A 259,506-nucleotide genomic window follows, 5' to 3' on the forward strand; every position below is an offset into this window, starting at 1 on the left:
AGTCACTATAGAAACAATACATGTATCAGAATGGACACATTAATATAAACCAATGATTTGTCTTTTAGCCGTCACTAATGTCTGTGCTGTGCTGTTATAGAAAATTAACCACCTTCTGACCAGATTTGAGAAGCACTGTGGTAGAAGTCTATATACCATATTTTAATAGTACAATATAACATTGTACTAGTTCACATTGTTTATAATTTTGTTTCAGACCAGGAAAAATAATTGATATTTCAATATTAATGTGCCAGGAGTAGATTTTCTATAAAAATCTAAAAATTTCTCCAAAAACCTTTCTCTAGGACCCAGTCCAAACTGTCATAAAGTTCAAATCAAAAAGTCAGTCTTTTATATTATAATAGAATGAAGACACTGAAATGTAAATAGGAAAGACTAAAATCTATTCAAGGATCAATATTCAAACATTGAAGTTCCCTGTTTTAAGACTTATTTTACTTCCCCATACGTTTTTTTTTGCATTAACAGTTTAACCTGAATACACTTGTGGGCTACACTTCAGGTGTTTAAACACATAGAGATGACAAAATGACACACTCTTGTTCATGGATTGTGAGAGACATCGTGACACTCCAGGTGTCTCCTCCTAATGAGCCACACACCAAGCATTCCTGATAAATGTTTCCCAATCCTGGCCCAGGAATTCTCTAGACACTGCATAATTTAATGTTTTTGCTCTAACACTTGAATGAACTCATCAGATCCAGTCTTTTTGTGAAGTGTGTTAAAGCAGGGGAAACACTAAAGACTGTGTGTATTTCAAGAGCAGGACTGGAAGACGCTTGAGCAAAATGAAAAATAAAGGCATATATTCTCTTGCGCAACATCATATCATGAAACCAAACAAGCAGCTTAGGGACTTACTGTAACAAGCCCAATATGTACTGAGCCCATGCTAGGCCCCTGGCATTACATCTGGCATGACTTGTTTTTCTTTCGATCTGAGCCTTATATATACTCTGTGATGGAGCTTCCATCCGAGCCCCATCGCTCAGGAAAACTCCCAGCATGAAGAAGGCCCTGGTGTTTTTAGAGCCTGCCGAGCCTGGGGCCGGCGATCGCTCTTCTCGCGCAGACGTCTCTGTCTGCTCAGCAGAAGCAGCACTGCTCACTGCAGCGCACAGCTTCATGATTTATGAACCGCTTCCAAGAACCACTTCTCCTGTGCAATGGAGACCAAATGACTTATTGTGTGTGATGTGATTTTTTTATTGGCTTCTCACACAGAGCTGTGCCGCATCTGAGGGCAGTATGAAGTCATATAGATTAACTCTAACACTTGTGGCTAAGATGTGTGTGGACACTGGTAAATAAAAATGTCAGGATGAAGAGTGATGCAATCCCTGTTGCTATATATTCGCCACAAGCTGGAGGTGGTGGACATTTTCTTTTTCCTCCTGAGTATTGACGAGTATAGAGTAATTACTCTCTCTAATAACAGAACAGTTTACGTTCTTTCATACCACAGTGCTGCTGAACTCTTGAATCTGATGAGAAGGTGCTGATTAATTTTCTATAACAGCATGATTCAAACAGTTATGCAGGCTGCAAGCAAATCGCACGAACATATTAATGCAACAACTAACTCAAAGGGACACTCTGATAATTAAGACTAACAATAAATGAATTTATTTACTGTTAGTGTTATTTATCAAAGAAAAATGTGTAATCATTGATATAGAGAAATTTTTTTTAAATAATTATAGAAGGAGTCTCCAGTGCCAGTGCTTTGCCAGTAAGTAAATTTTACACCACAGGAACTGTCAGGATGGAGGACTTTCACATTCCAGTTTCTTGGTAACATGACAAGCTACAATTTTGTGTCTTATTAATTTTAAGAGAGAAAGAGAAGGAGTTAGTGACTATTTTATCTCACAAACATTCAACCACATTAAATGCAACTACAAACAGATAATAATAATGTAAAAATAATGAAAACTGTAATTGTTGGCAAATTGCTGTGGAATAAGAGGAATGAAAGAAGGCACTATTATTGGAAAATCACGCCACCCCATTGTTTATTATTTTCCTATAACTGCACACCATGTGGTGTTTTATTCCTTACATAGGCAACTCGTATGTACATTTACATGATAACATGCCTCAAAGTATCTAAATGAGGAAGAACACCAGCTTCAACTGTGATACAATTATTATGATCAATTTATTCTGATATTTGAATTAATAATAATAAAAAAAAAATACAGTTACATTTAATGTTTTGGAAGTTATTACTTTTGTTGTAGGAGCTATAAATTGTTCCCTTACCAGCCTTTCTTTTTTCCTTTCTCTTGAAATTATTAAGACAAAACCCCCCTGCAACTTGTCATGTTACCAAGAAACCAGAAAATACAAAGTCCTCTGTCCTAAAGAGTGTTCTGTGGCTCTGACACAGGAGACTCCTTCCATGAACAGTAAATGAATGTTTCCTTACAGAAAGGCTCATCATATCAGTGATTAGACATCATTCTTTGTAAAATAACATTTTAAAAATCTATTTATTATGAGCCTTTGGTTATGTGGATTGTCCATCATAGAAATCCCTGTGAATGAATAACCTAGACATTTTGGTCATGACAACTCACACACACACTCACACACACACACACACACACACAAAGTCAGAGCAGACGACTCATCCCCTCAGTTTGCTGTTAAGGATGAGTCAGACAGTGAGTGCTGATGTGTAGAGTCCTCATGAATAGTGAGATGAGGCTGCTCTGCTGCGCCTGCTGAGATAATGATGTTTACTAATGCCATGACAAACAGAAGCAATAAACACACAATTAATTATCAGAGACAAACAAACTCAACATGTGCCAAAATTTGCTCTGACGTCCATGCATGAGCCAACAAATTAAGGGCCTGTGAAAATGATTCATTCTCCTAATCAGTATTCTACACCTAATTTTAATGGAATTCAAAACGTCACATTCTGGCTCGTCATGTTCTGGCTAATACGTGGCTGAATATCAAACTTTAAAATCAGTTTGTGTATGTAAGATCTGTTAGCTCTGTTATTGCTGCACCGTTTGACTTGATCACATTAAAAAGTCATAAAAAGGTAAATATACTATAATATTAGAATTGAAATGATCTGCTCTATGTGCTCAATAAAGCACATAAAAACACTCTGAGTTTTGCCATTAGCTTCTCTAAAGTAAAATCCCATATCAGATGATGACAGATGAGGAACCCCCTCCCCTGTAATCAGCATCCAACAGGGCTCCCAGCAGGAACTCTCTCTTCTAAAGCCTGGCTTTAAAGCCCCCAATCCTCATCATTTGCACCAACTCAGTGGCTCAAGGACCCTTGCAGCTTCTGCCTACAACGTGCCAAGACATGACACATTAACACAGTAGACTTTTTTCTTCACTTTTAGTATGGAAAACAAAAAGAATTAAAAATTAAACTGTATTTTTGTTTTCTATGAATTTTTTTCTATGTTTTCTATGAAACACATCTTCTTAACTTGTTTAGATGGCAAATAATTAGGACTTGTAAATTAAATTGAATGAGTGTGTGAATGTGAAGGTACCCTACGATAAACTTGCATCCAATGCAGGATGTATTCCTGCCTTGCGCCCAGTTTTCCCGGGATAGGCTTCAGATCCATTGCAACCCTGACCAGGATAAAGTGCTTAATGAAGATGAATGAATCAATGAAGCACAAATAGATAGTTTTTTCTTTTATCACATATTGTCACATTTTCTTTTACCTAATGAGCCTTTATTATAGGTACAGATTTCTAATGCACCTTTACTGAAAAACATGAAAAGTAAACAGAAACAATTTAAGCCGTATAATGCAATGAACGTTTCCTCTTCTACAGCTAAAAGCAATACTCACAGTCACATTTCAAACATTTAACACGTTAAGGCACATGCTGACTCAGTGATAAACGTAGTGTGTTGATGGAGACAGCGACCTGTCCTTTGATGATAAAATGTGCGTTTTGAACCTCCCACTACATGTAATCTCTACAGGCTGGACAGTGACATATCACCCCGTCACAATCTCATGAACTAATGGGGGATGTGTTCATTTTCTTATCATGTATATTGATGTGATTGGGTGACCCTTTGGCCATCTGAGGACTATCTACTTTGTCAGACTTTGCCTTCCCCCCCATGGGACTTTGAAGTTCACTTCAGTCTGTGGAAATTTCTCCATGGTGAGAAGAGCTGGAAAAAAAAAAGCAAATCAATAACTGGACAAAATTTATAATGCAAAACCCGGTTAACTTTTGTGCGAGATGTTATGTTCGGTTGTATTAGCAGTTCATCTGTGTTTAGGTCATTTTTCTTTCACAAGTCCTCCCCAAAGTTTCCTTGACATTTGAACTTGACTAATGAGGCATTAGAAGTCAGTATAACACATGTCACTGGCTTAGACTTGGGTTGGTAGAATATAGGGCATGTTTACTAGTTTGAGTTTATATTGTTTTATTGTGATGTATATGTATTGTTCTCTCTCTCTCTACATTTGAATTATGAATACAGTCAGAAGTGACCTCTAAGGAAGCTTAGAAAATGTTAGAAAAGAGCAGAGGAACACATACTCTCATCTGCACCTAGACTGCAACCTGGATTACAATCACCTCATTAATCTCCACTGAGGGAGTAGAATAGCAGTGCTCAGAGATAAGATTAGCCAGATAATTCAGCCCAAATGGAAACGAACAAGTTTACAGTGTAGGACACTCATAATAAACTGAAGGATTGCATCTACTTTACTTTTTTTTTTTTTAAATTGTTACTGGACAATGAAGAATCAACCCATAAAAACAAGAATCAAACAACAAGAACAAGCTGATAATTAGCTGATAATAATTATTATTATTTAATACACCTTATTATTTTCATCTGAATTTCTGTTGAAAAAAGCTTCAACATGTGAAAATATCTTTAATAGAACTAACATAATGATTAATCACAAGACAATACATCTTATCAAGCAAAACTGGATGTGGCTTCCTCTGTTTCATCTAGAAAAGACGTGTATCTTCTGTACTTATCAACTCTTCTCCTTTATTGCAAGTCCTAGATTTTTCTACCTGCTTGTTTGTTTATTGAAGTCACTGAGTAAAGGGATAAGATCTCTGGGTTCCTCTGTGTGTCTTCGTTCTCTACACAGAGCCATAATCAGCTGTTGACAGACAGCAGAGCCCAGTGTGATGCCCACAACCCTCTCGGGTGACACTGTTGCTCTAACAGATCTGCTCTAAAGAGGTATGTGTCACAGAAGCTGGCATCATGGAGCACAACAAACAGCAGCCAGCTGACAGCCACTGAGTGCCTTTAATCAGGCGAGGGGAGAGGAGGGGAGACCCAACTCACTGTGATTGAGTTCCAGCTCCTTTGTTCAGATGATTAGAGAAGTTTAGGGGCTCGGGTTTATCCCCACACTGGTCCTGAGGGAATCTGCCATGGAAGCTACTCTCTCCCAGGCACCATGGAGTCGATACCAGCTAACAGAACTGACACTGCGTGGCATTTGCTTTTCTTGAACACTTTGTCAGGATTGTCTGTTTTAAAGAAAGACAAAATTCACTAATGGGATCAGAATAAATGTTGTATATTGTCTATGTGCACGAATGGAAAAATATCTTGCATCAGTCAGAAACATTTGTTATTAACTTTTCTGGTAGAACAAGTGGTGGAAAAATTATGGCTGTGGTTTTTATCAGTGTACAGACTGCTTAACACAAGCCAAATTACATCTTGAGTTGTCAGTGTATTCACAAAATAATTGGTCACAAAAAATAGCATGTAAGAGATCGCCCTCTGTAGGTGAATATGGCACTGGTGGGAAACCCATAACCACACTGTACCCCACTGCTAGCAAAAGGCAAAAAATATATAAGCAGTAAAACCAGTAAGCATATATTACTACTACAGATAATCCACAACTAATCATCTATTATTGCTTAAGGAATGATTTCATAATGATGAATTAATACACTCATTGATGCGTAGTGCATCAGGAAAGAGTATAACTGAGTCATATATCAGATTACCAGGAACTCATTTTTATTTTTCCTTCTTCCTGAATCCTAAACTGGAGATACTGGAGCTTACAGTAACAGAAGGAATCTCTGGATGGGTAGATGTGTGCTTTAAAGAGTTCCCATCTACCCCACCACAACCTGCATCACCTGTACATACTTCCCCTGCACCAGTCCTCAGCCATCTCCTGCCAAAGGGTTCTACTCTAGCAGGACACAACAGCAAATATGTGTGAATGTAGTCAAGAACTCACTGCTCTTGAAAAGGAAAGGCTTCAGGTAGAGAAAGTGCAGCTACAGCTGAAACGTGAAGCGCTACAGTAGCAGGACAGGTGCCATGAGGAGCTGGTTGAGATAAAAAAAATTTAAAAAAAAAAGAAAAAAAAAGAGCACACTTGTCCTCATGGCTAAACAGGTTGCACTGGCAGAGCTACAGTTCATCAAGCCTTCCACTTCAGTGTCAGTTGTATCGCCTTCAGAACAAGGCGAGTTACTTAACCAAGCTAAAATGGGAAGATTGTATAGGCTTTACAATAATTTTGGTCCAAAGTATCAATTTTCCCTCCATTTTGTGGCTGTGTCATTAATTTTTGTGTTTACTTTCCACACACAGATACCTGAAACCACATTTTTGTTTTGTTTTTAAGGTTTTTGTAGAAACATGACATCACAAGAAATGACATGAAGTTTATTTAATAATGCATGTAATAAAAAAAATCCAACAAGCAATGCAATTTACACATCACAAAAACAAATTAAGCAAAAAACATTCCTGATATGCTCTCAGGTTCCCAAGGCAGCCTGGGGATGTTTTTTTTTTTTTTTTTTTTTAATATCTCTAAAGGTTTAGTAACTAAGCTACAATAAATACAATAGTAATCAAGCAGGACACTTTTAACCAGAGGAAATAATTCAACGTTGATTAATTGATTCTGTTTCTCTCTCATTTTTCTTGATTAGTTTTCCATGAATGAACGCTGCTCTGATTCAAACTCAGCCAAAAATAACACAGTGCGCACTGAGGCACTCTCAATTAGAAAAGAACCAACTGAAGCACTCTAACATCAGACAAATGAAGCGTTAAGTTAAGTAACTTGCCTTATGTTCTCCATCTAAACCTTTTTTCTTTTCCTGTCAGAAGCTGAAGGAGCTTAAACAAACTTCATTCAAAATGTGAGCAAAAAATGTACAAGACATAAGCTATTATGGTCAATAAATGGAGACAAATTAACTCTGTGCAGTGTAACACAACACTTAAAGAATTAAATCGTAGACTGCCGTAAGACAGTAAAGTGAATCTCCTTGCTTCTTTGCAAAAATACTTTTGCAATTTCTTGTAGAAGTTGGATGTTGTAAAAGTACTCCTATCTTAATTCTTTATATATAAACAATTAAATTTGAAGTGGACATATATTATGGGTGTATTAAATAACAAAAAAAAATACTTTAAATACTTATTTCCCCTCACTGTATATTAAACTGCTTTTTTTTTTTTTCATTTTATCCACTGTGCTCAACCTTATATTTTTAAAAACTCTGTAGGTCCAAACATGTGTGTATTGAATATCTAACTGCAACATGTTGAAGGCTGGTGAATTGCTCAGTTAAGCCTCTTTGCTCCAAAGATAATTGCGAGATTCTCAGTATACAACACTGGGAAAACAGCTGGTGCATTTGCCTTAGAAGGTACAAGAGGAATAAAATACTAGCAATGTGAGATTCTCTTTTTCTTTTCCCTGGACAAACTCACAAATTGCCTCTTGTTGAGGGGATACAAACTTCACACACATTTATTCAAAATAAACTTTACTACCTGGATTATTGCAAATAATAGTAATTTTAAACATCTGCTTTTATATTGAATACTGTTAACATTACATACTCTCCCTTTGTAATGGCAGATATGTCTGTTTGGCATAAACATATAATGTAGAGAAAATGTGAAAGTGAAATGATCACATTTCATTAAACCCACTGGAAAATGCATGTGTGTGAGTCAAAGCTACCAGCAGGTGGTAGTGTTTGAGTAAATCCAAAGCAAACCGAGACACTTGAGCAAGAACAGCTGATTTAATTTCACTCAGATTTATAGCTTAGATGGATCCTACAATGTCATATATTGAATTAAAATAGTTACTAAAAGGCCATCAGACATGTCGAACTGGTTTTAAGTCTCATTCCTCTGAGAATATCAAATGAAATTAAAAAATCATCATACACTATACACACTCAGGATCAAATCTATGCAACAGACGAGGGCTTTAATGGCATAGTGTATAAATCTAATTATTATCTTCAGTCCAGATGTGAAACTCAGATATGAGGGAGTGTTTATTTTGGTGTGAGAAGTATGAGACTTTTATACCATGTGATTTAGGGTTGTCCCAATCACAAAAACACACAGTATCTCATATATGAAACTCCCACGGTACATCAAGCATGCTTTCTTTACGTCACTGAGGGAAGGATGAAGCACAGGAAAGAGACAGAATTCCTTTTACATGTATTCATTCCTCCATCTTCAGTCACTGCTTTATTCACCAGAAGGGTTGCAGTGGATCCAGAGCCAATCCCGGGAACACAGGCAGGAGGCATAAAATACACACTGGATAGGACACGAGTCCATCGCAGGTCACCATACACACACATTCACACATTCACACAGTCATTCATTCATAGCTACAGACAATTTAGACTAGCCATTCCAGCTACTGGCACCTTTTCTGGGAGGTGGGAGGAAACCAGAGAAGAGAACCCGGAGGAAAACCACATAGACTGCACCACTATGTCGCCCCTGCTCAGGATTTTTAAGTAACTACACAACATAAGATAAACTGACATATTCATTAATATTTACAATCCTTTCTGTGCTAGTCAGCTAGCTAACAAGTGCTAACCTGACAATGTGTGCAAACATTTTTAGGTCATATTAGGTCAATAAATCCTTATTGTAGGCCTAATAGGCAGCTGGCTAAAGCCAGGTATGATATTTGGCCAGATTTTACTGTTACAGACACAATCATAAAAGGATAATCGTCGGTTGTGAGTTGAGATCTTAGTGGTCTTAGAATGCATAAAGTGACATGCTCATCAGTGGCTCATGGATTTAGTGCTGCTGTGACCAATGACAGCCTGCGACAAAGTTCTGGCAGTGTCAGAAAGTTTTGCGTAAAATTTCAGAGTGTGACTGAGCTACGACACTCGTCTAACATCTACCAATGGTAAGATGGCATATGATTACACAAAACTGTACACGGGACAGCTACAAATCCGGTAGTGGCAGTGGTGAAATGTAAATGAAACATACCGGATTTAAAAGAAGAGCAGTTTGTTGAATTGTGGCAGCAGACAGAATGTCTCTATAATGTCTCATCACTGTTATATTATGGCAGGGCAAAAAGGGACGTGACATGGAAAGAAATAGAGGATTAATTACAGCTTTGTGGTGTGTAGCTAGCTAATTAGCATGAAAAATGTGAAACTATTTTTATGCTTTCCAGTTGAAGAGCTACAAACCTACAGTATGCTGTGTTGTTGAGCACCCAGTATGGCAGAACGTAGTAACTACCTTCATCGTTTAATCTGACATGAAGAACACATGCTATCGCACAGTCTGTTATAGAATTCTTACTGGGATCATCTCATACAGTGTGATGAGTAATAATCATAAAAGACCTCTGGAATCGCACAGTGTAAAACCGGCTTAACATGAATTTTTGCTTTGAAGGGTTCAAGCCCCAGCATTGCCAAGCTGCCACTGTCGGGCCCTTGAGTAAAGACCTTAACCCTCTCTGCTCCAGGAGCGCTGTATCACAGCTGACCCTGTGCTCTGACTTCAGCTTCATCACAAGCTGGGATATGCCAAAAAATGATTTCCTTATTCCACATAAGAACTGTGTACTGTCCTTTACTGTGTCTATTGTCCTGTTTAGTAATTGTTGTACTGTCTTGTGCTGTTACACACATGCACTTTATGTAGTCCTGTGTAGGTCTGTGTGGTCTTATTTAGTTCTGTGTAGTCTGTGTTGTTTGTGTAGCACCATGGTCCTGAATGTTGTTTCGTTTCACTACTGTACCAGCTGTATATGGTTGAAATGACAATAAAGCCACTTGAACTTGAACTTGAAATATTCATAATCTTATTTAAGTGTTAGAAATTCTATCAGGTTAGTTCTTATGTAGTTAGCTGACTAGCACTGGCAGTGAAGATCGTATTAATAATATCACTATTAATATGATTAATCACTTTTCTTTTAATCCACATCCAAAATGGCCATCTTTGCTTTAACGCATATGCTAACATGTTGTCTCCTCCCTGTTGCTGTATAACACTATGCATACTGGATTGCAATTTTATTCTTTCTGACTTGGACTGCATTACCTGATCCTTTAGGGAGGTGTCGCTTCTCATGTTACTCCATTATGTTCCATTAAATCCTGCCAGATGAGGAGAGATGTTTTCTGCAGGACCTGCCAAAACCTTTGTGTGTAGTGTCCCAGGAGCCCTATTCTGCATGGACTCGCCTCCCCAAACATCAGCTCATCAGCATTCAACACACTGCCTGCTGTAGTGGGCTTATCAATGGTGCGTATGCACCTCTGTTTTTAAGCCTTCATCTATAATGCAAAGCCACATGCAATATTTTCCTTTAGGACCTGAATGATCAATGTAATTTGTGGAACTGTCAGGATGCTTCAGGGTTGCATTCATGTGCTCAAATGTGGTTCATACGAATTCCACCTCACTTATTTACGATCCTTCCACTGTTTAAAATTCACAAAATTTAGAACACAAATACACAAAACTTTAGAAAGGTAATATAAAAGGTAAATATAAATTGTTATCACACCTGAGGCCTGACAGCTCTCCTTAGTTTCGGGTAAGCCCTCCGTCTTTCACAAAAAACAACAACAACAACAACAAAAATCAATATAAAGATTCATTTTCGACATCCACTTCAGATTATTGGCTGTGAACACAAACCTTGAGGATCGTTTTGGACTTTTGTAGAAACAAGAACAACAGCAACACCAATGGTCATAAGACAATACACAAACTATAAAGACGTGAGGCTGGGGCTGATTTCATCCTTTCCCAGACTGTAGATTCATACATCATTGACAGTTGTGTCAGATGATTATAGATTATAGATGATTAGAGTGAAAATTATGGTGATTATAATGAAAAGATTTGAGTTCCATTTGAGCTGATATTTTTCAGTCTGCTTTGCTAACATGTTAATAACACTTCATGAGCAGTGACTGAATAAATACAGCAGAACAAATTTGAAATACAGTCACGGGTGTAGTGAACATAGAGGTGGATTATTTACTCTATCATGCTTTTTTCCCCCCAAAATGCCATTGGAAGAGAAACTAAAATATCTAGACTAAGCACATATCCAATCCAAATAAAGTAATAATTACATAAAAGGACAGACAATAAAACTGTATGTCTAATATTTTTGTCGGGCATTACAGATTTGAAACAAAACAAACAAACAAACAAACAAACAAACAAACAAAATAGAAATCAAGAATGTGGTTGCATGTCTGTGTATGTGTGTGTGTGTGTGTGTGTGTGTGTGTGATAGTACGCCTCCACACCATTCTTACATTGCCATCGATGAGACCTCATCATATAATACATATAATGCTTTGCTCAACACTAATAGATTTGTTGTCGAGCTATGACAAGCCGTGACAAGCTAATAAGCTAAGCACACATCCAATTCAATCAAAGTACACAAAAGGACAAACAACAAAGCTGTAAATTTTGTGTTTTTGACTATGTTTTTTTACATGAAACCAACCAACAAACAAATGAACAAACAAAAAAATAGAAATGACCTATGCTGCTGCCAATGTGCGTATAAGTGTGTGTTATAGTTTACTCCACACCATTCTTATTTCAAATGGCACAGTCTGTTATAGAATTCTTACTGGGATCATCTCATACAGTGTGATGAGTAATAATCATAAAAGACCTCTGGAATCCCACAGTGTAAAACCGGCTTAACATGAATTTTTGCTTTGAAGGGTTCAAGCCCCAGCATTGCCAAGCTGCCACTGTCGGGCCCTTGAGTAAAGACCTTAACCCTCTCTGCTCCAGGAGCGCTGTATCACAGCTGACCCTGTGCTCTGACTTCAGCTTCATCACAAGCTGGGATATGCCAAAAAATGATTTCCTTATTCCACATAAGAACTGTGTACTGTCCTTTACTGTGTCTATTGTCCTGTTTAGTAATTGTTGTACTGTCTTGTGCTGTTGCACACAGTTACACACATGCACTTTATGTAGTCCTGTGTAGGTCTGTGTGGTCTTATTTAGTTCTGTGTAGTCTGTGTTGTTTGTGTAGCACCATGGTCCTGAATGTTGTTTCGTTTCACTACTGTACCAGCTGTATATGGTTGAAATGACAATAAAGCCACTTGAACTTGAACTTGAAATATTCATAATCTTATTTAAGTGTTAGAAATTCTATCAGGTTAGTTCTTATGTAGTTAGCTGACTAGCACTGGCAGTGAAGATCGTATTAATAATATCACTCTTAATATGATTAATCACTTTTCTTTTAATCCACATCCAAAATGGCCATCTTTGCTTTAACACATATGCTAACATGTTGTCTCCTCCCTGTTGCTGTATAACACTATGACTCACAGTTTACTCCACACCATTCTTATTTCACCATCGATGAGACCTCATGATACAATACATTGCTCAGTTTTGTTGTCAAGCTATGATACCTATGAAGATAAGTGGTAAATAATTATAAATTTAAAAAAATGTAATATGATGCCACAGAAGTAATTTTTATGATAGGAATTTAAATTTCATTATGTTGTTTGTGTTGTTGTGCATCTCAATTCAATTCAATTTTATTTGTATAGCACTTTTAACAATGGACATTGTCACAAAGCAGCTTTACAGAAATAAATGGATTCAAAATATACTGTAAATATGTGAATTTATCCCTAAATTCTGATCTGATATTGACAACAGCAAAACTATTAGACCGTTGATCTTTTTTTTTTTTTTTTTTTTATTAAATGACAAATGCAAACATCCATCCACTTTTCAGGTATGAGACAGCACTAAGACTTCTCCATGGTCTCTCTGTCTCAGTTTCTTTATCCAGTGTGTGTGTGTGTGTGTGTGTGTGTGTGTGTGTGTGTGTGTGTATGTGTTCATTCCTTTCACAGAAGGTGTGACTCATTTCAGTTAATCTATGTTTGTGAGAAGTACTAACTTATTTCCAATGAGCGTCTGATGTTTAATAGGTATGAAAGTATAAAAAGTTATCTGCATTTCATAGCAGTCTGTGACATTCTTTACATTCTTGAACGGTTATTATGTCTGAGATATTTACTCTAGAATGAAGTGATTGCTCTCTTGGTTAATGATTCTCCCGCTTGATGCTATTGAGTGTTTACTCACTGACTTTTTGTGCATGAATGCACCAGTACGCTGGAAATTAGAGACTGCTTGGCTGTTATTATTTAACTTTAATCCTGCCCCATAGACATTAACAAAAAGGTTTAACTAGTCATCATTTTTCTGCCCTGTGCTTCCTCCTCTGGATTCATTTCAGTCGGGATGATTCATTGGCAATATTCTTTCATCTCCGTCTTACATGCATGATATATAAAGCCAGTGTATAAAGACATAAAGCCTCTCAGTTCTGACTACACACACAGCCAGAATCCATCTGCATATACTGCACATTTATTTACTGTCAGTGCTGAATAGAGTCGATTTAATCACTCTGGAATGTTCAGGCTACTCTCAATTGTTCATGAATATGGCTGCACAGATCATCATTTTTATTTTATAACAGTGTTTGGCTGAATAGGTCATTTAATGAACTGCATATTGTCTTTTATTGTTTGTCTTGCTATATCCCCCGACATACACATAACCCACACACTCTTGCTGTTTCTCTTTTCTCTCTTTTTTTATATTTTGTAGCCATTCTGGGTCTCTTTGCCCACACTTCCATCAACAGCAAGCAATCATAATAAAATATCAAAAGTGGACTGGAATGCGATTGACCTTTCTGGGAGATTCATGGCCTAGGCCTGCTCTCAGCTCCTACCATACCATTAACCTTATCTAGCAGGCTGATAATGGACTCCTAACTGCTGCTTTTCCTCCGCTTGCTGCCCGCTACCATCCATCCTTCCTGTCTTTGGCTTCCTAGACAACAGGATTGATTGGAGTCTCTACAGTGTTTTCTTTAGCCTTTGCACTCTTTGACGTCTCACAGCTGCAGCAGGCCAGCAGGGGGCGTTTTGATTTGAACTTCCCTTTCGGACCCTTATCGAGCCTGTCCTGCTGTGCTTTCTCACTATCAAAACTTGGTGCTGTCACTGGTTTCTCAAATCTGAAAAGACATGGGTAAGTGCTGGACACCAATTGGCAGGGAGTTTTTGTTTTTTGTATTTAATGAAACAGAACAATCAATTCTTTTCTCATACTGTACAAGGCTTTATTTTCGTTGTGGGAATAATACCAGACATTTCAGATGGCTGCCATCTTTTCAAAACACATCTTTCTGATTGAACTTGCGCTCTATGTGTAATGATGAAGCCCAGTTCTCTGCATAGCTTCTAGATAAAGAACACATTTAGCTATGAAATGAAATCATTTTATAAAGCTTAAGCATAAAAAAAAATGTTCCAATAATTTTGTTAATTAATTTGTTTTGTGGAAAAAACTACTAATATATATGATAATAATACAGGGGTGAACAAATAGCTAGTCTATTAGTTTTTTATTCGTAGCTGCTTCAACAACCAGAGAAGGAAAATAAACCTGATTTCCTTTTAACTCTCTAAGTTTAAGTACACTTTTTACAATTGTAAAAATGACACACCTCGATGCTATAACTATAGAGTGTGCTTCCAAATTGCACTGCCTGCTGCACTACACACACCGGCGAAGGTGCAATGTGGGTGATGGGAAAACAGTTTTACTAGAAGTTGGATTAATTCTCATGACAGAAGATCTTTTTTAGAATCAAGAAAACAAGAGTATGTGGAAACATTGATAAAACTGAAGAAAATACAGTGCAGAATAGAGCAGTCATATAACTCTCCTGCTAATGCACAATATGGCATTCTGTGGTTAAACATTTTAAGAGAAAATAAAGATGCTAATCAGACTCTAATGATATTTTTACATGCAATGTGAGGACAGAACACGACAGTCACAGTCCTTTCACAGGAACTCATATGCTCATTCATTTCCCTTAGTTTGTATTAATGCACTTAATTAGCTAATTATCTGGCCATATGTTATTACTTATCATTATAGCTACCATTTTCTTAGGCTAGTCAATTAGGTTTCTAGACAAACAAAACATGGGACCAAGAAAGCACAATGGAGCTTCTACTTGCTTGGTCAGCTGGCTAATAAATTCATCCACTCCTGTAATACAGTGTTTTACAAGAAATACATGTAACTAGTAATTGATGCCTTTTAAATGGAGGTTACACTTATGGTGAGGGGAATTATCGAAAAATTAAGTGAAATACCAATATATAAATTGCTTGTAATACTTCCAACACAGTGCAACCTTCGCAATGAGCTATTTTGATGACAATGATCCATATGTAGGCAATCTGTGCGAGTGAGCACTCAGAAACAGAGAACAGGAGCCCAGTTGACGCGAATGATTTGAATCAGTGCATCATAAAAGCCAAAGCTTGCTGTCACTCTCTGTGCAAGTGTCAGGGTGAGTCACTCCGCCGGAGATGAAAGATCTAAGAGAAGCCGAAGCTGGATTCCAACAAATTTATAGAGTGGTTTGAAGGGCTTTTTGGAAATTACTTGACTCTTATTGAGGCTGATAATAAAAGCAAATGTAAAAACAATAGCCACTGGTAGCTGGCACCTTTCCTGCCTACCTTATTACTGAAGCAGTAATGTTAAATAGAATCTCTACAGTGTCCTTCTAGTATGTATTGTATAATATTTGTACATTTATTTATATTTATGAGTTTATCAGGCTTCATTACAAATGAATTCTCTTTCACATGTAACATACAACTTCCATGGACTAGTGCTAAATTGTACTAAATCTTTCCAAAGTCCCACCATGTTGCACCAAACATTAGCGTGATACTGTCTCCAATCAGGTACTGTGTGTGCAAGAAAGTACTACATTATGGATTATAATTTATAGAATGAAATTTGAAACTATGGAAATAAACTAACTGTGAACATAAGAGACAGAAACAGAGAGAGAGAGAGAGAGAAAGAGAGAGAGAGACTGACAACAGACAAATAAAAAAAATTTATCAATAAAAAAATTTTGTCTATGCTCTCAAATATCCTTACACACTTATAAAAATTAAACACACATTTTGCAATTTTTCATACAGTATGTTGTGAGCAAAATGAAATGCTCCATAAAATAAAATATTCATATGAAATTGTCAAACACATTTATCTTTATTCTGTCTCAACAATGATCATTTAATTACACAGCTGTCACAGTTTGGATGTATTGATTCAAATGATACTTTCAGTGAAAAAAGAATTAAACCATTTGTAATGAAAAGTGAATAATGCTGCATGTGTTTCTGTTTGGCCAAAGAACATTTCAGCATGCAATATTCTCTTAACTTACAGTGATCAAAATAATAAGCCACTATCACACACATAGGATTGATAATCAGATGGTCACCTAGTGTGTAACATTAAAGTTATTTGAGACTAAACTTTTCCTGTAGGAAAACCTTCCACTTACATATGTATCTTTCTTTTCTTAATTTTTTTCCAATTATTCTTTTTAAACCATTTATAATGGGATATGCTGTTTGTGCAATAGTTTATCATGTGCTCTGTAAGTGTAACTTTTAGGCACAAAGTTCCATTTAAATGGAAGATATATTTAGTATTTTGGTGGAAGAGGCTTTTTTTCAGTGGTTTGTATATATATTTTTTTTGGTGTGTGTAGAGTTTAGTGAATGCAGCTTGAAGTAACTCAAATTTACATTCATGACCAAATTTACATATATGACAAAGCACTAAAACATTTCTACACTGGTAGTGAGCATCAGATACAGTATATTTATATATCAGATAACTGTGATGTACCAGATATGAGGCTGACTAGTGTCTTCATCGTGTATAATTTAAATAGAGAAGAAAGCAGAAGCAGTGTTTACTTTTATCACATATTAGCAAGTCAATGCCTTTGTTTTCTTCACACAATTAGAAAATTACTGCAATCAGGCTTTGCACCTCACGCCACTCTCTCTAGGATGTTGCCAATATTAACCTAAATTAGTTGTAAAAATCTCTCCGACTCACAGCTGTGCTGTTTAATGAACTTAATCTCCACAGCTGCACACTAGGCCTGCTTAATTGCTATTAAAAATAAACGCAGTGCTCTGTATGAACTGGACGGTGTCATCACATGTTATTCCACTTTGAGTATATGATTGGTTTTAAGCACATAGTCTTAGAAAAACGGGCGATGTCAATTAAATGCTAATTGATTACCGATGTGTAGCAAGACAAGAATAAATGTAAGAAGACATTAAAGAATATGCTATATCAAAGATTGTTTTGTAATCTAATGTGACAGGATAACCATGAAATACTTTTAGCTACCCTTCTCTTTTTATCGGTATTATTCAATTTACTGCACTCATGGTATGTAAATAAAGCCATAGATTAAGGTAAATAATGCACAGTAACTTAGCTACATAGCTAGCTAACCTAGCTTGCTGTCATTACCCTATAAATTCCCTAATATTATATAGACACGTAGTTATGATATTCTCTTTGTAAACATAGTTTCATACTGATGCATACTGAAAATCTTAAAAATGCTTGATTTATGTTTTTAAGGTTTGCCTAATGTTAGTTGAATATCTGGAAAATGTGTGATTTATCCTTATAAAACACTTAAATACAGAGAAAAGAAAGTGAAGGAAATTCATTCTCTGATCACTGGACGTCATCCTGTTACAGCGATTGTTATAGCCAATGAAAATGCATTTTGGTCGAGGTAATGTAAGTGTTTCCCCACCCACCGTTGCAACAGCAGTGAGAGTAACAGCCAATCAATTTGTACTATATACTGAAAACAAGTGCTAACACACTAACTAATATTGGGCTATAATAATACCATATGTGATTAAAAACATTAGCCAAATTAACTGGGAAGCTAGCTTACATTAGGCTAAATATTACAGGCTACATTACAGGCTAGCTTACTGGTGTACAAATTATACTCATCAATTATATATAAAAAAAGGTTTGCTAGCTAGTGTTAGCCCTCACCCTCTCAGATTGGTGGCTAGCATTTCATTCATAGAGCCATAGCTAGCAGAGACTTAGTAGTGATTTAATTGGCTGCAAATAGTATACTATATATACAACTACTGGTCTCTATTTATTTAAAAGCCAGGAGTGTCTTTCCAGATGTTACTTATTTATATGCTTTATATCCTGTTTGATGGTTCACAAGTGAATATAATTTGTACAGCACTGTAATATTACACCATCTTGTTTCTCCCTTGTGTAAAATTGATTAATGGTCTTATATTAATTGTGTACACACACACACATATTGTATGTATATGGATGGAATTCAATTGAAATTCAGTCAAGAACAGAAAAAAGCCTATTTGTAGATATCCTTAAGAATAGTGCAGATTGATGGTTTGTTAACTTTTATGCCAGGTTGCTAAAATGAAACCAATCTGAACTCTGTGCCCTTTTTAAAATGTAAAACATGTGTTCATCAGTTGAATTATATTAGGGAGATGAGTATTGTGCTGTTTTGCCAACCTACAGCACTGTGATTGGGAGTAAAAAATAGTTTTGGAAAATGAACAATGCTGTATAATCTTTTGGTCCGGACCATCAGTGTGTCTAGAGGCCAAACACCCAGATCTCTATTCAAATATAATTGTTGTGTTATTGGATATTGCTTTGTAGCTCACATGCTTGAAGGTTAAACATAATAATTACTGTAAGCAGCAGTAAATGCCATTTCTGTTATATCACAAGGTTCCTTTTTAAAAGACAGGGATGACTCGTTCCCAAAGGATAAGAGAGAGCAACCATCCCTGGTAATAACAAAAACATGTTAACCCTTTGTGTTTAGACTGCTAGAGCTCCAGACAAGGAATACCAGACTTGCATTTGTGACAGTAATTGTGACTGCCAGTGAAGGACATGACTCGCCATAGAGGGCTTTCTCCCCCCTTTATTTACAGTATTTTTGAACCTTTTAGAATAATAATGAAGAAATCAAAAGTATAAACTCGTGTGTAAGTCTGCTGTGACCCCAAAAATTATCGAACAAATCAAATCCATATTATATTTAAAATTCTTCAAAATAGCCACTTTTGATAACAGCTTCATAAGGTAATCACCTGGGATGCTTTTCTAACCTTCCTGAAGGAGTTCCCACACATACTGAGCACTTGTTGTCTGTTTTTACTTCACTCTCTAGTCCAATTCATCCCAAACCTTCTTAATTGGGTTTATGAGACAGATGACTCTGATGTACTTATCCTCAGCAGCATAAGATAACTCTTAGTCCTCATAAGAACCAGTTTTGTCACATCATTTGATGGGTTTTGCAACAGAATTTGAAGAAGAACCTGTTAAAGCTCTAGAAATTTTCCAGATTGACTAACCTTGATTTCATAAACTAAAGATGGCCTGCTGTTCCTCTTAGCTAAACTGAGCATTTCTTACCATATTATGGAATACTACTAATACTAATAATACTATTGTATCAGCTGAGGTTATTTATACTCACCCTGTGTCACAACACAGATGATTGGCTGAAATGCAGTAACTTGGAAAGATCAATGAACCAATGATTGAGGTATACAGAGTAATTTAGATGAAGTGATCTTGTTCCACAGTTAAAATCTAACTCTTTTCAGCTTTTAATATGTTCTTAACTTGTGCCAGGGACATACAAATATAGAATTCTTCAAATTCATGTTTCTGGTTTGGAAAAAATATTCACACATATTTTTTGCTTGAACAAGAAAAAAAACTCATGCATTTAAATAAGGATTTTTAGCTGAAAACATAATTGTAAAATGTAAAGATAATGTTAAAACATGCCAGCAAAATGCTCCCCACAGCATAAGAGACACCATTCTTCCTTCAATTTGTCACATATCTGTATTTACATGTGTAGCACATATACAAAGGGTCCTGAATGATCAAATTGGGTCCAGCAGAAAAAACATAGAAAGGTAGTGACAAAGGAAATGACTTTTAGAAGAAGAAGAAGAAGAAGAAGAAGAAACACACTTAAAAATTGTATCAGGGCATTTGAGAACAGAAATACAGCATCATATAATGCATGCAAGCTATTGGAAAAAAAAGAAAAGGATATGTTCCAGGATCCTTTTTAAGCTCTGTGATCCATGAATCACTCAACTCATCCTTGGGTCTGTGGTTGGCTGCCCCTACAGCTCTTGGCTTATTCGTCAATTATTTATCTTAAAGCATATTATTCAGTAGCTACTATGAATTATTCAGTAACTACAGTGTAATTAATAAGAAAGTTATGTACTTACAAGCATGAGGAATGTAAGGACTTGCCATGAATCCTTTAGATGATAAGCGGCCAATTGTTTCCTGAGGTCATTTTTGTAGATGCTAGTGCTTTCCACGAAAGCATATGATTTTATTCATGAAATTTGTGCCCAGTGTGATGTTACAATATGTGAACTAGTTAACATGGTCTCTTTTGGTGGACTTCTAGTTTAGAGTAGTGTTTTGAAAGATTGATTCATCATCAAATTGAGTGAGAAACTGTAAAATGTCTAAGAGAAGAAGAAGAAATTCAACTGAAATTAAATAGAAATTGGATGATTTAGTGCAACTACAATTCTCATTAATAGTGATATTTATAGTTAAAAAGCAATTTACAGTCATTGATCACTTTATTAGGAACACCCAATTCTCACTCATGCAATTATCCAATCAGCCAATCATGTGGCAGCAGAGCAATGCATAAAATTATCCAGATACAGGTCAAGAGCTTCAGCTGATATTCACATCAAACATCAGAATGGGGAAAAAAAGATCTTAGTGACTTTGACCGTAGCATGCCAGACAGGCTAGTTTGAGAGTTGATGTGATTTTCATGCACAACCATCTTGAGAGTTTACACAGAAACATCCAAAACACATGCAAAAAACATCCAGTGAGTGGCAGTTCTGTGTGTTGATGCGCCTTATTGATGAGAAAGGAGAATGGCCAGACTGGTTCGAGCTGACAGCAAGGCTATGGAACTTAAATAACCACTTTACAACTGTGATGAGCAGAAAAGCATCTTAGAACCCACATCGAACTTAGAGGCAGATGGGCTACAACAGCAGAAGACCTCATCGGGTTCCACTTCTGTCAGTCAGGAACAGGAATCTGAGGCTGCAGTAAGCACAGACTCACTGAAACTGGACAGTTGCAGACTGGAAAAAATGCCATCTTGTCTGATGAATTGCAATTTCTGCTCTTACATGCAGATGGTGGGGTCCAAGTTTGGTGTCAGCTGCATAAATCCATGGACTCAACCTGCCTTGAGTCAACAATTCAGGCTGCTGGTGTTTGTGTAATGGTTTGGTGAATGGTTTCTTGCACACTTTGGGTTGCTTAATACCAACTGAGCATCATTACTATTAAGCAGCCTAGAGTATTGCTGCTGACCACATGCATCTCTTTATGGCCATAATTTACCATCTTATAACAGCTAATTCCAGCATGACAAGTCATCTCAAACTGCTTTCATGATGATCAGTCATCAGATCTGAATCATACCTGATGAGCTGAAGAGTGTATATCTATAAATAAGTTCATGCACTTACTGACTAAAGGCTTTGATTTGATACTTGAATAGACAAGCTTATCCTTATTTGATTCATATTTGCATAAAAAATGTATCACATTGTGAAAGCATTTTAAAAGAGAATAATTTTCTCATTTACCAATTATTTTCCAGCCAACAGAACAGTTGTTATATTATACTGACTGCAGCATGGAGGCTATTGTTGATAGTCACTCACATTTAATACTCATTATTCATTGCAAAAATCCATGTTATTCAGACCTTCTATAGTGGTGCTGTCTCAACAAGCAACAAATCATAAATCACACATCCTTCAAATTTAATTCATAGCAGTGACATGTATCAATAGATAGAAATAAATTAGTATGAGAATGGCACAAATTCAAAACATTTGCTAAAATGTGGCTAAACGGTCATTACTTAAAATCTGTGCTTTGTAATGTAGGTAGTAATAATAATAATACTTAGCTTAGTAAGATTCAGTAAAATTCAGGCATATTAAAATTTTTTAATTCTGTTTTTTTTTTTATCAGATAGTGGCAACCACCAAATGATCTAACACACCGAACCTCTTATCTTGATTGTGAAATGACTGTAATCTTGGTAAAGCTGATCCTGTTGAAGGCTGGTAGCATGGTGAAAAAGCAGGTTGAACAGTACATTGGAATCAGTTCTTACAGTGACAACAAGCGATGTTGGCAGCATGGAATGCTCTCAGATTTGTGGCTTATCGATCACTGATGGTCTTTGTTAGCATGATTTATAAATATTGATATCGTGTGCTGGACAAAATTGATTTTTTCCAAATATGCAGTGGTGATAGAAGGGCTAATGCAGTTTCTGTACGTGGTGTACAGTAAAGGGCTCAGGATCTGTCCATGGCACCAATACTGGTGAAAATAGTTGAAAATGTCAGCATATGGATTTTTGTGTGTATCCAGTGGATGATTATTGCATGGATGTTTCATCATTTGGTATTGCTTGATGTTATTGTGGGTAGAATTTTAGTTAGTGAGAGAAGTAACCTGGTGACTTTAGGTGAATGTAATAGAGAATGGAGGAGGTGTACCACAATGTTCCCTGTTGGACTCTAGTAGTGGAGTAGTGGGAATCCAGTAGTGGACTGACAACTGAGTGTGGGATTTCAGTACCATTCTCTCCAGGCAATTCTTGATGTAGTTCTTATTTCAGGTTTGATGAAGGACGATCGGGCGGCACAGTGACACACTGGCTAGCATTGTCTCCTTTGTTCAATCTTGAGTTACTTGGGCTACTGTCTGTGTGGAGTCTTGCATGTTCTCTCAGTGTCCATATGGAGTTGCTCTGGGTTCTCCAGTTTCCTCCTTCCCCCTGAAAAATTGCCAGTAGGTGGATTGGCTACTCTAAATTGACCATAGGTGTGAATGAGTGTGTGAATGAGTGTGTGAATGAGTGTGTGAATGTGTGTGTGCAATGTGCACTGCATCTCCTCCAGGGTGTATTCCTGCCTCATGCCCAGTGTTACTGGCATAGGTGCTAGATCCTTCAAGACTCTGAACAGGATAAAGCAGTTACTAAAGATGAATTAATTAACTAATGAGCTAATGAATCAGTTAATGAATGAATGAATGAATGAATCAAGGAAGAAGGAAGGAAGGAAGGAAGGAAGCTCATAACCTTTTTTGACCAGCATCACCTGCACTCTAAAAATTAGAACATATCTTATGGACTGTATATTGCTGGATAATATACAGTTTACAGATTACAGACAATTGTTTGCACTGGTTTTCTAGTCATATGCTGCTGTGACTGTACAACTGCATGGCTGTGTTCAACTTTTTATCTTATATGCCATATGTTTCATATAATTCATCTTGTGAGGGTCTCGGGCATGAAGCCACACGTACTGTGTGTGTACTCTTGTGCCTATTTGCACCATGGCCCTTGTTATATATAAGTTAAACCGTTTGATTTGGTGAATACTGTAAAGTCTCTGCAAATTTTTGTAAAATGTAGCCATATGTGAAACTGTGTCAGCTACCATCATTCTAACACCCCTGATGTTCTACAATTCAAGGTAGACGGCAAGTACTTAACCACCATAGCTCTATGGTATACACAGCTTTCTCTGTAATTGCTATGAAGATCAATTTACCTGCGTTCCTCAAGAATAAGCTGTATTACAGCAAGAACAATGTGTATACAGCTGAATAAGCTGTAAAAGATGAAGGTCATTGGAAAGTGAAAACAAAGTGTTTGTAGCTCTACACAGTTGTATATGCTGTACCTGGAAGTTTTGGTTGGGTTTATCGGTATTTATAAAGACTCAACAACACTTGTTTATTACAGTTAGCATATGTTCCTTTATATGTGTGCACACAACCTGAAGCATTACGTATTTGAAGAAAAATACTGAAATACAAACGACTCAGTATGAAATACAGGCAGTAGTTTTAGCTTGAGACGCCAGACCTAGGTTTGACTTATTATGAAACCAAAACCTAAAATTAACCTTTCATGATTTGAATTATATTCTCAACCTAAAGAGGTTGAACATTTTTAACCTTCCACATAGCCTGGAGCTGGCGCCTTCCTTTTTCATCTTCTTTTCAGCTCTTATTCAATAGTATTAGGTGAAAACCGGTCCAGGCTGCACTATGTTCCACATGAAGTCTATTTTAACTTCGTAAAAAAATAGCACAAGATGTCCAGTAACAAAATGATCCTGACATGATGGGCTAAGAATTCAGATTTTTTGATAATATAGTACATACATACATTACAATATAATACTACTACAACCATACTGTACTACTCCACTAGTTTCAAAAAGATTTATATTCTTCTCCACTTGTAAGCCATTTTCAGTTATTAACACATTAAAGTTAAATAGCTTCTCAAAAATAACTTTATTCCCACAAGAGCCTTCTTAAAGCTTGCACCCAAGGACCTCTGTGTGTTGCACATCAAAGCCTCTGCATGTGTGTGTGTGTGTGTGTGTGTGTGTGTGTGTGTTTGAGGAGAGAGAGATAAGTAAGAACAAAGTCGTCCTTCCCAGACTGTCAAAACAAGGACTTCCCATCTCAGTCTCGGTTGAACTGCCTTTAAGTCTACACAGGAGACTCCTGAGTTTAGAAACGTCAAACTTTCTAGACATAACCATTTTCTGTGCCAGCTGTGTAGGGATTTTTTTGCACATCATAATGCTGTGATGAACATATAATGACACAGTACAGTATGTTATGATTTACAGAGCCTGAAGGTTGAGAAGAACTCTTACTAGGAGATATTCAACTATAATCCACAATTAATTAGTGGGAAATATAGTCCAAATGACTGTAGTTCATTTTTATGTGTGTAATCATATAAAGCAATTAAAAAGCAATTGAAAAGAATGAACTAAATCTCACAGGAGACAATAACCTTGTCATTATATTCCAATGGTGTATTACACAAAAATACACCATATACCTCTACATGCAATCGTCCTGATTTCTACAGACACTAGAATAGTGTTTAGCAGGCTTATATTCTGTGTATAAGCAAATCCCTAGTGCTGTTACATGAGAGAAGTATTGACAGGAACTACAGGTACACCTGAACCAATACGGGAAGACGTGCCACTGAAGAGAAATTTCCTGAAACACAACAGTTGGGAACAATTTAATCACAATTTAATCATGTTTTTTCAGGTTACACCTAGATGCAGGTGCATGAATCCCTGCACTGCAGGTTGGAAGACTGCTTCAGGGGGAATGTTGGATTCCAAAGAGGTGACAGAAGGGATTTGGCTGAGTCGGGAAGACACGCGTAAATAGAGGTGAGGTTAGACATGTTTTCCTTGAACAACTGGGACTATTGAAAAAGTGTGGCTTTCATTTGCAGTTATCAACCTTTTAAAGAAAAACTCCACCTTGACATACATTTAATATGTTCATATTGAAATATTTGTGATGTGTTTAGTGATTCTGGTGCTAATTTGTTGGTTTGTGCTGTATTATAATTATTCCTGTAAGATATTAATGGTTGTGTGCTGCTCTGATGTCACAGTGGGACAATGCTAGTGCAGATACAATGGTGTTTAATAGGAGAAAAAAATTTCAAGCAAGAGCTTTTTTTTCCTCACTCACCATTTTCAGCAACGTTCAAAGTCATATTAATGAGAACTCCAACATAGAAGTAGTAGAGGAGTAGATGTAATTATCACCCTGGTCTATTTTTACACTGGTAAACAGGAAACTGTTAGCCAGTGTAAAAATGGACCAATGTGATGATGATGATGAAAGAAGTTTCAGCTAAAAAAAGTCAACTCAAAATTTCATTACATAGTAAGACACCATTGAAGATGACATGTTAATTACTAAGGTCAGTATGCAAGTCTTTTAACATGGATGTTTTCCTGTAACAGGGCCAGTACTTTATACTAACATATACTAATAAGTAATATGCTACTACTACTATTACTACTACTACTACTACTAATAATAATAATAACTAATAGAGAAAAAACACTTAGTATATGAATCAGTATTTGCATTTAAAAGGCCACTTGAGTAAGGGTCAGCTATTTCCCTAGACTGGAATATTTGGAGTGGTCATCTTAAAAATCCCACTCAGGACTCATCTTTACCTTCTATCACATACCAGAGCCGCCCAGCAGGAACAATGGAGGGTGTTTCCTGTTGAAATGAAAGCAGTCACCCTGAAGTGCAGCCTCCCTGATTGTGAGCAGGACTGATCAGGATAGTTAGGCAGATCCACAAAGCACAGGAAGCACACTGCCTCTTTTGGGACAAGTTAAACACCTAAGTTGCGGAACACACACACACACACACACTCACACACACACACACACACAGTAGTGTTCAGATGGACTCTCAGAAGGGGGTATCTTGATCTCTTTGCCCTCATGCCACAGCTCTGTGCGTAATCCAGCAGGTGTTCCCACTAACCTCACTGACATCATCCTCCAACACAAAGGCACATCAGCCAAGGCAAGCAAAAAACAGGAGCTGATGCCAGAATGAATGGACAAAAGACAAAAATACATTTTTGCTCATATTTCACCCCCTCAGGACTGCTGTGTGTATTATGCCCACAATGTCTGCCATTTCCACTCTCAGTGAGACAGGAAGCATTTTTAAGTGTCCATACGTCCATATATCACAAGCACATTCCCACTGGATGTGATATTTGTTCTGCATAGGTCAGTCAGAAATATTTGAAATATTTGTTTCAAATATTTGCTCGAACTTACTTAAAAATACATAAATCCTATTGTAACAGTCCTGATCAAAAAGTGAGTGACTTTTTTCGTATTGTTTGTAGGATCTGGTCTCCATCCCAGAGACTAACATTATCTACCATGAAATAAGGCTATTTCAATCTTAATATTACTAAAAAAAAGTCTACACTCGTAGAACAAAGTGTTCTTCAAGCATTCTTTTGCTGGATAAGGGTTCCTAACTCAGGGCTACTTGGAAGCCTTTCTGATACTCTATAGAATTCTACTTTTAAGAACCTTTAATGTTTCCCAAAGAGGGACAAAGAAAATTTCTTTCTATATTTAACCTTTAATATAAGGATAAGCAGCAGTTTGAAAATATGTGGTTGGCTGGCTTCACATGTCTCACAGGACGCATGTGTTAGTGGCCACCCTGCCTGGTTGGTAGCTGTTACATGACAGGGCAGAGCTGGCTGGTGGGTCAGAATTTATAGGTGACCACATTGAGGAGAAAATGGGGGGGGAAAAGTAAGAAAAATTTACTCCTTAAGGGATCTGTGGATATTGAAGGGTTTTTAGTGTCCTAAAACATTTACCCTTTCAGATAGGAAAACACTCAGTTTTATGGGTTTTTTAGACCCGTTAAGGGTTCCAACAGAGGGACAAACAGAAGAACACTTTAGAGTTGTAACTATACATCTTTCCTAATAGTGTTACTGAAGTTACTGAATCATTCACAGTCAGGGATGCTGGAAGGCATTTTACATTGGGGGTGCTGGAATTTTAAAAAGCATACATGTGACATGTGCTATCCATATATTAATATTAACAACGACACCAACAACAACAACAACAACAATAATAATAATAATAATAATAATAATAATAATAATAATAATAATGACAAGCTGGCTTTATATTTTATGGAGTAGTCCTTTTTAAATTTACCCCACAGTAAAAACAACGGCTGTGCTCTGTGTTGTTATTTTATGAGTCACGCCTGTCAGTAACATTGATATTTATGATTTGTTAATCCAGGTTATTTGGTTATTTGGGCAAATTACAAAGATTCATCCCAATTCAATCATTCAAACAATATCTTATAAATTACATTAATAAACCTCTTCTGGTTAAAATAATCCAGTTTGAATAATGCTCTAATTCTCTGCACCACCTTATTTCCCACCTTGCCGATTTGGCTGTTGTTTCCCGGTCCTACTGAACGCAGATCATTCTGTTGTGTGATTATTCTTGTTTCTCCGCTTTGTTTGTTGGTAACTCTCACTTAATTGTGACTGGTTAATGAGAATAACATAAAATCACAAAGTACAAGTTTTTGTAAGATTATGTTAAAAACTTTTTAAACAACGTATATTTCATAAATTAATTAAGTAACATGACATTAACACAATTAGGCAAATATGACAGACATGGCTTCAAGCTAACTGTAGCTACTGTAAGCTACGTCAGTACAAATTAAGTCAACAGTATTTACATGCAAATCCAAATATCATGAAGAACATTAGCTGGAATACTAGGTTAAATCAAAGTATTAAACAATAAATTCACAGTTCACACTGTGCCTTTAATTAAAGCTAAGTTAATTTCACAGCGGTGTGTGTCTGTATTCCTGAAGATGATCATGACATTTTTTCAGCATCTCACCTGCATATCTGCTGAGTACAGAGATATAGAGATAAAATCAATTATGCACAAATCACCTAATTTCAAATGTTTTTTTTTTCCCATTAGCATTATATTGGTAGTCTAGTACCCAGTCAAGTAAAACTCATACTCATTTAGTAGTGCAGCAAATTAAGACTTCCAGCTACAGAAGCAGGTGCTAGAATGCAGTTGGAGTGTCTGAGTCAGCTATGCAATTAATGTGCCTTCCTGTTAGCACAGTATATAAATACACTGTGTAAAGCATATCTGTTCTGGTCAGAGTATTCCCCTCCATGATCACTATGACCTCAATATACAGGGAACAAGTATCCCTGAATGATTTACAGAGTGTGAAAATGATGTAAACTGTGTGCCATTATCCACCTGAACACAGAAGAGAAGTGGAAGCAACTGATGTCTTCCACCATTAAAAATGGTCCACGGTATCTCACTACAGAGAAAGTAAGGGGAGAAAATGGGAAAAACAGAAAAGGTTCAACTACTTCAATTCAGTTTTATATTATTTGTATAGTGCTTTTAGCAATACACATAGCTACTGGAAAATCTAGACAGCAAAGTGTTCCCACAGAGGAACAAACAGAAGAACGCTTTAGGGCTTATAACTATACATCTTTCCTAATAGTGTTACTGAAGTTACTGAATCATTCACAGTCAGGGATGCTGGAAGGCATTTTACATTGGGGGTGCTGGAATTGTAAAAAGCATACATGTGACATATGCTATCTATATAATAATAATAATAATAATAATAATAATAATAATAATAATAATAATAATAATTATTATTATTATTATTATTATTATTATTATTATTATTACTGTTTTGCAGTTGCAGTTAAAGGAATCCTGAAAGTTGGGGGATGTTCTTTGTTCATAGTAGTTGCTGAATAATATGCTTTAATAATATGCTGAATAATTGAATAATAAGTGGAAAGTTTAAGGCTTATAAATACACCTTTTTGCACTTTGCATGTGCACTACTCCCCACCTTTAAAATGCTGCAGTGTATATCACCATATCATGAATTTTGATTTGTTTCACTTCTATAAAGGGCGGCTTATAGTACAGTTTATACTGCTTAAAGTGAGCTTGGCTTTGTGACAGACATCTTACCTTATTCAGCAGAAAGTCCATTCTGCTTCAGTAGTTACATTTCAAAACCTAAAGATGTTCATAATATGCAGAAGTAAACACTGAAGAGGTATTATACTAAACTAATACCCATAACTTTCCTGCCTGCTGTAAGAACTAAAAACAGCTCTGTGGGGATGCTTGATTTACCGTATCAGTCAGATATGCACCTAAGAAAATTGTTGTGAAGGTGGATTAAGATCAGGAGTCCGATATCTTTAGGGCTGCATGGGATGTTTATTGTGTTCAGAGGGTAATTACCTTGACATATAAATGTGAAATCATGGGTGGATGACTGATGAGATCATTTGTATCTAGGTAGTGATGTTTACAGCTTCTTCCCTCCACCCATATTGACTAAGTGTTATGGACTAAGGCAAACCTGTGGGATATCTCATTATAATGAATCAAAGTCACCAAGCATGCAGCAATGAATCTTTCGTGCTAGCTATTTGCTTACTTTTATGCTCTCTGCCCCCTTTGCCATCTTTTTTTTTTTTTCAGTTGTGCATGATGGATTAAAGCAAAATATATGCAAAGCCTAGTGGTGTGCAGCTATCCATCATCTTTACTCAACAGCTTCTTCAATCCACTAAAACTATGTGTTCTTTTTCAAATAAAGGCGTGCGGATGTACAATGAACCCGGATCGTTCTACTTATTAATGGAGAACAGACGTTAGTCAGCTGTAAAGAATACATGACAGAAATGCATGCAGAAAAACCCTGCAGGAATGTGAAATGCTTCTCCAGTCTAGCATTAGAGAATATCAGGTCACTTTCCAACCCTATTACAAGTTATTCCTCACCCACAGGGAGCTGAATAGCACATGCAAGCCAGGAATGTCTCAGTTTTTATTGAACCTTTGGCTGAACTTACTACTTGAAATGAGATACATCTTAGCTCATGTTAGCAATCATATGAACATAGCTGCATTTAGCACCTACCTTAGTATTTGCAATTGAAACCACAAAAAAGCAACAATTACTGACAAATTCAATGGTTTATTTAGGTCATGTTTCTTCAAATTCATTTATTAACCATCAGTAACCACTTTATTCTAGTCAGCGTTGCTGTGTATCCAGAGCCTACCTCGAGAACGTGAGGTGAGAATACACAGGAGTCCATCTCATGGCAGCACACATTCATTTATGCCTAGGAGCAATTAAGAGTAGCAAATCCACCTACTGGCATGTTTTTGGGAGGTGGGTGGAAAGCAGAGAACCTGGAGGACACGTGGAGAACAAGCAAAACTCCACACAGACAGTAATCTGAGCTCATAATCATATCGAGGACACTGAAGCAATGAGTTATGAGCTATGAGCAACACTTCTTTAGATGCTTCATGCAATTTGCATTTCGGGTATTTAGACTCTTTACGGATTAAATGTATCATCAGTGTGTACTGGTGATTAAGTATCAGAGATGGTAAAGGTAGCTAAATAGTAAAAATGCAACTACTCATCTAAATAAATCATCTGGTAAGGGTTCTTCACTAAAGTTAAAGTAGAAAAGTAATTTAAAAGTACATTAGTGTCCAATTCACCAAAGAATTAAGGACTGTGGGGAAACATTATCTAAGGCTAGCTCACAACAGCTTTATTCCTAAGCTCTCAAATGTTAGCTAACATGATAACTGTGACAACACAAATGATTTGAATGCTAATAGCTAGCTGTCACGAAAAACTGCACTGATAACTACATAGTGTATGTAACAACGGACAGATTACAGTGATGGATATTAGTTCTTAATCTTGCTGTCACATCTGTTAGAGTTTAGATCTGTTAGGAATTTAAATCAAATCCTTGAAGCTGTCTAATACTAAAAAGGCATCTTATAATTTTACAAATATATGATTATAGAGAACTGTAGTGATGTAGTGTTTGAAAATGGAGTTATGAGAAAGTAGAGATTTAAAAAAAACACGTTAAGAAAAAGTCAAAAGAATTAGGGGAATAAAAAAATCAATTAAAGTACAAATACTTACAAATCAGACTTGCGTACAACAAAGTAACTGTATTTTCTTACTTCCCACCTTTGTTAAGAATGAGTGAGACTATTCTATTCAATATTCTATTCAGATGGAATGTATTTGCTAAAAGTAATACAGAATTAGTTCTCACTGTACAGCATTTAAGATCATTGCTGTCTATATTACATTTTATTTCCTTCACACTACAAAAATGTTTCATGTGTCCCAGACATAGTGGATGAACACATTACATTTCCATACTTTCACCCTGCACATTTCAGTTAATGGCGATTTCTATAGTGTTAAAACAGTCTCTTCTCTAACAGGCAGGACCCAGATTTCAACAGGAAATGCTCACAATTGACTCCAGAGGAAGCCAACACCCAGCAAGGGCACAAAAGCTGGAGGAAAGAGACTCATAAACGCCAGTGTATTATCAGCCTACAGATACGGAGACCTGCACATGCTTAATCGTCTGGAATGTGCCCTTTAAAAGTGATACACCAACTGTTTTGTTTGTATGAAAAACATATCGCTGTTGAATAATGTTTTTGATAAAATACTTTATACACTGTTATTAAGCATTGGCACACATTCCTGAACAATCAAAGCTCAGTTCATTTTTCCTACACCAGCACTGTAAACCCCTAAAACCATTTCACTGGATTTCACTTTAATTACCAAGTCCTTAAGCTGTTTTTTCCCCCCAAACATTTTAAACACTGCTCCACCTCTATGCACAGATTTAATGATAACCATGATGTCATATCTTTGGAATAGTAACAAAGATGGTTTGGAAATCAGTGAAAGAACACTAATTTCTTATCATTCTCTATGGAACATCATAAACAAACAAAAACATCTACATTCTACAGTCATTTCCTGCAGACAGTATACCACACACACACCCACACACACACCCACAGAGAGAGAGAGAGAGAGAGAGAGAGAGAGAGAGTGAGTCCTAAAGGTCGAAGAAAGTGTAAAGCATTTATTTTTACACAGAAAAGTTACACAATAATTTATTGGATAAAACAGCTACATCTGCCAATCAAAATTTAGCCAATGAGCTTGTAGAAATCATTGACGTCATTGAATATATAGTCTGTTTATCTGCTGTTGAGTGGAGAAGGATGGAGGAAAAGGAAAAGTGTCTCAATAGCAGAGACACAGGACGAAGACAAGTAGGTTATAGAGTTTACTCACCACTTTAACTGGGTTTTAGACACAAATAACTGGCCAGATTTGACTTTTAAATTTTGATTTATTTATTTATTTATTTATTTTTTTTGCATTTTCTCTGCTGTTCTGCGTCCGTGCTTCATTTATGTTTCATTTATACATACATACCTATAATGTGTGATGTATATTTGATGTGGCCACATATTTTTGTAAACAATAAAAACATGAATATTTATTATTATTATTATTATTATTATTAGTAGTAGTAGTAGTAGTAGTAGTAGTAGCAATGGTGATACAAAGAACAAAGAAGTCTTAACCCCTTATTTTTGCCTTAACCCCTTAATGTACCAGATTATTTTACAAGTTTATTTTGTATTAAAACAGATAAGTACTGATAGTACACCTAAAGGGAAAAGGATGTAGTTATGAGAGTGAGGAATGCAGGTCTGGACCCACAGATGAGTCCCGGGAGTATTTAAAGTTATATATTTTAAAAGATATGCTGAAACTGTTCCAAAGTAAATCCAATCTAGGCATCTCCTCTCTAAAATGTTTTGTAATCCATTTAGAATATTTTTTCTGTCTCTCTATTTTTTATGTTTTTCTGTTCTGAGCTCATTTATCACAGTTACTTTACTCAGAAGAAGGTGGTTTTCCTTTCTAGTCTGGTTCCTCATGTCGTCACAGGGAGCTTTTCTTGCCACTCTCATCTCTAGTTTGGTCTTTTAGGTTGCTAAACCTACATCTAAATCTATTTTTCTGTATAGCTGGTTTGTGACAATATCTGTTTTTAAAAGTGCTATACTAATAAAATTGAATTGAATTTGAATTGAAATATGCTTCTTTGTTTTGTCCCTTGTTCCCAAGCAGTAATGGATCAAATCAGCTACTAATTATTCATCAGAAAAGAAGTTGTACCAGACTTTGGAATGACCAAATGTCTTCTTCCAATAGTTGCATTTACTTTGAATGTGGAATGTAGTGAAAAGGGCAGATATATTGTTGTGATGGTGGTGTGTCGAGTACAAGGTGCGGGTGGGAAAGAGGCTCTCTGAAAATGAATATCAAATCAGATTAATCTCCCAGACACGCTCAGGCTCTTCAAAGTGAACCTGATGTGGAAGTGAATCAAGATTAGTGCTATTGCCACCATGCTGTACAGGAAACCTGAAAGAACTGTGAGAAAGGAGAGTGGGGGCCTGTGGGTGATCAAAGGTTCCCCATGCAAGATCTAACACAGCTCACAGTGGCCCTCAATAGTTTGCATTTCAAGCCCTGCTCCGGCCACCCATTCAAAGCCCTCATCATGAACATTTCTGTATGAGTGTGTCACAAGAGCTGCAGTGTTGTGAGTGTGCGTCAACCGTCTGTGACACACATATACAATATTAATATTCTTCCTCTGCATGAAGAATATTAATGCTTTTTGATCTTAGAGCCACAACAAATTAATCACAAAGGAAATGAATCTTATATATCAATATTAGGAGATTACTCTTTAACTAATGTATAAAAAGACAGGAAGGAAGGAAGGAAGGAAGGAAATGATGTATAAAAAGACAAAGGAAAGAAGGAAAGAATGAAGGAAGGAAAAAAGGAAGAAACTGATGTATAAAAAGATAGGAAGGAAGGAAGGAAGAGATGCACAACAAGACAGGAAGGAAGGAAGGAAGGAAGGAAGGAAAAAAGGAAGGAACTGATGTATAAAAAGACAAGAAGGAAGGAAGAAGCTAATGTATAAAAATACAGAAATTAAGTAAGGAAAGGAAGGATGGAAGGAAGGAAAGAAGGAAGGAAATGATATATAAAAAGACAAAGGAAAGAAGGAAAGAATGGAGGGGAAAAAAAAGGAAGGAACTAATGTATAAAAAGACAGGAAGGAAAGAAAGAACTGATGTATAAAAAGAAAGGAAGGAAGGAAGGAAGGATGGAACTGATGTAAAAAAAAAAAAAGACAGGAGGGAAGGAAGAAGCTAATGTATAAAAATACAGAAATTAAGGAAGGAACAAAGGAAGGAAGGTAGGAAGGTAGGAAGGAAGGATGGAAAATACATCTTGTATGACACATTTTACCCATTTAGCTTATTTATAAAACCTCACAGGCATAGTATAGAATGGGAAGCACACTGGTGTCCCCCAAACCACTATCAAATTATGTTATTAAGTCAATGTTCCTTTGCAAGAAGGAACACACAGAGGTGTTATCACTGCAAACAAGAAAATCCTAGCAGGCAGAGAGAAAATACAGAACATAACCACAAAAAACTCTAAACTCAGTGCTGATGAATGAGATGGCTCATTTTTTTCAGATTTGCACCATGCAACAGTAAGAAATCGGGTCTGGGGTAACCGGACCGGTTTCCTTGTATTATAGATGCACGTGGTTAAAAATTGTTAATGCTACAGCTAAGAAGTAGATGTTGTCACATTTGGATTATGGTAAATATCAGTGAGAAGAAATTAAATTTATCTACATAAAATTATAATACCAATATTACAACATGGCCACAATAAAAGAGAGTTGAATGAATGAGTTAGAGATGAGGCTGGGCTTTAGACTGATTAGTTATGATTTAAAAACCTATTGAGGCATAGGCAATCAACGTCTTCAACACATACATGCTGGAAGTGAGAGTCTTAGAGGAGAAGATTGGCAGGGCATGGGGTCACTAGAAATTACAGAGGTTGAGGCGTTGAGGGCAGCTCTTATATGAGAAACTAATCAGGAAGACAGACGTGTAAAGAAGGCTTGTGGAGCTGAAGGAGGGACAGGGAAGCATGTAACTTTCTAAATTAACATTTAGATCTTTTGGCTTCATAAGCGATATCTTATCTGATGAACACTTACTGTATAATACTGTCTTATATACTATACTATACATAATTGAGCATAGGATTCTGCTTAACAAACATCTCAGGGGTTTTGTGACTGCCCCTCCCCTCCCTCAAGAGCTCTGCAGACTGGCTTGGCCGTAATGAAAGGCTGTTTGATGAGCCTGAGAGAACACCTGTGTTAGAGCAAACACAAATAACAGTAATAATACGTGCACAGTTGGAGTGCAGGAATAGAGAGAGACATTAAACATGAAAGAAGTGTGTGTGTGTGCAGCTGAGCTATGAAGGTGTCACAGATCTTACAGCACAATATCAGAATAATACATATATAGACTATTTAAGACCACCCAAGAGGTTTATATATGCACATCTTAGAATACACACACACGCTGTGTATGCATGTGTAATGTGTGATACATGCATGAGTGTATTGTGGAATCGACTGGAGGAAACAGTATTAGTGCCATTCACTCTGAATGCTGGAAAGTGGTTTGATTTAGCCTTGTTTCGCTCTCAGTTAAAGGGAGGAAATGCTGAGATAGAATATTAAAGTTTTCTTTCTGCAACACCCGGTACTCCACAAATCACAATGGAGGAGGAGCTGTCTGAGAAATCACACTTGTTGATCAAGCATACTGTATGTCAATGTATATATTAGATGCTTTGTAAAGAAAATTGGCATATAATATAAAATATGCTTAATGAGCAGTCTTGGAAACATGCAGTAGATTATATGTGTGTAACACAATGCTGCTATGTATGTGTATCTGTTTAGTGCTCCAAATATTTGTATCTGTATTCAGATTTTACATAAACTGGAAGTTTTTTAATTAATATGAAAAGTACCACTATGCTCTCAGTAGCGTACATTCTTACTTTCTTACAAATGTACTTGGTTATATTTCCCAAAACATAAACAAACTAGTAGCCTAATTTAACCCACCCTGATCCTGAACAGGCAGTTACTAAGCACTGCTGCACATATTTTGGTCTTTATTTAAACTTCATATCTGACAACTCACTCGCACCCGCATGAAAGTAAAAACCTCCCGCTTGAGTGACTTATTTTGTTGTGAACCACGGTATCCCAGTATGCACATCTTTAGAGTCAAACAGACTCAGAAACTTTCTTGCAAGCTTTATAAAAAATCAAAACAAACAAAAAGCAAAAAAACCTAATAGTGTGCCACTTATTCATATCTGTTTGGAGCACATTATCTGTTTAATCCGAATAATGTATTTGTATTTTTGTATTACATCCCGAATAGATCACTATCACATACTTAAAGAACATAAGAGAACAGATTAAAATATTATAGGAAGTGTTTCATCTACTTTGACAGCAGTACAATCAATATATATATATATAATTTGACACCAAAAGGATGTGATCTTAAGAATATATATATATATATATATATATATATATATATATATATATATATATATATATATATATATATATATATATATATATATATACATATATATACACACACACACACACACACACACATAATATATATATATACACACACACACACACACATAATATATATATATACACACACACACATATATATATATATATACATATATATATATATATATATATATATATATATATATATATATATATATATATATATATATATATATATATATATATATATATATATACATACATACACACACACACACACAGATAGTGTGCAGGAACAGATAGTCTTAAAGTAAATTAATGTAAATAACACTTAATATTTGTTTGCATATCCCTTGCTTGCAATAATTACATCAAGTTGGTGACTCACTGACATCACCAAACTGTTGCATTCTTCTTTTGTGATGCTTTTTCAGGCTTGTACTGTAGCTTTCAGTTGTTGTTTGTTTTGGGGGGTTTCTCCCTTCAGTCTCCTCTTCAGGAGGTGAAATGCTGCTCAATTGGGATAAGGTCTGCTGATTGACTTGGCCAGTCTAAAATGTTTCACTTTTTTCTCTGATGAAGTCCTTTGTTGTGTTAACAGTATGTTTTGGGTCATTGTCTTGCTGCATTATGAAATTCCTCTGAATTAGATTGGATGCATTTCTCTGTAAATTGGCAGACAGAATGTTTCTGTAGACTTCTGAATTCATTCTGCTACCATCATGAGTTATATCATCAATAAAGATTAGTGAGGCAGTTCCAGAAGCAGCCATGCAAGCCCAAGCCATGACACTACCTCCACCATACTTGACTGATGAGCTCGTATGTTTTGGATCATGAGCAGGTCCTTTCTTTCTCCACACTTTGGCCTTTCCATCACTTTGGTAGAGGTTAATCTTGGTTCCAGAACTTTTGTGGCTCATCTCTGTATTTCTTTGCAAATTCCAATCTGTCCTTCTGATTCTTACTGCTGATGGGTGGTTTGAATCTTATGGTATGGCCTCTATATTTCTGCTCTTGAAATCTTCTTCAAATGGTGGATTGTGATACCTTCACCCCTGCCCTGTGGAGGTTGTTGGTGATGCCACTGACTGTTGTTTTTGGGTTTTTCTTCACAGCTCTCACAATGTTTCTGTCATCAACTGCTGTTGTTTCAGACGAGAATGCCCGGACTGGTTCCAGCTGATAGGAAGGTTATGGAAACTGAAATAACCACTCTCTGCTCATCACTCCATGGTGAGCAGAATAGCATCTCAGAATGCTGTACATGCTGAACCTTGAGACAGATGGGCTAAGACAGCAGAAAATCACATCAGGTTCAACTCCCATCAGCCAAGAACAAGAATCAGTGGGCACAGGTTCACCAAAAATGGACAGCTGGAAAGACATCGCCTGGTCACACAAAACTATCCAACAAGTTGATCAAAGCATGATATTCACTATGTGAGGAAATTAGCTAGCAAGGTTTTAGACATATTTTGAAAGACTGACTGTTTTTAACACCAAGTTTGTTAAAATGATTAACTTGATTAAAATGATTTGGTGAGTTACATTTATGGTTTCTTAAAGTTGAGGTGTCAAGCTACCTTATGTAAAAGGCAGAACACCCAAACCCAATTTTTCAAGTTTTTTTAATTTTTTTATTTTATTTTATTTATTTTTTTTGATGTTTGCAAGAATTCAGCCACAGAGACACCCGACAGGTTTTCCAAAACCATCATGCATATTATATCCTTATTATCAGAGACATTCTTCTTCTCTGATGATTTTTTAAAACAGAAACAGGAACAGGTTCAGCCTGTACTCTACATTATATGGTGAGAAGAGTTCCAAAAAGGTTTGGAAAAGAAAATGCTATGTATCTATAATGCTGCTGAGATTTCTTTACTTTCTCTATGATCATATGTTAGACATTGTCTCTTTTAGGATTCATTGTTTAGATAAATAATAAACTTACCCAGATCTAAATAATATGGAATGAAGTAGACAGATTTTATTAATGTTTTCATTGCTGACTGCATGTCCTGACTTTTGTCTAATTACCACAAAATTTATAGCTTTGTGCCTGATGGCGTCTCTTCTAACAGTGTTTAGGGTTGAGGCAATTGCCTTCTGAAGCTGGTGTTGTTCAGGCATGCCAGTGTTGTTTAATCCAGTGGGTTCTCTTCACTTCACTGACTCCCTTAGTGCTTTTCTCAAATTTTGAGGATTCTCAAAATTAAACAGCATTTTAATATATGTGCATTATTATGTTCTAGCCCACAAAGGAGCCCACTGTAATAACTTTTCTTTGACTATATGTTCTATACATTTTTTTAACGTTTTACACAAAAAATCTATACCCATGCTGCGTTAAACACACTGAATAGTGCTAAAAGATTACTGCAGTCACTTTAATGGCATGGTTTGTCTTCTCTAGTACCATATTATGCCATTAGGGCCCATAAACCTGATCCCTCATTTTTGTATTTGAGAATCATGTAATTAAGAACTGACACTATATTTACACAACTCTGACAATATCATACATTCCAGCTACCATTTAAAATAGACGTTTCCCATGACATATTTCATTACCTAATCCAGTATATTAAAAAAAATAGTAAAAAGAATCAGATTATTATTTGAGGTTGGAGAATAGGATTATTTTTGGATCTCTGCTTTTAATTATATTAATGATTTGAAGGGTGGAATGTGTTTTGAGACAAGAGGATCATCATTTGGTCAGTCTCTCATCAGAGAATTGGTTGTAGCACATGAAATTCATCATTGCACATGATATTAAAAGATTATAGCTCTCAGCATGTTATCAAAGTTCAAACAAAAGAGAAATTGGCTTGCTGTAAAGTGAATTGCTTTTGTGGTTTTCATAAGCCTAATAAGTAATAATCATGCTCCATGCATATGTAATGAATTGGATTTGAATAACAGTGGAAATTTGTTTTGCTGAGGTCTAAAGGGAATGTGTGCAAAATTAATTTGCTTTGCTTTGATTAGCCAATTTGTAGTCACTGGTTGTTGTGATTTAACACAACTTGCTTTTGTTTAGAACCCACACCTAAACAAAGGATTGGCCTGGAAATGAAATTCAAGATTTTGTTATTTACTTGGCCAATATGTCTATGGTTGCTGGTTGTTGGGTGGAAAGACTAGCCTGTAGAATGACTCCACTCAGCTAAGGCAGTATGAAGACCACAACCAGCATGACTCATCTGTCTTACTCAGTCTGTCCCTATCTTATCTCACCTGAGGCAAACCACATCAAACCTGTATGAAATCTGATGTTATCTCCAGTTGGTTAGGACAACAGCAAGTCTCTTACTAGGGATATGACTAGCTCATCTAATGTGATAAGATTGCTTAAGACAACACACACACATTGCACAAATTTGAACAATTACCTATGTCTTGGGGCTCTTCATGTTTTGCTCACACCTAGCCGGTAAAGCTGTTACTATGTTCAGTCAGCTACAGTTCAACACAAAGAACTGTTTCTTTAAAATGGCATCTAAAATGACTATTTATGAGACTTAGATCAAGTAATTGTTAGTGCTGGAGAAGCTACTGCATCAGCAGTGGGAGAAGCAGTAATTGACGTTTTTAGCAAGGTAATTATGGCCGTTTTGCAACACAACAGAGTTTTGGCAGGCCTCTCCTTCCTCCTGAATGCACGGTGGAGGGAAATAAGTCGCCATGGTAATGGTGGCATGATGAGCCATCTCTGATTTATGCTGGCACCGTTCCTTTTGGCAGTTAGGTAAAACATTTTGATAATTATCACAGTGTGATAATGATATATATAAATATTTTGCAGTGTATATATGTAAAATATACATATAATGATCCTGAGGAGCTCTCTGATTAGCATTATAACACCCCATCATGACAACACATTGTACATGATAACCAAATAACATGTCCCCATGTGAGTGAGCAGGAGAAGATTACATTACATAGCAACAAAACAGCACTTTAATGAGATTGCCTTGGCCTGTTGCACATTCAAAGACAAAGAAAATGAGGGAATTGCTTCATGCCAAACAGCTCAAATATCTATTTCCTGGCCTGAACTGAAGAGGTGTACAGTGGTGTTTCTATTAGAATTCCTCACTTACCCCATCATTACACCTGAGTCAAGCTGCATTCCTGCTGCATGTGCTGTTTCATTTCCAGAGGCTGTGATGATACAGTGTGGTTGTGAGTGGCTAGTCTAAAAAGGAAAGTTTACACAATTTTACTGTGTGATTTTATTGGGAAAAAAAGTCTTACGGTAAGAAAAAAAGGGGGAAAATCCTCCAAGATGTGTGAATGGAAATTTGACATGTACAAAAATTTAAACTCATCAATATAAGAATATACTGTGAGTCAGAGAAATATAGCGGGTACTTAAAAAAACAACTCATTTATAAATAAATACTCTTTTCTAAGTAATTTAAAATTACATGTATGTTTATCACATTGTCTACAGTACAAGTATATTAGTTCATATCATAGCTTTATGAAACAGGCTACATGGTGTAGAAACAGTTTATACAGTGAATCAAAAAAGCATTTCTGAGAAGTTAGTAGAGGTTCTACACAAATTCTGTTATATGTTTTAATATAAAACAATTATACTTTCAATTATAAGCCTATTTTATTTATAACTGTTATGTCTATACTTTAAATACTTACATTCTTTATAAATAAATTGTAAAAAAAAAAAAAAAAAAAAAAAAAAATGTTGAAATGGAACATTTGGAATGGGCCCCTTAGTTCCAGTAAAGAGAAATTGTAATGACACAGCATATAAAGACATCCTATACAATAGTGTGCTTCCAACTTTGTGGCAACAGTTTGGGGAGGTGTCCACAAACATTTGGCCATATAGCATATAGTGGGGCTTACATCACTTATGCAAGGCTAAGCCCAGTCTTCTGAAAATGTTACAAAAAGCCCTAGACTGAATGGGGGAATCTTTAGAAAAGTTCACTGTTTAACACATCACAAGTTTCACAGATCCATTATTACCTAGCCAAGTGAAAATGATAAATTACGTACAAGTGAACACACAGATCTCTGTGAGCAAATATGACCAAATAAGGGCCTAAAAATCACAGTTGATACTTTTTTCCTAAAGTATTGCTGACTGATACTGATTGAGATGCTGTTTATGTCCACTATCAGCTCACACAAGAGATTTTATGTCACTATTGTCTTCTATAAATTATGCCTGTTTGATAGCTAGACTATTTATGATAGCAAAATTATAAATGTACATTTTTCATTTTTGCCATTGCTACTAATGCATCACAATTTTAACCATTTCTGTCAATTGAACAATGCGCTAATAATAAAGAGCTTCCTTGAAAGAGCATATTTATAAAGAGCTTCCTTGAGACCCCCTATTCATCAAGACCAGCTGATAAAGTGGGTTATGTACTGTATATTTGCACTTCCATCATTTAGACATCAGTGTCCACGGGGGGCTGTCTGTCCACACAAGGAGACAGTGAGTCCTGACTATGAGTGGAGCTTATACCAGTGTCCGAGTCTGTGTCTGTCACATCACTAGGTGAAAGTTTCTGTCTAAGTGTCCCTGCGGTCTTCTGAGAGACACCAGGCCTGACTGGGCTCTTCAGGTAAACAGGGTTGGGTGGCTCAGCACAGTCCTCCAGCTGCATTGAGCTCAGCTGTGCAATAAGGTACTGGTACTCCTGGTTCCTGGACTGCAGCAATGTTGTGTTATGCTGAAGCTCCTTTTCAAGGTCCTGGGTTTGGGTGTGGAGGGAAATTCCTGCTCTCATACTTGCCTCCAACTCAGTCCGCAAGGTATCCAGCTCTAAAGATTCTGCAGACGACAGGGCAGAGATGGGGTCAAACTCCAAAGCAGGACTTGCAGCTGTTGCCCCTTCAAGTTCCTCAGTGTCCAATGTGCAAACAGCTTTCCTCAGCTCCAGGTCAATGGCTCTAGAAAGCTCATCAATGAGTTCCTGATGTCTGAGCACCTGTAGGTCCAGTTGTGCAATACCATCACTGGTATACAAGTATTCCTGCAGTTGGTCCTCACACTGGGATATAGATAAAGAAAGCAATTGACTATTGGCACTCTCAGTGAGCCCTGAATCAGGCACACAGCTTTCTTTCAGCTGCTGCTCCACAAGCTCGAGCTCCAGGTCCAGATCCCGTATCTGGTGAAGCTGCTGTCGGATGGTGTAGTCCTGGGAGATGATAAGTTGCACCATTTTGTCAATTTCCTCAGAACCCTCTGAGCTTCCTTCCTTCTGCATTTTCTCCAGTTTGCGGAAGGCCTTCTTCACCATGCGTTTCTGGCGCTCCACAGGAAGGTTCCTGGCATACTGAGCTGGACCCTGCTCCCATCTCTTAGACCTAAGTCCCTTAGACTTTGAAGCCCTTTTGGGTACAAACTCACTAGTCTTCACTAAAACAAACTGTACGAAGGGTCTCTCATCACCCCATGCATTCCACAAACGGAGGATACGCGTGAGGGGAGGCAGAGCCCTTTCAAACCCCTTCCACCGCTCCAGGAGACAGAACTCTTTTGGCTCTCCATGTAGGAATCTTTTACTTTCTGGTATGGTCTTATGGTCTTCCAGTAAAGCCTGAACCACATCAGCACAGGTTGTATGCTTGGTGACACCAGAAACAACTTTCTCCTCTTTGCCTACTAAAACTTGGACTTCTTTTGCTGGTGTCTCCTCTGTCTCTTTAGACCTGAGGAAAGAAAAACAAAAAGTTTATTATGAAAGCTGAACTACTTGGAGGCAATTCAGTAGCTGCAAGAAAATGAGAGAAAATGATGTGTAAATTGCTTACATACATAAATCCACATTCATGACCACTAAAATGTAAATTGATTTTGGTTAACCGCATGTAACCAGAGTATAGCCAGAGAAATTTAGTAAGGTCATGACAAGGTTGCATGATAGTAGTTAACTAATAATTTCAATTATTTTGGTCAGTACTGAAATTATTATTATTTATTGGGTATCAGCACAGTATGAATTCCAGCAAAACACATTAGTGATTTTTTTTCCTAACATATTAGAAACTCATGATATGATGGATCTGATTCAATAAACACTAGACTTTGTCAGCAGTGTTTCCAGAGTTTTGCATTTTGAACATAAAAGGCTTGCTGTTATAAACTTATCACGTGCTTAAAGATATGTTAGACTCTGGATTTGTAGGTTGGATAGACTCACTTTATTTTTCTTGGAATAAAGCTGTTGACTGTATTGATTAGTGTCAGATTAAAAGTGTCATCCTTAGGTTGCTTTTGTGTCCTCATAAAGTTTACTTCAGGGATGAGACATTACTCAGTTGCCACAGGGCAAACTTCAAGAGGTCTAGTCAGTTTGTTATCCAAGTTGTACATAAAGTCAGGTTTGGTGGTCCACAGAACAGAATTTTTGTGAACGCTATTTATTATAGATAGGATGACAGAAGAATTTATTTAGAAGTGAATTTTTACTGCAAACATGTCAGGCTGACAATGTCCACTGTGTTATCCTTTACTACCTGTGACAGTAGGCTATCCTTTTACAGATCAGAGAGGAGTAAAGCCAGGACACTTAATATGAATCTAGTTAACAGGGCTTTAACATATAATGAAGTCCCACATCCCTTCCTTGAATTTCTAGGGTTGAAAAATACAGCCATCAACATCAAGCATGGATAAGCACATCCATGTACATCTGAAAACCAAGTTTCTTCGTTAGCTGCTACATCAAACTTGACTGAAATTTGTCCAGTGTTGTTTACCAAAGACCTGAGGTTAGACAAAGGTGGAGCTCTGGTGAGTTTTAGGTCCGTGTTAGGCTTATGCCTGGCAATGGCTGACAGAGTTACAGCAGTAACAGCCCCCAGGGACAGTAAAAGCTCATTTAGTGAAGGTTTAAAGAAAATTTCATTTACTGATTTATTTCACACAAATAATAGCAATATGATAATATTCCTACACATGAACATAATTGAACATGCTGGGTGATGTGATATCCTACATTAATACAACATTTCTGTTCCTAGCAGAAATCTAGAAATGCGGTTGCTGAGCTGCACTGGTTGAATGTGCTTAGGAGGGGCACTGTGCGCCATTGTGGTACAGATATCACGCAAGAAGCGCGAGGATGGCTGGCCTGAGCACGCACAGAAGTATCATGGTGAAAAAATAAGCAGGTGCCGTGAATTGAGTACACACAAAGGTATTCACGAGCGTGGAACAGTGAAGCATGTGTAAACTGTCCTGAGTGAGAGGACTTCAGTTCTGCGAGCACTGAGACACATGCACTTTTTTCCACTTGCTAGCCTTTACTCATGAGACAAGATAACATAAAATAGCCATGAACATAAAAAAGTAATTTGTAATCTTGCTTATATTCTGAGAACTCATGTTTAAATATATAGTTAACATGTAAAATTTATAATGCATGGTTTTGCGAGTTTTTGAAAATCACCTTTTATAATAATTTGCCCTAATTTTTATTATTATTATTATTATTATTATTATTATTATTATTATTATTATTATTATGTGTGTTTAAACTGTGTGGTAATAAAAAAATAAAAGGTAAAGCAAATAAAAAAAAAATAATAGCCTTCCCCCTCATTGAAATCTGCATCATAACCCCCTCCTCAACCCAGCTTAACAGTTTACTCTGGTTATTTTCACACACAGTTAACTGAATAGGATTATTCTTTCACAAGCACAGGGCTAGTTCTGTTTCTTTTGAGTATTAACACCTCTGGTACTCCTGGCCAAGACCTGAGTAGTAACACTTCAAAACTGAACAAATGGTATTATAGTATTACGGGGTTCTATCTAGGTGAAAAATAAATGGCAGATAGAAAGGTCATGGTTTGTAAAGGTAACAATAGCACAGATGTTTGACATGAGTAATTAGAATTATAATCTGTATTTTCATAAGCCAAATCTACAGAAAAAAAAAAAAAAAAAAACTTTTCAGCACAACTTGCTTGTTGACCTGGTCTTTTCAGATTTGTAGCCTGGCACAACATTATCTAGGTTTCCACCTGGCACAGAAAAACAAGTGGCATATTGTGTGAGTCCTTGATAAAAGACCCCAAAGGAATGTAATACGTATGCAACAATGTGAGTGGCTGGTTAATGGTTAGAAGATCCTGAGAGTTCAATTGAGCCAAGTAAATACCTGAGCTATTCACACAGCAAACAACTTAACGTATCTCCTACATACACAGAAACCGCCTATGACCGCTTAATCAAATGTACAGAGCTGCTGCCTCAGCAGATGTGCAATGTCCAGGAGTCAGAAGAAACATTTAACTCTTCTGATTTAATTAGAATGCTTAAACACTGACAATGTTACTGCGTAAACCTGATGGTGATGTCAAAAATCCTATGCAGGCAAAGTATTAAGCTTCTAATACATGACATGACATGTCATCCATGATTGCTGTGTGAGCCAGTACTTGTAATCCTAGCTAATCCTTTTAGGGCATGTGTGGTAAAGGTGGCAAAAGGCTATCGTTAGCTTTACGTCATACTGTGAATTAGTGATTTCCAACAGTATAACTGACGTTAAATCACTGTTAGTGTGCGCGCACACACACACACACACACACACTCTGTTTCCAGCGTCAGCACCTACCTACTTCCCACTGACCCCAACCAAAAACCCAATATGCCTCCTCAACACCTGTCACATCAACTTTTAAACATTAAAAAATCTGTTCTGAATTTGCTATGACTACCTCACTGACGTCTTAACAGTGGTTAAAAGTGTAACAATAGTGGTTAGGTAATTGTTAGAAATTAGACATGAGGAAATGGCTTCACAATGCTTATTCACGGCCTAAGCCACCTGCAGTCTTCTCATCTCAAGTAAGTGCTATTAAAGAAGAACATAAAACCACACACCAACAACTCTATACCATGCACCAGCTAGTTCAGAAGCTAACATTCTTAGCCTGGCAATCAAAATCATGCCTGCATTAACATGTGATCATGTTGATGATTTGATTTTGGTTGACCAACACATCCATATGATTGCATAACCTACGCACTGTTGCATCATGACACACACAGTTAGGACACGACCGGTGTGTAGGTGAAAGAGAGGCAAAGCAATCTCTTGTAATATTGACATGAGTATTTGTGTTTGTTGTCCAGAAAGTTAGTTTCTCAATTACTGATTCATTAGTCTTTGCTGCCTGTGGGAAACTTAACGCCATTTTAGAGTTGTTCTTCTGATGCCTATTCAGCATGACAGTAAATACTATGAGTTAACCTGACTGCTTTCTCTTAACTATTAGAATATCCACTGCAGTAGTGTACTATGTTAAATAAATCTGCACAGGTTAAAGAGCTAAATAATAATAAAAAAAAATTACTTGTTACATATTGTTCTATACAAATACTGGCTTTGTATGAAGCCGAAGCACATATTTATACAGGAAAGCACCAAATGGGGGATGGAAGCACCTGTGTTTGTCTTGTGTGAAAAATCAGTGGACACCAGCAGCATCCTGTTACACACTTCCTGTCAGCAAATGCAGATATTTCCCTGACAGTATCAGAACAAAAATAGAGATGTGAAGCTGAGGTATAGGAAACTTTTTATGTGGAATAACAGTTCTATGACCGTTTACAGAGAAACCAAAAGCAGAGACTAGGTACTTGTGTATTCTAAAGTGACGAATACTGTACTTGTCTACTTTAATATACAATGATCTATTCCTGTTGCGACCTAATGCTGTGCTTTCGTGACCATTAGAGACATACTGCATGTTGAGTGCAATACAGAACAACCTTGCTGCATTCCTCCACACCCAGCATTGTGCTTGACCACCAAGCAGAAAGAACTAATGTCATTCAGATGGTAAAGAGTGTATTTTCCAGCTTAAGGAACAATCTTTCAGGCGACATTACATGTACATTAGGAATACTAATCTCCTTGGTCAGTCAGTCACTGACTCCTCAAGTGATTTTTATTGTTTTATCATACAAAACCAGTACCATATATCAATGGTCAATATAACAACAGGACACTCATGTAGAGTCCTGTGCAAATGTCAGCACATGCAAAGCCTTCAAAAATAATGAAATTAAATGTTTCTACATAAAAAAAATACTAGAGCAGGAAACAGTAATAAACCTAACAAACTTAAGTCAAAATTTGGTGCGTCAATGCTTTGCTTTTTCAAAAAACATCTTATATTTGGTTTATTGTAATCTAATAATAAGAAATACTAGATAAATGTGACTATATTCAAGATATTTTCACTTGATAAGATGACTTGTTTTCAGTGCAGTTCTTCTGGAGAATTTGACTACTGCATTTACTTCTTTTTTTTGCATGTAAAACCCAGCAGCCTTCATTAGGTTTTTGTCTGAATGGTGTTCTGATATATGATATGTTTTTTTTTTTTTTTTTGCAAAAAAAAAAAAAAAAAAAAATGCAAAAATTTTTCTGTAACATTTACGTTTTTGTATTGACTCAGTAATGCAGAAGTCATAAACATCTATAACAAAATCTGTACTAAACAAAAGGTGACTTTTGCACTGTACAGTATAACATTAGTATAGTACAGTATAACAACAGTATAACATTACATAACATACTGATTGGGATTTTCTATAGGCATTTGTTGTATTCAGAGTGAACATCAGAGGTACACAGACTTGTGGGAAATGTATGAAAAATGATTATCATGGTAATGATTAGGGTGATCCGATACTGAGCATTGCTACTGGAGCTGATACTGCCTTGTAATGATGGACCTGTATTACATCAGAGTTGACACATTTTTCATCTTGTCTTAAAGCAAGCTGTCATTGTACTGCCATGGTTACTAAGAGGATGTCAGTATCGGATCAGTATTGGTATCATGGAAAAAGTAGGATCTAAAGCTTTAAGTTAAAAAGTAATCATCCAAATAATCATTCAAGTAAGTTTAATAAAATATCTAGTAAAAAATATCAAGGAGCATGTTACTTGTTACCCAGGATCAGATTTACATTTAGGAACAAGCAGTGATGATAGTGATGATGATGATGATGATGATGATGATGGGAGAAAAAAGCAATTCAATGCAAGTAAATATTTCAAAGCAAAATATTAACATGTTTTAATCATAAACAAAGTCAGCGTACACCTTTCTTCTGTGAAACAACATTAAATCTAGCATTCTCTGCTTCTTACTAGGCGACATGGAGGACAAAAGCAGGGTTTAGTGTTATAGTGCACTTGCACTGTCAAATTTTTAATTGTATTTCAGTTTTTTATGTTTGTTTTTTTTAACTATCTTCAACTTATATTTGTATTTATTGTTGTGTACTCACACAGGAATAAACCCACAGTGAGCACACAGGAAGGCCCAAGTGACTTCCTATTCAATATATACGCTCACTACATAAAAAATATAGTGCACAACATGCCCAACAGAGCTCCATTTGGGATTCAGCCACACAAATGTAGCAAGAAGAATATAGCAGAATATAATGAAGCCAAAGTATATTTGTGTTTACAAATTCACTTGAGAGTAAAAAGCAAAAAAAAAAAAATCTCTCCCTATAAACAGTACTTTCCCAAGGATAATTTACTCGAGTTAACTCAAGTAAACACTGGACTTTGAAATGTGTAAAAACAGACTAGTAACCCATTAAGAGAACATTTAAAGATATATGACTACATGTGTAAAGTGAGTTCATAAGCACTAGTCAAATGAATGTGTACAGTAAGTGACAGGACTTTGTTGCCAGCTTTGACTGGAGATACAACCACAAGAAACACTTTTGGTGACTTTCCTGAGCCTTATCTAAAAAGGATGAGGGATACTGACAGAATAAACATGGCTGTTGATCTTTAGCGGGGACATCTTAAGCAGATAGTCATCTTCAGTGGAGACAAAACAATCTGAAATGAGTGAGCTCACAGCGCAGCATGTTTTGAGTTACAAAAACTTTGATTAATGCTCTGAGATTAACTTTCTGTCCATGGGCTCACTCGTATAATTAGATCATACGACAAAGCAATTTAACTGTCACAATAATATGTATCACCTAATTATTATAATAAACAGACAGGACAACGTGTACCATACTGCTTATAAAAAATAACTACCAATGCTCCCTGGCACACATGGATGACACACAGGTGTATAATATAGCATGTATAATAACCACATGTGGCAAAGCTGTGATTTACTTCAAACCCTGGCTGTTGTGATGGACTGCTGCTGCAAAAGGAAAAAAAAAACATAGCAGAGGCATTTTCATAGCAAACATGTTGATGAATTAAATGATCCACCACGCACAAGACAGTCTTCATGCGCCACATAAAATAACAGACGATGGGAATTGGGCTACCTCTGATCTGTTTTCCATCTTAACACTTGAGATAATTACAGTGTGTGTTGCTTTAAAGGAGGTTGTTCTGTAATATAAAAAAAACCCCTTTGTGACAAAGCGTTGGAAATTCAATATGTCTCGTAAACATTTACAAAGACTTATTCTCGATTCTGATTGGTCAAAAGGTGTTGATTAACTTCTATAACAGCAGCTAATGCAGCAGTGCCAGCTGCAAAGCAAATCACAGATTTACATTAATGCGCTCTTTCTAATACGTTCTTGTTTCTATAATATATATATTCAGTGCTAAAGTTAGGCAATATCATGCTGCAGGTCCAAAACAAAAAAAAAAAGTTGTACCTGCACCGTTAGACATACATTAGGTATGTTTATACTCTTGCTACAAATAAACCTTTTCCCCAGAAAGTACAGTAAATGCGTCTGGATGGTAATGATCTGCATAGCACTAATGTTGAATTATCACCAACAAATAAAAAAAAAAACCCTGCAGCTATATATTCAATACTGACAGATGTTTTTTTCAAAATTAAAAATAAAATAACAGGAGTTCAGCATTAGGCAGCAAAACTGAACGCTGTTCATTTTAATTAAAAACTGTAAGTATTCCTTCAATGCGGTCAGATTTAATAAAAGACTGGACTTAATTTGACACTATTCATTCATTTCATTTAACACTTTATTAAACTCTGTAAGTCTAAATCTTTATGAGTTAATGAAAACATCAGCAAATTCATTATGATATTCAAGCCTGAGGTTGTATGAAGAGATATTAAGGTTAAGGTTAGGGATGGGATTAGCATTGTATTTTTTCTTCTTATGACTTCATTCAAATGAAATTTAAAAAAATTCAACCACACTGGCCTTGTTCATTCGAATTTGTACAAATTTCTCATAAAGTCTGAATAGCTCATTTAAGCCTACATTTAAGACAGGTTAATTTAGAACTGTACTAATTCTACATTATAGTTCTCACTTTATCATTGGGAATTTTCATCATGCTGCCAGTGTGAGCAGCTATTTATTTATCTCTGTGGCTCCAAACACTTGTTTGTGAACAGAAGGCAGACAGTCCGTAATTGCTGTGACATCACAACTGTTAAACAAGGTCCTTAAGGAAACAGGACAGCTAATTATATAGGCATTAATAACAGCATCCCTTGTCATGAAACCCCTTTTAAAGAGATCAGTCTGCAATAAAGGAATGGCCTTGAATATCCCAGTTTCTCAGTGGAGGCTGGTATTCCTTCCACTACATCATGAGGATCTTTGAGGTTGTATATAAGGCTGAGAAATCATATAGTGTATGCACTGTACACTTAAACAAACAACTCACCTCGAACAACCTGCATGTTAATCTTTATAATTAATATTTGATCTTCATTGGTGTTCGAGATTTATTTTGTAATGAGTTTAAGCTTCTTTTATCTACATACTGGTCAGTTTTCACTATGGCTGATGCTTTCCAACGTTGCCCACAATGCTCATGCTTTGCCAGTGGGATGAAGCCTTTGCTTCATCTCTACTTGACGAGATTGATGCAGCAGTGCTTTAGTGCTTCAGTCTGCCCAGCTTGCTCACCACCTCATCTTGTATATTCTGCTCAAACAGATCAAGTTCCAAAGCTTCAACTTTCATACTAATACCACCATCAACACCATTGTGCTTGTCTCTCATAACTCACTAACTAGCCAAGCTGAATCTCTGCTGTAACTCACTGCAAGCCGCCAGTCACTGTACTATGAAGTTTCCAGTAGGCGTTCCTACTACTGGTTGCCATAGTAACATTTATCAGTGGGTGGAGCAACAGCGTTCCACTTTTGACAACAAACCAGTTTTCTTTCTGCTAAAATTAAACATTCTGGAGGGAGAGCGTTTGTATATAAAATTCACCAGTGTATATATGCATCATATCATATGACAAGAAGGAGAAGCAGTGTGTGCTCCTCTATCTGGAGCGAAAGCGCAAGCGCCAATTAGCTTAGCTTAACTTATGGCCTTAGCGCGTTTAAAGCCACAAATCACGTGCGATCTACTGTCTTCACTCCCACCAGTAGTCAATGCACCAAGTCGCTGCAAATTCGCAAAAGTTCAACTTTTCTCAACTCTGTCGCGTCACTGGACACGCCCACATCTAGTCACAAACAGTCGCTGTCGCTCATGTCATCGGAAGTCGCCAGCTCTCATTGAAAATGAATGATCTGTCGCTTTGTCGCTGCGAGTCGCTGTATATATGAACGTACCTTAACTGTGCTAGCAAATGTCCTCCCTGTGACGTCAGAGCAGCACACAACTGAAAACTTCTTACAGGAGTAAACAAAATACAGCACCAACCAACAAATGAACAAAGCACAAACTTTTCAGTATAAACAAACTGCATGTGATTCAGGGTGGAGTTCTCCTTTAATACACACACATACATTTCATAGACACACACACACACACACACACACAAGCACCTGCATGTGTGTGAGCTGAAGAGCAGAGCTGAGGAGTAACTCTTTAATACACACACATACATTTCATAGACACACACAAGCACCAAGTACCTGCATGTGTGTGAGCAGAAGAGCAGAGCTGAGGAGTAACTCTTTAATACACACACATACATTTCATAGACACACACACACACAAGCACCTGCATGTGTGTGTGAGCTGAAGAGCAGAGCTGAGGAGTAACTCTTTAATACACACACATACATTTCATAGACACACACACACACACACACACACACACAAGCACCTGCATGTGTGTGAGCTGAAGAGCAGAGCTGAGGAGTAACTCGAGCCTGAGCCACCATATGATCCAACAGCAGTGTCGCCTACACTGTAAGCAAGTCCTCTCACTCCTACAGCAGAGCTCTCCATTCAGACACAAAAACCCTCTCAGCTCCATCAAACACGGCACAAGATAAGAAGAACATGGTTTTTTCGTTAGAATTTTACTTCTGTAGTCTGTAAAAATGTCTAAAAACTGCCTGTACGTCCCTAAAAAGTCACACGAAATTAAATTAAGAAGTCTACCTGCTTTTCAGTCGTGCTTTCAGAAAGTTTCGTCCAAACGGCGCCATTGTGTTTCAGCTCGAGCGCTCAGTTCCGAGGCATCGCGCGAGACCAGCACACAAGCGCACGAGAGAGCGCAGGCTACCTACTGAGGGAAAAGTTGTGAACTTGTGAACTGAGTTGAAAGCAGCCGGAGGTAGTGTAGTAGCCTGCTGTGTCAATGGGCCGTCCCACTACGAGGAGGGAGTTACAGTACGTCTCAAATCCGCACACTACCCTACTATAAAGCATGTGAAAATAAATAAATAAATAAATCAAACAAACAAACAAACAAACAAACAAAAAAGCCACATAAGAGTGAATAGGGATACTCTGTCATTTAGTACTGGAGTGTTTTTTAGCACATAACCCGGAAGGAGCTGTTCTGCTAGTCTGTATGGTTATAAAGTCGAACTTTACTTGTAATGATAAACTAACGGCGTCTTAAGATGGCGACGGGGATTCCCTCCAGGGAAAAATCGCCAGGACAAAGTCGAGCTTAAAGCAGATATGAAACCCGCATGTGTTAGAAGCTAATGCGCTAATACTCAGCTGTATGGCCACTAATCTCCCACAGACCCATTTCTCCCAGCAGCTGAGCCATTAGTGGCTGTCCTCTACAGCAAGAGTAAAGCCCAGAGGAGGGGAATAACTGGGTAATACTTGTATTCAGAAAATCAAAACTATTAAAGAAGAAGAAGTAGAAGAAGAAGACAAACAAACCCCAAAACATGTTTGTGTGGTGGTCCTGGAGAACCCATATACATGCTGACATTTTGACATTTTCTACTATATACACTCCTGGGCAAGTCAAAATATTAAGCTTTTAATGGTCTTAACAACAAGTTATTGGTCAGGAAATGAGCAAGAATTAAACAAATAGATAAAGAAACTCAATATATTTTCCCTTTGCATCAGATGTGGTAGATAACCAAATAATGACTAATCTTTTAAGAAAAAAATCATCCCAGATATTTTTTTTGGAAAATTTCGTACACTGAAACATGTTCTAGTTTGAATTTTACATCTCACATTTTAATCGTTAGCATGATTTCACCTTTGTGTACAAGAAGACTATATAAGTGAATTTCCCTGTTTCTACTGTAGCTTTTCCCCAAACAGTTCACTGCAGCAAAAGTAAACCAGCAAACTGTGGCAGAGGAGGTCTCAGGAGTGCATCTGGTTAATTCTTGCTAATTTTCTTACCAATGATTTGTTGTTAAGACCATTAGAAGCTTAATATTTGAACTACCGGCTTTCCTGAACTAAAATATGTTTCCCCTTTAACTTCTATCTCAATAACATGTAATGTTATGGCATTTTTGAAGATTATCCCCAAAAGTGAAAAGGAGAAAACTGAAAATTTAGATACATCCAACTTCAATGAAAGACAGCAACACACGGACTGTCTATAGCAACTGTTTTTTTTTTTTTTAAATTATAATTAATTTAATTTAATTTTTATTTAATATGTAATAAATGAGACATACAACTTATAATGATAACCATGAACACTATGTCTTTATACCTGCCTGTATTCATAGTCTACAGACAGCCTACAGCCTGCATTTATAAAATACCTTAATCTAGTTATGAAAAAAACCTGATTTGAGACACTTGATCAAAGAATTCTAAATTTACGATGAGAAGTGTGTGATTACTTTGATTAAAATAATTAAAATATATTATATTACACAATGTGTTACTTTGATTACACAGACCTCTTCACGCAACTAATCTCTGTTCATCTTAACATCAGTGCTGCAATAACAGATGTTTAAGTCATTCAGTCCTGTACTGTTGACTAAAACTGCTGTTATCTAGACAGAGTGTGTAAGCACTCCTCTCTGTTTTGATGATGATGTCAGTGCAGAAGTATCTTGGACATTTTCACAGATGGTATCAGATTACAAGCTGGCTTAATTAGGGACATGTTTGTTATGATACAGCATGTTACTATCTAAAGCATTACCAAAGCATTACATTCACAGTTTGAGAACATCAAACTTAGCTAGCGATGTTTTAGACATCTTCAGGCAGACTGACAACCGCATCTTACCCAGCATGATATTCGCTGGAGGATAGACTAGGCAAGATTAGAAAGTAATGAAAAATATTTCCAAATGATTTTCGTGAAATATATTCATGGTTTCTCAAAGAAGAGGGGTTAAAGACTGGCGTGCCAAGCATCTTCAATGAGCACTAATGCAAACAGCTCACCCAGTCAGCATGCCTTTTGGACTGTCACAAACTCAACTATGCATCTCACATCCTAAAAAGGAGAAAAGAATCAAATAAGCAGGTACAGAGGTTTTGACGTCAGCTGGCGAAGTGGCAGATACGTATTTCTGTCGTGTCATCTGATGTCATCAAGACCCTGAATGCGGAGCTGATGGGAGAGTGGGCTAGATGGGGAAGGATGGAGAGAGCTGGAGAGGGGAGGGAGGAGGTAGGATGAAGCAGCCTGTGACATCACTCCAGCTCTTATATACTGGGTGGAATGGAGCCCAGCGCTCCTCAGTTGATTCCTGAAAAAGCCAACAGGACACACGGCACGATAGGCTGGACAAGGAGCCTAGAGAAAAGTGTCTGTTGGAGTCATCTTCATTTCCTGATCTTGCTTTTGCTCTCATTTTACTTTGCCCTGTTCACTCTATCCACTCCTTCTAGTCTTGACCTATAACCTTATGGACTCGGGCCTAGCTTAAAGGTGCAACATCTGTGGGATTGTCAGCAAGATGTCAATGCAGCTGACCTTTGTGGTTTTTCTCTTTCTGACCATCAGTGGACTCTGCTCAGGTAGGCACATCATCACTGCACAGTCATCAGTACCCCACAGATTTTGTTTTGGGGTTTTCTACCACAGCCGATTCAGCTCATCAGGTAATATTAGTAAGTATAGAAACTATCTGTAAGCTGAGGTAACTGCTTTAACTAATAGAGTTACTTATAAATTATGAAGTTAGAGCAGATGAGAGGAAAAAAATAAGCAGTGCAAATATACAGCATAACATTTGTGTAACTGAGTGGTTTATTTAATCATGGGAGCGCAAGATGACATTAATTCAGTTAATATTCATATGTATAGAGAATGTGCATCTGATGCATCTTTAATTCTGTATTTTTACTCAGATAGAAAACACATCTAATGTATTTATTATTCCATCAGTTGCTTTACCTAATTGTGCTTACAAAATCAAATCAGTCATCTCACAGAGAGAGAAAGAGAGAGAGAGAGATGGAGAAAAAGAGGAACAGAGAAGTAAAGAGAAAGAAAGTACATTTATTTCAGATTATTTAAATAAATTTTAGTTTTATAATGCAGTTCAATGTAAATAATAAATTTCTCTAATCCCCCAATAGAGCCGTGCTGCAAATGGTTCAGTCTACAAAACAGTTAAATCATAAAAAGGCACGCAATTCACAGTCTTTTCCAGTGGAAAAAAAACCACTCCCTGTTAGTGTGCGTATTAGGCACGTCTGGCCAAGTTGGAAAGATCACACAATTGTATGAATTGTGGAGTGAAGAGTGAAGATGAGCAATTATTGCAATTAGTTTGGATGGAAACTGCTCTTTTTCCCCATAGTATTCTCATGGGCTCTTTGCTAAGTTTTTGCTTGCGTTCTTCCGTAGGGCATATCTGTACATAACTAATGTAAGTATTATTTCTTCCCAGATGCTGATCAGGCCAAAGAGGCGATGGAAGAGGAGATACTGAGCAGCCTCTTTACTTCAGAGGTAGAGTATTACAGTAGTTTCACACTGAAAGCCAATTGCTAGATTCAAATCTTTGTCAGTGCTTGCTGGAAGTCCTTAAAACATTTAAAATGTAGAGAGATTGGTGAAATAGAGATTTTGGTGATGAATAGAGATTTTTGATGGGAACAGCTGTTCACTTACAGAGCTAGTAAAAAGCTCCCTCAAGTGACTATAGATGTCAGCAGGAAGTCTTTGGAGTGTTGATTTGACCTTTGAGAGAAGGACACACAGACTAACCTTAGTGTAAGACTTTCATCATGTCTGTTTTTTTTAGAGATGGGGACTTCAAACTTCAGGACAATAAATTAGAAATCTCATTTCTATATAAATGGACAAGTGAGATTTATAGATTTACAGTTTGTGGTGGCTAAAAAAACTTCCAAACTTCCTGAATTGATTGATGTAGTGATTGTGCTTAAACTTTATATAGAATGATATTGAGTTGGCTCCACGGCACACACTATTTAATGTTCAATATATTTTTATGAACATTATTAAGCTGTGACATATTAAGCTGTGAGGCTCATTGCCAGTGGGAATACATTATAAAGATTCTACTCTCCTCTAGTTATCAGTACGACATGCACAACGACACTAAAAGTAAAAGCCTAGTTCTTTGGAAAATACATAGAACCACTTTATTGATTGGCTTATTGACTAACTGCCACCAATCATTAATATATACACAAGGACACCCAGTATTTGCCTCTTGTGTGAAGTCAAAGCATGAAAAGCTAGAGGTTTATAGTTTATTGATGAACAAGGTGAAATCTGTTTGGTTTTGATGATGTATAGCTGTCTGATTCTGGACTGCAAGTGCTGATAGAGAGTGTGGGCAAGCCTAGAAGTGTGCTGCTTATCAGTGATTGCATCGCTTTCCAGACACTTTTGCTTAACTGATGCAATTTACTCACAATCAGACATGAGACTGATTTCGGTAATAGCTCAGAATCAAATTAAGCACCACATTCTCACTTAAGGGATTTGCTTGAAATTCAATTTCTATAACTTGACCAGTGCTTTGCGCACAGAAACATTACAACATTAATTATTTTGAAATATATCAAATACAGACATTACAGTTTAATGAAATGTACAGACTATCAGATATGCAGTCTGCTGACCATCCTATGTCTGAAAGGTCTCATGGGAATATCCTGTCTTTCGGCTAGAGAGAAAGTCATCACTCAGCTGAACAAGTCGCCCTTTCAGCCATAATATTGAATGTTTTGAATGTTCTGATTTTTAAACCAAGCTAATTGGATAGAAAACGAATTTATGAGCTATTTCAGTTTCTATTATGCTTCTTATTACCATTCTTGAGAGCTTTATTATAGACCTCACACAGTCAGGGGCATTAAACAGAATTTACAGACTTCATGTCAGGCTTAAATGAAGTTAGTTGGTCCTGTGGATGCAATAAAATGAGTGCACTGATGGCAGAGAAGTGGGTATGCTATGGGTTTGCTATTGTAGAGCACAATACTGCTTTAAATGCAGAAATATGCTTGATATATAATTCTCTCTCTCTCTCTCTCTCTCTCTCTCTCTGTGTGTGTGTGTGTGTGTTTATGTCTGTCTGTCTGTAGCTACAACAGAGCAGACACAGCTCCCCCCTGTGGCAGATGCCTGTACTAAACATGTGTCGGATGCTGGCGAGGGTTAGTGAGCCCTGGCAGGATGACTGGTACGCAAACAAGTTCCAGCCAGCGTATGACCAGAGGGTCTCCACTGCTGTGAGCCCAACATTGCAGGAACTGTATGACCTCCTGACCCTCTGCAGAGTCCTCCAGCCCAAAGAGGTGGGAGAGGAAATGTAAAGGAAAAGATGTGTTTGCATGCTAGCACACAATTACATCTTCCTACTCTGCAGATGCAGACTTTAAACACACAGTCTTAACACATCTTTATACCACATCATGCCTTTAGTTTTGAAACGAACCCAGAGCCGATGAACAACCACAATCACGACACGACAGACTGCATTCATTTCATTACACCTTCGCATACCCAGCACACACAACACATATATCAAAGCTAAACCTGTTGTCTTCATTTCTTTCTCTGACTCTTGTTTCAGCTTGACCAAGAATACCTTGAAGTGGACCAGAACAGTGACAGGCCACTGAAACGAAAATCTCCATATATTCTAAAGAGGCAACTGCACACCAAGAAAGCGAGGCGACCATATATTCTGAAACGAAGTTCATTTTACTGACCCTTACGACCACCAACAAACAGACACTTTACACTCTGTGAATATGTTGCTATTTTCACAGTAGTAATATCTAAGCAGTACTAGCTGGTTTATGTGTTCACTTTGGTTTGCTTTAGCTTATTGTCACACCGGAGTCTTGTCCCACACCAGAGTCTTGTCCCATGTTCTCGTTTACTAAGGGACTGGTTGTGTAAATAAAATCAGTAAGCATCTACTGTATGTTTCCTTGTAATATTATTATATTTGTTCAATGATTATTTATTTATATTTATGACTACAATTACATATATTGATGTAATTAAATGATCGTTCAACTACTCGAAACATGCTCCTGGTTATTTGACTGAAGTAATTTTACACAGATTTCTCTTTTCTGTTTGTTTCTAACAACTAAATGTTATTATGTTTACTTAATGATTGCAAATGGATTGCTGCTTGCTTATATAGCAGAGTTCATTGAATTGCATCTATAAGATCGTTGGTTTTCATGCTACAGTATTCATTCTTCTAATCAATATTATTGATGTCCTTGAACAAGCCCTCAATTCCAAAATGTAACGTGACATACCAAAGGATAACTGAGTAGAAAATTGAAACATAAATCTTAAGAAAAAATATAAGATTACTTTCATGATGATTCAGCAAGGCTGGGTGCTGGGTACAGTGAATTAAGAAAATGCTTGAGGATGTCACTCTCTGCCACTTTCTGTTCATTATTATTAACAAGTCCAGTGGTCAGTGACAATTCAGTAATGTCTGACTAACTCGTGTTTACGTATTAGTTTAATAAAAACACCTCATACATACAGACAAATGCATGCAATAGTGTGCGTACCCTTAGGACGCAATAAAGAAGACAAAGCAGTAATATAATTACTGTATAAGGATTCATATGTTGAATAGTGTTTGATTAAAAAAATTATAGTGAAAACTATCACTTTAAGAGATTGTATCTCCCTTTCTGAATGAGATAAAAAGATTATCCAATAAATATTGTGTGCTGCCTTACTGCCTCTGGCCTGTTACATATCCTCTGTGCAGTTTGTGCTTTGTATCAGTAGTATTAACTTTTTACATGCCTGTTGTAACCTATTATAATCCCAGGCCTACATTGTGTATGTCATAGTGCCTACTGCAAATCAGGTACGGCAACAAAAAGATGATAGCAAAATATTGATTTTGTTGAATAAACCATGTTATACTGTATCACATGTATATCACATGTGAAGTGTATGTGATTTGTCCATAAGGGAGTTAGCATGTTAACATTCTTAAACAGATTCTTAAACTCTTTAGATGAGATTCCTAAAATCTTACATCACCAATAAGTTATTGCAGAATAGACAGTTATCAATCTTTTAGTTGTGTGTAAATGTTTCCATAAGACAAACTGAACAAAAAAATTTCTGCTGGATTTACAAAAGTTTCAGAAACTGTGATTTTCTTCATATTCACATGCGTATATTGATCACCTGTAACATGCAAAGTGTGTTCCAGACACAACTCATGTAGTGATGCCCACAAAACTCCATACAAGTTCATGTGCTCAGACAGCTGTGAGCACAAAATGAATGATGAGGGTAAAGGCTTAAAGGCAGAAGTGGAAGTTACATCTACGCCAGTAAATATATTTAATAATATATCATATTAATAATAATAAGTGAACACTAAATCTTCCATCAACTGAGGTATATTGTTACGGCTTACAGCTATACACAGACAGACCGGTCGGTCCTCGTTTATATGGCAGCATTTCTTTTATCCTAACTGAATGATTAGTTTTATTGGTCTTAATTTATGGGTTTGTGTTGGCTCACTTTCTTCATATTCTTTAATTAGTGCCAGTAAAATAAAATGACTGGGTTTTACAAAATTTTCTCAGTGGTATTATTAGTGCCTGACCTAGTGAACTAGCATGAGGATGTGTTTTTGATAGAGACTACAAAGCAGTTCTATAAGTCATGCTGGATAAGTGTATCTGCTTAATGCTATAAATGTAATAATAAAATAAGCAATTTAAACTTGACAGTATATACCATAGCAGTACTGCAGTAATATTCCATATGTTGAGTGTATGTTCCATATGTTCCATATGATCAAGTTGAGGTTTACATTAGTAAGTCTTCTTATCTGTACATTTACACACACTCAGGAGCATGAATAGGAAAAATATGAACATTTTTCTGAAATTTACGGGATTTTCATGAATATCAAATTCCTTGTATAAGTGCTCGTATCCAGCTTGATGATTGAGGCCAACTGTCAGTCAAAATTCTCGGCACACCTTCTTCTACATCTGTTTTTCGACATCTTTTGACATTTTTATAGTCATTAAGAGTGACTGTGGAGGAGATATGTGGATATGAAGGAGGCAGTGCTGTCTGTAATAGGATGTTCTTATTATTATTGGCAATATTTTCCCACTGTTTCTTGCAAAAACATTCTAGAGATGCCCTCACATTCTGTCAAATTGTAAGGGTATGTCATGTGCACAGCCTGCTTCAGGTCACCCTACAGATCTTTAGTTGGATTCAGGTCTGGGCTCTGGCTAGGCCACTCAAAAACATTGATGTTCTTTTGGTTGAGCCATCCCCTGTAGCCCAGACATGTGAAGAATATGAGAGATTGTTGTCACATGCAGAGAATAATCAGTACTTGTCAGATATGCATGCAGCTCCTTTTTTGTTGTTGTAGGTCTCTTGGCAGCCTCCCTGGTAAGCTTTTGTCTTGGCTTTTTGTAAATTTTTCTTGCCTTTTTGTAAATGTTCTTGGTAATGCCACTGTAGTGCCCCATTTTCTCCATTTGTTGATGATGGCCTTCATGGTGTTCCATGGTACATCTAATGTTTTGAAAATTCTTTTATACCCCTCTCCTAATCGATACCTTTCGACAAGTGAGATACTGTTTTGTAAGCTCTTTGTGGACCATGGCTTCAGCAGTCAGATCAAACCAAGAAGATGTGAAGAAAATCCTACAGAAAAAACAGCTTTTATTTTGGGTTAATCAGAATACTTTTATTGATGATAGCTGTATGATAATTACTTTTGAACATAAGATTGGTTCATTCTGAACACAGCCACACCCCCAATTATAAAAGGGTGTGCATGCTTATGCAACTAGTTTATTGTAAGTCCCTAAAATGTTTCTGATTGTTTTTACTTCATTTTTATACATCGCAATTTCACATTGAGGGTGGAAACATTTCTGACATGATTTATCTTAGTTTCATTTTTTACTTAACAAAAACCTGCCATTTTAACAGGGGTGTGTAGACTTTTTTTTATATCCATTGTATATTAAACCTGGTTACTCTTTATTTTCTGTATGTTTAATTATGAAATTATGAAAGTACTCATTCATTTAAGACTTTTTGAAACTTTTGACAGCCAGTGTAATTTAAATTGACCGTTAAACCTCAGATCTTGATTAGACTTGTTTTTTGAGCCAGATTACACAAAGCTAAATGAATTTAGGCCTCCAGTGTAATTAGAACATGTATAAATGAGACAAACATCACTGGATCTTTATTTATATGGATATAAACGGATATCAATCTGATTGATTATCACTAATCCGTCACACACTGCTTGCTTCCCTCTCATTAACATAATGGGGCACACTGAGCACTCTGGATTTCATTTCTTTAATTATCTGCTTCTATTTACACGTACTACTGCAGCTAAGTAATTAGAGAAAAGGACACAGAGACTTGCATATAATTAATCCACTTACTCCATCTAGGCACAGACATTTGATAGCATGCTTAATACAAATGTCAAATGCAAATGCATCTCGTTTAGGTTTTAACTGGCAAAATAAAATGGAACTGTACATATTTGAGCAAGTCTGTTTGCTCATGTAGGCCAGGAGATGGCAATAGAGAAACATAAAAGGAAGAGGCACAGACATAAACCTCTACAAAGAGCTTTGTATGCGAGCATAGCACTGTGTTATAGTCAGTATCTAAGCACAGTACATGTACAATTGTTATACTTCTCCCTATACCAGTGACTGAAATCAATTAGTGCATCTTGTTAAATTTACATTATGCTGCCTTCAGCCTCCAATTCCTGTCCCTGAAAAATGCATATGGATGGATGCCAAGGAAACTTAGTCCTCCCCAGCATCATCTGTTATGGCCATGCTAGTGCTTGATAGTGCATAATTGTTTTGGCCACAATCCATAACAGAGTCGCTCTTTAATTTGGCTCAATTTTGCCGACGGAGCTAAAGATTGACAGTTTAAGTTAGCCACGGGGCTCCGTCACATTCTTAGTGTGATACTAAATGAAAGTCATCACCTTCATCTGCGCAGGGCGGTGGATCTTCAAGCAGGCCCTCAGATCAAGATAATTGCTTCTGAAAGAATTAGATTAGTTCTCTTTGTAAGAAATGTGATTTGCGAATTGGATGGTGGTATAACAAGCGTGACCTTGTACTATGACAGCGCAGTAAATAATTAGGGCCTGCATATGGGCACACAGATGAACAGGGAGGGAGATTGTGAAGAGACATTTCCTCACAGGATAGATTCAATCCAACCTAACATCTTCTCTAACTGAAGGCAGTATCTCCCCATAGCAAGGATACTTTCTCTCTCTCTCTCTCTCTCACACACACACACAGACACACACAGACACACACTCACACACTTACTATCTTTACTATCCTTGCCTTACTATCCTTGTGAGGACCTTCTATTGAAAGAATTATTAATTGAACTAATTAATGCAATATCTACACCTAAATCTCTAACCTCAGTAACCAAAAGGAAAGCTTTTGGCTTTAAATACAAAACAACAACAAAACAGTTTTCCTTTTTCCAAATGTCCCCACAAAGTCAAAACTGGTCCAGTCACACTCCTACAGGCAATCTAGCATAGCCACTCTGCCTACCTGAATGTTTTTGGACAGCTGGAGGAAACCGGGGAACCCAGAAGATATGCACGTGAACATGGGGAGAATATGTAACGTGCCACACACACACACACACACACACACACACACACAGTAACCCACACTCAGGATGGAACCCAGGACCCTGGAGCTCTGAGTTGGTAATGCTACCCTCTGTGTCACCATGCTGGCCTACTCAGATCATCCAAAAAAAAAAAAAAAAAAGGAAGTGAGGGAACACTGTATTAGACAGGTTCCTACATTGTGCCTTCATAATACATTCATCATTCATAAGCATAACAATGCTGGAGTATTTATAAAACACATATCAAATTTGCCTTGAATGGAAGAGAGAAGAATCCTCAATTATTATTGTGTTAATATTAGTGTGATATTTTAATCCTCGTCTAGCAGAATACATTCATTAAGCTTTGAAACATCAACTTCAATTTCTATGAATTTAGCTAACATATGGGCTTCTTAAATAAGTTGTAGATACATTAGTGGTTCCTAACAGTGATATACATGCAAAATTGATTACCGCTTTAGTTTGAGGGCAAATAATTAATTCAGCTGACAAATAAGCTTCATAAATAAGTGAAGTTGTATGAGAATGGTGCTGTATAATCTCTACAATGCACATGGAACACTCACACCTCAGTTGAGGAACATCCATTTCCATACTTCATATTTAAAAAAAATAAGGACAAATACAGCAGTCTCAAACAGTCTGCCCTGCTCTTTCATATAAAGAGAAAAAGTCACATGAGCTTCAAATGTTACCACACCTCACGTTTAGACACAATCCTGAAGCATTGTTTTATAAAATATTTATGCAAATCTTAGAAAGGTGTTATCCAGGCCTTTCTAATAGGTGAAGGGTTGAAATATTTGAAAATTGACAGTTTGTGACATCATCATAAATAATAGATAGATAGATAAATAATCCTGTTGGGCAACAGGGGAGATAGCAACAATGAGGGGCATAAACTGAGCTGATTATGTTTTAGTCTGCCATAGCTAAAATGACTTTTCCTTGCTCCACACACACACACACACACACACACACACACACACACACACATACACACACACTACTGCTTTGCAAGTCATCCCAACATTCTAGTTGCTTGGAGAAAGCAGCAGCAAGCCAGAGCTGCTTTGTTCTCTGTGCCACTGCCTCTCTCTCTCTCACTGTCTCTCTCTCTCTCTCTCTCTCTCTCTCTGTCTTTCTTGAACACTTCGCTTTTAAAGAAAAGCCCAGGGACAGGAGTTATCTCCACTCTCCACACAGGGAAATCCCCAGCATTAATCTTTAATTAAGGCCTTTAGAATGGATAAAGAAACTGCAGCCATTTTTGAAAGAGAGAGGAAAGAGAGAGGACCATGGCTAGATATGACAACAGAAAGATGACAGAGAGATGATAACAAGCACCACAGTGCAGGAGTATATTAGAATTAATTTGTTCTTCCCTCATCATGTACATCGTCTATGACTAAGCTAATTAAAATTATTCCATTACACTGCAACGCTGTTGAAAGCTTGATTCTGATTGGTCAGAAGTTGTTGACTAACTTTCTATAGCAGCAGCTCTGACAATAGTGCCGGCTGCAAGGGCTATATTAATGCACTCGTTCTAATATGTTATCATTTCTATAGTTCTACAGCAGCTAATTTAGCGGGACTCTACATAATCTAATTAATTGTTATATAATAAACATCAACATCTGATCACTGATATGGTGAAGCTTAGGGATGTTTCTTTAACATTTATGTCATGGAAGGAGCCAAGAGTGTCAGAGCTTTGAAACACTTAGTGGTAAAGCTGTCCCTTTAAGTTTCCACCATGTGAAAGTCTTCAGGATGGAGGCCTTTGTGCTTTACTGTTTTTCAGTAACAAAATGAAATTTAACAAAGTTTTCTGTGGTATGAGTGGAATAAAACACCTTGGGATATACTGTAATAGGAAAATAATAAATGTCTGGGTGGTAAGCATAACTGTGCTGTGTGTTGATCCACATCCCACTACTTCTCATGGATTTTTTTCCAGCACACCCCTTCATCACATGAGAAAAGAGAAAAAGTCACATGAGCTTCATGTTTTATTCTTTATATACCCATGTATTATACAGTTGTTTTCCACAATGTATATCCACTACACGATTATGAATTCCTCTTTTGTCTATGTCTCGGAATGTGACTGATATTTAGGAAATGTTGGGTGGTAACTGTGACAGCCTGCCGTATGCATGTCATATTGTTTATGCACGCTCCACATGCTGTTGCTGAGAACAAATGAGCGAACAGCTTGCTACCATGCTTACTGAATGCAAATCTCCCAAATCTTTGTCTGCTCTGCTTGAAAATGCTCATAAAAATAAAAAAACTACAATAACAACACAAGCCTCTTATTCCCAGTTGGTTCATTCAGGCTGAGTGCTCAACATTATATAGTTTCATCTCCCGTCAGAGTTGGTCAGCATTCAGTCAGATCAAATTATAATAAAATCCTGATGTAGTGTGATCTCTGTTCTTCAGCGCCGATGGGGAGCACTGGCTTTATAGTGCTATCCCATTGAGAGTGAGTGTCATCAGACAGTAGTTAATGCCTATGAAAGTTTAATGCTTTCTTGATGAAAGTCATGGAGAGGACTGGGTGAGGGATGGCGTACTGCGCTCCAGGGGGAGAGAAAGAATAAATGGAACTAATTATCAGGTGAATGTGAATCTGGCTTCAGTGTTTGCAGTGTGTTGTGCTACTGTGGCTGGGAGGAGGCAGATGTAGGTCTTTACCTAGTGCACTGCAGTGGTGGCGGATTAACCCAGCTGAGCTCCAGGGAGAGCACCCACAGGCGGCTAGGGGACACAGAGGCACCTGCGGCACTGATAAACACCTGGCTATCACCATCACAGCCGGTGCTAAATGTGGTGTAATTGCTCTGATGTTCTTTCATCTCATCTCCGTGATTATCACAGGCCTAACTTAAGCCCTATTTATTCTTATTTCTGTCTGTATGCAGTACTGCAGTTCTTAGCCATGTTCTCAAACCCCTTTAAATAACAAAGAATTCACAGACCGCCTCAGTACAAATTTATTTCATGAACATAATCCAATTATTTAAATATTAGGCACAATATTAAGTATACAATTATGTTTTTGCACTTTATTTTCTCTATAGAGCTTTCTTAATTTCTATACTCTCCACTTATTCCATTTTATTAAATTGTTATTTATAGGCCATATATTTGTTTTTTTTAAGTTAGAATAATTTTTATAATGGTGGGTTGTGATTTCCACCACTGTAATTAAAAAATAAATAAATAAAAATCATGGACCCCCTGGCTATGCTGCATGGACCCCAGTTTGAGAGCCGAGTCTGTATAGTACTGGAGTTCTTAGTCCTGTTCCTCTAGTGTAGTTTGATCATGGTCTCATATTTTCAAAAAAAAAAAACACTTTTTGCGAAAAACAAATAAATGAAAAGCTACAAATGTGTGGTCATTACTTTCCATCCATCCATTTTCCATCCTGCTTATCCTACACAGGGGACTCAAGGCACAAGGCAGGGGACAGTCTAGACAGGGTGCCAACCCATAGCAGGGCACAATCACACACACTCACACTCCAGACAATTTAGAGATGCCAATCAGCCTACAATGCATGTCTTTGGACTGGGGGAGGAAACCAGAGTACCCAGAGGAAACCCCCAAAGCACAGGGAGAACACGCAAACTCCATGCACACAGGGTGGAGGCAGGATTCAAACCCCCAGCCCCTGAAGTGCGGGGCAACCATGCTAACCACTAAGCCACCATGTGCCAAGTCATTACTTTTATTGCAACAATTTAAATAAAATCTCATTCTGAAAGTTTTATGCTTCATGAGTTTTATGTTTAGACACCGCACATGCACTGTTACTGTCTTGAATTATTACTGCACTGTTTTTACAGTAAATCTTTTTTACTGGTACTTAAGTACTAGTGTACATACAAATATATGTATGTGCACTAGTATATATGCAATTATCCAATCAGCTGATCATGTGGCAGCAGTGCAATACATAAAGTCATGCAGATACAGGTGAAGAGCTTCAGATAAAGTTCACATCAGGCAACATCAGAATGGGGAAAACATTTCAGTGTTGGTTGTTGGTGCCAGATGGGCTGGTTTCCTGGGATTTTCTCCTGAGATTTTTATGCACAACAGTCTCTAGAGTCTACACCGAATATTGTAAAAACAAAACACATCCAGTGAGTGGCAATTCTATGGTAAGAAATGCACATAGCTAAAACTGACAACTTAAAAAGGGGAAATATCTATCTACCAAATAGAACAAGACTATCTCAAGCTTGAAATGAGTAAAAAATGTCTAGAAATAGGTTTATTAACCTTATTTTGGCCTGTTGTAATCTTATAACAGGAAATAGTAGGTAAATATGACTGCGCTCAAGATATTTCCACTTAGTAAGATGTCATTTTTTGCAGTGTATTGGGTCAGAGAAGAATGACGAGACTGATTTGAGCTGACAGAAAGGCTACAGGAACTCAAATAACCACTCATTTTAAACATGTAGAGCAGAAAAGCATCCCAGAATGCATGACACATTGAACTTTGATTTGGATGGATTGCAACAGCAGAAGACCACATCGGGTTCCACGCCTGTCAGAGATGAACAGGAATCTTGGGTTACAGTGTGCACAAGGTCAACAAAACTGGACAGTTGAAGATTGGAAAATCAGCATCTGGTCTTATTCCAATCTTCATCTGTCCAGTTTCGGTGACCTTGTGCACACTTTAGCCTCAGAATCCTGTTCTTGTCTGACAGGCGTGGAACCCGATGTGGACGGCAAGTGTATATGTATTATTTTGTTGTCTTTGTACTTGTGTGTGGTTTGTATTACTTGTAATTTACACTGCTGTAACATTTCATTTCCCTTCAGGGCTCAATAACGTGTTATCCTATCTCCTCTTACATGTGATACTGTGTTGTCAGGTTATACTTGGTCACAGAATAAGCTCTTTTTTTTTTCCACGCACTTCAGGATGTAGTTGTTTCTCATATTGTGGGACGGCTCAACTCCTGAACAGCTCATTGATTTCCATTGTGACTTGGCTATAAATTATTTTCCCTGTACTCTAGCAGTCGGAGCAGTGCTGATACAGACCTCAGTCTCTGTCTGTTTTCTTCAGAGACACCCCACCCTCATCCACATCAGCACACAGATCACACCCCTGTCAACAGCAGCGCTGAGCGCGTCTAATCGCACAGGGACCTTAGATCAGCTGTCAGACAGTCACCAGCTTATTACAAGCCATTCATCACCCACATCTCTGTTTGGAGCTGCTCCGCTCCTCAGGGAGATGCTTTTCTACAGCCTGCTGTTTACCCATCAATCTGCCCGTGCTTTTCTTGCCTCTCTTCATCAGGTCGTAGAATGGCATCCATATTACTAAGCTTTTAGTCCATTCCGAGGTTCTCTTTTCTGAAAAGACACCAGTAAGTGGTCCTCTGTGTATGTAGGCTAGTCGTCAAAACATGAAAAATGCAGTCATGAGTTGATTTTTCTTCTTAAATGGCAAAGCCAAAAACTATTAATGAACATGGGACAGCTTTTAGAATATGAGAGTGCTAATGGCCTCCAGCTGGGAACTGTAAACACTCAGCTCAATAGTGTACTTAAGGCTAATAAACATGCTCAAAATAGTCAAAATATTAGGGGATGAAGGATAGCAGGTGAAGGCCTGATCTCAGCAGGTGGATACCACATTTTCACCAGGATTTTGAATATCTTCAAACATTTATGATTGGTTAAAAACTTCACAGAATAACATCATACACGTTTTTTTGCATGGATTCTCATTAATGAAGTACCTCACACACCAGTATAAAATGGAACAGTACTTAAAAAAGACAACAAGAAACATATTATTCTTGATTCAGGTTCTATAATGAACACTACTTTAAAAGGACATATGTAAATTATAGTGATTATGGTCAGGTTATTTTGACATAAGAAATCAGATTTGGGGCTATGAAATACCATGGGAATTAATTAATTAATCATATTAACACACAGGATAGTAAACGTGCTTCTGTTGTTCTACTGTACATTACGATTGGCTTTTGAGCTCCTCATATAATATTGTTCAAACACAGATCAACCTGAAATCTTTTACCACCCAAAGGTTTGATAAGTAAACACTTCAATTTCTATAATAACAATAAAAGTGAATAGTTTTACTCTTCTGCTGGTGATTTTAATCTGTTTGTACTATAGAGTCTGAATGTGATGGCTTTACTGAGTAAAACTCTTGATCAGTTCTTACCTTTATATACCTTTATAGAACTAGGAAGCAAATAACAAAAAAGAAAAACTTATATAAATGTATCTGTACTGATTATTGAGGTTGATGCAGAGAGACAGAGCCACTGGCGATGTAGCTGATCAGCGGGGAATGGGTAGAACGATACACACCCCACCTTAGGATCCCTTCAGCTGATATTGTGTTTCTCTCCTCTATTTATGCAGCACTGCTGCCATGGTAACCCAGAATCGATTGGGCGGTGTTCCACGCGCAGCCTCGTCCAGGAGTTATTACACAGTATTGTTTTTTCGTGGATTGCTCTGACACCCTTTAAAATGGACATTAGCAGCGATTTCCACACATCTTGCCTGCCATATTGACTCACCAGAGTGTTAGTTTAGTTCTACCTTTAAGTGCCATGCAGCCTCAGCTCCCTGAGCTCCTGCTGAGAAAATGAAAAAAAAAAAGAAAAAAAAAAACCAGCACCATGTTTCATGTTCTTAGCTGGAAAGTATAGGATGCTAATTTGGTGTTTTGAGCCAGTTATTATTGCCAAAAGAACTGATATAACTGTTCCATTTACACAACTATAGTTACTTCTACTGTTAATGAACACTTCAAACACAATACCCTGAACATAGAGGTACACCAGAAAGGAAGACAATTGTATCTGACCTTTTCAAAAGTATATTAAAGAATACTTTCTTTCTGAAGAGAAAGCTCCCCAAATCTCTGTTCTTTCGAAAAGCAATTAACTCAAAGCTATGTTGTGACACCTGTCTGCACAACAGATTTGTAATGTGGCTAATTGCAGGTAAATTAGTGTTAAACTTTAAAATCCGAACAGCTATAGGAGATGCCAGGTTCCTGATGACCTTTAGTGGTTGTGACAATGTTTGCCATTTAAAGCTACCATTCAATTCAATTCAGATTGTCTTTCGTGTTAGTTTCCGTGATGAGAGATTGTGTCATTATGAGAAGGTTAATCTTGGCTGTGAGAGTACTGTGTTTAGGAAGTTCCGCTAGTTCAGATAATTGGCTCGTTATCTGTGGTATCTTTTACAAAGTTGGAGGTGTTATTGCAATTTTGACAATGATGGTTGTGAACAGTCTTTTGAGGGTGTCAGAAAGATTGCTAAAAATGTGGAATTTTAGGTGAAGTAGTGGGACAGAAAATTTGATTTTTAACATTAGTATCACTACACTATCAATTATGTAGCAGATCCTCTGTTTCCATTTATCCAGTCACATGTATTTATGTAAATTGTTTAGCTGAAGGCAGCCCATTAGACCAGGAATTTGTCACAGAGCAAGAGATGTTAGCTTAGAAAAGGGGAGGGTTCACAGATTTTCATAGGTTTTTCATTTTATGTAGCCTCTCGGGTTTGATTTAGCAAACCGACATTATGGTTTGCTTAAAAAATGATGAAGAGTATTTAAGATGAATGAACAGAAACGCATGCATTTATACTCAAAGTCAAACAGAAGTCAAACAAAACATGACCACTTCATATTGTGTTTTTATTTATAGCCATAAACTAATCAGCAATGGTTAACCATTAAAAGGTAACTGTTAACACCAATCAGTTATGTTAGTTGCTTATTCTGACCATTGTAAGAAAGGAATTTTATGTAACTGGACCTTTACAAATTTTAGTTGAATGCCCCTATAGTGTATATAACGCACTGTGCGTGTGTGTAACACAAACAAAGGGACTGCACAAAGGCAATTCACCTACAGGTGACTGCACAGTAAATTAATTGTAAATTCATTTTATATCTATATTAAAATGGCACTAAGCATATTAACATATAGATGAATGATTTTGAGGGCATATCAGCTTTCAGCCATGTTGTTATAAGAGGCAGTAATGTTCATGAGTGCTTTTTTTGAGTTTAAACCTTATTTAAATACCCCACAAGGTAATGTTTACTTGACAGTGAAGAGGGGAAAGCAAATTCCAAATAGGGTGGAGTATTTGGACTTGTAAAATCTTGTATGTCTAAAGTAAATAAGCTCTGGGAGCAGATAAAGCTAATCAATGTCTAATAAATGTATTATGTAATATTACAAATTAATAAATACATTCTAAATGTATTATGTGCCACTATGCGTGAAAGTTAACGTACACACCAGCAAATTATTTAGAGTTTGTACTTGAGTTTTTAGGGCATCTTTGTGGGTTCAGTGTATCTGAGTGTGTGCATCTCTGTAAAAAGTGTGAAAAGACACTAGACACACAAATAGGTTCACATTTTTTTTTCCAGATCAAATGGCATTCATTTTTGTTTCAACACTTCAGATACAATATACAAGGCAAACAATTATAATGATACATGTAAAAAAATATACATCATTTTACAATATACATACAGTACCATATGACAAACGATGTGGTGACGAAAATACAACATAAATATACATCATCAAGCATTCTCTTCACTTAAAGACCTATGCAGTACACTGAGAGAGATGTACACTGCGGTAGTATTTGGACCAATTATACCAAACCAAGTACAGTACGTTGCTGGTCAAAGTCAAAGCAGACAGTTTGGAGACAAGTAATAAAACCTTAAAACAAATAACAGGATTACTCACAATGCAATATTCTTCCCTGGCTCATGCACTGTTGAGTGATGTGTTTTCATGTGTTTCATTATTGAGTCAACAAACACCTTCCAGTAATCGTATAATTCAATTGGAAACCCAAACCATCAGTTCCTCAGGTGGCTCTCTGAAACAGGACCTGTGCTTTTCTTTGGAGAAAAACAGCAATTGAAAAAAAATATTGTTTTGTAATAATACTTGCCTTGTTGCTAGGATAAAAATTAATTTATCCGGAAGGGAAAAAAATCACGTTAAAAAATGGAGCAACCTGATATGCACATTGGTAAGATATGAGTGAAGAGATTTTCCCCTACTACTATATCATAATACTCCTATTTCTGAGCATAACATTAATAATTTTTAGATAATCATGCTGTATATGCATTGCTACTTGGTCATTTTCTTTTTATATATGAATTGATTTTACAGAATACAGAGCCCATCTGTAACTGGTGTATCTTTGGATACCGCAAGAAAACCAAACAAAATCCAATTTACTTGGGCAAAATTGTGCTGAGGCAAAAGAGGGGCAAAAAAGAATGAGTGGAAGGTAGAACAGGTCCGCCTCATTTGTCACTGTACTGTTCAATCACAAGCCTTCAATGATGGGTGAATAGAAACACTGTGTTGTGGTCCATGCTTCTGAAGGAACACACCAACAAATTACACACTGCAATTTCAAAACACTAGACTAAACGTGACCCTCCAGGCCCAAGGTCGATTGAATAAATGACATTCCTTTTACCATTTAGTGGGGAGACAATGTGAAGTGCAGTCGACTAAATTCATGCCACAATACATTGTATATTCAGTGTCACATTGACCAAATGCTTGCTTATTGGATGATATAATGAAAGGAAATGGATCAAAAATGGGAAAAAAAGAAATATCAAACAACAAATCTTTGTATGTTTACAATTTATCAAGCAGCTTTACTATATCATGAGCATGTAAGTGGACATCCCAAGGCTATGAGTGAAAATGCCACTGCCAAATGACGGAACCAGCAGTCAGACTGCTGAAGAGATTATGGCATAATCACATAAAAAACAGCATAAACCTACAGTGTTCTTATTAATGACGATTCAGAAAAATATCAATCTATCAGTTCATCACATACTTTTTTTTTTATATATAGTTAAGGTATGAAGCAAAACTGAAGGGATCTTATATAAAAATGAATAAATAATCAAATAAATAGTAAACATAATAAATAGATAATAAACTAAAAATAAATAGATAAATATACCAAGCAAACTGAATGACTGATTGTTGTGCCTTTTGTGTGACAGTTGTAATGATCCACAGCAGTTCTCACTGATTTGGAGGCTGAGTAGTCCACAGGCTTATACTTCTGATGATCAGCCATTCCTTCTGGTTTGCTGTGACCACAATGCGAACGCACTCAATATCAAAAGCGATTTTATGGTCCACATTGTGAACCTCAATGTTCCCATGTTTAAACTCTCCTAATGTGATGTAGGAGGAGCACTGCCTGCCTTTTTTTGTTCCCACCAGTTTCTCTCCAACTTCTAACGCTCCATGATGCAAAATGTCATTCTGACGGTCATCTGTTCCAGTGCTGATCTTAATTCTGCTGATTTTTGTCGGCTTGTTGAACACTATGACATAAAAGTCCCCGGTGGAAGGAGCCTTGCCCCAGAAGTACTCATCCACACTGCTGTAAGCTTTGGCAGCATCATAACTCTCAAACACATTGATGTTAGTGTACAGTGTGGCAGGGGGGTTGTCTGGAATATCGAGTGAGTCCTCCTCAAAGTCATCATCCTTCAGTTTATTCTCAGCCCCCTTGTACGACGAGTAGTAGCCCATGTGCTGGAAAAGCGATGGCTTGAAGCGGATCACTTCCTTCTGGGCCAACAGGCCTCGGAAATGAATCAGCAGCCAATCACAAGGCATCTCCTGATAGAACATGAGCAGAAAGTGTGCCAGTCTGGGAAGATCTCTAGAGTGGTAAAGCTTCCCAATGTAGCCCAGCTTGGAGAACTCCAGAGTGACCCAGTACGACCCCTCTCTGGAAGTGACTACCTTCTTTAGAGCAGTGAGAAAATTCCGTGAGCATCGCACATCATCCTCCAGCATCATATAGAAGTGGGAGAGGTTGGTGCAGAAGTTGAGGAGGAAAGCATAGTCTACATTCTGCTTGGAACGGAACCGAACTCTATCCTCAGGGTCGTTGTAGTTTCGCTTCAGCCCGTCAAGAGACGGGTAATACTCCTCAGGTGCGTGAATGACCAGTAGACGTCCTGCGATGATGTGATGCCCAAATTTGCGGGTGATCTCCTGAACCAAACTCTCACACCAAGCCAGGTCAAAATCTGCTAAGTGAACCACAACTACAATCTCTTTGAGCTCTTCATAGCTGGACTGGTCAAAAATGGACTTGATGGTCTCCAAAAGGTAATTTCCCCGTTTTCTTTTCACTGATGACAATCCAATCGTGAGGTACTCTGTGTAAAAATAGATTTAAAAATGTTAAAAATCAACACATTCATGATCGGCTTATTGCACAAACATTTTTGCTTTCTTCTTAATACTGGTCCTGCATTTCTAGTTCATTCACTATACTCGCAGTGGTGGTATTTCATAGTCCGTGTCTGCAAGAGCTCCCAACGATGAATGCAAGTGATGTTCATCAGATATATAAGCAAAGCCCCTTCCAGCAAGCTGGAGATAAGCTTCAGACTGTATGCCTCATCATTAGAAAATACCTATTTTAGATATAACTTGAATACTGTAAATACACTATATGGCCAAAAGTATGTGAACACCTGAGTATTGGACATCCCATTCCAAAACCATGGTTATTAATACTGAGTTGTTCCCCCTTTGCTGCTATAACAACCTCCAATCTTCTGGGAAGGCTTGTCACTAAAGTTTGGAACATTGCTGTGGGGATTTGTGCTCATTCAGCCACAAGCACATTACTGAGGCTAGGCACTGATATCAGGCAAGAAGGCCTGGTGCGCAGCCATAATTCCAATTCATCCCAAAGGTGTTCAGTGTGGTTGAGATCATGGCTCTGTGCAGGACACTTGAGTTCTTCCACACAAACCACGTCGTCATGGATCTCACTGCGCACAGGGGCATTGTCATGCTGGAACAGCTTGGGCTCCTTAGTTCCAGTGAAAGGAAATCATAATGCTACAGTATACAAAGACATTCTAGACAATTGCTTCCAATTTTGTGGCAACAGTTTGGGGAAGAGCCACATATGGCTGTGACGGTCAGGTATCCACACACTTTTGGTCATATAGTGTACATTATATAAATACAGGAATAATAGTTAGAGAGACTTGAAGGAAAAGTTGCCATCTTACTGTACTAATGACTATAATGTGTCATAGCACTGAATGCAAGTAAGCCATTACGTTGCACATTATTCTACATGCTGGAGTTATGTTAAATTACAACTACATAAAAAAGATAGAATGCCACATTACACCACATAGAAATAAATAAATAATAATACTTTTTCGAGGCAAAGGCGTCCCAGCAAGGTAGCGGTATGTCACATTAATGGTTCCAGAAAAATTGGTGATGTCTTTGAAGGTGTGAACGTATCGCTCAGAATTTAGCGGGTGCATCGAGACCTCCCTCAGCTGCCGTTTATCCTCCTCCTGTGGACATACAGATGTATTAATACAGATTGATAATATATTCTTCTTATAACAAACAGAGCGCATCTAAATATTTCATAAAGCACTAGTGACCTGCTGCAGTGAAATGTTTCTTATTCACACTGTACCCATCTGTCAGCACAATAATATAATATGAAAGGAGGTGAAAAAATGAGTGCACCTATTGCTAAACAGAAGGAAAAAGGAGGTCTTGATGTTTTTTTCCTCCTGTTATGGAGTTTTCTCCAGACACACAATGTATATCCAACAGCTTGAGGGCTGAGTTTGATAAATGGTTAGATTTACTTAAACAGATGCCATGTTAGCCAAGCTCAAACATCAATTCTTCAGCAGCAGGCTACTCCTGGTGCTGTCACTGTGTAGCAGAAGGCTCCATTATTCTGCTTACAGAGCAACTGATAATTCTGCAGATTCTCTCTTACAATAATTTTCGGCTTGTTTATTCTATGTGTTACATAAAAGAATGCTTAGTTTCACAAAACCAGGCTATCAGCAAAAAATAAAGATTTCCATTCGGAGAATATGACATTGTAGGCCAAACTAATGCATGTTCTACATTTTAAATCAGCTGTACATACATGTGTGATCATTTAGCTTTCTGTTATCTGTTCACTAAAAGTAAACATCGCAGATCAACTCCCTGTCCACTTTATTAGGATCATTTATATACCTGCAGCAATGCAATGCATAAATTCATGCAGATACAGGTCAAGAGCTTCAGTCCATGACCATGGCATGGTTGATGGTGCCTGACAGGCTGGTTTGAGCATTTCAGAAACGGCTTATTTGCACAGAATGCTTGATTTTGCACACAGAATGGTGCAAAAAGCAGAAAGAAAAACAGCAAGTGGTGGTTCTGCAGGTGGAAACAACTCGTTGATGAGAGCGATCAGAGGAGAATGGCCAGACTGGTTTGAGCCGACAGGAATGCTACGGTAACTCAAATAAGCTCTCTTTACGACCGTGGTGAGCAGAAAAGCATCTCAGAACACACAACACATAGATCCTTGAGGCAGATGGCTTACAACAGCAGAAGACCACATTATGTTCCATTCCTTTCAGCCATCTGAGGCTATAGTGGGCACAGGCTCACCGAAGCTGACAGCTGAAGATTGGAAATATGTTGCCTGGTTTATATATACAAAAGAAATATATGTTTATGCCTATATATGATCGCTCATAAAACTCAGAAACCCAGTTTAGTCAAAAATTATAAACATCTCTTAAATAATTCAAAAGACAAATACACGTGAAATGTTATGACCACAAAGTTTTGATCATTAACTCGGTCTCATAAATAGTAAACAGGTCTCTTGCATTTGGAATGCATCATGAAATTTTAACCATGATGCAATTTGAGCTCCATAATTATGTGTACAACACATCAATATCAATGCCTCGAATTATAAGAATTTAACACCTATCTATAAAGCACAAATAAATCTGGAAACTTTAGATTTGCAAATTCAAATACACATTCCACGCCAACACTGATTTCAAAATTATTGGTCCCCTTTACAGTTAATATTTTGTGCAGCCTCCTCTAGAGAGAATAACAGAAGAATAACACTTTTACAAGGATCTTGGGTCCTACTCCATGCCGAACATTTAAGGCTCCTTTATATTTTTAGGTTTCTGCATGTGCACTGTCCTCAAAAATTCAGGCAAAGTTCAAATCCAGAAAATTGCCATTGCAATACATTGATTTTGTGTCAACCCTGCCTGAGTTGATTTGGATGAGTCATTACCTTAACTTCATGACAGAGGCAACCATTTATTTAATGCAGTTTCTGGAGTCTGAGAGTACTTTACGAAATAAAGAATGATTAAATATTGTTTACATCAATAATTTTACCACAAATGTTTTTTGAGAGAAAATATAATTATTTAAAAATAACTTCTTAAATGAAAGATATTTAGTTACAGCAAAGTAGCTTCTCCAGCTGCTTGTGTGTACTATTTATTTTAGACAACCACTTCTGTCCATTTTCTCTTCAATAATTCTGGAGCTGACTGTAACTGCTCTGACCTGTGCTATATAGGACTTCATCATTTATAATGACACAAGGACATGCCCTTTAAAAATGGCACAATCATTCAGTAACTCTGTCTCACACACACACACACAGGACCATATGCAGAAAACATCATATATCAAGTTAGCTTTGTAATGAAATATGTATCGTCAGCTCCAGAATTACTGGCACCCTTGGTAAAGAATAATAATAATTTTAAAAAAAGGTTATGAAAATGGTTTTGTTGTTAATTATCTTAAACTCAGTGAAATAGATTTATTGTAGCTAAATAAATAAGAAATAGATTTTTTTTTTTTTTTTACAAACGCACATTATGTCAAAATTATTTGCACCCCTAGAAATTCTAATGAACATTACGTAACTGGAGCATGTTCCCATGTTTATATTTGATATTTTTTTAAGTTTACCTGAGTGCTTAGGACCATTTGTGAGCCATGCAATCATCTCTCCTGTTACAATGAAGTATAAATACATCATGACTCAAAGGCAAATCTCCCTTACTACAGTAAGCCATCAACATGGGGAAGATTAAAGAATACTCAAATGAAATAAGTAAAATCTGCTTCCCTTCATAGGTCTGGTAATGGCTATAAAAATAGCTACGTGCCTGAAAATGCCCATATTCACTGTTTTAATTATAATTAAGAAAACAACCAGAGCTGTTATTTTAATGAACCTGTCTGGAAAAGGACACAGGGAGGAGGATAGTGAGGTTAGAGAGGAATGATTTCTCCAAGGAACTCTCACTGTGAGATTTGCAGAAAATGGTATCATTTCAGGTCACCATGTCTCCATGCCAGCAAACTATTTAGAAGCCAGAAACGTAAGCACCTGGAGTGCACCAACTTTAAGTGGAACTGGGTTCTGTGGTCAGATGAGACAAATATAGAGCTTTTTGATAAGAACACTTAAGAACACTAAGGCATAAAAGGAAGGATTGTTATACAGAAAAGAACCTAATGCCATTAGTTGTTCAGTAGTGGAAGATCTGTGATGCTGTGTGGCTGATTTTCTTCCAAAAGCACCCGTTAACTTTGTTAGGAAACATTGCATGAAGTACACAGCCATGAGGTAATAGGAGACTGTAAATGCAAATTGGCCTGCTTTTGCCAAGATCTTGTTTGGAACTTCAAGCAAGACAATGACCCAAAACTTACAGTACTGTGCAAGGCACTAATTTTTTAAAATACAAATTTAGTCTTAGATGTTTATTTATATCACTTCTGCATTACTGAGTCAGTAAAAACCTTTTGGATTTCTAAAGATTTTTATTTTTTAATGTTTAGATAACACTAAACATAATGTTTATTACATAATGATTATATGTCAGTAAAGAAAGCAACATGTATGTAATAGACCACTTTTCAGACATGAAACTACACAAACTGTAGCTGATTAATAATGCATTTTTTAAAAAAGCAAAGAGTTGTCACACCAAATATTGACTTTGTTTAGTCTGTTACTGTTACCTGATCTTTATAGTAGATTCTTTTACTGTAGAAACATTTAATTTCTTTATTTTTGAAGGCATTTTTGCTTTACAGTGTTACTTTCCATGTAACTAAGACTTTTGCACAGTAAGGTACATCCTAATCCACACCGAAAAATGGCTGAATGACCACAGAATCAAGCTTCTGACGTGATCATACCAGTCCACTGACCTAAACCCCATTGGAAACCTGTGAGGTGAGCTGAGGAGGAGAGTCCACAAGAGAAACTCTAGGAGGATCAGGAGAGATTCTGTATTGAGGTGTGGTCTCAGCTTCTTTTCGTTGAAAAGAAAGGAATCAATCTCCTCAAGTAGTAGCATATCATAAAATACTAAACGTAGGGCTCCAAGTAATTGTGCAGTGTGTTTTTGTTAAAATATATATTTTTGATAAGGTCTTTTTAAAAATTTTTTCCTAAGAATAAACTGAATTCAACTAGAGCTTCGATTTCTCTCATATTTTCCATGTGAGATAAAGCTAATGAACCCCAAAGACATTTTTCACCACCTTTTTGAGATTAGCATGTGTTTAAAAATGTAAGAGCACTCACCAGCACATAGCCATCCTCCATGTAAAGGTTCATGAAGAGCAGAAAGGTGATGAGAATCACCAAAAAGGGGATGGTGGAGCGCTTACGTAAACATCTCATTTTATCCAGGTTCTTCAACAGAAGCCTCATGATGGAGACACTATCTCTCAGATCTGTCAAAAAAACAGAGAGACAAAGCTCCAGTGATGAATGATCATAATACTGAATATAAGATGCCTCTAGAATGCCGTATTTTAAGTGTAGGAAAATGCCATAGATTCAATTCTTGCTTTAAACCAGTAAGAAACTTGGTGTTGAATAATACTGATTAGTTCTGGGTGGAAAAATCAGGCTGTGTGTTAATCAGCAGCTCTCTATAAAGTGGATTGCCCAATGCTGTCTCGGCTATAAAAAGTCTAAGATGGTGTTGGGAATGGCAGAAGCAAATGCTGCCATGAAAAGAGGCTTAGCTCATTGTTGCAGAACACTTGTACAATCATGTCTTCAGAGAATTATCCCCAGGCTCAAACTGCATATCTGTACAGAAAACAGAGTATAATCTATTTGTTTGTAAGGCAATGCACCGGGTAGAAATTCAGTCTGAATATAAAGCCACTTTTCCAGGCACTACATTCAGGCATTAACCTGACAACAGTGTTTGTATTCTACTTTACTGATTTCAGATAAGAACAAAATGATGGGATTAATATTAAGACCCACTTAGTATTAGCAAACCTGATACTAAGCATCTATTATTCATACTTATTAAAGTCTGTGCACGGACTAAGCATTTGATAAGCATTTTCCTGAAAATCCATAAAAAGAAAAACATTTCCATCCATCCAGGACAGGAAGAAATGGGAAAAGAGCACTATGAACTAAGATAAGATAAAATGTTTGGTTATTTCCCTAGCAGCAGAGGGCCATTTTGTTTTCAGTAGCCTTCATTTGAGGAAGACTGGATGCAGTCGTTATCATCTTTTTGCAATATGCAGACTTGGGGTGTTCTTTCCAATGTTAAATTACACTAAACAAGCCAAAATAGATATAAAATAAGAGGTGCCTTTGAAGATTCTTGTGAAAGCATCAGTGCAGCCTTTTTCTATGACTCTTGCTAACCACCAGGGACCACTAATGGAATACAAAATAGCTCTATGCTAGATTCCGTGGCCAGATAGGTATCGATCTGGCTGACCACCAGTCTGCTTCACCAGGGAATAGGACAGTCAATTGCTGCCTGAACTAACAGCAGTTAACATGTTCAGACCAAAAGATAGTCCATTTCAACACCTATAGAAATATCACAAATCAACAGTTAATGATCTTTTAGGGAGATTTTTTGAAAAGATATTTGATACCTGTTGTTACTGCAACATGATATTCTAGTATTACTGATTCAGTTGTCCATTCTCTTTTGCCCTTTGCTCTTGCTCTCATTATACTTTAAAATTTTTATAGACGGTATGAATTAGGCATTAAATATTCACAGTGTGACATGAGAACAGACATTATGTCATCTATCATCAGAACAAATGGCTGCTGGGTAGAATCACCGTCAAGGCTGTTTCTGAACCTTTTGGGGCCCTACGCCAGACTCTACTGCTCCCTGCCCAACCCCAATCATATTAATAAGCAATATATATATATATATATATATATATATATATATATATATCCTCCCTGGTGGCTTGGGGCTGCTAAGCATCCAGCATACAGTCTACCAGTGAATTTTGAGCAGCATTAGACATACTTTTGTTTAACTGTGTTCAGTACAGCGTGGAGCACACAGAAGAGCTAATATCATTAACAAGGGTCACCAGTTTTCTGCAAAATTTCCAGCTCAACTACATCTCAAAAACCACACAAAAGACCTGAAACTAAAGCCCAAAAAGTCAGGCACTGGAAAAAGTAGAGCTGTTTTTTTTTTTGTTTTTTTTTCAGTCTTTGTGTGAGAAACAAGGTCATTCTAGTGCTCATGCATTCCTGACATTATCCACTCCATATCATTATCCACCATATCCATCCCCCTCTCCTTCTCCCAATCTCTGCAATACATCTTACAATTGAAATGGGTCTGTACATTACAGACACAGTGTCTGCACTTACACTTTGCCTTGTAAGTTTGTTTGTGGAAATTTATTAGATTTAATTTATTGTTTGCTATAAATCATGGTGGCCAGATTTTGCAATCCAGTCTTGCAACCCTGTCGGTAACTGTCCTTTTCACTGCTCCTCCCCCAAGCAGGGAGATTAATGAACTAATTTGTTTCACAGATGCTCCACAACATTAAACGTAACTATAAAAGAGAACAACGTGTCACTCAATAATAAATGAAAGTTGATAATCATTAGCAAATTGCTTCGGTATAAGAGAAATAAGACACTTACACACTGTTATAAGAAAACAATTAACTATGGGGTATTAACAGTTACTCCGCTTGGTGTTGGGCTGCAAAACACCACCCCTGATTATTTTTACTATACCAGCATACCATTTTAAAATTCCTTACTTATTGAACAGACACACCGATAACATGAAACATTTGATTCCAAAAACAGGTACAAAGTCAACTTTATTACTGTATTTTAGTAAAGACCCTACATAGATGTATTTAGATTACAATATTAAATCTTCAGAGGATTTCTACACAGTGCCTGATGGATGCATGGACACATTCTTGAGTGCTACACCCTTGAACTTGTCTTCTCCTCCTTGCCCCAACTGCACTATTGTTAATAAATAGAGAAAAAAAATCACTTTGCCAGACCAATGGAGGTTTACTGTACAATTACACAACTGGATGGTTTTTAAATTTTCTAGTTCATGCTGTTTCGCATCTGAGTGGCACTAAGGTTATGTCATGATAATGCAGATTAATGGTGGGTCTGGATCCTTTCAGCTTTTTAGGCTGCAGGTGGACTCGGCTTCACCACGGGAGGTCACTCAGGGAAGCTGCTTCACACTTTACTGCTGATGCGGTGAGAGAAACTGGGGCAGGAATCTTCACAGACCTTTCAGAATATGATGCATATACAGTAGAGAATACAACAGGATGACACACTCCTGAATAACACAGAGATCGAGCATGTAGGACCGCAGTAGATCAGGAGCAAGGGAGATGCATGTTTTGATGCATGTTTCAGAATGAAAGGCATTTCTTTATTTCTGCAAGGAAACAATTTATAAATACATTATGCGTGTCAAGCTTTCTCACCCCCTCAGATCGCCTTTTACAAACTCCATCCTCATTAGACATGCCCTCTGGCTGACTGCAAAATGGTTATTAGAAATGTATTAAGCTGTGCTGATATCACTCATCACTAAACTCAAAAGAGCTGAACTCTACTACCCATAAATACAGCAATTTTGAACAAACAAACCCTCTGATACAAGCTTTTGTCTTTGGTTTTCAGATATTGTAGAATTTAACAGTTAATTGCTTCTGACAGGGCCAGATTGAGCAAGAAAGCTCTGATTACATCTCCTTGTTGTCTGCCAAGGACCTCACTTCTGAAGAGGTGTGTTTTGATGTGAATGGCCATTCAACCACTCATCACCTACCACAGAGGAAACACTGCAATGGCAAATTAAGCATGTACACTACAGAGAGAGGTAACTCATCTGGACATTGTTCATTTTAAATACACAGGATCCTAGTAAATCCACATGGGTTGCTCAAGTACTGGCTCAGCTCTACATTATATTGTGAATTTGAACTCATAAACTGGCAAAAGAACAAACTTAGTGCTCACATTCATTTTTATAACGTGAAAGTATAATGGCAACAAGCCTGTGTAAATAATTAAAGGAATAAAACATGACAGGGTGGGCTGTTGGAGAAAAATAATCATTGACAAGATGGTGCTGATTATTTTCCTATAACAGCACATCCTGAAGCATTTTACTCCTTTTTTACCACAGCAATTATCCACAAACAGTTCAGCTTTAGACCTTCATCACGTGTAGCCATTTCAAATCACACTTCTCTTTTAAAAGCTTTAAAGCAACATGTGACATTACAGGATGTTTCTTTCTTTGTAACAGAGTTGCAGAACACCTGTTTTTGTGATCACTAATATATGAACTATGTTGCCTCCACTGTCTTTTTAATACAGATAAGGTGCAGTTTACTGGGAATTGGTAGGGTAAAGCACAACAGTTATTATTTATTTTTTTATTCTTATTTTTGATCATCTCTTACACTTATGGTATTTAACTATGTGTATAATATGATTAATATAGATTTACATTGCATATATATCTTCAGAAAAGACCACTGCTGTTTACTATTACTACCATTTTTCGATACTTTTAAACATGAACCAATTTACACAAGAAGTATATTAGAAGTTTCATGAGGAGAAGACTTTTACTTGTATATTGTTATAAAAAAAAATGAAAGCACATCTTCTGCCCAATCAGAATCAAGATTTAGCATCACTGTGCTATAAATATAGTTGAGGCCAAAAATGTACATACACTTGAGGCTAAAGATATTCAGTCTAAGTTTTTCACGACTCCACACATTTCATGTTAGTATACATTTCTATTAGCAAGTCAGTTACAGCATTTGTTCATAGTTACTTTTAAAAGAATCTATTTGAGACAGATTTTTTTCAGCTTTAATTCACTATATCAGAATTACAAAGGGTCAAAAGTTGACATAGATTAATTTGACTGTCTCTTTAAACAGTGAGGAAGATTCTTGAAATTGATGTAATGACTTTTAGAAGCTACTGATTAGTCAGTTGTCATAATTAGGAGTTAACTGGGAGTGTACTTGTGGCTGTAAAAGGGCTGACCTTTAGAATCAATGCCTTTTTGGCCTTGATACAATGGAAAAATCAAAGCAACTCAGCCAAGACCTCAGAAAAAAAAATGCAGACCTCCACAAATCTGGTTCCTCCTCTGGAGCAGTTCCCAAACAACTGAAGGCACCATGAGCATCTGTTTTTGGGGTGTTTTGCTGGAAAAAGGACTGATGCACTTCAAAAAATAGGTGTGAGGAGGTGTCTGAAAAGTGTGTCTGAGCAAGAAGGCCTACATACCTGACTGCTACATCAGTTTTGTCAAGAGGAATGGGCAAATATTCCTGTAAAGTATTGGGAGAAGCTTATGAAAGGCTACTCCAAGTGTTTGATTGAAATTCAAGCAATTAATACTCCATGTCACCAAATACTAACAAGATGTATGCAACATTCTGACCCACTGAAAATGTGATATAGTAAATAAAAGATGAAAAAAAAAGATCTATTATTGTGAAATGACCTCTTATGACCTCTTATGGAAATAAAGTATATACCCTAACTGACTTAACAAAGGAAATGTATGGTAACATGAACAGTGCAGACATACAGTATTAATTTTGAATGTCTTTAGCCTAGATGTATGTAAACTTTTGGCCTCAAGTGTAAAAATAAATAACTATCTTGCCTCATCTGCTACACCATACCATCATCACCATTGTTCAGTTGACTAAAGAAAGAGAAAACCCATATCTTACTGTAAGAAGAGAAAATATTTTCTTGCACTGTATAGGAAACTGATGTAATTCCTAGTCTAGAGATATAACAGGGACTTACCCTTCGATCATACCTAGAGTCACTTTAACCTTTCCTCATTTCAGCTAGCAAGGTATTAATAACACAGCATAAATCTCACAGGCTTTACAAACACTTACAATTTATTTGCTAGTAATCAAAGCAAATAAATTTCTAAGATACAATGCAGCATAGAAATGGATTTTATTAAGAAACATCTGAAGATTATTATCTAAACTTTTAGGCATTTCAAAAAATCTTGTGCCATGCACCTTCTCTCTAAGTTGACTGAAGAAACCTGTGTCAGATAAAAAGTTCTTGTATTAATTAGGACATAAAGGCATACCCTGCCTTAATATAAAAACCTGGAGAGAGTGTGGGGGAAAAAGCCAGTTTGACTGAGAAAGAAACAGATTAATAAAGCTGGCAAAAGAAAGCAATTCTCCAGCATTTGATCTTGTTATCTGTTTTACATTATTTCCCCTGGGTGTGCTGCACCTCGCTGATACACAGCTCTGCGCAAATAATCAATTAAGCCTGCAGCCCTCACTCTCTTTGTGTCACAGCTTCTGCCAGTTAAATAGGGTTTTCTTCACCAAAAAAGAGCTGAAAAATGGCAATAAATACTGTGAGGTGTATGAGATAAGTATTTCAACACAGAAATATATTTAAAATAAGACAGAACATGCTGAAAAGAAAAGAATAATGTTAAAAATCCTTTGTCATGATCAAATAATGTGGTCGTTTTTTTTTTTTAATCGTGAAGATTAAAAAACCTTCCTTGTGGTCTTTATGGAAAATTTTTAATTGCCATATACGGTAAAAGAAGGAGATATACACTCACTGAACACTTTATTAGGAACATTTGAGCACACAATTGTGTGATTAAATAATTGCATGAATAGGTGTTATTCATTAATTATTTAATCAGCCAATTGTGTGGCAACAGTGCAATGCATAAACTCACGCAGATACGGGCCAGCTAGTTTGGATAATGTTCACATCAACCATCAGATTGTGGAAAAAATGTGATCTTGACCATGGCATGATTGTTGGTGCCAGATGGGCTAGTTTTGAGTATTTCTATAACTGCTGATCTCCTGGGATTTTTATGCACAACAGTCTCTAGAGTTTATTCAGAATGGTGCAATAAAGAACATCCAGTGAGCAGAGTTTTGTAGATGGAAACGCCTTTTTGATGAGAGAAGTCAGCTGAGAATATCCAGACTGGTTCAAGCTGACAGAAAGGCTACAGTAATTCAGATAACCACTCTGTACAATTGTGGTGAGCAGAAAAGTATCTCAGAATGCACAACATGTCGAACCTTGAGGTGGAAGGGCTACAAGAGCAGAAGACCATGTCAGTTTCCACTCCTGTCAGCCAAGAACAGAAAGCTGAGGCTGCAATGGGCATGCGCTTACCAAAACTGGACAGTTAAAGACTGGAAAAATGTAGCCTGGTCTGATGAACCTCAATTTCTGCAGAAGGCACACAGATAGTAGGGTCAGAATTTGGCACCAACAGCATGAATCCATGGACCCAACCTGCCTTGTGTCAACAGTCCAGGCTGGTGGAGGTGGTGTAATGGTGTGGGGAATGTTTTCTTGGCACACTTTGGGCCTGTTAATACCAATCCATCATTGCTTGAATGCCCTAGCCTATTTCAGTATTGTTGCTGACCATTTGCCTTCATGGTCACAATTTACCCATCTTCTGATGGCTGCTTCCAGCATGATAATGCACCATGTCACAAAGCAAAAATCATCTCAAACTGGTTTCATGAACATGACAATTCAGTGTTCTTCAGTGGCCTTCCCAATCATTGGATCTGAATCAAATAGAACACCTTTGGGATGTGGTAGAATGGGAGATTCACAGCATGAAGTGCACCTGAAAATCCACAGGAATTATGCGATAAAATAATGGACCAGAATTTCAGAGGAATGTTTCCAACATCTTGCAGAATCCATGCCATAAAGAATTGAGGCTGTTTTGAGAGCAAAGGGAGACCGAGTATTAGCATAGTGTTCCTCAGTGAGTGTACAGTACACACAAACACACACATATGTATATGTGTATATGTTTTACACACACACACACACACACACATATATATATATATATATATATATATATATATATATATGTAAAACACTAAGTCAATGTCATGATGCATACAGGATGTGAAAAATTTGTGTTTTGCCCGTTCATTGAAGGCACAACAAAAAGGCTGTAATTTGTGAGTAATATAATAGTCAGTGCTCATATCAGGCTATTGATTAATCATTTGCTATTGCCTCAGGAAGTGACTAACAATACCATTAATTATTAATGCTTTAATTATGTTTCTCTGCTTTCTAGTCTTAACCCATTAACTCAGTGGATGTTGAGGCTCAGCTACATGTGTAAGCATGTGTATTGGGGCATGGGGGGTGCGAGGGCGGTGCAGGGGCGGGGTGGTGTAGGGCAGAATATTCAGTAAGTATTCAAGCGGTTCTAAGACTGTAATTTTCCAAAAGTTATAATATCTTGAATATGGGCAAATTTATGTAACATTTTTATTATTAGATTATTATAATTCAGTTATAATATTATTCAACCTGTTTATAGGTGCTTTTACTCATTTCAAGCTTTAAATTTTCTTATTCTATTGCAAGATAATTTCGCTTCTTTCTGGAAAGAAAAGCTTTCATTTATAACAAGACTATTTCAAGCTGTAAATTAGGGTTAATTATCATATATTTGGTTTATTGTAATATTATAATGGGAAATATTAGATACATTTGACTATATTCAAGATATTCACCTTGCTAAGACGTCATTTTTTTGTAGTGTAAAACATCTGCTGTAATAAAGCTTTGCTTCACATTGTAAATGGAACATAAAAAAATCTAACGCAAAAGTCCCAGTTAGACAAACACTAACATTGTGGAAATGTTAATGTTAATGAAGCTAAGACAAAAATATTGCATGGAATGTGGAGGAACATTTACACATGCTATCTTAAAACATTAAGACCACCCTGAAGATGATACAAACTGAAAATTCTTTGAACCAAAAGCTGCCAGAACCATAACTTTCAGAAAGGTTTTTGATATAAGAATATAGAGTTCATATAGAGTTCATATAGAGTTCATATAGAGTTCATGGGGGCAGTCGTGGCCTAATGGATAGAAAGTCAGACTTGCAACCCAAAGGTGAACCTGAAGGTTGTGGGTTTGAGTCTCAGGTCCGGCAGGGATTGTAGGTGGGGGGAGTGAATGACCAGCGCTCTCCTCCACCCTCAATACCACGACTGAGGTGAGACCCTTGAGCAAGGCACTGAACCCCCAAACTGCTCCCCGGGCGCCGCAGCAAAAAAGGCTGCCCACTGCTCCGTGTGTGTGTGTGTGCGCGCACTTGGATGGGTTAAATGCGGAGCACAAATTCCGAGGGTCACTATACTTTGCCACAAGTCACTTCACTTCACTTCACTATACTGTATCTACCATGCAATGTGTTCAGTGGTATAATAATTTCACGTAAACATGGGAATAATAGTCCACATGAGCATCAGCACTGCATTAATAAAAATCAATCGAAATAGAAAAACTAATATAGATTAATTATCGTTTCACCATAAGCCTTCAATGTTTTTATTATATAAAAATAAATAATAATAGGAATACAAGGAAAACTGCTTTTTTTCACTAAAAGCTTTCATTTAAAAAAGCTAAAAGAGCCAAAATCTTTCCTTTTGATTTTTGAGGTTAAAGTTAGGGTTAGATTTAGGTGTAGGCATATTAATTATCTGCATTAATAATTATGTCAATGGAAGGCATTCGCCTGGATAGTAAGAAAATAGAAATCAATTGAAATCCAGAAATCGTTATTTCACCACAAGGTCTCAATGTTTACATGACTATGTGTGTGTCTGTGTGTGTCTGTGTGTGTGTGTGTGTGTGTGTTAGTTTAAAGGTACTGACACTGCATCTCCTGGGTTTATGAGTTTTACTCATTGTCATATTTTCAGGCACAAGAATGCTCTGGAGAAATACACTCACCTCGAGCAGAGTGCCTCACATATGTAAACATTCACACATATGTAAACAATGTCAGCAGCTCTTGCTGTGTGTGTGTGTGTGTGTGTGTGTCACACTCACATATATGTATACACACACACACACACACACACACACACACACACAAAATCTAATCTAGAGAATTGTGTCAGTGCTTCCTGCCCACTCTTTTACTGCCAGCAAGTTGAGCAGCAGCAGCAGCAGCAGCATGAACTGCACATGCTTTCAGTTGTGCTTTATTATGTGTATTCAAAGCATGATCACATAACCACAGACACAGAACACAGAGAAATCTCATTCAGGTAAAAGGTAAGAATTTGATGAAGACATACATGGCACCTGTGCAAGAACTACAGTTTTTTTTTAACACTTTTTTTCCTCACCTAAAAATTGAGTGCTCTGCCACCAAAGGTGCCATGTTCTAAGTTGTTTAACACATATAGATGTAAATATCAGGAAATAAAGCTGAAATTCTGATCTATCATCTCATATTCACCTTTTCATCTAAAACCCAAATATCTTCAGTGTATAGCACAAACAAAGAACTGGCCTTGCCATTCCAGTACATTCAGCAGGGAGTGTGTATGTCAACTGACACCAGCTTTTACTGTAAGCTTTTATAAATGCTTGTTCCAGTTGATAGCATGTGGATATAAAGTATCACTATTACACACTACAAGTCAGGTAAAGATATAAGATATAAGAGACACTGAAGAGCTCTCCTGAAGTAGCGTTGCTTTAAGAAAGAGATGAAATCTGCATGAAATGTTGATTTTAAAAAAACCAATCAAGGTATGTAATGCTGCTGTTATTCAACTTGAGAAGCAATTTAATGGAATGGTAATGCTTCCTTTTCAGCATGACTCCAAAAGTTAGATGCTACTGTGATAAACTGACAGTCACTGGCCTGTTTCTCGAAATGGATGTTATCTTAATTAGTACTCTTTGACCTGATGTACCTAAGCAGCACTTAGGCACTGGATGGGGGAAAAAAGCTATGTACTGAACACATACAATTAAAAGCTGTTATTTAGGAGGTATTATCTCTTCATCTGTTTTGTATTGAGACAGTGGATTTACGGGCATAATTATAGTGTTGCAGTGATTTTCCTCATCTTTCATTAGCCTGCACATTTCCATAAACACACACACACAAATGTATATATATATATATATATATATATATATATATATATATATATATATATATATATATATACATATAACTTAATACAGCACACAAATATGATGCACATGTTGTCAAATAACCATGAACCAAATAACTGTATTCACCACTTCTATGTATATAGATCTATTAGTTATGAATTAATATTTAATAAGCATCCCTCTATGGAACCATAAGTGCCCTTTACAACACAGTGTTGTTGAATTCTCAAATGTGATCAGCCAGAAGCTGTTTTTCTATAACAGCAGCTCTGAAAGTAGTTCTTTCTACATGGCAAATCACAGGTTTATATTAATGTGCTTGTTCTTGTGTGCTTGTAACAAATTACCCTGGGAATTGTACACGTGTGTAATTGTTGATATGGTGAATTGTTTGATTTTATGTGGGGAGACTTTTATTCAACATTTTTTGAAGGAGTCTCCGGTGTCAGTGCTTTGTACCAGTCAGAGGTAAAGTTGTAACTTAAAGTTTTCTAACACGGGAAAGTCTTTATGATGAAGGGCTTTGTGGTTTCTTAGTAACATGACGAGGTGCATTTTTTCTGTCTCATTAATTAGAAAGAAAGAGAGAGGCTGGTGAGGGAATGACTTGATAGCTATAAACCTGTTGTTCTGTAATTAATAAAATTTAATAAATTGCTGTGGTATAAGTGGAACAAAACCATTTTTATGCTGTTATTGGAAAATAATCAAATTCAACTTGATTGAGTATTTGCCTATAACAGCACACCCCATCATGTTTTTTCTTATGCAGTTTATCACTGTATGATCTGATGTTCTGCTAATTCAGTGCTGGAAGGAATGAAGAGCTTCTTTATGGCACTCGATCACCTAAAATGTGCCTTGTGACTGAGCAGATGTTTAAATTAAGCTCTTTCTTACAGAGATGACTAATATGAAGATTTTATTTGGCTAAACTTGGCCTTAGCCTATTTTCCCTCTGGGAGTGAGTGATTACAAGGAAGAACTTTTTTTTGATGTATGAGCCACTCCATCCTGCTGCTGGAGATCTAGGCACAGTCCAGCCTGCAGCGAGACCCAGCTGCACAGGGGAAGTCTGCCTCTGCAAAACATTGCCTTGATGCTGACTACAAAGATGCTCTATATATGCTGCCTTTCTAGACACAGGCATAAAAGAATGCAGATTGTCCAAATGAGCCACAGACACAACAGCAAGCCAAAAGCCTGCTAACATCGCAAGTGAGAAGAGTCTATTAACGAGACAATCCACATTCGCCCCACACCCTTTTCTCCCTATTTTGGACAACTGCCAATTACCACCCACCACCCAGCTCTCCCCTATCATGTGACAAATACCAACCGGGGAGGATGAAGACTAGCACGTGCTTCCTCCAAGACACGTGCCATCATTTTACCCTCATATTCTCATATATTTTACCTCATATACATCTAATTAGCCTGAAACATGCATTAATTTATGTGGGTACTGTGATAGTGAATGGAACATGGAAACATACAAATAAATAAAGATGAGTTAGAGGTGCTTTTGTTTGAGGTGCAAACCAGAACACAGTTAGGGATGTATGCTGGATTTGTTTTATTTAAAAAAAAAAAAAAAATCATTTTCCAACCTCACCTTCAAATAGTTATGTGAACTACAGTATATTTTTAGTTAGGATTTCATTCCTTTCAGAACTTAAATAGGTTTCAGATTGAAATAAAGCTTTATTTATTTATTTTTTTAAAAGGTGCAATGCAAAATGGATTTGAACGGCCCTTCTGCCCAAGCCAACAAGCAAAGTTAGTGCTTTATGGCGTTTCTATGCAAACTGATTACTCAGCTGAAGGATTAACGAACCGATAAAGCTCCATGTCTGTGCCTCTGATTAACATTTACAAATTATATATATTAAACAAATTATCTGTGATAAGTTTTAGACCAACTAGACTTTTCCGAACCTAGTAGTATTAAAAAAATATCCAATATTGAGCAACCATTAGTGCCTTTCCGATTCCTTTTCTAAAAAAGACCTTGCTATTTACAATGCCCTCTCCCTTTTTCTTCAAAGTCCATTAGTGGCATACTTCAAATACTGAGTTACATAGGCCCTCAAGTGTTGTGGTTTAAGCACTGGGTGACCTGATTAGGTGGAGCTGTGTGCTAGTGCGATGTTCCAAAGGTGCCATGTCAAGTGACTCTCCGTGAGTAACATGAGGCCGAGAGCTGCAAGTCCACCTTTAAGGACAGTGTGACACATGAAAGGCTTTAAAATTCTATCTGCAGGGAGCATAATGAGGACTGGAGGCATGAGAAATGATTTATGTGTGAGTGAACCTCTCACAGGCCCTTCTCACCAGTTAGCACTTTGACCCAGATTACAGTGTTAGGGAGGCCTGGAGACCGCTGTGATACCGCCTGAACATCTCCACACTGAAATTCACATTTGGTCCTTCTGTTCATTTCTCCGCACGCATGAGCAATGCATTTGTGTATGTCTCTAAATCGCAGATCCTGTAATGTCACACACGCTTCAGTTCAATGGTATATTAAATTACTGAATGTTAAAAACAGCAAATTCACAGTCACTTATGTACTTTCTTGAAACCTGCATTTATCAGCACCCAGTCAGCAAACAGACCTTTTTCAACCACAGTCCAAACTACTTCCTAAAATCTTCCCATTTCTCTCTGTCTGTGAGGGGAAATCTGTGGGCACATGCCGTTTCCTTAAAAGCTCTGAAAAAAAGGCCAAGGTGACTTATAGGATGTGTGTTGATGAGAAAATGGCTGCAGGGTGAGCATCCAGTGGCAGATAACATGAAAAAGCACTATCTCCCCTCAGCACATTTAGTGGGAAGAAAGTCCACAGCAGTCTCAAAACAGCATTTCTCTTTTTCTCTCTCTGTCTAAGAAATGAAGACTTATGAATAGTCCTAATTTTGTCTTGCTCAAAACGCCCTGAAGGCTGAGGGTGAAAAGTCTGTTTGTCAGTCTAATTTCCATTTTATTTATTTCTTCTACTTTGGGTAGCATAACAAAACTAGCTAAAAATATTGTCAGCATCAGTTTTACATGTTCTGCCCTAAAATGTCTCAGATGACCTTGTAATCGAAGGTGGTGTAACATGCTATTTATTAGTTCCCCCAATTTTTTTCCGGCTTACCTCAGCAGTGAGAAAATGGTGGGAGAGAATTTTCTGAGAGCTGAAATTATAACATTTCTTCTGAAATTATTTACTGTTATTACTCTAAAAATGTTTTATCTTGACCCACTAGAGTACCTTGCACTGTTACAGGCAACATGGACCACATTAAAGTATGTGTGTGAAAACAAATAGATCCACATGAGAAGCTATTCTAAATGCTAAAACAAATTTAATGTTTTTAAATACTGAATGCTGACAAGTTCTGGCTTGTGAACCTGTGTAAGATTCCACATACACTAACATTAGAAACATTATTAGTCCTGCATGTGTCAGTGCATAGTATTGGAAGGTTGTGTAAAGTTTATTAAGACTAAAGTCTTTGGTATGTCGTTTAGGAGTGATGGATGAATTCCTTAAAGTGGAATTTAATGTTAATTTCTATTGACTTTCTAGGTGGTATTTCAATTTTGTCTACAGATGATCTGATGGCTGGTGCTGATGGCACATTCACATTATCTTGTCTCTGGTTCAGGGGTATGTTGGGTTTGGACCAATCTTTGTGCAGGTATATTCAAGTTTGGATTCAAATCTTTGTGTCATGACTTGGGCTCGGACTGAATGTTCTCTGGCTGTAATCAGGGTACATGCAATATTTCAAACCCAGCTGGTTCTAGAATAATGTTATGTAAACCACCAAAAAGTATTTCTTAAAACAACTGAGGCAGACAATGACACAACTGTATAGAGGCGCACAATTGTATAGAATGTCTTTTGTATGCTGTAGCATTAAAATTCCTTTCATTGGAACTAAGAGGCCCAAACCTGTTCCAGCATGACAATACCCCTGTGCACAAAGCGAGGTCCATGGAGACATGGTTTGCCAAGGTTGGTGTGGAAGAACTCGAGTGGCCTGCATAGAACGCTGACCTCAACCCCACTGAACACCTTTGGTATGAACTGGAACACCGACTTCACCCCAGGCCTCCTCGCCTCGACATCAGCGCCTAACCTCACTAATGCTCTTGTGGCTGAATGGGCACAAATCCCCACAGACACACTCCAAAATCTAGTGGAAAGCCTTCCCAGAAGAGTGGAGGTTATTATAACAAAAAAGGGGGAATGCTGGAATGGGATGTTCAAGAAGCACATATAGGTGTAATGGCCGGGTGTCCACATACTTTTGGTCATATAATGTAAAGCATTACACTTTCACAAGCTGCCCTCTTAAAAACATGATTTGCTACCAAACCCTTACTGTCATAATTGAAACCTATATAGAAATTATGACATACAGCCCTCTTAATTTAACAGAGGGTTTTTGTTTAAGTTGTACAGTGATGGAGGTCGGTCTCTCTAATCCTCTAATGTGGTTTCCTGATAAATTGGCATCCACACAACAGTCTTAGTTTGCTTCATCCATGGGGTTTTCTTCATGATTTGGGTCTTTTTCATAATTTGGCATGAGATGGGTTTGAGTAGTGTGAGAGTGTGAGACAGGACCTGAAAGTGTGAGTCCCATGCCAAAAACAAGATTGTTGGCAACCCCGTCATTGTCCTTCGGCAAATGTCCTGACTATATCTCATTTTCGTGCCAACACGCTGAATCTGCTGCCACCATGTTTCAATCTGTTCTTTCTCTTTCATGAAGACTCTACAGAATAAACAAACTTTCTTAACTTTATTACAACTACAACATGCCATTTTCCACATGGTTCACATATTTTAATGTGGTATTCAAATACACAATATATTTAAAAAGTTAGAGAGAAACTTTTTTTTAAAACTTAGACCTTTTAAAGAAATCTTGTTTTACACTTTATAAATACTCAAAGTAATTGAATTTCTTACTATTGTGCAATAGTGGTTCCTATTTAAATTCTCAATATGGAGAATGAACCACAGAAACTATTTGCATTCCAAAAATATTATGTAACATACAGTACTTTTATAGAGTGAAGGAATTTAATGGAAGGACAGTGTACAACGTACAATACACACAAGTTAGAAAGGTTTGGATCACTACAAATTACAGACATGGCAGTGAAAATGATGCACTCATACAAACTTATTAACCAAAGATTGAGATCCAAACCAGTGTGTGTTCTAGACAAACAGTGGGCTAGCATATTGTGATCCATGTAATCCAAACGAAAAGCCTTACAGTGGCCTTACACCAGCTCCTCTCGACACAGCCCGGCCAACTTTCAAAGCCCAGGTGCATTCTTGATGAATATTTGATGTGGGCAAGCATATGACTTCTCTAATCTCTTTTTCCTCCATTACATAAGCAGACAGGCGACAAATTAAGAAAAAAAGCAGCATTAAGTATCATACTAAAGTCTTGGACCTCCATGAGCTGCTGCAACATCTTCTATGCACCTTGGTATAGATTCTGCAAGTCTTTGGAAAGATATTTCATCAGTTGATGTTTTGATAATAGTGGTAGGGAGCAATGTCTAACATTGGTTGAGTCCAGTTCTTGTCACTGTGAAGGCCATAGTATAGTATTTACACCATTTTCATACTCATTAAAACCATTCAATGAGCTCTTGTGTCCTGTGTATGGGGGCGGAGTCATCCTGGAATAGACCACTCCCATCAGGACAGAAATGTTTCATCATAAGATAAAGGCAGTGGAAGCTCTTCATTTATATTCATATATACTGTATAATGTTAGCCAAATGTTAATCTTCATAAAGTCCAATTCCATACATTTCAAATTGCATTGAAATACTAATTACCTCTTTTGAGTGACAAACCATTTAAAAATGTTGCTGTCTGACAAATATAAGCCAATGTTCCATTGATATGCAGTCTCACCTTTCAACTCAACTCCATAGATTTATTATTGCAATGGGAGGTCAAAAGTATGAACTGCAAGAAGCACTAATAGAGGCCCACTGGGGCAGGAATCAGGATGCCCCATGCTTGGAGGAGCAGCAATGTAGAGGATAGTTAATCACAGGGTTGTTGTTTTTTATAACAAATTGGGCTAGTTTAAAAGACTGTTTAAATAGTGTTTAAAATTTGTTTTATAGCAAATAATCAGAAATAAATCTAAAACATTTCTGCAAACAAATGCAGAGTGTAGGTGCAGACAGTGTGTGTATGATGTACAGAATCATGGTAAAGATTGGGAGAGGGAAAGGATGATTGTGGAGTGGATAATGTCCAAACATCAAAAATATGTGTGTGCTGCAGTGACCTTGTTTCCCACTCAAAGGCTGAGAAAAAGAAGAAAAATATGTCTCTCTTTTCTAATGCCCAAATTTTGGGCTCTTTTCAGGTATTTTGTGTTCTTTTTGAGATGTAGTCGAGCTGGAAAATTTGCTGAAACCTGGCGACGCTGGTTAATATTAGCTCTTCTATGTGTGCCTCACACAATGCGATAGGAAACACACCTGCTCTATCAAACACAGTTGAAAAAAGGCACGTCTAAAACGATCAAAATGAGATGCTAGACTGCATGCTGTATGACTGTGTATTGTAGACTCTCAACTGCCTATAACAGGCCTACTCTAAAAATATACTAGGTAGTAGCCTATAGCGTAAGTCAACTGTGATAGCCTCAAACAAAAGTAAGTCAAGAGGCTATGCCATTATTAATGCCGTCCTGCCCCACTAAAATCTATGGTCATGAGCCTCTGTTGGATATAGGTGATCAGTCAAAATAACTTTGTTTTGATTTGCAGTGACTCTTCTCTCTAAGTGGACAAGTGGCCCCCAAGCATACCAACAAAATGCCCCCACAGCATAACAGGGCAACTGGTTTTTCCTTTAATTTGTCACCAGTATGTACAATACCGGCCACACTCACTGCACTAAATACACATGGTCTCTGTTACCAAAGAATAAAGCCAATCCAGAGGATCATTTCCACGTTGCTTACTTTTATGCAGTCATTATCATCTGATGAATTAAATCTTACTATTGCCAGAGGAAAGGACTACTTGTAGGTCCAAATTTATCACATTATGTAATTATGAACTGCTCTGAGATTGCCATTCTTTTTTCCCAGCCTCCCTATTAAGTTAATGATTCTTAATCATGAGCAAGCTCCTATCTGCACTCCACAATACCGTTAATCACTTAAGTGTGCTTCCATTAATAGGAGACAGCTATCTTTTATATTCAGACTATCATTGTGCAAACAATGGATGTACTACAGTATGTAGGAATTGGAAATTTCTAAGCAGACGTAAATTTCCATAGAGCTGATCACTGCCATTTAGAATAGTTAATGAGAAAATGTCTGAGAACAACATTATCAGATTTTTAGCAATGTTCCCCAGGCTTGGAGAAAAAAGTGGGTATTTTCTCCTTCAGTAAAGCCTGTTTAGACTGATACCCTGACAGAATTAAATGAGGCTGTAGCACATTTGTAAAGCAATCAGTCCTTAATTAATGAGCACTATTTTGTGCACTGACATTTCTGCTTGTAGCTATGTGGAATAACTTTCAGCCTGCAATCATTCTTCCAGATTTTAAGTCCCGTAACTCGGCATTATGTTGCAGAATTAAACAGTCTTTACCCCAGAATACCCAAATAATTACACATGAGCATGAGATGCAGACTGTCAGAGGTGCCAAGCTAAGTTTCCCATGTCAGTAAACTTACAGCCAAAAAAAGCAGAAAAAGATATGAATGCGTCAGAATTTTAGGTTGACAGTCTATGAATACTTTTACAGTTTACCGGTTCGACTTTGAAATGTCTCAGCAAGTCTTGGATGTTTTTGCTAGTGTCCTTAAAAAAAGAAGAATCTTGCATGGATGTTCCAGACTGCAGAAGCGATACAAACAGATGTCTGTCAGAAGGTTGTGGTATACACAGAAGTATACTCTATATCATTAATTTAGCTTATGTCCTAAGCACTAATAGGAGAAGGACAGAACAACAGCTCCTACAGTGAAAAAAAAATCAAACCAAGGATCAGCACAGAATCCCTTTGCTTTTATTATTTATGACAGGATTTACTGTAGAAGGTAGAATTTGTCTATCTCTCCCTTCCTCTCTGTCTTTCTCTCTCTGTCTCTCGCTCTCTGTCCTGTCTCACTCTGTCTCTTTCTTTCTCTTTCACTTGTTCCCTCTCTCTCTCTCTCTCTCTCTCTCTCTCTCTAGTTCATCTTTTGATACTGGTCTGAAACCCATTATTCTAAAGAGGAACTTTCAGACTTTTTTTTTTTGTCTTTTTTTTCTCTCATAGTGCATAGAACAGTTTGTTTTTCACACATTTTCTTCTTCTCCTAATCTGGTTCATGCACTCTGGATTCTGCACTTTAACATCCACATTCTTCTAACTATTTGCAAGCTTCCAGAAAATGAATATGCATCAGTGAATATTGCAGGGGATCCATTTACATGGCGGAATGTTAATGAAGAGAAAGTGCTCTTAAAAACACAATTAATCTTATGTAAAACGCCTGCTCAATGCCTCTAATTAGATGCCATTTTAATAACTGGGTATGTTGTACAACAAAGCGGTTTGGTAAACACTATTGTTCATTTGTTTGATGACATGCAAACGAGAAAGAGCTGATTTTGTTTGCTGAAAGAGAACCATTCATTCTTTGATCTTTAATACACCTGCCCTATGAATGTTTCACATATGTGTTGTTTGAACTTCATTTCCACCATAAAAAGACCAACAAGCCTCTTTTACTGAAAATGTAGCACATTGAAATTTTAATAATGAATCAGTGGGTGAGGATTGTTCTAACGCAGCCGCATGGAGGAAACTCGTCTCTTATTTATTTAGACGGAAATTTATTACACGTTTTATATTACACGGTGGTTTCTTAAACAATCATATTTTATGCTTACAGTCACTGATGAGTAATGAGCAACATGGAAAAGTTAATGAAAAGTTAATTTGCTCATAAATTTATGTTTTGACAGAAAAATAATAGTTTCCTCCTCCTGTGTATATTTTTCCAACTCTCCATTAGCAAGCGGTAAAATATGCAATTTATAATTAAAAATGAGGCCATGATCAACCCATAATTTTTACTACACTGCCACTGGGAATGGTCAATTCTAGTTCACCATTATTATTTTACATTTTTGGCACATCCATTCAACACTCAGTGACTGAATTATTTACACTAATTAAACATCTCTGTCTTTAATCTTTTGCCTTTAATGCTTTGCTATATGACAGCCTCCAATCTGGAGCATGAGCAAAAAAAAAAAAAAAAATGACATGTACTATTTAAGCATCAGCCACTGTCAGCCTTAACTGACCAGTCCCTTGGGGACAGAAATGTAGTTACTGACATTTATGGTTAATGCCACCTACCAATGTCATTATTCACCTGTACAAGTGAAATACTGGCTCAGTGAGGAGGAAATACTTAACAGCCAATGGAACCTGTGTGTAGCCTCTGGCTATATGTCACAGATTTCAAATCTGTCTGCCATTGTAGTCATATTAGTGCTTGCAGCTGCTGTCAGTTGGGTTATCAAGCACAGTAAAGTCTGGCCTAATGGGAATGATCTCCACTACAGTTATAGTGTGTGTGACAAATTAAAGGAAATACCTGAATAAATAAGTGGAGAAACACAGCAAGTGCAGACGCTTCCGGGCAGGTGTACTGCATGATACAATTAGACGATATAAATAATATGATATGACCTTCAAAATCACTAGATCCCAGATGAGAGACAGTGCTCTCATCATCAACACAGTAATTAAGGGAATTATCTTTTGTTCATCCTTCCTGTTCAAAAGACTTCTACAATCTATGCCAAGGCAAACTGAAGCTGATCTGGTGACTCGTACGGGCCCAACACGTTATTTTGGACCTCTTGAACATTACATGCCTGGGCCCCTTGCCTCACCAACTTTGCCTTAGCAGAATGTGATGAAGATTGGAAGAAGACCAGGTGACATTTTTCCAATCTTCAGTTGTTCAGTTTGGGTGAGTCTGTGACCACTGTAACTTCAGATTCTTGTTCTTGGCTAACAGGAATGGCATCCAGTGGTGTCTCCTGCTGTTGTAGCCCATCTGCCTTGAGGTTTGGTTGAAATGCTTTTCTGCTCACCATGGTGGTAAAGAGTGGATATTTGAGTTACTGTAGACTTCCTGTCAGCTCAAACCAGTCTGGTCATTCTCCTATGACCTCTCTAATGAACAAGGTATTTGTGGTCAGTGGATGTTTTTTTTTTCCCTCGCACCATTCTGTGAAAACTTTAGAGACTGTTATATGTGAAAATCTCCGGAGATCAGCAGTTTCTTAAATACTCAAACCAGCCCATATGAACAACAACAATGACAAGTCACTGAGATCACCAGTGAGTTTCCCCATTCTGATGTTCGATGTGAACATTAACTGAAGCTCATGACCTGTATCGGCATGATTTTATGCATTGCACTGCTGCCACATTGGATAATTGCCTGAATGTGCAGCTGTACAGGTTTTCCTATTAAATTGACTGGTGTGTGTTCAGGATTCTGCTATCAAGATCTACCTTCAACTTATTAACACACACTTGCCCACTTTTATTACTACAAAATTTTGTTCTTATTGCCTGAATGTAGTATACTGTATGTATCTGTGTGTATGTGTGTATGTGTGTGTGTGTGTTTGTGTGTGTGTGTGCGTATGCAGGCATGCATGTGTGTGTGTGCATTACAGGGCTGTAACTTACAACAGTGCTAAGAAGTTTATATAATATTTGGTCACCTAGAGCTTGCACATACAAAACTGCAATTGCAGGCGAAAACAAATCTGCGTGTACTGGAACGGCGTGCTGGTTTCCTGTGTACACTCCTAATTTATTTATAGGAAGAGAAATAGACAGAGGCTGGACACTGGAGGCAGTGCTTATCCTCTTCCCCTTGCTACTGGACAAAAAGACAGGAGGAGGTGTGCACATTAAAGATGCATGGGGACCAGTGTGTCGAGTTTAAAGTTCTCCACGCTTTATGCAGGCCTACTAAAATATTCATGGCCTACACTGCGTGTGCAGGCTGCGGCACATCGACTTAATCTCCTTCCACTGAGAAAAAGGGTGCAGGGGCTCACAGCAAAGCAAGCACCGGCTCTTCTGATTAAGGATGTTCGAGTCGTAAGTTGCTTGTTATAATACTTAAAATCCACTCTTTCTCATGAGGCATACTTGCTATCCTTTTCACATTCCAGTGCAGGCTTACATCGTATTAAAAAGTACTTATGATCTGCAGGATCTGTAGAGACACATATTTCATTTTGGATTTAAAGTGCAGCCAAAATGCTTGCGTCTGTACAATTGTGATGAAATGTATTATTTTCCAATAAGAGCAATAAGCATTAGAGGCTAAGTAAATAGATCGCAAATTACTTTGTGAAGACAAACTTTTCAGACGATGATACAAAATGATGCAACTGAGAAAGTTTTGTCAAAGTGAATTTGTCATCTGAGAGATTAATCTGTGAGTGGCGGCTAGGTTTCTGGGTTATTTTGTTTGAGACTGACAGAACTAAGCACCTGCTCTATTTGGTGATAGAAAGCAAATACACACACACACACAAACACACACAGGGAGAGAGAGAGAGAGAGAGAGAGAGAGAGATCATCGGCTATTTAACCTAAGGGTCTCATTTTTCATTTACACTTTTGTTTACTTTTATTTACATATTTTTAGGTCAGAATAGAAAACCCACTACGTCACAGAATGCTAAAGGATACACTGCTGTAAAGAGATTATGTAAGGAATAAAACAGGTGTGCTATTACAGGAAGATAATGCAGCAAAGTGATGCAATGTTGCTGTTACCTCCCTGAAGTTGATTGTCTTCCAATAACATCACTGAAGAGTTTTATTCATCATATACCACAAAATTTGCCAACACTTAGAATTTTTCATTTATTAGTGAACATCATACTATTAACTGTTAAATGTTGTGAAACATCTATAAAATAAGCTATTTCCTGTCATCACTTACATTATAGCAGCTACAAACAGATGTTCTTTCAACAATTTTTCTTTTTTCTCTCTTAAAGTTAATTAAATTTAAAAAAAAACACAGCTTGTCATGTTACAGAAAAACATGGAAGACTCTCATGTGGCAGAAAAATTAAACTTAAAATCTGTTTAATAACCTTAGATTATCTGGAGCATCCGCCATACAAGTCATGAATTATCATTACTATACATATTAGAATGAGTACATTAATATAAATATAAATATAAATTAATATAAATATAAAGTCAATTAATATTTTCTGATCAAGCAGAATGAAGAATTCTATAAACCAGCATAACTCCAGCCAAACATCCTAAAATAACATGCGATGTGCTATCTGTGTACAAGCAGTTAACTTCCAAAGTGGTTCAGTGTCATAAAAAGCATAGCATAAAAGCTTCTGTTTGAGCAACATCTGCTGTATCACTGTTCACTCTGTTTTCACTACACAGGTCTAACACTGAACCAAAATGTGTGACGATCCGCTACGACTTTGTGGCACGCAATCCCAACGAGCTGACCGTGCAAAAGGGTGAGGTGCTGGAGGTACGGATGAGACTGAAAGAAGTGGAGAGAAGTGGTGGAAACATGAAGAAAACAGAATAGGGACTGAGAGGTTGGGGGAATTCACCAACTAATGATAGTCTGAAGTCATGATATCGAAGGGTTGGTGATATGCTGGAGTCAGGGTCTAGAATGTCCTCTAGGCTGGTGTTATGCTGGAGTCTGGGTCTAGAATGTTCTTTGGGTTGGTGTTATGCTGGAGTCAGGGTCTAGAATGTTCTCCGGGTTGGTGTTATGCTGGAGTCTGGGTCTAGAATGTTCTTTGGGTTGGTGTTATGCTGGAGTCAGGGTCTAGAATGTTCTTTGGGTTGGTGATATGCTGGAGTCTGGGTCTAGAATGTTCTTTGGGTTGGTGTTATGCTGGAGTCAGGGTCTAGAATGTTCTCCGGGTTGGTGATATGCTGGAGTCTGGGTCTAGAATGTTCTTTGGGTTGGTGTTATGCTGGAGTCAGGGTCTAGAATGTTCTTTGGGTTGGTGATATGCTGGAGTCTGGGTCTAGAATGTTCTTTGGGTTGGTGTTATGCTGGAGTCAGGGTCTAGAATGTTCTCCGGGTTGGTGTTATGCTGGAGTCTGGGTCTAGAATGTTCTTTGGGTTGGTGTTATGCTGGAGTCAGGGTCTAGAATGTTCTCCGGGTTGGTGATATGCTGGAGTCAGGGTCTACAATGTTCTTTGGGTTGGTGATATGCTGGAGTCAGGGTCTAGAATGTTCTCCGGGTTGGTGTTATGCTGGAGTCAGGGTCTAGAATGTTCTCCGGAGTGGTGTTATGCTGGAGTCAGGGTCTAGAATGTCCTCTAGGCTGGTGATATGCTGGAGTCTGGGTCTAGAATGTTCTTTGGGTTGGTGTTATGCTGGAGTCAGGGTCTAGAATGTTCTTTGGGTTGGTGATATGCTGGAGTCTGGGTCTAGAATGTTCTTTGGGTTGGTGTTATGCTGGAGTCAGGGTCTAGAATGTTCTCCGGGTTGGTGATATGCTGGAGTCTGGGTCTAGAATGTTCTTTGGGTTGGTGTTATGCTGGAGTCAGGGTCTAGAATGTTCTTTGGGTTGGTGATATGCTGGAGTCTGGGTCTAGAATGTTCTTTGGGTTGGTGTTATGCTGGAGTCAGGGTCTAGAATGTTCTCCGGGTTGGTGTTATGCTGGAGTCTGGGTCTAGAATGTTCTTTGGGTTGGTGTTATGCTGGAGTCAGGGTCTAGAATGTTCTCCGGGTTGGTGATATGCTGGAGTCAGGGTCTACAATGTTCTTTGGGTTGGTGATATGCTGGAGTCAGGGTCTAGAATGTTCTCCGGGTTGGTGTTATGCTGGAGTCAGGGTCTAGAATGTTCTCCGGAGTGGTGTTATGCTGGAGTCAGGGTCTAGAATGTCCTCTAGGCTGGTGATATGCTGGAGTCTGGGTCTAGAATGTTCTTTGGGTTGGTGTTATGCTGGAGTCAGGGTCTAGAATGTTCTTTGGGTTGGTGATATGCTGGAGTCTGGGTCTAGAATGTTCTTTGGGTTGGTGTTATGCTGGAGTCAGGGTCTAGAATGTTCTCCGGGTTGGTGATATGCTGGAGTCTGGGTCTAGAATGTTCTTTGGGTTGGTGTTATGCTGGAGTCAGGGTCTAGAATGTTCTTTGGGTTGGTGATATGCTGGAGTCTGGGTCTAGAATGTTCTTTGGGTTGGTGTTATGCTGGAGTCAGGGTCTAGAATGTTCTCCGGGTTGGTGTTATGCTGGAGTCAGGGTCTAGAATGTTCTCCGGGTTGGTGATATGCTGGAGTCAGGGTCTACAATGTTCTTTGGGTTGGTGATATGCTGGAGTCAGGGTCTAGAATGTTCTCCGGGTTGGTGTTATGCTGGAGTCAGGGTCTAGAATGTTCTCCGGGTTGGTGTTATGCTGGAGTCTGGGTCTAGAATGTTCTCCGGAGTGGTGTTATGCTGGAGTCAGGGTCTAGAATGTTCTTTGGGTTGGTGTTATGTTGGAGTCAGGGTCTAGAATATCCTCTGGGTTGGTGATATTCTGGGGTCAGGGTCTAGAATGTTCTTTGGGTTGGTGTTATGCTGGAGTCAGGGTCTAGAATGTTCTTTGGGTTGGTGTTATGCTGGAGTCTGGGTGTAGAATGTTCTCTGGGTTTGGTTATTCTGGGGTCAGGGTGTAGAATGTTCTTTGGGTTGGTGTTATGCGGGGTCAGGGTCTAGAATGTTCTCTGGGTTTGGTTATTCTGGGGTCAGGGTGTAGAATGTTCTCTGGGTTCTCTGTCAGTTTCTGGAAGGTTCTATTGGTTGATGGTGGATTCAGATCTTGGATGTTCTATGGGTTGATATTATTGTAGATTCAGGGTCTAGAAGGTTCTATGCGTTGATGTTATGCTGTGGTCAGGATCTAGAATATTGTATGGGTTGATGCTATGGTGAACTCAGGCTCTAGGATGTTCTATGGGCAGACGTTATGGTGGATTCAGAATCTAGAATGTTCTAGGAGTTGATGTTACTGTGCACTGGTGATTGTGGATGTTCTCACTTGGACAGGCTAATGATTGCACTTGCTGAAAACTATGCTCATGTCCTATTCATTATACAGTGGATAACTTCACCTGGATATTAGATACTTAAAGCTAAAACTCTACAGAAATCAAAAATGGTCTGCATGCTTGTACTGAAGATCTTTCTATAACACTTAGCAATGCTTGACTCTATAGTACACACTTGTGGAAGAGTAATGATTTATTTTCTCAATATCCAGTATCATCCAGAAGAGGACCTAAATCTCCAGATATCTGTAAAGCTGCTATTGTGACAATAACCAATGTTACTAGCGCTATATAAATAAAACTGTATTGAACTGAATTGAACTGGATTGAAGTCGGGGTCTAGAATATTCTATGGATTGATTTTTTTAATCTAGACTGTCCTAAGGGTTGATGCTACAGTGGATTCAGGGTCTGGAATGTTCTTTTATGGTGGCATCAGATTCTAGATTGTTTTTTTGGGTTGGTGTAATGCTAGCGTCAGGATCTAGAAATAGTCTGAATATTGGACCCTTTGAAATGTGCACAAGAGATAAGTAAATAAGAGATGTAGAGAATGTTACTGTCACATTTTTTGTTTACTATTTACCTGACTAAGACCTGACATTTCCATAATTTTATTTCAGATTTTTTATTCTCATCTCTTATTAAATGACCAGAACATAATGTGTCATCCAAATGTTTGTGATTTTCATTAGAAAAATTAATCCATATATGTGATTTTGAAGATCTTACTTTTAGCAGAACATTTTAAGTGTGTAATTTTGACCAAAATAGAGCATAAGGGTTAAATTACTGCTAGGTGCAGTGCATTAAACAAAACAGATCAAGCAAAACTAATTAGCTTTCAATTGGAATATTAATGCACACTGCTTCTCAAATGTCATATGAAAATAAAAGAACAGCATAAAGCTGAAAGGTGCGACAGTGTGTGTGTGTGTGAGTAAGTGTGCATGCACTCCAGGTACTGGACAGTGAAAAGCAGTGGTGGTTGGTGAGGAACCGCAGCGGTCACACGGGGTATGTGCCCTGCAATGTGCTGGAGGAGCTGAAAGCAGGAGAGATGCAGTACAACCGTGCTGTGTTCTTCAACAGCCAGGTGAACCTCCACATCTACTGGCCTTCTCGTTCATTATTAAAGCTCTGCAAACATACAGTCACCTCCATGTGGCAGGTATAGTCTTACTCTCTTTTTTTACCTCGCCCACTCGCTCACACTTTTTTCTCTTCGCAGGCTGCGAATCCTTACAAAGCTACTTCTCCACCTGCCTTGATAAATCACACTGAGAATGTGGAGATGAATAAATCCTCGCGGGACAAAGACAGTGCGTAACTGCTCTTATCTGTGCTGTGTAGTGGGTGTGAGATAGAGAGAGGAGTGAGTCAGGCAGAGAAATGCAGCAAGAGAGCTTGTATATATGTAGATTGCATGCCAACACCTCACTGTTTCTCTCTTTAGCAATGCGGCACACAATCTTCTCTTATTCTCTTTAGACCGAACTCAGCAGAAGGAGGTGAATGATGAGCTCTTGAAGAGGATTACAGACAGCAAAGCCCAACCTCCTGCTCGCAACTTTCGGGTGGAACACCCCATCAGAACTTTACCCATCACTTATGATTCTCAGCCATTCGAAATCCGCAGCTGGCTCAATGCCAAAGGCTTCTCCAGGCCGTGAGCTCCCATTTGTGTGTTGATGGCTTTGCAGTTTGGCCCTCAGAGTGAAAACATTTAGTGACAGCCTTATACTGGTCAAGATAGTGGTGCAGTTTGTGTGGCCCATTAAGATTATTGAAATTACGTGTGTGTGTGTGTGTGTGTGTGTGTGTGTAGTTGCCAGGTTTTTCCTGAGTAGAATTCTTCTTGGGGCAGAAGTTTTTCAATTGTCTCGATCACCCTTTAAAACAAGCATTTGTCTTTAAGCCATTAAAAATAATGAATGTGGCTGATAAAGCAGACTGCAGGTATTACTTGCAGTATGGCATAGACTAAAAGCAAATGTAATGAGAATTAATTAAAAAAATAAGGGTTATTATCTAACCTAATTAATTTTCTAATTAATTAGAAAATAAAGGTTATACTAATATAATAACAAGATCCACGGTGGTGTAGCCCTGCCACCTCACAGCTCCCTGGTTCAATCCTCAGCTCAGGCTACTGTCTGTGCAGAGTTTCCCATATTCCCCTGATGTTCACAGGGGTTTCCCCCAGGTCCTCAGGGTTCTGCCCACCTCCCAAAACATGCTGGTAGGATTGGCTATGCTTAATTACCCCTAGGTGAATGTGTGAGTGTTCTCAGAATAGCAGGATAGAGCAGCTACCGAAGATGAATAAACATAAAATACAAATAGAAAAACCTCAATATCAAACCTATTTGTACTCAAAATATACTCAAGTTGATTAGCGTGAATAGTTCTAGTTTAATATTTGCAGATTTGTCTCAATTTAGTAATGCGACCTCCAGCTGCATAATGGGAAATTTTATGAAGATGTCTTTATGAAGTTTATTATGGCACTATAGCAATGAGAGACTGAAAGACCTTATGAATACACACCTCATGAAATGAACCATATACTATAAGGTTACCCGGTAGAAAACAGAGAGCCAATCAGAGTTGTTGGTTTGGTGTTTAAGATCTTTGTTCAGCATCTGTACAAATCAAGAATCAGTTAACAATTAATCAACAAAATGTTGACACAACTAGGTTGATTCTAAAGCTTTATCAAAGTGAATTTTTTTTAGAGTTTATGCGTCATTTACTTTAACATTAACACATTATAATGTAAAATGGCACAGGGCTGATTTCAGTCACGCCAGTTATCACAAATCTAAAGAGATGTCATTAAACACTTAAGATTTTTTTCATTTTTAATAGATTCAAGAAACAGACCAACTAATTTAACTTGCACACAGACTGCTCATTCAGATTATAACAAGCCACAAGTAATCAGACCGAACACGGATAAAAGGTTAATGGAGGCGAACTTTAAAGTAACGCATGAAAGCGTGACCATTAGAAAGCAAAAGATCGAGCTTTGCTCTTTTTCTTTCGGGGAAAATAAGTAAAATGAGTAAATTTTATTATTTAATAGTGATCACGTCGGCTGTGTGCTCATTGTCTTTGCTCTGCGATCTTCATTTACCACCTGCAAAAGAATAAAAACGGCTAGTCAAGCACCACAGAGGGAATCGCATATCACACTGACAGAACCTTGAATGATGACGGCAACAAATGTTAAAAGTGTGGGAGTTTCTCACTCAAAAATAAATACAAGCTTTATATGCAGTGCCATGGCCTTTCAAAAGCAGTACGTTGATGTGAGAACGTTGATGCAAGTGAAACAGACCGATGACATGAGCCATGTATTACATAATGTTTCACGGAAGGGCTATTTTTATGATGGTAGGGTCAAAGTAATAAAATGTGAAATATTTTTTTTATTGTTGATGAGATAATTTAAGCCTGTTTAATAGAGAGAAAGAGATAAGTATGATATATTTACATGAGTGTTCTTATTTCATTATTTAAAATGACCAAATAATCAAGGACAGTGTGGTGTGATGCAGCCTGACACTTAGAAGAGCTCCAGTATCAACTGGATGTTGGTTATTTTCCTATAATTGCATGTTCCAAAGTGTTTTATTCCTCTTATACCACAGCAATTTAATTGCCAACACTAGCAATTATTCATTTATTAAAGGATGACACATTGTTATGTTTTAATGCTATGGAATGTCTACGAAACAAGATATAATTAGGCATTCCCTCACTAGCACCGTATCATATTCCCAAGAAATGACAAAACGCAAAAACATCGTCTGTCCTGAAGACTTCCCTATGTCTGAAAACTTAAAATGACAGCTTTAACTCTGAATGTTAACTCTGAAGTGCTGACACTGAAGAAGCTTTCCAATATTCTCTTACAGAAAACAACAACATATCAGCATATCAGCATTTTTCTTACTAAAGAAACAATATATTACAAGTGGGTTAATATAATCCTGAGTGTATTAATATAATCCTGTGATATGTCTTGCAGCCAGAAATACTGTCAAAAAAATTGATCAGCATCTTCAGACCAATCAGAATTGATAATTCAATAGTACTGTGATATAAGTGAACTTAATTAAGCTCTTTACCAGAGTGGATAACGCTTGAAAGTCACAATAGCAGACAACTGAGGAACATCTCTGTTTTTGGCACACCCCACTCATCGCACAGCAGTATTTAAGCCTGTAGACCAGGGGTGCTCAAACTTTTTGGAACTAGGGATTTATTTCATGAACCTAATTTAAATGTGTACAATAATATTTATTCCAGACCTTTCCACCAATAGATCACATAAGGTTCAAGCTGATATTATTTATATGTTTTAATAGGTTTTTGAGTTTTGGATTAAAAGTAATTTCGATTTAAGTGACCAGTCAAAGGCTAACACTTATCTATAAGAACTCCTTAATAATCATAATAACTTTGATAATGACAGGTTGTACTTTCCAATGCTGTAACTAAATTAAAAATAATGGACCCCCTGGCTGTGCTTCACAGCCCCACATTGAGAACCACTGATGCTAATTCTTAGTCTTTATACTATATGAGTGTAATTTCAGTATGAACTTTTAACCTTGCATGTTTAACTCTGAACATGGCCCATTGCGAACAGTTCCATCTGAGAGAGCTTTTCCATGTGTTGGATCAGGGTAGTGGACTGTCTGGGCATTCTGACAGGAGCTCAGCTCTTCTCTCTGAGTAAGGACGAACTAAAGGCAGTGTGTGGTGACGAGGGCTCTCGGGTTTACAGCCAGATCAGTGTGCAGAAAGCGCAGATAGAGGTCAGTCGCTCAGAAGACCATAGCAGCTACACTGTTACAGCTACATTAAATCACCAGTGCTTATGATGCACACACTACTGTGTGTCTAATAAATTTTTGTGTTTTACAGATTTGCTTTGTAAACTCTCTTCATTTCCTCTTTCTCAGAGGAGCTATGGAAACTCGGAGCTAGAGGAAATCATGAAGCGAAGGCAGCAGGAGGTGGATGCTTTTACTTGGGACTGATTGCGCTCAAACTGCCTGTCAGTCATGGCACCTTTCCATCCGGTTCCTTCAGCTCACCTAACATACTCCACAGATTTAACAGAGTTGGAATGAAGAACACAGATGCTGTCAATTGCTTGTCTAAACTAATACAAACCAAACTGAACTGAGCAACACAAAATGAATTCCAATGTTTATTCTATGTTTATGCTAGTAATTTAGTATTTATTCCTATTAATTTGCCTGTCTATTTATTCATGTCTATTTGCCAATATGTTTGGAATGTGAAGAGTATATATATATATATATATATATATATATATATATATATATATATATATATATATATATATATATATATGTATATACATATAACTAGCATGAATGTCTATTTATGCCTCTTTAACAGGTCTGTAAAAATCCATAGAGGAATGTAACGTATATCATTGTGTGATCAGGGAAAATAAAAGCTTACATATACCTCTCATATACTGTGTTATATGGCTGTATGACTGGTACATGAAAAGTGTGATAATACAGGGGCTTGTATATAACACAATAAAGATTTTATCAGCATTATTATGCCTCATTTGCATGAAAATCAATGTGGGAAGGTGGGTAAACCGCAATGAATAGTTTGCCGCTGGAAATAATATGGAGATGAGCAGATTATCAGCCGGCCTCGTTCCAAAAGGTAGCAAGGGCAATTAAGTTTGGGGGTTGGGGGGCTGTTGGGAGGATGGTGGGGGAGCTCATTTGGATCAGGAGCTGGTGAGACAATTGACACATGCATCAGCAGCATGTTGCATAATCTCAGTGGATCGTGATTGTTGATCTCTGACAGATTGATGACTAAGTTGCTCCAGCCATCAGCATGTAAATGTACAGCCCATGACAGGAGTCCTGCCACTCACCGCCTAAGGCATACAAATCTAACATAAAGGCGGCATTTAAGCCTTACACAAATCTCATGACTCAGTGCGTTTACTTCTGACAGACAGCCTTCCTCGCACTGGAAGCAGAACGGTGACTTTGTCATGTCACTTTATTTCTTGTCTAGACGGCAAATGTTTCAGCCAGTATTGTCCCATCATGTCCCATCAAAATGACCTCTATCTCTCTTTCAGCAAAGCACTCAGCTGAGGAGTGGGAGGGAGTGGTCATGTATTGTCACAGTGATTCATGACACAAAGTGAGTTTTAACGATGAGATTTTTCACAAAGAATGTCCAAGGAAGGATAAATATCCAGCTCAGTCTGGTTTTAACAGGCAGCTCGACCACAAGGTTACACACATTTATCATTGTAATTCCAATATACAGTGATCATAAGTTCGTCTCCAATGTTTTTGACATAATGCATTCGCAAGGTGACTGAAATACAGCTTTAAAACCTGATGTTGATATTACCAGCACTACTCTTTGTTCATCAAGTTACCAAGCTAAAACATCGAAAAATTAGTAAAATAATTTGTAAAATAATTAGTAAAATAACTTTCTACTCTTGACGTTATGACGGTATAATACTATATTCATGTCCCTGCGTTAATGTATGAGTTGTGTTAAAACTTGTCACCATGCGGTCACTAAGTCACTAAACTGAAGTGGATTAGCAGGAGCTCACTGCCACCTGTGAGTGAGATTTATCAGCAATTTCATGAGCATAGCATTTTATCAAGATAACTTGTTTTACAATGATTATCAAAATGACAATACATCAAAAATATATCATTAAAAGAGAAACCTGCACTCATGAACCATAGTCCTCAGGGTCTATTTTCCATATTTAACAAAAAGGAAAAGCAACAACTAGGCATATTCACAAACTGAGCAGCTATGGGATAAAATTCTGTGAGCTTTTTACTATAATATGTACAATAAAGTTTCCAACTATATGTGTAGGATATGTAGTATATTTTATTTTGTTGTATTTGTTTGTTCGTTTGTGTGTGTGTGTGTGTGTGTGTTTTTAATAAAAGGTGATACTCTTATAGAAGGTGATAGCCATGGTCTTGTCCTGTCTAGTGTGTGTGGGAGACTACATACTTAAAAACATTTGATTGTAATTTCATTTCTAAGCAATTGAAAAAGCCTACAATTACGATTCATTAAATTTGTAGCTGTAAGAGTAACACCATGCAAAAGCAAAACTACTGGTGCATTGTGGTTAATAGGTGCATCTACTGTTACCTTAAACGGGCAACTCAACTGGCTGGTAGACTTCCATAACTCCTATCAATGAATCAAAATCAATGAAATTCTGTTGAATGTGATCCAGTTAGTAAGAATTAACATAAAAATATTTTTTGCACAAGTATATCATCCTGTGTATTTTAATTAATGCAGCAGAACTACTTTAATGCACATAGAGTGTGTCTGAGATTTTACATGTGGTTTGCTTAAAGTGATTGTCAGAAATGCATATACTTGCACAGATTTCAAGTGAGTGGAGGAGTGGAGCTCAAACTCTTTCAGGAGTTATTAGTATATTGTCTCAATAATACCTTGATGAATTCAATAACAGACTGTGAGATAAGATGTTCTCTATGTCGGATTGTCAGACGCAGGAACGGACGCAAGTGCAGGGTAAGGAAGCTTTATTGATAAATCTCTATCTCAGATCCAAACCGACAGACAAAATCGTAAACAGGAAACAGGCAAAGGGCAACAAATAACACGAACTAGACTAGGCAAGAACCAGTGAACCAAAAACCAGAAAAAACCAAAAACCGGGTAACGATAAAGTAGAATGAAAGGCTTGGCATAGACTGGTAACTAGCACAAGGGGTGTGTGTGTGGGTGTGTGTGTTTTTTTAAAAAAAAAATTTTGGGGGGGGGGGGGGGGGGGGTGTTAAGTCCTTATATAGTGTGGCAGTTGTTGTGCACAGGTGTGTGTGTGATCAGTAAGATGGTGAACGTGAACGTGAATGTGACAGTCTCTGTGGTGGTTGGGAGTTGTAGTTCTTGGCAGCGATATTTGTAGGCTGCATGGTGTTCTGGGAAGTGAAGTTTAACACAGAATCCAGCGCTGACGTGACACAGATTATATGATGAAAATTACTGCTTAAGTCATCAGTCAGTGTGATCTGAGCTTGTGCAGAAAATGGGGTCACATAAACTGAAACATACTTCAAACTGAGCTTGAGGTAATAAAAATATTTTTCTGTGTAATCATATCCTAAACTCCTATTGGTGGTTTTTAAATGAGCATAGTAGCAGTCACACTATTAAGATTTTAATTTAACAAAATTCTGACATTGCAAGAACTTTGTCCTCGGCTGTCTTTGGCTGTAATTCAGTTGCTGGTGAGCAGGTCACATTATGTGTTCAAATCTCAACTCAGGACTGAACAATTCTTTCATGATTCTCAACAACATGTCAAATGATGTTCATTTGTCTTTTAACAACATGCCACAAAATGTATGAGCGTATCTACTAAACATCAAGAGCTATAAAATGGATCATCAAAATAAAGTGAAAGAAAAATGTGGTCAAGTTGATATCCAATCAGCTGTGCAGATTAGCAACTAAACTTCACAAACATAAACTGACGACAAGTAGCTCATAGGCTGGTGGATGACAGTCACATGACAGGTTATGGACAGTCTGTAGATGGTTTGTTGACTGTTTGCAGAGAGTCTATAGTGTACTAAACAGATAAAATATTATCTGTATTTATATCATTGCAGGAACATTTATCTAACAAAGGACACACACACACGGTTCTTTAGTCCTTTAGTATGACCAGGATAGTTATTCTCATTTAGCACACCACAGGACAATGATCTAAGACCAAGTAAAAATAGAGCAGGTTTAAAATGGTCAATGATAAATCATTTAGCTTCATTCCAAACGACTGTCCAATTAGTGAAAAGGTATGAGTGTGCACATAAGATATGGAAGATAATAAATAAAGGCTGTGACCTCTCATGGGGCTAATCAAGTTCATAATTCAATGTATAATACCCAGCCATCTACTTAATAACCAGCAATATATTAAAAAGATACTCCAGCCCTGCTGCGTGTTTTTTTTTTTTTCCAACATCAGGCTAACAAACTGGGAGCTCTAAAAGATGTCATTAGTTTGAATGTCATTTCACTGTGAACAAGTAAACAGCCTTAACTTGAGACGAGTTTGGCATTTCAGAGAACCACCTGGGATTCTTCCAGCTGTGTTTGTGTGCGCACTGGAGAGGCTTTTTTTCTCCTGAACGGACAACTAAATCTGCACGTCACTCACACCTTGCTGTCGGCACGACAGGAGACAGACAGTAAAAAACTTTGGCTCATCTCACTCCTGGTGCTACTCAGCGGGAGGACACTTAAAATAGAAGACAATAACATGCATGAGGGCCTTTCCAAGGGGAGAAGGATGAATGGGTCTGACGCCCCACATAATACATCCTCTCCTCCCTCCGCTCAGCTTTTTAATGTGGGTGTCAGTTTGCATAGCATATCCGATTAATGAGCGCCTGAAACATTAACACTTAATCAATGATCTATTCAAAAGCACACGAAGCACACACACTCTGAGCATCTCCCACGGTGTGGATTAGGATGATAAAATAAAAGCTGAATTGAAACCTGAGATACAGCACAGTAATGTGCCAGTTAGAGCAGAGGATAACAGGATGTACAAGCAGAAAATGAGCTCGAAATATCAGCCAGAATGAATGATTAAATTCCCTTTTTAACTCATGTGTTTCTTCATACGGATTACATTCAATGGTCTGAGACATTTTTGAAAATATTAGGCCAGTTTCATATCCAGTACAAAATGGGGAAACGTGGTCCATTTCTGAGTGACATTAAGTACTGTAAGACTTTTATGATTTAGATTCAGTGTGCAGAGTCTACTAGCTCAAAGGTGAACAGAGACACGTTATCTAGCTTTTTATTCTTCGAATGACATTTTTCCTCCTCCTTATAGACATTTAAGCCATCCCTGCTAATCGTCGTTAACTAGAAGATTACCCTTTCTTTTTGACCTGACCTTGCTGACTTTAATAGATTTGATTAGATCAAATGTCATTCCACACTTAGCTAATTTAATTATTTTTGCTGTGTTCCGCCTGACATCTGAAGCGATTCATTTTCCTTTTTTCTCCTTTGTAAATCGCCCAAGACTTCAATTTAGATTTGCATCTCATGGCTTCGGGCATACAGAGGGAAAGACATTGATCCACTTTAGCTCTCTTAGCATGCACGAGCATCTAGCAGCTCACACACACATACACACAGATTGATGTCAAGAGTGTGGAGCGCTTCCTTTATTTGTAATTCGTAAAGAATAATCAGCTATTAATGCCTAAATTGTTGTTTATATGTGAATGTGACATGGAGTAGAAGGCATGAGACAGGGAGAGGGTCCACTGCCATGTTGCTGAAGGCTAATATGTAAGCATAGCCATTTAATCCTACTGAACGTATGTAAGCATAGCCATTTAATCCTACTGAAAGCAAACCCCAAAGCAAGCACAATCATATGGTTTAGAGGACATTGTGAGTCGGCTGGTTCTTACACTATTGGTTTTCTAGTGTTTTGTGAATCTTGCTTCATTTATTTTAAATAAGTCTTTCCCTCAAAGGTGTCACCGTAACACTTGATAAAGAGTATTACACCATAATGCTGTTGAATTTTCAATTCTAAATGCTCACAAAGTGTTCATTTTCGATAACAGCACAGCTCAGACAGTAGTTTATATTAATGAGCTCATTCAAATATGTTATTGTTTCTATAGTAACAACAACCCCAGGGACTTGTATGGTGGACATTCCACATAAACAGACGTGTAATTGTTGAAATAGTGAAGATTTCAGTGAGGAGACGTTTTGAAAGATAAAGCTTCAAGTTTGAGTTGTCTGACACGGGAAAGTCTTCAGGACAAAGGGTTTTGAGATTTCTTGGTAACATGACAAGCTTGCCTTATGAAGCTCAAGAGAAAAACAGAGAGAGGCTTGTGAGGGAATAGCTGTTTATAAACGTAGCTATAAATGGATAAAACTTGTGGATATGCCAGAAAACCTGAGTCAAGCTTTTCAGTGGTGTGCGAAAGATTTCCCTGAGTTAATATGATGTATCAGATTTTTCCTCAATGGAAAGGCTTTCTGAGGAAAAGAAACAACAATGTGCTGAGATTATTGCTTTTTAAATTAAGAAATGCTGTTGTGATTTCAACGCAGGATTTGAAATGAGGTTTCATTACGATTTAATATCGAGCATTTTGCGCTGAGGTATCCTTTTCACCGAGCCGTCTTGTCAAAGCATGCATTTTAAATCAGTCCTGAACTGTTCCATCAGGGTTTTGCTTTTGAATGAGAATTATCCTATCTAAATACTAATGGTTATTGCGATGCCACTATCTGTGTCTGTTTAGTGCTCGAAATATCCTTATCTGATGTGGCTGATCTGGAAGATTTTATTTCTGAACCCTCTGGGACACTCTGGGAAAATGCATCATTCTTTTTGTTTGTACCTGCCCATGATATTTTCTAATGGCATAGTTCTCCAGGTCCAGGGACCCCCCTGGGGTTCATGATGTATATCCAGTGGATCCCTACTTTAAAAGACTCTGGAGGAAAACCCGGTTATGACCAACGAGATTCTGACTGTATGGCTGATGTCTTGAGGTTTTGCTTCAGTATTTCTGGAAAATCCTCCTTCCTCATAATGCCATCTAGTTTTTGTAGTGCACTAGTCCCTTTCCCAGTAAAACACTCCCACAACATGATACTGCCAACCCCATGCTTCACAGTTAGGATGGTGTTCTTTGTATTAAAAGCCCCTCCCTTTCTCCTCTGTACATAGTGCTGATCATTATGGCCAAACAGTGCAATTTTTGTTTCATCTGACCAGAGAACACTCCTTCAAAATACTGGTGATCACCTGCAAACTTCAATCTGTTTTTTTTTTTTTTTTTTTTATGACAGTCTTAGAGTAGGGGCTTCTTCCTCCTTCCTTTCCTTCTTCTAGCCTTTCAGGCCATGAAGGACTCTCTTGATGGTGGATGTTTGTACTTTGGTACCTGATGCCACCAACTCCTTCACTAGTTCCTTTGTTGTCTTGGGGTTCAACTGAAACTTTCAGATCAAAGTTTGTTCATTGCCGGGAGTTCATTTGTGCTTCTTTCCTGAATGATGCAGTGTCTGTGTAGTCTAAGATTTTTAAATTTGCATACAATTCTTTGTACAGAAGTTTGTAGTGCTTTCAGTTCTTTGCTTCAGAAGAGGAACCGGACTTGTGGAGGCCTAAATTTTTTTCTCTGAGGACTTGGCTGAGTTGCTTTCCCATGGTACCAAGGGCAAAAAGGGACAGAGTTTAAAAGTAGGCCCTTTTACAGCCACAGATGCACTCCCAGTTAACTCCTAATTACGACCATTAGCCATTCAGAAGCTTCTAAACGTAATTACGTTTTACTTCCAGACTGTTTAAAGAAACAGTCAATTTGGTAAACTTCTGACCCAGTGGAATTGTTTTATAGTGAATTAAAGCTGAAATAAATCTGTATCTAACTGATTCTTTTAAAAGTACCTCTGATGGGAACAAAGTAAATGCCCTAACTGCCAAAAGAAATGTATAGTAACATGAAATGTGTGGAGTTGTGAAAAACTGAGACTGGATTTCTTTAGCCTAGATGTATGTAAACCTTTGGCCTCAACTGTATCTGCTTTTGTACCTGTTTTGAACACATCTGTTCATTCCGAATAATGTGTTCATATTCAGTTACATCCCCAGTAAATACAAAACACAACTACGATATTCCATTGTCTCATGGCTCATATCTGCACACAAAACAAAGCAGGGCAAAGTGGAGTGTCTGCTATAATTCTCAGAGAGATTGTTGCACAATCTTCAGCTTCCCAGACCCAAATCTTGCTCATCTGCTGTGGGAAATCCTCCCCTACGCTCCTTCAGTCCTTAGTCTAACACAGATCCGCACATATAATAGAAAGTTAACTGTATAGGCGAAAACCTGTTATTATAGTCAGATGAGAATCAGGAAAATGGGGTTTAAAGTCTGTTATGCAGTCTTCACCATATAAGTAATAAGGCACTAAAAAGTGATACATTTATATGTAACTCTTTATACTTTCCCTTTAGTGGATGACATAGAGTGATGATATAAAAAGGCATTACTATTATTTTTAAACAAGTCTTTTTAAGCTACTCCTGCTCGCTGCATGCAGGGGCTTTTTAACGCTGGCTGAGCCTGATCTCTCTCTGTCTCTGTTTCTTGTTTTAGAGAGTGGGAGATGATGAGAAGTTGGACTGTGTTCATTGTGTACAGATGGTGGTCCATAATGAGTTTCTGACCAAACAGGACATGCTAAATCCAAACAGCACAGAGTTTCATTCTCTAAGCAGCTCAGCCAGCCAGATCATGAAGACAGTGAGTGGGAGCTCTCAGTAGCTCAGCGCCAAGATGGTGAAAATCAAAATTTCACAATAGCACTAAATTAGATCTGTAAGAATTACTAAAGCAAACCAACATGTACTGTTCTCTATAATAATCAATGTCTTGGTGACCCAGACCAGTTCTTTATACTTTATAGCAACACAAGTATAAAATAAATTTCACACATAAAATCCTTTCACAGGTTTGGGAATCCTCCTGACGAAAGGTGTGTGAGCTCAGGTGTGAGTGCAAATTAGGGTTGGAGAATGGAAGATATTTAATCAGTCAGTTTTAACACCTCCAAGTTTCTCAAGTTAAATATACACTGTGCGTAATCTATACACTATAACATATATTTAGAGATAACACATATCGATCTAAGTCACACTATAATGTCATGCTGTACTGCCTTCATCACAGTGTAACTATTACAGTATACCTATTACAGTGTATATTTACTATGCACTAAATAAAGAAATCATACTAATTACAATAAATAGTTATGTGTGAAAGTACATATCCAAATTCCACATCTTAACTCGTCTTAATTCGTCTTAGCATCATATTTACAACTAAACAAGAATTGTATACCAGATGAAGAGAGTTAAACACAAATTCACAGCAAACACTAAAATAATGAGTAAAAATAACATAACTGATGCATTTAATTAAAAAAAATGGGACTATAAACCCTGCCCAAAGATTTGATCTTAATTGTAACCTATATACTGATATACTGAAATATGAAATACTTTTGCAAAACTGTTGTATTTTTTTTTTGTAAATGAGACAAGTGAAATTCAGATTTGTAGCTCCACACATGTTGTAATTAGTATTATTTCCATATTTATTGACTTTGCTGCAGAAATGTCACAGTAGCATGTAATAACCAGCATTATACCACAGCGCTATTGAATGCTCAATTCTGAATTCTTGAATTGAATTCTCAAATCCTGGAAGGTGTTGATTAATTTTCTATAACAGCAACTCTGACAGCAGATCCAACTGCAAGGTTTATAATATGTGCTTGTTCTGACGTTATCTTTTCTGTAGTAACTTACACAGGGACTGTAATACTAGATGTGGTGAAATGATGATTGTTGATATGCTGGTAAATTTTAGCATTTTTGGAAGGAGTCTCCAGTGTCAGCACTTTGTAACAGCCAGAGGTGAAGTAATAATTTAAATTTTCTGACACGGGAGAGTCCTCTTGTCACAAACTGTGCTGGAGGAGGATTTAGTTGCGAGTAATACTCTTGATAGTAAATCCAAATCAGCAAACACAACTGTGGTCAGGAACCATACAATGGTTATAACCAAAAATGATACTAAAAACCCAGAACAAAGTCATCAGAGAATAAGGAAACATTAAATCCAGATGATATGTAGAAAGGGGTTAAGCAATGTAAATGAAAACTCTTGCAAAACCTTGAAGATAGTGCTATTATATATATATATATATATATATATATATATATATATATATATATATATATATATATATATATATATATATATGTATATATATATATAGAGAGAGAGAGAGAGAGAGAGAACGGAGCGGACTGGAATGTGGATCGGTGGTGGTGGAGATGGATGTATCTCTACCGGAAGGAGAGCTTTGCGGTTTCTATGTAACATGACAAGCTGCATTTTTTTTTATCTTATTAAATTCACGAGAGAAAAAAGAGAGGCTTGTGAGGGAACTACTTTTTATAGCTGTTATAACATAAGTGATAACAGAAACTCTTTTCATGGTCATTCCACAACATTAAATGTTCTTTAGTAAATAGAAATAGCTAGTGCTGGCAATTTGCTGTGGTAGAAGAGAAATTAAACACTTTAGGATGTGCTGCTGTTGGAATACAGTCACCTTCAGCGAGGTAACGCCCATCGCGCTTCACGTCCGATAATACACCCTGTTGTGTCTTATTCCTTAATTGCAATAAATAAGATCTCAGTGGCTGGGTGTCAGATGATGGTGTCAGAGAATTTTATGCTCACAGCTTGACCTAGTTAATAAACCAACGCTGTGAGATTGTATTTCTGGCTTGTTAATTAGATCATTTTGACATGTATACCTTCATGGAATGTTAGGTTAAATTCTTGTTTCTTGCTTTTTGCCTCTACACTGTATATCATTCTCCACTCCATTTAAAACCATTGTTCACTCTTTAAACCTAGAACAAGTCTCTCAATTTGCTCTGTGGAGATATTAAAAATGAAAAGGCATGAATTATGCAACCATTTCGTTGTGTCATAAGTGTGTCATTCATGACAAATGCTCTTCTCTCTTCTGAGTGTGTGATAACTATGAGAAATCGACAAAATATCATACCTCAGACCACCTCCTCAACTCTGTGCACTAACGCTATAAATGATGAAGTGTCACTGTGAGGAATCAAGGTGGCAGTCAGATTCATTAAAACATTAAAACGAGACAGCAATAAACTCATTCCATGAAAAATGTAGGATGGACCACATATGCTTCATTACATTGATTTTATGCTGAGGCCAATTTAACTAATGTGGATTATTAGTATTTCTCAGGTCTTTCTGCTTATTATTATGCCGGGATGAGTGTGGAGCAGGTGGGAGTGGATGGGGTAGTTTTCATTTTAACACTCCTATCACCTCAGCAAACAAGGGAAGAGCAGGAAATTAAGACTCAGATAAATATATGAAAGAGGGATTGCAAGCGAAATACATTTTCCACCATCCAGTTGATTCACTGCATGCTATAGTGCAGAAATAGATGGTCATATCCTCCCACAATTCATCTCTATTGTGGAGGCGTGGTGCAGGAGAGCACAGTCTGGGTCTTAACTACTTGCACATTTGTAGTCCCACTTCTTCACTTCTAGGCTGACAATATTCAAATTATACAGACATTTTATAACATCAATATTCATACCATCCTCATAATGGGGTTAATTATTCAAATAAAATTTCACTGTTTCTGATACCTAAAAAACATCTATTAAATAAAATTGTGATATGACCAAAAAAGTCTTAAAAGATCAAACAGAAAGGTTTTAACATGTAGAAATTATGAAAATCCTTCCGAACAGCAGACACATCTATCAACCCACTGTGTTTTTTTTTTTTCTTTTTCATTACAGTTGATGAGAGGAAAAACACAAAACGCATTTGGGGCTACTGCACTCTATAAAGAATATAATCAATTCTCTATTATTGCATTCGGGAGGCTCGCAGGCTGTCAGGCTGCAGCAAAATGATATTGCTGGAGACCAGCCTAAGACAAATTTATGTGCGCGGCTTTCGTGATGACAAATGGGATTGGGCGCTGTCCAGTTTGTGTGAGTCACATTAGTGATGATGGATGACCTCTCTCGGAGTGTCTGTGATGTGTCAACAATGACCTCAGGTATGTCACGTGTCGCTATTGATGACCATGGTATGACAATGCTGAGCGACACGGTTATCTCCTACAAAATTACACATATCAAACAAAGGGACCCCACCGAATTCCCTTTGGATATAATTGGGCGCACATTAAACACCCAGACAGGTTATAAATCTTTTTGACAGGTTTATACTTATTTTACAGCCACAATAAAAGATGGCAGATCAGCAGTGTCTGGGCCTGTATTTCAGACCTGAGGATGTTGCTTTGATGCTCGGTAAAATGGCGCCATTAATGACACGTAGTGTGCACCCAGTAGTGCCTGAAACATCAAAAGCAGATGGAGTTCCCACTTTGTGTTTCTAAGCACCATTTAAAGACATGTTCAGATTCTTTTTAAATAATTCATCACATCCAGCTTTAATGGCAGCTATTCGCTTCTCTCCCTCAAAACTTTATACTCCATTTTTCACTAATTGCATGTTTGTTTTTCATTTTTGGGAATCTGCAAGATGGCTCTGCACAAGCAAAGAAATCAATACGCCAGAAACAAAACAATAAACGCTGGCAATTTTATAGCACATTCTATTAAACTAGAACATAACCCTCCAGGGCCTGACTTCTGCCGTCAAACCCTAAACAGTAATTGGTTTATCAAAGGTTAATTGCTCAATAGATACCAGACTGCTGGAGTTTAATTGTGCAATTAAATGCTCGTGCCAGAGCCCTGGGTTTGGGTAATGGATGTTAGCATTTGAAAATATTATTTGGTGGCTATAGGACTGATAAGGCTGTCGAGCACTGAGAAAGCGATGCCCTCATGCTCACTGCCTTCACCATGAGAAACAATGAGCTGAGCGCCATGCATACACACACTCACTGAAATGAATAATTATATTTGACCAAGGTCTATTAATCTAAATTCAGTTTAAATGATTCATCATTCACTTGCTAGTCTTTCCATCACTATTTGCCTTTTATGAATGAAGGCCTAGCTCATATCATTCAATACTACATCAGTATATGTGATAAACAAAGAATCATACAGACAAATTATATATGAGTGTACTAAAGGGGGAGGATGATAAACAACAAACTTTTTCAAACAAATGCTACTTGAAAGAATTTTTTGTATAGATAAACTACTTTGAAATATAATCTATAATGAGTCCATGGACCCAGTGTGTGAGCCCCACTGGTATCAAAATATTAATTTCAATATATTAACTTGGTCTACATTAAAGCAGTCTTGTTTGTCTCTCTCACTTTTCACTGGATGACACCTTTAATGGTCATTAGCGCAGTCATCATATCACATCAGTGACCTTGAATTGTGCTTCAAAACAAACATCCTTATCCGTGGTCCATTTATATCAACCTCCATCCTGGTAATTGATCCCAGAGGAGAATTTATTATGAGAGAGAGAGAACAGCAGACATGATTTACTATTCTGCAGTGTGAGCATCAAATGTCTGTTGTTAGCTGAGTGATGACGCTTGATAACACTAACGCTTCGCTTATATTTTGAGATTTGAGAGGGAGAAGAAAGAGGCCACCCTATGCTGCATGACACTATGTTTTCGTATTTATTATTATTATTATTATTATTATTATTATTGCTGTCATGGTTTTGTTGTTGTCATATTAATGAGAAATCAAATGTAGAAGTAGTATAGACAGCACACATTGAACTCAAATCCCAGAATGCAATGCACACACTATATGACGCAGTTATGGTTGTGGTTCATCTAGTTAGTAATCTGTGTGATGACAAGCATGATGTTGTTGGTGGCATCATTAGCAGGAAGGCTTTGGATCCTGATCTGTTCGAGCAGAGGGTACAGATGAGGACGTGAGAGAGCTGGACTGACTAAAAGACTAAAGCACTGCTGCATCTGTTAGTTTAGGCTGAGATGCAGCAAAGGGCTAAATCCCGGTGGCACCACTATCAGCAAGTATTCGAAAAGCATTGTGGGTTATGTAGGAAGCTTAGGAATGTAGGAAATTTACTCCGAATTTAAGTTAACTCAGAATCTCATTACAGAATGTATCTTGGATACCACTGAAGATCATGTTAGTTATAAAGGTTAAATCTGCAAGTTGTTCGGGAGGGATTTTTCCACTGAGGTTTCCTTAACTAACATTACATTCTGCATTAGTTAACATTAACAAAGCATGAACTTCAGCATCAACTTGTATATTAACACATGCATTAATTGATATTTGATTAAATTTTAACAAAATACACCTACACTGATTAATGTTTATTCAACCCAAGACAAAAATATATTTACTTAAATGATAAAAAATTCAATTACAGTATGTGCCTAAATATTGATAATTTACTAAACTCCCCAGGTTTATATATTAATATTGGAAGCTGGTATTTATCTTAAGTTGTGAATTTTGCCACTTAGCAACTGCAAACATTAAGTGGTTGTTTCATATTTTTCATTCTGGGCTTCATTTGACTCATTAATGGCATTAACATCGGTTAATGCAGGTGATGATTATTTGACTTATTACTTTAAAAAGCATCAAAGTGGTAGTCACTTGTTAATGTCACTTATGGTATGTTATTGTTTTCCATGTTAACAAATACTTTAAATAATTGGAATGATTTAAATAATGCTTTGAATTAAGGGGCTCTTAATCACCATTATTAGTAAAAGTAATAACTGTAGGCTGTTTGTTTGTAAAGAGCTTAGCTCGACTTTGCAAAAGTGATCACCCGTCAGCTTTTCCCTGCCACTATTTGACACAAACATGCCATCCAAATAAAAACAAACACCCCTGGGACAAAAGGAACAACATTTCCAGGAAATAGAGCCAGCTGTCGTTTCCAGCAGAGCAGAGATGCAGTGAAATGCTTGACAGAGTGTCAAAAACCAGCGCCACCGTGATCTAATCCTGACCATCGTCAGCACAAAAGAGGTACAAGCACTTTTCCATCTCCTCTGAGTGTGGGACCTGTCAATCTACTTATTCAAAGGTCTCCCTTTCCCAGGGCGAGCCTGTTTCTTTCCATCTGCCATTCACCCCTGCCTGTAAGTGTCACTTCAGTTTAGATCGCTTGCAGAAGGATCTGCAGGACCGAGGAAAACCCGTCGTTTCATTAGCACTGTGGGAAGGATAAGCTTTTAAAGCAGCTTCACATCATAGCACAAGGCCCTTCAACCTTGCTGGATGTGTGCTGAGATGATTGTCTGTGTAGATCGAATGCCACTCCAGGCAAATTGAGTCAACCATTTCATGCCTGTAACAGAATGTTTCTATTCAAGTTTAGTATTTTTACACTTTCTGCATGAATGATTGCTGAGAAAAAGCACAGCATATACTATTGAAAATAAATAAATAAATAAAACAGCACATTTAGATTACAAAGCCAATCTGAATTGTTCTATCACATAAAATTACTAAACTTGACCAGTGTTTGTTGCAGACAGCCAGTGAAAGTGAAGATGTGCCTTATGAGAGAAAAATCCTGCAAGCGAGGTGAAATTCAATATATTGCTGAGCACAGAATGGATGACTCCTAATCTTAGCAACTACAGCCTGGTCTGAGAAACAAACAATAGATCCAGACTCCCAAGGATGTACATACACACACTTTCTTCACATTTCTCTTCTCATTTCTGACTGACCTGCTTTACACAATAAGGTACTTATTTCTAGGCTTTTGCTTGGAAAAGACATAACAAAAAAAAGTGACAATACCTGTATTACATTAAAGTCATATTACTTAATTTAGGTAGGGAAGGCCTACCAAATATTCCGTCTTTCCATCATTTTGGAAGCCCCCAGAACATATTCAATCATCAGCAAACTCAAAATATCAGCTACCACCTCCAGGAAGATATCCCCAATTAGCCTGGACTAGCCAGCTCCCCTGACATCCAAAAGTGAATTAGAGCTCAGATCTTTTTCTAATTGGCAGTACTAGATCACCACGTAAATGCGGTGTTCCTTTGCAAAAATCCCCACCGAGAGCATCATAACATTTGCTTTTCTAAGACTAATTTGCGACAATACCTGTCATTGCATCTGAGCTCCTGGCCGTGCACCATTGCCGAGTCCTTTAGCACGCTGACTGCATAATGTGGAGCAGCATGTCTGTGACTCAGTACATGACTGCACAGACATCTGATTAAGTGGTGAAGCATAAACTGATGGGCAGAGAAGGAACAGTCCCAATGAGAATCTCACACCCAGCACATGGCATGGCAAAGCCTCGAGCCTCACACTTCGGCATTTCTGTGCAGGGACATTTTGTCCACTAATTACGTTAGGGCACTGTTTGCCCATTACCAGAAGCATATAAGACAAAATCCAAGCAAACAAGAAGAAAAATGTAGAGATTTCCTACTAAAATGAATGCCAAACAGTGCTATATGCTGTTAGTGGTAACTGGTAATGGTTAAAGTTCCCTATGATGGAGAGGTATTTCAATTCCCAGTCAGATCACCACCAGTCAACTGGGTATTGTTAGTCAAAAAAAACATGTTGTACAATTTTATGCACAAAATCTCCTATCCACAAGAGATAGGCAAGAGATTTAACAAAAAATGAGATGCTAGCCAAAACAATTCCTTGAAAGGATGACAGTAGTATACAGCACATTGTAATAATAATGGAGAACCAGGCCAAATGAATTACGTTTTTTTTTTGCAGGATGAACTGGAAATCTTCACAAATGAGATGTCCATGAAGCATGCAGGAGTAATTGGGACCTATTGTGTTAGAAAACACAAATCCTAGTGAGGGGTGCACGGCCTAGATGTCTGAACAGCTGCGTCACTGACTGTCTTAAAACGACGACTAAAGACCTTCCTCTTCATGAATTACTTAAATTGGAATTTTGCTATTAAAAAAAACAAAACAAAATTGTGTTGTGTTGTGTGTTTTTCATACTATGCTACTTCGCCAACAGGGTTTCTAGACTGATAGTACTCTTAGTCCCTGACCTAGTGAACCAGTATGAGTTTTTTTTTTTTTTTTTTTTATTGATAGACACTTCAAATCACTCTGGATAAGGGCAGCTGCCAAAATGCCAATGTAAATGGGTAAAATATGCTACACTAAACATACATACGCAATACATTTCTGAATGTTTCTATGTATTTATATTCCTGTGTATTTACATTCCTATGATGTTTAGGAGGAAAATTGTGGTTATAACAAACTGTTAGAAAATGGTGCTGGACTTAATACAGCTTCTCAAAGGAGTAGATATCAGGAAAGCAAAAACTACTTTCCCTCCTGCCAACAAATGTCCAAGCAGCTATTAAGTCCATAGATATCGATGTGCACAATTTCTGTATTAACTCCTTTTTACAGCCCTTGGTAAGTTTCCCCCAAGGAGTTTTATAATTACAAAGTAGCAATTTTCTCACATCAATAATTTACACTTGGCATAAGTTAATGCTTTACCAGTCTGGATTTTATATTGTGCTGTTATTGCAATTGAAATTCCAGGATCTGTTTTCATGATCATAACTCAAGCACCAAAAAAACCCAGCATAAGATCAGCACATTTTTGGTATCTTTGGAACGGGTAAAAAGTTGTGCTTCTGTATTATCCAATCAAATCAGCTCCTTTCAATCCGTTTAAGAACTGAGAATGACATTTTTGTAATGACATTTGATTAGATTTAATTTGCAGATTTCATATCGGTTTTCAGTGTTAGAAATTATCAGCTGGCTAAACTTAGATCTTAACAGAAAACATATTTTCTTTCACTGTCACTAGATTTTATGTCAATATCTTAGTGCCATTACCGCAGAGACTTGGAGCGCATTTTTATTCAGAATACCAACAGTCCAAAACCCACAATACACTCAATGGGTTAAATATAGCAGAAGATTAATGTGCACTATATGCAGATTATAGCTACAATTAAAACAGTATATGAGCTATATTTAATAGTTTCTTAGTTGCCAAATTCTTACTTTGTGTTTTTATGAATGGAACTGAATGCCCACGGGACACTGCATACTAATTATGTCTGAGCGCAATACATCAAACACGTTGCCTAAAGGGTTGAAAGATGAGTTTCTCTGTAAATCTCGATCTCGCCCACATCTGTTTTGTTTTAAAGAAAGCCATACATATTGCAGGGGATTAAAGCCACGAACCCAAGAGCTTTGTAGGTAATCTCATTCACCATAGTGAAAAGCAATTTTACACATTGAAACATTTTCATTTTTCTTCCTGTAGGGTATAGAGTTGGTGGCTCTTATAGCAATTATTGAGATCATCATTTGAAAGAGGAGCTAAACCTAGTAGCCTATATATTTTATCCTAAATCTGTGCTAAGAGAGGTTCTAGAAAGATGGTAACATGCATGTATTTTTTGACCAGAATTGGTTCAAAAATTGCCTTGCGTCAGGATTTTAAATGTCACACCCCCCTTGCAGCATTCAACCTATGGCATGAGAGTAGATTAATTCATGACCATGAATTAATAAATGCAATAAAATTGGCTTGTGCCCAAACTAAATAGCAGGCCAACATTAACCAGTGAATTACTTTTGCGTCAACACGAAAATAGAGTCCAGCATTTCGCTGGTTCAATGCCCATATCTCAATTGTGACTGTCAGGCCATGTAGCTAGACTAGCTCTGTGTTTCTGTAGAAAGATTTCTATATGGATGTGTGCTAGACTTCCATTATTCAATTTTAGAGAATGTATACACCAATCAGCCATAACATTAAAACCACCTGCCTAATATTGTGTAGGTCCTCCTTGTGCCACCAAAACAGCCCTGACCCATTGAGGCATGGACTCCACAAGACCTCTGAATTAGTGCTGTGGTATCTGGCACCAAGAAGTTAGCAGCAGATCCTTTAAGTCCTGTAAGTTTTGAGGTGTGGCCCCCAAGGATCGGACTTGTTTCTCCAGCACATCCCACAGATGCTTGATCGGATTGAGATCTGGGGAATTTGGAGGCCATGTCAACACATTGAACCTTTCTTCGTGTTCCTCAAACCATTCCTGAACAATGTTTGCAGTGTGGCAGGGCGCATTATCCTGCTGAAAGAGGCCACTGTCATTAGGGAATAATGTTGCCATGAAGAGGTGTACTTGGTCTGCACCAATGTTTAGGTAGGTGGTACGTGTCAAAGTAACATCAACGTGAATATCAGGACTCAAGGTTTTCCAGCAGATTTTTATGCATTTTTTTATTTTGTGTATAGTTGGACAGGACATTACTAACATCGCCATGCACCAAGCACAAATCTTACTATGACCATAATAAAATTAAATTGCCCAGACCATCACACTGCCACTTCACCTGTCAGTGGTTTTAACATTATGGCTGATCGGTGTATATTCAAAACTACTTATTTCTTGCTTTACTTGATTGTGATTTTGAGAAGGTTAGCTGTGATACCTGGTCTTCAGTGGTGTTCAGGAGGCTTAACATGACAGGCCCCTCCAGGCTAATTTGCTTTTATTATGGTCATAGTAAGATTTGTGCTTGGTGCATGGTGACATTAATATTGTCCTGTCCAACTATACACAAAATAAAAAATGCATAAAAATCAGCATAAAAATCACTTGATAATGCTGAAAACCTTTTGTAAAAAATACCTGTAGTTTCTGAAGTATGGAAAACCAGCACATTGTGTCAGAGTGATAAGAGCTGGCAAAAGACACAACGCCAGTGATTCTAAGCAATGTAGTGCAGCCTTAAGAGCTGCCCTATAGTACTTAAGCTTTGATAGCTCGAATTCTGTGATAGAAAAGCAACCTTTTATGCCCAGAGTAATTTAACATAGCTCTCTACGGGCAGCTAACACATTTGTACACTGGCTGCAGTGATCCACTTGATTGCGTTCTGCTGATTGGGCTGTAAGCGACCCGTTCTCTTATGTTCCTTTCCCCTTTCCACCTTTCTCTTTAACACTTACTGTGACCAGGCTTAGCAGCCAGATTTTTAAAATGCAAAACTATAGCTATATTTTTTCAAGCAATCTATCAAATTGCAAGTTTTTTTTTGTAACTTGCTGTTGTTAACAACAGACACATACCTACAAAAAACAATGGACTTATTATCTAAATGAAATATAAAAAGATATGAATGTTGTCTTTCTACTATAAGACTCAAATACTGAACAAAATGCTTCATAAACAACACTTAAATAGTTTCCTCCACATATTGTATAGCCCAAAGCACAAAGGCACTTTGTAAACAGTCTAGCATAAGCGTTATTGGGTTAAACCACCATAATAGAGGTGGTCAAAAATAATAGTAGAGAAGTCTAAACAGTGCCTAGTTTTCTACTTTGAGGATACATACGAACACTTAGCTCAGATCAGCTGGGTTTTTGTCTGTGCAGGCAAACTCTGTATTAGAAGATGCAGGTTCCCCAAGAGAGGTGCTATGTTATCAGCACTCATCAAAGGCATTGTCAAGAAAATGGAAAACTGGGACTTACATGGCCTGTCTCAAACACGTCCCCTATTTAAATAAGACAGCCTTATTAATTCTTCAACATCCAGACAGAACCCAGAATCTCTTTTCTCCCCAGACTAATTTTGGTACATTTACGGAAAATAAAAATTGTCAACCTCAAACACCTAAACAAATGAACTTAAAGGCCACTTCTGTATTGAGCTGCTCCTTGCTGTATTTAGCCATGCAGCATACGAGGCTGGCTGTCAATAGTTATTGCACTTAGATTTAAAAATAACAATAAAGCCTAACATATATAGCAAGCATGTCATAATACATAAAACATGGGTTTATAAGATAGAGAAAGCTTTATCGAAGATTTTTCTGGAGACATAAAACATTATCAGACAAGGGAAAGCATCCTGAGAGCTTTTTATACATCAATAAATCAATAAAAGCTATTATATACACAGATCAGCCATAACATTAAAACCACTGACAGGTGAGGTGAATAACATTGATTATTTTGTTACATTGGCACCAGTCAGTGAACTACTGTATCACAAATTGCTGAAAAAGTTAATGCTGGCTATGATAGAAAAGTGTCAGAACACACAGTGCATCACAGCTTGCTGCATATGGGGCTGCGTAGTCCCTGCGTAGTCAGAGTGTCCATGCTGACCCCTGTCCACTTTCAGAAGCGCCTACAATGGGCATATGAGCATCAGAGCTGGACCATGGAGAAATGGAAGGTGGCCTGCTCTGATGAATCATGTTTTCTTTTACATCATAGGGACTTCTGGGTGCGTGTGAGTTGCTTACCTGGGGAAGAGATGGCACCAGGATGTACTATGGGAAGAAGGCAAGCCGGTGGAGGCAGTTTGATGCTCTTGGCAATGTTCTGCTGGGAAACCTGGGTCCTGGCATTCATGTGGATGTTACTTTGACACCTACCTCTACCACCTACCTAAACATTGGTGCAGACCAAGAACACCTCTTCATGACAATGGTATTCCCTAATGGCAGTGGCCTCTTTCGGCAGGATAATGTGCCCTGCCACACTGCAAAACTTGTTCAGGAATGGTGTGAGGAACATGACAAAGAGTTCAAGGCCTCCAAATTCCCCGGATATCAATCCGAGCGTGCATCTGTGGGATGTGCTGGACAAACGAGTCTCACCTCACAACTTACAGGACTTAAAGGACCTGCTGCTAACATCTTGGTGCCAGATACCACAGCACACCCTCAGAGGTCTTGTGGAATCCATGCCTCCATGGGTCAGAGCTGTTTTGGTGGCACAAGATGGACCTAAATAATATTAGGCAGGTGGTTTTCATGTTATGGCTGATTGGTGTACATATGTACACTCCCATGTCTTCGCATGTAACATCTTTACAGTTAAACTGTTCAGTTCTTCTAGATTTTTGTGGATATTGCATTCTTACATTACAGAAATGATATCTGAACCATTTATGGCACTATTTTCAGATTTTTACATAAACTGCATCTATAACATGTCAACTCTTATACTGTAGTAATAAAAATGTCAAAAGCCAACAGTAATATGTTAATTTAACTGTTTTTGTGCACTCATAGTCACCTCATTATCTGAAATGACACTGGACATTGAAGAAGGCTTCAAGCTCCGCCCACTCTACACAAGCTCCGCACAATCACATCATATCATATTGCCTACAGTATATCACTTAAAAAGCTCAAAATCATTTTTCCCCCTTAGTCCAGATCCAAAAATCTCAGGTTCCTATTCCTATTTGGAAGCTTATAGAGGAAGTTCTTAAAATATTGAAAATTGTTGAAATATTCACTGAAAAATGGCATTAAAATATTTTTATAATTACGTACTTTCTTAATTAAATGATAAATAAATGATAAATTCTATCAAACATTCCATAAAACATCATTAAATCCTAGATTTATGGTTTTATAAAGTATACAACTTTATGCAAATTTAATTAGGTGACACCTCATTTCCAAAAATAAATGCAAATTTCTGAAATCCAGTAAATACTTTTAAGAACACCAGCATTCCAATGACAAAGACTGATTACTATATCTACCGTTTAAAAAAATTTACACTAATCACCTGTAGTGTCTTGCCTTAAGGTACTGTGTAAAAGATATTTGCTGTCTAGTGAATAACTTAGGAGCAGGAAAGTACCCATATCAAGCCTGACTAATTGACCATTAACAACATTTGCACTGTTACGACAGAGAAAGGGCTATACAGAAGCGCTGAGACACCGTCAAAGTGCTGCACTGACATTTATGAGAAACGTCCATGTAAGAAAGCCAGATGTCAGTTTTGCCCACCACATTAACCTGGCTGGATTAGGAAGCACACACTGAAAATGTCATGTGTGCAATTCCGTTGAGCTGAGTACAGCACTGAGATTTGCTCCGGCCTTCACTCTCGTTTTCAAAATTATTCGTCATATTAAGATGTGCGTCGTATTAATTTAAATGGAAATGGGCTGTACAGCCTGCATGATGGAGGAAAAAAAAAGAACGAAAGCGGATTGACTTTGAGGGAAGTTGCAAAATGAGAAAATAAGGTGATTAAATTGGATGAATCTCTTGTTGATACATATGTAATTGGAATTCACAATCAGGTTATCATCCATGAAGGACAGCGTGAGTGTGTGCACAAGCACTGCTGCATATTTGCAGTAGAGTAGCAGTGTACTCCTTCACCACAGACTCTTGGGGAAAGAAAAAGACAGAAAGGGAGGTCAAATGAATATGGAGAGAAGCCTGCATTCTATAAAAATGAAACCCTTTCTCCATTTCCCTGTAGACAACACTACAGCATGAAGAGGTTTTTTATATTAAATCAGTCCGCAGAGTTTTTAAAAAAAAATATTTTCTCTTTCTCAGCTGTGGATTTATGCGGTACATCAAAGCATTCATTATCTTAATTACACATACTTCAGAATCTATTAGCAGCGGCCACTTGGCACATCTGAGGCAGATCTGACAGTGTTTGTGAAAAACAGATCTTTAATGCAAACTTTCAGATGTGTAAGGGACATATTGATGGATTTCACTGTCACCAAGAGCTTTTACTTTATCTTATTATAATTCTCCTCATTTTGTCTAACGTTGAAGACTAACGAGCTGCTCTTGTTTTGTTTCTGTATAAAGCTGAATAGCTGAAATCTCAGACATAATGTTGTTATTTATATCCAACAAGCAGCAATAATCATCCATTATGTGCACACCAAAGAACAACACAAATCCTTTTACAAACCATTAAACCTTGATGAACTTCCCAAATGGTGACCAACATTGTAATATATAACATTTCAGCATGTGCTTAATAAGTAATTTTGCTTTGTAGTGTCTCATGCTTGATATTTATAATTAAGACACTTTTGCCTGTCTGAAACCTGGACCATAAAGCTAGTGGCTCAATCTGTTTCCTTTATCACACTGAAAAATCCAAAGACTCAGTGGCTATGTTCACATGCACTTTAACAATCCTAATAATTCTTGTGTTAGTCCCAAACAATAGCCTTTAATGTTCATTATATGAGAAGAGGAGGAAATGCATTATACTGATGGATGGATAAAGTGTGTATTGTTATTTTACTACAACCAGAACATCCTTGCTCCTGAATGTGAAATGCTGAGCAACTTGAATGCTGTCTCATAAGGTGTGTATTCTCACTGTTGTCACACTTGGGTGACATTGTGCCGAGACAGAGATAATTTAGAATGCATTAAAGACACAAGCAGCATGATTAAAAACATGAATGTGCTGACCAGACTCACATGCCCTGTTTTTGTTTGTTTGGTTTGTGTTTTCAACCCCAAATTGTTCCCCAATTTTGTTACCAGCCAATTCCCACCCACCAGCCAGCTCTCCCCATCATACAACAACTACCAACCTAGCAGGGGAGGGCTAGCATGTGCTTCCTCCGTGACACCTGAAGCCAGCCAACCGCATCTTTGCACACTGCTGCTCATTCTGAATCACAGAGCAGCATAACACACTTGGAGGAAAGCTCTATCTACCCTTTTCCACATACATGAGCTCACAGATGCCCGTGATTGGCTAGTGTCACTTTGATTGACAAGGGAGACAGAATATCCCTCCCACCCAGACAGCACAACCTTGGCTTCTGGCCACGGATTGCTGTGTCTCATGATTTCCTGACAATAGGGCAAATGCTTTTCTGTTGAGCCACTCAGGAGCACAGGCTCATAGCTTTTATGGTAATGGTGAAACTAAACCACACTGTATGCATCCTTTTGGATCGGCTAACATGTTACATGCATATAAATGAAGACTGTCTGCAGAGTGTCCAGTTTAGGGTGCATATAAACAGTTCATTTAGAATCTGCAGTCAGAATTAATTCATTCGGATTGCGAAAATCTTTGCACGTAAACACAGCAATTGCCTCCCATGAGAACAGTAGATTTGAACAATCAACCCAACCAGACTATCCCACAGAGGAACACTGCTGTGTGTTTTTTCCAGTCAGTGATTCTGAAGTGGCAGGCAGACCTGCAGCACGGGTGGATAATCCATTGCCAGAAATACAGGGACGGGGGCATCCAGCAGTCTCGCATGGTACAATGGTCGAGTGCCTCTGCTCTGGAGGTCAGCATCCAGCTGATGGTGAGTCAATGTGGCAGGAGACACCATTGTTCTGTTTTCTGTTCTCTGTTCTATGCGCAGGCATTGAATTGAAATAAAATCTCCCTGCAGAACTCTTAAAACATCTGAGCAGTTCAAGGTAATGATTATAAAATGATCGTATTATAGTGGTCGTTTGTTAGACTGCATTGTATTAAAGGGCCCTCTCCTTGACAAATGATACTTGTAGCAGGTTTCCTTTTCTCTATGAAGAAAAAGAAAAAAACAACATATAGCGTCCCTTAACAGGAAAAACAGACTGAAGGCCAGGGAATGTGAAATAGCTCTCTGAATAGGACTACTCCATTGAAAATAAGAATTATCTCTTTTCTTTCTTAGAGAGAAGTGTTTATTTTCATGACCTTTATTAGACATTCAAGATTCAATACAACACACAGCCACCCACTGGATTGCTGTAATTACTTTTGCAGATAGAGGTGAAAGAGAGTTCAGGAGCATCAGAAGAGGGACTTGTGTTGATCAGGTCTCCATATTCCCCAGGTGTGTGTGTGTCACTGTAATCTCTAAAGGTTTGTCCATGCCAGCAAATGGTTCGCTTTTGCAAAAATCTTTGGCCCAATGTGCTTTCCTGAATTTAGTCATTGTCAGTTCCATTTCTCTTGGCGTATCACCATAACTGTGCTTCCATCCCCAGAAGAAGACAGCTATCATTTCATTCTGACCTACAACATCAGCGGCATTGCTGAAAGCCTTCATACGACTAGAGGAAAGCACTAATTACTTCACTATGCTGCTGTGTAGATGCTGGGATTGAATCAGTGCATTACTCTAGAAAGAAGAAGAAAGACTGCTGCGTTGAGTTAAAAACAGAAAAATTATCTAAGTCTTAAAACAAACTACGTAAGTATATAAACGTTCCACTTTAATAGGAACACCTGTACACCTGCACATTCATGCAATTGAACATGAAATCAGCCAATCATTTGGCAGCAGCGCAATGCATAAAATCATGCGGGTACAGATCAAGAGCTTCAATTAATGTTCACATCAAAAACACGAATGGGGAAAATGTGATCTCAGTGACTTTGACCGTGCCAGACAGACTGGTTGAGTGTTTCAGAAACTGCTGATCTCCTGGAATTTTCACAAAACACAGAATTATGTGAAAAACAAAAAACATCCAGTGAGTCACAGTTAATGAGAGAAGTCAGTGGCCAATAGCCAGACTGGTTCAAGCTGACAGGAAGGCTACGATATCTCAAATAATCACTCTTTACAACCGTGGTGAGCAGAAAAGCATTTGATAACACAACACATCAAACCTTGAGGAGGATGGGCTACAACAGCAGAAGACCACTTCACGTTCCACTCCTTCCAGCCAAGAACAGGAATCTGAGACTACATTGTGCACAGGCTCATCGAAACGGGACAGCTGAAAATTGGAAAAACGTTGGGTGATCTTTTTCCAGTCTTCAACTGCCCAATCTGAAGAAGAATTCAGGAAGCAAATGAACTGTACTTAAGTAATAGTGGATGTAGTGATGTTTCCAGAGAAACAGTACATTGTGCAGGCAAAGTGCTTCTGACGCTGTAAAATTCCTAGCCAAAACTAAAAGTGAAAAAAGTCTTTTTTCTTTCTTCTTTTGCCTGAATGAAACATAAAAACAAACAAACAAACAAAAACGGAAAGGTAATTTAAGCTGTTTTTATGTCTCGACGGGTTTGCTGGCCACAATGCTTTTGATGGCCAATGCCACTATGCTACACACAATCCACGTTATTGAAAAATTGTAACTGTTCCTTGCTCAGTGATGTGCAACACTTGGAAACTGAGACCTCATAAGAAACCACTGTTATGCTTATAACACTCTAATTTTCAAGTAGAAAAATGCAGAGCCACACACTCAACACAACAGCACAGACGATGGAGCCTTCACTATTCATATCTACATGGCCAAGCTGCCTAAGCGAGCTGTCCCTCTCTCTTCTTCTGTCTCTTTCTTCCCAATCCCTCACCCCAGGAGAAGGATCCTGAATGCCACAGATGCACATTCCCTCACATTTCAAACCATAAGTGTGTTTCATCATCACATTCCTTTGTCTCGTTTAGCCTTTTATTTTCTCAGGAAAGCTGGTGCCATTTCAAAGAGTCAGTGTCTTGAGAGACCCTCTGGGCCCCTATCTCTCTCTCTCTCTCTCTCTCTTCTCCCTTTCACTTCTCTCGCCCACTTTTTGACTAAAGCCAAGGCCCAGTGTGTGCATCTTAAGGAAGCTCTCTCTGTCATCGCCTCACCTAATTTTTATAAAATAGCTCTGGTGCAGTCTCAAGTACAGTTTATAATGAGACCTTTTGATCAGGTGTCGGGCGATAACAACTGATCTGCATTAATCTCTGCTCCTTTCTGCTCAGTCCCGGTTGAACACGGGAGAAACAAGCAAAACTCATCAGCTCGCCAAGCCTGGCAGACATGGCTGGACAGAAAGAGATCATTTTGTTCCACTTTTTCATTCTCTCCTTTTTATCATCTCACCTGCTACATTAGATCAGCACAGATAATTTAAGGTCAGCAAATGCTCTTGATGCCATAAACATTACACTCTGTGAGCCTTATAATTAGCTTTCTACTGCAAAACGAACACGTTTCTGAAGCTTCTGATAAGAACATGATAAGACAAGATAGCATTTTGAAAATTGCCAGGATCATAAAAGTGCATCAAGCATGCCATTGACTTTAAGCCACTGTGTGTTTTTTGTCATTTACCATCACTGCTAAAAAGCTAATCTAGCTATCAAGAAGTCAGAAAGCATGGGAGTAAGATGGAGACAGACAGTCTTGTAGAAAAAGCTTTATGCACTCATTCTCTCATGAGAAAAATATGTGCATGCTTGTTGTATTAAGCTCGAGTTATCACATCCATCACTGGGCAAAAAAGCACAGTCGCACTAATCTCATTTCTAATGTGCCAATGCTGGATTTCATAATAGCATGCACGCTGTTATTCGAGGCATTAACATATACACACACACACACGCACACACACACACACACACATATTCAAAGGTAACCTTGCATAAAACACTTGGATTCCAATGACACACACTTGACAAACAGAATGTGTATTTCTTTTTTTCTTCTAGCACTCACAGCAGCACAAGCCTGAGATCTGTTTTGTTTCTCATAACACTGCCATGCCCCTACGCTCCCTACTCTGACTTCTAGTGCTCCAGATGTGAGTGCTAAAGAGAGAAAAGTGTGCCCTGGCAGGACCGTTATATTTAATATGGGTCTTGGAAAGACAAAGTGGCCCACACTGTTGCCATTACATGTCTTCACACCATTCACAGCCTGGGCTAACAGCTGCTGTCAAACTAGGAGTATCACCTCACAATAGTGCTTCTTCATCAGAAAAACATCACCAGCTGTTATTTCTAACAGAGAAAACAGGATTGTTACTGTGATCTCCAGCAGGAACAGGCTCAGATGCACTGCTGACTATTTTGTGCGGTGGCGCAGCTGCAGGGGGAGGCGCGAGTCTTTCTGTCTCTGACAGATAACTGCATTTCCCTTTCATCAAGGTCTGAGCAGGAAGGACAAAATATTTATTCTTCATGTTGACTGAAAATCATTATTGCAGGAAAAATATGAAAGAGACCTGTGTGCATTGTGGTGCTGCCAGAAGCGAGCACATCGCCTCAGCTGTTGCTCACTGGTGAATCCTTCGTGAGATTTTGTCAGACACTGTTTATGTTCTCTCGAGTGAAGGGCTTTTTTTGTTGTTTTGCTCGGAAAGATCTGCACGATCTATCATTCTCCGTAGAGAGTTCAGTAATGGCTGTGACAAAAAAAAGACTCTTTTAATAGAATAAACACTGTGTCTAATGGAAATAACAGAATAATTTTTATTTGTTATAGCAGATGTGTTGAGCAGTTACTAATGGAGAAAGGAAAGAGGAGTACTTCCCTAGAGTAAAAGCCTTTGCAGATCCCTGAAAATGGCGAGCAGGAATTATGAGGACATCTTTTTAGCGGCTTTCATGTGAGAATGTCAGAGGAAGAGTAAACACCATTATTGGGACAGCCTGATTTTGGAGCACAAATGCGTTGTGAGTTCCATCAGGTTGTTTAAGAGTTTAAACATGACCAGTTGTCAATACAGCAACTGTAAATTATGCACAAGAAAATAATGCAAGGAACAAGGAAACATACAAGGAAATGTTCTATCCCATTTTTAAGAAGATCTGTAATGACAAAATTAGCTCAGTTTTAAAAATAGTGCACTGTGGAAAAAGCCTAACAACAACATAAAAAACCCTACTCTTTTGGACATTTGCATTAATAATTATGCAGTTTAGTGTGTTTATACCTACAACTGAAAAATAAAGGATGGTGTCTACAGAAACAGACTTACTTCAGGCTGATTATATCAGATGAGGTGTGGTTCATGCATTTATGCATGTGCAAATTAATACAACTGAAGGGCAGGTATTAAATTTGAAGTAGCCTCTTTCTGCCAGTTGAAGAAAAAGTTATACTGTTCACTAAGTCTTAATAATAAAAAAAATGTCTGAAAACTATTCAATTCTGAAAACAAGTTTCTCAAAATGACTTATTATCACCATGGTAACATCAGTTTTATATTCAGTATTTGCCACACCTCTGAGGAAGCGACAATTAAAAAAAGCCTGTGATTTTTTTTTTATGTTAAGAACAAACACGTTTTATTTTTACTTTATATTCATGGCTTATTTTGAACATTTTCTCACTGCCTTTGATTTGTGTTATAGTTGACGTGCAATTACGTATATGTGTGGCAAACTTGAGTTTTACTCTCCTGGGTGTTTCTTTGAGATGTTTTATCACCACAGCTACTAAAAACATTTAGCACATGCAAAAGCCTTATTAGCATGTTGTTTCCTGATACAGCTTTGCATGTCACGATTTACGCAATTATTCTCTGTAAATCACCTTTAACGCAACAAATAACTACGCAAGCAATTAGGATAAAGAAGTTAGTACTCATTATTTGGCATTTTGGTAAATCATGACCTTGGTTTGCAAGCTGCTGTAGAACATTGTGTATTATTTAGAATTTGTTGTGGCACAAATTTTTGTCCATGAATTACACACAACTCAATTGTCTTAAGGTGGGGTTGTGCATATTGATTAAACACAACAAAAACCACATGGCCCCAAACCCATATTTTCATCTAATTAAACCTGAGAGTGTTCCTTTCTACATACTTATTTAGATGTCAAGCAGTCTGACATTCGAACTGATTTATAATTACCAGAATGCCTACAATTAACACAGTATATTCATATGCTAAAATGATGTGCACAGCTACATGCTGAAAGACATCCATTAGTGACAACCTTTACTTAAACATATTCCATTTACCAGTAGCTCTTCTCTGCAAATGCCCACATTTCTAACAATATATGTAATCATGTTGCATTTTTCTCACTTCACAAGAGCTGGGCTGTTATCACACACTAGAACAGACATAAGGCAAAAAAAAAAAAAAAAAAAAAAAAACATTGGTTGTGCTCACTTTCACAATCCTGGCAGATCTTTCAGACCGGCACACATCTGGCACAATACTCCAAACTCTTGAAACATTTCAGCCATGCTTCCTGCACCCCTTCTGGTTCGAAATCAGAGCACACGGCTTTGCATGAGAGCGTTCTGCGCTAGGAACAGCTGTTTGGATGAATCTTTAATGCTCGTTCCTATCAATGTTTCCCTCTGCCACTGTACAGCTGTATCTCCCCTCTGTGCTGTTCCAACTGCCCATCATCCATCAGGCCTGTGCTCGTCCCTGCTCATTAGAGCTTGTGTCACCAGGCCACTGTTGGCTACAATGTCATTACGGAGGGAAGATGGATCAAAATAGAATGGCTATTACAAGTCTGCTTGCTGGACCATAAGATCAACATCAATCATTTGTTGTAAAATTCAAGCTGTTTACGTTATAAAGATATTCTGTTGTGTGTTGCCCAGTGAAAATGGAAGATAAGGATGACAACTTAACGGGGAACATAATCAAAATAGATGTAAATGAGCTATTATTTAGCTAACTAGAACTACATGAACAATATGCTCTCAATATGATTTCACACATACTGTGCAGCAAGAGTGAAGAGTAACTCTTCATAATTTTACATGTGCTTAACTGCACATGTGTTAGTGCCATCTGTTTGGAATTGGGGTATGATTAAAGTAAGAAAAACTGGGGAAATAGTGATGATTTTTTAAACGTATGCAAATTGAAAGGATACTGAATTTTAAGCAAACACAAGTTTAAGCCCAGTGTCAAACATTTATCACATTACAAAATTGCATTGAATTTAAAAAAAAAAAAAAAAACATTAACAGCAGAGCAGTAGTTGCTCTCTCCCAATCCCCTTGAAAACAGAAATTGTATCAACAGACGTATGGTTTTGCTCTTACTGAGTCGACTGAACAGCTTGCTATTGCTTCAAACAAGACTGCATTTCACTATAGCACTGCATCTCATACTAATGTGTTTAGAGCTTAGGATTCTATAAATGCTATGGATTTTTTTAAAGGCTTTTCTTTTCACACATTTTTCTTCTCCTGAAGTCTCTAGGATATCTGTGCGTGCAACATGTGACTGAATCAGAAGGTTAAAAAAGGAAATGAAACAGTATCCCTATTCCAGAATTACGGCTTAACGAGTATAGCTGGTGTAAATGGGTAAGCAGAGCTAAGCCCCCCTGTCTTTTTCACTTCCAGAACAACAGCATCACAAACGGTCATGAGGCTGGGGCTGATTTCCTTCTACCCAGACTGTAGATCCATGCAGCCTACCAGTGACAGTCGTGTCAGGTGATTACACAGAGAGAAAAGCCCCTCGATTTTCTGTGCATTGGGACTAATATTTTTAAACCCATATCGCTGACAAATCCACAACACGACAGTGATTGAGATGGATTATTTACTCTGTCATCTGTTTTCCCCAAAATACCTTTGGAGGAGAAACTAAAAGTAGATCGACTGAGCACATGTTGTTCAATCAAAGTATTATTAAATTACAAGCTTTTCTGTTTACCATGTTTGGTATTCAGAGAAAATACAACATGAGCCCGGGAGAATATTATTTGAAACGCTTAAAAAAATTTTTTTAATCATGAATGCAGCTGCCTTTCTACCTTCAAGTGTGTATGTGTGTAATAGTTTCATCATTCTTATTATGCCATCAATGAGACATAACGATATAATGCATTACTCAATCCAATTAGTTTCATTTTCATCATATCATCATCATCACTGTTGCTTAGCATAGCTGAAGCTCCATATACAGTATATTTGACTGAAATGCCAGGTTGAAATCTTCGTGTGTGTATATATATATACATATATATATATATATATATATATATATATATATATATATATATATATACATATATATGCATTATATCGTTATGTCTCATTGATGGCATAATAAGAATGATGAAGGCAAACTATCATCATTATATATATATATATATATATATATATATATATATATATATATATATATATATATATATAATCAAATTATGGTTAAATTGAGAGGTAGGATATTCTATACTCTATACTTGAAACTGGAAACCCAAGTGCAAGTCTGTGTCTCATGCTGCTTTCACTTCACATGTTAAATGGTTAACGTGACATAAATAAAAGAATAACACAATTTACCTGTCTAGAGAGCGCAGATGTTTTTGCAGGAGACTGTCTGATGGTTGTAGAAGATGACATGCGGTGCAACCAGCAACAGTGGATCATCTGTAAGCTCTGAAACAAAGAGAGGTGGGGAGGATTGTTCATTTACAGGCACACAAGCATGGATTCCTGTGAGAATTTAGAAGCCAAAGCTACAGGCAAATATAAGCAGGTATGCATGAAAAGATCTGTGTGTTAGTGTGAAAGACCCAATTGGCCAAAACATTTGAGAATTCCATTTCCCTTTATTTCCACATTGATAGATAAATACTGAGCACCCTGGGAAGGTGGGGAGGGGCTGCTGGGGATATCGAGGAATTCTCTGTGACAATGTGTGTGTGTGTGTGTGTGTGTGTGTGTGTGCGGACAGCAGAGTGCTGTGGGATCCCAGAGCACTCATACACACACACACACACAGTCGTAATTGGCTCTCGATGAAGAGCCATAACCATACATCACACGGCTAGTAAAGCGCCATGTCCACAACCAACAGAGTCAAAGCCAGATCTATTTCCGCTTACACACACACACACACACCAAATGTGCCTGTATATGCAATATATAATACACTCACATGTGCACATTCACATAAAAATCCTTTCAGCACTTTAAGACTGACAGGGACATACTATACATGCTCACTGGTATACATTAAATTAAACACACACACACACACACACACACACTTAGACCTAATAGTCAGCATTTTGGATTTGCCAGATGTGTCCCTATGTCATCTATCTGCTCACTCAGAGAACTGATGGGGAACACCCATACCCTAAATCACAGCCTCTTTTTACAGCTTGCTATACCCTATGTGTGTGTAAGTGTGTTTTGTGTTCACTAAACTCACAGCACAACTTCAAGAACATCCCCTACATCGAGTCCTACTTTCTTAAATATCATTAATAATCTAGATGTTTCCTCAAGAAACACTTAAAGCACACATGTCATCCCACATCCTATCCAGCTGTCAATCCAGCTATAAAACCTACATCAGATATGTGATGACAGGAATGGATATAATTTATCTAATTCATGTCTGAGAAAGTCTAACCTTCACAGGAACAGACATTCTGTGCCTGACCCTGTTTCCCTGCCTTGAGGGAGAGAGAGGAAGAAGGAGAGAAAGTCCTCCATCTGGATCTTCACAGGGGAAAGACAGCGCAGGTTCCTACTCATTATTCTGCCCAGGCACTCGAGGCCAAAGGAAATATCTCTCATTTTTCTTGTCAAAATTCAGTCTCGGTTAATGGTGTGCTCTCAGTCAGTGGTGAGACACAAAGCTGGATTTGGCCTGCTCCAAACATGTATGGAGTCACGATAAGCACAGAGACCCACTCTAACGAATGTTACCTCCTCCTGTTTCTTTCACTTGCCTCAGGCAACCTGAACACTTACTGCTAGACTGAAAATCTTTGTTTGGCTGATATACACATGCTGTAGCCTCTGAAATAGAGTTTTAGTCCAAATGAAATTCTAGTAAACTTTAATAATAAAATAATGATATTTACCAAATATTACCCAATTTTCTATATGTATTGTAATTTACATACTTATATATATGTAACTGTATGTAATTTAGTCATTGCTAAACTGGACAGCTGAAGATTTTCAAAAAAAAAACAACAACATTGCATTAGAAAAACATTACATGGTCTTTTCCCAATCTTTAGCTGTCCAGGTTAGGGTAGCCTCAGATTCCTGTTCTTGGCTGACAGGAGTGGAACCCAATGTGTTATTCTGCTGTTGTAGCCCTTCTGCCTCAAGGTTTTTCTGCTCACCATGGTTGTAAAGAGTGATTATTTGAGTTACCGTAGTATTCCTGTCAGCTCAAACCAATCTGGCCATTCTCCTCTGATCTCTCTCATCGGTAAGGTGTTTTACCTTCAGAGTTACTGCTTACTCATTGTTTTTTGTTTTTCGCACCATTCTGTGTAAACTCTAGAGACCGCTGTGCATGAAAATCCCAGGAGATCAGCAGTTTCAGAAAGTTTCAGAAATACTCCAACCAGCTCATCTAGGACCAACATCCATGCCACAGTCAAAGTCACTAAGATCACATTTTTTCCCCATTATGCTATTTGATATGAACATTAACTGAAGTTCTTGACCTGTATCAGCATAATCTGGATTGTGGTGCTGCCACAGGATTTACTCATTGGATAATTGTATGAATGAGCATGTGTACAGTTGTCAGTATAAAACGGTCGGTGAGTGTATAGCTTCTCAAATATTCAGTGATTATAAATTGAATTCATTTTTGCCAAAGACATAAGATCTCGCACATGAATGTACTTGGAGGAGATGCTAACAACAAGGGATGCACCAAAACTTCTACCATTTTTATCTTTTTATTATTGTTAGGTCAGTTTTTTCCTATTGAAAGGACTTACTTTATCACTTATAAAAGTGTTTTTTCATAAATTACCTTGCATTTTCTCACTTTTTAAACTATTCAAACAAAAAAACAAATAAACAAAAACCTTTTTTTTCCCGTTTCAGCCAGGAATTTTCATTTTGGCAGATCACTACTAACTACTGTATTCCATGTACATGATCTCACATATGCCCACAACTAGTTTTGCTCTGATTGACAGAAAAGAATCATTCATCCCATCCAGATATCAATTTGACTCTTTTAGACTAAAGCTATTTAAACTCTGTTAACCTTTTCAGCAATTTGTGCTACAGTAGCTCTTCTGTGGGATCAGACAGGATAGCCTTCGCTCCCCACACGCATCAATGAGCCTTGGGTGCCCATGTCCCTGTCGCCGGTTCACTGGTTTTCCTTCCTTGGACCACTTTTGGTCGGTACTAACCACTGCATATCGGGAACACTCCACAAGACCTGCAGTTTTGGAGACGCTCTGACCCAGTCATCTAGCCATCACAATTTGACCCTTGTCAAAGTCTCTCTAATCCTTACGTTTGCCCATTTTTTTCTGCTTCCAACACATCAACTTTGAAAACTGACTGAACTATATATATATCTCAGTAGGTCACAGGTGACATACTGTGTGAAGGTTAAAGGATGTTGTATGAAGGACATTCTGCGCCATGATGCAACAGTTTTGAAATTCTCCAGTATCGTCACTTCAAACACTGCATATACATAATTATAATAATTGAAATGACAGCAAGTTGCCTGCTTCTTTCAACCAGGACTGATGCAAGTGCTGTCACACTATCTGTCATCCATCCGTCTCTATACGTATCCTGCACTCTGTCACATCTGATATTGCACATTGAAATCTGCATCCATCTATTGTCCCCAGCTGGAATTCACTCAACACACAACCTGATCCCATGAAGAGGAAGTGCACACAGGCAATATTAAAAGAAAAGTGCACAGCATATGTTGCTGTTTAATAGAGCTGAAGTGAAGTAGGCTTCTGCAGAAGTGCCTGTGGGGGTAAACACTGGTCAGCACAGTAAGAAAAGAGGTCAGAGAGCTGATTCCTAAGAGGCATAGATAACCCCATGTTCTACGGTCAGAGGCCTCATCTCGACTGCATATTCTGTTCGTGCTCTCCTTCACACGAGTTACAATGTGAGCCTGAACACTGGAAGAGACAGGCTTGGTAAAACTAGTAACCATGCATATACAGAATATAACAGCTCATGTTATTGACAGCCATAAAAATTACATTAGTTACAGAGATTAAATACAAGTATAGTCATTCTATGAAACAGAAGTTTCCAGAAATCCTTCGAATTTCTCGAAATGTTCAGCTGCCAGGATTTTCACTAGATATATCAATATGTTTAGTGTTTAGTGTAATGTCATTGTCTTTTATTGAAATGTTAATATTTATGATTTAATTTTGATTCTCTTACTACCCCAACCCTGTATCCTCACCAGGAAAAACGGAATTTCAAAGTGAAGTTCATCTCAGAATGTACTGTACATTGCAATAAAGTTCTACTTGACCTGACTTGACTATGTCCGGGATAAAACGGTTAATGAAGACGAATGACACATCCTGAACACTTAAGGAGTGTGTGTCCTTTCACTTTGGCTGCTGGTTTAACTGAATACAGTATACCACACTTAGTACATTTGGGAAAGTATATATGTTGTAAATATGTAATGTATATATTTTATTATGAACATTTGGTCAGAACTGCAGAGAGGGCAACAGAGAAGACTGACTCACATCCCTGTAGCTGAGAACACAGTACACTGACATCAACCTGAAGATGAAAAGCCGTGTTCGGTTTTGGGGAGTCCAAATTGTTTTTGATTTCCTCCCAAAAATTTATAGTAACTGAACTTGCCAGACAAATGTTTGCAAAATGGTTTCATCAGTCATTGTGTTTGAAAACTCTCTCTTTTTGAATATTCTCTTTTTTGTCTCTGGAGCCTTTGATGTTTTAACAACGTTTAGCCTAAAATAAGACAAGCTTTTCACATGTTAAATCTGTGCAATCACAACGGCAGTAATTACTGAATATCAGGCTTGATAAATTGGAACAGGTGTTTCATTATGATCATATTCAACTAAAAAGTTGTGTGACCCTACACACACATGCACAAAGCAGCAGTGACCCTCCTAGTGATGCCTTTTCATCTTATCATAGGTGCATAAAGCCCCTCATGTGTGTTTAGAGGATTGCGACTGTCCGTTTTTAAAAACAAATTCTGGTTTGGAAAGCTGGTCTTTTTTCCCTTGGGCAGATTCTGAGAACTCCATGGTGTGAAGTTTTGTGACAGGTACACATGGTGCTATCTCTGGTCCTGGTCTTCAAAGGCACAGAAAGAAAAAGCTTGACAAATTGTTTTGGGTTTTGTTTTATCTAGGCAGGAAAGCAAGGACATAGTATGGCAAGATTTGTGAACTCGCTTTGAATTACTGAAAACTGCCTGGACATTTCCCCAAACATTTCAAACAGTAAGCGAAGTATTTTAAAGCCAATTACTGTAATGACTTGGACAAAACTGTAAATGGAACAAACACATTCCTCCTTTCCTTCCTCGCAGAAGCCTGTACCTGCCAACAAGAACCGACCGCCTTCAACAGCTAACGATCCTGACCTAATTAACTGTCTTTGTTTAACAAAACTGCGCCAGTCAGTTTGCAGCTGCATCTTTCCCCGATCTGCTTTTGCACTGCTTACTGATCACAGTTTTAATTAACTGAGGCCCCTGCTGCAAGGAGACTTGTAAATCCATATTGATATTTGCTGAGTATGTGGTGAGGGCAACAACTTCATATCTACCCCCAACTGTGAAGTAGGAGGGTTTAAGCCTCAAATCACAAGTCTGAAACTATTACAAGCTCCTGGTTTACATGCCCCCTGAGGCAATTCTTTATCTTCTTCCATTTGAAGCATGGAATTAACTATAGCCCCGAAATGTAAAGCTTTCACTGCAGTAATTATCCTCGGTTGGAAAAAAAAGCTAGTTAAACCAAGGAGCTTAGAATTTTACATAACAATGTAGATTGTATTTGAGATATGATATTACAGGTTGTAATATCTAATGTCTGGATTTGACCTGGATAAATTAAAGAACATGCTATGAATTATCTCCAGGAACTAACTACATATTTTATTTGATTTATGCTCACAATGACTTTAGCAAGTGTTAGTCTTTGAGATAATGTACAATGAGTAAGGAATAAAGCATGACGTTTTTGATTATTCTCCAATAACAGCATTTGCTTAAGTGTTTTATTTCTCTTATACCACAGCAATTTTGTTATCATTATTTTTTTAATTAAAGGAGAACATGTCATATTTTTAATCAATTTATAATTGCGTGCAATGTTATGGAATGTCCACAGAACAAGTGAGTTCCTGTTATCACTTTTGTAACAGCAGCTATAAACAGCTGCTTTATCAGTAATCTCTTTTTACTCTATCTTGAAGTTAATGACAAAAGAGCAGCTTGTGATGTTGTGGAGAAAGTCTTGAAAATCTTTCCATTTTAGAAAAATTAAAAGAATGATTATTATCATATTATATATTATACCTCAATGATTATATGTTTTATTTGCTATATAACAAGTTTTATCTGTTACTAAAGGGGGTAGAGGGTTGTGAGGCTTACAACAAAGACTCCTTCCATAAATGTTAAATAAACATCACAAAAAACTTCACCACATCAATGATTGTAAGAGTTACTTTATTAAATAACAACCCGTTTTTAAATCTGTTTATTATTAGCCTTATATTATGTGGAGTAAGTCCCTGTGTATGGCCAGTTACTCTAGAAACAATAACATGTTAGAACAAGTACATTAATGTTAATGTTCATATTACATCCAGAACTACATGTGCTGTTATATGAAAATAATGCACATCTTCTGACCAATCAGATTTGAGCATTCAATCGCACTGTGGTATAAAAACCAATTAATCAACACCTTCTGACCAATCAGAATCAAGAGTTCAATACTGCTGTGGTATAATAACTACTATAACACCTCTACTGTTTCTGGTTGCTCATAATGAATTGTATGATATGTCATTCTCAATTTGAACAAGGTGCCAACATAAATATATAATTCTTCACACTTATTATTTGATTTGACTTGAGCCGAAGACGGATCACTCTGGGTGAGAAAATACCCCACTGTGCACTACTGGTGTGAACAAAGGCACATCACAAGACGCAAAACCACTCTACATTCACTTTATGTGTAAAAATAAAAAGTTGAAAAGAAACCCTCATAATTATGCTGTTTTATTGTTAGTAGGAAAATAAAATATAAAAATTCCAATGCAGCTTCTGGAAATGCCTTCCATGCAGAGGCGTAAAAAGTACAGAGAAACTGTAATTAAGTAAAAGTATGGGTATGGAGCCAAAGTCAAAAACATACACAAACATGCAAGAGTAATTTATTTAGTTAGTTAGTTTTTAATTATTTATCTTAGTTAGTTAGTTAGTTAGTTAGTTAGATACATTCTTCAGATTTGATGGCAAATTGTAAAGGCTGATACTTTGTTTTGTGAGAGGCATGTCATCCAGCAAAAGAAAGAAAGAAAAAAAACAGAAAAATAGAAAATTGGTATTTGTAATGAGCACTCTAAAGGTCACTGTTAAAATGTAAGGAGTAAAAAGCACGCTTTTCTCGGGTTAATTTACTTGAGTAAGAGTACAAGTATTTAATTTCAATAATACATGAGAAAGTACAAATCTTACAAAATAGTACTTAAGTAGAGTAACAGAGTGCAATTACTCAAGTATTTTCCAGCCCTGCTTCCATGACACTAAAACACAAGCATTAATTAATATTCCAGCCATTTTCATCTACTCTAATAACCTTCACATCAGCGCAGATCATGAATATAAAAGGAAAAATGTCCTTTAAACATCTTACAGAAGCAGTCGCAGCTCTTCTGGAGACTTTGACTGTCACACTTGCTTCTTATTTTTGCAGCAAAACCCAGCGGCCTTCATTATTAAGTTTTTTTGTTTGAAAAGTGTCTCTTATGTAATCTGCTGCTTTCTTCACTGACATACAAACATTTTTCTGTAACATTTAATCTTGTGCTGGAAAACTAATGTTTGGAATCTAAAATGTTTTTGTACTGACTTGATAATGTAGAATCATAAAATAAAAATCTATAACAAAGTTTGTACTAAAAAAAATAGGGTGCCTAAGACTTTTGCACAGTACTATGTATATATATATATATATATATATATATATATATATATATATATATATATATATATATATACATGTATGTATAGATAGATAGATAGATAGATAGCACCTTTTTCACATTCAAAAATCAGTTATTTGTTTTCTCCTTCTCCAATAACTTTGTCTGTCTTACTTTCCCCCCACTGTCTCTTTGATGGACATATGATTTTTTTTTGTGTGTGTATGTGTGTATGTGTGTGTGTGTGTGTGTGTGTGTGTGTGACAGCTTTCTCTCCCACTGAGGAGGCTGAAGGAACTTCCTCAAGCTGTCAGAGATTTCCCGGCATCTCACATCATAGACAGACTAGCCAGTGTGACACACACACACACACACACACACACACAGTACACACACAATTTTCTCTGTATGTCTATCCAAGCAGGCTTCTCTGTCTATTTCAGATTAACAAACACATGTAAACTTTTCTCCTTCACAGTTTTACAATCTCACAATCATATTCTCTCTCTCTCTTTCTCTCTCTCTCTCTCTCTCACACACACACACACACACACACACACAGACACAAACGCACACACATATACATTAAGAAAAATAAACTACCATCCCATACAATCACTGGTCACTAAGCCACATAGCTGAAGATGAAGTTACACCATGAAAATAAAGTGATTAACACACATGAAGATCATTTCTTTTTCTCACCGCTTTGCAGGTGTAACAACCTGAACACGTTTGTAAAGTGACTGAACAAGTGTGTTAATCCATAATTAACGCCAAAGTCAATCACACTGTCGTGTAACAATAAACAGGGGGACATCACTGTAAAAGTTTATGTAATGGATGACAAAATAAAGCATGAAGATCTAAGCATTTATTGTGGGAGTGTCTTGTATCTATTTTATGCTTCTGTTAATCAAGAGCCTCCTGCAGAGCCTAAAAGCATAGCAGGTCGATGCAGGTTTTAAGACATGCAGCCAATAAGCACAAGAGCACAAAGAGCAGGAGAGATAAAAGGAGGAGGGTGTCAATACGACTGTAAATACATCCAGCAGCACTTACTTATATTGCTTATCCTATGGGCCATTATTGGTCGAGGCTTTCGCCACACATCAAAATGCCATTTTCAAGACTGCAGGGAGACAAAAAAAAAGAGAAAAAGAAAAACACTGTGGTTAAATTTTACACTGCGAAGAGAGAGAGACACAGACAGAAAGAAAGAGAAAGAGAGAGGGGGAGAGAGAGAGAGAGAGAGAGAGAGAGGGCGAGAATGAGAAAGAGAGCTTGCATGAGGCTGAACCAAGTCATGAACGCACCCGAGGACCTGGAGAGATAGAAAAGCCATTGATTTTTGACAGAAGTGCCAGTTCATCATTCTGAGAGACACTTGCGATCGATTTCTCCTTTCGTTTGTTTGTGATTTTGTTCGTTCAAAGCCAGTTGCTATGATAAATTCCTCTTCATGCCGCAGCTTCTGAGCAGAGGACAGAGCAGATCAAAGGATAAGTCTAGATGGCCTCATTTCCAAAGGGTTTTATTTTAGGGTTTTATTTATTTATTTATTTATTGGTCAATTATAGCAATATAGAACCGTCACAGTCTTTAACACTGAACAAAACAAAATGGTAACAACCAGCAAACTGTGACAATGCACAAACAGCAGAGATAAGAAAGATAAGAAAGAGGAAGAAAGAGGCTTATCAAATGGCCTTTTTAGTCAGAGCCAAACTAGAACATCTACCTGCTCTAAAATCCATCGCCTCAGTCAAGACAGCAAAGAGGATGCTGCTTTCAACAGTCCCTTTCATCTGCCCACTCCCCTTTAGTCATTTCCCAGCGTTCTTAGAGGCTGGTGAAAAGTCAAAGTGGGGCGTGTGCTCTGGAAACCTTGTCTTTTTCTTAATGTTTTTCTTCCATCAGAGACGGAGGCGAGTCTGTAACCTCAGCCCGCCTCTTCACCTGCTAAGAACAGAACCTCCAGTCATCTAGAGTTTAAGGCACAGGATCCCAACCCTGGTCCTGGAGTACCCACTGTTCTGCACACTTTAGTCTTTTTCCTGCTCTAACACACCCGCTTTAACTCAGTAATGGCTCTCAATTAACCAGAGGTGCAAAGAATACAAAACGCACTGACTTGAGTAAAAGTACTGCTACTCCAGTTATAATTCTCTTGACGAAAAGAGACTTTACTTGACTTTTACTCAAGCAAAAGAACATCATCTGATGAAAAACTACTTGAGTAATTATTTTTTATTATTTTTTTTACATGTCTACAACTGACACAATGAAACCGAAAATGTTCTATATCTAAATAAAGCATTTTTGAGCAATTGTAGCAGCACTTACATATATTTAACAAAACAGCCAATCACTATTGAACATCAGCGTGACATCTTAAGTTTAATACAAAGCTTTCAAACTATAAAATGAAAATCAAAAGACCTGTCTAGCTAGTCTAGCTCACTCAGCTAATGGTTACCCTGTACATGTTTCCATAGGTTGGATGTTGAGCTGTGAAATGTCAATATATCCATGTATTCACATGTAGATCATTATTATCGCACAGTTCCCTTTGAAGCATTTAAAACTGAAGATACCTGTTAAAGTAGGCCAGAAATGCTCAACTGTTTCCACTGACTCCAACATTGCTGCCATTGAGTAAGTGTTTGATGCCTGAAGTGTAGACTTTTTGAAGGAAATTGCTTTATTTTGATTGGGACTCAATATGTAATTATTTAAAACTTGCACATTCCGTCTTTTGATTGGCTTACAGCCTTTCAGGGTTAAATGCATTTTTTTTACTCTGTAATGGTGACCAAAAGTAGGGTCCCTGAAGCATTAGTGGTCAGGCCACAGCGCTCTCACTGCTGTGGCCCAGGTTCGATTCCTGGCCAGGGGACCAACCCCAGCAACAGTGCGCTCTCAGTGCCGGTCCCAAGCCCGGATAAAACTGGGGAGGGCTGCATCAGGAAGGAACTGTGCCAAATCAAATACGCAGACCAATGATCCGCTGTGGCAGCCCCTAACAGGAGCAGCCGAAAGAGGAACAATGGTGATCAAAAGTAAATATAATGAACTATATTATATTTGTAAAAAAAAAAAAAAAAAAACTTAAGTTATAAGTACTTAGATTTAATTATAATCACAAAATACTATTACAGCGAGCCACATACTCAGTTATTGTAACGAGAGTGCATGTAGTTCGTTATTTTCCACTCCTGTAATTAGCTGATACATCAATTAGCTGATAAATGCTGATAAATGATAAATTAGCTGATAAATGGATCAGATATGTTGGGAGCAAGGAAAACGGCAAAAATGGAACAGGGAAGACTCCAGAACCAGGTCTGGGAACCCGTGGTTTAAGGTAATGTGGTTTGAAAAACATGCACCCTGTTTGGGGATGCTATTGCTAATCTCCCTCTGGTTATCTGCCTGAAAATAACATGCCTGCTGCTCCCTGATCAGGATGTGTTCACAGAAGTCAAAACTGGATTTCTGTAACGATTTAAACATCAGCCTGGTTGTGAATCATGCGCTTGGCAGTCTGTTCTTAAAAGCAGTGTCAGGAGGTTAGAGCATGAACAGCCCGTATTCAGAAAAGCGCTGTTGTTTGTAGAGTGAGCAAGCACTATTCAACAAAGTAAAGCTAAAAGTATGTGGATCAAAACTAAGGATCTGCAGATAATCTAACTATGTCAGCTTTCTCATGAGGCTTTCTGAAGCACTCACACTCCTCCATAGCTTCATCAGACACTAGCTAACAGTCATAGCTGCTTCCTGTATCCCATAACCAACACTCGGCTGTGCCGTCCTCTGCCTCTCCGCAGGTCTTTAAAACACTATTAATGCCTAATGGGCTTGCTCATTAGCTGCGCTTCCAAACATGCTCTGGCCATTATGAGCTCCATTTGCTGTTGGGTCTCACGCCTGTGCACACAGTGTGTGTTGTCTGTCTACTTCGAATTCGCTTCACAATTCACAATCACAACTGTGCTTGAATATCTTACGTTTTTACACTTTGTTTACACTTAAACACAACTGTTTTGTCAGACCTGTTCTTTTTCTACTAAAAAGACATTATGAATGGATAAAGCCTTTTGTATGAATAAGTACAGTATCACACTAGAGAAGGGATGTAACCGATTGTGAATATATTATTCAGAAGAAACAGACAGTGTGTTCTAAACAGATACAAATACAAATACATGTAGGACTATTAGTTTGTTTTTTTTCCCACAGATGTTCACAGGGCATCTGGTTGGGACTAGAGGTGTGCATCGGGACTTAGATCCTGCAGGACACAACAAAAGAACTGAGAAAGTGGTCAAGAGAGCGGTCAGAGATGAAGTTAGCGGGACAAACAAAAACCACATTCATTAACTCAAACATACAGCATCCATTCACTCATTCATCCTTAGTAACTGCCTGGTCAGGGTCACAGTGGTTTAAATTACTAGTAATTAAATTATTAGTTTTGGGAAACAGAACCAACTACATTTGTTAGGAAATAATGCATGCAGTTACAAACGCAGTTACAAATAAAAATAATTTTGCGAGTGAGAGTGAAAAAAAAAAAGGTCCTGTACACCTTTCTAGTTGAGGCCATTTATGAACTTCAGTGTTTCAGGGGATATAGTGGTAGGCTTTGTAAATTAAAATACATTAAAAAAAAGAAAGAAAAAAGAAAGAAAGAAAAATCCTTCAGGTTTAGGCCAAATACAGCTCCAGACACAGATATATGGAGCAATAAAGACAAACAGTACAGACAGTGGCATTGTGTTACACCGCTACACTAAAGCATTTAAAAAGGACACCTCATTGTGTAGTATATTGTACATGTGCGTTGCATGACACATCAAACTCTTTTCAATAATAAAAAACCTTTTCAATAATAAAATGTGGCAAGATTCTGTAACTTTTAATACTTTTAATGCCGTGATTAAATAGGCCAACATTAATCTGACATTGCATTGCATTCTGCCTATCTGTATGTGCTAATTTAACATAGATGGGTGAGAGGTGCACAGTTTCTACTTCAGGAATGTGGCTACTACTTTTGCTCTGTAGTGATCTGTGAAGCTCAGGACTATGTTCACGTCTTTGCCATTACTATTAATTTACAAATGAAAAATATCTCCGTTCAAAGCAGAGGTGGCCATTAAATGCATAGCGATTGACCTTAAATTATGAATTGATGCTGTTTAATGGAATGTGCGCTTGACAGACACTAATTGTAGCTTCATAATGGTGCAGTTTGGAGTTGTACAGTATGCGGCTATAACTATAACCACTATAACTATTTTGTACCTGCTTTTTGAGGAGAAAATAAAACATTTGTGCTTGGACAACAGCAGCTTGCCCTTAGTCCTGACTGATTAGCACTCAAGTCACTCAGGTCATGGCCTTTTTCTTCTTCAGAAACAATCCATACATGAAACGCACACATCTAAGACAGTCTTCTCTTCCGTGATAGATGATAATGTATCTACAATGACAGAAGACAAGGACTGTTGAGGAGGACAGACCTGTGAACCCAAGCATGAAAGTGTAAGTCTGACATTGCTTACTGAGATATGGGCATAAGTCATCAGCTCCCATTATAAGCAAGATAAGCCTAGTGAGGCTTACACACACACACACACACACACACACCCACACACATCAGTTAGACCACAGCTTTGATAGATTTGACCTCGCAGTAAGAATGACAGTAGCTAAGACCGTTTGTGCACAGCCCTGCTGGTGCTGGTCAATTGCTCTGAGCCATTGAACGACCTTTCGCATAAGCCTCATTCCCAGAGAAAATAGCAGGCAATTAACACAGTGAGTGGATTACAAGATTGCAATAACTTGTAGATTAATGTGTTCACTTATTCTTAACATTTCTGAGCCACCCTGAATAGAGCTGTCTTTGGCGCTCAGCCCCCGCCAACTCAAGTGAATGCAGTGGAAATTATGGGGTAGTAAAATTGCTAATCAGAAGCTTAACTATTAGAGTAGAGAAGGCTCGTGCTGAAACAGCTATGATTTGGGAGGAGTGAATATCAATCCCAAAGTGACAGACAATGGATGTGGATGGGAGAACTATTGGCAACATACTGCTCTCACTGCAGTTATTTTGCAAACAAGGTTTGAAATTAGCACTAGTGGCTAACTGTGCTGATTTTCCAGACACTTTGAACAACCTTACATGCTCCTCATCTGGAAAAATGTAAGATTATAAAGCTTTTACTACGTCTCCATTTTCTGCAATTAGTGTGACCTTCTCCTGCCTTTTTATCTCATAGCTAGATATGTAAATTGTGATTTTTATACAGTTTTCACATTGTGGAATGTTAACTCATCTACTTAACCAAATAGTAAAATCAGAAACGGAAGGAGTGAGAAGAGGAGGACAGGAAAAAAAAGGTATTTCAAAAAAAAAAGTACATGAATGATTTTGGTTGTGAATTAGCAAACATTTATTCCAGTGTATGGTAATGAAAAGGGCTAGATTAGAGCGGTAAAATGTAAAAAAATATATGAAGCTGACATTAATATCTAGAAATTGTAATTTGAAAACTTAAAAAAAAAAGGACTGGACTTTAACAGTGCCCATGTTTTTGAGTTATATGATATGATATATGATATATGATATGATATGACATATGATTTTAGATAGTAAGGTCAGTTTTCAAGTCAATTTTCAATGTTTTCTGTGTTAATCGTATTTTTTCTACAGATGTCTAATTGAAAAAAGCCACACTGTACAAGCCCCATGAATTATAAATATAGCCACAAGCGCCAATCTGCGGGGTCCAAGCACTCTTCACAAATAGCACCCCCATTGGCCAGTTCTTGCCAAGTTACATAGAACAATAAAGAGACCATAGATGAACATACTTTTGTGATGGTAGCTCAATGCTAGTTGTGTCAAATGCCTACTGAAAGCTGATTGGCTGAAGGTGACCTTGTTTTTAAAGTAATTAAATGATGATTAAAATCCAGTTACAGATTAGCAGAACGATACAGCACACCAAATTTCAGTTCAACTGGACTTTTGGTTTTTACGAAAGAGCTATTTGGACTTAACTCCACCCCTATCGATGACCATGTCCTGTGATTCCCCAAGCCACGTCCCTCACACGATCCGCAATACGCACGTGTGGCACTTGCATGGTGTAAATTAGGCAGTGGACACGGTTTAGGTAGCGACGATGCTGCCCGATCTTTACCACACTTGCATTAACGGTTTATGGCGTGAGTCAATACTGTAGCTGCCAATAATAAAGAAAATAATATGTTACGTATTTTTTTTCTTTTTTACCTGCTGGAAAAGGGTTTTCATAGATCTGACCCCTATTCCAGTAATTAAAAAAAAAAGACATAATTTATAAATGCAAGCTATCATCTGTTCTTGCAAACTTAACATCCAATTTAGCAGGACTGAAAATTAAACACACTTATCCAGCGTTCTTTCAGTGATTTTTGTGATGAAGTATGTTTGTTCCAACAATACAAAATACATTAATATATTAATTAACTTATTGAATTTTGATTTTATACATTTAATATGTACACAACTACATTTGGCGTTACACTGGCAATGTTATGTTAATTTCAAACTCTGAAAATATATTCTCTCTCTCTCACACACACACACTTTTCCCACACACACCCAACACTATTCCCCTTGGCTAAGTGGATGGTGTCCTCTATCAGTGGTGACACCGGTGTTGGGTCAGCAGAGAGGAAGCGATGAGACTGAAAGGTTGTGGATAGCAGTTAGCTCCTGCCTCCTCCTCTGGGCCACACTGGCGCTGCAGGCGCTCCCTAATGGCTCACATCTCTCAGCTACTCTCAGATGTTTGACATTGCTCAGTTATACCCTGCTCCAAAATTTCCACAAAATGAGTCATTTCACAATGTGAGCAGCAATAATAAGAAAAGAAATATAGTCACTATTAAGGGCATATGATGGCATATCAGTATGACGGCATACTGTGATTAGGAAACCTGAAATAGTTGCGCTGTTAATGTTATGCTAGACTGGGAGATAGGATGACTATACCAATGGGAAGAAATGATAACTTGTGAAATGCACATTTGAAGATACATAGCTAATGATCTTTTGCCTAATTTGAAATTTGAATACATTCATTCATCGTCAGTAACCATATCTGGAACACTGGGAATACTGGGAGTGAGGCGAGGATACACACTGGATGGGACGCCTGTCCATTGCAGGGCACCATGCACACACATTCACACACTCATTCACACTTAGCAGCAATGAAGCATGACTACTGGGAGGTGGAAAGAAACTAGAGAACACAAAAGGAAACCCATGCAGAAAACTGTAACACAAAAAAGTGTACTGTCAGATGATTATGTTTCATTTGGAAGGAAAAGTAAGCTTATTAGAGTGGAGTATTCCAACCACAAACAATTTAAGAAGACAGAATACAGTAATACTGTCTTGCACTGCTGCTGTAGTTTTATATGTGGTTTAACATCATGGGGTTTTTGCCTGTTTTTGAAACTGTGAAGTTGTAAGTAGACATGTAGTACATTCTGAGAATGAGAATACTGGCTTATTCATTTCTATACTATACATTAAGGGTGTAATGCAATGCCAGTATGTATCTTTAAGTGCTCCAAATATTTAACCCAAGGGAGCATGGCCTAATCCGGAAGGTTTTTTTTATTTTTTTTTAAATATATATAAATCCTACCACTATGCCCCAATGGAAAACCTCAGAGATGGAAATGACAGCACTGTCAGCATGTCATAAATAAACACTGTTAATATGTTGGTCATTGTTTGTCCCATGAGCTTCAAATCCGGCCACTTGCTCACACTCACATGAAAGTAAAAACCTCCAGCTCGCCTGACTTTTGTTGCGTTCTGCTGGGTCCCAGCCCCCTCACATATCTCTAGTCTCAACGTGAACCTTTCTGGCAATCATTCAACAAATAGTGCACCCCCTATTCACATCCGTATTTATATCTGTTGTGTCTGAACACATTATCTGTTCAATCCACATAATGTATTCATATTCGGTCACATGCCTACTATAAATGAATGTGTCCTTTCATATTCAGTTACATCCCAAATCCCATACCAAATATGCATTTAATCAGTTTGTGTATATGTATGCACTGTATGACGCTGAAATTTCTCACTCAGGCTTTCTCATGTCCACATGCTCTGTTATAAAGAGTACCCGCTTCTCCTGTGATCTCTTGTTGCAAAGGCTTCATATTCCAGTCAGAGCTCTGCCTCTGCCGCACTGCCACTGATATGATCTTTAATCCAACTCTGGCCACCGCACCTCCCCATCCCTCACACAGCATGGCATGGAGGAGGCAGAAAGAGGAAAAAAGCCACACTTTCATCATCGCCACTGCCCCAGAGAGCTGCCTTCTGATTATGATGTTAACTCCATCTCAGTGTGGCATCACAGATGAACCGGCTGATGCATAGTGTATAAGTCTGCAGATGAAATTACAGATTTTAATGTGGCTCTGCCAACGTGATTGCTGAGAATAGACTGTGAAACGTGTAGTTACTCCAGCCTAGCTCTGATGATTGAAGGTTATGTTATGATAATTTCACCCAGCAAGACTTTATGTGTGCTTGTCAGGATTGTTCTAGTCCATGAAACATGGGTTGTTTTTAATGACCCAAAATCAAAAAGTCAAAGTGGATGAACCTTGTAACGATGTTGTTATGGTTATTTCCTAGATTGCATGCTAACTGAAGAAATACAGAGGGGGCTTGGGGCATATCAATTCTAATCCAATTCATCCCAAAGGTGTTTACTGGGGTTGAGGACAGGGATCTGTGCAGGCCAATCGAGTGCTTCCATTACAACCCTGGCGAGTCAAGTCTTCATGGACCACACTTTGTGCACAGGGGCTTTGTCATGCTGGGACAGGTTAGGGCCTCTTAGTTCCAGAAGGGAAATCGTAATGCTACAGCATACAAAGACATCCTATACAATTGTGTACATCCAACTTTGTGGCAACAGTTTGGGGAAGAACCACATATGGGTGTGACGGTCAGCTGTCCACAAACTTTTGACCATATAGTGTATAAGGAGACTCATTAATGTGAACACTGATTGATAAGTTTCAAAATGGTTAATTGGCAAGAGTAACTGCAATTTTATATATGAATTATCAAAAATTTTGAAGCACTGTCATTTCATATTAATGACCTGAAAGAGAGCAATCCAAAATAAGTCCATACATGAAACCAAATAAGACTAGTTATTCAATTAGGACAAAAGAAATGGCACCCTATAAAAGTACGAAGACTTAGTTTGTGTCTGTGGTAGCTGATGCGCTACAATGGCTGAGCTGCGTTACTAGAAGTTTTAGTACACGCTGCACTTAGGATGTGCTCTTTTACCATTTATTCTGCATTTTCAATTCTCTGAGAGTTTTTACCTTTCATGGAGTTTTGTGTAAATCACAAAATTTAATTCAGCTGTGTCATGAACATTGTTGGTAATTTATTGCTGATTTGCAATTTATCAACATACACACGTGAGTATGATGAAAAATCAGCATTACTGAAACTTCTGTAAATCTGGCAAGAATTTTTAGCTCTGTTTGACCTATGAAAACATTTACACACACCTTTCTTCAAAGATTAATAAACGAGGCCCAAGATCCTGGTCTACCTGGTCGACCTTGTAACATCTTTTTTTATTTCATTTTTATTAGGTTTAGCATCTTTTTAATCACAAGTGTCATCACTTCTACATCTCTGAATACATATTGTAAACTTATACTCTGACCAAAATCTAGACACTCCATTAACGTAGGCTGTTGTTTTGCTGTGTTTTCAATGCCTGGTGTTCACTGGGATACACATGCTGTCTGTAGGTTATAAAATCATGCTGTTTGACAAGTATAGCTGTCAAACCTAATTTCTTTAAACCACAGTTCAATGTTATTCTGCATCAAATCCAAACTCAGGGAGATTTTTTTTTTTTTTTGCTGAATACAAAATGGGGGTACAAGACATGATCAAGAGATTCAAGATACTAGTTTAGGTAGCCTACAGCACATTAAAAATTCTCTTTGAAAGTCAATAAACGCTCCCTGGTACACAGTGCACAAAACAGCACCACCTTTATGTTAACACTGATGCACTGATTTCTTCAAATAACTTTTCTAGGGACCTAATGCACATGGACTTAATCCTCCTAGTTTATGATATTCTTACATGACTGCGCTGTTGAATGTTAGATTCTAATCGTCCATAAGGTGTTGATTAATTTAATATTAATGCTCTCATTTTAATATGATATTGTTTCTATAGTAACAACGTACACAGGACGTTGGTGGACACTCCGCATAAATGGATTAAAAATCATTGATATGGTGAGGAGATTATTTAGCATTTATGGAAGGAATCTTTAGTGTCAGCATTTTGTAACAATCAGAGGTAAAGCTGTAAAATAAGCTCCATTTTTTTGTCTTATTAACTTCATAAAAATGTGGTATAAGTACCTGCTATTGTTGTTCTTCTTCTTTCGGCTGCTCCCGTTAGGGGTCGCCACAGCGGATTATTGTCCGCATATTTGATTTGGCAGTTTTTGCACCGGATGCCCCTCCTGATATAACCCTCCCCAACTTTATCTGGGCTTGGGGCCGGCACTGGAAGTACACTGTCTTGTGCAGCCCCAGCGGCTGGAGTGATTCCCTGGCCACGGCAGTGAGAGCACCAAGGCCTAACCACTAGTCCTCCAGGGACCCTTATAAGTACCTGCTATTATTGGAAAATAATCAACTTTGGGATCACACCACCCAGTCACTGATTATTTTCCTATAACAGCACATCCTGTCATGTTTTATTCCTTACTTATGTCTTTTTATCTGATATCTTTAAAACTGGAAATTGACTGAATATGTTGCAAGGAGTAACAAACACATACACACATACACATACACACACAGAGAAAGAGAGAGAGACAGATAGACAGACAGACAGTGGCTTGAAGTATCATCTGTTTTATACAGTTCCTGATGGAGAACATACACCTGTGTGAAATGATCTGTGGCCACTGCACATGGCTGCTCTATCACACCCAACCACTATCGACAGAGTGCACAGCTGCTTTACTGAAACACAATTACACTCCAGTTCACTGAACACTTATGCCACAAATGTAACACATACGCACACACAACTTCATCCATTTTTTTGGCTCAGGGGGCAATGCTTAAACCTGGGCATTTTGTACAGGGAATAATCACTTCATTTGTTGCCGTGGACATTTCTCATGGTATTCATTGATTTGGCTTAATAGGGGCGGTGGTGCACCGAGCAAGCAGGTGGACAATTCATACAGAACAGAATTAGATGGTGCATCTGTCTTATTGGAAATGGATGAAAAACTACAAGGGTGATTAAGCTGATTGAACTTGCCATGCTGCAGCAGGGGCCAGAGTGCAATACCTCACATTCAATTGTACACACCTACCACCAGGCATCTACTAAACCTGTCACCAACCATCTAACTAATTACGTTCATTAACCAAGAACAAGGCTTACACTCCTGCCTGGAAAAAGGAATGCTCCTGTCAATGTCCATTTCATTAAAGAGAGGAAGGAAACAATGGCAATTTGTACAAAATTAAATGTACCATACAATGGGGATCTTTAAAAATGGCATATGATATACATTGTTTATTAAAATGCAACTCAATAACACTGATAACAATTTCAGTTGTCAGTTGCAATACTATATAGGATAAAAGCAAAGAATAAGAATAACATAAAAGTTAATATAATATGATGTATCTAAATAAGAAGACAACGATTTTTGAAATCTGTGAAATATTCACAATTTCAGAGTTTCTAAGTATTTGATTTGTCCCCTTTTTGCTTTAATGACAGTGTGCACTCGAGCTGGCACAGACTCCAAAAGTTTGTGCAAAAACCTTATGGTCCATTTTAGATCAAATCCATTGGAGTGTCATCTGAACACATGCTTCAATAGAAGAGATTAGATTAGGCATGAGGAAAATCTGACCTTTTATACAAAGCAGTTAACATGGTCATTATCACAAATTTCAATATTCAATATTTACTTTCTTTGTGTCTCTCTCTCTCTCTCTCTCTCTCTCTCTCTCTCTATATATATATATATATATATATATATATATATATATATATATATATACACACACACACACACACACACACACAGTATATGCACACACATACACACACACAGTATATGCACACATACACTCACTGTCTACTTCATTAGGAACACCTGTACACCTGCACACTCATGCAGTTATCTAATCATCATGTGGCAGTAGCGTAATGCATTAAATCATGCAGATACAGGTCAAGAGCTTAAGTTAATGTTCACATCAAACATCAGAATGGGGAAAATGTGATCTCAGTGACTTTGATTGTGGCATGGTTGTTAATACTCTAGAGACTGTTGTGTGTGAAAATCCCAGGAGATCAGCAGTTTCTGAAATGCTCAAACCAGCCCATCTGGTACCAACAACCATGCCACAGTCAGAGTCACTGAGATCACACTTTTTCTTCATGCTGATGTTTGATGTGAACATTACCTGAAGATCTTGACCTGTATCTGCATGATTTTTTATATTGTGCTGCTGCCACATGATTGGCTGATTAGATAACTGGATTTTATAAATGTGCAGGAGTGTGGGGGTGTTCCTAATAAAGTGGATGGTGAGTGTATATCCAACAGTAGCCAGTTATATGATGAATTAGTATAACTGTGTTGAATATTCCAGATATTACAATTTCCATCATTCGCAATAATTGCATCTGTGGATCACTGCAACCGTGTATATTTGTTTTTAATAATCGTGTTAGAATAGAGTATTTTTGTAACAAAGCGAAAGCTATGTCTGCTGTGTGAGCATATATGTGCCCATTAGTGTACATCTGCTGAAGGTTCCCATAAAGAAGAGTTCCATGTGAACAACTTGCTCAGCATATTTACCATGAATAAAGGGGTTAGATCCATTTGGATATTATATTTCACTGCTTCAATATCCTCCTTGTCCTCGGAGGTGATAAAACACTTGGAAAAAAAAACTCAGCACAGAGAATTCACAATGCTCTTTGTGAATTGCAATGGGCTTTACCCAATGTCAGCGAAAAAAAAAAAAAGAGAGAAAATGAGAGACCTTCCTGCCTTGTTGTGTTGTTTGTTGGATTCACTGTTGTCAGTTTGTCTCCACTAATGCACCATCTGTTTCTTAAGGAGGGCCTCATTAAAATGAAGGAGAAAAACAAAAATATCTTTTGTCCTCGCAAATACACTGGTGTGTAACTTGTGATCCTGGGTGTGAGATGAGGAGGTTCATTTACCTGCTCACTTCATTAGGTTTCTATTACAAACACAGATACCTGACATGCTCTAATTAGCATAATGCAGAGAAACAGATTTAGCCTGACAACATGGACCATGAACTTGGAGTATAAAACAACATTTATACATGGTTACATGAACACAAGTCAAGTAGACACTTTTGGCCTTGTTCAGAGTTGGTAAGTTGGCAACTGACATTAAAAATGTCCTCATTTAACAAAACCCACATTATGTGGCCATGAGGTCATGAAATGACTTGGATGTCAGATGCTCACATAATTTCAGCCTTACCATTTACCAATTTTTTAGAAAGTGCTATTTTTTAACAATGGAAAAACATAAAATTTTATCTGGTGAAGTTTTCTGTAAGATGTTTATTTACCATTTATTAACGAAGATACCAGTCAGTGTCAACCCTTCGAACTAAGCTATTCCTGTAAGTTTTCCTTTGCAGGGAAAGTCTTAAGGACAGAAAATGTGTTTTTCTACTTCTCAGTTTTTCTTCTTATTAGCTTTTTAAATTTGTGCAGCAATACGCTAAATTGTGGCCATGTTGTGCTTAACTTGTGCTCTCCTCTAAAGAAAATGGCCATGGTTTAACGGACAAATCAACCAAGCGCTCATCTGCTCAACTGCTATGGTTACAGCAAACTTAAGTAGGCGTAGTTAATAATTTTACCATAGTAGTTAACATGCCATATAAATTTCAGTCCTCAGAAGAAGAATTGCCTCAAATTAAGATGTCATCTCCTCTAAGCTACTCCTTGCATACGAAAAAATCTTTTTGTGACCTCTTGAGTGCTTCATGTGGGTGTGGATGATTCATATGGTAATTTATTTCATAATCTTACATTAATATATTTAATATTGCCTTTGAATACCATTCCAATTCTAAGGGTTCTTTTTTGAGTATTTACGTTGACCAAAGAAATATTAAATATATTGTCAGATTGTGAGTATTGCTCCTGACCAGGCAAGCAAGAAAAAAATTGTTTTTTTTAAAAAGGCTCTTAAGTTCAAGGTCAGAATCATGTGAGACAAGCCTCTATCCTTAAATCTGCTGTTAATTCAGATATAAACCTCAATTCAGAAACGTCCTCAAACTCCATGATTAACTCAACTCTGAATACAGCCCAATACTTCTAAAAATGTTTTTTTAATGATGTAAAACAGAGGAAAGTTCCTTCTCTACTTGTTCCAACTTATCCTCTTAGAAATAAAGTTACCAAACTGTACTTTTAAAGGGTACATCTATTTTACCTTTATTATGTACCTGTGCACAAGTTGTACCTTTAAGGTACATCAGTGGTCCTTAAGTTCCAATTATGTACCTTAAATTGCTTTTAAACGTACACTATATTCATGTTTTCAGGTAAACCATACATATTAAATGTACAAAAGATGTACCCTCGGTGGTACCACCCCAGCAAGAAGTCTACAAAACCTAATTGGCTGCATTTCCAGTATATATGCCAGCACTGGTCAAATGATTACATAGATCTAAAAGAATTGCCTATCATTCCACAATATATTTCACAAATCCAACAGTAGTCTGACTCCCATCACAGAACTGTGGTATAATTCTCTGCCACAAGTCTGTGATTTAACTTTTCCATCTTTGACCCGCTATAACCTCATGCATAAAGAACCCTCACATGAGGAATATTCCCATGTCTGCTTGGAGAATCAATCAATCAGAACCAGCCCTTTTAGGTTAATTTAATGCAGCCTCATGAATTAAGCATCATCTTTGCATAGAAACTGACTCTTTCAAAGTGTTCCCAGTTTAGCTTGGTAAGGATTACATTTAAGCAAGGTGAACAGTAGAGGTGAACAGAAGAGGTGAACATGTCAGAGTGGAAACAGGATAAGTAGCAAACGGATTGCATCTGAATTAGATTTAGAAAATGAAATGATGTGTGTGACTAGTAAGGTTTGCACATGCTGACAGCCACATGGCTTACTCTTACTCATCTTATATCTTAGACTCATATCTTACTGAACTCCTTGTATCCCTGAAATATCATTAGCATTTTGCTAAACTGTTCCAGGAAAACATGAATCTTTTATAAATAGCTTGTTAAGTAAGAAATAAAACACGACAGAGTATGCTGTAATCGGAAATTAATCCACGCTGGGATGGGGTGATACCACCCCAAAGTGGATTATTTTCCTATAGCAGCACACCCTGATGTGTTTTATTGTCAAAGATTACAATAGTTAATTCATTAACTATTGTAATCTTTGACAATAGTTAATTCATTAATGAAAAACACATTGTGTTTTGTTTGTTTGTTTGTTTGTTTGTGGTTTTCCCCCATTTTTCTCCCTAATTTCACCTGCCAATCCCTACACACTAGCTAACTCTCTCATATCACACAACACCAACAACCCAAGGAGGGTGAAAGCTAACATCTACTTCCTCAGGGACATATGAAGCCAGCCAAATGCTTGTTTTTTTTTTTTTTTGAATTGCTGCTCATGCCGAATTACAGGGCAGTATAACACACTCAGAGGTAAGTACTATTTGCCCTCTTCTGCATACATGAACTCACAGATGCCCACAACTGACTAGTGAGATGTTAGAGGTAGAGAGGTGAGAGAGAGTATGCCATCCCTTTTTTTTTTTTGTTAAATAACATGTTTTTTTTTTTTAATTAATTTTTTTTTTTTTTACATCCGTCTATGATGCTCCAATTTTTGGGGTGTATCTGCCATATAAATCCCTGTGAATGAGCTGTTACTATAGAAATGATAACATATTATAAAGATCACCTTAATAAAAACCTATCATTTATATTACAGCCAGAACTACTGTCAGCACTGCAGTTATACAAAATTAATCCATACCTCAGGAATTCAGTACTGCTGTGGTATAAAAGTCAATAACTGATGCAACATAAATCTTTTACAGCATTCTCAATCTCCTGATCGCATAAATGACTTCCATCAAGGACAGTTTATTTATCTCTGTGGTTGGGCTTTCACTGCTGGAGCCACAGAGGTGTTTACAGTGAGGCCCTTGACACAGCACAGATCAACAGTGTGTAATCTAATATCTTGGCACTATCGAGCTCCTGTGAAGGCCAATTTTAAAGACAACAACAGGCTTTTTAAACATGCACTGAAAGTTTTACACACTGACTTACATTATAATGCATTAATGCTGCAATTACTTGGATTCATCTTTAACAGCAAGGCAACTGAACCTTCTATTAGCTGTATGAGCATACATGTTCTCTCAGCAATAGATGAAGAGCAATATCTGTCACTATATAGTGGAATTTGCCTCCATTTAATACAGCAACTCATACATTTATAGGTGAAATACAGAACTGTTGCAGAAGAGCAGCTTGTTAACAACCAGACCAAGAAATCCATATGTCTAGAACTAGACAAGAAAATTTTTTTATGTTACCTATTGTGTAATTCCATGGCTTGCATCCAGCTACAAAACCAGCCAGAATCTTCCTCCTGGTAAGCTGAATATTTACATTTACATTTCAAATTCAAGTCCGTCTTTCTTTGATGGCTTGGGGTGCTCTTAGGGAATGAACTTGTGCTATGCAACCAATAAAAGAGACAGTGCAAGAGGCTTAACCTAAACCAACAGAGACACCAGTAGTGTCAGCCTCTGCACACTCAAGACAAGTTTGACAACTCGCTATACCTGTGTTTCTTACTTTCCCCACACTTGTTATATTTTTGTTCCATTTCTGCGCTCTCTGTTTTAGTCTTGGCATTTACCATCACTGACCTTTGCCTCCATCCTGAAGTGACATTACAATAAAACAGACACTAATTAGCTTACCTTTTATTAGTTTGATGTGTAATTTTTTATAACCAATATATAGAGTCATACTGCACATCAGCATTAGCAGTAATACACTATATGGCCAAAAGTATGTGGACACCTGACCACCACACCCATATGTGGGCCTTCTCCAAACTGTTACCAAAAAGTTGGAAGAACAATATTATATAGAATGTCTTTGTATGCTGTAGCATTAAGATTTCTCTTCACTAGAACTAAAAGGCCCAAACCTGTTCCAGCAATGCCCTCGTGCATAAAGCAAGGTTCATAAAGACATAGAGTGGGAGATCTCGAGTTGCCTGCAATAAAGGGGGACTACAAGTATATATGGGTGTGATGGTCAGGTATCCACAAACCTTTAGCAATATAGTGTAGTGCTGCAATGGACTGGCATGCTTTTCAGGATCTGTCCCTACCCACAACTCTGAGCAGGATACAGCTCTTACTGAAGATGAATGAATGAATTAGCAGCATATAAGATTTCACACAACTTTCAAAATTCCAGATGGTGCATTACTGAGTGATAATAATGTTCCAGTCATGTGGAACAACTAACTACATATACATAAAGTTATGTTTTCTGTGGCTTAGTTTGTGCCTTATGTATCAGTTTAGCCATCATGTATATCTTCATAACTAATAATGTACAGCATGTTTTCTTCACTTCTTGCAGTTCAGTCAAATCAAGGTTGAATCACATTCTCACTGCAGTTAAACCACACTAGGTTTCTTCTGGAACTGGAGTAAGAACACCTTTTTCAAGAGGTCTCGTTCTTGTTTTAGTCCATACCCAAGTGTGATTTCTGTTCACACCCGCCCAAACAAACCACACCAAGTGGGTAAACAGACCAAGGTTTAATTCAAACAGACTAAATACTGCATATGTGAAAGTCCCTTAGTGTATGTAGCTCTTTTATACATATGATTTTTCCACTTCACTTTTACAGCTGACTACTCTTCAGAAAAGTGTTTGTCTCCCTCTCATGGCTTGCATCATTTTGACCTTTCAGAGCTCACTGGATCCCTGTGACCTGCTGTTCTACGCCTGTTATTATCGTCCCTAATTGCAGCTACTGTGATGACTGCTTATAGAATCACTCTCACACTCAACAGTTTGAGAGGGGGGGGGGGGTGGGGGGTGGGTGGAGAAAGACAGACAACGATAGGCAGAGAGTGAGATGGAGACAGATAAAATAGGGTAGTGGTATAGAGAAAAATAGCTCTGCTTTGTCGACCCCACAATGCGACCTGCTCCCAGAGGAAAGCAATTTACCGCTTGGCTGAATCCAGAACAGTATATCTGAATCACAAAATAGCCTTAGATAAATTACAGCCAGCTTCTTTCTGTGCTCCTTATCGGAGGGCTAGAGACTGGTAGGTGCAACTCGGCTGTGATTCTAAACCACACAGCAAGTGGCTTCATGGAGCGCCGTCACTAAGCAACATTGGCCAAATTGGACATGTAGGGAAGTGATGGGTGGGAGGAAGAAGACAAAGAGACGTCATCCAAACATGCAATGCATGACTCTGACTGTGGTCCTCCAAACAGGAAATAAACACACTGTTATCTTCAACAGACAAGACACTTCAATCACCCAGAAAAGATTTTGTTTTGGCACAAAGATGCACAGAAAAAATGTTCCAGTTCTCTATTAAACCATTGCCATTTAGGAATATGTGAGGAAATATGTGAGGAATTGGTGGACACAAGCTTTGTTACCTGCTTTTCCAATAAGTGTTCTTTGCTAAACCTCTGCTTGTTCCAAACAGATCTCAAGTGTCTATTTGTTCATTGATGGGGAGAGTAGGTATCTGTTTTCTTCTGTTTCCCTATGTCCACTGCTCTGCTTTGATGTGGTAGCACAAACATGGATTCACTTACATGGTGACTGGGGTCCTGACACCTCCTTGGGTTTGTTTCAATCACCTCTGTGCAACATATTAAGAGGTTTAGGAGAGGTGGAGAGCAAGGGCAATGAGGCATGAGGTGGCTATATGTCCACCAGGGCCAAGGCTAAGAGATGGCAATGATATCAGAGTAAGAGAACCTTGGATAAACAAGGGATGCAAATCTTTAAAGCAGGCTGATGTGTTTGTGAACTTTCTTACTATGAGTATCAATCAAAGGCTATGGTGTATAAGAACAAGGCCAAAAAGTATAGGATTACACACCTAGGTCCTGATTTACTAAAGGTTTACATGTGTAAAAACATGTAGTAAACTTGATAAAATCTACAGAAAAACAAGCTAATTTACAGGGTCAATGGAGGATTCCATCTTTCAGAAGAGCACAATATTGTGTAATCCAGGTTTGTATGTTTGCCTCACCAAATATGCAATTTGTGTCATTTCTACCTAACAGTGTAAAAGAAGTGTGGAGTCAGTGCAAGTAGATTAATTTAGTACAGTGTGAATCCCGAAGTCACTTCTGGGACAAAGATTGTGTGTGCAAATTAGTATGACTTAAAAGCAGGTATTATATTTGCAGGTATTATATTATATTATATTACATTTTATATCAGCTTCTGCTAGTTGAAGACCAAATTATATCATTAAATTTTAAAACCGAGAAGTTTATTGCAATTGTGCCTTAGTATCTCAAAATGATCAGACTTTCGTGAAAGGATGACCAAATATTACAGAGACAATATAAGTTTGTAATTAGCTATTCTCTGCATGTTCTCATATACAATGCCAACAATGTTTAAACAAGCCTGGGAAAAGAACCTATTGGCGCACAATAATAAAACAAAATTTTAGTTTCAGTTTAAATTTTCTCTTAGATACTGTATCTCACCTCACCTACTTTATATCTGCTTCCTCCCTTTACTTTGCACATAATGTAATTCATACAATTATTCCTTTTAAATCACCCACAACATGCACACACACAATTTATTCCATTCCATATGCAAATTAGTGTACATTATTATGGATCTTAGTAAATCAGGGCCCTTGACTGTGTTAATGACACAACCACTTTTCATTAACTAATATTTTAATGTATTATATCCAGGGGCGGTGTTGCTGCCTCACAGCTCCAGGGTCCCAGGTTTGATCCTGAGCTCAGGTTACTGTCTGTGTGAGTTTGGCATGGAATAGGCTCTGGATTTACTGCATCCTGACTAAAAATAAAGTTTTTAGTGAAGATGAATAAAAGAATGAAATATCCTTCCTCACAACTTTAATATTCAGATCCGCTCCATCATTATAATTTTTGAGCAACACATCTACCTACTAAAATTAACTGAAATTCTTAGCATTCATGAATGATTACATGGAGAACCTCTCATAAAACCAATACTGTAATCCAATTTTCTGCCTCTTCAAGGACTGACTTGCTAATGTGTTAGTGATGACTGGCAGTCTGGAACTTTTAAATGAACAAGGCATGATAAACATTTATTAAGACCTTAAGGAATGTGAAGTGCAAGCAAAAGATTGCATATAATTCTGGCATCTGAACAAATCCTTTTCTGTATTTCTCAATGCACCATTTCCCAGAAGCAAAACTGTCTATTAATGTCATTTTCAAGGTTGATCAATGATAGTCTTATTCCCAATATTATTTAAAATCCTGACTATAAAGGCCTTTTTAATTTGGTATATGATTTCTACAAAATGGCCATGTATTGCCACAGCATGATCAATTAAATGGTTATATGATGAGTTCAAAACTGTTTAAATAACTCTGACAAAAGGTGAAGTCTTGCAACATCTTAGTGCTTTTGTTTATGCCAGACTCATATGCTTCCAGTTATATTCTTATCTTGCTATTCTTAGACTTGACCTGTCTTGTCTGCTCAGGTATTTTTTCTTCATGTTTCTAGATGTCCACGAAACCCTCAAACTCTGTTCACATGGAGGCCTTGTCCAGTTTCAATATCTAGGTATCTCTTCGTCTTTTTGCCTCCCCAGGTAACACAGAAGGTTATTTGATTTCAGGTGGTTCGAAGAAGGTTAGGCTATAATGTGCCAGTAGCAGCACTCCTACAATGCTACAAAAATATCTCCTATAATAATTGCTTGCTTCAAATGTTGCTCACCAATGTTCCCAAACTAACATTATGGAAAGCGTGGCATGAACATTTCTGCAAATAAAATGCTGCAGCTGCATAGTAGGAACATCAGTGATAGGTTTTATACAGTAGGTATGTAATGATACGTGAAAACAATTTCAGAACATCCAGAAAATATAACATTTAATATTCATGGAACCAACATTTCTTCTTATTATAGGGTTTAGTAAACATACTACTAACCAAAAATTGTGAGCTGGGTCCCGTTTACTGCCAGTTATTCTTAGTTTCAGTTTATCCATGCTTTGATTGTTGTTCTTTGTGTTTAACTATCTAGGTCTTGGTCTAATTCTTGGCATAGTGGGAAACATCAAACCTTCAGAAAGAAATGCAAAGGATATAATAAATAAAGATTAAAAATAATTAAACTATTTATTTTGAAGCCATTAGCAAATTTATTTTCATGTCCCTTCAAAGCAATCAGTCGACACATAGTTTTGAATAATGTGGCTGCATTCTGAAGATGCCAACACTGCATATTTTGTAATCTTTTTGTACACTTGTAGAATGCTAAGTACGCCTAGTCTCGTCTACTCATCTGTGGCTGGTGCAATAGGAGGTTAGAGAGCACAGGAAAGAGACAGACCTTTCCACAGGGTGCTGCTAAGTTAAAGCCCTCATAGGGCCCTCGACCATGAAAGGAGCACAGGCAGGAATCTCACTTAAAGCTCTCAGGTGAAGTCAGGGGGAATTTCAAGTACTTTGCTGAGCAGGTAACAAAGAAAAAGGTACGTTTGTACACTCCCTTCAAATGCATGGCCTTAGGCTTCCATGAATAAAAAAAATAATAATTTAAATTGTTTCGTTCCAATAAGTTATTCTGCAAATTACTTTTTACTCTTGAAGTTAACACAGGGATTACAACAGTTCTTGATCTCACTGCAAAACCCATCTGGAACTATAATTAATGACCATGATATTAAAGTTTCCACCTGAATGCTCTAGAGTGACCTTTAAAAGTGACCACAAATCACTACTGTAAACTTAGAAGAAGCCCTGATAAGATGTAAGGTTATACCTGCAGCCTGTTTTACACTGTTTGGAGAGTTAAAAAGACTGACAGAAAATGTATCAAAGCAATAATTTATTCAGTGAAAGCTAGAAAGGGTTAGTGATATCTGCTACATTACAGACACAATAACAGACTCGTTTAATGTATTCCCTCTCAGGCGCTGCCTGGGGACGATGTTTTCATGTCACCAGCCAAGAGCTGTTGGGGCCAGTGTGATTCTGTGCACAGGCACATTGTTCAATGAGGAGAAAGAAGACAGAGCATATTGCCTTGTCCGGTATCTATCAATATAGCTCTGCAGCTTGATGAAGTGTTAAACCATGCAGCACTTATGTGGACTCTGCATTCTCACACTTCTCTCACAGTCAGAACATATTTCTCTATTCCCCTAAGGTTCCACTCTCCTGGATGATTGAACAGCCGTTTGTCCGAGAAGGGGACCAGACCATTTAACTGCCATTCCCCCAGGGTCCAAGAAGGACGTCCTTTCAGATCCAGCTCTGATGGGCTATACCACTGCATGGGTTAGTGGTTTTTTTTCCTGTTGTTAAGATCATGTAAATATTAAGGGTGTGATAATTAGCTAGTGCATTGAATTAGGTAAGAGAGAAAACAAGCAAAGCCATGGACCAACAGGGATAGATTAGGTAAACAAAGCATATACAAATGCTGTAAAATATTACAAGTCTATGCAATAAGTAGCCTGCAGGTTGTCCAGCCCTTTCTATTTTTTAATACTCTAGTATAAAAAGTTTTTATTATCTTCTATAAAAAATAATAAATATAGATCATACATTGTTTTACTGGTTGCTCGTAGATCTAGATCTGTTGTCAATTTCGTCTGCTTCAGCTGCTTTGGTGAGGTTTCAAGATATCTTAAATTAAAAAAAAAGAATAAGTCAAAACAACAGACAAGAAAAACCATCAGTTCGATCTAGAATGGACCGACAAATCCTAAGAACAATAACTGTTAAACTGTTAAATTCTTATTATGAAACGAAAGCCACTATGTGGTCTTTCAAAAGAAAAGGAATAAACACTGCTGTGGTATTTATGTAATATCTCAACGAAATTACAGACTTCTCATTGATGAAGGGTTTTTAAATGTCACAAGTGTCTGAAAGTGTGCTGAAACTGGAGACTCCTTCATCATAATTCAACAGTGCTATAGTATAATACTACATCAATTTGCAACCTATTTGATCGTAAAATAATAAAAATTGTGTACTGTGTTTGTTCATTACAAGAAATAAAACAGCACATATGGTTCTCTGGATGGAGTAAAGACAGGAGATTTCTCAACAGCCAGTTATTCCTACAGCATTAAGAGAAAGAACTACTTTTATTTTATTTTCATACAGGCTTCTTATCTCATGTTATGTTCCTATATTAAATGGAGATTGCTAAATTAGGCTTTGATGGCTACATAAAAACATTTAAATAGAAATAAATGTAGTCAGCTTGTTACAGTTAGGCAAATGTGCACTTTTTTGGCTAAAGCTACCCCAGCTGAGACGCCAGTCCACCACAGGGCACCATTCACACACACACATTCACACCTAGCACCCATTTAGAGTAGTCAAATCTGCCTATCTGCATGTTTTTTGGACAGACGGAAGAAACCAGAGAACCCAGACGAAACCCACACAATCACAGGGAGAACATGTGGCAATCCACACACCAGTAAGCCGAGCTCAGGATTGAACCTAGGACCCTGGAGCTGTGAGGTGGCAAAAATATTGTAAAATCAAAATATTGCCAAGTGTTAGCTCATCCTGTGTCTGTGTCTGTGATCAACACCACCATGACCTCTCTCAGTTAATCTCACTAGCAGAGCACCAACATTGAATGGAGACATAAGCCTGCCAAAATACACAGTCTGGCAGCCCACAGACACAATTCACATGCAATCCAACCTTTTAGCCTATGAGTTTTGCTGCACGTCTACATTTAACCCATACGCTTCCATTCATTTGAATCATTCTGTTCTACGGCCCAATAAAGCTCTTTAAATGATGTGCTTCTGAAAAAAACCCCACACATCATGTATTCACAGTCAAAATGGTGTTAACAACAGATTAGCAGTTCAGATATCTAATGTAATGATTGCTATTCTCAGAAATGTGTTATAGACGGTTTTTTAATGTAATATTAAAGTTAAAAGTTCTCAGATTCTCCCAGTCCCTGTGTTGACCTTGCCTGTGGAAACCATTAATGTACTTTTTAAAATGCCTTTCAAATTTTAATCATCCATGTCATCAATACTTAATGTAGACTTCACTCTCAGCACACTGTTCTGGAGAAGCGAAGCTCAGGAGGATTCATCATTTTAGCATTCAGGAAGAGGGAAAGACATGTTGGACTGTCAGACCTGAGAACAGATGAGTACTGTAGGATAGAAGAGTCTGTCATTTACACAACTCTTTACATGGCAGCTCTACGTTTTTCCCGCTTGATGTAGATAAGACATCTAGAATGTCCTCTTTTTGTGCAACCTCTTTGTGAGATGTAATATATTCCAGCCTTTAACACCTGTATGTGGATGTGTCACAACAGGCTGTGACATTGGCACAAAATTATTCCACAGAAACACACACAGCCCAGTTGGAGAACCAGTTAGAACAAACAAAAAGCATGGAGAAGCTAGGCAACTGGATCAACATGATCCACTCCAAGCAAGCCAATGGGACATAGTACACACAGCGTACTATAGTTAGTAATGGTTGTGCGTTGAATTGTGCGTTTAATATGATTTATTTGGGAAGATGCGTTTGAATTTCAGTCTGAGTGTGAAAACAGCGCTTTGGAGATGCTGGGAGTGATAATTAGTTTTATTTTAAGAACGCAAGCTGCCAATGAATATTTAACAGCACATACTACTTAACCACCAAAAATAGTCTGTTATTCATTCAACAGTCTGTAAAAAGGTGATATAAATCTTTACCAAACTGCCAAATCTAATACACTATGCATAATGTACGTTGACTTATAAAACAAATGTTATAGCATATGCACAAATGAGGATTCAGCATATATACACACAAGCTTTCAATCAAATTAGCAATGTAGATGAATACGTGGGCTGCTCAGAAAACACATTTGCTCTGTTATGATTTCAAGAGCTTATCATATCACATATTCATAACCCTATTCAAATATTCCTTTCCTCATCAGTTGTGCCTGAGGAGATTGAAATTACATTGGAATGAGTAGCACACATTATACTGGGTTTATTGCATCTGTTAGATTTACCGTCTGCAATGTATATGCATTATATCTCCAACGGAACGCACTGAGATGAATAGCAATAATCCACATTCATTATATTACACGAGTTTTAAAATATAATCTTTTTCTTGTAGGCATGTATCAATAATGAGCTAAATTAATATTAATATTTTCGAAATTATAGAAGATCATGATTTTTGGCATATGACAAGAAGCAAACAGACAGACTCAAGGTGTTTATTGAAATAAAGCTAAGTGAAGAATCAATATTGGAGTCAAACATACGTTTAAAAATTATTATTGAATTTCACGTGCCAAACAGATATGATATGATATGATATGATATGATATGACGTTTACAAAAGAGAGAAACCTTAGACTTCCTTTCATGACCTTGCAAAACAAAGTAGTCTCTGTCCGATATAGAGACTGCAGTGTTAATTAAGGCTCATTGAAGTTTGTTCGTTTGCACTTCATGGATTATTAAAGATGCACATAAACATTTACTATTCATGAGTGCAATTGAAAGTAAGTGAGTTTAAATGAAGCTTTGAATACGGCAGTGTGTGCTTCAGGCATGCGTTTTACAAATCCGCTCCCTTTTTTATTCCATTAATTTCAATTATTAATGGATTAAGCATTCACACACCCTCAGTAAAATTAAGAACCAAAGACTAATTTAGAGAAGACAATAAGTGGGATACAAATCCTAAACAAGAACGTTTATTATAAGGTTGACAGTCAGAGGAAAAGCCCAACTCTGCGACGGAATTAACATGTTTTGCTAGTGTTTACATTTCAATCCTATAGAAATCCTGTTTTAATATACTACTAAAGCTTCAGGAGATTTTAACTTGTCAGAAAATTGTTTCCTACATCTGGCCCTTTTGCAACTGTGGTGAATTTGCAAAGGGAAGCTTTCAGTAATGCAACACTATAAAGAGGTAGTTAATAAAGGCCACATTGTGTCTTTTATAGAGAACATTACCTTTTCCCCTCTCTTCCTGCTCGACTTCCTGTGGCGATGGCTGCCTCCCATGAAGCCGTAATGTATGAGATTTGTCAGTGTCAATTTTACAGCTAATCTCTCTGGTCCACTTCAGCCCTCCCATCTCCTACCCATTAATTCTGTACAGACTTCTACACTAGATAGAAAGAAAGAGAGAGGAGAAGAGAGCGTGGAAGAGGGGGAGAGGGAGAGATTTGATTTCCAGGAAATCATAAATGCAGTGATTGTAATATACCTTAGTCAACCACACATAGAAAACTAACATGTGTTACTGAATACAATAAACTGTCAATCAAGTTGCCATTAAAAGCTGTAGATCTGCTGAAGGAAAACAATACAACAGTGAAGAACAAACATCAGGGACTGAATGTACTCTATGCATACTCTATACAAATATAACAAAAAATCGAAATGAGTACTGGTGAAAAAGCATCAAAGCAATCTAGAATGTGCTGGCCCAGAAATATTTACCAACAACTGTTAAGACATATTCATTCATTCATCTTCATTAACCATTTTAACCACATTATCCTGGTCCAGAGCCCATTCTGGTAACACTGCACTGATCCAAAGCAGGAATACATATTCGATGGGATGCCAGTCTCACACACACACACACACACATTTGCACACTCATTCAAACCCAGGGGCAATTTAGCATAATCAATCCTCATACTAGCATGTTTTTGGGATGTGGGAGAACACAGAGGAAACCCACATGAACATGGGGAGAACATGAGAAATTCCACAGACAATGATCCTGCACTACTGTGCTGTATTTATTTATTTATTTTTTTGGCACAATGGATATAAAAAGTCGAAACACCTGTTAAAATTGCACCATTTTGTGATTATGTCAAGTCTTTTTCCACAGTGAGGCATGGAGGTGGCAGCATCATGCTATGGGGCTGCTTATCTTCAGTTGGGACTGGAGCTCTAGTCCTGATCGAGGAAATCATGGATAGCTCCAAATAACCAATCTATTTTGGCACAAAACCTTTAGGCCTCTGTTAGACAGCTAAAGACATTTTTCAAATTCTAGCATGATAATGACCCAAAGCACAAATCCAAGTCATAAATAGAACAGCTTCAGAAGAAGAAGATCTACATTTTGGAATGGCCCTGTCAGAGCCCAGATCTAAATCCTATAGAAAATCTGTGGAATGACTTGAAGAGGGCTGTGCACAGGAGATCCCCCCAATTTTTGACCAAGTGCAGTACTCCCTTTTGTGTTCTTTAAAAAATATTAATGCTGAATGGTCTAATATTTCAGGCCTCCTTCTACAATACCTCCACCTACAGATCTAGAACAAAACAAGGATCAATATCTAACCAGTATAATATTCTGTTGGTGAAGACTGTGTGCTGAGAATTAAATCGGCCAGTTATAACAACAGACACCTAGTGAGGCTATTTGTACTGAGTGAAATCAGATAAAATCCATGTCTATTGACCTGCAAGCAAGATAGCAAATGCAAAACATTAGCAAGAAAGATTATGAAACTTATTTATTGCTATTACATGCACCAGTGTACACACATATGCATACTGTCAGGTAATGCTAACGCACATACACATACACACACACACAAACAAAAAAACACAAACACACACACACAAATAGATGTACACCTGCAATGCAGTGTCTCTTTCATAATGTAGTAACTCTGCAGTAAAATATAAATTGAAATTTAAAATATGAGTTAACCTGAAACACATACCAAGTAAACATAGGAACTAAGGAAATATCCAAGCCAAAAACAATTTATCCTTATACAAAATGAAGTGGCTGAATGTAGGTATAGAAGACCTACATTCAGATATATGATAGTTATGATACTCAAGTAACAATGTGTTTTTATATGAATAGCAGTGGAACCTAAAAATGTGACTGAGAAAACAAGACAGAACCAAACATATTGAGTGTGATAGCATGATTCCTCAGCAACATACACCACTGCTCCCAAACAGCTGCCTCGCAAAACTGACCATTCAGATCTGTATTAAACCCACCACTGCTGGATTTTGTATCCACAAATTTGTATTCGGTACCCACCACTGAACACTTAAAAGGGCAAAGCTTATTTGCGCTTATTCACCAGTGAACTGTACCTAATCCACATATAAAGAGTGTGAGTCAGTGGGGATTGGTAATATTTACATGTTCAGCATTCAGTAGCCACACACACTCTTTTTTTATACAGCGGTTAAATTAACATTTCACTCTGAAAGGTCATTGCTCCTCTCACTCTCTGCACTGTTTCTGCTTTTTTTATTTTTATTTTTTTTTAACTGTGCCAGATATCAATCAGCATTCATGAGCTGTCTGAAGATTCAGTTTGTGGTGTGGATAACACACATTTGGTTAGTGCTCACTTGTGTATAATAGAAAAAGAACAGTAAGCTATGGTGTGTGAAAATGCCGATGGATGGTCAGTGATCTGTGACATTGTGGAAGAACTGCATTGCATATAGTTAGTATCCTGCTGTGAAGGGGATGCCAGAGCACGAGGAAGAGTGAGCAGGGACAAAACTGGAAATGACACTCCCGCACGCTAAGCTACCACACCTAGCAATCAACTTCATTCATCTGTGTTTACTGCTTAAATTGAGGATATGCCCAGGTACTGCAGGCATTCCCCACTGTAGGTAGAATGCCTGATATGTCTGTGGACTTTGTAAATGTTTCTGTTAACTGAGGTGAGGGATTATTCTCTTTGCAAGTTTACACTCGTGCCATATTTGCTTGATCATTAAAGATTTTTGCTTTGAATTGTTTTCTAGTATTTGTACTCTCTCCCTACATTTGTGATAGGTAAATTAAACCATCGAAATAAGCAAGCAGACAACAAAGTTTGATGGGGCCCACCCCTGCTATCCAAGAGACCTTGGTGGGTTCCCGCCAGGAGTGACTATTACAGCTTGTAACAGTTGTGGACCAACCGGCAGAAACCATCCAAGATTAATGGTGGAAGCCATCCCCCAATGACTACCAATTCAGTACAGAACCATATTCTTACCCTGACCACCTCAATAATTAGCTTGTCACGACTGGGGAAACTCCTTAAACTAATTACAGCAGCTATCTGATTAGACCTTCAGACCACCAAAAGCGCTCACCCACCGCTGACCATCACGGGCTATTGCACACAAAAAATCTGCTAAGCGAAGTTCAGAAAAGGGGAAGAGGCCATTCAGATGAGCCGGTCATGGCTGATCATGCAGGAAAATTTAAAGGAGACAATGAAACAACTGTGCCTTGTGGAAAAGCACTTTATCAACCGCTATCACAAATGTCCAGGTAACACCTACACTCAATAGATGTAGAGGGGGAAAGCTAATGAGCAGTGTCATTGAATCACCAAATTCCACCACGGATTTAAAGGTGGATGCTATGCTCTTCTGGGGCAAATGAAAGCAATGCTCCACACTGCTATATGTTCCAGTGGACTCCAGGGCAGGGGAGAATCGAGGACTCTGTGTCCTGCTGTAGCTGAGCCCCAAACCTCGAATGATTCATGCATTAGAGGGAAACACTATTGTCTGAATACATTACTAAAGTCCTGGAGCCTCAAATAGGCTCTAGCTATGTTTAAATATGCTGTTTCTGTTTCTGCATTGTAGAGGTTTCCATTGAACCTCTAAGTCTTGGCTACCCATGGCTAAGCAAGCAGAACTCAGTTATTGATTGGACTAGTGGAAGGCTTATTTAAGGGGGCCTTTACAACACAATTTGTTCAGTATTAAAAGCGTCTGCTCATGCAACCACAACTAAGATCAGTAAGTCAGAGAAGATCAAGCTAAACAGCACTGGCCAGGTTTTTCTTTGTTACTGAAAAAGGTCATAGGACTGAGACCCTGTACTGATTATCAGGGCATGTACAAAATGACCATCATCAGCTTTTGATCTGTTGTGAGTTTGTGTGTTTTTTCCAAATTAGATTTAATTAATACCATCTTGTGAGGAATTGTGAAGGGAGCTAGTAGAAAGTGGCTTTTAATATACCTAGCGGTCACTTCAAATATTTAGTGATGCTGTTTGGTCCAGCTGTCTTTCAGGCCTTTGTCAATGATAATATACAAGACAGATAACTGTTCAGTCTATATCTGTATATCTGGATAATGTTCATATTTTTTTCTAACCAAACAGTTTTCAAACCAAACTATTTGCCTGTTGGTAGAGATGAGATGTCAAATTTCTTCAATTTAACATTGTAATGGAGTCTGACTTGGTGAAAGCAGTACAGGACTGGCCACTCCCCCTAACTTAAAAACAAATACAGAATTTTTTAGGGTTTGGACACTTACGTTGTAGGTTTATCTCCAATTTTAGCTCTATTGCAGCTCCCCTTACTGCATTAACTTGTGGAGCTCCTACTTGCATTAAATGGACATTAGAGACTCAAGAAGCTTTTGAGATAATTAAGATAATTAAGTGTTTTACCTCAGAGTCTATATTAGTCCACCCAGATCCTGCTGTATCATTACTGTGGAAGTGGACATGCCTTTCTTCTCTTCTTCTTTCTTCATGTGCTTTCTTCTCTCACAAACTGTCGCTTACTGAACAAAACCAAGGGCTAAGGGCTGCTACCTATCAAATTAGCTCTAGAAGCCTGTTGTCACCGGATTGAGGGAGCAGTTTACCCATTGCAAGTGATCACTGATCATAACAACCAGCAATACCTGAGGAAGGCCAAGAGACTAAATCTCAATCAGGCCAGGTGGGCACGATTTTTAAATCAAGTTTTACAAATACAAGTGTATTGTGGGGCAACCTTACTTAATGCTAGAGGTCAGTACTTGCAGCCCAGCAACTGGAAACAGATCCAGAAGGTGGTTTGAAGGCGTGCCTGGTTGACCAATGGATGTCAGGAAAGAGGTATTACTGTGGGGACATAATACATCTGTAGTAGGTCACCCATATAGAATTTATTAAATATCAGATTAAGTGGCCTCAAATAAGAAAAGACATTGAAAGATACAGTATGTTAATGCTTATATTGTTTGTGCCTCACAAAAGTCCTCCAATTAGGCATCGGCAGGATTGCTACACCTGTTAACTATCGGGTTTAGACCCTGGTCACGTGCCAATGAACTTCAAAACTGCTCTCCCACCATCCACTAGTTTCACAGTTACTCTGGTAATAGTGGATGATTTTTGTACATCAGCCCATTTTGTGGCTCTACCTAAATTACCCTCAGCACAGCAAATAGCAGAAGTGCTTTTAAGGGAAGTAATGCATTATTTTGGGGGTGTCCATGGAGATTTTCACAGATAGGGGGCCCAGTTCACTGTGGGGTTATGGAAGGCATTCTAGTCCTTTTTCAACACGTCCTCTGGAGACCACCCTCAATTTAATGGCCAGAGAAAAAGACTTCACCAAGAGCTAGAGAAGTACTTGAGTTGTATAGTGTCTGATAACTCCTGGTGCAAGATGTTAATTTCACCAGAAGTAGCTCATAATCAGTTGATTAACACCTCTACTGGAATGTCACCCTTTGAAGTGTGGTATGGTTTTACCCTTCACTTCCTCCCAAGCCAGCAGCCGCAAGTGTTAGTCCAATCTGCTCTGTTAATGTTTCTGTGGACTGAGGTGAAAGATTACTCTCTTTGTGTTGTTCTGAACTCTAATATGTTTCCAAGTTTTCTTCATTCATTATAATTTAATGAAGTGACTTGTGGCCAAGTATGGTGACCAATACTCAGAATTTGTGCTCTGCATTTAACCCATCCAAGTACGTACACACACACACACACACACACACACACAGCAGTAGGCAGCCTTTTTTGCTGTGGCTCCTGGGGAGCAGTTGGGGGTTCGGTACCTTGCTCTCAATGAACTGTCCAGTAAATACTGTGCAACTAACATGAAAGGAGTTAAATAAGAGGGTTAAATAATGGCTGGCATGGTGTCACAGTAGTGTTTTTGCCTCACAGCTCTAGGGTTCAGTCCTGAGCCATGGTTACTGTCTGTGCTGTTCTCCGTGTGTTTGCATGGGTTTCCTCTGGGTATTCCTGTTTCTTCCCTTTCCTTCCAAAAACATCATGGCAGGTGAATTGGCTACCCTAAATTGCCTCCAGGTTTCAATGTGTGTGTGTGTGTGTGTGTGTGTTGTGCTGAATGGAGTATGCCTTGCACCTGGTGTCTCCCTGATATGCTCTGTATCTACCAGAACCATGACCAAGACAAAATTACTGAAGATGAATGAAGAATGAATGACTTTACAGTCCACAATGTGAGGGATGAAGCAGTATAATGATTACACACTGGCTAAACAACATCACAACTATTAACTCACAACTGATAACTGTCAATTTGGAGTGAGTAACTAGATTAAAAATAATCATTTGATCTTACTATCTGTCAGATATATTTTGTTTACAGTATCCTGTAGGAAAATCCATTACCATCTAACTTTTAACTAACTGATTTTGATAGTGTAACTGATAAGCAAGTTATTTTTGCGCAAATGTGTGTCCTTAAAGATCTAATGTGTAGGGATTTTTGTTAAAAATGACAAAAACATGATTATTGAGTCAAGGTAGAATGAATATTTTGTAATATCATAATCGTGGGCTGCTGATAATCTTGTAATAGTGATTCAGTCAGCACTGTGTTAGGGGTGTCAGGTCACACTTGACGGAAAATTTGTATGCATACGTCATACACCAGTTGAAGTAGGTCAAACGTCATCATGCCTCACCATCAGGCACAAAATGTATCTGGGTATGCAGTTATTGGCAGGTGCTACAGCCAATCAAGACAGAATGCGAGCATGATAGAAACTGAAGAGAGACAGTGTCCAGTGGAGGAACAAAAAGCTTTACAAAATGTTCTTCCACAAGTAGCTTGCTATAGCATTTTTTCCTCATCATTATCCTCATAATAAAATAACATAGTGTGTGTGTGATTGCAAAGACTAGGTGCAGCAGTAACAACAGAGCACAAACAGGAGACTGGCATATGGTGGAGAATTTATCATGCATGTTAAATAGTTAGGTGATAATTACTTTACACACTTTCAACACGTGCGTTTATTGTAGCTATGCGAGAGGCTCCAAATGGCATCATGACATCCTGACACAAGGTCTGGACCCATTTAGTTAGTTGCCTATTGAAAGATACCTACGGAATGTTACGTACCTAAGATACCTATGGAATGTTATGCTGTACCGAGGCATGTAAGCCATGTGTGATGTTCTGCAGACGCACTTTTCACATCAAAATATTACACAACATAACCAACAAGAAACACTGTAACTTTGAGTCAACACAATTCAAGTTCATTTAATAGGACCTGCTATAAACAATCCAACATGCAGGATTAACAAACTGCATTGCTCCAATGAATGAGAGGCTTCTTCCTGTCAGAGACTGGAGACTAGTTCAGGTATGACATACCCCAGAGAATAGCATACATCTGACCAGGACCTTTCCCCTGCTGTCCAATTAAGAGAAAAGAGGTTGTGTACTAGTTTTCTTTGCTTCTGAAACCCTCATTTGATTTGCACTTTAGCAACACAAGACCGTTGCGTTATATTGTAGTTAAGAGTGCTCATATCTGATCTTCTGTATATATCTTTTATAATTCTTATATTTTTATAATCAGTCATTTTATCTTTTAAAAGCAAGAAAAAAATCCTTGAATTGGTCATCAATCTCCAGTTTCCCCAATAATTACAGCAACTGCTTGGCTCAAGCACTGCACATTTGATATACACACCATCCAATTTACTCAACACACATCTCCCTAATTTGATAGAAACCAATAGGTATTTGAGGATGTTGTATGCTCTAACTGTTCTTTAATCTCAAACTGACTACCAGAAGAGTAAAACTAAAATGAAACTCAAATATAACGGTAATTAAAGGTGGTGAGATACTTTCAAATGAGAAGAGTGTAGACATGAGTGTGCATTTTGTTAATAAGGAAAATGTACATGAAAACCTTTTCAAAGGTTCTGTTTAAATGCTGCTGACGCTGGAGGTGTGCACATGCAGCAAGTTGTCATGTCAACACTGGAACTGGTGTCAAACTCCATTTCCCAAACACACCACGGCCTACAAATATGGCCACCATGGACTACAACACCCGAGCCACATCACAAATTGATGTTCATGGTCATCTGATTTCTGATGCAGCACAACTGGTTTCAGTTATCCACACACCCTATAAATGACTCTGAACTTTCACTCATTCTGAATTATCTACTCAGCTTTGTTCTACAACTCATGTATAAAGCCTTCTTGCCTGTGTTTATGCTCCTGGTTTTTGTGATTTTGCCTTTGCCTTGGATAGATAGTTTGTAAATTGCCTGACATCCTGCCTGTTTTTGACTACCTTTTGTAAGTGTTTCTTTTATTTTTTTTTTTTATTTTTTATTTTTTTATCTGTTTGCTATTTGGCATCTTTAATAAAAGCATTACCCACAACTGTAGCTGAAAGCACATTTATCGCAGCAATAATCAGTAGTAACTTTGAGAAACATTCTGGTTGTTTTGCGACACTAAGGCATGATTTAGATAAACTTAGTTATTAATCAGAGTTGGTATAATTGGTAAAATATAATTTAATATAATTGCAGAAATGGGCTTCTGCATATATCTGCCCTTTGGTGATACTAAATTGCCTATGCAATCACCACCCCCAAAGTGACAGTCATACTGAGTAATTTGTATTGTAGGTGCAAAATTAATAGATCTGCATAACCATCACTCTGTATTTTGCACCTTAAGATAGAAATAAGCCAAACTTGATATTTAGAGTAAGTAAGACACACTATTTTGCTCATATCAAATAAAGTCTGCTCATATCATCTTACAGATTTTTGCAGAAGTTATGAAGTTTGCCTCTGTCTTTACACAATGAAACCTTTAGTAAGAGTAGAAAGTTGCAAGGCTCCATCAGCGCAAGCATAACTCAGAGGTATAATGTCATTACATTGCAAATTTGATTGGATATAAGCCACTTTTTCCTCTTCTTGTTCAGTTGTTTGTGGTCAGCAATGAAACACCTGTGCTGACTGCACAACACTGGGTATGACATTTGAAATCTGCCAGTGCTATGGGATTTTCCAATGCACTTTGGTCCAAAAATTGCATTTACCATCTCTTGAGACCAGGGATGGATCAGCACACAGGTCAGAAATTTTTTATTGGGTCCCAACTCAACTGGTCCATAAAGAGGATAAATAATTCATGAGTTCATGATTGGTTAGACTGGATGAGTTCAGAGTTTAGAAATTTTTTTTATTTTTTTTGGTAGCCTTAATTTATGACTTTACTGTTGCTAAATCAATGTATTGATTACTGGTCAGTAACCTGGAATTTTTCTTAAGGAAGCTAATGCACAAATATACAGTCATATCAGTGAAACATGGGAGATGAGGACTGCTGAAGTTGGCCAGTTGTAATTACAGCAGAGTTCAATAAAAAATGTGACATGAGACAGTGGGAAAGTGAACAAACAGCATATTCTCTGGTTATCCATGAGAAGCATCACTGTATAAACAGTTTGCTGTGCAAATGCATAGAAATTCATCCAAGGTGTATTGACCATAGATGTGCTCAAGAAACCACCATTAAAATGCCTGAAAGGAAATGGCACAAAAAATGAAAAGAAAATCTCCTAAGAGAACAACCGTGGGTTAAAAAGATGGTTTGAACAGGCCCTCAAGTGGCACAATAGAAAAGCATTCGTCCTATTTTTGGGAGATCATGAGTTCAAATGAGGAACTGGTGCAGATAATGCTTTCTTCTGAGTTATGCTGCCCTGTGACACAGCAGAAGCAGCACTTTGAAAAGATGCAGTTAGCTTCATGTGTCTCAGAGGAAGCATGTTAGCCTTCACCCTCCCAAGTTAGTAGCTGCCGTATGATGGAGAGAACTGGCTGGTGGTTGGGAATTTGGAGGTGACCAAATTCTGGAAGAAAATGGGGAAAAAAGATGGTTTGAATGTGCATGCCTAGGCGCCCCTGATCACCTTAATCCATCACTATCTGATACTCACAATTTGAAAAGATACAAGGGTAAAATTGGACTTTTTCCCGAAATCAAGTGAAGGTTTAAAAGTCAAGGATTAAAAGTATTCTATTTCTTACAATCCAGTCATGTGGACATAGACCCCAGTTCAAAATATATAACTTATGTAACCCAACTACAAATTAAATACAAATCACTGAATTAATGTATTTATCACAAATTAGAATGAACTAATAATAATAATGCTAATAAACCTGAATTAGACCATTACACATCATTATGCCCAGGACGTCCTATAATTAATACAAGCCTTAAAGGTCAAACAAAACTAATCTGTTGCATAGCAAAGTGTAAGATATTTTAGCAGGCTGTTATATCTACTACTAAAATCTGTATGTTCAATTTAACCTCCTGAGACCCCACCTTCTTCATATTAGTACGTTAGATTTTCTTCCAACTACTTTATGTATATCCTCATAAGACCCTCATAGTTGGGTATTTTCCAAACGGCTTCCTGTTTGAAGAAACTAATCAATTTCCATTTTCAGGTGCTAATACACAGAAATAGTGAGTTTATGGGTGAAATCTAATCATAATATTTCATTATGAAAATTTCACTACACTGAGCAGCTGGCACACACTCAAGTTTTAAAAGAATTGAAGGAGCTGATTTGACGGAATATGGCAGCACATCTCCTGAAAATGTGTTCATTCTAACTCCAGTTATATCTCTGTGTATGAGGTTACCTCCTGTGGCAATGAGCACAAAAAAAGAATATGCCTGCTAGTGTATACTCACACATGCCAACAGCATGATCTTTATTTTTGTGCTTGCATTATGACCATGAAAATAGGACTTATAGACAATAAAGGTTGAAGGAAGTGAAAGGAAAAAAAATTCACCAAAGCAAAGCTTAGCAAAGCTCAAGTTATACTATTTTTACATACATAACTTTCCTATTGCTCAGAGGAAGCAGGAGAGGCACTGGTATGAGAGGAAGAATGTAAGACGAGCCAAGTTTCTGCAGGAACCTTCATTATTTATTTTATTTATTTGATTCACTTTGAAGAAAACAGCTGACATTCTCCATGCTCCTTCCTCCACTTTCTTCTCCTCTCCCCCTGTCTCTGTCTTTCTCAGTCTCCCAGTGTTTCCCTCTGTTCCTCCACGCCTTATTCCGTACTGGTTTCCATTTCTCTTTGTCTTCCATTTGCAGCTTGTCTTAAAGACACCGCCCTTCAACATACTACATTGGAACCTGACATCCTGACACAGGGTCTGAACCCAAACTAATGATCATGATGGGTCACAAAAAGTGGCATCAGATATTCAGAAGATCAATCAACAAGCTACCAAATAAAAAATAATTATGTGTCAAGTGGGGTGGAGGTGGTGAGAAGTCAATTACGCAAACTCAGAGAATGACATCATCCCACATAACGCTTATTTCTGGTCTGCACCATTTAGGCCAACAGCCAAATTGACATGTCAGCTCCTCCAAATATAAACTAACACACAGAAAGGGATCACGATTGAGCTTGAAATATAAATACACTGAGATATATAACAGTGCCAATAATGCACTAAAGGAATAAAAAATGAACCAGTGCAGCCCACATCATGAGGGAATAGATTTCATTGCCAATTATTTCCATGAATGACAGTGCCATGGGAAGGCAGGCAAGTCTTTGTCCTTGTTAGGTTGTCAAGAGATATTCACGTAAGCTCCATTACAGGTAAAGCTTGCTCTCTAACGCTCACCTATTCACATCAACATCAAGGATGCAAGCATCATCCATTTTATTTCCCAAGCATCTGAATCTGAATGGCATCCTAAACAGCTGGTGCAGGATGGGAGGCCCTTTAATAAATAAGCATCTCCAATACCTCCTCTGACATACACACAGTTTTGCCATTGTTCTTCCTCTTGCTCTGGTTGATGTATATTTCATGGAGAATTTTTATAGCGCCTCCTTTTGAGTTAAAGAAATCTGTTAAGAGTTGACAGGCTGTCTATTAGCTACTAGATATTGCACTCTCTGTGGTGTTTTCACTCCAACTGGAGCACATCCCCACAATCCCTGTACATCAGATAGCTTTTATTACATTAATAATACGCCTGTAATGTTTCTGTTTGAACATTAAGCTATTCCTTTTTTTACTACCTGAACCTGAATAGCACAGTTAATAATCTCTTAATAATATCTCTACAGAATAGTGACAGTCAGGAACCAGAGGTTCTGAGTGTGTGCTGTCTTCCTGCTGTCTAATTCTCGAAGGGCATAAATGTGAAAGTGAACATCTTGTATAAGGAAAGCTTCTCTGAACATGCCATAAGCTGGGGAGTGAAATGCATGCAATTAATGGACACCAAAATAGGCAAGCTGTCATTGTAGTCAGAATACATGAGACTGTTGGAACTGCATTGTGCAGAAACCTGCAATAAACAATGAAAAAATATTTGTAAAAGGTGGAATGGCAGATATTAATTGTACACGGACACCTTCCCTGAAATACCCCAGCACAACAATGTCACAGTGTTAATTATGCTGTGTTAAAATAAAAAGCTTTTACTACTTAATCTTGCAATGCTAAAGAGAGTGTTTTTTCCTAAAATTCAGTCTGGTGTTACCAAATTAGTCATACAGGTAAGTCAGATTAAAAAAACAGCTGGCTATGCTAGTCAACAGCATATGGCTCCTTTTTGCTATATTATAGGAGTGTAACAGATTTCGATCTGTATATCTTTAGTGCTCCAAATATCTGTATCTGTGTTTGAATGTAAACCCGAAGTGGGTGTGGTCTAAACCATAAGGTTTTTTTTGTTGTTGTTTAGCATTTTTTTAATTGACCACTATGTTGTTTGCATTTTTTTAATTGACCACTATGTTCCCAGAAATGCTGAAAAATACTAGAAAAAAACAGAGGTGGAAATTCCAGCACTGTCAGCATGGTCTGCGAATTCTGGCTCTGACAGTCCCTCAACCTCAGCTCATGTTCATGACCGGTCTCAACTAAAAATGTTTGCAGGACTGTTTTTTTTTTTTTTTTAAATCCCATTCATGAAGTTTGAATTTTTTTTTTTTATTATTTCCCAAAATATAAACAAACTAGTCACCTAATTTAAACCACTGTGGCCTTGCCCAGGCAGTTACTAAGGATGAATGAAGGCTGTAAATGCGTGTTAATGAACATGGTCTTTGTTTGTGCTTTGTAAGAGCATCATATCTGACTCATATTGCTCGTGCCCTCATGAAAGTAAAAACCTCCCATTCATGTGACATTTCAGCTCCATTACTGAAGTAGACCTTTGTTCTCTAACTTCATGGCAAGCTTTCTTAAAAAGGTGCTCTTCCTATTCACATCTGTATTTATATCCATTTAGAACAAATTATCTGTTCATTCCAAACAATGTATTTGTATTTGGTTACATTCCTTCTATACTGTTAAATAAACACCATGTAGACACATAAAAAAAGATATTTTTCTCATGTGCATTTACTGAATGTATGTAATGATTTAAAAACAAGCATACTGTTAAACATATGTTAAACAAAAAAAAAGCAAAAGAATCTTTTGTTTATTTCAGAATTTATACTGATAGATCATGTACCAGCACTGCTTCGAGCTGGATTTAAGAAAAATCTATTTTTCCGGATAACAATATGATGCGCTTTTGTCACATACTGTGACAAAGTGGATAGAGCTGCGATTTCTCATTTTTAGGATGGTCAGCGGTTGGAAAGGACCACAAAGTCTGCCGGGGAACATATCTTGCAGTTTTAAACCATAAATGTGTGAAAATGTTGGGGCGTATAACAAAGCACACTGCTACCCAGGCTACTACTACTCTAATACAAGTACTCTGAAGAACTTCAAATGGCATCATACACAAAAAGATAAAAATAGGATAAAAATCTACATCAAGGTAAAGGTGAACTATAACTATATGTGGAGTCCTTAGAGAATTAGAAGAACAAGCTCAAAATAAAATGAACAAAAGAATGGCATGTAGATGCATATCTATATGGCCATGGGGTGTAAATATATGGTATAAGCCTGTGAGCACTTTTGACACACTGAAACATTAACATATTATAGTGTGTTAGGATTCATTAATAGGAGGAATTTCTAAGCCAGTTAGCAACCATTAAAAGGGGTCACTGCATAAACAGAAAAGGTTTCCACACTATGGCTGCATTAGGGCATATAAAGAGATGTCAATATTAGGTTTCATGTCTATTCTTTTATTTAGGCAAAAAGGCACCGCTTGTCATACACAGAATAAAAACAAGAGTATCAATCTATAAATATTAAAAAGGATAAATGTATCAGATTATAGTGAATGGCAATTACAGACATTCTTCAGCTTCATGAGCTCAAGAGCTGTGCGGGTGTATCTAATCACACAACTAATGCTATACCACTTAATCATGCTATACCACTTCTTCCACAGCTCAGCTTATCGCAATGAGACAGAGAAGAGGTAACCTAGATCAAGTACTCACTTGCAGCTGAGATTGTAATATAAGGAAATAAAAACTCATACACATCTCTAGGCTTGGTCATCTATGTTTATGCAATTGTTTAGCGTTACTGTTTTTCAAAAAATATTATTTGCTAAGTCTGACAGATGGCTCAGATCACTCCCACCTTCCTCTCCCTCATGACTGCACCGTGACTCTTCCTTCCATCATCTCTGCTTGCATTCATCAAACCTCATGCTGCCAAAAAAACTGTGGCTCTTTAAACTGCTTCCTCATGCAGAGAAAATTCAATTCACCTACGTCGAGAGCCCTGTGGAAAAGGTAATTTCGCCATTTACAGAGAGGAAGACAGACACAATTAGGGCTTTTGCAAGCATCACACCAGCAGCGCTACAGCAGAACTCCCACGCAAGCAGACACCACCTTGCCCTTGTTAAATCGCTTGCTCGAAAAGAATGACGGAAAAAAGCTGCTTAAGAAAGCAACTTCATAATTCCCAGTGTCATAACCAGAGAGTGTGCTATGTATAGGTTAATAGCAGGATAACAACTATTCTGGCTGCGCTTTCTTAGCATGTAAGGGGGAAATCAATGGTCAGGATCAGTGCCAGTGTGAGGTCCATGTTGATACAATAGCAGATATGTTGGTTCACCTTGGTCATCTTGCTCCATTTTATTTACTGGCACCTTATTAATGAGAATGTGTTGTGATGCTACGTTTCTATGTGTGTAACTGTCTGTTGAATAATGCTTTTTATGTCAGACTCCACTCTCTCGCTAAAGAAAAGGCATGCATGGCATGGTGAGTATGAGGTTTCCAGTAAAGCCTTGTGAAAGAGGCCAAGGCTGAGAGCATGTGAGGGTCCTATGTACTTTAATAGAATAAAAAATGTGTTTAATTGAAAATAAATGTATTATTGGATTTTAAAATGCAATACCATTGCAAATGCACAGATGTTCTGTATTCCTGAATAGGTTTCACCCTCACATTTTCATTCCTGCAAGAGCAAAGCATTCAGAAAAAAAACATTGGAGTATATTTCACTTTCTCTACTTTGACATCCAAATTCCAGCTGTCGGGGACAGGGCAAGGGCAAACGCAAAAGGTGCAGCATGTCCCTGTCTTCTTATAATGAAAGCTGCCCTCAGTGGATTTGATGGTCTTCACTTCACCTCTGGACAACACAGATCTGAGTAGAGTTGTGTAATAAACCTAGACTATGCCTGTGAATTCACATCTTTTTTTCTCAGTGCATGACACATGTTCTTTCACAAAAGTATTATCACATTTTAAACACTTTTCTCATTAGACACATCCTTTTTTAGCCACAAATGCACAGTGTTGATTCATTATACATGAAGGCTAGTTCCAAATCCGGCTGGCTAAGAGTACTTCTGACGCCTTCCACAGTAATGTCCTGAATGCTTGATTTTATTAAGATATGAATAAAAGATTAAACTGTTACTTAATTTTTAGAGTTTAAAGGAATCAGGATTTATGCCATAGTACAGCTCACAACTGGATATGTCTGACTTGATGTGATGAAACCATTTGGACCTGCATGTTATCCTTCATTCCATCCAGCAGTTCGAATATTACTAAAAATGATTTCAACAAAAAATAAGACCTCTTTGGAGACCATTAAAAGCCAGCACCACTTCATGTAGCACACTGAGAAATGCTGTGTTCATTAGCTGCCTTTAGTCCATCTGGTCCTAACCAGCTAATTAGTAATAGTGCATCTGAGATTTTTTTAAAGCTAGACTTCACTTGTAGTAACAATGACTGTCTTTATGTTTCAGGCTACTCTGTGTTGTGATGCTGTAGCTTTGTCATTGCTTTAGAGTACAATGGAAATACACAAAAGTGAAGAAAGTAAGAGTTACCCACTGGTGCCATATACTGTCATTAAAACAAGCATTTTACTGATGTTAAGGGGATGTACTGATGGCACACCTGAATCACTCCTGAAGGTATCTGCAGCAGATATTCTCTTCCCAGTGGTAGAAAAAAAAAAGGCTTCACGAATATTTGAAAGAATTTTTTATAGGCTACACACAGCATAAGCAAATTTTATTGCAGCAGTAATATCCGGATATCTATCGATGCCCCGAGGAGGCTGCATGTCCATATTCATTTCTTGACAACAGTACTGTAGACCATCATGGTCGTCACATACCTTTTTCTGTATTTTCTGTATTCCTTTATTGTGTGTCATTTATTTCTAACAGAAAAAGGTAGAGTTCAATGAAATCTACTGAAGATATGATAGTTAACATTGCGATGAGTTACCACAAGGGGAAGCACTGATGATGCACTGACACTCCGAGTGTGAATAACATGTCAAACTGTCTAGAAAAAACTTTTATCAGTCTGTGTGTAAACTGTGTAGTGTAGTCTGAACCATGATTATTCCAGGGGAGAATTTCTCAAGCACATTTCCAAGGTCTGATGTCTGGAAGGCTGACACTGGAGACCATGAGATTCATGCTCTCATCAGAAACTCAGAACACAATTTTTGCACTATTTTTACTATTCATGAACAGCTACAGGTAGACAATGTTTAGTTATAAGAATAAACACGTGTGCATGTTAACATATAACAGTAATGCATTAGTTATAACAAGCTTATGACATCTGAGTTAAAGTAAAAGAAGTAAAAGCTTTTCTGCAGAGTTCTGTATGACTCATCCATATAGTCCTGTTTCAGATTCATAAGAAAAACAGTGCATTATCCTAGACTAACTTAATAAAAAAAATTCTATATATATTTATATTATATATTTTGCAGGCAAACCAAGCTGTATTGCATTAAGCTTTAGTTTTCCTAATGCATGTCTAGATTGTTTATGTACAGTAGACACAAGTCATAGGATCTGCCAGAGAATCGTCTAATTTGGTCTGAAACACATGCAAATATAAAATCGGAGCTAGAAACTGATTTTTTTAAAGCAATACTTATCATTTTGAGGAGATTCACGCGCTGCAGAGGATGCACAGGATGCATCTGTGGAAATGTGGACTGCCTTTCCAGCAGAATATCGCGTGTCCGAGTCGGTCTCGAGCAAACCTACACGAAAACCAGGCTGTCCGCTGATTCTAACGTCAAACATGGGACTGTAAACAAAGTGTGGCTCTTACCGTCCGAGCTGCTGGGGAGATCTCGGGAGAAATGAGGACTGGCATGTCGCGCGAACTTCCCCGCTCGCGCGTCGCCTCTGTGCGCTTCCTGAGGCACACGGCAGCAGAGAAAAGATGCGCGAGCACAAATCGAGCAAACGTCAATAAATCACGCAGAGAAATGATGTCCAGGGTCTCCCTTCCTCTCCTACACCCCCCTTTTCCCCCTGAAAACCAGCTCGTTTCGAGTGTGTCTGCAGAATAAAGCCCGCTTGTGATAGACTACATGTTGTAATATGAGTGTGTTATGGTGGTGGGTTTGTTCCTCTCAGCCTGCTGCTGACTGAGACAACACACACAATGCTACAGCAGCTACTATCAATCAGCTGCTTTTAAGGAACACCACTCTCCTACTCGGAACCAAAATGAATCAATATGTTATGCAGCTCTTGTTTGGAATTTTGAATAGCAATATTGATTTTTTTTTTTCTTCTTCTTGATCATGAATAATAGCTTAGCAAAATCCAGTGTTGCATCAACATATAGCCATGGTGCTGATTATTATTTCCATGTTGTTTGAAAGAACACATTGCCTACTGTATTGATTCATCCTGATACCTCTTCCACTCTTGGAGCTTCTGGACCTGTGACTCATTTTCTGCTCTTGTGCATGGTCTCACTTGGATACCCTAAAGATTCCCCAAAACAGTATCTGCTTTAACAGTGTTACGGTTTCTTCACTGGATAATCTCAACCGAATACTGTAGACTGTAATCACACAGACCATGATGCTCATACCGATCATCTTTTCAACACACTTAGTCAGTCAGTCACATTTATTTATAAAGCACTGATTTAAAAACAACTGTTGACCAAAGTGCTGTACAATTAAAGCAGATTAAAAAATGACACATACTGTAACGATACAAGTAAGAATACTACATTTAAACAGATTCAAAAGCTGAAACAAAGAGGTGTGTTTTGAGATGTGATTTAAAAATCTCAAGAGTTGGTGAAGACTTAACGTGAAGTGGCAACTTATTCCAAAGCCCAGGTTCTGCAACTGAAAAGGCTCTATCATCCTTCAATTTTAATCATGATCTAGGGACAGTTAACTGTAAGCTATGTGACGACCGTGATGGTCTACAGTACTGTTGTCGGGAAATGAGATCAGAAATATAGAGAGGTGCCAAACCTTGCAAGCCCTTGTAAACAAACAATAACACTTTAAATTGGATCCTGGGTGAGACTGGAAGCCAGTGGAGTGAAGCTAGTACAGGAGTAATAGAATCACATTTCCTCGTTCCAGTCCGAAGCCTAACAGCAGCATTTTGAACCAGCTGAAGGCGTTTACATTTGTAGATGAATAATGATTTATAATTCCACTATCCAGAGTCACCCGGAAGAGAATGAGTTCCCTTTTGAGTCTGGTTCCTCTCAAGGTTTCTTTCTCATGTCTTCTCAGGGAGTTTTTCTTTGCCACTGTTGTCTCTGGCTTGCTCATTAGGGATTCCAAATCTACATCTGGACTCCTGTAAAGCTGCTGTATGACAATGTCTATTGTTAAAAGAGCTATACAGATTAAACTGAATTAACTTTTACAGCCTCAAATATAAATTTACAGTGTTTAACTTTCCCAGTGTTCATTTCTTCTGAAAAATCCAGCTTGCTCTGAGCAGCTACCAGCTTCCAAGGTTCTACGAGCTTTTTTTTTTTTTTACCAGGACTTGTCAGCTAGTGAAGATGATCTGCCAGTGTCAGCTGCTGAGCCTGTGTTTTGGGAGTTGCTCAGACTAAGCTGGATTTTTGCATTCATCTTGCTCTGTGAAAGCAACTTCTACAAAGCACTGATAGATGTGTGTTTAGCCCTTTAAGAACGCCACTTCCCTGTATCACACCTCACCATAATTAAATCCAGAACGTCTGACCTGATATGAAGAAGCATACTGTACTTACATAACTGGAGCCACCTTTGGATTGACACGCAGAGCTGAGGTATAATATATATATACATATATAATACTGGTTTCGTGGCAATGTAAAATTCTACTTATGATATCCATTTAACTATTCCATGTGGTGAATCACACTGACTTACACATCCTTTCCATGATCTTCTGAATGGTACTTTTTGGTGCTGTATATTTATAGCTGTAATTTCTTTCCAATTTTCACATTGTTCCCTTGCTGCACAAATTAAATAATAAAACCTCAACCCTTGAGGATCTGTAACCCTTAAATAGTCCTGATTATTGCTTATGTTTTCCCTATGCCATAATGCTAGCCTACTCTGCAGATGAATAAATTTATAAATAAAAAATTTATAAAATGAATATCTTGAATTTATATATTTCTGTAAAGCTGCTTTGTGATAATATCTATTGTTAAAAGCGTTATACAAATAAATTGAGAGGAAGTGGTCACCACTGAGCTTGCTAGCTACATCAAATATGTCTTCATACAGTAGGCATATTTTATGTGAATAGGCTTTTATTAAAATCTATCAGCAATTTGAACAATTATGAGGCTTATTATTTGGATAACATGCTGCTAACACACTCATGCTAACATTATTTGGATAACGTGCTAAATACACTCAAAATGGACACTTGCAACCTAGTGAGTTTTCACACTTGCTAGATAACAGTGTAAATCAAACTTGCTAATAAGATCCTGGATTGCCAGAGGGAACAACTAACTCTATCTATTTTCAAAAGAGGTAAGAAGATGCTAGTGTTCTGTTTGCTGTTTAAAGTCTTCACTGTATCATGTGTCATTGTCAAAAATCTACAGATAAGAAATATCTTGATATTTTGATGCTAAAACTGACAAAGATGAAAAGTCTAGGTGGAAATTGAAGGTCTGACCACCCAGTTGTAGTCCGTTAAATTAAGCCCTTAGGCATATCAGAATGTCTAATTACAGTTACATGATATTAGTGATGAGAGTTCCATATTATAACATTAACCTTCATTGTTGCCATTCATGAAGGAAACAGAGCTCCTCCATCCCCTACATCTCAATTTAAACCCTGAGGAAGAGGACATGGTTTGAAAAATGGTTTGAAAATGCTGTTCCATTTTCATTCCATATAGAACACATTGCTAAAATGTAGGCTATTCAAAAAAAAAAAAAAAGCAAAAGAAAAGAAAAGATCCTATCTGGAGATCTTTAAATGCCAACACCACTTACAATAGTGCACACAGAATTTTTGATTTCATTAGCCGCCTTAGTGCATCCTTTCCAAACCAGCTAACAATGACATTGCTTTTTCAGATTGTTTTTAGATTTATATTTCACTTGTATTAAAAATGAGGCTGACATTATGTTTCAGGCTATTCTGTGTTGTGATACTGTATCTTTTTCCATTGCCCAAGAGCACAACAGAAATACACAAAAGGAAAGAAAGTAAGAGAAAACCACTGCTGCCATGTCAATGATGTCAACTGAATGTTAGACCTGAACATGACTACAATAATACTGAAGATATTCACAGCACTAAATAAGTCTATTTTCATTTAGAGGTATCAAATTCTAATACACACCATTTTCATTTATGTCACGTATGGGAACAAACAGATGCAGGTGCTAGTTATGGATTTTATTAAAAACCACTCAGGCAGAGAAAACAAAGGGGCTAGTCGATACTCAGAACAATAGACATGCATTGGGTCAGGTGATGGGCAAACAGGCATGAAGTAGGCAAGACAAATCAGAGAACAATAAACAGACAGGGTCAAAATAATGAAGCACAACTGCACAAAGCAAAAGGCTTAGCAACATTCATAGATGCAATGCTGGAACAAGACTTTGCAAAGACTGTTTGGGTTATTTATACAGCATGATTTATATGGTGGGTGATTGTGAACATGTGAGACCAATCGATAATCTGGAGATCGTGAACAAGCATCAGGTTTGTTTGATTTCATGATTGATCATTACGTGACAGGATCATGGGCTGAATCTGCGGATTATGGGAATTGTAGTCTGCAGCTATGGGAAGTGCAGACAATGTAGGAGACTTATAAGCAAAAACAGTGAAAACAATCTAACAGCCACATGTGTGAACCACACAAATTATTAAAAGTTTACATTATAAGTGATATTACACATCCTGCTGCATCATACATACACTGATGACTACAATTTAGGTGCTGATGAACACCACAAAGAAACAAACTAGACAGTCAGTGCATCAATCAGCTTAGTTCAGTTCAATCGGAGCTAGCTGATCTTCGTTTGCATGAATTCAAAAGAGGTGAGTTAGAATCTTCCTAAATATTCCTAAATATTCCTAATAAGTAAATGTAAAATTCAACAATAGAATCTACACTCTCTGCCACATGCGCTATCAGCCTCAGCCACCTAGAAATCACAAAGTGTTTGGTTCACTTCCTGTATTTGGGTCAGTTCTGAGTCAGATTGGTTTCTCATTGCAATTGAAACACACAAGAATTTGTTTGGAACCGGACCAAGACCACCTCACTCACAGGATCACGGACCAGTTGTTTCAATCTGCATCTGAGTGTTGTTTTCACCTGCTTAAACAGACCTCACCAAGGGAGAAAGCATACCAGTGCTGGTTCAGTGCTCAGTAGTTGTAGGCTACTGATTAGAAGGTTGTGAGGTCAAATCAGTGCAGATGAGTTCATCATGAGTTCAAATCCCAGCACTGCCACAACTGGGTCCTTGAGCAAAACCCTTAACCCTCAACTACTCAGTTACATCAGTCACTTTGAACAAAAGTGTCAGCCAAATAAGCAAAATGTTAAAGCAAACACCATAGTTTGATTCCAACGGACTAATGCTGAAAGCACCCTTAAATTCACCTTATCTGACTTTAGTCTCTTATAGCCAAAAACATGTCTGGTCTTTGGTAAAACCTTCCTGATCTAATCTTTCAATATTGTGTCTTTCAAGAGATTCATGCTTACTTGCATATTTTTGACCTTAACGTTGTTTAATCTATATTTGTCCTGATAGCTCAGTAACAAATTTTAACTTTCTCATGCTTGAATGTATTTTACACTATGATGTATGTTATATGATTACAACTGCGACATAGTTGTGTGAGAACATTTTAAAAATGTTTTAGTCTCATGAGTGTGACTCAGTGAAGGATTTAAGGATAAAGTAAAAATGCCAAAGGAGCTCAAGAAGGATGTTAATTAATGGCCTGTTTTTTGTCTGCCCTAGTGCTGTTAGGACTTTTCTCATTTTTCAACTAAGCCGTTTTCTTCTTCTCGTTTAGAAACTGAAAATAATGTCCAGCAAATGTGGACTGATTAGCATACGTCCCTGTTTAAAGATTTTTGAACTTGCTTTCCTAATTTTTAAAATTCAGGTTTTTTTTCTTGCTTCCTGATTATAGTCTCTCACCTGAATACCTGTATGTACATCGCCTGACCCTTTGCCTGATTCTGGATTCTGTCTTTGATATTGTGTTTTGGATTTGTTTGTGCTTTCCAGTCTTTACTTTTTAATAAAAGCGTTCATCTCAACTGTTGATTAATATATACATATATATCTATATATATCTATATATATATCTATATATATATATATATATATATATATATATATATATATATATATATATATATATGACCATAGATGAATGTTTTGATTAAAGCTTAGTTGTGCATTACTAGACAATCATGGACACAACCAGAGATTTGGCTACATCATATACTTATGGTATTGAAGAAGCGGAAGCAGAAACCTTTATTTGTCACATATACATTACAGCACAGTGAAATTCTATCCTTCGCATATCCCAGCTTGTTAGGAAGCTGGGGTCAGCTCTGGGCAAAGTATCCTGGCTGGGGCTGAAATCCCAGTGGTCACCCAGGGTGGCAAATCAATTTTGTTAGAACATGACTTGCTACTGTACTGTATTTACTCCTGATTAGTGGAAGAAAACCTTCATTAAAGGTCAATCATTGCTTAATATACCAGAACTATTATCTAAATCTACATCCACAAGTTTTAATCTCCAGTGCAAGGAACCATTATTATCTCAGTGTTTGCTGAAAACACTTCTCTCATTAGGTACATAATTAACTAAGTAAACAAAACACACAAAATAGACATCAACAAACATCAACACACACACTCACACACATACACACACTCACACACCATTAGGAATTAACAGTAAAATGCATATCACTTGAACTAAATTTGTAGTAAGTTATCTAATGGCTATGAACACAAAGACAGTTACCCAAGCCTGGACCTCTATGATGACATCCTTTTATTCTGATTTAAAGCCAGCATTTCTCTTGGAATTCTTAAGATTTAAGCAACTGAGCTTTGACATGTAGCTATCACAGAAAGCATACATGATTGGAAGGCCTTGGTTGAATGGTGGTTAGCAAAATGATAATATAAATATTAAGTCAAATTCATTAGTGAATTTAGAAGCAGTCAAACCATATACATGCAATCATAGTTTATTCTTCTTGTTGACAGACATATTGTGAAATATTTTGCCAGCTAACATAATAAAATGTTTTAATTCATGTAGGTGGTTCACTTCTCTAAGTATATGGATAAGCCATATTTTGTGTGTACAGTATATGGTTTATCACTACTCTCTAGCAGCTCAAATAAGAAATCATTATATGAAGATAAAATGTGCAAAACAGATATGGTAAAATAGGAAGCATTGTATCTCTGAGGTGTGCACCTTCAAAGGATTTTGTGCTTAATTTCTTTACTGTAAAACTCATGGTTACAAGGTTAGTGGCTAAAACAATGACATACAAAGACATCAGTTTCAAGTCTCGATTAGTAATTATGTGAGGCAAGTATTTAATTAAGCACTGTTCTGTGTCTAAATTAATAAGAACATGTCTCTGAAGTGAATTTAGAGAATAAAACAAATATTTAAACATGCTACACTCATTACTTTATGTAGCAATCATTAGTTGCTACACTGAATATGCTCTATGCTTAAATTGTAACCAGGATTAAACATGGCTTGTAGCAGCAAGACCACTAAGCATAAAAATAGTACACTGTTAGCCTTCATCTGTGTGATATAAAATAGGATAAGTAATTAGCATTGCTAAGTAAGTGACGTATTCACACCCCTTCGTACCGCTTTCTTTTCTTTAATTCTCCTGGCAGATGTTTTTGTCCAAAGTGGCTTACATTTTAAATAGTTTACAATCGTAGCACAGATCTGGTGCAGATAAAAGTTACAGTCTTTGCTCAAGAGCCCAGCAGAGGTCTTTGGAAACCCTGGGATTTGAACTAATAATCTTCCTATCACTTGCTCAGTATTCCGACCACTGAGCCACCACTGCCCCCTAGTTCTGACTGCCTTATAGTCAGTGATCTCATATAGCAGGCTGCATGATGCTCATGCCATCTATTTCTATAACCTGTCTCATATATAAGAGTACAGCTGTAGTGCACATAAAGATGGAAATAAGCTGCAGACCACGCAGAACACTGGTTGGAAAGAATGCTATTTCTGTTCATTATGGAACAGTATCCATCACTATTGCAGAACAAAATTGATTTGAGCATACCATATTTCTAAAGGGGATAAAATATCCTTTTTTTGTGGACCGCAGCTGCCTAGTGAAAGCAGTTATATGATAATTAAAGAACATCATTTATGCGCTAACAGGCTATTCTTCCTCATTACAGCTTCTCATGCATACAGGTGTAAAAGTTTCTGAATTTTACTTAATCTTAATTAGGTAGGCTACTGCAATTTACGATAATTTAAGGTGATTACTGACTAGATTTATTTTTTAGGTCTGTGTCTTTAGTATGAATGAATTAGAAGTCTATTATAATTAGCAGTTTTTTACTAGTCTGAAACATTATCATTCCAGAACAAATTATTTTCTTAATCTAGTTAAGCTGTCTTTATATTCTATAGACTAGTCCTGTTCAAATTAACCCCACAGTAATGTAATAACTACACCTGACATCGGCTGTGCTCTGTGTTGTTATTTTATGAGTCACGCCTGTCAGTAACATTGATATTTATGATTTGTTAATCCAGGTTATCTGGTTATTTGGGCAAATTACAAAGATTCATCCCGATTCAATCATTCAAACAATACCTTACAAATTACATTGATAAACCTCCTCTGGTTAAAATAATCCAGTTCGAATAATGCTCTAATTCTCTGCACCATCTTGTTTCCCACCTCGCCGATTTGGTTGTTGTTTCTTGGTCCTACTGAACGCAGATCATTCTTGTTTCTCCACTTTGTTTGTTGTTAACTCTCACTTAATTGTGACTGGTTAATGAGAATAACATAAAATCAAGTAACATAACATTAACACAATTAGGCAAATATGACAGACATGGCTTCAAGCTAACTGTAGCTACTGTAAGCTACGTCATGACAAACTAAGTCAACATGCAAATCCACACAGAAGAACATAACCTGGAATACTAGGTTAAATCAAAGTATTAAACAATAAATTCACAGTTCACACTGTGCCTTTAATTAAAGCTAAGTTAATTTCACAGCGGTGTGTGTCTGTATTCCTGAAGATGATCATGACATTTTTTCAGCATCTCACCTGCATATCTGCTGAGTACAGAGATATAGAGATAAAATCAATTATGCACAAATCACCTAATTTCAAATGTTTTTTTTTCCCATTAGCATTATATTGGTAGTCTAGTACCCAGTCAAGTAAAACTCATACATCTTTTAGTAGTGCAGCAAATTAAGACTTCCAGCTACAGAAGCAGGTGCTAGAATGCAGTTGGAGTGTCTGAGTCAGCTATGCAATTAATGTGCCTTCCTGTTAGCACAGTATATAAATACACTGTGTAAAGCATATCTGTTCTGGTCAGAGTATTCCCCTCCATGATCACTATGACCTCAATATACAGGGAACAAGTATCCCTGAATGATTTACAGAGTGTGAAAATGATGTAAACTGTGTGCCATTATCCACCTGAACACAGAAGAGAAGTGGAAGCAACTGATGTCTTCCACCATTAAAAATGGTCCATGGTATCTCACTACAGAGAAAGTAAGGGGAGAAAATGGGAAAAACAGAGAAAAGGTTCAACTAATTCAATTCAGTTTTATATTATTTGTATAGTGCTTTTAACAACAGATGTTGTCACAAACCAGCTTTACAGTACCTATAATAATATACCAAGTTTGCTCAGATACGGTGAGACCACTGAGTGCTTTGTAGGTCATCAGTAGTATTTTATATTCAATGTATTGGGGATAAAAGAGGGGCAATATAGTCAAACCTTCCTATTAAGGACTGCTGCATTTTGGACTAACTGAAGATCCAGTTCTAAACGTTCACTAAAAGGCACAATATGGAGCATTTCCAGACAACAAATGTATGCTACACCAGATTAGGGACAAACATATCACTACATCTCCTCCGGATCTACATTATAGTGCCAGTCTTGTGTCTTTTTGCACAATGGCCCAATACTGGAATCCTAGCCTGTTTCTAAAGAGCTATAAAACCAACTCAGGTTAACAAAGAATATTGATGACCCAATTCCAAACTACTTTTAATAGCTGTTTCTAATATATTTTATTTTTAATAATTAGCTCAAATATGACAGCGTCAGATCATAAGAGGTTCAAACTCAAATGAAATGATCAAAATGATAATTTATTAAACAAACATTGTTGTCAATAAAGGATTTCTTTGCAAAAATATATGAACAAACATAAAACGTCATATTTTTAAAAATGAAAATTGGTAATGTGTAATTATTTTTATCACTGTAGCATTTAGGAACAAGCCTCTCCTGTTTGCTGAATGGTCACAAACTGGATGGTAATGCTCATGAACGTGGTCATGGTAAATGCTCTTTTACAAGTCTGATGCCAGGTTAAACCATGTGATGATATGTTTATTGATGTCTTCACTTGTAGCTTGGAAATCACTGGGTTCAGCCTCTATAGAACTCATTAGAATGCTTGTACACATACAGGTATACATTACTTCTGGATGGATAACACTGGTCAACAGCAGAAGTAGCTCATTTTAAGTAAATATATTTACTAATTCAACAGTAAATATGAGCAGAACAGATTCAACCAAAACACTGGCAATAATGGTGAATAAAAGCCCTTATATGTTAATATATAGTAAATTGTAATTTGCCTTCTTTAACCTTTTCTAATCCATTATGTTTTCCAATGTTCAGTGCCATTTATAGCTGCTTGGCCCAAACTTGGCACAAGTCTGCATCATGGATGCTACTGCCAGGACTTTTAATGACAGTCATGTTTGATGTCATGGTTTGGATACAAGAATCACTAACACCTTTAACCAAGAACAAGAAATCATTTTTCACAGGAGAAGGATCTGACAATATACTGTATGTGCTTTCATTTTAGGAAGGATTTTGGGTAAATGTTTACTAAAAGTAATTAGTCCAACCTGGACTTCTTTAAAAAAAAATACCATCCGCAGTATTTTTTTTTAAAACAATTGTTCATGCTGTATAATAATTTTTAAGTCATATTTATATCATGGAGATTATGTTTTACATAACTGTGACCTGTTAGAAGAAGAAAAAAGTGCTCAAAAAAATCAGTGCTAAAACATAATCCCTGTCAAATGTGGTCCTAATTTTTGGCCTTCTATGTGGTTATTAATATTATAATACCTATAAAGAAAAAAATTGCATGTGGAATCTATACTTTTGAGTGATGGTCTAAAGTGTATTTCTTTCTGATGTCAGTGTTGTTCAATATGCAGTGACCGGTGAGTGATATCTAGTGATATGATCACAGTGACACTGGGTCAAGAAGTTGTATATTTTGGAGTGGTATGTAATGTAAGACAATATCTGTCAGTATGTAACTGTTAATGACTGTCTGTATAATCATTGCCAGATGGAAAATTACTTAAATATTAAGAGCTTGTTATTTATGCAATGATAAATAATAGTACAGTATAGAAATATTCATTCAGAAAAACTGAATGAATTTTCTAACTCATTCAAAATACACATAATTAATACAGAATATTATTCATATGTACTATAAAGCAGTCATGGAGTTTAAATTAGTTAAGTTACTCCTTTTCAAAAGTTGTGGGAAATGAGATATGTAATATTTTACCTAATCAGAGATGATTCTCTAAAGGTTAGCTAATAGGTTTAAAAAGAAAAATTTTTTACTAGAGTTTAATTGGGAGAATTATGGGTGGCACATCATGCTTTATCTCTTTGTACAGCGTCATTGATCATTTCTCCTCCAGCAGACATGGTCACCATGAAAACTACTCCCCTGTGTAATTAGAAAACATAGTGCTGTATTTAGAGTAATTCAACAATACATGCTGTCTGAAAAAACATTTTTAAAATCTTTGAGAATTTGTCAGACATAATCCTGTTTTAAATGTTGGGAAATAAGTGTGGAAGTTTCTGGTTCCAGAGAAGCTTTGGCAAAAAATGCCGGTTAAATCCAGTGATAGAAAGAGATCAATAAGCACTTAAATGGGATATGTTTGCCTGTGAGATTGATATGCATTTGTATTGCCCTGGGGTAGGGTGTGAATGCTAAGTTAGAGTTAACACTCGCTTGTCATTATACCAATCAGCCTTGACCCTGAATTTAAACGTGTGATCAGCAAAGCAGAGACATGCTTAGAGAATTGTGTTTTTAGTGACGCCTACAGAGAATGTGTTGGTGAAGAGATACAGATTAGTATGCTTGTTATGATTTGGTAATAAACAGTAATTGCTATAAATGATAACAATGTTGACAATATACCTAATTAATATCTAATTACCTCAGATCTTAACACACTATAACACATTCTGAATATTTTACCAGCAAATCTATAAACAATGCATGTACAAATAGGCAGAGCATGTGTCTGTCCTTTGTGTGTGTGTGTGTGTGTGTGTGTGTGTGTGTGTGTGTGTGTGTGTGTGTGTGTAAAATTACATTATTTCTCATTTACTACTGGTCTCTCCATCAGTCTTTTTTATGCCGAGTTGGTGTTTTCCCATGTTGATACGCCATTATAATAATGGACACTCTGCCAGTAGGTAATGCAAATCAAATTAAGTAATTAGCTTAACTGCCAGAAATCTACAGTATACTGTCATTATGTTGCAATTATATTACTGTAATTATTTTTATTTTTATCCAGTTAATTGATTGGCACAGTGAAAAAAGAGCATGTTTGCAAATATTGAAATTTAAAACTGAAAAAAATGTAGTTGAATTTGTAAGATGTCGGTAGAAGTATGTGTTTTAGTACCAGCATGAGCAGAGAGTAGAGTAAATGTTCATGTCTATTACTACAAAAGTGATTTCTACATAGATAGAAAAAGATGTTTTGTCCAAAAGATTCCAGTGTAGGTTAAGAATATGTCAGAAGAAACTCCCTCTGTTCCATACATTGTTCACTTGACAGGTAAGCAGTAATGCAAAAAGACATGTATCTCTGCATCCTAAGAAAAATAACCTTAGGAGAAATAGGGTTTTATTTGAAGGTTTTTTTTTTCACTTGTTTTTGAAGTGAGGTGTTTTGAACTTGAAAGGAAAAGACAGAGCTGAATGTGCTCGTCTACATTCTACATGCTGGGACATTGAGACCTGGGAGTCTTACAGAAGCATGGAAAATAGACTTTTTCTGTGATGGAGAATTTTTTTTGCCCATGTCCCTTTCATCTTTTGAAAAGAGAAGTGGGCATTCACAGTGACTATTCTATGACTCCAAGTAGTTCCGAGTCAAACTCATATGCAATACACTCATATGCATTATTCCATATACTCAAATTTCCAAACAAATATTATTAGTGTCATTTAATACCTATGTGTGATACTATGTAACACCTAGATATGTTTCAGACTTGGATTCACAGTAATGGATCTAATTAACCAGCTTTATTCACTCTCCAGTTGCTCTTGCAACCTTCAAGGTGCATCTGAAGATTCAGCTCATCCAGGAATGTAAATTGAAACAGCCTGACAATTCCTCCCTTTGAATGTGTGCTTGTCTTTATGTCTGTCTACATGTGCTCTCTATCAGCTCTTACCTGTTGTTACTAAGCTAAGCTTATATATTTTGTAGCTTAGTTACCTGACACTCTATTGCAAGTTATATTTCATTGCCTTGTTGTCATTCATAGCTTAACTGATTGCTTCCTAAACAGTGCTTGCAGCACTTCTTAGTACCAGTGTTGGGGTCAAGGAAGGTTTGGGTCTTGACAAAACCAACCAAGGCCAAGCCAATACTTCTACCAGTAAAGATCAAGACAAAACCTAGACTAAAGAATATTAGACCTATATTGCAAAACAGGCACACAGCACTGGGCTTATCTTGGTTCAGTGGGAAAATATTTATTCTTTAAAATCACAACAATATTATAGACCATGACAACAGATATAAAGAGACTGCATCAAAGAAGAGACCTAGATTAAGAGACAGTATTCTCAAGATTTGTCCTAAGCACTACATCCTTGATACTTACCTTGAATATTGACACATTTATGTTTAATTGTGGCACTTTTACATTTGGCTCATTTAAGAGAATGAACTGGAGCCTCATTTGCATTTCACTTTCGTAAAAGTATCTACAAAATGAATAACTGTAAATAACTGTAAATGTAAATTACTCCAATATGTGCAATTTAGCAAGGCTTCAGATTCTCAAACCATGTTTCTTTTAGTCAGCTATGATCAGTATCTGCATTACCACTAAATCCCGAGCACTCTTCTCTTAGGTGGTCATTTGGAGTGACATGAAGCATCACTTCAGTCAAGTGTTGGTGTTTCACTGTGCTGTTAGTCAGAAAGTGATGTATAAGCATCTTGTCAGAGCTGCTGACCGATACACTCTGCCATTGAGGCACAGCTCAGTCAAGAGGAACAGTGGAAAAGTGGATGTTGACTGTACTCTCGCATGATGGAAGGTACTGACCCAACATGATAGATGACTTTGAGCTTGTTTGTTTCTCTCAATGCAAAGTGGGTACAGAAACAGCAGACTAAGTCTGTATTCTGTCAAAAGAAACTATGATCTTGAAATGAAAATGACACCAGTCTTTGCTAAATTTAAAAATTCATTCATGTCTATTTTCTTCCCAATATCAGTAAAGACAAAATCTTCAGTTCTCTGTTATATAACAGCATTGCATTTTGTTTTATCCCCTTGGCTAATAATAAACTAAATAAATAGAGCAAATGAATTGTGTGGACAGCCATTAAAATGCCTCTATCAGCGATGGAGAGATCTGAGGGATGGTTTGTACAAAAAACCTTCAATGTTCAAAGACCTTTCGAGATTTTCAGATGTATTTCTGTAGAAGCACAAACTCAGGAACTTTTTTTTTTTTTGAGCACCAATTTGTTGTACATTTAACATGTAACAGTCATCTCACATCATTTTCTCCAAAAGACTCTAATGGCTTCTACTGGCTAAGTAAAGATTAGATTAGATGAATAGTGTTGATCCAAATTTTACATAATGTTACCTTGGTTCTGACCATGGCTGGGGATCAGGTGAACTTCTCTTCCTCTTGAAATTTTAAGGGCCAGAGCTAGCACCCTTGGGATAGTGCTCACTTTAGCCCAACGCCAAATGTAGCCACACTGGTGAGAAAGTTATAACTCCAAAGCACAGTCACATTTATTGTTATATACGGATAGTTTCATTCTTGGGGGAAAAAACAGAGGCAAAAAACCCCCTAAGGGCTATTTTATACAGGATGCACAGAAAAATTATTACCCCTCTTACAAACAATGTCGTTTTATTGAAATAGGCATCAAACATTTATTATACAGTAAGGGCTTGGAAAGATTCTTTTTGGCTTTTTAACATCGTTGACTTTCTTCTAACAGTCTTTTCTTTCCTTTTTTTATAACAGTAACTACATGACACACTAACAGTCTTTGTCTCTCCTTTTTTCCTTGCTTCTCTGTCTGTCCAGACAAACTAATCACCTATGTACCTATCTGGGGGTTTGCCGCTCTGTTTGGGCCTCCCTGTTTGCGTTTGAGTCACAGGGGATTCAGTAAAAGCTCACTGGAATTTTTTCCTGCTCATTGCTACCCTCACTATTGTGAACCCCAGGGGAAGTTTTGGGTGCAACTGGAGGAGAAACAAATAGGCTAAGAGAGCTCTGAGGGGTGGCTCCAAGACCATCCATTCATCCTCCACTCACCATTTCCTCATCAAAGAGGTGGGACAGGTCCCAGCTGGGTTCAGTCCCCACTGCAGGCACCAGAGTTTCTTAAGGTTTCCTTTGTGGTCTGATAAACCATAACTGCATGCAATCAGCTATAGTGTCCAAGATCCTTTGCAGTTGGCATTGGAACATTCAACCTGCCCATCAGACTGTGCTCTGAAAGGCAGTGTGTTTTTTCTTTTCTTGATGCACAGCTCACACACTCTTTGGAATAATTCAGACATAAAATTGGAGCCGTGATCACTGTGCAAGGCATGGGGAGCTCCATAGTGTGCTTACCCACTCTGCACTGAATATATCAGCCACTGTAACAGATTTTTTGTCGACTTATTTTGTGAAATAATCCCCCACCATCAATATGTAACAGTTATTTCATTCCATCTTGTTCAAGGGGCCCATTAGCTCAATGGTGATGCTTTCCATGGGTGTGCTGTCTTTGCAGAACAGGCCTTTGCTGCACAGCTGACGTAATACAGCACCACAGCAAGACATCCTCATTTAAGTGATACAGTTGTACTGAGTTTTAAGGAGGCTTAGGGTACTCTCTAAATGTGTATGGAATTAGGGTACATGCTGAATGTTTATGGCAGCAGTATCTGTAAGTATCCTCAATACGGTAAAAACAGCTTAGCAGAATATTCTCCTGGAAATACAGCATATTTTACAATGATTGACGTGTCTCACACAGCTGCTGGTCCAATTGTGGAATTGCCACCCATCAGTACCTCACTGGATGGCTCAACTAAACGGGCAAACACTGGCTCCATTAAGATTTCAGTGGCTCACACACTGTCACAATGTACTGCCTGATGATGGAAGTGATCACCACCTAAGAAGTGTATTTTCCATGTTTCTCATCAGCCACAGTGAACCTGGCACTGACTGTATGACTGCCAATTGCACTTCACCTAGCACAGCAGCATTTAGGGGGCAATGCCTTGTAGAAACTGTATAGTTTAGGCCTGAAGTGGGAGCTTAACATCTGTGTGGATGACGCTGTAGGAGGATGGGAATGAAGGTGTGCGTTGGGACTGGGACAAAAAAAACATGGGAGTGGATATTTCTTTGCCTTCTTGCTGGTTGGAACAGGTGTTCCGATATGAAGCTTGTGTGAAAAAAGAAAGGCAAGATTAATTAACATGATAATGTACATAGTGTTGATGCATCTACTGCTTCCATTCATTCTTCATCAATTATTGCTTTATCCTTTATGCTTTATCCAATAATTGCTTATATCAAGGTTATGGTGGTTGAAATTCATAATTAGTGAGAAATAGAGCCAACTAAGTTAGTCAAAAAATATTTCAGTAGCAAACAATAATAACTGCAAGGAGAGGGAAGGAATGGTCAAACATTTTGTGGGAGTGGGCAGAATCAATCAAGAGTTTGCAAGAGCAAGTAGGATTGGTCAGAATTCCTTTGAGAGCAGACAGGAATGGGATTAAAAACCCATGCACGCATCTAGGCCATACTTCCATATCATGCAGAAACATGTGTATCCACATTTACGGGCCATTTACATTTGCCTCATTTGGCTGATGCTTTTATCCAAAGTCACTTACAAGTACAAGTTTACAACAACCTAGCACTAGGACCCAACCATGGCAGCTGGCCTTCCAATCAGTTGCCCAAGGCCTTAACCACTGAGCTACCACTGCCTCTTTTCACAGCACTGTTCACAGCAAGAGCAGCCAATGTGTTTTGGTTCTCATTGGAATCAGTAACTTCTGGGTTTGCTTGTTACTTGACTTGACTGGCTTCTGTGGAGAAGGACAGCTCCATTTGACATGCCCTACCCCAGAACAGTTATGACACCTGAAATCATCCCACTTCATGTTTCCCTTTTACACCTTTAGGCCTTATGATTCTTCTGCACAGGAATCTCTTTTGTACTGTTCCCACTGTCTTCGCCCCATTGATGGTAGCATACATATAGTAGCTATTCTCGTCCACAGTTTAATGATGTTTGGTGAGCTTGCAGACATTAGCTGGGTAATGCTTGTGACAGCTCTCCTGGGGGTTTCATATCAATGTACAATGTCATAGGCTTTGGCCAGGGTATGTGGTCACATATTTAACAACTTTTGTAAAATACCAGCACTGTTCATGGCATTAGAGAACACCTTCATCCACAATGGACACTTTCTCTTAGATCATTCCCCAATATGTGTAATGCATCAACAGGCCTGCAGACTCTGTCTCAGTTCAATGCCCACAGTCCACGTCCTGAACTATGCTCCTATATTCCCTCTCTGAAGACCTGGAGTTCTTGTGAACCACTGATCCTGCATTACTGATTAGACAAAATCTGAGCTGGGTTGCCATAGTGACACAAGTATTCCTTCCATCAACTGGAACCATCAAATTTGCCTGCATGGAGTATTGGAATTCTTTCTCTCTGTTGCATGAGCTCATCATTGCTGTTGTCAGTTGAACTATCACAGCATGCATGGTTAGGGAACTTACCCCCTAAAGTGGACAAAGCATATGGGGACCACAATCACATTCCAACAGTGTAGTATTAGTAACTTTGGGTAAATAAGAATCATATCATTAGTAGGTAAAGGGTTAGAGCTTGTCCCTTGTGCATTTAAATAACACTGTAAGAGAAACATGTCAGGTTGTACATTGGTGAGATTGCACACAAAGTGGGAGCTAACTGTGTTCAGAATAACAGGATTATAGCTGCGTTTGTGGCATGCTTTTGCCCTATCAGATTCATCTGGATCTCATTTTTCATTTATGGCAGTTTATGACATGAACGGTATAGCATATTTATCTCGTAATTGCCTGAGCACTGGCTTCCATACTATTGAGTTTCTCCCAGGTAACTTCCATCTTCCTTTCAGTTAAACCATCACATATTTAACATTAACATCACATATTTAACAGAGAGAGTTATAATTCCAAGGCAAGGTCACATTTATGGACAATTCCAGGGCAGCTGTTTTTGTTCTCTGGAGAACTAAACAAAGACAAAAAAGAAAACCCTGACTAAACTGAGGCAGCTAAAAAACTAAGCTATTCTAGTCATCTAGACATTGGCTACATGCAGACTTGCTAGAAACAAATACAGAAGAAAAAAAAACCACACAAAAATGCAACGAAGTTTAATGAATACTACCCTATTAGTGAGCTTCCTTAAAGGCACACATACCCCAATTTCCAATAATAATAAAAAATCATAATGAAACCTACTTAATGAAATCTTATGTGTCTTCACTTGTACGACTGATTTACTTTATCATAGATTGTTGCTTTTGAAGAACATCTGCTTCTCTTCACCACACCACCATAATCTCCACATGGCTGGTTATTTCATAGGTATTTCAGAGATATTTCATGAGCAAGCTATCCTACAGCTGTGAATTGTCTGTAAGTTCTGGTGAGACTGGATTCAAATAATCCTGTTGTTTTTTGTATAACTGGAGGTACTAGTAGGCTTAGCAGCTTCCTCTCCAAACACGCCCAGTTTTAAATGCATCTATTCCAGCTGTGCCTGGAACAGTGGAGTGCACAGTAATGCAAATGCCTTACAAGCACTCACACACAGCAGTAGGGTTGCTTTTTTCTTATCCAGCACTGCAACAATTTCACCTGACATATCGCGTCAAAGGCTGATTTATACCACTTTGTGCAATTGTGAAGTCTTTCTGGTGTTCTTGCAGCACACCATGCTGTGCCTGAACTCAGCAGCTCTCCTGCAAACAAGAGTCAAATCTGCCTCTTAACATAAAGACTAAATCACAAACTCATGTCCTCTGGAGCTGAAGTCAGGAAGGCAAAGCGAATGAGACTGTCATCGCATTCAATGATGTAGACTTGCATCTTCTATGCTGAGGATAAAGGCAAGTGGCAGTGCATTAAAGTGCAGAGAGGATTGTGTTTTGGGATGCCTTTTCTCTTTCCTGCGCTGACATAAGGGTTATTACTTCTCTATTCAGTATTGAACTTCCCAAAGTTTTTTTTTTTACATTAATTTATTAATTTCAATATTTTTTATAATAGTTTGTATTGTACCATATTCATTTGTACTTAGCATAGTGGCAGGTAGTATTGCCACCTAGAGGATCAGGGCCCAAGTTCAATCCTGAGCTCAGGTTTCTGTCTGAGCACTAAATTGTTTTAAAGGGGTGAAAGAAATGTGAAAATGTGTGTGTTCATGGTGCCCTGCAATGGACTGGTGTCCCATCCAGGGAGTATCCCTGCCTTATGCCTAGTGTTCCCTGGACAAGCTCCAGCATTCACTTCAACCCTGACCAGGGTAAGTGGATACTGAAAGTGAGTGATTTGTACTTGTGATTTGAGCTTTGAAATTATATACAAAGAAGATTTACTAAGAAATGCCAAGAAGTGCACAATAACCCTTTCAATTCATGACTGCATTTTCTTGTGTTTTAAAAATATCTGTTTTATCACCTATAATCTCTGAATCTTCTCTGTTATGGTGAAGGGGAATATATATATTTTAGTCAATTATTATATGCAACCTGCAATTGGGTTAAAACTTCCTCAATTCTAAAAGGACTTTCATTTCACATGCTGAGTTTGATACCATTTTAATATCCAGGTGTACCATGTTAGATAAGGGATATTGACTATCATACTTTTGGGTTAAGCCGTATAAAAATGACACATGACACACACAGAGTAAAGGTATTGCTATGGTAAAATACTGTTTAAAGCTATTATTGTCTAATATTACTGGTGTAAGACTACCAGTTTATCTAATCTACTCTTGAAACTATTGAACACACACTCTGCCACCATACCAAAGAGAGGCACTATCATTATTCGTTTTCCAGCCACCTGTTTGGATTTTTACTTTAATTTTATATTTTATACGTTCTACTGGCAGCAGCTCCAAAAGAACCTGACACAATGATTAATGTGATAAATGGGCTGTAGAGGAGGCTGTCTTTTTGGAATAGGACTGGCTGTGGGAGTGATGGGGCTGAACTAACATGAACTGGTAAATAGGACGCAAACACCTGACACATCGGTTAACGCTATTCTCAGCAGGAGCTAGCTCTGAGGCTGCCACAGCCAATCACGGCTCACACGGAGTGACCCACAGCACTGGCTCTTCCACTCTCATCATCTATCATTTACCAGCCTTATCTCACAAATCTGCATGACCACAGGGGCCACACCAGCTGCACAAAATCTAAAAAACACACTGAGGGTCTGTGCAGGGAAGGACACATTGCATACACATACAATATTTGTTAGAGAATATGCCAAGCTCAGGTGAAGACTGCTGAAGACTCCATGTCCAGAAATAATAAATGTCCTGAAGTTGGCAAAGCACTGCAGTATTCAAAACGGAATAGAGGCACTGATTCTGTCTATTGATATTCTGGCCATGTTTGAACACCTAATGTGTGAGTCGAGGTCTAGACCTCTTGATAGCTCATTTGCCTTGCCCTGTACTCCGATTTGGACTCAGAGCAATCCAACAGCAAATCAGCATCTTAATTAAACTGACATTTAATTAAAAGAGCTATGCTGTTTACATTATCTCTTCCCTCCCTAAGATAGTGTGGAAAACCAAATTTAAATAGGATGGATGTTGGTGTGTAGTTAAATAGTTGAATGCAAATCACTGGCCAATTCTCTCTAGTGGTGTCCTCTAATGGATGGCATCACAGGATATTTGGGTTGATAGGACAGATTTTTCTGTATCTCAGCCATTTATGAAGTCTGTAGCCATATGTGGAAAAAGTAGCATTTTATTAAAGATCTTAAAGATCTCATAAGATGTAATTATATGTAAAGTATTCTCTAACATAGAAACATAAACTTCAACACTGATGAAGTAAATGGGAATTTGGGAAAGAATGTTACCTATTGCCTGGATGTCTCCCAAAATATCAGTGAAATCCCAAAATGACAATTATTCAGTCTTTCTAAGAGATCACGTGTCCTCTACTGCAGAAGAAATCAGTCATTTGCTTCAAACTGAATTAAAGTCAGGAATTCTCTCTAATAGGCAATATAGAGCTCTGATGGGAAAACTTAGACCTGATAAGGCCAATTTAACATCAGCTTGAAAAATTTAGCAAATATTCTGCTTGTTATAAGAAGGAGTGAGGGAGGTGATAAGGAATGCAGAGAACCCAAAGATAACAGTTTCAGAATTAATTGATTCTTCAGGTTGTCAAGTTTCAGAGTCAACCATTTGATGGTATCTCCATAATAACAACTTGTTTGGAAGGATTGCAAAAAACAAGGATTCCTGAAAATATAAAACAAATTACAGCATCTACACTTGCCAAGCATCATATGGTGGCTCATTGATGCTTTTTGGCTGTTTTGCAGCTAGTTCTCAGTTCTCAGTCCAGAGGTTCTCAGGAAAGATTGATGGAATTTTGAATTCTGTTAAATACCACGATGACCCCAAACATGCATCCTAATCAATGTTCTTCAAGAGTCATTTCTCAGATTTGAAACTTATAGACATACAGTATGTGTGGTCTGAATTGATGAGGGCAGTTCACATATGCAAAAGAAGATTGAAATGTTCTGAATGGAGGAGTGGCACAAGACCTGTCTTCTCCAACATCACAGGAAACTTACTAAATCTTAATTGTGGTGGCCCTAAGCATTTTGAAACCTGTGTTTTGTAGAAAAAATACATTACTTAAAGGGGCATTAGGTAAGATAAGATAACTAAGGTAAGTCTCTTTTTAAGGTCTCTAGGTCTCTAACAGTTAGGTGGGTTTGACATTTGAATGATTCCTGCCCATGTTCATGAAGCTCGGCCCTGAGGATCTACAGTGACTCGTAAAGTAGAGTGTCTATAAAGTGACGGAAAGGTACGTGGTACATGGGTTATTTATTTTCTATATTAATTTAGGCTATTTTGTTCCCTAAAGGATGCCACTAATTCTAGAGTTGACTATATATACTGTGGTAATGTTGCATTTAGATCCTGAAGTTATAACGTTATCATTCATTTAAAAAGCACTTTGAAGAATAGCAGTAGCCGTAGCACTAATCTTCTAAGAAATGCAGTATGTTTTTGGAGTTTCAATTCCCAGCACGTACTGAATCTCTGACTTCTAGTTAGATGCTACCTTTTTAAGTGTTTTTAAGTGCCAAGAGATTTCACTTTTTCAATTGAAATGTCTACTTTACTTCTGTACTGTGAGAAAAAAGAGGTGAGTGGTTGTGCATTTGTATTACACCTTTGACTGTTGGGGAAGGAGAATGTGAGTCAGGCAGAGCTGAGCGGCAAGAGCAACAGCACACATTATGGTTTGCTCTGGGTCAACTGCCTGATGTTCTACATCACATCATCATGAGTTTAAGCGAAAAAGGGCAGCTCATCAAAGCATATTGTCACAAGTGGCACATTCCTACAAATGCAGCTAAGGAGTGTGATTATTTTGTATTATTTTAATTATTCGCATCAATATGTGTCCATCCTGTGTTGAACTGTGTGTGTGAATATGAGCTTCTTATGTGAGCTAATGTGTGCCCAGTACATTTACCTCTGCCCTTCACAGTTCATTTCATTCCCCATCTGTTTCTTATCCTGCGTCTCTAAGCTCAGGACTGATTATTTTCGATGACAAAGTGAAAGACACTCTTAATTCACACCACCGCTTCCCCACTGAGAATCATTATCTGAACCTGCATGATAATCCAAAAAGGTCAGACAGATTCCTTCAGACTGACACACCACTCACTAAATCGCTAAGATTAATCTCCTCATGCCATTGTCACGCAGGCCTCCTGGTTGAGGACTCCTTTGTCGATCATCTCCTTTTACTCCCCCTCACTGATATGAGTTAAAATACACTTCCACAATATACTCTTTTACAACAACACCAATAACATTTGATGATAACAAGTAATATTTATAATCGTATACTTGTATTCAGCACAGTATATTTACTTTTTTAACAGATATAAATATTACCAGACTTTAATTTTGCTTCCAAGATAGTAATAGGAATTCTATAATGTACATGTCTTATGTAAGTGCTGTTACAGGAAAATAATCAACAATGAAGTGGTGTGATGTGGCCCGACGTAAAGTAGAGTAAATTTAGCAGCCAGAAGTTGATTATTTTCAGATAACAGTGTGTACAGAAGTGTTTTATTCCTCTTAAGCCACAGATTCCAAATTCCAAATTTGCCAACAATTAACTTATTAATAAACAACAAAATTTTAAAGACCCCATTTAAGACAATATATAACACAACTGGTAACTGTTGTTATAGAACATTAATCACATTAATTATTAATAAATATTAATCAACGACTCCTAACCACTCAGATTTCAGAATTGAACATCAGTGTGATAAAAATATATACTACAGGGTGTCCCAAAAGTCACCATACCTAGGGGACTATGTATGCCAGCACCACGTCGGTTGTGCCTTCATCAGTGGATGTTCGTGAACGTCCACTTCTCGGTTGGTCCGCAACACTTCCAGTCTTTTTGAATTTGTTAATAAGTTTGGCAACTGTGTCGTGTGTTTGCCATGTTTTCTCTTAAAGTGCATCACAACCTTGCGACAGCTTCCTGATCCAGCTGTGAGAATGATTACAAAGTGTATATATATATAGTAGGACTTGCAACCCGAAGGTGAACCTGAAGGTCGTGGGCTCGAGTCTCAGGTCTGGCAGGGATTGTAGGTGGGGGGAGTGAATGACCAGCACTCTCTTCCACCCTCAATACCACAACTGAGGTGAGAACCTTGAGCAAGGCACCAAACCCCCAACTGCTCCCCGGGTGCCGCAGCAAAAAAGGCTGCCCACTGCTCCGGGTGTGTGTTTACAGTGTGTGTGTGTGTGTGCACTTGGATGGGTTAAATGCAGAGCACAAATTCCGAGTATGGGTCACCATACTTGGCCACAAGTCACTTCACTTATATATATATATATTGTGTAGGTCCCTCTTGTGCCAACAAAACAGCTGTGACCCGTCGAGGCTTGGACTCCACAAGACCTCTGAAGGTGTGCTGTGGTATCTGGCAGCAGTTAGTTAGCAGCAGATCCTGTAAGTTGTGAGGTAGGGCCTCCATGGATCAGACTTGTTCGTCCGGCACATGCCACAGATGCTCAATCAGATTGAGATCTGGGGAATTTGGAGGCCAAGTCAACACCTTGAACTCTTTGTCATGTTCCTCAAACCATTCCTGAACAATATTTGCAGTGCAACAATGTTTGGGTAGGTGGTACCTGTCAAAGTAACATCCACATGAATGCCAGGACCCAAGGTTTCCCAGCAGAACATTGTCCAGAGCATCACGCTGCCTCCGCCTGCTTGTCTTCTTCCCATAGTGCATCCTGGTGCTATCTCTTCCCCAGGTAAACGATGCACATGCACCCGGCCTTCCGCATGATATAAAAGAAAATTCATCAGACCAGGCCACCTTCCATTGCTCCATGGTCCAGTTCTGATGCTCACGTGCCCATTGTAGTCGCTTTTGGCGGTGGACAGGGGTCAGCATGGACACTCTGACCGGTCTGCGGCTACACAGCCCCATACGTAGCGAGCTGTGATGCACTGTGTGTTCTGACACCTTTCTATCATAACCAGCATTAACTCTTTCAGCCACTTGTTCTACAGTAGCTCTTCTGTGGGATCGGACCAGACAGGCTAGCCTTTGCTCCACACGTGCATCAATGAGCCTAGGGCATCCATGACTCTGTCGCCGGTTCACCGGGTTGTCCTTCCTTGGACCACTTGTGGTAGATCTGTTCACTTGCTGCCTAATATATCCAACCACTTGACAGGTGCCATTGTGTCAAGTGGTCCCCCTATGTATGGAGACTTTTGGGACACCCTGTATATAACCAAACATATGTGGAAACCTCACCATCGAGCTTGCTTTTTGCATAGTGGCAGTGTCATTTTGGAACAGGTTTGGGCCTCTTAAATCCAGTTAAGGAAAATCATAAAGCTACAGCATACAAAGACATTCTGGACTATTGTGTGCTTTCAACTATATGGCAAAAATTTGGGGAAGGCCCACATATAGGTGTGATTGTCAGGTGTCCACAAGTGTATGGCCATATAGTGTATTTTAAGACTGATGACAAGTTTGGAATATCAAATGTATAGACCTGATTAGTGAGTTGTACTCCAGACAATAGTTCATGTAGGCAAACCTAAGATATAAACAATAATATTCTAGGAATATCAGCTAACTATAACCTAAAACCCAAATCAACTTGCCTTTTGGCTTACATATAAGTGATTGCTTACAACAGTAAAAGTTTAATTTGATAATTGCCAATAAGGCTCAAATAACAGTTACACACCAGAGTCATAATGAAGAATTATAAAAGAAATCAGAAAATATCTGTTGCAGACTCAAGCTTATAATGTTACTGTAAAAGATACACATCAGGAAATTCATTTTTAAACATATTTTTGATGGAAACGTTGAGAAAAATGCATTATAACTTGACAGAATTGGTAAGGGTGAATAGGTCCTGAGGAGATGAGATTTCATTTGATGAAAGGAGAAAAAAAGATAAATGATGACTGGTAAAGTAAAAAATAAAAAATAAAATATAAATAAAAAATGCAAGAAAAAGCAAGCTGCTCCCTAGTGAGATTTCTCCAGGCTAAATAAGCAACATTGCTGTAAGCAGCACTGCAAATCTCTCAGTGTGTCTCTTTTACTCACTGTCCCTCTGTCTGTACCTCAGTGTAAATAAAAGATTTACATATCTCTGATATTTAGCTATTTTTGTGCGTTTCCATTACTTTAAGCATTTATTTCTCGTTCATTTCTCTTCCTTATACAGTATCCCATCAAAGCAGGCTACGACTTTATGAGAAACAGGCTTTTGAACATATCCTTTAAGCTTTTGAGCAAATTTGCAAGTTTGTGGTTGTATCCTTTCACATTTAATGCACTGATTTCTTTTTTAAGTTACTCTGAACTCAGTCTAGAATGTGTGACTTTTTTCACTTCACAGTAAGATTCAACATGACTGGTTCATTGCATTAAATCTTGATTTTAGGTAACAAATCTTTATAATTCAGAAAGAATAAACTGTAGAGTATATACAGTATTTCTGACACTTTAATTGTGACCAGGTGTATAACATGCCTCATAAGGTTGAATGTGAACATGTCAGTTCTGGTTTTTGTTTGGTGTGCAATTTGTTTTTGTTCTTTTTTCCCCCAATGTACTAGATTTAATTGGAAAGAAGTGTTATTTGGGACATGTGAGGCAGACAAATGGCCATATGATATAATCAAGAGAAGATTAGCAGATGGATTCTGAGTTATTTTACATTCTTTTATTGTCTAATTCCATATTGATTTACATACTTTCAGGGGGCTGAAGACATAAAAGGACTGGATACACCATTTCAGTGTCTTCAAACAAAAAGCAACTTCCTGTTTGTACAAATCATATAACTAGATTATATAGTTGTACTCTGAAGTTTCTTACATTCTTACTTAAGTTCATTAAACCACTATGGAAAATTGTAAAGCCAGTGTTATGCCTGGAATCATTTGTACAGGTCATGGTGTGTTATAGACAGATATGCATGTTTCATGGGCAAATAGCTCCTCAAGTATGTACAGTATGTACAACGTATCTGAAATTGAACTCATTTTTTGAACAAATAGTTTATTTGGAAAAGCAAATCACAGTGTAAATCTACTTCTTACCTTCCACCATGAAGCAAATACCCTAAAGCAAATAAATCACTTTGTAAAAACTTTAATTTGCTTTGCAAACCTCCAAACATATGGAGCGTCTTTGTATTGATGGTTGATTGCAAATAATATGCTCATTAAAAAAAAAAATCAGACGCAGGTGTTAGTCTATATCTTCAGGGTACCTTCACATGTCAGGTTATTTTTTACAGTCTGAAGCGTTTGTTCAGAAGTTGAAATATGTGCAGAGGTCTGCTGCAACCTACATAAATTATGACCTGAGGCATTCAGCCATTTGCATACAGGTAATGAAATACTCAAATGTGCCAGAGCACTTCGTAGACAGAGCGGCTGAGTCAGTAATGATGACATAAAGCCCGCAGAGGAACCAGGGTGATTAATGGGAAGCGAATAAGTGTCGCAGCAACCTTACACACCCAACCAGCCAGGAAACTGGGCCAGACTCACAGGTTAACACTGCCAAGCCTCTCAGCACAGAACACTGCTGCCTTTGAGTTCCTAAAGTGAGCTACAGTAAGTGAGATCAAGGAGAGAAATCAAACATTTTTGCTGCTTTTCAGGAGACAAGAGATCATCACTGCCCTCATTTTTCATATTTGCTGAGTTCTGAATTGCCTTTAGAAAAGTCCCATAAAGTGCATGTACTCAGAGCTTCAAGCCGTAGCAAGGCCTTTGCGTCACTAAAAATGATTATATGGGGGTGTTATCTTTTATTTTATACAGTATGTAAATGTTTCAGTGCTTGAAAAGTTAATGTTGTTGTTCCTCTTTCAGCTGTTCCCATTAGGGGTTGCCACAGCAGATCATTGGTCTGTGTATTTCATTTGGGTACAGTTTTTATGCTGGATGCCCTTCCTGACACACCCCTTTCCAGTTTTATCTGGGCTTGGGACTGGTACTGAGGGCTCACTGCTGCACCCAACCCCAGTGGCTGGAGTTGGTTCCCTGGCCAGGAATCGAACCCAGACCGCAGCAGTCCTAGTGCTGTGGCCTACCCACTAGTCCTCCAGGGACCCAGTGCTTGAAAAAGAGAATAATGTTGGTATAATAATAGCAATTTCTTGTATTAAAATTCTGTTGAGTAAATGACCCATCATACTAATTACTTTAAAAGTTTGATCTACAGCTTTTTTAACCATTCAAGAGGTAAAACTGGCTTTTATGTGTAAATTCAGCTCAAGCCCTATTAAGAATCGTTCAGCACTCTTTCGTTTAGGATCATTGAATTTTGCCTTTGCAAGGGAATTTAAACTCATGGATGTTAAGGCATATACTACATATGGTGGCGCTGAATGGCAAGACTCTTTTTACATAAAATTGACTATTTTTTAGGTGTCATGCCTGTGAGGGCCACTGTATTTACATTTAAGACCTTGATTTCTGCTCTTATGTATTAGTGAATATGTGAATTACAGTATATTTGCTCTTAGAAAATGTAATTTAAATAAGAATACTTGTTACAGCCTGAACCAGTAAAAGTTCACAAAGTGTAAAGAAAAGCTGAAGATAATGGGAAAATGGCATTTTAATACTGCTTTTATGAAAGTGTACACTTTTTTTGTTGTCAGAAATAAAAAAAAAAAGACTTCACAAGAGTTCACAAAAAGCCATCAGAGCTGAGTGTGAGCATGTATCCTTTAATATTTTTTAAAAAGCCAACATCTAGAATTAGACAGATGCGCAATTCTTATTTTTATTTTATTAATGATGGAAGCACTAACATTTCATGGCTTAATTAAAAACAAGCAACTGTTTTTCTACATATAGATTATATTATGAACTGGAATTGTGAACCAATCAGTAGTATTATCTCTGCCAAGTTGGCTTATGGCCATCACAGAAAATGTAATGCTTGCTGTACACAGTGCAATCATATATTATGCACAATACAGTCTGTCTGATCCGAAGGCAAAATAGCCCATAATTTTTTGGATTTTTGCTTAAAAGGAGAAAAGTTATTAACACAAATAAACAGTTCTGCATGATAGTTTTTGTCAGTCAGCCAGAGTGACAGAACACTGAGAGTTGAAAACAAGGAAAGGACAGATATAGAAATATCATATATTTTAGGTTAAAGGAATATAAATTATAAATTACATGCTTATTATGGAACTAAAATAAACTTCAGACTTTTTATGTAATTATTTAAATCCTTAGTGAACTGAAGTTCTCAATTTTGAAAATAGTGCTGGTGAGATTAAAAAAAAACTCTTTGCATTGGAATGTCTTCAAATCCTACCAACATCCCTGCACCAATCTACAGAGCAATTTCTTATGTTTAAACACATTTATAAGCAAATTAAGAACCTTTAACAATCCATTTGCTTTGCTTTAGAGTGAAACTTCTCTATGCGTAATATATTTATTCGTAATGAACCCAAAAGGCGTCATGTACCAGAATTAAACAGATTACCTTGAGGCAAGAAAAAAATAAAGAAAAGAAAAGAAAAGAAAAAGAAGAAGAAAATTTAGAAAGCATACAGTTAATAAAATGTATTTTAGAGCAAAACATTAGTACAAAATGTTCAAGACACTATCTTGATGCATGCTTGGATCATTATCTTGTTGCAGTTCCAAAACTGTTAAAAATGGATGTCATTACTCCTTTCCCTAAGGCTGTGACCTAATCTGAAACCTGATTGAATTGTTTTTTTAAATTAATGTTATTTTCATGGGGAAAAAGTAAATTTACCGATATGAATACTTTAAATTTCTTTACAACAGAATAAGATTGGAGACTGGAGTAGATTGGAGGTTATGTGAGAAATCTAGCTTGTGTATTTTTAGAACATGTTTGATTATAGCTGTTTTGAGTGCTTGCACTGAGGAAAGTTTGAAATGTGGCATATGACATAGTACGTCAATCACTGAAGAACAGAAGGGATTAAAAGCCAATCAAATAACACTCTAAGATCATTTTCTTTATCATTCAGGCTATTTTTAATACATGCCTTGTGTCAGGTTGAAAGTTTTTAATTCTGTTAGCACATTAATATTTACATATCTACAACTGACACTCTTACTTCTTCTTGCTGTATACACACTAAAGAAAATTGGATTTACCGCCACTTATTCCTTTTTTTTTTTTTTCAGGAGATAGTAAAAAGAATGTCTAATCATATAACAGTTTCCCAAGACAAAAGCTTTTATCTGCTACATTTAAAGGCCAGAAAGCAAATAGGCTAGGGCTAAGCAGCTTATATGCACTGCTGGCTGTGTTGATTAGACAGGAATTAATTTTCACTGGGCAGTAGGTCTCAGCAGAACATCTTACCAGTTTTCTTCTTTAAAACTGTTGTGGATCTCCAGATGGTAATTTAGCGCTTTAGCTCCTGTAGCCGTCCCGCTTCATATATTACTGCAGCTAGTCGCTGGAGGCAGCAGTCTTAAACCCCAGCTCCTCCTGAGTGTCTCATTGGCTGCTAGCATGCAAATGGGGCCAGATGGCAGGAGGCCCCTGCTGAGGCCTTGTCAGGTGAGCACTGGAATTCTCAATGAGGTGGTGGAGAAGCACTGGAAACAGAAGAAGACAGGTACTACTTCTGCACAACTGAGCAGCCCTGACAGCTAGTGCAAAATAAATAAATAAATAAATAAAAAAGTCCTGCTGCCAGAGAGGATTTGAGGCTCCCGGATGGTGCAGTGTGCGTCTCCCTCTATGTGGTTTCACTACAGAACTAACAGGGGATGACCAGAGGAGCTGCGCCTCTGGGCCTCACCAAAGACTTGTAAATGGGGCTTGCTGATGGAAATGCCTGTGATTTACAGAGCACAGAGTGTGAACGGCTGTATTCAACTTATATGTGATAGCAAATACAGTCACTTCTTTGTGTGATATTCCTATGTTACATATGAAGCAGATTCGTACCAGAAGAAATTGTCTATTGTGCTTGGTGCTTTTTAAAACACTGATTTTTATGCAGCATAATCAACAGGTTTCCTACAAATTTCATACCCATTAATGGAAAAAAGATTTGTCTTTATCTCAACAAATTATTAGCGTTCACCATCACTGTTATAATCATAAAAACCTGGGTAGCATAGGACTGTGGTAGCCAAGATCCAGTGATTAAATTGGGATTTAGGAGATACATTGCTTTAATGGTGCCAACAATGTAGGAAACTTTAACTACTGTATATATTATATGGAGTTCTCAACATTACTGTCATGAAAATGTGATTAAAATAAATATTTATTTCTGTTTCATTCTGTAGTTTTACAACCTGGAATTGAAATGGGTTTAACTAACTCAAATTTCTCTTTTGATTTACAAAGTATGTCTAACCCCAAAAGTACTTGGGAGCACCACTTTTGTCTGTAACTACAGATGCAAGTCTTCTCGGCCACTATTAGCTTTGTGTATCTGGATCCTGGTATGTATTTTTGCCCATTCTTCTTGGCAAAATTGCTCCATCTCTGTCAGCAATTTTCAAGTCTTGCCACAGATTCTGAGCTTTGACTAGGCTATTCTAACACATTCAGTTTCTTGGTTTTGAACTACTCCAGTGTCGCTCAGTCATTGTCCGGTTGGAAGGTGAACCAGTCTTAAGTCTCTTGCAGACTGAAAAGGTTTTTTTTCTATGATTGCCCTGTATTTGGGTCCATCTATCTATCCATCTTGCTCTCATCCCTGATTTGTTTCCCGGTCCCCACTTGAGAACAGCACTACAACCTGATAGATACTACCACCCCATGGTTCACTGACGGAATGATGTTCTCAGGGTTATGACCCAGGGTTGGGTTTCTGCCAAACATAGTGCTTTGCATGAAAATGTTAAATTACCCTGACTTTTTCACTGACTTTTGGTGGACACCTTCCTCTAGGCAGAGTTGCAGCTGTGTCATATTCTTTCTGTTTTTTTTCTTTTTAATAATGTATCTAATGTTGCTCCACAGGAAGTTGAAAGTTGGGATTTTTTTATATTCAAACCCCGATTGATACTTTTACAGAGGTCTTTTGATACCTTCTTGGTCTCTGTGATGATGTTTATTTAGGTATGTTCTTTAACAAACTCTTGGCCAGTAACAGGTGTATCTGCATTCAGATCATGTAATATTTGCACATAGGTAGACTCCATTCAACTAATTATGTGACTTCTGATGCTTGCACCAGAACTTATTCAAGGGTTTCAGAGCAATGGGGCAAATACTTATGCAATCACAACTCTAATTAAACTACAGCATGTCCCAAAAGTCTCCATACACAGGGAGAATTAACACTTTTTAGCAAAAAAATTTATAGCAAAACTTTTTTCATATATATATGTTCGTGTGTGTGTGTGTGTGTGTGCGCGTGTGTGTGTGTGCGTGTATATATATATATATATATATATATATATATATATATATATATATATATATATATATATGTGTGTTTTTTTTTTTTTTTTTTTTCAGATAGCCTTTAAGAATGCTTTTGACAAAAGAAGAACATATTGATATTATTCTCAGGGCTGGATTGGGAACCTGTCGCAAGGTTTCGATGGACCTTAACAGGAAACATGGCAAGTACATCACACACGACACTGTTGCCAAACTGGGAGAGATGACTCTGTGTGTGTTTAAAAGAAATGGCAATCCTGTAGAGGATGTTTTGTAAATAAATTTACGTTTTGCTAAAAAGTGTTAATTTCCCTTGTGGTGAGAGACCTTTGCGACACCCCGTACTGTATTTATGCAAGGCCCTGTATAATAAATGAATTGTGGCTCCTTTTTCCCCAGACTCCCCCAGACTGAGTAAATAGATTTTTGCTTAGTGACTGCAGCTGACTGATGACTCACAAACTGTTGAAACGCACGTGTGTGACAGTCGCTCAGGAAATCAGCAATCCCTCACTAAACTCACAGAAGAAGAGTAGCAAAGCACGCTGCTATAGTACTATTCTTGTCAGAACTGTATTGTTATTATTGCTATCTTGTGCTATTATTGGCTGGTAGCTATTATTTATTCTTATTTTTATCTCTTTACCGGTATTGAGATATTAATGTTCAGATACTGTATGTCATTGCTGCCCCAGGTTGTGCCTGTATTTGCGTTTGGACCAAATTAAAAAAAGATGCCTGTTGAGCATACAGTGCACTATGTAAGACATTACTTGATACATTATGTAGTGCCCTATTGTACACACACACACACACACACACACACACACACACATATATATATATATATATATATATTTATATATATATATATATATATATATATATATATATATATATATATATATATATATATATATTAAAAACATGCGTTTTTAAACACTCACAGCAGTCACATAACTGATCAGTTTCTGACTAGAGCCATTGTACCTATATATATATAATTAATAATTAATAATTATATATATATAGGTACAATGGCTCTAGTCAGAAACTGATCAGTTATGTGACTGCTGTGAGTGTTTAAAAACACATGTGGGTCTCTCACCTCACTGACACTGAGCTTGTGTGGATTGAAACACTTGGTCAAAATGAAAATATGTCCTGTGAGCTGCATGCGGGACAAACTATTAAAAATGATTCAGAAATGATTTCATAAAAAAATGTTGTCAATATGATGGCCTGTTACCACATTCATGGACCAAGAAATAAAAAATGTTCATGTCAGAATTCAAAGGCCAATCCAAATGAAGTTTCTGTGTGATTAAATGAGGTTGTAATCCATTTAATAGAAGACAAAATATTCCTTTCACTATCTGTTTCATAAGAACATTTAAAAGCAGTGCAATTGCATGACTAAACTGACAAAATGCATCTGTACATGAACAGAGATTATCAGCAAAATATCAGGTTTAGGGTACCTAAGTTCATTCAGAATCTGCATTCAGTTTACTGGGATAGAGGAAAAATTTTGCATATAAACATTATGTTCTTTGCTTTCTTTTAATGTAAACAGTCTTATATTGGTTAATTCATTCATTGAGATATCAAGTAGATTTTATTGTCATTCCTCCATATAATTTGTATGCACTGGAATGAAATGTCATTTCTTCAGGATCATAATGATGGTGCAACACATGACAATACAGCAACAACATATACAGGACTACATAAAGTTCAATTCCACAACATTGTAAACCAAGTGCAAGAATATGAATACAGTCAATATAAGTCAGAACATGATTACTACCAATATTTTAATGGATCATTTGGCACAGTTAAGAAGGAGCTGAGCAAAGCTGTTCAGTTGTGTAATACTAAAACCCACTGAAAACAATTGTCTGTAAATTGTACACTATCCAGCAATTTAACCAGAAAATTAATCAGGGCAAAGTGTCCCAGTAGCAACAGGATGGATATATCATGTCCAGTAGCAGTGGTGGTCAAATGGGTGTGTGATCATTCTAGGGTGGGTTTTAGGAAGGGCCTTCATTAGTCCAGGTGGGTGTTGGGGTGCAGCAATGTGTTAAATAATCTGACCACCAGGATAAGAAGCTGTTACAGTCTGGTAGTGGTGGCACAGATGGTCTGCTACCTTCTGTCAGATGACAAGAGGGTGAAGAGTCCATGAGAGGGGTGGGAGGGGTCATACACAACGATAGTGGCCTTGTGGATGCAGTGGTAAGTGGTGTCAGTGATGCGTAGAGAGACCCCAATGATCTTATCATTGTGCTCACAATGTGCTGTAGCATCTTGCAGATGGTGACAGTCCTCACCAGACCAGCGGCTGGTCAGGATGCTCCCTATTGTCCTCCTGTAGAAAGTGTTGAAGATGGAAGGGAGGAGGTTTGCTCTTCTCAACCACTGCAGTAATTGAAGATGCTTCTGGGCTTTCTTGGCTAAGCAGGTGGTGTTGAGGATCCATGTGAGGCTCACAAGAACCTGGAGCTTTTTGTGCAGCATGATGACTGCAGGTCCTCCTGAAGTTAACCTTCATGAATTCATTCGTTCGTTCATTCATCTGTCTTCAGTGACTGCTTTATCCTGGTCAGAGCTAGTCCCAGTAACACTGGGCACAAGGCGAGCAAATTCATCCCAGATGGGATGCCAGTCCATAGCAGGGCATCATGCACACACATTCACACACACTGAGGTTATTCTACGGACTCTGGCAGCCCCAGACAGGAAAATACAAGAGGCCCTCCTGGGGTCATGTGGTCTGATGTCATGATTTTGTCACTAAAAATATGTTTAAAGTGCAGGAGATGGTACAAGATATATCGGCAGAATGACATTTTAGAGATAATGTCAAAAATATCAATACCATTAGGATATTAACTTACAGTTTCCAGCATCATTAGACCTACTTGTAGAATGCACTTTTTCTTTTCCTGTTGCTGAGAGATACCTTAATTATACTCCTACAGAGATTAAAGAAATGGATATAGTAGTATTATCATTTCATTGATTTTATAACATAAATATACTGCATATACTGTAATTATTATAAGAAGGGAGTGTATTTTACTTTATCACTAGTCAGGGATTATACAAGGGGCAACACCAAGATGTCTGCTTATCAGTTCAGTCAGAAATTTTCAAAAAATAACAATTTCCCTAATCCAAACTGTACACACATTGGTTTATACTGCACTTCAATATGATGAGCCAAGTATAGGAAATTGTTAGCCTCATATTCTGCATGCTAAACATAGTGCTAGATCAAGCTTTCCAATTTTAGTATTAAAATATTAAAGATATTTTTTTTAAAAACACAGTCACTACATGATGCAAAAAAACTAGTTAATGCTTTTGTTACCTTATCAATGGATAAATTAATTTGGATACTGGAGATATGAAGCTAAAACCTTCTGCTGTAACCATAAGACCCTGAGGCTTTTACTGAAGATCCTTTCAACACACTCCATGCTGATTTTATATCATACAATTGTGGAAAAGTAATGACTTATAATCAAACTGTTCAATGTCACCCAGAAGAAGATGTGTTCCCTTTTAAGTTTGGTTCCTCTCAAGGTTTCCTCCTCTTGGTCTCAGCAAGGTTTTCCTTGCCATCGTCACCTCAGACTTGCTCGTTAGGGATCTAAATATAACTCTACATCCAGATTTCTGTAAAGCTGCTTTGGGACAATGTCCATTGTTATATACAGTATATATATAGTTATATACAGTACAGTCCCCTCTGAAAGTATTGGATCAGCAAGGCCAGTTCTTTTGTTTTTGCTATACACTGAAGACATTTTGGTTTGAGATCAAAAGACAACCCTGGAAAATCACAAAAGAAGAATGCAACAGTTTGGTGATGTCAGTAGGTCACCAACTTGATGCAGTTATTGCAAGCAAGGGATATGCAACCAAATATTGTGTTATTTAGTTTAATTTATTTTAGGTCTGTCTGTTATAATACTTTTGCTCACCAAAAATTGAGTGCTCTGCCACCAAAGCTGCCGTGTTCTAAGTTGTTTAACACAGCTAGATGTAAATATCAGGAAACAAAAGCTGAAATTCTGATCTTTCATCTCATATCCATCTTTTGATCTCAAACCCAAATGTCTTCGGTGTATAGGGGAAAAAAAGAATTAGCCTTGCCATTCCAATATTTTCAGAGATTGTAAATAAAACTAAAATTGAATAACAGATTCTACTGTCATTATTTATTAACCCAAAAAAAAATCATCGCATTTGTAGAAGCCGTGTGTGAAAAAGTAAGTACACCCAATCATTCAGTAGTTTGCAGAACCTCCTTTAGAACAACTTGAAGTAAAAGTTTTCCACATGTGTTTATGAGCCTCTCACTTCATCTTGAAGGAATTTTGGTCCATGCTTCCTTACAACATTGTTTTAGTTCACTGATGTTTGAGGGCATCCACTTCTACATAGCTGTATTAAGGTCCTGGCACAGCATTTTGATGGGGCTGAGGGCTGGACTTTGCAAAACCTTGATTTTTTTCCTTTTTCAGTCATTTAGTTGTACATTTACTGGTGTGATTAGGATCATTGTCCTATTGCATGATGCAGTTTTGGCCAAGCTTTAGCTGCTGGACAGATGGCCTCACATTTGCATCCATAATGATTTGGAATAATAAAGAGTTTTCACCAAACATGGCACTATAACTGCATTATAACTAAACATCTCAACTTTTCTCTCATTGGTCCTAAGGACAGTGTTCCAGAAATGTTTCTTTAGATGTAACATTGAAACATAAGCCAGGCTTGCATGTTCTTTCTGGAGAGAAGAGGCTTTCTCCCCACTACCCTTCTGCTATTATTGAGATGGCCACACATCCTGATGCTAAACTGGCTGCAAATCATCATGACATAGAAGCAATAAGGGTGTTTGTTACCTGCTGTTAGATCAGGTTTTGGGATCTGATGAGAACCAGATGATGTTTTATTCTGTCTGGACATATAATATATAAATATATAAATACTGTCTTTTTCTCATTACTGTATATGTGATTTTTCTTTAAGGAACTCAACCTTCAATCTCACTGTCAGTTACTGACTTTTATATTAATGTATAGTCAGCTTTGAAAATTTGGGCCAAAGCACTAGAGTGCCACCCCTGGCTACCAATTTAGTCATGGAATTTTCATTATTCAGGATTATTTTGACCAAAGGTGATTGCCCTTACATCTACTGACCCTGAAATTAATCGTGAGGATTTCAAAGGGCACTGAGGCAGATCCCCTGATATAGCCGTCCACTTTATCTTAGCCAGCAGTGAAAATCTGCAGCACAGACAATGATTTAGTGTCTGGGCTCAGAGAAAAGGTCAAAGCTCTATATCACTGCAGAAGACCAAGATTCAGCTCTGGGTTCATTCTCATGAACTATGTCCAAGCAGAAGTGATGATGTAGGATCGGTGTTCTCCAGTGGATTTGTATTTAAAAAAAAAAAAGAAGAAAGAAAAGAAAAAAAAGAGAAAAAGAGAAACAAGTCCAGAAACAGTAATATTGCTTTTAAATGTGCCATAAATACAAGCCCAGGCCACCTAGAACACCCTGTTTCTTTTGAGTCTGCCATATTTCATTTTGTCCAAAAGAGCAATGTTTTTAACAGTTGTATCACATTCAACTTATCGATTTCACAGTTAGTCCACTGGAGAAGTGATCAATTTTAGACATAGAACACCAAAATCTATGAGAGTCTAAACTGGGGGATTTTTTTATACTGCACTTTTACAGCGACAGAGTAGAAGCTTGCTCTGTATTGCTCCTCTTGAAATTTTTTACGCAGTTACTGTCACAGAGATAACAGCAAAGATAGCCTTTGTCAAGAATCATTTTTAATACCTATTAATTAATACATTCGTTCATCTTCATTAACACCTTTATCCTGGTCAGGGTCAGGGTGAATTCAGAACCTATCCTAGGAACACTGGGAGGCAGGAATACACACTGGGTTGGTTGTCAGTGCACACATCCACACACTCATTCACATCTAGGCTACATGCAATACCTACAGGCAGGGGGTGGGAGGAAACCAGAGAACAGGAGGAAACCCAGTACAACAGTAATTCAAGCTCAGGTTCATGCCACCAGTTCATAATATCATTTGTGCAGAGGAACTGTGTCTGGTAGGAAGCGTAAAATGAAGGGTGATTGAATTTAAATGTGATCACTCTATGGTCTCTGAATCTCCAGCTCAGCTCTGCTAAAGTCTTTAGTTCTACAGATTTCAGCTGGGTGTTTCTTTCCCTTCCACACAGCTGTGACAAGGCACCTTCTTGTGTGCAAGTCTCTTTTTTTTCTCTTGTTGAGCTTTTGGGTTGAGAAGTGTAAAGAGCTGGTTATGCTGGCAGAGAAGTCACATTTTCTGTTTCAAACTGTCTTTAGCATGTTTTTTTGTCTGAGGAATCTTTTTTCTTTTTTTTCCATCACCTCTCATCCACCCCAAAATGCCCTTGAGAATTTTTTACCCTGCTTGAAAAGAAATCAATTAAGTCTTTGGGTATGGCTTTAAAATTGAATTAGTATGTTAGGCTTCTTATGAAAAATGTAAGTACGACTGGGAGTACAGCTGGGGAGTGTGATGAAAATTGCATTTTGCACTGAGAATAGTTGGGATATGAGATATTCGACAAAACACTATATCACTATATTGTTACCACTTAGTAGAGCCAAAGCTATAGCCACATAAAATGCTTTAAAAATAAATAAATAAATAAATAACTCGATCACATCTAAAGAATGGAAGCTAGTAAATGTTAATTAGTTGTACTGGTGATGAACTGGACTAAATTAGCCATAACCACTAGCGATCACTTGTAAAAGGGTTTGATTTTAGAATGTAGAATAAACACATTGAATGTACTTCTTTGGGTTTAATAAATGCATTGTCGATTTCAGTTAGTACAGTAAGACTTTAGAGAGCAGCCTTTATTTTATGTCCTGGAGTTATTGCAATTCATTATAAAGTTTTACCAAGCAAAAGTTTTAGTTTAAACCAGCCAGCTTACAAAGGTCCATGCAAAATGTTACTTTATCTATTTTAATTAAGCCTAATACACTCAATTGGGTAGATTTTTCTAGCTCACTGCATATAAAAATAAATGTCATATGTAATTAACCTGGGTTACAGAGGCATTACCTCAAGTGACAACATGCAAAATGTCTTGACTAGATTAATTTTAAATAAAGAAGATAAACAGTCATTTTTCTTATTTCCAGCTTCAAGACAAAGGTCACATATTTTTCAATTGCTGTGTGGCTGTTACAGGCTTTCTGAGCAAATTAGGCTACATCTCATAAGTTACTTAATCAGAATGTAGTATTTTTGTCCACAGATCAGCTGGTAGCACAGATCAGTGCTCAGTGCAATCAGTGCTGCCTTTCAGCACCAACACCTGCCACCTTTCATACAGATTACGCATCACAGGCAATTGCTTTAAGACTACACGAGAAGCCTAACATTTCCCTAACATTTCATTAAAATGCACCAGTGAATTGTTTACCAGAGTGTCTATACTATTATTCATCAGTCTTGGTGTAATTCAATATTATAGCAAATCAAATGATCAAGTATCTAACTGCAATATCGCGCTGTTCGCTCATTAAACTCAAACTGTTTTCTTGTGCACAGTGCAGCTTGCGGGGAAATACACAGAACTAACAGACACTCATTGAAGCCTGTGTGTCAATTAGTGTCTCTTAGGAGTTTGTGTACTCACTGTTTTAATGGGAAGAATGATGAACACTCATTGGACCAGGGGCGTTTCTAGAGTTTGATCACTATTGCGGCACAGATCCCCCAAGAATTTTACAAAAGTACTTCAAAATTTTTAGGGGGTCAAAGGGGTGGAACCTCGTAACCAGCTGCCAATCGGTAAATCAGGAATGAACGTGACTGACATGTCAAACTCAAACATATCAGCGCCAATCGGAATCAGTTGCAGTTTGAAATAGGTGCAAGTTTTAGCTATTGGAAATTAACTGTAAAGTAAATAAAGTATAAAGTTCTGTTTGATTTCATTTCTCAAATGTGTTGTTTAGAAGTAGCTAAACATTGGGCCTAAATTGCAGACCATTAAAACTGCTTAGAAAACTCTTTTGATGCTCATTATGAGGAGAGGATGAAGATTAAACAAGATGGCAGACCAACGCCCAAGATTTTCTTTCAAAATCAGGGAGCAAAAAAGGTTCTTTTGATTGCCTTGGTACGGTAAAATTTATTAGCTATGTTTATTAGTCTTAGATTCCAAATCCCTGTGAATGAGTGATAACATGTTAGCACAAGGTGGGGTACGGTGGCTTAGTGGTTAGCACTCTCGCTACACACCCCCAGGGTTGGGGGTTCAAATCCTGCATCTGTCCTGTGTGTGTGTGTGTGTGTGTGTGTGTGTGTGTGTGTGTGTGTGTGTGTGTGTGTGTGTGTGTGTGTGTGTGTGTGTACGACTGTGCCCTGCGATGGACTGGCACCCTGTCCAGGGTGTCCCCTGGGATAGGCTCCAGGCTCCCCTGAGACCCTGTGTAGGATAAGTGGTACAGAGACTGGATGGATGTTAGAATGACCTCATTAATATAAACCTAGAATTCATGTTACAAATGTACCATAATAGAAAGTTTTGCTTCCCATTTTTGAATAACCACCAGCCACTACTGTTACGTATATATATATATAATCACACCGTCTACACAGTCTCTTTACAGTCTCACATGAATGTGTACTTCATTTGCCTTGTAGTTTGCAGTCTTTCACCTTGTTGTTTGAAAGCTGTCACTTGAAACTTTACCTTTATACGCTGAGGGAAACCAAACTGCTCATTTACTGTCACTCACTTTGGAAACTATAGCAACAAATTGAGGAAAAGAAAATGCAAATTCAAAAACTCATTCACACCTATGGACAATTTAGTAACCAAACCACCTACCTGCATGTTTTGGTACAGTGGGAGGAAACTGGAGAACCCAGGAAACCACATGAACACAGAGATAATGTGCAAAACACTATACAGACAGTGACTCCAGCTCAAGATCAAACTGGGGACCCTGGAGCCTTAAATCAACAAATGACCATCTTATATAAGCTTAGTTAAGGGAGTAGAACTGATTTCTCCAGTATGGCTAGGCCAAATCAATCTGAAAGGAACTGCTCACCTGTCAATGTGATTAGCGCTGACAATCTTGCTAACTTCCACCAACTTTTTCTCATCCTTGCTTCATTCCATGGTCTCCATCCAAACCGCTCTCCAAAGTCATGCATGGTCACAGTGCAGTGATTATCATAATCAATCATTTATTTTGGTGTCAGTATGACATACCAGTTTTGGTTGTCAGTAGCACTGGAACACAATTTACGGAGGGGTAAGAGCATGATCTTTTCCTTGCCTGACAAGTCTGGCCCAGTGCATGGATAACACAACATAACTGTAATTATTGCTGTCATTCTCTTTTTTACATCCAAGCAATGTCTTTATCATTGAAAGAGTTATGTGACGTGGTGAATGTGTTTTTATGAGAAGGCAAAATATATATATGTGTTGTCATTGACAGTGACCGTGATTATAAGCATCTGCAGGATAGCTATCATTTTGCTCTCACTACTAATATAACACAAACATATCATAAAATTATTACTGTCAATTATATAGCAGACTTAAATATTATTTATAAATAACAGATTTGATCTGGACCTGTTTTGATCTTTCAAGCCCTGAATTTCAAAGGTTTGGATTCAGAACAGAAATATTAAAATGTGTAAAATTCATAGTTTCTATTTTCAATAACATCAAGTTATGCCTTTTCATGCTGTTAGGTATCAGGTTCGAGTTCAAGTGCATCTAATTTGTCTCCGTACAACTGGATTTTGGACTTGTTAATCTTTTCACAGTTAATAGGTATTAAAAACTCTTATAAGTAAGTCTTTTTATATAAAATAAGTCCATCTCTGAGAAAATAAGACATTTCTAGCTTTGGCTGGATACACCTTACAAAATAAGATTTAAAAAATCCTTTTTATTTTCAGGTCAAATATAGACATTTTTATAAAATTACAGATACTATATTTGATTGCCCAGAAATGCTAAACACATAATCAATTAGACCTTCTGAATGAATCATTTGAGGACCAACTCTCCCATTTCTTTCACTCAGAAGTTCTGACTGACAGAATGTGCAGTGACCTTTAGAGAAAGTCTGACTCCCTAATGATCTTCCCAACTCACTTGAAGGATGGAAACATTTCTATTTCAGAGTGAACTGAGATAACAAGGTCTTGACTACAACACCAGTGGCTGAAATGTGGAGATTTTCCTCTCAATCCTGTGGTCCGTCTATGGCCTCTGATGTCCTGAGCAGCAGGTTGAGGCACCCTGATGCTTCTGACCTTTCTTTCACATGGTTGCTATGATACCCTGTAAGTGTGGATATGCCAAGCCACTCTCTAGCATAGCTTTGACTTTTGTGCTTTTATCTGCAACTTTAGATGTTATTTGTACATCTGAAGTACCATACTTCACTTTTCAACCCCTTTTGTAACCCAATTTTAATCATTAAGCACTGGATAGCTACAGTTTTCTGATTTATCTACTTGAAACACACCCACAAGAGCTGATCAGTTGTTGAGTTGTACTACAGCAGAGTAATCACTAAATCATGCTGGTCTCTGCTCTCCTAAAAGACCACAGTTATGCTCCTCTGCTGTATACCCTTACTACCAGGCATTTTGCCATGATTTTTTGTTTGTGATTTCTCAGTACAGCGCTGTTGGAGGTTTACTTGCTGTTGTGATTGGCAACATGCACTGGGAATTCCGAGAATCAAATTTGGTTTCCTGCCTTCACCTCCTGCTTTCTCCCACTCAAGGTCTTAAAGAGGGAAATATCAAGGCCTACATATTGACCAAAGGTTTTCATTATCTGTCTGTATGCTGGCAGTTTTGATAAATGTTTGACAAGAGAGACTGTCTTTCTCTGATTCACCGTGCTGACTCACACTCGTGTCTTTTCATCCATCAGTTCATGTATTTTGTATTTACAATGCTACTGGCAGAGAGGAAAATGAAGAGATGCACTGTAAAATATTGTTTTACAAAATGTTGTTTTATTGTTTTATTGTAAACAATTGGGCAATTAGAGCAGTGCGTTGGTTTACAGTAAAGCACCAGAAAACGCAATGCATAGTGGGATATCTGACATTTTAGGCAGGAGTGAGAATGGTAAAGTTTCTCTTTGTGTCGATATCTGCAAATTAGTGGATCACCTTTATTTTAGGTGAACACAAATGTGAATTTGATGGTAGAGGTGGATCAGTGCAAGTTTGTTGAATGAAGTTGTGGCTCATTAGTTAAGGCTTTGTGCTATAGATAAGAAGATAAGTGTTCAAATCCCTGCACTGCCAAGCTGCCATGGATGAGTCTTTGAGCAAGCCCTTAACTGCTCAGCTGTATCAACTGTAAGTTGCTTTGAATAAAAGCATTAGGTGAATGCAAATGTTGTGGACTATTTTATACTGTATATTTTAGTTTCTGTATATATTTGGCAATAATAGTTACAAGTATTTATTGTGAATGCACTCTGTTGATGGTAAATTACTATAAAATGTACTGTATATTACTGGAAACACAGTTGATATACTGTAAAAAAAAAAAGTGCAGTAATTAGTGGTAACTATATTACAGTACCTTACTGTAAATAAATTCTGCTGCTATTAATTTGCGGACATTACGGTGAATTTTTTACAGTGAAGATTGTGAATGATACAATGTTAAATTACTGAGATTCGCACCCATACCTTTCTCACATATACATTCATACACTGCAGCACAGGAATTTTATGCAAAAAGTGAGATCAATTTTGTGGCTTTATTTAAAAAAAAAAAAAAAAAAAAAAAAAAAAAAAAGAAACTTCAAGGTAATAGTTGTTCTTTCTCATTAGTTGGTTAACTTCACATTTTGTACTGTTGATCAACAGTTGAGTACCTGATTTAGACACAAATATAATGTTCCTAGTGGTAATGAAAGACCAATTCCACACATTAGTTAAATTGTTAGCTTGGAGTTGCATTCAAAGCCATTGAGTTTTACTCTACTGTTTCTTAGAGCAGTGAAATTGTCCCCGAATGTACCAGTAAACAGAGTATGTCAGTTTGCTGAGTAACCAGGGTTCTGTTATTGGGACACACACTGAATGATCCATGAGGCCTAAAATCATGATGAAATACTGCAGAAGGTAGTATTTTCCTACACCTTATCTGAGTGGTCAAAAACATGACCACGTGTAAATGTAACCAAATGTTTTTTGCAGAACTCTAGCACTCTGCTCTATGCTGCTGAACATGTTAGAGCTGATGTGACATGCTTGTGAAAGAAAATGGATCAGTGTATGGTTGGTTGCCAGAAAACTGGGTATTATGTATATTAGCAGTTATTTGTATACTGATGTACTGAACAGGCAATTTGAAAATAACTTATTCTCATTGGCTGTGCATTACAACATCAACGATGGGATCCAAGCTTAAATGAGTTTAATATAAAATACTTTTATAGAACTTGGCACGAGCTTGGCGCAAGCTTTTACTGTTGCTGTTTTAATTCAGGTTAAATGACAAATGCAGCCATAACATCAGCTGTCCTGCACACTTATATATAATGTTCCATGTCTGTTTTTTTTTGTTGTTGTTGTTTTTCATCTAGGACTCTGCAGAGAAATACACAGAGAAATCTCTGAAGAAACATATCAGAGATTTAATTCATTTTTGTTTAAAATTATGTTTTTGCCAGTGGCACTTAGATGAGATAAGACTTAGATGTTCAAATATCTACTATCTTTTGAAATACTCTTACATTTCACACGATCACGTGTTTTTCACATGACTACGTATGTAACTTCATCATGTGAAAAACATGTGGAAATGCTTTTGTTGAGCCGTGAGCTCAATACTTGTAATAATTACTTTACAATGACAGTAATCTGTGACAGCATGATAATAATTTGTGCTCATATTAAAAAAAATAAATGGATCACTGGGGAAAAAAACGTGAAAAATGTGTTAAACAAGTGTCTAAAAAGCCCATTTGTAAAATTTATATGTGAATCGTGATTATTCTCATGTGATTTTCCTGTAAGTGTAGTTTTTATCTATTTAAATATTTGAGTTTCAGTTCCATGAAGACAGCTGGCAACTTGCCTTTTTTAATACAGCATGACTTTGGGCGACACCAACCCAAAGGTCAATGGATCATTTCCAGTGTTGACATTTATTTGTGTGGTGCAAACAACACAATTATGTGCAAACCGATATTGCCATGGCAACTCTGGCATTTCTTGAGAAATGATTTGTCTTCATGAGAGTTTATGTTGTTTTTGTGGAGTGTTGGTTGAGGGCACGGGACCTTTATCATGGTTACAGGTCTTGTTGTGACCAGTGGCTGCTCTGCACTAATAAAGGGCTCATATAGTGCATAGCACTAGATTGCTCATGGAAAAGGCACTGATTTGGCTATTGATTGCAAGAAAAACCTGGAGAAAATGGGGGATCTGCAGCAGGAGACACTGTCAGGCCAAGGCACTAATGAGCATTGGGGCATAAACAGGGAGCAGTGTTGTAGGGAAGAGGACGAGAGGCTCTCTATGCCTCTGTATCACCATGCATCCATGCCCTCATCAGCTCCTCCACTCATCTCTTTTAATAGCACAATGAATCATGACATTTGGGGAGGACGTGAGTAAAGAATGAGCACAATGAGGAGGGACAGAAGCGGAGACCAGCAGCAGAAGATGGTCAGGGCATTATTGCATTGTTGAATATCATTCGCCTGCCTGAGCAAACCCAATTTACGAAACCTGGCTCTGAAAATTCATATAAAGCCATATTTTTTGGGATAGGAATGCCTTTAATAAATAGTAGCCCAGAAATATTTCTGATTATTTATCTTATTTTACCATGAACAAAAAAAACCCCACCAAAACTGTATGATGCGGGTAATTGTGTAGAACAGGTCTGTATTTCAGTAGAATAGAAAGGTAGAGAAAACAAACGAGAATGAAACATGCAAAACATGTCTTCCATAGCAAATAGGACTGCCCAGAACATCCTGTTTGACAATTTACCACAGCTATACACAGTTTTATGTAAGTGTATTCAGTTTGTATTATCATCTTCATTTTCATACTTGCTCTGTACTGAAAACTTTTGGACAGCTCATTTTTTTTTTTTTTTTTTTACATTTTTTAATGTCAGAAAACGATGTTGTGTGTATCTGGTGCATATCAGCATTGATTAGACAAAACCCTTTAGATCCTTGGACAAGTAATTGCTCTGCATCACAAATTCTAGATCAATAACTATCCATCAGAAAAAGTACAGCCTTCTTACTGCGCATATTCTATAGTTGATTTTAATGCTCAATAGGGCAAAAGGGTCTGATCTGACTACAGGATTCTCTGTGGCAATCTCCTCATCTATATACAGTACTGTGCATAAGTCTTAGGCACCCTATTTTCTTTAGTGCAAACTTTGTTATAGATTTTTATTTAATGACTTCTACATTATTGATTCAGTACAAAACATTTTAGATTTCCAAACATTAGTTTTCCAGCACAAAATTAAATGTTACAGAAAAATGTTTGTATGTCAGTAAAGAAAGCAGCAGATTACATAAGAGACACTTTTCAGACAAAAAAGCATAATGAAGGCTGCTGAGTTTTGCTGCAAAAATAAGAAGCAAGTGTGACAGTCAAAGTCTCCAGAAGAACTGCGGCTGCTTCTGCAAGATGCTCAGTAACACTTACAGCTCATTTCCTTATAAAACTGCACACATTGTACCTGAGACTACTATTTTTTTTTAATCAAAGGATAGTCACACCAAATATTGACTTTGTTTCATTGATTACTGTTTACTGCTCTTTAAGTATTTAATTTCATTATTTTTGAAAGCATCTTTGCTCAACAGCATTTATTTGCATGTGCCTAAGACTTTTGCACAGTACTGTAGAAGGAAATAATGAGGTCGTCCTGTATGAAAGTATGAAAATATGAAATTTGACTGATTATCACATACAGTACTGTTCAAGTCAGACATCCTAAATTCTTCTCATCAGTTTTCTCTTGTGCATTCATGCCAGTAAAAAAAGTTGTTTTTTTTTAAGTTTAAAAAAACTGAAAGTTACAGAACAATTGTTTATGTCCTTAAAGAAAGTAAGAGACCAATTTTTAGATTAAATAAATAAATAAATGATTGAGACTGTCTGGAATTACCTGTAGAAGAAGACAGATTACCTCCAGTCAGACGAAAATGAGAGACAAAGTCAGCCAAAAAACAGTTGTACTTTTTGGTGGTTTTCAGTTCAGCTCACTTGCTACCCTGGCTCATGTTGGTTCTTCTATTACAGTTTCTCTGAGATCACTTTGTTGCAGTCTTCATTACATTCATTATCATACTGCAAATATGACAAAAGTGTATTTGCTGTTTGCAAATATGCTTATATGCATATTATAAATTCTGCTTGCACACTGATAAAAACACAAAAGTGATTATTCAGTTCCAAGCATTTACTTGGGAAAAAAAAAGAAAAAACATCATGGAGAATTTTAATAAGTACAGCTTAGACACACAGGACTGTGAAGGTTTCTGTAATTTTTTTTATTTTTTTATTTGATATGCCAGTACTGAAGACATAGGCTTCATAAGCTTTGTTGAGATTTTGTTTTTAGAACATTCATTTAATTATTTTTTATTAGATAACTAACATTAAAATATAACATATAATTTACAATTTAAAATATGCCCAAAATATACCTAAAAAGCTTTATGTAATCTCAATCTGCTTTGTTTTTGTTTATCTACTTCATGACACCATTGACTTTCCTCCTTGCTAATAAATCAATAGAGGTCAGGTCTTGAGAGGTAATGACTTGGAGAGTCAAATAAGCCTCTGCTATTTAGACTAATGAAAAGTAATAAGATGTCATCAGAGGTCAAGACAATTTTCTGCAAATAAATAAATATTCATCAATTTGACCTTAAAATCAGATAAGGATTAATTGTATCTATGATGTGATTAGAATTTAAATAAAATTTTAACTCTATGAGTTCAGATGTCCAGAATTACTCATCTGTACTTAACGCATAAAACATGTTATGTGTGAAGCAAAAGTTTTCATCCTCTTGGGACCACCGGTGTTTATCACTATTCTTAATGGATGCATAATCTCAAATCAAAGACGTGGGTGATTCTATTTTTTTATTTAGTGTGTGTGTGTGTGTGTGTGTGTGTGTGTCAGTCACATCCAGGAAAAGTCCAAAATTTCATTCAGCTGCATCTTCTGAATTTCTGGCTTTTTCAGGATCTCAGAATCTTGAGTGTGACCCAGTTTCCTGGTCAGTGCAATGTGTAAAGTTGCTTTGACTCATATTCACTCGCCCATTAATCACCTCGGTTCCTCTCAGGGCTTCGTGTCATCATTACTGACTCACCTACTTTGTCTATGAGTGCTCTGGCTCATCTGAAATGCTTTCGCTCTGCCCTGTAACGAGTCGTATGGGGTAAAGATAACCTTTTATAATGACAGAGAATGCTTTTGGTAGTGATGAATAAATATGGATGTTATACTTGCAATTATAAGAAAATGACATAATTTATCCCTGTGAGGAAAAAAACCCTCATTATTAATACATTAAAATTGAGCATCATGATTCATGAAGACTAACAAGAAGATGTTTTTATGTATCAGCCTGTAGACCTAAGGGAACATATCCAACTAAGGCATTTTTGTTCCACTTTGCCAACGGCCCAAAGTGATTTATTTCCTTCTTGGTGATAAGTAAGGAACTCCACTGTTAATTTTACCCCCTTTCCAAATTGATTAGTGGATCAAAAGGCTAATTCAATCCTCAAGCAGCTGCAGTTAGACAGATATTCCCAGCGAGCCTCAGGGAACTCATCCATAAAACGCGTGTGTCAGTCACGGCACTCAGTAACTCCCTGTGCTCTTACACACAGACCATCCTGTGATAACCATTCCAGGCACGTTGCCTACAGCCAGCCCTCCAAGTGTTTGCTTTAGCAGTAATTAAACAGTGTTTGATGGATAACCATGTTGAAAAGTAATACGTTAAGGTAATACTAATTCAATCAGATTTTAAATCAAGTGGAGTGTTGTCAGTATCGTAGATTAAATATTGTAGCTGACATCCAAACACAAACTGGTCTACATACGTGTGAGCATTAAAAGAATCAGGATGTTTTTACACTTTTATATGGCGTGTTTTATTTGATCTTTTCCAAGTGCATAGAACTTTTTTTTTCAGGCACAACCCATAGAAAAAAGATACAAGGGATGGGGCATATGTGCTAATTGGGAAGAAATATATTTTGCACTTAAATATTTGCTCTGTAGAGAGCAACTGAAAAGCTACAAGAGAAGTTGAGGTTTGTGGGAAACCATTACAAATGCAAATTCCAGCTAAGAGCCCTGAAGCAATGTTGAAAGGTCTTCTTCAGGAATTAATTACAGCCTGCTTTGATTACCTTTAAATGGGTAGGCTGAAATAAAAACTCATAAATTATTCAAATCAACAAAAAATGCAGAAAGTGCTTCCTTATCAAGCTTTCAGAGTGCAGTCTAAGTAAGTAGTCCAAGTAAATTCAACTTTCATCTCAAATATTGAGCTCATGAGAGTCATAGTAAAGTATTTTGAGTTGTTTTTTTCTTTTAAGTATGTGGTCTACAAACAGAATATGCTTATTAATAGCCATGACTCTTGACTCTTTTGTTAAAAAAATAAATATGCACCTTCTATCGATTCACTGTCACCCAAATTACAGCAAAATGAACTGATTCAGGGTGGCATGGCTGCACAGTAGGTACTGTTACTGCCTTACAGCTCCAGGATTCCCAGTTTGATCCAAAGCTCAGGTTACTGTCTGTGCAGAGTTTCTTTGCATATTTTCCCCATGTCTGTGCGGGTGTTCTCCGTGTTCTCCCGTTTCCTATCACTGTCCAAAAACATGCGGGTAGGTAGACTGGCTTCACTAAATTGCCCATAGGTGTGAATAAGTGTGTGAATTTGTGTGTGAATGGTCCCTCGTGATGGACTGATGTCCAATCCAGGGTGAATTCTCTCACCTTGCACCCGCTGTTACTGGGATTGGCTCCAGATCCACCGTGACAGATACTGAAGATGAATGAATGAAAATGCTAGGTCTCACAGGAAATCTTATTTTTAAACAATAACAGCAAGTGTTTGAGCTTACAATGTGGTGTACAGTTGCATTTTCTGCATTCAGAATGTTGTATGCACATTGTCAATTTTGTATTTCATACAAAATTGTCAATAGCTTTTTATAGTTATACATTAAGGATGTAATCATTAAGCGTAATGTAAGGGCTTCTTATCCACGATAAGAAAACTCTCAGAAAACTGAAGATTTTCACAATTTAACTCTAATTTTAGCCTAAAGTCCAACTTGAGCCAACATCATTGGAATTCAGTGTGTGTCTCTGCTAAAGATGCTCTACCTAATGGACTAATTTGTGTTCTGCATTAACTTCACACTAATTGGACTATTTTGTATACAGTTTAGTGTTAACCCAGTGTGGTTTACAGTGCACTCTTGCTTCTAATCTTACCGTATTAAACAGCGGAAAAGAACATCTAAAAAGTTCCTCATCACTCAACAGCAGTATCTCTCCCATTCCTGACAAACAGTCAGGGGCTCAGTGGTGAATTATACATTCCAGATTATTGATTGAAGCCATGTGATGTGGCCTCCTGGAGGTCCAAGTTTCTTTTAGCAGCTGTAACAGTCTTTATTGATTTGGACATTGCCTATGTGGGATAGACCCTATCGTACAGTAAACGTGGTGAGAGATATGCTTTAGAACCAGTTAAACTGAACATTTAACCCTTTTCAAATACTACATACGAGTATGTTTTATCATCATGACATACAAGGATTATACATAAATGTCAAGGTATGCACTTATACGGATTTCTATTCCCTTCTGACCATCCATTCATTTTCTGCTTATCTGATGACCCTACACAGTGTCACTAGGAACCTGGAGCCTATCCCAGTGGACTCGAGGCACAAGGCGGGGGACACCATGGTTGGGGTGCCAACCCATCGCAGGGTACAATCACACTCACTCTCACACACCCATTCCATTGGAAATGCCAATCAGCCTACAAAGCATGTCTTTGGACTGGGGAAGGAAACCAGGAGGATACCCCAAAGTACAGGGAGAACATACAAACTCCACGCACACAGGGCCCAGAGGTGCGAGGCAACAGTGCTAACCACTAAGCCACTGTGCACCCTTCCCTTTTGAACATTTTCACAAATTATTTCTAGGGGTTTAGATATTTCCTTTATTTATAACACTATTACCAGGAAATGTCATACACAAAAGAGGCAAAAGTATGTGCACACCTGGCCATCATACCTGTATGTGGGTCTTCCCCAAAGTGTTGCCACAAAGTTGGAAGCACAAAATCATCTAGAATGAAACCTGTTCCAGTATGACAATACTCCTGTGCACAAAGCGAGGTCCATAAAGACATGGTTTTGGCAAGGTTGGAGTGAAAGAACTCAAGTGACCTGCACAGAACCCCGACCTCAACCCCACTGAACACCTTTGGGATGAACTGGAATCCCGATTACATGCCAGGCCTCCTCGCCCAACATAAGTGCCTGACCTCACTAATGGTCTTGTGGCTGAATGGGCAAATCCCCAAAACCATGTTCCAAAATCTAGTGGAAAGCCTTCCCAGAAGAGTAGAGGTTATTATAACAGCAAAGGGGGACTAAATCTGGAATGGGATGTTCAAGAAGTACATATGAACGTGATGGTCAGGTGTCCGCATACTTTTGACCATATAGTGTACTTACTTGGTTGGATAATGTGGAAGTAGAAATGTGCCACTGACATAAACCATACAGCATTTCACATCTTATTAACTTGTGGTCAAGTGTATCCTAAGACTGACAGTTGCAGAAAACAAAGAAAAAAATCCCAGCCCTGTTTTTACATGCATACAATTTTGATGTGCTGGATTATTTTTCTTCGAGCACAACACCCACCACAACACCTATAAACATCTCTTTCTGTTTCTCTCTCACACTTCTTTCTCCTGCCAGTGGAGCTGGAGGCTTTCAGTTAGTTAGATATCAGCTGCCAGGCTAAAGGCTTTGTTGCACTCTCAGGGTTTTCTCTCTGCATGCATACATATTCATTTACAAAGCCATCATTCCCTTAAATAATGTCCTCTTAAGACCTATTAAGACTTGGTGCAGGCCTTGCATAAATATTCACCCCCTTGAACACATTGTGTGGTCTTACATCCTGAAATTGAAATAGACCTAATTGAGAGTTTTACCATTTGATTTACAGAATATATCTAACATTTGAAGCTGCAAATTATTTGTTTATTGTGACACAATGGTTATTTAACAAAAAAAAGCAGAGATGTGTTGTTTGCATAGGTATTCACCCCCTGGGACAATACTAGGTAGAGCCAAGTATTAATAGAACAACATTTTGGCTGCAATTACAGCTGCATGTCTTCTGGTATATGTCTCTTTCAGCTTTGCACATCTCGATCCTGATCATTTTGCTCATTATTGTTATCAAAAGTGCTCAGGCTCTGTCAGGTTTGATGGAGGCTGTTGGTGAACAGCAAGTCTTGCCACCAGTTCTCATTGGGTGGGCATTTGACTGGGCTTTTCTAACACATTTAGGTATTTGGATTTGAACCACTCCAGTGTAGCTTTGGCATTGTACTTAAGGTTGATGTCCTGTTGGAAGGTGAACCTCAAGTCTCTTGCAGACACTGGATCACTGATATTCTTCTTTCTTCCTTCTATTTAGCTCTGTCCGTCTTGCTAAATAGTTTCTGCTATCCCAATTTCTGCTATAAAAACACCAAAACAAGATGCTGCCGCTACTCTGCTTCACTTTGGCTATGATGTTCTCGTGGTTATGACCTCTAGTATTGGGTTTCTTCCAAATAAGCCAAGCCGAAAATTTCAGTTTTGGTCTCAGCAGACCAGAGAATCTTTCTCCACATGTTTGCTGAGTCTCCACCATGCCTTTGAGCTAATTCATATGGCTCTTTTCCTCTTCTCAACACTACTCTGGACACTAGTCCAGCTTTGTGGAAAGTCCGGGTTATAGTTGTCCTGTAAATGGCCTGCCTCTCCCCTCTGAGCTCTGCTCTCTCCAGCTCCTTCAGCATTATCCTTGGCCTCATGGTTGCTTCTCTGATTAATGCCCTCCTTACCCACTCATTGACTTTTGATGGATGGCGTCCTCTATACAGAGTTTCCAGAACTTTGTCCTGGACTTATTTTGCTAGCCCCTTGGTTTTCATGATGGTCTTCATGAGATATTCTCTAACAAACTCTGGGACCTTCCAGGAACAGGCACTTATATTGAGATCACATGATGCTTTAATTGCACACAGGTGGACTCCATTCTGCTAATTACGTAACTCCATTCTACTAATTATCTGGTTGCAAGTGGTTGCACCAGAACTAATTTAGAGGTATCATAGCAACAGGGATGAGTAAAAACTGCTGATAAACAAAAACCTTACAAATCAGCCTGGACCACTTTTTCCTCTTTGAGTGCTCAGATTTTGAAGTTATAGGTACAGAACTGTGCAAAAGTCAGAGACAACCCTTTTGTTTTATATCAAATGGCCATTTAGTACTTACTGTTAATTTTTTAGGGGCAAACAATAATGATGGAAAAATGTACAGTACATTAATTCCATTTTCAGGCAAACAGCCATGCAGTATTTACTTATACTGACTTATTTATGTAGGTCAATATTAAAGTTCAGTATTACAAATAAATTATTTAAGGATTTTATCCTGTTTAACACTTTTGTGTGATTTTCTGTTAAATATGCTTTCGTATTATTTGATATTATTTATTTCCTATTATTATTATTATTATTATTTATTTATTTTTTTTTTTTTTTACTATAATATACTATCATATAGCATATATATCATATAGGAGCAGCCATAAGAAGAAGAAGACACTTTGCTATTATTATTGTTCTTTATTGTTATTGGTCATAAATCACAAAAAAGGATATTTTCAACATACTTAGACAAATGTCAGTATATTTTGAGTACAGTTAAGTGTATTTCTTTCACTAGAGGAACAAGAGCTATAATCTTCACCTGCTACAGGGATGCCATACTATGGCCAACCTTGAGCTTCATTCTAATGTAGGATATATGAAGAACGGAATTTTGATGCATTTTATATGTGGGTATGTAATATGACAACAAAGACAATCATCACCAGTGATGACATGTAGTAATAAACCAGAAACAGAGAGTCTAAATGAGCTGATACACAGCATAGCCAGGGTTTGTGGCTTTCCAGACACCAATTTATGGGACAACCGCCATTTGTTTCCCCGTGGAATCCATTATTTCTGCCTCAATTCTTCTGTCAAGGTTGTGGGTGTTGAGTTGAAACAACTTTCCAGCCCGAGCCAGTGGTTAAATATAGCAATTGTTTGTGCATCACCTTCCATGGGGTAAATGCACCTGTAAACTTAACTCAAGCTGGAGAAATAAAAATGCTGCATCTGGTGACACTATTACATTCTCTGTTGTAGTAATAATAGGTCTATAAATTTCCAAGCAGAGACTTTGATGAACTTGCAAATTCTGAGTTTGTTACCATACAATTTCCATAATATCTTCCTATTTTCTCCATTTTACTAATTATCATTTGTCTTTGTCATTTATTTGCCTATGAACATTATTTTCAGTGCAAATTTTAAATAACAATAAAATAAATAGCACGGTAACAATAGGATAATGGTACACAAATAGATAATAAGAATGAATAAGTAATTGGGAAAGTTTTACAGAAGCTGAATGTTTCACTTGTAAAGGTTTGGGACTACAAAATAGAGATAAGCCTTACATGAGTTATGGTATCTTAAGAAAAAGACAAAAAGAACATGCTCTCCCCATTTGTCTAAAAATATAAACATAATAGGCAACGTTTTCAGTATCTCAGTAATTTTAGGTTTTAATTTTTAATTTTGGTGTCTTTCTACACACACTGCCTACTAATGAATAAATGTAGTTTAAAAAATCAGTCAGTGATTACTCTAACAATTTACTGCTTGAAGAAGGTAACAGGTCATAAAAATGCCCAAACTTCATCATCTCACTATAATAAATCATGGGTAGTTTTCTAAATATAAGGTCATTATCCATAATGAAATTGAATCTAAAGTAATTGCATATTGACATGATTGCATACTAGGCATATGTAATGAACAGTGATGAATCATAAAAATTATACAGCCTAACAGGCATTTGATGAATTAGTCTGTAGCTTATGATGGAAATTATGAGTAGTCTAGCCAACCTCCAGTATATACATAAGTTTTAAATAGTTACTTTTAGAATGTCAGAAGGTTCCAGTGATATTTGATATTTAAACATCACTGCAATCATAGACGTTTCCTCATTTTTGTTTCTTTCATATGCAAATGAACAAGGAAGATATTTCAGAGCTGAAAGGACCTGATGTTAATATGATAACGCAGCAACTTCAAGAGAAATTTATACAGAAGTTCTTCACTGATGAAGCACATGATATGTTTGGTGCATTTTTTTAGTCATAAAATGAATAATATAATGCAGAGTGTGCCAATAAATACATTCCATTGTATTAACATCTGTGGAAGATTTTTTTTTTTTTAAAAATCCAATTTTTTGTGTACTGCATATTTGAATACAAATCAGGGGACACTGTTGACACTTTTCTTGTTTTATTTGCTCTACTTGAAATGGTTTCCACTCCACTGAATGCTTTCCACAGATCACAATCTCACAATTCAGATTAAAACCAGAGTTGTGCTATAATGGGACTGACCTTAATGCTTTGTGCATTATGATGACAAAGCAATACACCGAACTCTTTTATTTAATAGAGTGCAATAAATTAGGCAGCTGCTATCACATGGTAATTGGAACCAAGCCCTGCAATTTGTGAAAAAGCTGCTTTTGCTTTGTTTAAATGAACTCCAAATATGCATTAAGGTTCTGTTCTAGTAACCAGCAGTTGTCAGGTCAACTTCAAAGACTGTCAGATATCTCCATCTTAAGATTGAGATCATCTGAAAGCATGTCCCCACACTAAAACTGGCACTCAGTTGTTCTGTCATGACCGTGTCTCTCATTAAAAGACCTTATGTGTAGAACTCTAACCATCTGGTGACCACAGCCAAAATCATACTTTGTGATTCTTACCTCCTGGCTTGGCACAATGAACTGTTCATTCCTCGGTCTCTCTTTCTACTGGAGTCTTTCGCATACAATTTACCTTTTCTGCTGACAACACATTACAAATGTGCAGTCACGTCACAAACTGGCTAAGACTGCCCTTCGCAAAACCTTGAGTCTATAATTCATGGCCTAATTTCAAGGTGATGCTAGCATCAGAGCAGAGGAGCTACTCTTTGGAGACTCAGCTCAATGACTGCTACCCAGCAGAATCCATCGATAAGCATGAAGAGTTTTAATGAGGCAGAAGTTTCATGTTAACAATAGCTTTTTAATTGTGTCAAGGACCTCTCTGAGTTTTTAGAATATTTCGAGGTTTGGCACCATCCTGAAAGTAGAACAACAAACTAAGATTTGATATTTGACCATCTTCAACCTTAAGGTCAACATGAGCTTTTATGTGCTTGAACATTTGGCTATTGCTGCAGGAAATTAACATTACTTTTGATTTGGCACAATTATTTTTCACTGTGAACACTTAAACTACATTTGTACTATGTGAACAAAAATGGCAATTGAAATGCTTTTAGTGAAGGTCTGGCGAAGGTCATGCTTTATTTATTAACGATTTTAGAAATGCGCACACATGCCCAAATACAATGAGAACTATAAAATTGTCCACACTGCAGCAGAGTCCTCAGGTTTCTGCCTGTGCAGTTGCACATGGTTTCGTTGCATCCACATGGGTTTCATCTGGGTTCTCTAATTTTCTCTCACCTCCCAAAAACATGCTCCTAGGTGGAATGTTTATGCTATTTTTTTTCTCCCCAATTTGGTAGTGCCAGTTCCCACCCACTAGTTAATTCTCCCTCATATGGCAGCTACCAGCCAGGGAGGGTGAGGCAAACACAAACTTCCTCTGAGACACATGAAGCCAACCTCCACATCTTTCCTAACTGCTGCTCATGCAGCATCACAAGGCAGTATAACACACTCTGAGGAAAGCAGTATCTGCCCTCTTCCTCATACATGAGCTCATAGGTGCTCACGATTGGCCAGGATTTGAAGTTGCGATCTAAATTAATAACCTAGATTAATGTGTTAATGAGTGTGTGAAAGTGTGTGCATGGTGCCCTGTCATGGATTGACGTCCGACCCAGTGTTCCAAGGAGAGGTTTTGAATCCACCACAACCCAAGCCAGGAAAAAATGGTTCCTGAAGATGAATGATATACAAGCACAACAAGACACCAACAATCCGAAAATAAGTGTGTTTTTGAAACTCTGCTAAAATGAAAAATAAAGGTAGTTCTAGAGTTTGAAATCTCCTTCCCTCTTTAGGTTATTGGAATGCCTCTTTTACATTTCTAAGCTATTTCTACAGCTGGAATGTTGAACCATTGTTACTCTACTGGCTCTCTATGTTAGTGATAAATGTCAAAACTAAGCAGCATACAGATGGAACATACAGCATACAGGCACTTTTACTGACCAACACTGTATTGCTAAAGATAACAAAGGGGCAAAAAAACAATTGTATTACAGACCATTTGTCCACAAATGAAAGCTTCTAAGTGCCTGTTCATATACCATGAATAAACAAAAGCCTGCCTTAGGAAAAATACAGGAAAACCAAAAAGATATCTTTATATAAAAATAATATCTAAATCATTTAGACTTGACTATGAAGTGGTATGGAAGGAAGACGAAAGAGGTAATGCAAGTCAAAGTTTCCAGTTGAGTACAGTTTGCATCCCCAAGGTTCCTGAGTGAAGAAAAAAAAAGGTTTTTAAAAAATGACAAGAATCCACATAAGGCAAAAGCACCTTTATCTTCCAGACCTGATTTGAAGAAGGCAGTGCATCACATCTTGCACAGTTACAGATACACTATATGGCCAAAGGTTTGTGGACACCTGACCATCACACCTATATGTGCTCGTGGAACATCCCATTCCAGATGGAGTCTCATCTTTGCTGTTATAATAACCTCCATTCTAATGTGAAGACTTTCCACTAGATTTTCATTCAGCCACAAGAGCATTCACAAGGTCAGGCACTGATGTCAGGTGAAGAGGTGTTCCAATTCATCCCAAAAGTGTTCAGTGGGGTTGAGGTCAGGCCTCATGTCTTCATGGAGCTCGCATTGTGCACAGGGGCACTGTCATGCTGGAACAGGTTTGGGCCCCTTAGATCCACTGAAGGGAAATTGTAATGCTACAGCATATGAAGACATCCTATACAACTGTGTTCTTCCAACTTCATGGCAACTGTTTGGGGATGAACCACATAAGGGTGTGATGGTCAGGTGTCCACAAACCTACCGTATAGTGTATATCAGACATAGCAAGCTTATCAGGCTTGTAGACATTTTGAACTGGAAGCAAAGTATCCAAATTTGAAAGTGCAAATATGCCCAGCAATCATTCTTCCAATGAAAATCACATACTGTATCTTTGGAGCAAAAACAACCTACTCTGAGGCAATCTATCTTAGGCCTTTGAAATGATTTAAATAATCTTTCTCATTCATTTCTTTTAAACAGGATAAAAGACTAGGACAAGAACAAAAAACTGACCAGAAGAACTAATTGATATCAGGTTAAAATAAATAAATAAATAAATAAACAGTGTAGTATTGATATGCAGCAAATGCATTTGTGCTTATAGACCAATGTACCTTTTGGAGAAAATATTGTTTATGCATTTGAATTTGATTTTCATGCCAATCTTTGGACTGCATGTGAAATGATCTTGCTCAAAAGCTGTGGTGTTATGGTGTTAATATAATGTAAAATGTCAGTAAGAGGGCCTGAGACCTGTATGCAGTACTAAACAAAATTTAGAAGAAAATCCTAAAATATGTATTCACTACAAACATTTATTCATTCATTCATTCATTTATCTTTAATAACCACTTTATCCTGGTCAGGGTTGCAGTAGATCTGGAGTCTATCCCAGGAACCCTGGGCGCAAGCTGGTGAAACACCCTACATGAGACCCTTCAAATATTTTATTAATATTTTTTGCTGTATCTCTACTGCCACTTAGTGGGAAACTAATTAAGTACAAAAATCAACTGTGTAAGACAGCACTTATATGAGCACCAGTGGTAGCTGTCTTATTTAGTTTCCACTGGTAGCCTTGAGGTAGAGAAAATGTGCACATTCAAACAAATAGACTGGACAAATGTCAATACACCATTAACATAAACAAACTCTCCACAATTTGTAAGAGCAAGATTCAGGGAAAAAGCTAAATGATACTTAAAGAAATATTCTAATATCTAATGGCCTCATAATAAAGTTGTGAAAATCACATTAACTTACGGCAAGATGAATGAATCATCATCAACTGTTTATTCTTGAAAGCAGAATATGGTCTATTTATCACACAATTTCCAGAGCACAGTCTGCATTTTAGGATTGTGGCTGTACGTGATGGAAGTCAAGAAGTCAAATCAGAGTCTTTTCCCAAATGTCACATATCTGATTCATAATTCAGTCTGTGCTGCTGGAACTGCATGCATTATTATATGTGGTTAGTTCTCATTTCAGGGATGCAAGTCATGGAATTTTAATGATCGTACATATGTACACTATACGGTCAATAGTTTGTGGACACCTGACCATCACATCCATATGTGAGTGGCTATTCTGTTCTACTATAGTGAACTTCAAACATTCATGCAACATTTTGGAAAATGAAGTACAGCATCAACAGCGGACAATAGCGAGTAGCTTAGCTACAAGCTAGCCAGCAGACAATAGTGATTAGCGTTAGCACCAAGCTAGCCAGCTAACATTAGTGATATCTCTAAAGTTGATATCTGTAATGCTCCTCAGAACAGTGATTAGTATGGTCAGTAATCAAGTACTGTGTCTGTATATTAACTGATCTAAAGCCAATATTGCTATTAACTACTTTAAAAGTAAAGAAGGGGTACTTTACATTGTTCACAGTGTGAGGAGCCGTTTTGATTTGATGTGACTCTGTAAACAGGGAAAGAACTGATAGTTGAGAAAATTACCCCAAGTTGACAAGTTGAAATTTCAGGTTGAGGGGGTGTTTTCAGTGGCTTTTACCGGTTGTAAGCAGGGAATTACATGGTGCAACTTCAGTTCAAATGCAGCATAAGAGGCCTAGTGGCCCAAACATCCCAGCATTCTCCTCTGCACAGAGTGAAGTCCATGAAGACCAAGGACAAGGCTGGAGTGGAAGAACTCGAGTGGCCTGCACAGAGCCCCGACCTCAACCGCACTGAACACCTCTGGGATGATTTGGTATGCAGACTGCACCCCAGGCCTCCTCGGCTAACATCAGTGCCTGAGCTCATTAATGCTCATGTGGCTGAATGAGCACAAATCCCCATAGCCACATTCCAAAATCCAGTCAAAGCCTTCCCAAAAGAATGGAGGTTATTTTAAAAACAAATTGGGACTAAATCTGGAATGGGACATTCAAAAAGCACACAAGGGTGTGATGGTCAGGTGTCCACAAACTTTTGGCCAAATAGTGTAAGTAGTTTAAATGAACAACAGACCAATACTGAGCACACCAGCTGAATTATTTGAGAGGTATACATACAGGTGTTGTTCATCGGCCTGCTACAAAATGCCTCATTGACTGGTGATAATCAACAACACAAAACTCAGTCTTAAAACTGTCAAGACTAAATAAATAAAAGTATGAAATGAAAGTGGGGTAGCCCTTGTCCTACATATTTTAGTGTTTTTCCTACTCTAAGACACCCATTTCAACCCAGGAAAGGTTAATTAGCTAATTAGTTGAATCAGGTGAGTTCTACAGGACAGTGGTTGGCAACCTATACTAATGTATGCTTGGAGAGAAGTTTATTAGTACACAAATGTTAAGTACACCTACAGGTACCTGTAAGTATACTAGCATCCCTAATTATTGTACCTACAAGTACACTAGGTGCTAAGTAACCTATTTCACTTTTAGATGTACTAGTAATGATGCAGAACTTTATTACTGAGTATGCAAAATATTCACTTACATAAGCTCCACATTAGAACTACTATAAGTAGGATTTTTGGCCAAAAAAAATTGAAGAAAAAAAATACAATTATTGACTAATTGTAAAAAAAAAAATAAAGATACTCAATAATATTGTTCCTAAGCTGCTGTAAGTTGCCCTGCCTGTACACAGTTATTGGCAGGGACTGCAGCCAATCAGAGAGGTGAGAGAACAAGACCAAGAAAGTGTAAATAAACCATACAAAGCATTGAGAGTTTGCGACAAAATACTATAATAAGATGACAATGGATTTTGGACTGATGAAGTTTTAGCTTGCAGTTAAGGCATCTGTTTGTTGCCTAATTTGATGGATATCTAGTGAATGACACTGAATGACAGCCAATTTATCCTTATTGTGAAGTTGTTCAGCTGCAGAAGTCATGGGATGTGTTTGTGTATTTGTGTATTTTTATGCCTCAAACTCTGTTATATTGTGCTTGAGCTGTTTGAGGCGTCTTCTCATCCACCGCCTCATTTTTACGACTATCATTTATATATTTTATATGTTTTAATCCTGTACACAATATGCTCAGTAGATTATTATACACCCTTTTACAAATTCAAAGTAGTATTGTTTAGTATACTCTACGTACTTCATGTATTTATAGTAAGTACACTTTAAGCTACT

The 259,506-nt window shown here is 37.6% G+C and overlaps 4 protein-coding genes across 10 annotated transcripts; 2 read left to right on the forward strand and 2 right to left on the reverse strand.

Moving 5' to 3' along the window:
• Positions 1 to 37,610: 37,610 nt before the first annotated feature.
• Positions 37,611 to 54,325, reverse strand: rassf9 (Ras association domain family member 9). 2 transcript variants are annotated; one of them, XM_026927316.3, is made up of 3 exons: positions 53,682 to 54,325; positions 53,401 to 53,547; positions 37,611 to 44,023 (listed from the first exon to the last, which is right to left on the reverse strand). In XM_026927316.3, the coding sequence occupies exons 2-3, from the start codon at positions 53,523 to 53,525 to the stop codon at positions 42,754 to 42,756; spliced, it is 1,395 nt and encodes a 464-aa protein (XP_026783117.3). In that variant the 5' UTR covers positions 53,526 to 53,547; positions 53,682 to 54,325; the 3' UTR covers positions 37,611 to 42,753. The 2 variants fall into 2 exon arrangements, with proteins under 2 accessions (XP_026783117.3, XP_026783118.3); XM_026927317.3 differs by lacking the exon at positions 53,401 to 53,547 and having other exon boundaries at positions 37,613 to 44,023; positions 53,682 to 54,320.
• Positions 54,326 to 55,342: 1,017 nt separating this feature from the next.
• On the forward strand, positions 55,343 to 59,892 carry nts (neurotensin). The gene is made up of 4 exons (XM_026927321.3): positions 55,343 to 56,498; positions 57,377 to 57,438; positions 59,049 to 59,261; positions 59,540 to 59,892. Exons 1-4 carry the CDS (start codon positions 56,438 to 56,440, stop codon positions 59,675 to 59,677), a joined length of 474 nt encoding a protein of 157 aa, XP_026783122.2. The 5' UTR covers positions 55,343 to 56,437; the 3' UTR covers positions 59,678 to 59,892.
• Positions 59,893 to 72,512: 12,620 nt separating this feature from the next.
• Positions 72,513 to 197,923, reverse strand: mgat4c (mgat4 family member C). Of its 6 annotated transcripts, none has more exons than XM_034304975.2 (7): positions 197,409 to 197,923; positions 179,776 to 179,927; positions 153,351 to 153,420; positions 144,648 to 144,743; positions 81,229 to 81,380; positions 76,984 to 77,131; positions 72,513 to 75,961 (listed from the first exon to the last, which is right to left on the reverse strand). In XM_034304975.2, exons 5-7 carry the CDS (start codon positions 81,355 to 81,357, stop codon positions 74,805 to 74,807), a joined length of 1,434 nt encoding a protein of 477 aa, XP_034160866.1. In that variant the 5' UTR covers positions 81,358 to 81,380; positions 144,648 to 144,743; positions 153,351 to 153,420; positions 179,776 to 179,927; positions 197,409 to 197,923; the 3' UTR covers positions 72,513 to 74,804. The 6 variants fall into 6 exon arrangements, with proteins under 6 accessions (XP_034160866.1, XP_026783114.1, XP_026783112.1 ...); XM_026927313.3 differs by having other exon boundaries at positions 179,776 to 179,932; XM_026927311.3 differs by lacking the exon at positions 179,776 to 179,927.
• eps8b (epidermal growth factor receptor pathway substrate 8b) lies at positions 96,926 to 112,399 on the forward strand. The gene is made up of 7 exons (XM_034304977.2): positions 96,926 to 103,171; positions 104,501 to 104,594; positions 108,085 to 108,219; positions 108,355 to 108,445; positions 108,615 to 108,792; positions 111,820 to 111,952; positions 112,100 to 112,399. Exons 1-7 carry the CDS (start codon positions 103,161 to 103,163, stop codon positions 112,175 to 112,177), a joined length of 720 nt encoding a protein of 239 aa, XP_034160868.1. The 5' UTR covers positions 96,926 to 103,160; the 3' UTR covers positions 112,178 to 112,399.
• Positions 197,924 to 259,506: the final 61,583 nt, after the last annotated feature.

This window comes from Pangasianodon hypophthalmus, chromosome 6 (assembly GCF_027358585.1).
Source record: "Pangasianodon hypophthalmus isolate fPanHyp1 chromosome 6, fPanHyp1.pri, whole genome shotgun sequence".
NCBI classification, from domain to species: Eukaryota; Metazoa; Chordata; class Actinopteri; order Siluriformes; family Pangasiidae; genus Pangasianodon; species Pangasianodon hypophthalmus.

Excerpts from the sequence above, each read along its gene's own strand:
- rassf9 (XM_026927316.3), bottom strand. The coding sequence starts at position 53,525 with ATGGAGAGCTCTGCTGTAGGAGTGAGAGGACTTGCTTACAGTGTAGGC. Across the intron at positions 44,024-53,400 it reads TTCAGCTCACACACATGCAG|GTCTAAAGAGACAGAGGAGA; the intron begins GTGCTTGTGTGT and ends TTCTTTCCTCAG.
- nts (XM_026927321.3), top strand. The coding sequence starts at position 56,438 with ATGTCAATGCAGCTGACCTTTGTGGTTTTTCTCTTTCTGACCATCAGT. Across the intron at positions 56,499-57,376 it reads CATCAGTGGACTCTGCTCAG|ATGCTGATCAGGCCAAAGAG; the intron begins GTAGGCACATCA and ends ATTTCTTCCCAG. Across the intron at positions 59,262-59,539 it reads GAGTCCTCCAGCCCAAAGAG|CTTGACCAAGAATACCTTGA; the intron begins GTGGGAGAGGAA and ends CTCTTGTTTCAG.
- mgat4c (XM_026927314.3), bottom strand. The coding sequence starts at position 81,357 with ATGAGGCTTCTGTTGAAGAACCTGGATAAAATGAGATGTTTACGTAAG. Across the intron at positions 77,132-81,228 it reads TGGAGGATGGCTATGTGCTG|GAGGAGGATAAACGGCAGCT; the intron begins GTGAGTGCTCTT and ends GTATGTCCACAG. Across the intron at positions 75,962-76,983 it reads GACGCCTTTGCCTCGAAAAA|AGTACCTCACGATTGGATTG; the intron begins GTATTATTATTT and ends ATTTTTACACAG.
- eps8b (XM_034304977.2), top strand. Across the intron at positions 104,595-108,084 it reads AAAAGGGTGAGGTGCTGGAG|GTACTGGACAGTGAAAAGCA; the intron begins GTACGGATGAGA and ends CATGCACTCCAG. Across the intron at positions 108,220-108,354 it reads CTGTGTTCTTCAACAGCCAG|GCTGCGAATCCTTACAAAGC; the intron begins GTGAACCTCCAC and ends TTCTCTTCGCAG.